Source organism: Equus przewalskii, chromosome 8 (assembly GCF_037783145.1).
Source record: "Equus przewalskii isolate Varuska chromosome 8, EquPr2, whole genome shotgun sequence".
Lineage (NCBI taxonomy): Eukaryota > Metazoa > Chordata > Mammalia > Perissodactyla > Equidae > Equus > Equus przewalskii.
The window spans coordinates 71,545,550-71,833,907 of record NC_091838.1 but is presented as its reverse complement, the minus strand read 5'-3'; the positions used below and the strand labels follow the sequence as shown (position 1 = coordinate 71,833,907).

The window sequence follows — 288,358 nt, the reverse complement described above, 5'->3', positions numbered from 1 at the left end:
CATGACCAATTTCAAGATACCAAGATGTTAACAACTGACAACAAAATTCCTTGACATTTAACAATCAGCTCTTACAAGCTGATACAAGCTAGCTTTAGCCCATCACTGGAACTAAGTTATTTTTCAATAAGATGATTGCAGGTAAGACTTTTCTCTCTTGAAAGCATCTAGAGTGCCCATGGAAGCTTTTGCTCCTGTCACTATGTATTTCCTGAAAATTCCTGTGGGGAATAAAGCCTGTTATGTACCTCAACAACCATTAAATAGGAGCTACTGTATATCAGACACCAGGGAAAACCCTAAAGTTAAATAAACGAATGGATTACATGGTCCTAACCCTCAAGCTTTTTACATTCTTGCAGGCAAAATAGACAAGTAAGATGATAATTACAGCACTTGTGAAGGTTGGACTTTGATCGGCATTTGCTTACCCGATTTCTGCTTGTTCCTTCTCTCTTAACCACACAAGTCTTCTTGGTTTCCCAGGTATTATTCAAATAGGCCCCTCTGGAAATCCAAAACTATGTGATGACCAGCATGGAGACTGTCTTGAGCTCTCGTGCCCACTTTTAATTTCCAGTCCATGCCACTGGATGGACTATATCAATCTGCATGTCCTCTGGGGCATCATGATTTAGTTCCTCCTAGGAGAAGTGTAGGATAGTCCTACCAGCACGTGAGTTCTCTTAGTACTGGCCCTGCCACTCCTGGATGAATTATCCTCTCGGGAAATTTAGGAGACATTATATAAGCAAGGTCAAGAATACTCACACATTGCCCTTCTTCTCCTCTCCTGCCATTTATTCAGTAAGAATTTACTGAGTACCTGTCATTTGCTAGACACCTTGCTAGGCTCTTGGGACACAAAGTTGAAAATTGCTATGCGTGCTCTTCAGGGAACACACATTCTGTCTGAAAGGTAAATAATAAGTAAGTAATTACAAAAGGTGTTGTAAGTTGCCTTAGCGGAGGTGTTGTCCAGATTGGGGCACAGAAAAGGAGTGCTTAGGGGGACACTGAAGGCTTCATAAAATAGGCAATGCTTGACCTGGATTTTGAATGAAGAGACGTAGTCTTTTAGCAGGATGACAGTGGAGGCAGCGTGGAGAGGTAGGACATCCTTGCAGCAGGAGGAATGGGTGCAAAGACGACAGAGGAATGTAAACTCCAAGAACTGAGGTCCTGTGTGAATAGACTGCTATAAAATCAGGAAAACTTAATGATTTATGTGTTAAAACTCTGTTTTATACATGGACTACTAAGACGTGGTGAATTTGGGGGATATTTGTATCTTCAGCATCTGGCATGCTGTCTGGTACAGAGTATTCAATAATTATCGAATAGAATAAATGACTATTAAAAACAGAGCTATAGTTCCCAAAAGAATAGGGAAATTTTAAAATGTAAATAAGATATGTAAAGTCACTCAGTCCCAGGCAGAAAATCTCTGGATACTTCTGAAAGGAAGAAGTATTCAATTATGTCATCAACTGTGTGCCTGGAGCTTAAAAATTATAGTTCAGATTCCCACATTCCTTATTTGGGCAGAAATTGTTCCATTTCTTGGGAAGATCTTGATGAATTTATGGAAAATTTTGTGATCTCTTTGGAGAGAAAAACAAATCTAAATAACAGAAAAAAATCTTGCTAATATGTGCTAATTTTGGAAAAGTGGCTGAAACTTGGATGCTAATACAAACCAGTTTTCCTGGGATAATCCTGGTTTCTGGCTGTTATTTGTCATGGTAGAAGAATTAGCAGGATCACCTCTCCCAATGAGAAATGTCCTGTGTGGAATAATGAATTCTTTGCCGAAATTCCAATTACTGGAACATTTAAAAGAAATGTGGTATGCACAGATCAATATTGAAGAATGCTCCTTAGAGTATTATTTGTAATACTTGAAAGTGAGAAGCAGCATAAATGTTCAACAATGAAGACCTGGCTAAATTATTAATGGGCATCCCCAGAGGTGAATATCATGTCATTGTTAAATATAATGATTTAGATCTATATTTACTTACATAGAAATATGCAAATGATATATTGTTAAACGTTGAGAAAAGCATGTTTCATGGTAGTATGTCTTACTATTTTATTCGTCTAAATGCAAGAGGGAGAAAAGGAGGGAGAGAGAGAAAGAGATTTGAAGGCAGTCACGGCTGTATTTAAATCTCTGCTCTTCTATTTCATAGCTGGAAAGCTCAAGTCATTTAGCCTTTCTGACCATCAGTTTCCTTGGCTGTAAAATGAGATAAAAATAAGTTACCTCTTGGTGCTGTTCTGATGAAATGGTGTGTTTAATACATTTTAGCACAGTGGTTTTCAACCAGGGGCAATTTTGGACCCCAGGGGACATTTGGCATCTGGAGACATTTTGTTGTTACAACTGGTGATAGAGACGGATGGTGCTACTGGCATCTAACGGGGAGAAGCTGAGGATGCTGTGAAACATTCTATGATGCACAGGAAAGCCTCATCACAAAGAATTATCTGGCCCCAAATATCAGTAGTGCTGTGGCTGAAAAACTGATTTATACATAATAAGCCCTCAATAAATGTATATGAATGCTAGTGTTTTTAATGAGGTGAGAGCGATGATCTTTCTACGATGAGATTCACAGTGTGCGTTTGTTTTCAGTGTACTTATCTTTATTTTGCAAAATTGTCTGTGTTGAATACAAACTACTTGAGTAAGAAAAAAATAAATAAAAGCAACATTTCAGCACCAATTTTCAACATCAATATTTTAAACAGTGATAACCATGAGTAATATAACTGGAAGTCCTTTGACGTCGGAGATCAAATCTCATCTATATAGGACAAGGCCTAGCACATAATAGGTGTTTGTTGGCACCTACTGAATTGAATTAAAATACACAAAGCAATAATGCTAAGAAAGGGAGAGGAAGCTAGCTTGTACGACTAGACAATTTTTTGTTAGTGCTCTAACAAAGTGGATAGACTAATTTGTAACCAGTACGTTACAAACACATAAGTTATATTGCAAACATTCTGTCTGGAAAGCAATTGTCAGCTAAACACTTGTCTTCTATGACGTGCTCTCACCAACTGACACACCCATGTGCCAAATAATCACGCATGTAATTTTTAAAGGTTGTAAAAGTTAAACTGTCTCCCTATAAGAAGCACCTTGAAAGTATAGTGTTTCCTTTGTGTTCATTCTACAGTTTATATTACTCTCTCTGGTTCAACAATATTGTTTCATTTCCTTGCTGAATTATCTGTCCTAGAATATCAAAAGAGACTCTGTTCTTATCCTGGAGAGTGAGAAACAGTGCTAACTCGTGAAAAGTTTTGTGATATTGGACAACACCTCTGAAGCTCCATATTCTTATCTGTAAAATGGGGATTATAACTTACGCCACAGGGATGCTCTGACAATCAAATGAGACAATGTTAGATAAACTGAAGTATACACTGCTGGGACTCAACATAGTGGTTATCCTTTGTCTTGCCAAAAGATGATCGCTTAGCAAAATACTGCAGTTTCACTGAGAATCAAGTTTTCTTTTAACCATGTCCTGGGAAGGAACCATGAGCACATGCCTGATGTGACTCACTGAGAGACATGGTGGTGTCTTGGGTCTACAGTCAACAAGAGCAAAGCCAAATTTTATCAATGTTATCAATCAGTGATTTTTATATTTTTTAATATCCATGATTCCCTTTAAAAGCACAAAGTATTATCAAAGCCACATTTAGTGTTAGTTCAAATTTGAAAATAAATTAAATGCAGCAACTAACTTGAGGTGAAACTCTTCCAAACTGCTCATTCTCTCCGCCACCGCTACTCTGAAGATTTTTTGTGTGTTTCTCCTCATGCATAAATGAGAACCATATTTTGAATAATGCCAGAATACTTAAGAGGTCCCAAGGAATCTCTTTTGTCTGGTTTCACAAGGTTGATCAAATGAACCCTTCATGGTTCCATCATTGAATAATCAATCAAGTCAAAAACAATTGATCTGCTCCAAGCATGTCAGCAACATATTGATCTACCCATTGAGCTCGGCTCAAATACAATGAAGGTGATGAAAGCCATCATTGCATTGAGAAATGAGCAAATGAAGGACCCTGTCTAGACCTTTTCCCTCTCACTTTCTTAATTATCACCATTATTTTGTAAATTGATTTTAAGGCTGTTAACACATGAATCGGTATTCACCATGGCATAATGGAAAGAATTGGGTCAAAATCTCCATTTGGCCATTTGTTATCTGTGTGAGCATAAATATGCCTCTTCACTTCTAGTGGTTTTATCCATAAAACAGGAATCATATTGAGCCTTTCCATGGAGAGGTTCAATGTGATCAAGTGGGAGCCAAAGTAAGGCAGTATTTTACAACAAAGGTTTTGGTGTCAGATGACATTGATATGGATCCCAGCTCTGCAGTGCTGTTGCTATGAGATCTTGGGCATCTGACTTAACTTGCTTATATCTTAGTTTCCTTATCGGTAATATTGTTATGAAAATAGTAACAACCTCATAGAGACTTTGTAAGTGAGAGTTAGGATAAAAACCTATAAAGATTCATTTTAGACCATCATTCTTTGAAAGCACTCAGTAAAAATTAGCTTTATTATTTCTGCCTTTTGAAGTTCCTTTCACTATCTATTTCTTTCCTATGTTTTGCAGTGTTATCTTTTCCATCTTATTTCACACATGTTGAGCAGCTACACTGGCTGAGCCATCAACTACTGGTTGTTCATCAAAATCCAAATTCCAAGGCTCCCCTAGTTCTAAAACTTCCCACTGAGCATATTTTCCAAATTAGAGACTGAATTTCTAAGTCTTCCCTTTAGCTGGATGCAGAGATGGAGGTGATACCCAGTTGGATGGAAGAAGTGATGTAGGTAACTCCCAGAAATTATCTGTAAGGCAAAGAAATGTGTTCTTCTCTGTCCCCTGTCTCCTTCATAATATTTTGTGAATATTTATGTGAGTATTTTGGCCAGAACTGAGCCATGGGCTTGAAGATGAAGTAGAAAAGCTTGATCTATAAGTTGAAAAATGGGAATAGAGGATAGCAGAGCAGAAAGATGGTAGGATTCTGGGACTCTGGTGATTATGGAATCATCGCAGCCGTCACGGACCTTCTATCAGGATTTAGACCTGAGAACGGGAAACACGGTAATGGTTTATTGAAGTCACTGTTAATTGGGGTGGAGGAAAAAATCATGTGATCTTATTAATAGATATTGCTTTGGCACCATGGAATCAAGCGATTTCCACAGTGCTGGCTGCAAAAACACAGGACTGAGAATCGAGGGACCTGGATTCTGCTCTGATCTTTCTTGAATGAGCTACATGGCTTTGAAAATTCACTTTTTCTGAGCTTTAGTTTATTTCTCTGTAGTATGTACATCATAACATCAAGACTTACATAACATGAAAGGTTGTTTATAGAGTAATAAATGTGTAAGTATCTTGAAAGCTTAAAACCTGGAATATTTGTAAGATATTGTTATAACTAGTTCCATTGATGGTTGGTGTTTACTCAGAGGTTCCATGGAAGAGAACCACCATGGGGTGTTTTAGAAACTAAAAGTCTGTTGATGTGCCAGTTGGCAGTCCATCCTACTAGGATTGAGAATATGCGTTTATGCACTTGGGTCTGCCCTTCACACCTGCCCCCAACCCAATCCCTGCCCTCTGTGCAGAGACACAAGCCTGCTATTCATCATAGTCTTTGCATGCCATCAAGAATGTGCTGCTCCAGTCCATTGGAACAGGCGGTTGGTTGGCAAAGCCATCAGACACCTGTTGAGGCTGAGTCATCCCTATTTACAGGATGTGCCTCACTGCCTGGGTGTAGAGTGTTCAGTTAAGGATGAGAGCCCTGGCTGGCCCAATCTGGTGCAGCTGATGCTCTCATTCATTGGCAGCTTTTAGGGGAAACCAGAGAGCCATGGTCTAATTTCACTTGCTCCTCATCTTCTCTTTTGACAGATGGATGTGCGCAGTGGAATGGTCATGCACATTCATTCAGGCTCAGGAGCCTTACAAGGAATTATGTTGGGCTTGAAGGAAATCAACTGTTTCATGGAAATTAAAATGAGTGGTGGTGGCATTGATACAGTGCCTCCTCAGATCCCTGACACTTTCTTCCAGCATACTCAGCTTTGCTAGCAGAGCTACTTAGGTAAAGGTTCAGGCTATTATGTCAATTCCAGAACCAGCAGGCTTTGTAGGTAAAAATTGGTTCCTTAGTCAATAAACTCTGGATCCTGGCTGGCACTTTTGTATTTGTTAAACTAATCCATAAGTTTTGGAATTTTTATAGGAACCAGCTGGTCCTCAGTATTGGAGTTTCTAGCATTGTCTAAATAGCCCCTCTCCAGAATTACTTTTTAGAAGGAGTTTAGGAGCCACAGCACACCTGCAAGGGGAGAGTGGGAGTCTTAAGAATTAGTTTTCCACGGGTTTTGTGTAATATTGAGAGATACGCATTTCTGAGAATGGTGAATAGCTGATGACTACCCAGGTCCTTACTTTACTCCTGGCATTGCCTTTCTTTCTCTGGATGTTGAATTTATTGAAACACAGAAACAAAAACAAAACAGGAATAAAAAAAATTAGCATTGTTTCTGACAAAGCAATATTAGAGTGTGCAGTACAGCTCGGCACTGTGGACAAAAGAAAACTTTCTTCTCCTCTCCTGCTGAATTAAACTCACCAACCTAGTCACAGGTATAGTAGTGGGACATGCAGCATTTTCCTCACAGAACTGCAGTCTACACTAGTCAGTTTACCTCAGGGAGGAGAGTGTCTTGCCTACAGGCAGACAGGGCTCATAAAAGAGATCCAAAAGAGGTCACAAAGTGACTCTTTCAAAATCTTTAGTTTCTCTTATGGAGGGGAATACATCAGAGGGAAAGAGAAAAGCAGAAGTTTTGGACTCAATATTTAGAAGAGGGCAGAAGTCCTCTTCTATGGGTCGGTGGTGCTTGGAAAGAAGAATATGGCTCCTTCCTACAGTGCCCAGGCTTAAAAAAATGGTCGGCGTGGTGTGGGAGAATGAGAAAAGCCCTGGATTTGGAACAAGATGGAGCTAAATTTGAATCGTACTTCTAACATTTAGTAGCTCGGGAGGAACCTCTTCATCTCTATGTGTTTTGGTTTCTTTTCAATAGAATAAGGGTGCTGAGACTCCAAGATTTCCTTCAGAATGGTAGAGTGGGAGATTGTGTGGTTTAGAGCCCTCACTCTGGAGCCAGAAGGACCTACGCTGGTTTGTTTAATCTTGGCTCCAGTGTTTTCTGAGCACCAAAGTTTACATTTGCAAAAGAGGGTTAATACCTTCTACCATTCAGGGTTAGTTTTGATAAAGAGAGTGTGTGTCAAGAATTTAATGCATAATAAATGCTAAATAAACAATTGTCATAAAAAATAATTGCTGTTTAATTGTATTAAATCATTGCCAAATTATGGAGCTTAGAGTGTGTGATATTGTGATTTATAATAAGAAATATATATATGATCTTTGTCTAGTTCTGGCACAGAGCTCCTAAAACCCTTGGAATTTCTCTTTTTTTTAACATTGGCACTTGAGCTAATGTCTGTTGCTAATCATCTTTATTTTTTTTTCTTTTTCTTCTCCTCAAAACCCCCCAGTACATATTGGTATATTCTAGTTGTAGGCCCTTCTGGTTGTGCTATGGGACACCACCTCAGCATGGCCTAATGAGCCATGCCATGTCTGCACACATGATCCAAACCAGGAAACCCTGGGCCTCCGATGGGTAGCACAGGAACTTAACCACTGGGCCATGGGGGCTGGCCCCTAGAATTTCTTAAGTGATGAGAGTGATAAAGGTGTCTTTTGTTATGTTAATGAGGTGACTTTGGGAAAGCCAGAGATCTTCTAAGGATGGAAGCTGGTCACCAGAGGAACTAACCTTGTGATTGAAGGGTTGAAACTGTCAGTCCCATCCCCGTGACCTCCCGAGATGGATGAGGGACTGGAGGTTGAATCAATGGCCAATGGCCAATGATTCAATCAATCATGCCTATGTAATAAAACCTCCACAAATACCCAAAATGTCAGGGTTCAGAGACCTTCTGGGTTGGTGAACAAGTGGAGATGCTGGGAGAGTGGTGTTCTTGAAGAGGGCATGGAAGCTCTGAGCCCTTCCCATACATCTTGCCCTATGCAGCTCTTTTATCTGGCTGTTCCTGAGTTATATCATTTTATAGCAAATGGTGATCCAATAAGCAAAATGTTTCTCTGAGTTCTATGAGCTGCTCTAGCAAATTAATTGAACCCAAAGAGGGGGTTGTGGGAACCTCTGATTTATAGGCAGTCTGGTCAAACCAGGTAACAACCTGGCCATGTGATTGGTGCTTGAACTGGAGGATGTCCTTTATCTGTGGAATCTGATGCTATCTTCAGGTAATAGTGTCAAAATAGAGTCAAATTCTTGACACTCTGCTGGTGTCTGAGGATTGTTTATTGGTGTGGGGAAACCCCACACCCCTCAAACCCGCTTCCCCAAACACATTGGAATTGGGTTCAGGAACCCAAAAGAAAGGGCTTATATACCATGGAAAATGCTAAAAATAAGATAGAATAAGTTTTGTTTATCTAATTATCTCTATGGTTTTAAGTGTAACGACGTCTATTTCCACCTATCATTTTCAACATTTAGCATTCAAACCAGCAGGAGATCTACCAAATCTGAACAAACTGAATTGTTTTAAGAAATAACTGAGCATGACATACAATTAAAGGCTTCTTGCAGTTCAAAAAGAATAATGATTCTCAATCAGTTAGGAGTGATCAAGACTTACTGAGGAATTTATCCCTGGCTCCTCTTGAATTCATTCCCCTCAAATGAGACTTGAGTTCACACCTATGAGTTAAAGATGGATGATTGAATAAAGTCTGTGATTTTTATGTTTTTAAGGAGAACACTCATGAGAAATATCATCATATAAAACAGTTCCAAGTGGAGATGCTCTGTGGAAAGCTGTGGGCTTCCAAATCCCTCATATTCTCAGCTCCAAGAAGCCCCTCGTCTCTATGAAAACTACCTGATAAAAATCTACCTGGTTGATGTCATTCAAAAGGGCCATTTATGCCCAGGTGAGTGAGTCAATCCAGGAAACTAATTCTAAATTTAGTAGAGACATGCATGACACGTATTAGACATCTAGACCACACTGTCTAAAGAGCAAGCGTAGACCTCTCTGTATAAAAATCACATGAAAACTAGAATGACATCTCAAGAAAGTCTATAGGATTTAATTTATTATATAAAATGAATTTTAAGTGAAATCAAAGTTAAAATAACACTGTTAAAATGTAAACTCTATATAGGCAAAATCGTGCCTAGAACATAGTAGAATTAATGATATAGAGGAGGCCCTAAAATATTTGTTGAGTGAATGGATAGATAAATCAAGGACACAATGAATCAATAATTGTATGTTAGAAGCAATGACATTATTTTCTTTCTTATCAACAAGCTCTATTTTGGTAAACTTATCCAGTTTTGTGGGTTTAAATTATTTATATGTCAATGATTCCAAAATTTTCATTTGTGCTTCTGACCACTCACTAGCACTTGAGACATTACTATCTATCTGTTCATTGGAAATCTCCAAAGGGATGTTTAATATGGATCTCAAAGTTAAGAAAGCCCAAACAGAGCTATCCATATGTTTATCTTTATTGTCTATTGCTTCATAAAATAAAATATAGACCTCTCGGTATAAATATGGTTTGAAACAACCCCAAGCATACGTAACAACCCCAAGAGCTGGTGACTTAAAAAATGCCAACTATTTTTTTCCACAAATTTGCAATGTGGGAAGAGATTGGCAAGAAAGGCTTGTCTCTGCTTCATCCATCATCAGGTGGGCAGCTGGACTAAAGGCTGAATGGTCCATTTCCAAGGTGGCTCACTCGCACTTGGCCGGGAGTTGGTGCTGGCTGCTAAGCTCAACTAGTTCTGAGGGCCAGGGACCTTGGTTCCTCTCCAAGTGGGTTTTTCCATGTGGTCTGGGCTTCTTCACAGCATGGTGGCTGAGTTCTGAGGAGGAGGATCATCCCAAGAGAGAACCAGGCAGAGGCTGTAACACCCCTTATGACCTAACCTCAAGAGTCATATAGCATTATTTCTATAACACCATCCCATACTTTAGTAGCTAAGGAAGTCACAGAGACCTGGCCAGGTTCAAAGTAGTGAAGCATAGATTCTGTCTGGAGTCGTGGAAAGGTTCTAGAAGAGCATGGAAATATTGTTGCAGGCAGTTTTGGGAAATGCGCTGCTGTGCCACAACTTTGAATACCAGAAGACAAGGGAGCTGCCATTCTTTTAGTGGGTGGTCCAAGCCAGAAATCAAAATACTATCTTGGATCTGTCTCTTTTTTTTCACATTCACATTCAATTAATCAGAAAATTCTGTCAACTCAAAATATATCACAAACCTGAGGTTGTCTTCATCTTTAGGACAACCAGCCTAGCCCAAACTGCCACCATCTCTTTCCTAGCAGTCTGCTGCTTGATCACGAACCTCCCTTCTTTGGTCCCTACATTCTATTCTCCATACAGCAGCTGGGATAATCATTTTAAGACGTAATTTAGATCAGATCCCTCCCTGCTTACAAAATCCCCAGTGACAAAGTGGATCACAACCTGGTGGTAAAGGGAGCAATTGACCAAGAAAATATAAAAATTCCAAATGCCAATAAATCTAGTATCCTAAGAACAAAATATGAAAAGCGAAACTGACGAAATTGATTTGACAACTCTAAGCTCACAAACAGAGATGTTCTCATAGCTCTCTCAGTCCTCGATGGATAGGGCAGAGGAAGAGTGGTAAGGGCATACGCCTTAATGGGTTACAGGTAGGCTGAGATGCTCATCCCCTTAGCCGGAGGGGCTGTCTCCTCTGAATTGTTATGTTCATGAATATTTTTATGCATATCGAAAAATATTGCAAAGCACTTCCTTTGACCACATCACAAACAGTAAGATGTGTAGCAGAATGTTTGTTGCAGCAGTGTTTTGGGATAGTGAAAATTTTGAAATAACCAATATAATCACTGGTAATAGAATGGAAAAAAAATTGTTGTGTGTCTACACAGTGGACTATATGTGTGTATCAACATGGACAAATCTTACAAATACAATATTGAGAAAAAGACAGTCACAGGAAACATGCAATATGCTGTTATGTATGCAAATATTAAAAATTTGCCACACATGGGCCAGCCTAGTGGCAAAGAGATTAAGTTGGTGTACTCTGCTTCAGTGGCCCCGGGTGCTGATTTGGATCCTGGGTACGGACCTATGCACTGCTTATCAAGCCATGCTGTGGCAGGCGTCTCACCTATAAAGTGGAGGAAGATGGGCACAGATGTTAGCTCAGGGCCACTCTTCCTCAGCAAGAGGAGGATTGGTGGCAGATGTTAGCTCAGGGCCAATCTTCCTCCAAAAAAGAAAATTGCCACACAATATTTTAATTATTCAAGGAGTCATAAATATGCTTTTAAACATACAAAGACAAGCATGGTTATGAAAGCCACCAAATTCAGCTTAGGGATTATGTCTCAGAAGAATGGAAGCGAACAAAGGAGGAAGAGAAGTATAGTAATGGAATCATGAGGGAAATAAAATGGTCTTAGGCTTTTTTTTTTTAATGTTTCATTTCTTGAAGGGCAATAGTTCTTATTATCTTACTCATTGTACATATCAAAAATAAAAACGAAAGCAAAGTTTTAGCTCAGAGCTTATAAAAGCACACACATATATGCACACAACACGCTCACACACACCTCAAGCGCTTCCCATCAAACTCCTTATTCTGGTTTACGAAGCACACGTTATATGACCTCTGCCCGCCCCTCAGATCCAGTATCATACAACTCTCCGCATGACAACCCGTTCAGATCCTCTAAGAGGCCAAGTTCATTCCTGCCTTCAAGCGTGCTTTTCTCTAATAACTGTCTGGCTGACTCCTTACCATTTAGAACCCCGCTTAAATGTCACCTACTCAAACAGCCTTTCTGGAACACTCAAGCTAAAGTAGTCGCTGCCATTCTTGTCTCTTCACCCTCGTTCTCCTTATAGCCTATATATTTATTAGAATTTTTTTTTTTTTACTTATTTGATTGCTTCTTGCTGGAACATTTCATGTCTAGAACTTGAGTTCTGTGAGAGCAGGGACCTCATCAGCTGGTTTCCAGGGGTCTCTCAGGGCCTGGAAGAGGTCTTGCCCATTGAAGGCAAACACTGTGTACTGAACAGCTAAACGAATGGATGAAAGTTAGCCAACTATTAGAAAAAAAAAACATATCCTGCTGGTGTTAAGTTGTTAGTCTTAGCTTCATATTAGGAAAACTGAAGTACTGTTTCATTTTATGTGAAAGAAGTTTAAATTCTATTGGCTATGTATTCACACTGAGTCTAACAAAAGTAACTTTACTTCTATGAACTTGTTTTTTATCCCCCCAAAGCCCCAGTATATAGTTGTATATCGTAGTTGTAAATCATTCTAGTTGTTCTATGTGGGATGCTGACACAGCTTGACTTGATGAGCAGTGTGTAGGTTGGTGCCCAGAATCCGAACTGGCGAACCCTGGGCCGCCAAAGCGGAGCATGAGAACTTAACCACTTGGCCACGGGGCCGGCCTCTAAGAACGTTTATATGAAAATTATAGAAGGCACTCAAATTTGGTCATCCCAGTCCCCAGATGATTTATGTGAACATTGTCATCTCACTGTGAAAAGGTGAGAGACACTCATTAGAAAACTGAGGCTCAGACCATCCTCCCACTTTATCTTTGGGGGCTATTAATGTATTTAACGGGGCCTGTTAATGCATTTCTCAGTGTTTAATAAAGGTAACTTCTACATGAAATAGAGAGATTTTACCTTCACAAAGGATTCTAAGCTGTAAAATTTTTGCTCCTTGATCTCTACAAAAGCACAGACAGACCTACAAGGTGAAAAGGAATGTATATTCCAACTGGTATCCCTCTGCCTTCAAGCCATGCCTGCAGCCAAGCCATCTAAGAATGACAGTTAATTGCATCTTTAAAGCTGTGTTAAAGAGCAGTTGAGGATCCTATATCCTAGGAGAATGAGAACTACTATCCTATAATAAATTTTTAGTTAAATAAGTTCTTCCTAAGAGCTAACCTTAGTCTCTCAAGTTAGCATTGCACACAATTGTGAACAAACTTCCTTGAGTTGGTCATGATTCTGTCTGTTAGTAGCTGCGTGACATACTTGTTTTTACTAATTCCTTAACCTTTCTGTGCAAAAGGGAGATGATAATGCTAGGATCAACAACACATGATTGTTGTGAAGATTGAAAGAACTATTATATGCAGAACACTTAGATCAGTGCCCAGAGCATAGTAAACACCATGCAAATGTCACCAATAAACATTCTTCTCCTGTTAACTTTGAGACAGTGGCTTTGACCTTTGTGGTAACAAGCAAGAGCTGGTCGCCTTCACTCAGTTTGTATAAGATTCTAAACATCTTGACTAAATCTCTTCTGGTATGTATTTAATCCTAGGTAGCGTATTGTGATTTATAAGAAATGTGTATTTCATCTTTGTTCATTTTTCCTGGCTCACAGCTCCTAAAACCCTTGTAATTTTCTGTGATAAAATCAATAAAGATGTCTTTTGTTATGTTAATAAAGTGACTTTTGAAAAGCCCTTAGGTAACCTAAGGATGGGGGCCTGTTTGCCAGGAAGACCAATCACTTGATTAGAAGGTTGGGATTTTCAGTCCATCACCCCCACCTCTGGGCAGGGGAGGGAGCCGGAGACTGAGTTCACTTGCCAGTGGCCATTGATTTAATCAGTCATGGTTATGTAACGAAGGCTCCGAAAAACCTTGAAAGGACAGAGTTCAGAAAGATTCCAGGTTGGTAACATGAAACTAGAGGCCAGCATGCTTTAACTATACTAACTTAGTTGTCTGTTTGCAATAGTAGTTAGGTAAGGCATTACTAAAACCCACCCTATAGATAACTTCTCTGATGCTTGGGTTACCATGGTAATGGGTGCTTGAGGTTTTTAGGAACTGAGTTCCTAAATCCAGTTCAGTTTCCAGTTCAGGCTGGTTAAGACTACCGAGTCATCAATCAATCGGGCCTGTGAGGATGACCAATAGGTGACCCTTTGATGTCAAGGAGCCAGAAACTCCACGTTCAGATCATGGTAACGCCACCACTTTGTGAACATGCGTCCTATGAAGAGGCATGAAGCTTGACAACGCTTGCGCAAATCATTAGTTCCCTCACTTCTCCTTACCTCCAATCATCTAGTCCCACTTCAGACCACTTCACCTCTTTATCCCATAAATATCCCTAATCTCCATTTTTTGGAGAGGCATATTTGAGATTGGTTCTCCTGTCTACTCACTTGGCTACCTTGTGAATTAAACTCTTTCTCTGCTGCAAACTCGTAATCTCAGTGATTGGAATAATGGTGTGATGGGCAAAATGAACCTGGTTCAGTAACAACATCTGGAAATGTGGGGAGAATGGCATGCTTGAAGAGATCATGGAAGCTCTGCACCCTTTCCCCATACCTGTTCCTGAGTTATATGCTTTTATAATAACTGGATAATCTACTGATTAAACAGGTTTCCTGAGTTCTGTGAGCTGCTCTAAGAAATTAATAGAACCAAAGGAGGAGGTTGTGGGAACCTCTGATTTATAGCCAGTTGGTCAGAAGCACAGGTAGCAGCTTAGGCTTTCAACTGGGGGGGCAGACTTTTAGGACAGAACCCTTAAACTGTGGAATCTGAGGCTATCTCCGGGTAGATGCTATTTCTAGTGTCAGAATTGAATTGAATTGTAGGACACCCAGCTGGATTCCTGAGAATTGCTTGTTGTTGGTGTGGGAACCCCCACCCACTCACACTGAAATAGGATCCAGAACAACAAAAGACGAGGCTTACGCTATTTCTTCATCACATCAACAATAATACTTGAGTACTAATTGTGGTTGCATACTTTGTGGTAAATAATTCCTTTTATAATTTGCCAGTGCATTTTCAATTACTTTGACCAGGGTGGCTAAGGGTACTACAAGTTTGGCCCTGGACTACCTCTCTACTCACCCCTCCTCACTTCTCCCCTTATACCTTGTACAGTTCAGTTGTCCTTGATAAATAGTGCTTCCAGATCATGAGAACTCCCCAATAAAGTTGTATTGAACTGAATTTAAATGCTGAAATAATTATGATGTAAGATAATTGGGTTTTATTATATAAGCCAAATCACATCTGTACCTTCAAATTAGTGGTTATTTCCTCTATTTTATATCATTTTGTCCCATTTCTGAATCTTTACTAAGCTTTCCTTCTAATTCCAAGGCATTTTTACCTCTAAAACAAGACATGACTGACAGTGAGAATAGATAGATAAATTTGTTATGGTTTTGTCCTATTACCACATATCTGCAAATTTTGCAGATTTAATTATTTACCCGTACAATAAACAGTGAATATTTGCTATGTGCCAGACTTCAGGTCCACCAATTTTGGGGAAAAAAAGACTTATCTCTCCTTAGGGGTTTCAAAATCTAGTAGGAGAGACAGCTATGTGAAGGAGTAAGAGAGAAGTTTAATGTAGGAAAAGAAGTGCTGTGACAGAGGTAAACATAGGAGTTTATATATAGAGTCCAGAGGTTCAGAGGAGGAACAACGAACCCAACATTGGGTTTAAGTAGGATTAGGGTGCCATAGAAGACAGAAGACTTCTAAGTAGAACTGACATGAGCTGAATGCTCAAACATGTGGTTGGAAGTAGTCCACACCAACAGAGGTAACATTTCAGAGGAGATGAGTTATCTGTGAGAAGGCAACTCATTTAGGATCTGCAATAGTTGAGAATTGCTCATTCTATTTTCCTTTTCCAGAAGGAAGAAAAAGATAACTCATGGTCCACCATGGAGAAGTAATATTCTGAAAATTCATTTGGTTCAAAGGCCTAGATTAACAAACCTACCGTGGTGAGTCTCAGAGAAGGAAACTGACTTGTTCATTGGAATGCCTCTGCTTGGTCCCTAACCCAGTCTCCTAAGCAGAAGCCATTTAATTTCCTCCAGCAGAAGCCATCCAGTGAGATGATCTGGCCTCACTTCCTTTCTAAGGATAACTTCAGGACCTAGCCTAGGAGGAGCCTAGAAGCTCTGCAGTAAGTCGACTTGGCTCATGGTCCTGTGTAATCAGATAAGCAGGATTCTTACCTTAAGCCAGTGGCCATGACTCATGCTCAATTTATAAATGTAACCTTCCTTCATTCAATTGTTTATTCCACAAATATTTATTGTCACCTACAACGTACCAGGTGCTCTACTAGCTGTAGTTATTGCTGCAGCAATAACTAAGTTTTGTTCCCTGCCATCTAGGACATCACAGTCTCTCCTTTATTCCTCTGAGCCCAATACCCAGTCTTAGTTTCCTAGGAAGTGTCTCTGCAATTGGGACTTTTCCAGACTCTGTTGAGAACTTCATGAGGTCTCCAATGCCATTCTAGGATTGCGGTTCCTATGGCTGGATCTCCACTACCTTCTCCTAGAGTTCTAACCTTGCATTTCATCCATTTATTGCCAATCCTCTCTCTAAGCAATCTGGATTTCTTCTCTTTATATTAATCTCAGGAAACCTGTCTAGTTTCCAAGTCAAGGTCCTCTTCAGATTGTCCTATCCTAACACAGACCAATACATGGTCTTTGGACTCAAGATCATTAAGTGAGTCAATGGAGACTTGAGATCGTTACTTCATTTAACATCTATTTGCTGAGCATCTGGTGTGTGGCAGATAAGTGTTTGTTACAGAGCCTTGCAAAGTTCTTTACTCTCCCTGAACTTCAGTTTCTCCAGCTGGAATATTAATACCTATTTCTTGGGTCATTATGAGAATTAAATGAGGTTCAATACTTCTCTTAGGTCATGATCCCTAGAAGCAGAGCCTGAAACAGGGATTCACATACGTGTGATTGACTGAAGGTGTGCTCTCAGGATGAGCTGTAAGGAAATGAGGAAAGTAAGACAGAGAAGGGAAAGGAGCTATACAGAAAGTAGTTTCAGATAAGGCCTGACTCTTTGGGGAGACCAAAAGCATAAATTAAACCATGGAATCTGTCCTGACTTGAGGCAAGTGGTGGTGAGGGAGGTCATGGTGTATCCAAACCTCAGGATCTCCAAGGAGAAGTGGCTTCAGTAGCCCAAGGGGAATCCTCTGGAGAAAATTGCAGGTGAAAGCCATGAGCTGAACCATCCACAGCACCTGGGAGATGGATGCACCAATCCTCAGGTAAAAGGAATCCCAGGGGACCTGGGTAGGGCACCAACATCATTTGTGATAATGATCTTACAGTGGAGACAGAGAAGGAAACAAAACAATGGGCTTGATAGACATAAGTATAAAAGTGGGGGCTTTCAATGCTATCTGCCAACAAAGGGTGAAGAGAGATTTCTTGGAGGATGACGTAGCTTTGAAGGATAAGCAGGAGGTAGTAAGCCAAACCACATGCCAAATGTGGTCCTTGAAGGATTTGACCAAATGACCATCCAAAATAGACTCCCTTATGTCATAGTCCTACCTGACAGGGAGACAGTTGGTGGTTTCTGTTGTGATAAAGAAAGAACTTCCCTTCTGAGTGCTATTAAGGTGCAGCACAACAAACCAAGATTTGATGGGTTGAATCTCAGGTGAAGTTCACTTGTTCCCAGGCAGTCGTCCAATCTCCTGGTTCATGTTAATATTCTTCCAGCAGGGCCCAAGGAGAGCACACTGCAAATGCATAGATTGATATCGGCATATGCTGGCAACAGCTCCAAGCTAAGCTTTCAGCAGTTTGTGAAGATGTACATGAGGTACAAAGCCAAAGATATAGATTGGCTTGACCCTGGAAGAGGGAACCAACATCCTGTTCTTGTAGGGTGTTGCCGTTTGATTTTGTTTAGAGGCTGCTCAGGCAAATGGAGCATCTGATGATTCAAAAGAGGGGAATGAGAGTGAGGACATCTTTTTCAAACCTCAGCTAGTCTATGGATAAAGTTGTGACACTTTAAAAATGAGAGCAAGAGGGAGAGAGATTAACTCCAATCTTCGATGCTTCCGACTGGGGAAAATGCATCGATTCATCCATGAGATTGCTAATAGCAGGTGTCCTGTGTGATTTATGCCAACAAACAAACTTGTTTGGGCCCTAATCCTTTTCCATCTGTTCCATACCAGTGAGAGGAAACAGGAGAGGTTGTGAATGCTAGAACTTCGAGATCCTTTTCACCCTGGAATGTGAAAGCCCCACTTCCCTCTCACTGCCTTGGTGATCTCTCAGACAATGGTGCTTTCTGGGGAGGCAGGTTACTACTCAGATATGGATTCTTTCTCATCTGCTGTGACTCATGCTGGTGAGGCTTCCTACACTTAAAAGGAGACAGGGAGGTGTTATGCCTTTTCCTCAGTAGGGACATAATGAAAAATACCTGTTCCTCCTTCCCGCTGCTTACATGAAATTGTGCCCGGGCTTTCTGCTGAAAGAAGCCTCCTGTATAAGCAAGGTCAGAAGTTTTGGGAAGAGCAGAGCCGGAAAGTTGGAGTAGAAAGAACAATAAGTTCCTCACATCCACTCAATAGGCATTTTCTGAGAGTGCACATTACTTGCTGGGCATGGTGCTTTTTGATGAGTCTGAACTTCCGAGCATATTCTGGAACTTGGGAAGGGGCCATCCATTAATATCCATGCAGTTAAAAAGTGTTTTGACTGCTGACACTGTGCCCGCTATTAGATGAGAAGGAGCTCTAGGAGATTCGGTCTTTTTTTTTTTCTGAGGAAGATTAGCCCTGAGCTAACATCATCTGCCACTTCTCCTCTTTTTGCTGAGGAAGATTGGCCCTGAGCTAACATCCATTTCCATCTTCCCCCAGTTTATACATGGGACACCTGCCACAGCATGACTTGACAAGCGGTGCGTAGGTCTGCACCCAGGATCCAAATCGGGGAACCCCAGGCCACCAAAGGGGAATGTGCAAACTTAACTGCTGTGCCACCGGGCTGGCCCCTTGGTCTTCTTAATAAGAAAGACCAGCAAAGGTTGTAGGAAGAATACTAACTCAAAATTCATGGGGGTAAGGTGTCGGCCCTTCCTCCGCCTGTGATCTGCCTGTGGACAGAAGCTGAGTCCTTAGGAGGGTTGCTTAGCTTCTCTGATCATCGGTTTCTTCACTTGTGGAATGGGGATAATGAAATCTGTGTTTCCAACCCTGCAAGGTTGCTGTGAATATCACATTAGATAATTTTGAAAGAATAACTACTTGAGTGTTAGTTTTCTTTTACTATTGTTATGCAAAAAAATACAAAATACAGGGAGAGGTATTCTAAGCACTACTCGGGTTCTTCAGTAGGTAGGTTACTATTCACTGCTGAGGTGATATTTGAGGTACTATTCACTGCTGAGGTGATACGGGAGGTGGTCCTTGAAGAAGAGGTAAGCTTTCAGCGGGTAAAGGTAAGAGATAAATGTAGTCCAAATGGGAGAAAGTATGCAGAGTAGTTTCCTGAGTCTGCCTTAAGAAAAAGTACCTCAAAATGAGTAGCTTAAACCAACAGTAATTTATTCCCTCACAGCTCAGGAGGCTACAAGTCCAAAATAAAAGTATCAGCCCAACCACGCTGTCTGCGAAGGTTCTAGAGGATACTTCCCTTTCTACCTTCTGGTGATTACTGGCAATCCGTGGTGATCCTCAGCTTGTAGATGCATCGCTCCAACCTCTCCTCCTATCATCATGTGGCGTTTTCCCTGTATGTCTGTGTCCAAATTTCCCTCATCTTATAAGGGCACCAGTCAATGGCTGAGGGACCATCTGAATCCAGTATGACCTCATCTCAACTTGATTACATCTGCACAGACCCTATTTCCAAATAAGGTCACATTTATGAGTATTGGGGGTTCGGATTTGAACGTATTTTTGGAGGGGAACACAATTCAGCTCACAACATCATGTGAGCAGAATTCAGAGGAGGAAGGCACAAGATTTATTTAGAGGAGCAATGAGTAAATTATCATGAAAGTAGTAGAAAATGTGGCAGATGAGCAGACAGTGACAATGCCAGTTGAATTGCAATCAACAAACAAGTACCAGGGTGTGAGCTGGGAGTATCAAGATGAATGAGATCACATCCTTGAGTTAGAGACATTTTATGTAGCATGTAACACCTTCCTCTACAGAGACAACTATACTGTAGGTGGTCAGTGCTCTCACGGATTGTGATACATTTGATGTATATGTTCTGGGATTGTACATCATGCTTCTGCTCTCTGTTTTATTCATCGTTGAATGTCTAGAACATTGCATAGTTGCAGATACACAGTAGGCACTAAATAAATATTGTTGAATAAATGAATGAACACCTGCTTTTGTAGATGAAGAAACCGATTGAGAGAGTAATTCATTGAAGGAAATACAGATGATGAGAGTAAGGCTGGCATAAACCCTGGCCTATTTTGTCCAGAGTCCATGTTCTGTCGACTACTTCTCTGCCTCTTTGAATACCGTCTTAACTCAGAATAGTTTATTGGACTGGCCATTGTTGCCTTTTTTCCACAGTACATTAAGTTCAGGTAAAATGTGGCATCTTGCCTTCCTGAGACCATCAAGCAAGGTTGTTCATCAGGCATGCCATTTGACAGAGCAGTGGCCTTGATCTGACCACTCCCTCAAATGACATGCTCACTTTCTCCCACAGATGTTAGGCAGAGCCTAGAGGACACAGTGACATTTGGCATCTGCAAAAGGCCATTGTAATTCCTCTGTCACAGGCATTACCATTCGTCCTTTCAATATCCATTTAAAATAGTGCCATATCCTGACCCTCTGCCACTGGAGATAAACAGTGTTCAGCAAGATAGGTTTGCCCCCAGGCATTCATTACTAGCTTGGGAGATAAAATGGAACTCAGGTTCATTAGGTAATAGAATCTCAAGATCACAAGGAAACCTAAAGTTCAATTTTATCCCCCATGAACAATGCTTGAAGCACCACTCCCTCATTTCCCCTGAACACACATACACACACCCACACCTGCATTCACACCCACTCACATATACACACCCAGACACATGGCTGTCTGGAAGACTTTTCCAAATACTTAGCCCACAAACAAAATCTTGGCCTTTGCCCTTTGAAAACAGGATAGATCTTTATTTGATCCAATAAGAGTAATTTTCATAAGAAGGAGAATTTAATATTCCAAAATACTGAGGGGAAAGTATCACCAGTGGATAAAAGAAAAGTGATGATTGTGTGATATTTATGTAGCACTTAGTTGATAACTAGAATCTTAACTATTATTTTTCACACTGACTATAACAGTGATCAGTGTTATAAATGGTGGAAGCCAATATCAAACTTCCCTGTTGCCAAGAACTGACTTCACCATCTCTTTCTTACTAGCAATGATTGGTAGAACAATTTTACCAAAGGTTTGGGCTGAGCAGTGGCTTTCTGGAATGGTGGTCTTCCAGTTCAGCAGAAAGTACGAAACTGGCCAAAGCAAGAAACTGATTGGAATTAACGAGGTCAAGGTTTAGAAAGTCCCATTTCACCTTTCCCACAAGAGCACCAGTATTTGCTATCCCTTTCTTGGCTCCATTTCAGAGGCAGCACCGTGCAGTAGGGATAAAGGAATGACAATGCTTGGGGAGACTCTGATAGGCAGCACAACCAGGCTAAGACCTCCTCTTCAGTTGACATGTGTAGCATTTGTGTTGTGACATTATGTTAATTCAGTTAAAAATAAAAACCTCTTGCTATTTAAGTGAGACATAGGGGACCATCACTCTGTTTTTAGCAAACTTACAACAAGAGAAATTCTGTAGGGGGAAGAAAGAGTTCAAATACAAAAAGCCAGGAGACAATCCCTTTGACATTAGGTGGAAATTTATGCTGACATGCTTGTCCTCATAAATAACAGAGCATGAAGAATGCTGAGTTTTAACTTGGTCCAGGAAGCTGTGAAGAGTCAATAAGTAGTTTTGAGTAGAGGAATGACGTGCTTAGAACTGTGTCTTAAAAATGTCATCTGGGGCCGGCCTTGTGGCTGAGTGGGTGAGTTCATGCACTATGCTTTGGCAGCCCAGAATTTCACCAGTTCGGATCCTGGGTACGGTCATGGCACCTCTCATCAGGCCATGCTGAGGTGGCATTCCACACAGCACAGCCAGAAGGACCTACGACTAGAATATACAGCTATGTATTGGGGGGTTTTGGGGAGAAGAAGAAGAAAAAGAAAAAAGATTGGCAACAGATATTAGCTTAGGTGCCAATCTTAAGGGAAAAAAAAATGTTATCTGGCATGTGTGGAAGGTATATTGGAAGTGGGCAATACTGGAGACAAGATAATTGAAGAATCCAGTAAGGCAGAAACAGCAGAAAGAAAGACATTGGACAGATTTTAAATATATTAAGGAAGTAGAATCTGTAGAATTTGCAGACTGTTTGAATAGGGGCGGTGGTGAGTGAGAAGGAGGAGTCTAGGTTGAGCCCAAGTTTCCAGCTTGGCAATTGGACGCAATCATGTCTTTCAGGAAGAGAAGTAAAGAAGAAGAGAGGCGTATTTGCATAACGGTTTGATTAGGAGAGTGTTTTGTTTGAAGTGTCCGTGGGACTTCTGGGAATAGATATTCAGGGTACAATGGATTTGAGGTACAAATATGTAGTTGCCAGGAAAGTCATGATGGTCAAAGCTTATATATGGATGAGATCTCAGGACCACTTATTAACTCGGAAAATATAGGTCGGAACACTTCTACGTGGTAAGTAGAGGAAGAAGATTATTGCTTGGAGAGACAATGATAGGCAGATTCAGTCAGAGTTAGCAGAAGTAGCCAGAAAAGTCATAGATCAACCAGCAGGGGCCAGCCTGGTGGCATAGTGGTTAAGTTCATGCACTCTGCTTCGGTGGCCTGGGGTTTGCAGGTTTGGATCCTGGGCATGGACCTACATGCTACTCATCAAGCCATGCTGTGGTGACATCCCACACAAAATAGAGAAAGATTGTCACATATGTTAGCTCAGGATCAGTCTTCCTCACCAAAAAAAAAAAAAATGCAACAAAAAACCCCCGGCAGTGTGTAGTAGATGTAGATAATAAAAAAGAAGAAATACAGTTCCTAATGCTAAAGAGGCATCAAATTAGACTAAAAAAGAAAAAAAGTCACAGTTGATAAACACTAAGACAAACCTACTCCTTCCTTGGTGTACCTGTCTTAGTCAATGGCAACTCCACTTAACTGAGCTCATACCCCAAGCCAGGAAGTCATCCGTAACTCCTCTATTTCACTCACATCTGTCATGCAATCAATTAGAAAATCTTATTTTCTCTAACTTCAGTCTATACTCATATTCCAAACACCTTTCACCACCCTCACGGCCACAAGCTGACCAGGCCCCCATCATGGCTCTCTTAGACCCCTGTAGTCATCTCCCAGTTGGTCTCCAGCCTTCCATTCTGGCTCCATTACAATCTGTTCTTTATATTGCAGCCAAACTGGGCCTTGAAAATGTAAATTTTAATATATTTTACCTCTTCTCAAAACTCACCATAGCCTTCCAGCACAATTAGACTCAGTTCCGTTATTCTTACCGAGGCTGACAAAACTCTGTAATATACCCCAGCCCTGGTGATCGCTCCGATCTCCTGTCCTGCTTTCCCTCTCTGCACCACTCCTCGTGGCCTCCCTCCTTGAACACCTTCCTGCAGCAGACTTTTGAGCTTGCATTTTCGCATGCTAAACTGCAGTTCCCCCACATGTCCAAAAGCTTCACTCCCACATTTTGTTCAGGTCTTAACTCAGTTGTCATGTCATTATATAGAGACCTTCTCTAAGTACCCAATTTTGTTTTTTAAAGAGAGTCTTCTGCGGAGCATTCTCTATCCTCTTACTTTGCTTTATTTTTCTCATACTATTCATCATTATCTGCATATATATATATATGCTTTCATATGTCTCACACAACTAGGATATCAGCTTATGAGGACAGGAATGTTATCTAATTTGTTCACTGATGAAACTTCATTGTCAAGGATGTACTTGCCATTTATTAGCACTGAGGAATTGCTTGGTGAATGAATACTGCATTTAGGAACCAATATGCAGTTCTTAGACATTTACCTTCAACCTTAGGTGAGCTTTTCTCTCTTGATGGTGAGAATGAGAATGTCCCCGTAGTTACGTGCTTAAACGTTTCCTTTTCAGGAACCTCAATGGAAAAAAGATGTCTGTTTTTCCCATTCATTCCAATTGATGTCTCATGTTTGAGAACCATTGGACTGCTGGGGTCATTTGCCTAGTCCTGAAACAATCTTTGTGGCCCAAAGATGGCATAAATTGATAGGTTAGACCAGAACTCTCTTCTACCATTGGAGCTGGGATTGGTCAATCGCCAAACTGCGTGGACTAAGAATGGGAATGCTGTGCCTCCCAAAAAGAAATCAAGATGCTGCTACCAAGGGGAGATACAGGTTTTGTGAGGTCTAACACTTAAACAATTTGTGGGGCCATCATTAGGAAAATGATTATAAAACTGAAAATACAATATTAATTATAGGGACCTGGAAGTGACCTGTGTATGTGATAGGCTCTGAAAATTAAAATAATAGTATCACACCAAGTCTATCTCTGGGGAAAAAAAAAAAAGGAAAAAAGAAGAAAACAGATATCCCCACAAGGGGACTGAGAGGGAAGAGAAAATATGGATTAGTGACAGAGGAGGACTTGATTAGACTCCCGAGGAAGAACGGCTGTCCATTAGACCTGACAAGCTCCCCTTTCTTCAGTCGAACACATTTTCTGCTCAATGGAGGAATTTGCAGAGCGATTTCCAGCCAGGAAGAGAGGAATGCGGAATTTGGTCTTAAGCTTTCTGTTCTTACAATTGTCTGCAGCCTGCACTGAAGAGACTTGTGGAAAGAACAGCTGTGGGTCCCTAGTACAGCTAATCCTTTTGGAAAAAGAAAAGTTACGTAACCTAAATGTGTTTAGCTTCATCCCCTCCCCTCCCATAATCTAAAACATCCCACAGAAAGCCAAGTCTGGGCGGGGTGTGAATATTAATGACTGAGTCCTGTGCTGTACATCCAGCAGTGAGGGGTCTCATTTCCTGTGCTGTGGAGGCTTAGCCAGTCCCCAGGGAATTATGGGGCTCAATGTGTCCACAGCAGCACAAAAGGACTCAGTGCTCCGTGGTTGCGTAGTTCTGTCCTGGTCGGTTCATAAAGTGTTGCTTCAGTGCACTTGTGTAAAAGTCAGCAATGTCATCGCACAGAGGTCAGGCGAGGCTGCGAGAGTATCCTTATAGGGAGCCGGGGGAGGGAGCAAGGAAAGGCACATGTGTGGGCCAAGTGTGAGGGCTGCCCTGTGGGCTTTTCCTCTGAAATGCTTGATGACAAGCATATTCTACATCCACAGTGTTTTTCTGAGCTCTTTCAGATCATGGATTTTGTGTCATAGACCCATGAAAGAACAGAACTCAGGGGTCATCTGGGTCAACTTCCTTGTGTAACCAAAGAACAAAGTGAGATGTCATAATGGTAATCCCATGAATGAAGTGTCTTCTATATGCTGGGCAACATGCTCAGGGCTTTTCATGAAATATTTCCAATCCTCAAAAAACCCTCCTCCCATGTAGACATTAGGACTCCACTTTCCAGCAAGCAAACAAACAAAACATATGCCCAGCAGGCACAAGGAGAGGAAATAGCAGACACAGGATTCAACCCCTCATCTATCTAACCCAAAGCTCATAGTTTCCATTGGTTACAGATCCTTCCTAATGATATTCTTTTTTTTTTAAAGATAGGCACCTGAGCTAACATTTGTTCCCAATCTTCTTTTTCTTCTTCTCCCCAAAGCGCCCCAGTACATAGTTGTATATTCTAGTTGTAGGTCCCTCTGGTTCTGCTCTGTGGGACGCTCCCTCAGCATGGTTTGATGAAGGTTACTGGGTTCACACCTGGGATCCGAACCTCCCAAGCTCAGGGCCGCCGAAGCAGAGCATGCAAACTTAACCACTCAGTCACAGGGCCAGCCCCCATCTGATAATATTCTTATTATTATGTTTATCGTTATCATTTGTAATTAATTAGCACTTACTAGTGCCAGGTACTGTGTTAAATGCAGTGTGCGTATGTGTACATTTACACATGAGAAAACTATTATTTTGAAAACTATTATTTGAAAAATTTATCCGAGGTCACTCATCAGTATTTGATATTTAAACCCATGGCTCTCTGATTCCAGTGATTAGAAATGAAATGCTTTGCTTCCACTCACTCATAGGGGATGTTGAGGTTCACAGTGCTCCTGAGGACTCCGTGATTTGGACAGCTGGGCCCTCCGTGGCCAGCAGCCTGGCAGCTAGCGCTACAGAATTTATGACAGGGTAGCTAAATGGGGAATGCCTCCCCAGAGGACAATTTTACACTTGCCTGCTGAGTCCAGAGTAGTTCACCCTGAACTGGATCAGTAAGCCCCTAAACCACGCGTGCCACGGCTACAGACCATGAGCTCTGCTTACTCCATGGTGTTCTTGTAACCACAGCCCTTGGGTGGATGTGTAGCAGATCCCACGAGCTGGCTTCTTTTCCACCGTCCTGACTGTCAGCTCTTCTGTGGTGGCCAAAGAACAGACTGCCTCAGCATTTAGATTCGAAAGTGCACATTAGTCTCCCACATGCGCTGGCTGAGGAACTCGCAGCTCTGTCAGTTTTGTACTTCATGTTCATCCAGCTCAAGGATGGCAGCTCAACGGTGGCAAAGGAGGGCTCTTTGGATGTCCTGGGTACACGGAGTCGATACATGAAACCCCAGAGAGAAACATGACGTGGTTTGAAGTAAAGAACCTTGGCCAATATGTTTTTAGTAACCTCCCTCCAAAGAGCTGGTTTGGGATAAAAATGGCATCCCACTTGAGAAAGCCTTGTGTTGGTCTGGTAAGGGCAGAAGTCCAGACATTCCAGAAGTTTGTGGAAGAAAAACTAGATTTTCAGTTACTTGAGGCTTGGGTTTAAATTTTCATTTCAAAAGAATCCAAGATGAAAGAACCCTACCAGCTAATTTTAGAGTGAATGGTTTCATCCCGCGATTGACTCAAACAGGGAAGGGGAAAGGGAATTGAGAAAAGCATGGAGATCCTGACTTTAAAACCAACTAGGCCGATGAAACTGGCCCATGCTACGCTTTCGTTCTTCAACATTCAAGGTAAAACACTCTACAATTGGTACTACGGAGTAATTTTGCAAACTCATATGAAAACAAAAATTCTCCTGAATGAGCCTGTGCTAATTAAGTAACTAACTGGGAGATGGCGTAGAAATCCCTGTCCAGCTCTAAACCTCTCTTTCCTCATCTCTAAAATTTGAAGATAGGATCAGAGAACATAAAGGGAGAAAGGACTTAGAAATCACCTAGTTCCCAATCCTTAAGAGGCAGAGCTATTGGAAGGTTATCGTATCTGTACCAAGTCAGATAGCTAGTGAGTGGCAGAGGCAGGACTAAAACTTTGGAGTTCTGAACCAGATTCATTACTTTCACTTTTTTCTTTAAACCAAACAGCTTCAATAAATCTTTTTCATAATTCCACAGCATTATTGGAAGAGTGTATTTAATGAAGTCACAACCATGAAAGATTTGAAAATGTGAATTTTGAAGCACTTTGCGGATGGAAGCAGTATTTGCCACAAGCCACAAGCTCATGAGGGTGACACCACCTCCTCAGCATTTAGGAGGGGGGACTCTGGTAAACCCAGCCCCTGCCTCTGGAGAAACCAGGACAGAAAGCCGCAGGCGATCTGCACAGAGAATGAGCCACCAGCAACTGTGCCTCTAACACCTGACTCTGCGGTATTGAGGATGGAAAGAAACACAATCCGCCCTAGGCTTCCCTGTCTTGACCACTTTGGATATGAGCCCCTTTTATCTCTCCAGGGCCCAGAGTCGAGGGCCTCTGGAGATGACGGAGGAAAAGATGTTTCCAAAGGATTAGAAGACATGAGAATTGAGAACCAAAGAGGAGAAGGTGTTTCTTTCTTTGTTTTTCCCACCTTCCATTATAAAATGGAAATCTGATCAACAAACTCTCCATATAAAGCCCCTCCCCCAATGCACTTCCATTATCCTAATTCCTCTAGGTTTTCCTTCTGCCTTTTCTCCCTCGTGATGTACCACTCCTCTCGCCCCCTCACTGAGCTTTATTTTGTTCCTTAAAACAGGCTTACTCTATCTTTCTGTAAGCGCTGGGGAGGTCTTGCTCCCTCTGCCTGGAATACCCACCTCCCATCTCTCCCTAGCACTAGCACCATCATCCAACTATCTACACATCGCTTCTTCAGGGAAGTCTTCACTGACAATGGGGTCAACATTTCTTCTGTGATCCCCAGGACACTCTTGTGCTAACCTCTGGCAGAACTTATGACCCTGTACTGCTATTATCCATTTAACTTACTTTCTCCTCAATATACTGTAAGTTCCCTGGGCTCAGGAGGTTTTGTATGTTTTGTTCAGCATTTTGTTGAACATTTAGCACAGTTCTTGGCATAGTATAGGTCCTTGTTAGATATTTAGTGAATAAATGATCAATACTTAACATTTATTGAATATCACTGTTTTAAGGGCTTTAAGGGTATTATCATTAATCCTTTCAACAACCTTTGAAGAAAATGCCATTATTGTCTCCATTTGATAGAAATGAAAACTTAGGCTAGAGCCCCTTACGAGACTGTCTTTTGCTACCATCCCCACCACCACCTACCCACCCCTCACTTTATGCTCCAGTCAAGCTGGACTTCTTTTAGGTACGGTAGCATGCTTGTTCTCTCAGTTCTAAGCTTTGGACTCTGGCTCTGCCCTTAGCTGGGACACCTTCCCTTAACTATGGATAGCTCACTCCTGTTCATTATTTAGGTCTCAGCTTAAAACACGTATTTAAAACTACATGATTACCTAGTAGTGGAGAAGGGAATGGAAAGCATGAAGCTTGCCTTGGGAGCCCATGTTGTTACTCTTTTGACTGATTTCTCTCATAAACTCTGTGACTTCACTGAGATTTGGTACAAAGGGAATTTTGCACCAGGAAAGGGTCCCTTTCAGCACCAACAGGCCATCTTTGTAAGACGTGATGTTTGGGTGGTGGGTGTGGTGGGGTAGAAAGAGATGCTTCTTGGGCATCTTCTTACCGACAGACATGTGCCTGATGCCTCAGCTCCCAGACCCTCAATTCAGTGAAATTCCCTCCATTCCAGTTCTGATGATTTCTGTGAAGAACAAAATGTTATCAAGGCCCAGTGCGTCTTTTGCCCAGGCCACCCCAAAGAATAACCCAATTGCTTTTGTGATATTTGTCATGTCGAGATTTGGTTTACCTAGGTGTAGGAGTGCTTCATAAGAGAGAAAATCAGATTTAGGCTTCTCCACATGTTGACATCATTCCTCAAGAAATTGTTGAAACTTTTTCTCATTCCTTCCTATCTGACCAGTCCTTCCCCATTCACCTGGATGGGACTTTGATGGCAAAGGGGGGCCTTTCCACAAGCCCGGAAATACTAGCTTTAAAGAGGATTGAAACAACCATCCTTGAAAAACATCATAAGTGCCAAAAATAGAAGTAGACTTCATGGAAGTCAGACAAATCCGCTTGGGTAGATGTGGTAACTTCTGTTTTTACTATCTCTCCAATATGCTTTTCCACCCCCAGTCTTCTGGTCCAACACACTTTAGGGGAGTGAGATAACTCCTTTTGCACTTTGTGGCCTGGTATCCACTAATTACTAGGTGCCATCAAATCTGTAAGCAAACAAGAGCTCATTCACTTAACATGTTTATGATCACTAACTTCCTGCAAAGGGTGTCAGCCAACTGGGGTGATGGCACTTTAAATCCTGGGGGACCTATGCCCAATCATGAATATAGCTACAGATCTGTGCCAAAGATGAATTCCTACAGACAAGCCATCAATTCCAATTTTGAGATTTATGTTGTTCCTTTTAATTGCATACCAACTCTGTGGTGTGTAGGTAGGCCAGCTTGGATTGGGTCTGATATCGGTGTACAAACACTTTTTTCATTGTTAATATTACTCCTTAGTGTTCAGATAGCTGATTTTCTGACAAATATTTTACCTGGTGATCTAACTACCAGCAGTCATTTATAGCTCAACATAAGAAAACATTTGATTAGTGACAAATGGAGATAAGAATAAGTCCCTTTTAAAAGGAGGGAGAGGGAACATCTGGATCTGGAGATCCTGGGTCCTGAAGTGGAATTCATAAAGAAATAACCTTAGGCACCCCTGGACCATCACAGAGAAGTGATGAGGGTGAAATATGTCCACGGGGGAAAAGGAAAATTTTGAGAGAGATGCGTAAAGGAAGAGCGAAGAGAAATGTCAAAATTTTGCATCACATCCAGAATCTGTTATACCTTCAAACCAAACATAAGAATTTTAACAAGAATAAATATACTCCCTAGAAATCTGTTGCAGACAAGAAAATCAACAGGTTCAGTACAGCTCCCAGAAATTAAAAACAAAATATTTAAATCCAAGAAAACAGATATTGCTCAGCATAAGGAATATGTTTCCAGATGTCAGATCTGCCCTAAGGTAGAATAGGCTGCCTGCGCAGGTAGCGAGTTTCCAGTCACTGGAATTGTTCATGCAGAAGCTGGATGACCATTTGGTGGAGGTTTTGTACTAGGAGTTCCAGTATTAGCTGCTCCTTCAGACTAAAATAATGAAAAAAAAAAAAAAAGGACTAACAGATCCTGTGTTGTAACACTGTGGATTGTATTTAGCTCAAAGGAACACAATGCCTGATTAACAGTGAATTAGAGAAACAGAGTTATTTGTTTAATATTTGAAGAAATCCTGGGTAAGGTGGTTCAGGTGGGTACATTGGCTTATCAATACTATCAAGTACTAAGAAAGTTTCTATTTTTTTACTCTGCTATCATTTACTAATGGTATTATTTACTAATCTTCGCACTCATAATAATGATAAAATTGATGATGATGATGATAGTAATATGAACATTTTGTAGTACTCTCCATGTGACAAGAATTGTTCTAATTGTTTTCATGTATTAATTCATGGTTACAAGATGGTTGTAGTACTATTGACCTCACATCTATGTTCCAGTAAACAAAAAAGGATGTGAGTGAGTGAGAGAGACACTAAACAGGCAAAAGACAGATCTTTTTTATAAGTATAATACAAATATTTTCAGAAGCCCACCCAAAAGTAGTCTGCTTTTGTTCCATTGGACAAAAGTGTGTCACATGACCATCCTTAGCTTGAATGTGGCCAAAGGAATAGGGATCATGAATGCAGGTTGGGTCAACAAATGAACAGGTTCTTCCACATGAATTAAGCTTTTTTACATTCGTAATCCCAAATGATCCTTTCAACAACCATATACAGTAGATGCCAAAGGAAACTTAAGAACAGAGAGTTTTGAGCAACTAGTCACTTAGGTATTAATTTCCAAAGCTGAGATGTGAACCCCCTTACACTGACCTCAGAAACCATGCTTCCATACTTGTCACTACCACACAAGACTACCTCTCCATTGGTTTTAATGTCCTTCTCTCCCTGAAATTTGATAACTGAGATGTGCTAGTCACCTTGAAATAGAAGACAGAGTAGAATTACATAGTAGCAAGCCCAGAGTCAGTTCTTTTCCTATAAAGGCTTTCCTTAAATTTGCTGGATCCAATAAAGGTCTAATAAGGTGAATGCTCAATACCACTTAACCACGCACAAATTCAGGCTGGTGTCAGAATTCCGAGTACTGTTCCTGCCACCACTGGGCAAGGCACAGATTCTCTGGATGGAAAGTCATTCTCTGGAAATAGGTTAGATCCTTTCAACAGTGCATCACACATATCAGGTCACAGGAGTATCACTCATGCAGCCCCGGATTAATGTCATCCATAGCAGTTCAGTGACCTGATGGGGATGCTCTTTCCTAACATGTTTCATCTGACATCCCACGAGTAGCATAAGCACTAGGAAACTCTGGATCGCTATTAAGATGGAGACATTTCCTTTTTGGCAGAGACAGAGGTATCAGCCAAGCTATTTCTTCAGGATTTGTAGGTTAAAAGGCTGAAGCAGACTTTGGTGACTCTCTGCCTATAATATCTGCTGCTATCCTAGAACCACTTCTGCCTGTGGGGGAGCAGCACAGCACAGACCTAAGTGTAGGCTGACTTGCATTTGGATTCCAGTCCTTCAAACTCCATACTCAGCTCTGCTACCTAACCTCTCTAAACTCATGTAGTTAGTCTGAGAATTAAATAAGGTAATATCCTGAAAGCACTTATCAAGGTGGTCAGCTGGCATGAAGGAAAGAATCAATCAATGTTGGCTGCAATTAATTATTATGTATGTTGGTGGTTCTATGATTATCTTTTAGGATAGGTCTTGAGTTTTTTACCATTTGAAGGAGGAAACCCTGGAAAGGTTCCCAGCTATTTCTAAGGTGACCTTGAGGTCCATGGATATAGATTATAGAGTTGGGGCATCTAAAACAAGTACTTAAGTAATTGAAAATTAAAGCTGGAAGTCTGTTTGTGGACAATTTCAGAGTAGACTACTAGACCTATGAACACTTTTCCAGAATCTAAAAGATATTTAAAAATTAATCATCTCAGTACTTAGAAAATTCAGTAGTGGGAGAAACACTCAGGACCAGTGCTAGGGTCTCAAAAATCAACCCATGGGTCTGATCTGTGTCTTCCTTGGAAAAAGCTACTGCCCCTATGAGATGAATAACAATATCAACCACTAACATTTTTTGAATACTTAGACACTTGCTCTGTGCTCCACTGACATGTATTAGCACATGCAATCCTTACAGTTCCTTGAAGTAGGTTCTATTATCCTCCCCATGATAAAGTTAAAGAGACTGAGACAGACAGAAGTTGAACAAGTGGTCCAAGAGTATAAAGCCCATAAGGTGCCAGGCTCTGGACTCAGCCAGAGATGCTAGAAATGTAGCCCTTTTCCTTGCTTTATTGTGTTTTGAAGGGAGGAGGAGAAGCAGACCTACATGAACTGGGCCTGCTCATCACTCTCTTCGTTACTCTCTTTTCTCCGGCCGTCTTGGCCTCACATCCCTTCCTAGGACATATCAAGCTTATTCCTATCCCCTGGTCTTTGCATTTCCCGTTTTCTCCAGCCTAGAATGAATCCAGGGGTCTCTCAGGGGAGAGAATGACTCCAAACTTGAAAAACATAACAAAAACAAAAATCCTGTGGGCAGTAGTGTAATGTGCTTATTTTTAAATTGTAATAAATTACCAGTTCTCCCCCCACCCCTCCCCACCCAAAGAAAAATAAAAAATCACCTATCTGCATCATTTAGGTTATCCATTCATCTCAGTTTGCCCAAGACAGTCTGAGTTCATGCCTGTTTCCCTTTGAAATTATTGAGAACACCCTCTTTTACTCTCAAATGGATCTCAGTTTAGAAAGTATTTGGTCACCCTGTTTATAATGGGAATTTCTATCCCAGTATCAGTTTCCAAAGTGGGGTGTCTCACTTAGTTATAATTCTTTCCAGACAGGAGGAAGAGAAAAAAATATATGTATATGTACCTATTTATATCCAAGCCTGCGCTTTTCAAAAGTCTAGTTGGGTCTATCCTTAAGTGACTAGAAAAACCTTCCCAGCTCGGACACCTCTCTACTCACCCCCATCAGTTACCCTCAACTCTTCTATCAATTACTGCCTCTACTATGAAGTTGATAATATAGACTCACCTTTAGAAATTTATTGTATACTATTCCCACTTTTGTGCATATAGTTATTGTTTCCATATAGAGAAACAAGATTAAAGGCTAGATTTTCTTACTTTTTTTTATTGCTCATGGTGTCTAGTACAGGGCTATGCACAACCTAGGGATACTATAAGCATTGATAAAAAAGACAAAATACAGGAAGAAGAGAGAGAGGGATGGATGAAATATGGAAACAGGGAAGAAAAGAAGGAAGAAAGGGAGAGAGAGAGGAAAGAGGAAGAAAGAAGGGAAAGAGAGGGAAGACACACGTTCAATGTATATTTCCTGCAACACTAAGACAAAAGGGAAGCCAGCTGGTCCCCTTTAACAATGACTTCTCTTCATTCAACTCAAACAGATGCATTCCTCCCTTGGCCATTCTTGTACTACTGTGAGCAACATGCATTTCTAGACTGAAGAGTTGTAAGCAGGCTGGACTGTAATTGGATTCCTCTCATATAGCTACTTAAGAGAAGCAGTGTGCCTTTCTGTTTGAGCAATCTTAGAAGCCCGCCCAAATAAATAAAAGATGAAAGGTAATTTGTTTAAAAATAAGGAGTGCTTTCACCAGGCATTTTCTTCAAGAGCACTAAGTTTCTTCACAAACAACTACAACAAAGAGGTTCTTTTCCAAACCAACAGCCTTATTGCTACCTGAGTCTGAGCCTTCTCTTGACTGATATAACAGAAATCTAAGGATTTTCCATCTCTGTCTAAGTTTGATTTGCGAATAGGATGAGTGCTTATCAGATAACAAGTATTGCTTCCATGATGGTCTCAAGTTAAGCATCTCTTATTAAACATAAAATAGCATCCATTCTTAAATGTTGATGCTTTATATTTATTACAGAGTTTAATATTAAATTGACAAAACATAAAATTATATCATTTAAATCTATTTCTACATATTATATAAAAAGTGAAGTAAGATTAAGGAAGTACAATTACTTAAATACGGTCATCTAATTTTCTCTTTGCCCTTCAACCTTTAATGAAATCATTTCTTTATTTTACTCTGATTTTATTTATCCATTCATGCATACATGAATTACATTTATTACTTAATGAGTAATTAATATTAGCAAGTGATAGTCTATAAGAGTTGCCAAAGTAAATAAGAAGACAAAATTCAACATTTCTTCATGAGTAAAACACCCAGCAAACAGGAATGGAACCGTTCTTCCTCAGCCTCATAAAAGGCATTTACAAAAACCTCACAACTAACAACATAAGCAGTGGTGAAAGAATGGATTCTTTCCCTCCAAGATCAAGAAGAAGACAAGGGTATCTTCTCTTACCACTTCTATTCAACATTGTGCTGTAGGTTCTAATCAGAGCAATTAGGTAAGAAAATGAAATAAAGGGCATCCAGACTATAGAGGAAGAAGTAAAACTATCTTTATTTCCAGATGACATAGTCTTGTATGTAGAAAATCCAAAGGGATCCTCTAAAAAATTATTAGAACTAATAAATGAGTTCAGCGAGGTTTCAAGATATAAGATCAATATACAAATGTCAGTTGTATCTCTGTACACTTGTAATAACTGATCCAAAAATAAAATTGGCCAAAAAACGTCCATTTACAATAGCACCAGAAAGACTGAAATACATAGAAATAAAATTAACAAAATAAGTGCAAAACTAATGATTTACAAAACATTGTTGAAAGGAATTATAGAAACCTAAATAATTGCAAAGGCATCCTATGTTCATGGATTTAAAAACTTAATATTGTAAATATGGTAATATTCTCCAAACTGATCAAAAATTTCAATGCAATCACTATTAGAATCCCAGCTGGCTTCTTTGTATAAATTTATGAGCAGATTTCAAAATTCATGTGGAAGCGCAAGGGGCCTAGCATAGCCCAAATAACCCAGAAAAAGAAGAACAAACTAGGAGAACTCACATTTTTTGATTTCAAAATTTACCAGAAAACAATAGTAATCAAGACAGTGTGGTCCTGGCACAAGTGAAAACATAGATCAATGGAATAGAACTGAGAGTCTAAAAATAAATCCATGTGTCTATGGTCAACTTATTTTCAAGAAGTTTTTCAAGACCATCCAATGGGGAAAGAATAGTCTTTTCAACAGATGGTGCTGGAACAACTCAAGCGGCACATGCAAAAGAATGGAGTTGGATATACTTCACACCGTATTTAAAAATTAACTCAAAATATATCAAAACCTAAACGTAAGAGTTTAATCTATAAAACTCTTAGAAGAAAACATAGGCTTAAATCTTCATGATCTTATTATAGGCAATAATTTCTTATACATGACATCAAAAGTGCAAGCAACAAAAGAAAGAAATGGATAAATTGAACATCTTCAATAACCCAAGAGGAAGTGAGTCCTGCCAACATCACATCAGTAAGTTTGGAAGCTGATCTTTCCTTTGTCAAACTTCGTGGTAATACAGCCACGGTTGATGCCTTGATTGCAGCCTTGTAAGAGGCCCTGAGACAGAGGACCCAGTTAAGCTGCACTAGGAATTCTGACCAAGATAACAAATATTTGTTGTTTCAAAATACTTTAAATAAAACGGCCAAAGGATCAGAATACATTCATCCAAGGAGGATATACAAATGGCCAATAAACACAGAAAAGATGATCAACAACTTTAGCCAAAATGGAAATGTAAATCAAAACCACAACGAGATACTACTTCACATCCACTAGGTTGGCTATTATAAAAGACAGAGATAATAACAAGTGTTGGAGAGGATGTAGAAAATTAGACCTCATATGCTGTTGGTAGAAATATAAAATAGTGCAACCACTTTAGAAGACAGTCTGGCAGATCCTCAAAAACTTCAATATAGAGTTACCATGTGCCCCAGAAATTCCACTCCCAGGTATATGCCTAAGAGAAATGAAAATATATATTCACAAGAAACTTAAACAGCAATCAGAATAGCCAAAAACTAGAAACAACTCAAAAGGCTATCAACTGACAAATGAATAAACAAAATGTGGTATATCCATACAATGAAATATTATTCAGCTACAACATGGATGAACCTTGGAACATTATGCTAAGTGAAAGAAACCCATCACCAAGGATCCCATATAGCATGACTCCATTTTTGTGAAATGACCAGAGGAGGCAAATCTAGAGAGACAGAAAGTAGGATAGTGATTGCCTAGGACTGGACAGAAAGAAGCTGGAGGAAAATGGGGCGTGACTGCTAAAAAATTTTCATTTTTGAGGGGATGATGAGAACCTTTTAAAATTACTTGTGGGGATATTTGCATAACCCTGTGAATATTTGAAAAAAATCATTAAATTGCATACTTGAAATGTGTGAGTTGTATAATGTGTGAAATATATCTCAATAAAACACATAGAAATAACTAAACAAATAAGACTTATAGTCTCTACATGCAGGGAATTTACATTACAAAGAAGAGACACACATCTAGTTGTTCTAAAATACAGGAAAGGGAAGTGGTAGAAATTTTACCTTAAAGAACAAACAAGAGGAGCCAGCCCAGTGGCTCAGTGGTTAAGTTCACCTGCTCGACTTCAGTGGCCCGGGGTTCACAATTTTGGATCCCAGGCCCAGACCTAGCATCACTCATCAAACCATGCTGGGATGGCATCCTACATAAAATAGAGGAAGACTGGCACAGATGTTAGCTCAGTGACAATCTTCCTCAAGCAAAAAGAAGAAGATTGGCAACAGATGTTAGCTCAGGGTCAATCTTCCTTACACACAGAAAAAAAAAAAGAACAAATAAGAGAAATAATGCAATGCTAAAAAATAGGGGACCAAGATGTTAACTTAAAGATTAACAAAGCACACAGATATGAACAATTGGTTCTTGGGACTGAAACTTGAAGGCTTAGGAGGAATCCTTACGGAAAAGTACTGAAAGAATGTTCCAGATAGATGTACAGCTATGAGGAAGGACACGGTTTCCGATTCAGATTTTGACTGAGATCTTTGCTTGCTTTGGTTCATTTCATTGGTCTTGAGAACTGCAGCACATTCTTCAATTATGCAACCATACACTTTATTCAAGTGACTTGGAAATCCTAAGAATATCATCTGTAATTGAAAACAGGGAAAATAAACCTATATACATACACACACACATACCCACCATTTCTCTACACTGATGAATAATTTTTCTATAAAACAGCCTTAGGGATAAATACGGTGTGAGAGACACTGGAAACGAAGACTTGAGAGCCAATGACTTAACCCTCAAAGAGCCTTTAGTCTAGTCAACAAGAGAGACAAGAAAGCCTGCAATTCAATGTTCTATGCTCAGTAACATATGGTTTCTATGTGGACCTAGAGGAGAGCACCAAATCCACACTGGGGTGGATCAGGAAATGCATCCCTAAGGCCCATGTTTGACATGATGATTGAGGGATGGATGGGTAGCTGTTAGCCAGGAGGATAGAGGACGAGCAAGGTCTGTTGTAGTAGATTTATGGAACTATCTCTAAGTCAGTTTGACTGCCGTGGGCAGTGTATCTGGGCATATGGAAAACACTAAAGGAGAGGTAAGCCAAGGACAGAATATGAAGCCAAAAGCAGTGTTGAAACACTTCGTTCCGTATTCACAGAAGGTGCAGGAAAAAGAATTCACAGACACAGGTTCTGGTAGCAGAATGTGCTCTAATCAAACACATAGCTTTAGGGCCTTTTGACCTCAATTTCTCTATATTTAAAATGAGTACTTAAACTTGTTATAAAATTTCTTCAGCTTTAAATTTTAAGATCCTGCACATTTGCAGACAGGTCCCTGGCACAGACTTCTAAAGTAGAAATTTGTTTCTATTAGAAGCACACCATTAAAAACAGCCACCACCACAACAAAAATACCCTTTTACTTATAAAACAAGAACACAGAAGATTTAAAAATAAATCTGAGTCATCATTTCAAGAAACTTAGTTCATTCTTTTTCTTCTTTTCCCCCGTTTACAAGATATTTTGCCAAGTCCTCTAACCTTTGATGCAGAACGTGCAGAGGCCTCTGCTTTCACTATAACTGCAGTGCTCTGCTTCAAGCACCAGGCGTGGACTCTCTGCCAGACCTTTACCACCCGCTGAAGCCAAGCTAAAACCACAAGCAGAATGGCTTGCATGGTAGACAGCATATTGCGCTGATGTTAGACATGGAAGTGCCAGGTCAGATCCCATGTTTGGACATCTGTGTCACTGTTGGAAAAATCATCCTTTCTTTCACAGTCTGACTATACAACTGTATAACAATAGCTATAATATCTATTACAGCTATTACAACTAATATATATGTACATATACACACATATATGCATGTATATATCTGTATATTTTATTAATTGTGTCTTTTTAGTCTGTATTTTTCATACTTTGACATCTTGGAGCCTTGCTTACCTGAAGGGCTGCCTCATTTGGGCTAGCTAATTTCTAGAGAGAGCAAACAACTGGCCTGTGGGTGCACTTTTGGTATGCAACCACCAAATCCAGCTCCCATACACCCAACCACTTCCTTTATTTTATACTCTCTTATACTCCAGGTCACTATCCACCTGCCCTAATCACCCCGGACCAGTCAACTAAAGACAGTCCCTATACCCCAAAGCCTGCTGCAATTATTCAAACTTGTCAATATTTAACCCACTTACCCTATCTCACCCACTCCTTCCTGCAGAAACCACAATAAAGGCTCTTCTCAGGGTTTTTCCCCTCTTTCTCTGCTCCCTGAGCATCCTCAGGACTTCTTCAGGTGCTCCCTACTCTCTTGGTATGGCATGACCTCTCCTCTTGAGATGTGTGATATAACAAACGTTTTTTTTTTTTTTTTGAGGAAGATCAGCCCTGAGCTAACATCCGCTGCTAATCCTCCTTCTTTTTACTGAGGAAGATTGGCCCTGAGTCAGCATCTGTGCCCATCTTCCTCTACTTTATATGTGGGACATCTGCCACAGTATGGCTTGATAAGCAACATGTAGGTCTGTGCCCGGCTCTGAACGGGTGAACCCTGGGCCACTGAAGCAGAGTGCATGACCTTAACTACTATGTGAACAGCCTGCCCCAATAACAAGCTTTTCAATGGCAGTCGCCTCTTGATCTCTTGGCTTTGCCATATCTAAATGATAATAAAACTTACACGATGAAACATATATACACACACAAACACACATATGTACATGTATACATACATATATAAAAGGCTAAGAGAATAGTTAACTTTAAAATCACAGTATCCAGCACCAGATAAACCTGGCTTCAAATCCCACCTGCACTAGCTTTGGTTGCATGCCTTTAGGCAAACCTAGGCTTCTCTTCTTTCATTTTCGTAAATACAGGATAATGGCAATTGTAGGTATTTTTAACAATTAGATAGTGTGTGTATGTGCGTGTTGGCAAGGAAAAAAGAGGAAGAGAAACAGATAGTACACACCCAAGGTCAGTGTTTAAAGGAGAGAATCGCATGATTAATACTATCCTCGGCAATCCTTCAGAAGCAGTCTTATAAATGTATATGTGCCATTTTTCAGTCATCCCAGCCCAGGAAGTTTTCCACCAACACTAAAACTTGTTTCTATGTTGAGTGCCAGATGAAATTTCATGTTGTTGTAATATTTAAAAAACACAGAAACATAATGAGTATTCCAAAAACCACTGAAGCGTACAATTTTAAATAGTGACTTTTATGTTCTATGAAGTATATCTCAATAAAAAATGCTATATGCAGTGATTAAAGTTAACAGAATGAGAAGACAAGCCACAGAGTGGGAGAAAATCCTTGCAAAACATATATGCAATAAATAAAGGGTATCCAAAATGTACAAAAAATTCTTAAAAGTCAACAATAAGAAAACAGATGATCCAATTAAACAAAAAGAAAAAGACCTACACGGATACCTCATCAAAGAAAATATACAGCCTGAAAATAAACATCTGAAAAGATACTCAATATCATGTCATTAGACAATTGCAAATTAAAATAATATGCCACTACACAAAAATTCAAAACAATGACAACACTAAATGTTGGTGAAAATGTGGGACAACAGGAACTGTAATTCATTGCTGGTGGGAATGAAAAGTGGCACAGCCACTTTAGAAAACAGTTTGCCAATTTCTTACAAAGCTAAACATACTCTTACCATACATTTCAAAAATCATGCTCCTTAGTACACACCCATGTGAGTTGAAAACTTATGTCCACACAAAAGCCTGCACAAGAATGTTTATAGAGCTTTAACTAAGATGTCCTTCTATAGGTGCATGGATAAACGAACTGTGGTACATCCATACGATTGAATACTATTCAGTGATAAAAAGGAATGAGCTGTCAAGGCACGAGAGGACATGGGAGAACTTTGAAAGCATACTTCTAAACGAAGAAGCCAACTGAAAAGGCTACATACTGTAGGATTCCAACTAAATGTCCTTCTGGAAAAGGTGAAACTAAAGAGACAAAAAGATCAGTGGCTGCCAGGAGTTCGGGGGAGGGAGGGAGGGTCACACAGCTGGAGCACAGGGATGTTGAGGGTAGTGGAACTGTTCTGCCACTGCTATTTAACATCAAACAGATAAATGACAAAAAAGATTATACCTAGGCATATCATTTTCAAACTAGAGAAAATCAAAGATAAAGAAAAAATCCTGAAAGAAGCCAGTGAGAAAAAATAGCTCACCTGTAGAGGAATTCCACCTAACTTCTCAGAAACCGTGCAAACAAGAAGAGAATGGAATGAAATATTTAAAGTGTTGAAAGAAAAGAAGCTCACTAACGTAGAAATCTTTACCTTGCAAAATTATCTTTCAAAAGTGAAGGAGAAATAAAGACTTTCTCAGACAAACAGGTACTGAGGCAATTTGTTGCCAGTGGACTTGCCTCGCAAGAAGCGTTAAAAGAAGTTCTTTAGAGGGAAGAAAAGAATATAGGAAAGAGACTTGGATCTACGTAACGTACAGAAGAGCATCGAAGACGGGATAGTGAAGGGATAATAAAAACTTTTATTTCCCTTATTCTTAATTGTATTCAGTTATGTGTGCTGATATACATAGATGCATACTACATACACTTATATATGCATGAAACGAGTGACAGTAAAAAGTAATGGAATCAACAGACGAACCAATAGGCTGAACACAAGTTCAACAAAGATGTCTGTACAACACCACTCTACAAACATCAGTGTTAGTTCTTTATACAAGAAATAACTAAAAATATTCAAAATATAAAATATTCCATAATGCCATATAGTATTAAACTTTCTAGGAATTAACCAGAATAACAAGATCCCTATGGACAAACTATTAAAACTCCAATAAATGACATAGAAGATATTTGAGTAAGTGAAGAAACTTCTATGCTTTTAGATAGGATAACACCAATTTAAACATATCAATCCTCCTGAAATTAATCTAAAATATAAGGGAAGCCAAATAAAAATTCCAGTGCGGTGATTTTTATACAGTTGGTAAACCTAAAATTTATATGGACTAAAATAGCTAAGGTAACCTTAAAAATAGTAAAAAAAGGAAACTTATCCTTACCAGATATTAAGACAGACAGCAAGACCATAGTAATAAAAGCAGTGTTTTATTGGTGTAAGTACAAGAAAATTGACTAATAGAAGATAGTAAATAGCTTTGAAACAGACTCATCAATATATGAGATGTAAATATATGATAAAGTTGGCACAGCTAATTAATGGGAAAAGGACAACTCTTTTAGTAGACAATGTGAGCAAATCCTGGTTCATTTCAGCATGAAAAATGAATCGACATCCCTATCTAACACCACAAAAAATTGTGACCGAGAATGATTAGAGAAATAAATGTGAAAAATAAAACTGTAAGTTTAATAGGATTCTTTTTCACTATATTTAAAATAGATAACGAATTGCTATCTAAAACATAAATCAATCTCCTGACAATCAAAAAGAAACTGGACCCCCCACAAAAAAACTAGGCAAAAGATACAAACAGGCAAGTTACAGAAAACAATAAAAGCAAACACCAGCATGACAAGATGATCAAAATCACTCTTAAACAGAGACATTCACGTTAAAACACAAAGAGATAGCCCTGTGCACTAATTGTAATTTTCTAGACCATCTTATTTGTCCTTTTATCTTTTGTATCTTTTATCTTTTGTATCTCCTTTTATCTCCTTGTATTTTTTAGAGGTACAGAGTTCTCTTTATTAAAGTCCATCATTAATAAACTGCATTTTAAGCAGAGCTCAAAGTAAGTTTTTTTAGAAACTTATCATAAAATCATTCTGTTTTCTAAGTAAGTTCACCTCATTAAATGAAATTATTAAAGTCTCCATAGAAGGTCCTTGGTATAAACATTGTAACAAGTACTATTACTCTGCTCATCACAAGGATGCAAAAAAAACCTGTGCTATTTGGCTGCACTCTATGCAACAAGTTAAGGCTCCGTTTGGTGTATTACATCATGTCTTCTTTATTTCCAGCAATGCATTAACTTCCGTGGGCTGGGACCCTTGAAATTTCACATTATAAGGAAGCATTGAAAAAGTTTAGTTGAAGTCATTCTACTCAATTATTTAAGCAATCATTTATTCACTCATTACTTCATTAACAAATATTGATTGAGGTCCATTATTCTTAAGCATTGGTTTAAATTCTAAGAGTTCAGTAATAAAGACAGAAATAGTGCCTGTCCTCTAGAAGCTTATAATCCAACATGATTCAAGACTTGGCTCCATGCATACAAGTTGTCTTCACTGGAAAGTCACTTAATTTGTTTGAAACTGGAGCATCTCCTCTGTGTAACTGAAATAAAAATTCCCACCTCACACTGTGCTTGTGAAAATTAAACCATGCTGTGCGGGTACAGTGCTTATTCTAAAACCAGAGTCTGTCTGAATATCAACTATCTTTGCTTAATCTTTACATTATCTGCAGGCAAAATGAACAGAAAGAAGTTGTCTTCTCTTTTGGCTTAGTGGAGTCTTAAAATGCTCCCATTTCTTTTGTGGCACTAACAAGTTCGTGCCTGCTTTGAGAGAGTCTACTTTTACTACCCAGAACTTTATCTGCAAAGCATATTCTATACAATTCTTCTTTATAAGTCGCCTCCAAATAGTACAGGATTGTTCAATAGAAGAATTGCGTTTTATTTCACCCATCTCATTATCATCCATTGGATATTCTGTCACACACGCACACACACACACACACACACATTAATCTTGGCATTGCAAAATGCATAAATCTAAAAATGATTCTTAGTAATGTGTAGACGAGGTGTGTAGCCTCTGCTGAGAAGAAGAACTCTAAGCATTTATTTGGCTGTCAACAGAGGGAAGAATGAATGTGAACGTTGGCCAGCCTACTGGTTTCCTCCACAGGCCAATAGTCTTCTAGTGAATATCACAAAAGGAATGTGTAGGTGATTAAACACCAGACTTCACACACATATGATCCCCAGCTCTTCCAGTGTGATTATTTTCCCAGAAGCGCCATAATCCAGTTTTGAATCACCTCTTCCATTTTACAGGAGATATTTCCTCCAGTTGGATACAGTAACTCCTGTCCCCTCAGCCAAATGGTGGGCATCCAGATGACTCTAGATGGAGAAGAAAGCCAAGATGTTATTGAACACACCAGTTTTAATGGGGGAAACACCTTGGAAAGTGTGACTGCAAATTACTTTGAGAGAGACTAGGTAGAACTTGGCCAATTAACAAAGGCAAAGGAAAGTTGCAAAGACTGAGGGAGATAAATCCAAAATGGCTGCTAAGACGAGGTGTCCTGATGAAGCTAAAAATAATTTAATTAGCAAAGCATTTATAAGGAGTGAAAAAGTGAATCACAGATGATGTGACAATTGTGCTATAACCAACCAAACCACTCCTATAGTGGTTGAATATACATATTTAAATAATCAACTGACTCTTCTGTGCATTTGGTCTGCTGACTTCAGTTTTGTATGTAGTTTTGCAGGCCTGGCTCATTTACAGATGCACAGAAACATCTGCCAACTATGCCACTACAAAGAGAACTATAATTCTGGGGCAATAAAAAGTTGAAATTCCTTTTGAACACTGAATAATTTTTTAAAAAGAACTCTAAAAGAGGATGATGCAAGAGTACTAATAAATTATGTTTCTTTTGTTAAATCACGTCAAAGATATTTCATTTATTTCATTGTTTTTAGCATGCAATAAGGTAAGGAATAAAGATCATTTCAAATATGGCTTGAACTGTTTTTGTTTTGTATATCATATAGATGTTTATATTGCAAAATTACATTTTTTGTTGTTTATTGTTAAACTAGATTTTAAGTGTAGAGAGTTGAGCTAATTATCCTATGGACAATGGCATGATCTATTCTTGCAGGTGACACTGGAGTTTAATTCACCTGTTTCCCCAATTCTCTGGTCCCCAGGCCCATTCCCTAGTCCATAAATACCCAATATAAGGCATTCAATATATGCCCTTAAATATTAGCATGTTCTCACAAAATATCTAGTGTTTTGTATATGTGTGTTTGAATTTACATAAATGATATTATGTTGTAACTCATCTTTTTCAAACTCAACACTCTTGTGGGGATTCTACCCATGCGCTGTGGGCATCTGGTGTGTTTATTACTGATGTCCATAGTGTCTTAGTGGGCATCTAAACTTATTTATTTCCTTAGGGATTAACTTTGATTGCTTTCAGTTCTCTGCCACCAAAAATAATGCTGAGAAACAAGATTGTACATGGTCCCTTATGAACATTTGCAAGAATTGTTCTGGGATATATATACACAGAATTGAGCTGGCTGGGTCATAGAGAAAAGAAATATTTATTCTGACTAAATATTGCCTAAATTCTTCTTAGAATGGCTATTCCAGTTTACTCTTCATTAACAGTGCATAGAAATTCCTGTCCTCTCAAAGGCTTGACAGCAATTGACAGTCCCCAAATTTGCATTTTTTTGCTGTTTGATTGGATATAAATTAGTATCCCATTGTTTTTTTAATTTTATTTTTATTTTTTGGCAGGGAGAGGTTCATCCTGAGCTAACATCTGTTGCCAATCTTCCTCCTTTTTCTCTCCCCAAAGCCCCAAGTGCCTGGTCATATATCCTAGTTGTAAGTCCTTCTAGTTCTTCTATGTGAGCCGCTGCCACAGCATGGCAACTGACAGACAGGTGGTGGGGTTCCACAACTGGGAAATGAACCCTGGCTGTGGAAGCGGTGAGAGTGCTGAACTTTAACCACTAGACCATCAGGGCTGGTTCAAGATCCCATTGTTTTAATGTTCAGTCCTCCTATGTCCAATGAGCTCAAGCACATTTTTGTATACACTTCAGACATTTGGTCTTCAGTTGTTCTAAATTTCCTGGTCACTTTGCCCATTTTTCTATTAGTTTCCTGTTTCAGCCTGTTAATTTGGAGTTAAAGTATATTTTGGAAATCCATCCCTTCTTAATTTCAAACATTAAAATTATCTTCTCCCAACATCTCATCCATTTGGTGACATTACCCAAGATATCTGTCTCTAATATAAATTCAGAAATGTGTGTAATCATTCCACTTTATGGTTTGTGCATGGGAGTCTTGTTTAATTAGATTTTCACCATTTTTAAGTCATTAGGATATTCTCATACAAAATCTTCTATTAGATATATAGTTTTACCTTTATGCAATAATAGCCAATACTTAGAAACATTTATGATTTCCCAGGTGCTTTTTGAAGTATTTGACATGTCCTAGCATATTTAGATCTCCAAACTACCTCTAAATAAATGAGATAAATGTTGTTATTATCCCTATTTTATGGGAGGAAAGTGAAGTATCAAGAAATTAAATAATGGTCTCCAAATTATGCAGTCTGGAAGTGAAAGATTCTAGATTTGAATCCATGCTATCTGTGCTCCACAATCCATGCTCTTCTATTTAGTTTTTTTATACCTGTGGGGTACACTATTTCAAGTTAGCAATACTGCGTTCCATCTTTTCTTACTCTCTCCCTCCCTCCCTTCCTTCCTTCCTTCCATCTTTCTACAAATATTTAAACTCCTACTATGTACTGGATATAAGTTATTTGTGTGAGCACACAGTTGTTATTTAAGACATAAGCCAGGATGAGATCACCAAGAAAGTGAGTCTAGATGGGGCAGGGAACACTAAGGACTAAGCCCTGGGTCACCTAACATTAAGATGGGGCCAAAAAAAAAAAAGAAGCCAGAAGAGGATGCTGAGAAGAAGCAACCCACAATGCAGCAAGACAGCAAAAGTTTAAATTTCCCAGAAGCCCAGTGAAGAAGGTGTTTCCAAAGGAAGAAGTGATCAACTATGTCAAATGCTGCAGAGGATTCTAGAAGAATTCTCAGAACTAACCTCTGGGAGCAACACTAATGCCCTGCACAAGAGTGGCCAGGATGGAGTGGTGGGGACAAAAGTGGTGGATTTAAGAGAACAAGGCAGAGAGAGGAGTTGAAGTCAGGGGTTGGAGACAGTGCTCTTCTAAGGAGTTCTACTGGAAAATAAAGTAAAAATGGAATGGTAGGAGAAAAGGGAAGTGACGTCAAGAAAGAGTTGTCAAATTCCTCCCAGTTAATTGCTATACCTCTAACTGTACCACAGTTTATTCAACCATTCCCCTGCTCATGGCCATTTGCTTGGTTTATAGGTTTTTGCCACTGCCAACAATGATATAATTAAGGTATTTATACATATATGATTATAGAATGTAGATGATGCTTTCCCTACCACCCCTCCATCCCAATATTTATTTATTTATAGATACACATATTCATAGATAGTAGTAGTTTTTTTTATTTCTATGGGTGAATTCACAGAGATGGGATTTCTGAATAGAATTGCATATTTACTTGTATATTTTACATTTAATTGATATTCAAGTACTGCTTTATGTTTATTACTAATACATCACTATTTGCATTGAAATTTACATTAACGTACATTTCCATCAGCAATATTTGGGTATATATCTTTCTAAAATCCTCACTGGCAAATAAACCACATCCTTGGATTGTGACCTGTGGTGCAACGTGTCAGAGTTATAAGTCAGAGTTATGATCAAGAACACTTACAACAAGTATTTTATTTGATCCTCAAAATGGGTCTATGATACTTCCAATTCTATGATACCCAGTTTATAGATGAGAGATGAAGATGCTCACACAAGCTTACACAGCCAGGAAGTGGTAGAACCCACCTTCAAACTCAGATTGTCTGATTCTTAATTCCTTACCCTCCTATTTTCTACTATCTTCTTTGGTCACTGGTTGTACTCATAGATGCTTTTCAGCTCCTCTGACTCAGAAAAGAGAAAATCCTTTCAGGCTGCACTGATATCTGTGTTACCCTCCACGTGAAGACCTGGCTGCACATCCTGCTACCTCCTCTCCTTCCCCTGGCTCCAGGCCCCGTTGGCCCTGAGTGTCCTCCTACCCTGAGGCCCCACAGAATCTCAGTACATATTACACATTCCTCCAGCAAAATGAGTCTACTGGCCGGTGCCCAGGAACACAGAGTCACACACGAGGCTCCCCCAGCCGGCTGGACTTTCTCCAATTGTGGTCATAGGTAGCCAGAGAGACAGGCATAAACGCAGGTCCTGGAGACTGGACCAAAGGCATGGCAGGTCGGGTGGGTGGAACCACAGGCATCCTGTACAGATGCCAACCAGTGACCTCTACTCCAGCTGTGCCAAAATAAATGGAGCATCATAAAAAGCAAAGGGATCCTTTTACCTCCCTTCCTCTGTCTTCTTCTCCTTCAGAAATGCATGGCTGATATTCCAGGCATCTAAAATTCTTAATCACCCAATAACACCAATAGTTACAGTTACCATTTCTTAGGGAAGCCAGAAGATAATAAATTATAAGCCTCCCAGCTTCATTGCCTTTCAGCTTTGGGAAACCCTTGAAAGGTGTCTGGTGATTTCTGATTCAGAAATGTTAAGTTATATACCCAGAGTCACACATCTACTAAGTGCCAGAATCAGTCCTGAGACTCAGACTTCCCTGATGTCAATGCTCACGGTTTTTCTGCTTAAACACATCACTGTTCATACTCATGTTAATCACAATAAAGAATATTCATGAGTACTTAATATGCATTAGACACAGTGTCAAGTGATTTCCACAAATTTTCTCACTTAGCCTGACAACAATCTTAATTTGATCAATTCTTTCTTCCTCTATGATTTTTTTAGTAATTATTATTTTCTTAAACAGTTGACAGAACTTGGTCTTAGATACCAAAGCAATTTGCCCAGGTCCTAGAATGGGTAAGATCCACAGATGGAATTTGAAATCAGATATATTCAACCCTGGAGCCCCAACTCTTGACTCTCTTGTCTCCCTAATATGTATATAGACTCTGCCATCTCTGTGGTTCATCCTCTTCTTCGGGATAAACAGGGATATTTCCTAATAGTAGTGCGTTTTTCAAGCCTCAGACAATATTTAAATTCCAACAGGAGCTTGAATTATCAAATGAATAAGTATGGTTTTTGCTTTGAGAGAACTGTTATCAAGATTTATCTTTGAAGCACTATAAGGCAGTAAACTCTTTGTTTGGTTTCTATTTGTATAACCTTAAGAGGCCCAGATTCATGTTGGAACATAGAAGCTAATAAATAAATATTCTTATGGAAGGAAAGAAGGAAGAATTGCTTAATTACATTGCCCAACTCTTAAGGACAACTTCTGGTCATACTAAAAGGGAGGAGGTGATGAAGGAGAAGTCGATAATGACCACAGCCCTCAGTTTAGTAGAAGCTAGTCAAAAGGAGAGGTTAAAATGATGACTACCATGCTCTAAACCTCCACCAGAACTGGGACTTCCTAGAGAAGGAGGAAGAGTCTATAAAACACTTATTGTGCTCCTCAGACAGAGTCCTTGGAGCCAGGCCAAACCAATGAACCATGGGTGGGGGACACATGCTATTTATAGTCCAGTCCATGTGGAAGCTTTATTTCCTAGAAATACACACTGAATCACTGGAAATCCTAAGACAGCAGGTAACACTGTGAAACTAATTAATACAACATAGTTACACAGATGCTCACACGTGTACACACATGTGCGTGCACACACACACATACAGGAGTCACACTTCCTGTCAGAAAGAGGAACTCTTCACAGTTGCCATCTTATATTAATCAGGTCTTTTATTTTCTGTATTTGATGCTTTCACATCTGGAGGCTTACTAATCCCAGGGGACTGCTCCTTCCTGGGTTGTTCAGTTCCTGGAGATAGTAAACAACTTGCCCAAGAGCATGCCTTTCAAATGCAAACTAATCCATCCAGAGCCATACTCTAGCCACCTTCCCCATTGGGTTCTCATACCTACACCACCATCCACCTGCCCTAATCACTCCAGGGCCAGGTACCAGCCCTTACATCCCAGAGCTCTCTGGAATTATTCAAACTAGCCAATCCTAAATCTGCTTACTGTGCCTTGCCTGTTCCTTCCCGAGGAAACCGCAAAATAAAAACTTTTGTCCATGATTCTCCCCTCTCCCTCTGCCCGCTAAATGACCCTGGTGCTTCCCTCTGTGGCCTCCTATGGTCTGCTCCTTTCTCTTGGGATGAGAGTATAACAAACTCTCTTTTCTTAGTTAATTTTTCTTTTTTTTGGTGAGAAAGATTGGACCTGAGCTAACATCTTTTGCCAATCTTCCTCTTTCTGCTAGAGGAAGATTGTCCCTGAGCTAACATCTGTGCCAATCTTCCTCTATTTTCTATGTGGGATGCCACCACAGAGTGGCTTGATAAGAAGTGTGTAGTTCCACACCTGGGATCTGAATCTGTGAACCCTAGACCACCGAAGCAGAGCGTGCAAACTTAACCACTATGCCAGTGGGCCAGCCCCCAACAAACTCTCTTTTCAATGGCAGTCATCTCCTGATCTGTTGGCCTCACCATATCTAAATAATAACTTTTTAAAATCTCTATTGAAATATCTCTGCCCACATTTTTTTTCTTTTTTTTTGGAATATAGACCTTATTTTCCAAACAATAATGCAAAGACTGGCATCGTTAAGAAGTAAAAGCTTTCTAAGACGTGCAAAAATACTAGCAAAGGCAAGGGAGAGCACTTACTCTAAACTTGGGACAATAAGGTACTGTAAAGAGATTCATGTCAGTGGTCACTCCCCCAGAAGGAAGGGAAAAATGTAGGGCTGGTAAAATCTGCCTTGCCGTGGTCCACCTGGACCTGAAGGCCCTGTAAACTCAAGGTCCTTGGCACTTTCTGCAGCATTTATGACTACATCATTGGTTTGGGTTTACAAGATCACAGGCGGTAACCCTAAATTCCTTGCTCTATTGCTTTGAGAACTAACTGGCTAAGCTTTCTTCAGGAAGGGTAGCAATATAGTAAGCCTTCTAGGTAATTATGCCTTATCTATTAAAGAGAAGGCTTTGCCGACATAGGAAACAATTTAATTTAGCTAGCCATGAATTGCTACGTATTGATAGAAAAGTTGAAAGAAACAGCTATACCTAGATAGAAATTAAAAGGTTTTTGACTACTAGGCAATTACTATCAGTAGTCGCTTCATGGAACTGGAATGTTTCCAAGAGTCAATAGAGAACAGCCCTGACCCTTTTGTTGGAATTAGAGGGTCACCAGGACTTCGCTTTCTGAACAGATGGAGCATCAGGGGCGTTAACACTTGAGTGAGTGTTGTGATTAGACCAGAAGCTTTCACATCACCCAGGCATGGGGCTGACTAGTGGTACTGCTGCTTCCTAGCTATGTGGTCTTGGGCAAGACACTTACCCTTTCTTAGCCTCAAGTTCCCTATCTATCAAGTGGGGATAAAAATAGCACCCACTTGAAAGCATTGTTATAAGAATTAAATAAGTTAGTACGTGTGGTTAGCACATTGCCTGGCTCAGGCACTGGCCCCATAAATGTTGCCTTTCAGTAGCTATCACCAACAAGCCGCTTAAAACGCCAAAGAAATGAGGAAAGGATGCACCATATGTTTTCTCCATCACTTTCAATGTGCTTTCTTCTTATTCAGTGTTTTATTTTAGTAGGACATTCTTACATTTCTTATATTTCTGTTCTTATATTTCTAAATATTCTTATATTTCTGATCTCTACTCAAGAGAAGTTTGACTCAAGGGGAAAGCTATATTATGACCTCATGTATGCCAGGAGGAGAATTCATAACTTCCCTGCATGCATTTAAAGTCCTTTGAAGCTCTTTTACAAAATACAGGTAAATTTGTCTGCCTGCTTAATCTCATCTTAATGCTTTAGTGTCAAACCTTAAATTTTAATGTAATTTAATTTGCACCAATTATTAATGTAATCCCAACATCACTCAGGTCGTTGAAAGCCAATTTATTAAACAGTTCTGTCTCACCCCCCACCTTTGGAATACTACAAACCATTAAACAGAATAGTTTTTAAACAGACATGCACTGTGGTTTTCTTACATCTTTCTCCAAAGCCTTAGAAAATTACTATTAGTGTCATTCAAGTTGAGAAACTTAGTCATATTTTCTAAACCTTATGGATATGTCCCAGAATGGGAAAGGACAGAGAATAAGTCTTCAACAGCTGGGAGAGGTTTTGTGGATTTCATAGTGGTTGGGAACTACTAACAAGGAAATATTACACATGGCCTTTGGCAGGAACGTGTTATAAAATCCAGAGCCTTTTGTTATGGGCTGAGTAGGGTATTATTCATAATTGTTATTTGATTTGGTCTTCTTCCCATCTTCTCTTTAACAGAAGGCTTTTCTGCCTTGAAAAATTACACCATTTAAAGGTGCCCTATGTCTCTGATTATATGCTATATAACCTGGCAAATATTACTCCAAAAAAAAAAAAAGCCCACGAGGCCAGTAAAATTTTCAGTAGCGGATGGCATTTTCATCAACTAACAGAGCCAGTTTTTCACAGAGGTAGAAGACGGATCGGCTTTCCCTTGAGTGATGCCAGGAAATGTCCGTCATTCCCAGAATATCTTGTTCATTCAACTGATGTTCATTAATCCCCTGAGCATCCTGATAACTCCGGGGAAGCATCTGAAATCATCAGCGTCTGGCTCCTGCTGGTGTTGCCAGCCCCATCTCACACTGCTCCTCTGCCCTCAAACCCTAAACTCCAGCCATTTACAGCTTTAATGTTTGTGGCTTTACAGGTGACAAGTGACGCCAGGCAGCTGATGACATGTAATAATAGGTAAATTTATGGATGCACTTATTTTAATCACACATGCTTCAGGCTGGTGACCCCATGGGAGCCATTTAGCTGCTGAGTGAGACTAGCTGGCTGCCCAGCATCTGCCTTTCAATCGCACTTTGCCATGTTGCTGTTTATGCCTGCGTGTGCTCTATATGGGGGTGTATCAGCTACTTATTGCCACAAAAATGCTGTTCTACAAACAACCACAAACCTCAGTGGCCTACAACAATAAACGTTTATTTTGCTCCTGAATCCGTGGGGTTCAGCGGCTTGAGAGCGAGCATTGGTTGATTTCACCTGGGCTTGCCTCTAAGTCTGCGTTCAGCTCTGGGGTTTCTGGTAGTGCTGTTGCTCTTGTCTAGGCTCATTTATGTATCTGGGCTCCACCAGCTTTTGGATTGTCTAGTGTGGCCTCAATCAGGACAACGAAGGCACCTTGGTTCTGCTCCACTGGTCCTCCATCCTCCTGCAGGCTAATCCAGGTTCGCTCTTATACCAATGGCAGAGCTACAGGATTAACCAAGATCATCCCCACAAGCGCTTTCAAACCTGCACTTGCATCATGTATGCAAACACCTCATTGGACAAAACAAGTCACATGGCCATGCCCAGAGTCAGAATAAGAGGTACTGCAAAGGTATATGGCAAAGGGTAAGGATAGAGGAGAAGTGAAGAATTTGGGTCACTTTTGCAATCAATCTACCCTATGGAAGCAATGGATTCCAGAGCGGTGTTTGATGGCTTCCCTTCTATTCCACTTGAATTCTTGGAAAAGGTTATGCAATCTTTCATTTCCATGCCATTGCACTGGTGGCCCTTTCCCTCACTCTTCACATTACCACTGTGCCCTGTCCATCACTGTGCCAGTCCCTAGAGTCACATAGACAGGACCTCTGATTTTAGGAAGACTAGCGTTTATGTGGGCAACTGACATGTAAGGATTGAGTTGAATGATACAAATAAAGACAGTAACATATTGCTTGGTCCATGGTAATAAGGTATAGAAGATTGTGCTGAGATGCATCCTATCCCTCTAACATACATTTGAGTTTACCTGCAGCTGCAGTGGGCAATTCCTGCTATCTGGCGGCTTTCCACCTCAAGTACCTGCAGCTCTCTGCTTCTCTGTCTGAGGTCTTTCTCCCCCATCCATGGGAGTTTGAACCCAGAAGCACCAGGAATTTAATATCCCAGGAGAAAATCCTCAGCCAAAGAGACAGGCATCAGTAGACAAATACCCCAGCTTCCATTCCTGGTACTGATAATTCTGAGTTCTGTTCTACAGAGTTCCTCAGTGAGAGCCCAGCAACAGCCCCAGCAGTAGGTCATTCACGCATGCACTCTTTTTGTGTTTCCGTTTTCCCATCTCACTTTCTCCAGCCACTTATTGGGCTTCTTGGGATCATCTCCTATATAAATGACCCACCCCCCAAATCCTTATCTCAGGGTCTACCTTTTAGGAGAATCCTAACTAAGAGAGAAGGTGATAACTTTAGTTAGCTATAATTACTATGAAGCCCAATGTGCAAAAGTAGAGACATTCTCAAGAAGCATAGAAGGGGGAGAGGGCGGAATTCTTCCCATTTCCTGACTTGGACTCTAGAGACCTGTGCTATTCACCTGCGAGAATCACACACTCAAATACGTAAAGCGACTGCCTGAGTGGTTCCTGTAGCTACACAGTTTGACGGGATTGGGCGGAGGAGGGAGGTGGAGGAAAGAGGCACAAACAACTCCTTTGTCTGTGTTACAGCCTTTGTGGTATGATATGAGGTACCCAAATATCAACGTCCGTTATTCCTTCAACAGGAATTCATTTCTTTAGATGAGCATCACCCCATTTCTGTGAGTGCTGATTGCAAAGTTCAGCCGTAGACTAAACAAGTTGCTATGTAGGATAGTGGAACATGTGTCTTTGAAGATAGAAGGACTTAGAATCAAGTCTTAGCTCTGCTCTTCATTAGCTCTATGGCTTTTGGCAAACCAGTGTGTCAATTTGTTTATCTGCAAAATGGGAATAGTGACCTCTACTCTACAGGTTTATTATGACTATTAAATAAAATAGCAACCATAAATCTCCAGGCACTATACCTGACATATAAGAGATATTTATTAAATTTTATTTATTATTAATTTGGAGGCAAATGAGTTTGAATTTTAGTTCTACCACTAGATGGCTGGGTGACTATAGCGCAATAAGTAGCTCTAGCTCAAGCTTTGAAGTAAGATGGATTTGCATTTAAATCCTTTTACTATCATGGGCAAACTATGTGACCTCAGGCAAGTTCCTAAACCTTTCTGTGCCTCAGTTACTGGTATCCCATCTTTAAATGGGAATGATGACACACTATAATTCATCTATCCTAAAATATATTTTTTGAAATTAATATCTCTGATATCATAATGCATCTTAGAATTAATGGCATATCTGAGTTTAATTGACAGCATTTTACCTTCTTAGTGATGCGTAAAGCATGGTACATTTTGCAATCAATGTTGTCTTAGATACATTGAAACATCGTTTTACTTAATACAGAAGGTGGTGCTGATTAAATGAGATAGCAGTTTAAAATATTAGCTTCTAATAAACACTCAATAAACTATTAGCTTAGCTTCTTCATATCCTGTTTCAGTCTTAAGCTTCTTATCTATAAAATGCAAATAATAGCACCAGTGTCATAAGGCTCAATGGGAAGCCAATCACAGCAGTGGTTAAAGCATCTAACATAGGACTTGCCAAGGAAAGGAAATGTTCAGTCATTGTTAGCTCCTGTGCTCATCTCAGGTTTAGGTTACAAACAGTAGAAAAAGACTACGGCCAGATTAAGCAGGAGACAAATTTGCTGGAAGGGTAGAGGGTATCTCACAGAGCTGACGGGAAACATAGTGACCCAGGCTTGGAAAGTAACAGGACTTGAGCAGCTCCAGACCCAGCAGCAGGACACACAGCACCCTCATATTAATGGAACATTTAGGTGAGGCCCCTACCTCTAGCCTCAATACCATCCTCAACACCATGGCTCCAGCCAATGGCACTGCTGACACTACTGCTCTTATGATCTGATGTTGACTGGCCAATGCCCTTGGCAGTAAGACTCTCATTGGCTGACTTAGGTTACAGCTTGCCTTCTGATTGTGCTAGAAGACCAACTGTGGGAGCCAACAGACGAAAGCGGACATGAGAACCAGTTTTGCACCAGATCATATACGTAATGATACAGGGGTCAATCTCCACGAGGGATGCTTTTCAGAAAGGAGTTAGATAATGAGCAGCTAAAACACTAAAAGAAACAACAGCCATATCACAAATTTCCACTAGATCCTTTCTAAATTATGCCTTGAAATTAGGTCATTCATTCAGTTTTCTCCCAGTGAAAATACTGGAAACTTAAAAAAAAAAAAAGGCAAAGATATAGAAAGCATAGAGAAGCTCCAATATTTATTCTACAAGCACAAAAGTTCCTCTCTGCCAAGTATAAAGAAACCTGTACTTCAGGAGTTAAGGTGCTGGGGAGTCACAGAATTGGGATGAGGTGGGCTATATGCAGATATCCATCATGACTTCTCAAACTTCCCTGAATCTGCTGATAGGAGAAAGGCCTCATTTGAACCTATAAAATTATGGTTTGAGGAGTTTTCTTTCAAGAGAACATAGGGAGGTGGCAGGCAGAGATGAGAGCTTTGAGAAACTAATTCAACAGCTTTCAGCCCAAGAGACTTTTGCCTCAGCCCTTGGTCAAGCTACGTGTCTTTGAAGTTCACCCTGATGTGAATGCTGAGCGCACACACACACACACACCCACTTTTAAATTAGTGGGTTTGTTGGCTACCTTCCTCTATTGTAATCACTTTGAAACTTCACATCTTCCCCCCAGAATCTCTACAAGTGGAGGTAGAGATCAGTGAGTTCCAAAAAGGACTAGGTTACAGGTCCACTGAGGCTTCTCCATGCACACAGAGGAGAAATATCATCCTTTAGTGACAAGAACACACACTTGGGAACAAAACACATCTGACTTCAAATCCCACCTCAGCTATAGGACCTTGGCTTGACTTCTCTTCCTTTAATTCCTACTATAGTTACAGAGATGATACTAGCTACTTTGCAAGAGTTCGTTAGGATAGGAGAGAAAGCGCTAAGTGCCTAGTGCATTCATATGCTGCGTAGTTTCTTCCGGGGATGGTAAATTGTGTAATTATTATTTTTGTTTTATTCATCTTGTTTCTGTTTTGCAGTGGATGCTGGGGTGCTTGAAATAAGTTATGGAAACTTCCTAACAACTGTGAAAGTCCTGCTCAATCTGTGTTTCCCATGGTTTTCTTTTTACATTTATTTATCTTCTTTACTTTTGACCAACTTATGGTACCTTGCTGTATTTTAAGGATGCCATCTTAGAACCTTCCCTCTACAAGTCAAGGTGTAAATAAATCAGTCAATGCATTATCATCATTATGAGAGATCCAGAAATTTCCACATAATTAATTAAAAGAGCAGCTTAGAAAGGGTAAGTTGGATTGAACACTATTGGTAGAAGATATCTTTCCATTGAGCATTGAATTAATTCATTGTTTTGAAGTTTTTGGAAACTGTACTGATGTAGTAATGTCAATTATCACAACAATTGTACTCAGATAATGAAACCAATAATCCTGGCCTGGGATGCATACATTTTACTTACAGGAGAGTAAGTTTTAGGATACCTGGGGAGACATTCTTTCTCCATTAAAAGGGAGTCACACCTCATTCCTTACTCCCCCGAGTTTTTCCCATTCTTACGTCTAATCTCCCTTCTGCAGAGGGGTTTGCAGGCTGGGAAATGACCAGATTCTTTCTAGCCTCCATGTCAAACCACACCCATATTAATAAAAGCCTTTCTGTGCAGGGGGATCTGACCCCAGAATTATCTAGACTCTTAGATTTCCACCTGGCTTCTTCCCCTCTTTCCCCAGCCTTGTGGGCTTCCTTATTTCTCTTGAATACATGGGATCTTGAAGTCACAGCCTTTATTAAGACAGTCTAGTTCAATAATTGAGACCCTGGGTTCCAGAACCAAAATGCCTGGCTATGTGACTTATTGGATTGGATTATGACATGACACTGGGCAACTTATTTAGCTTGTCTGAGTCAGTTTAAGTTTATAAATGGGGTCTGTAATAGTCCTCACATTAAATGTTGTGAGGTTATTACATGGGTTAAACTGTGTGTAGCATTTAAGCAAGCATTCAGTTAATGTTACTTATTTTCTATTCATATCAATACTACAGTATCACAGTATTTTACTATATTTCCCCTTTCTGTGCTCCAGCAGCTTAGGATCTTCTTAGCAGAATCCCTTCCATGTTGACTCTGTAGGCTGCAGCTATGAATACAATGGGGATTCAATATTTCTACATGATGAGGTGAGTCACATCTTCGGAAACAAACGGCAGGAGAAAAAGAGTCGGTGACAGTCCCCACATCTTAAGCACAAAATGATGGAAAGACTGTGGAGTTTCTAGTTAGATGGACTATGACCTGCTCCTGGTAGCTATGGAGTCTAGGAAAGACACATTACTGTACTTCAGCTTTTAACCTTGTAAGGGTTTTTTGATGTGTAAATTAAAAATCACGTAAATAATGCTCTTAGAGCGAAAGTTGAGACCTTTTATGGCTCTTCATGTTTCCCTTTTGCCTCAGCTACTCGGAAGCTCAGTACAAGAGGAAAACTCAAATACAGTCTCTGTATAGTCTCATTTTCTGAGACAATTAGATTTTCCTTGACCTATGTTACTTCTGTTCTTTCAGTATTTATGTGTATTGATCCCACTGAGTGTATGAATTTATGAATCATATAAAAACTTCTATAAATGAGATGTAAATAACCAAAATTTGAAAGATTTCACTTCTCTTATTCCTGGTGTCATTATTTGGCCAGTCGCCTAACAGGGTGCTATTCTTCCCTCAGACAATCACAGATATGAATCCAAACTGAGAAAAATAAATTACAATTTGTAAGTATTAAAAATGTTTAAGACTTGGTAACATTCATATATTCTCTGGGGGAGAACAATGGCCCTTGATCTTTTTACATCTAGGAAAACAACTAATTTTCTAAATATTTCTCTCATTCATTTAAAAAAAAAGGAAGAGCAGTCATAAAGAAAGGGATGCAGCGTTTCCCAGTTGCCAGGTACTATGTAGGCTTTTCATGACTGTCTCAGTTACATTCCAAAACAACACCCAAAAGGAGACATTTTTACAGAGTGAGCAAATTGAGGCTCAGAGAGGTTAAATGATTTGTCCATGGTCACACAGCTGGTAAGTGGAAAGCTGAGATTTAAGCTCAGTTCAGTCTCACCTTAAAGTTCAAGCTCTTCCCATACGACAGTTTCGTACAGACTAATTAGTGCTCCATGAAATGCAGAGAGATGCTCCAGATTTCCCAAAATCCCACAGCAGAGCAGAAAATAAATGAAAACTGCACAGACTCTGAGGCCTCTACCGCAAGCAGGAAATCACACTTTCCGAAGAGCTGGGCCTGCCAAAGAGCCTTTTGTGAAAGCCTGCCTGCCAGGGACCATTTGGGTGGTGCATCCTCCAGGCCCTACCCATCTCCCGTAAGAGTCTGATTGACTAAGGGTCTAGCACTCAGCCCCTTTAAGTGTCATGGTTGGAATCCAGAGCTTGGGGAGGGGCCTCTCAAACAAGAGACTGCCAGAAAGTTTGAGCTCCTGAATCTACAGTTTTGTCTTCACAGTTTTGTATTTAGGTATTTCAGTGGAAAATAACCCCAAGACCGCACATTGGCAGGTTATGTGCAAGAATGCCCTGCCCAGTGCCAGGGGTGTGTGCTTACGTGTATGCCTAACATTCACAGTTCCAGTGAAACTCAAGGAAATTCAACGTCTGTAAGGGTCCCTTGTAGCCCCAAAGCTGTTGCAGAGGAGAGAGAGAGTGTGTGTCTCTCTATGGCCCATGGCTCTTCATATATGTTGCTTTGAAGGCTTGGAAACTGGAAAATGAATCACCTTTATGACTTGGATCATCGTGCCAGAGCTGGAGCCCTCCTGAAAGAGGCCTTTCTCACCGGGAGACGGCACCCACGCTGCCATCCAGATCCATAGTCCCTGTGCAGAAGGGAAACGTGAGGACACAGCTCCCTGGCTTCAGATCACCACCCTCTGAGTTAGCTCTGTCTGATTAAGTTTATCTTTAACAGCTTCTGTCTGGGTAGCAGACCTGGAGAGGGTGTTTTGACCCAGGAGCTTCAGCAGCTCAGCCAGTTTTTGAACCCCTGGTGATGTCACAACCCCCGTCAACGTTTCTCTTGCAGTGGGAAAGAATTCACTTTTAATCAAGCATCCATCACACACCAGGCACTTGATTTAATTCCTACAATCCTTTGAGATAAAAGTATATGCTTCCTTAGGCATAAGAAATTAAAGTGGCCTAGGAGTCACTTTGCCAGTTAAAATTGAAGTTAAGAATGGTCCCAAGGCATTCTGATTCGCAGTTCAGTATTCCTGCTGCTCCATCACAGGGACTTGACTCATTCACTTTCACACACTCCATCAGTCTTTTATGAACTCTTTTAAAAAACAGCTTTTGAGTGGCCGTTGTGTGCTGCATACGGTGCTGGGCACTGAGATACAGCAGTGAGCGAGATAAAGTTCTCACCGAGTTTACAAAATACTTGGGAGAGAAATATAGTGAATCAAGTATTAGAATGTGCAGAGTGCTGAGAACAGCACAGTATGAAGTGTATAAGCAAGGGCACAAACTAGTCTTGAGGGAATGCATGGAGTCACAGAACACCTCTCTGAATATCTCTGAATAAATGAGGCCTGAAGGATGAGTATGAATCAACCAAGTGAAGATAAGCAGTGTGGGGAAACGGAAACACTCCCCAGGCAGAGAAAAAAGCACATGCTAAGGCGCCTAGGCATAAAAGAGTTTACGCTGTTCAAGGAACTAGAGGAAGTTGAATTTGGTCGGAGTGTCTCTGGGTTGCTCTAAATCACATCAACTTTTGAAAGAAGTCTTGGCCAATAGACTCCTTATCTAATAAGAAAAAGGAAGACAGGGATTCAGATCAGAAATCACTTTCATGAATAAGAATGTTCTTTGGCCTAGAGTGTTCTATATGTGAATAAAATCTAAGAGCAGGGAAAGGAATGACTTCAGGCTCAAGAAGAATATGACAGTGCTCATCAAGTCACTGGAAAGGGGATGAAAAAAAAGGTAAGCTCCCCATCCCCCACTTTCATCCCATCTATAACCATTATTTTAACCACTACATTGACCAAACTATTGTTCTCCCCTTAACTCCAGAATTAACGGCATTTAAAGTTTATTATTTTATGCGATATCTATCAGGCATCCTAATGGATATACCTCCCTCCTTAAACCCTGAAAGGAAGCTAACCGTTCTCTGGATCATTCTCTAGCCCTCTAGTATGGACTGAGCTTCATCCTGTCACTCATGAGTCCCAGGAAAACGCTAATGCATTTGCCTTCACTTCCATTAATCCAAAACTCTGTTCTTGAGGGAAACTGGTAGGAAATTAACATTTATTGCCATAACAGCTGCCATTTTGTTTAATCCCATAAGGCAGATGTAATTATCTCATTTTCAGATGAGAATAATAAGGGTTTAAAAATTACATTATTTGCTTATAATCACACAGTAAAAGCAAGAGCCAGGACTTGAACCCAAGTTTTATTCTGAAGTTTGTGTTTGATTTCAGGACAAAAAACTTTTGAAGGCACTTGCTCTATGTGACTCTACCGAGCCTTGAAATCTGGCTGCACGTGGGGCTCATTTCCCTTCCCTAGAAATTTGTCTTTAGGTGAGTTGCCAGCACCAGATTTGAAACTCACCTATGTAAAATGAGTCCAGCAATATTAAACAAATGATCCAGATAGAATGTCTTAAATCTCAAAATAAGAAACACACATATGATGAAAATCTGGTGGGGAAATTTGGCTTTCAGGGCAAGAGAAATCTTAGGGAGAAAGATTTTATTTTCCATAGTACAATACTCCAATGGATAACTTCATTCATAATTTACTTTAAGGAAGAGAAGCAAAATGAGCATCATATGACTAAATTCCATGGGGAGACCAATTTCCCTTGTTCTCATAAACCATCATGGTGAAATGGAAAGACCGCAGGTCTCAGACTTGGTCAAACTTGACTTTTAATTCTGCCTGTGCTGTTTCCCAGATGAGTCACATGGACACATTATTGAACTTTCTCTGAGCTTCTGTTTGTTCTTTTATACATTGGGGATAAAAATATCAAGATGAGCTAATATGAAATAAAAAAAGAGCACATAGTGAGCTAGAGGCATTTAACAAATGCTAGTCTTATCTTTCCACTTACAATAAACTCATCATGGACTCAACAGTCTATATTGATTTACAATTTTACTGTGATAATTCCCATAATCACAATAATATCTATCACTTACATATCATGTTACTATTTGTAAAGTGTTTTCAAGTTTACAATCTTATTCAATCATTAAAACAACTGTTTGATGCAGGTACCATTGCAGTAGCCCGATTTTACAACTGAGGGAACTAAGCCTCCAGAGGCAGTATGAGCTAAGGAGGGTCAAGAACCAGAGAGTTCTGGGACCCCAATGCCTGGATCTGAACTCTGGCTCTAACTCCAGGACCTTAGGTGAATTACATCATCATTCTGACTTAGTTTACTCATCCTTAAAACTGAAGAATAATGGGATCTGTTTCACAAGGTTGTGAAGATAATATAAGTTGATAGTTATGTACTTAGAACAATAAGCACTCAATTAATGCTATACATTATTTTTCTCTGCAAAAGTATAGTTACCCCTTGGGTGTTTTGGAGGATGAAATAAGGCAATAAATAAATTAATATACGTAAAGTATTTAGACTCATTCTTGGCACACTGTAATGGCTCAACAAGTGTTACCTGTTATTATTGTCCAGTATCACTCGGATGGTAACTAGGAAACCTGGATTTTGAATGAGAATCTTTGGAACCTAAAGCCACAATGGGTGGGGAGGGAGAGGATTGAGGACACTAGCTAATAATGGAAGTCCCGTTATGTGACGAGCACAGTACCAAAGTCTTCTCAGGGTTGCCTCTATTTTTCTCCTAACAATCTCATGAGAAAGAGAAACAGCCAAAAACAGAGATAGTGGAGGTTCAGACACATTTTCCCTATAGTTTCTAATCCTTAAACAGGAAAATGATAGGTTGTTTCATTAACAACCTATAATAAAGATGTATAGGGGGAGCTAATGGATGATTGCCCCACCCACCTCTCTTACTCAGTGCTCCTCATAACAGCTACTTAGCCTGGTTCCCACCGTCCACCAGGTCTCCATCCCCACTCACTGCAACCACAACAGAAAATCACAAGCTGCTTATCAATGTAAATGCCAGGTTGACTCCCTGACTCCAGCTCATTTCAGAAACAAACCTCCTGCCCCTTCTAATGAGACTCCACTCAGGGTGGATGGACTCCAATCAGAGGCTGGAAACTGGGCCAACAGGGAGCCTTGGAGTAAAAGGTGTTCTTGTCAGAGGGAATCCATTGAAGCCAGGGTTTTGTTGCTTTTGACAAGGAGCCTAATTAGCCTTTAACTCTTTAACCACAAAGTCCTCTTGAAGTCCAGAGAGGAAATTAACCACCAGCGCTCAGAGCCACATGGAAGAAATTAAGGCAATGTCCTCCTTCACTAATCCTCTTTCAAGGCACAACAGTAAATATGCATCATATTTAACAATCATGTTCCCCTGAAGCTAAGCATGAGTTTCAGTGAAAAGAAATACTCTCTAATGTGTCTCAGAATGCTACCCTGAAATTGCAAACAGAAAGCCCTGTGCCCTCCATCCCAGCGGAATGAACTGCGTAATGACAAGGACAGGATCAATAAATAGGGCTTGAGGGTTGATTTGTTATCTGGGATTTATAATTCATCTTTGCTTGCAAAACGGAAGCTTGATTAGGTGTGAAGATCACTTCCCAAGTCTGGCCCTTTTCCAGTCTTGGTGCTGGTTGAGGCAGAGGCGGAGGTTTTCTAAGGCACAGAGGAAATGGCATTGATTAGTGTCCTTGCTGTATCAGGGATCTACTGCACATTCGATATTTGTATTATGGCAACATTCATTTAGTTCATTATATATTCATTATACATGCAGTTTATGCACATATATTCATCATCTACAGTTTATTCTTTCATACATACTTTATTCATACATGTAAATATATATTCATATATTTAAATATATATGTTTATGGGAGCACATATATATTTAATGTGTGTTTGTGTACATATGTATATATCTCCTTAGATGTGGGAAAGAGTTGCAGAGGCCAGGTGTTTATTTACAGCCTCATGAAGTAACCAATTAAGTCATCGTTTGCTAGAGCAAGAAAGCAGACTCAGAGATAGGTCAGCTTTTCCCAACTCAGTCCTCAGGATCCTGGGTTTCTGCAGAGGGGCCACAGAAAAACATGTCTCTAGACATATTTGCATCTAAATCTGTCTCCCAGCCATGTCACTCACTAATTGTGTGAGCTTGAGCAAGGCATCTGTATCTGTACAAGGAGATAAGAATAATAGTAACCACATTATAGGGATGTCATGAGTCTTACGTGAGTTGATGCATATAAAACATTTAACACAGAGCTGGGGAGGTAGTAAGTGCTTAATGAGTGTCAGCTATTGCTCTGTATCTGTGGCTCTATTTCTCTCTCTGGCCATGATTAAATATCAATATTCTCTGAAGATTATGCTTGAACAAGGGGTCTACCATTTTTCAAAAAGATTTTTTTAAACTTACTAATCTAGTTTGATATGCTCAATATATATGTAACGAAGATTGAGTCCAGAGAAGGAGAAGTGACTATGTCGAGGTCACAGAGAAGTTGTGGTCTATGGGGAAGAGGAAGGTCTCCAAAAAGATCTGGGTTGGTTGGTTTAAGAAAAGCTCAGTGGAATTGGTTAAGAGGTTATTGAATGAAGGGGAATTGAATTTAGTCCCCGTACTGACACCAGTCTCCCTACCCTCCACCCAACTTACACACGGAAGCACACACACACAGACCCCATACATAGAAACTCAGCATCACATATACACACACACACTCACATACCTACAAAGGCACACTCACAGACACAAATGTGTACATATACACTTACTGATCCGCATGCAAACACACACACACACATACAAACATACATAATCTCCTGGGTTCAGAGCCTTAGTAAACTGTTTGTTTTTCACTTCTGCCTGGCACTCTATAAAGTTTCAAGCATATCAGCCATGAAGACTTATCTTGTTTTGGGTGGTGGGATAATCCTACCAAACGAGTCAGTGTGCCTAGGATACCCATCCCCCACTCTTTACCTGAGCCCTCTATTGAGCTTTCACTTTATTAAGCTGTTTACTAGAATTATCTTCTTGAATCCTGGTCAGGTAGATAGCAGCCTCATACACTTTTTCTATAGACAGGGAAACTCATGAAAGTTAAACAAACTGCTCAAATCTTAGGACTACTGGTTGACCATACAAAGATTTAAAACCAGTTTTGTGTCACTCCAAACCCATGCTCTATCCCAGGATTTCTTTCTTTTAGTGAGGTCACATTGGTTTATAACAAGATTTCGTAAGCTGAGTTCTCCAACCATTAATTGATCAAGGATACTCAATTAAATGGGTTTCAACCAGCAGCTAAAATAACTGAAACAATAGAAGAAAAAATACGAGTGTACCACGCTCAGTAAGAGTTAAGTATTGCTTTGTAAGACTTGTGTAAATGTACCCGTGTTTGTGTATTTGAGATAGTTATGTAAAATAGATTTTGAACTGTAGGTCTCAATCAGAAAAAGTTTGAAAGGTAGCATCTTATTATTCTATCCTGCCAGATTAATCCAGTCATTCAGCACTGAGCTTCCTGGGAACCTTCCAGGCAGAATAAATTGCTTCCGCGTGTGTGTTCCTGCAGCACAGTGTACGTTCCTATCTTACAACCCTAATCAAATTGCACTCCCCAAAGGCTGTCCATGGATGTGTGGATGCCTTGCTTCTGCGAGTTTCATCTCCACCTCCCATGCCTCGTGCAGCACCTTGGAGAGATGGATACCCAATAAGTGTTTATTGCTTCGAATTTGGTAGAATTGAAAACTGAGCTATTTAAGAGCTGAATGGTCTGGTTTTCTCATCTCCTAGACTTTTCTCTTTTATAGTCTAGCTTGAGATCATTTTACTCTCCCTTAGCACCTATAGCAAGGACAGTATGAAGAAGAAAAGAAAAAAGAAAAAAAAAAGAGAGTAACATTCAAATCAATAATCCAAATAAGACGCTAAAAAGAAGAGAAACTCAGAACTATTTATTAAAAATACGTTTTGATATAAAGAATATAAGAATTTATTTTATCTTAATGATCTCAGGTCCACTAACTATCAAAAGCTAATACTTAATAGCTGAATGCCCTCAGTCATATCCAGAGGAAGGACACTTGAGCTACCGGGAGAAAAAAATGAGAACTTTCCACGCCCCCTCCCTGAACTGTCCTTTGGCAGCACAGAAAGCCAGGTCAAACACTGCCTCCTGAGGCTGGAGCGGGTTTGACTGTAATTTTTTGATTGTTTATTGTTGTTTTATGGCTCTCCATTTTCACACGCCTCGGGCGGAAGAGAAGCGGAAATGCTGAGTCCCGAGTGTTGGTTCTCATGAGGAGGAAGCCGCAGCAAGCCTTGATAGGGCCAGAAACCCCTTGGGCCAGATTTTCCCTTGCTCTGTGTAGGAGGAACTTGCTTGAGTGACCGAGTACGTCTTCTCAGATGAACAAGGAGTTCTTAATTTGGAATCAGTGTTGACCAACGGGGGCTTTGGAAAACAAAGAGTTTCTGGTTCGGTTGCTGACGCAGAGCTGAATCTACAGAGCATGAATTAGCTGTACAGGCTCCTCCAAGAAAATCACTTATGCGGTCTTCTGTTGTGCATTTGTCTATTGATACTATTATTACTCTACTGTCTCATTACCTACTGTTATTATTTAAGGGCTCTGAATCCTACTCTTCAACGGAAGGTCTGTTAGCCTTGTCAGAACTTGGATGTAACATGGAGGCGGGCAGAGCACACACAGGGGTGGGGATGGGGCTGACGTAGATCCTGTGACTATGGAATATGGTCAGGAATAGAGACATGGACATTTTGTGTTATAGGATGCTACAAGTTTAGAGAAATCAATCAAATAAAATTTTAGGTAAAATTATACAGAAAGCATTTCCATTCAAGTCTCAAATCCTTCATTACTTTAGTCTATAGATTTTACTTCTTTTATAAGAAAAATATATTCATCTAAATGAAATCTGTGATGATTTGGGGACTATTAAGGCATCAAAACACACCCTTCCTTCCATCTCCCATTGAGATGAGTCAATACCTTCTAATCCAGGTTGACATTTCCCCTCGATTCTATCTTGACTATTAATTTCTCTAAATACTTCCATATACTTTTCTCACTGTCTTCAGACAAAGGATAGTGAGGAAGAAAAGGAAAAGAGTCCTCATGAGCAAAGGTAGAGGAATGGTTGACAATTAAATTGTGTGCTAATAAACTTTATGCAATATTTGAAGCTACTAAAAAGAAGACATTAGGGGCCAGCCTGGTGGCATAGGGGTTAAATTCGTGCGTTCTGCTTTGGTGACCCGGGGTTCGCTGGCTCAGATCCTGGGCAGGGACCTACGCACCATTTATCAAGTTATGTTGTAGCAGGTGTCCCACATATAAAGTAGAGGAAGATGGGCATGGATGTTAGCTCAGGGCCAGTCTTCCTCAGCAAAAAGAGGAGGATTGGCAGCAGATGTTAGTTCAGGGCTGGTCTTCCTCAAAAAAAGAAGACCTTAGATCTATATCTATGAACCAGGAAAGTGGGTCATGATGAATTCAGGGAGAAAGGTAAGTTTCAGAGAAGTTGTTTAGGATGGTCTCATTGTTATAAAAACAAATAGCCACCCACCTACTTTACATATATGTATATGTTAGTCTATGTGTGTGTTTTAAAAAATTAAGTATATGGGAAATCATATAACCTCTTTGGAGGTTAAATTGGTTAAATTTGATGACCCTTGAAGAAGGGATTTGGGTAGATGGAGAGCATAAAGGGGTATAGAGTGTTATCATGGAAGATATATGTCTGTGTGTGTGTGTGTGTGCATGTGTGTATTTAAGTTTAAAAGGGGTATGAAATTGTTTATACACTAATTTCCATTAAATATAAATATGTTTAGGAAGGAGAGTAGCAGTAATATATAAACAATAATCATAGCTGTGCTAGAGTGGTGGAATCTGGATGTTATTCTTTCCTTTCATTTTGCTTCTGGTTTCAAATGTGGTTTCATTACTTTTATGATACACAGATAAATGACAGATAGAAGATACATAGATGAAAAAGAGATGCAAACGTGGTTGCTGTGTGACCACAGACATATTCCTAACATGTCTAGGACTCAACTTACCTATTTGTAATACCGATTTCCCCCGCTATCCAAAAATACAGCATTCCTGTGAAATCTTTTGTAAGCTGAAATGGCGTAAAGCAAAGAAGCAATTATCATTTATTTATGTGGGAAAAACTTTTGAGCATTCCCAGACCCAAAAAATAACCTACCAAATCATACCAAATAACACATAAAACATAAAATAACACTAACATACACTAAAAACAGGAATGACACAACAAATTCACAGCCTATATAAAGCAGAAATAATGTATGGACAATGATGTTTCACTTACCAGAATCAGGAAGACAGCAGGCGCATGGGAAGGCTGAGAGGTGGTGGTGGTGATGATGGGGTGCCAGGCTGGGTCATCAGAGGTTTGGTGTGATGGGAGGCACAGGAGACTGAGGTGTGGGAGAGAGAGGAAGTGGGTCATCTATGAACATGTCACTCTCGTCTGAATCTGTTAGGGCAGGCAGGTCACTAACGTCTACACCTTCTTCTATGTCTGCAGCCTGGATGTTGAGGGTTGAGTTTCCTCACCTGCTGTGGCTGCTCTGGCTAATGCGAAGGATTGAGATACGACAGTATGCTTGACTGCTTAGCCTCTATAACAGCTTGCTGTGAAACGAACGTGGAACGCTAGTTTCCCTTTTCACCTTTTTTTTGTAACAGTGAAAATCCTCTTTGGATTTCTTTCTGTTAGAGAAAATAGGTACTAAACAAGTGTTTCATAAAAGCAAAGTAGTGTAAAGCCAACTTTCAGATAGCAGGGGAAACCTCTATGAAGTAGTAAGCTAAAAGATCTCCATATTTCCATTTTCCTGGATGATCTCTAATTCTCTGGATGATTGCGGCATATCATGGGTCTTAGCTAGCTGATTCTAGACTAATTCTGTATTATACTAAAAGATGCCCCCTATATTTCAAGGGAGGAAAAAAGCCAGTCATGCTTACTCATTGCTTATAAGAGTGTAGCCTGGAATAATTGAGGTGTTTCAGACAAACACTCAAGTGATGGTTAGCATATACACCAATGGTCCTTAAAGAAATCTTATGATTCTGATTGGGTTGTACATGCTATAGATACAGAGGTACCCTCATTATCATTATGTTACCTTTGTCACAGACTGTGGCAACAGCTCTAATAAACACATTAGCATCAAGATGTTGATAACTGTTGGGAGTTGATAGAGCAATTAAGCCTTTGGCGTAATCTTTAGAAAATATGGATCTCGTTATGTGCGTCTCCTGCTTGAACCCTCCTAGTCACATACAGGACGCTTTTACCATGGAATACAATGTCCTGTTTACTCTTATGACCTCAGGCCCTGGTATTCAATGATGTGAAAGTTTTCGCGAATTTCTCGTAGCTTCTCAAACTGATCATGACTTTGTCAAGCTTTTGTGCTTCTGCACATGTTGTTCACTCAGCCCAGACCGCCTTTCACGTTCTTTTTACAGCTGGCCAATGTCCACCCTTTAACAAATAGGAAGACTATAAAGCAGACAGTCGAACTTCTACTTTCTCTTGCATGCTTGATGAAATGGAACCCAGACTTTAAAACCTTCCCCGAACCCATCCTTCCTCCCGTTCTCACCAAGTCCCTGCTCTTACAGCTGCAGAATCGGCCCGCTTGCTTTGGACCTCTATTCTCGCATTTTGTCACTGAACTGTTGTTGCCCATTTTCTCCCCTCTACTGAGAGCTGCTTGAAGAAAGAAGCTATCTTTCTTCATTTTTCCATTTCTAGACACAGTGGTTAACACATATCAGGCACTCAAGAAAATGCTTTCAAAAGATATACATATATACATGACGTGATTAAAATTATATATATTTATCAAATAAACATATATATATAAGATCATAGAAAAAAAGCAAACAAAATAAAACAACCAAAAACATCTGCAAACAGAGACAGCTCTGAAACTCACTGAACACACTAAGGATTTATTAGATTAATTCAATGCATGGTTCAAAGCCCATACTAACTGACTTTCTGCCCAAGAGGAACAGAGAAGGAGCTGGGCTAAGTGCAGTTTTTGGAACAATGTTCTGTTTATTTGGCGTTTGCAAGAATCCTCAGATCTGGCTGGATAATCATGGCATCTTAGAGTGAGTAACGATGTTCCTGCCCTGACACGCCCCAATCCACAGTGTGAGACAATTCTTAGCCATCATGGTTTCCTCACAGTTTAATGGGCTTTGAGGAGAAGCCTTTCATGTTATTGTTAAGGCCCATCTTTACCTTCTTTTTCCATCAAGATTTAAACAAGACAACAGCCTCTGCTTGTGTATCAGTGCCCATGACCTCTGTGTCCTGTGGTGGAAGCCCCCCAGTTTGCATTGTTAGGGTCCTTCTCCTCTGCAGACCAGGTCAGTCCCTCACCAGGCACAGAAGAGAGAGCCCTGCTGGATGCCACATTCAGCCTCCAAATCATTAGCAAGACAAAAAAAAGTCTCACACAACTTCTGCCTTTAGAGCTAACTCCTCAAAGTAATGCTTCTAAGGCATTGGCAATTCAGATTGGGAGTAGAATTATTTCACTTACATGGAAGAGAAAGTAAGATTAGTCTCGAGAAGGCAGACCTGAAATTAAACCCTATAGAGTGAGAATGCTCTGTTCTCAACTGGCAGGGCAACGAAGATGCTGAAATAAGATTGCCAAACTTTTGCATGCTTTGAGGGAAAAAGATATTAGTATTTTATTGTGATCATTGATTTCTTTTAGTTTTTTCAAAAATATATGCGATGCTGAAAGCATGAATGTGCGTATTTTCTCAACTCTTCTTTGTTCTTGAATATTTTTATCTTGATTTATACATTTATTTGTTTAAATCTCAGCTATGTCAAAAGAGATTTGACGAGGCTTTATATAATGTCTACAATAACATGGTATTAAAAATAAATGAATAAATAGAGAAGGGTAAAGGAGAAATGGGAAATGAAAGTAGAAAAAAATGAAATAAATCCTAGAACCAGACAAGTAATTCATATACAAAATGTATGCCATATGATTTCAAATATTTCAGAAAAGTAGGTCTTTTTGAGTCTGTTTCCTAGCCTTCAACATAAAGAGGCAAATATGATGTGTGAAAATTGTAGCTCTTATTAGATAAAAATAGATCAATTGCCTACAAGAACTGCCTCTTTTCCAGATAAGGAGATTTGAGAGAAATGTCTCTTACAGGTCATCTTAGATGTGGCTGTGCGCCTGAGCCAGGTCTACCATCACACCCCCATATGAAAAGAAGAAAGATGTTTACACTGTTTCTTTCCCCATCAAGACATGGAAGAAGGCAAGATACAAGAAGAGATTCCTTGTTAAGTAGTTTATTATGACAGTGCTATAGCTTTAAAAAATTTATATACTGCTGGAGCCACTGTTCTTTTGGCTAAAAAGAAAGAAAGAAAGAAAGAAAATCATGGGGAAAATAAACATTCTTTCATTTATTCACTCATTCATTAGAAAAATAGTTATGTGCTTCTTCTCTCTGGTTCAAAATATTACACAAATAATCTTTTTCCTACTATCTCACTCTTTCTCAAATACAATTATCATAAAAATGTGAGGATTACGAGCAAATTTGGAATCCTTCATTTCACAATATCTAGGATGTATAGGGTGGCATGGATGATCTTCAAAATATCTTCCCATTCAAACGTCTGTGATGGAGAATGTTGAAAGAAATACTTGGCAAAAAACTGAGTAGGCAGTACCAAGAAATGTGTCTTGAGGGTGGAATTGAATGGGATTTCCTCGGACAGAATCAGAGTATAGACAGAGAAAAATGACCTACTTTATCCTCTTGCCTGATCTGTTCCACTGTTTTTAATCAGTTGTCTTTGCCATTTTCAGATTATCTTGCCTCAGAAACTAAAACTATGTCTAACATGGCAGCCAGTGAAAACATCTAGGCCTTGGGAGTCAGAGAGAACTGGATGGAATTTTAGCCTTTTCATATAATAACTACGTGACCTTAGCAATTTATTTAATCTCTGTGCAACAATAGCATGTACCTCAAATGCTGTGAACGTCAAATAACAACGAGAGTACCTAGTGTTCAATACAAGGGACATTCTCAATAAGTGTTTGTTTCCCTCCTCTTATAAAGTTTTATTCTTGTAAATAATAAAATTGATATACATTTAAGAGCTTCACTGTCTGAATTCATTCTCTAAAGCTTCTTGTAAGAAGTTAGAGTAAAAGGTAAATTTGAGAATATCTGTTAACAAAGGACAACCCTGTGCTTTTTCACAGCAAAGGCACTTCATTTGTGCTTCTGGAACTGTAGTCCACGTTAGCTCCTTGAGCAGTTTCCTGAGGAAGGAATACGCCACAGAGACATTTTGACCTGCATGATATCACTTTCAACAGAACAAGGATGTTTATGTGCTGTATAGTATTTTGGCATTTGAGGCTGGGAGCAAAGTTTAAAAGTCCTGAATATACATGAAGAGTCTAACTTCATTTAGCAGCATCTCCTTTGAAAAGGTGAACTTGATATGCTTTTAAATGTCGTGCCGTTGGGTCTAGTTAAGATGGCATCCCCGAATGGAACACATTTAAAATCTGCTCTGTGAAGTGCAAAAGTTGGGCTCGAATCCTCCTCTTCCTTCTTGTCCTTTTTCACAGATGAAAATATTTGCAGATGAAAAACACTTTAAGGAGATTTTGGCTTAAAAGATGATTTTTAGAAAGAAAAATTAGTAAACAAGAAAAAATTTTAAGAATAAAAATCAACCTCCTTAGAAATCGAAGACTTCTAAATGAACTTCTTTTACTGAAAGAAATGAAATCAGTGAAATTATTAAAATTGTAAATAAAAAGTATAAAAATTGTAAATTCATCACACTAGGAAACTTGTTCATTGCTTATGTCATTGAAAGCAGTATAAATCCTTGGTAAACAGTAAGGAAATGGTTATTAAGAGCTAAACAGCCAGTCATATCATTTGATCCCATAATTATGAACCTAAGAATTGCTTTTAGGTAGTTAGTTTTTCGGAGAGTGCCAACTGTGTACCCACAACTCTGTCAGGTGGTTGACCTACAAAGATTAATAAGGCAAAAACTCTGCTTGAAAAAGTTTACAGTTTAGTGAGGGAATTTATTTTAAAGAAACAATTTTGCAGAACTAAATGGCATATGTAAGAAATTTTCACTACAGTGTTACTTCTAAGAGTAAAAAATGTTATGCTACTAAATATCCAACAAGATGAGGCTAATTAAATCCATCACTTGAATAAAGAGTAGAGTATCCAGGTATTAAGTATGATAAATGTAAACAGTGTGCAATGTAGAAATCACCATGAACAAAATATTATGAAATGTTTTATAATTAGCATGTTTCCACTCATGTAAAACATATACTTGAATGGAACAAAACAGGGGGATATGAGAAAATGAAAATTATGAATTTGTTATAGTAGTGAATTTTTAAAAATTCAGCATTACTTTATAAGCTACAATATTGGAAGGGAATAATACTTTTTAACTGAAAAAAAGAAAAATAGAACCAAACTAGTGAACAAGAAAACCCATTTCTTACCTAGTATTTCCTGATGAATAACAATTATATAGAGGTAGACAAAATTGGCATGTTATGTAGGGATATAGAATTTTCTTTTTGCATATATTTTTCTCCTATCTGAAAAATACTGTAAATTCTTTTAGGATATTAGTTTTCTAAAGATGACCTTTAAAAGCCTTTTTGAAATATAAGCCAAAGACAGTTCTGGAGCACGAAGAGGGGCTACCTAGGACAGGAATCAAAAACCCTGGGCAAGTCGCTTCATTTCTCTAGGCTTTCCTATCTGGAAAATGGGAGTGATATGTCTGCCTGACTTTAAATGAGTTTTTTTGAACAGTAACCAGCTAGAAAAATGAAGATTAACATTTTGAAATCATTGGGACACTGGAACAGGAAATCCAAAATTGTGCCAACATATTATCATCAGTGACAATATTCTGCCTCACTGTCCCTTAGCAAAGGACCCACAGATATGTGGAAGGAGGAGACTGAATGAAGGTGATTTCAATGAAGACACTGAAAAACATTGATGTGTATACTTGGTAAGGTATGCAACACCATGATACAGACTTCTGGCGATATGAAATCTATAAATTCTCATAGGGTAAATGTCAAAGAAAGTAAAAAAATTGTAAAGACTAAATTTATATGGCACTGTATTAATATACTTTTATTGAAAATTGTGAACTCATTTTTCTTTCCCATCACACAGTGAGTGCCTTTAGGGAGAGGATCATGCCTTTATGTATCATTTAATCTATATTGTTTAATGCAGTCTCTGCCACGTGGAAGCCTTCCATTAAATAAGGAGGGAGGGAGAGAGAGAGAAAGTAGGGATGGAGGGAGGGAGGGTGGAAGGAAAGAAAAAAGGAAGCAAGGGAGAGAAGGAAGGGAGAAAAGTGAGTGAAAAAAAAAGGAAAGGAAGGAGGAGCAAGAATGGAAGGATTAAGAAAACCAACCTGAAAGAAGGGCAAAAGTGATATTTTTCTGGATTTGGTGTACACAGGAAAGAGTGCATTGGGGCATGGTGTAGCAGGAGAAGAAAACTGAAATAGCATTTGTGGCCACAGATATAGCAGATGCAGCTGGCTGGGTGGTCAATATTACACTGTAGGGAAAGCTTCAAAGATAATTGACCGAAATCCCTATGGTTCCTGAATTACAGACCAGGGATATTCATGAAATTGTTTTAAAAAGTGTAAGGAGATATATAAGTAAGAGAGTTTTTCACTGAAATAAATTTTCAGAGTATGAAATTGATCCCATTTTTATAGCCAGGAAACCAGTCTGAACCCCTCTTATTTGCACCCAGCGGAATGACTACATCCTTCCTTTCAAATCCTTTCAATTTACTTTCTAATATAAATTATTCACTCAACTCAAACCCTTTGGTACATTGCTCAAAACTTACCTCTTCTGTCGTCTAGGAATGCCCTCCTCCCACTCTTAAACAAAGCAAAAAGTCATCAAGACCCCTCCAACAGCTTGGAGTCACATCCTGAATTTCTCACCATCTTGAAAAGACCCTCTTTTGTTATCTGTAAGTCTGTAGAGGAATGCTCTGTCTGGCATGCCTGATCTCTGACTCCCTTAGATATCCAGTGAACTTCTCATTCATCAACACCATATTTGACCTGCATTTCTTCTTAAAAGACTTCCTTAATTCTCAAGCAAAATATCCCCCTCCTCTTCTGAGGATCCATAGAGCTTTTCTTACTAGATGTGTTTTTGAATAAATAAGTAGAACGATGAATGAGTGAAAAAAATAAAAAAAGAAAGGAAGCCCATCTTTTGTGAAATTAGAACCTTAGCCATCTTTTTATAGCGAAAAACAACTTTATTGGAAGTTTTAATAGGAATACAAAAATAGCAAACCCAAGTTTTTATTTCATTTATTTCTGGTTTGGAAGATACATGAACTAAAATGAGAAACAAACTTTGAATGTAACTAACTGCTCAGCAATGCATGAACCTGAAACACTTCCATCTTGTAAACTCTGATCCCATATGCATCCTTAATAGGTTCTAGCTTGCCATACCTCTAGTTCTTCTCTTGCACTTGCATCATGAAAGCGCAATACTTTTAAAACTTCAATAACTCATAATTTTATTGAAGAAATCATGGCCATCTTCCTTGCTCCATGATTGTACAACTTTATCACTTTTAGATTTATAAACACCCATTAGATTTGCAGTTAGGATGTGGGGGTCTGGATTTGAGTCATGGATTCATAATGCTACTTGGGATTCCTTGGGCTGGTTATTTTACCTCTCCACAATTTTAGTTTCCTCCCCTTTAAAATGTGGCAAATAAGGGGCTGGCCCCGTGGCTGAGTGGTTAAGTTCACGTGCTCCGCTGCAGGCGGCCCAGTGTTTCATTGGTTCGAATCCTGGGCTCGGACATGGCACTGCTCATCAAACCATGCTGAGGCAGTGTCCCACATGCCACAACTAGAAGGACCCACAATGAAGAATATACAACTATGTACCGGGGGGCTTTGGGGAGAAAAAGGAAAAAAATAAGATCTTTAAAAAAAAATGTGGCAAATAATAGTTCCTGCTTAATAGAGTCTCTTTCTCCCTTCCCCCCTTTTATCTTTTTCATCCTAGAGATCTATGTGCCAGGCACCGTGTCCAGTGCTTTCCACGTAGCAGCTCATTTCTTCTGGCTAAAACCCTATTAGTTTAGAGTCAGAAAATGCATGGGAAGTGCTTGTCACAGTGCCTAACACGTAAAGAGCACTCCTTACATGCTAGCAATTGTTAATTTTCTTTTTAATTGATTCTTTTTAATCTAGACTAGAAATCAGTGACAGTGAGACCTTAAAGTTTTTTTTAGTTCACATCTTCATTTCAAGGATGAAAAGGTGGAAGAAGGACAAATGAAGTCCTAATGACACACCATAAGCTGGGATTTTTATCTCCTGACATTGGTCAAGCTTTCTTTCCAATACGCACTTTTTTGGTCTAAAGGCATAAAGACGTGGAATTACCTGGGAAAGAGTCTTGCTGGTAAATGTGTATGTGGCCAGTATCAAAAGCACACAGAATAGGTAACATTTTTTTATGGCTTTTGGAGCACAAATATGAGTAATTCAGGACTTTTGGTCATTGCTATCTCTTCTTTGGCCTACTAGGCACGTACATTCTAAAACATATTTATAAAATTATTCAAAACTCTTAATATCATGCATTGAAATTCCAAAACTCAAATTAAGTCTTTGGGAGTAGGAAAGTGTCTCATTACAGAAAGATTGCAATAGATCTTTAGGAAATTTCTGTCTTGATGTTTGCAAATATTCTCATGTTATTTAATTTTTTCTTCTTTTTTCCAATTCCACACAATTGTTGGGAGGATATGGAAATTAAGATCTTCTAATCTTGTGGTTTTGCATTTATTGATTGCCTCCCATCCCTACTCCTCTGTTATTTTTTCATTAGAATGAGTTCTATATTTCAAATGGGTGTAGTGACAATTTCTTGCTAAAACCAACAGCCTGTTTCAGCAGAGATAAGTTTATCATAGACTGCTAGAACAATGTGAATACCTCAAGCCAGTGGGTAAATCTTGCCACTTGACATGTTCTGGGACAATGACTTTTAGCAAACAGAAATGTCACATTTGCTTCTATAACTTTGCACAGTTCCCATAACCCATGAATCATGTTTTTGCTGCATTACTTTTAGGGGAAATAAGTTAGGAAAGAGCATATGTTTTGAAAGTTGTTAAAAAGGAAACTGTTGACATAAATATGTATAGGAGAAGATCAACATATGGAAATTTTCATGGAGAGTTTTCCTCCAGAGTAAATGAAAAGGAATGTCAAGCCACAAAGAATCCTTACCCTGAGCTTCTGAGAGTCATGGCAGAAATCTTTAAAAGGCACTTAATGGAATCATATCTGGAAACGGTTGGATCATAGAAAGGTGTAGCATCCAACTCTCTTTTCAAAATGCTTTGGAAACTTCAGCTTTCTTTCTGAGAAAATGAATACGACTTTGGCATCCTTGAAGGTAAGGCTGTTCTGTGTCATTTCTCATTTAATGGCTCGTTAAGGACGAGCATTGTCCTCCTTCACCTCCGCATCTATCCAGATCCCCTTCATCCTTCAGGGCCTAGGCACTTGGATTTCTTCCTTGAATCTTTCTCCGCTGATGTCTGCTCCATTTGCCCTCACTCTTTCCTAAAACCTAAACTTCTAGATGTTTGTAACACAGAATTTTATATTTACTTCAAATAATATCTTGCATTATGCTTAAATTGTATTCCACCAGACTCCCAGATCCCTAAAAGCAGAGATGAAATCCTAACACCTTTGTATTCAGTTCACTCTTGGGCCCTCTGTGGAAGCTTAACAAATATTGGCAACCATTGGCTTAACAATTGGGATGATTTAACTGTAAACTCAATCAGGGCAGAGACTTCTTATTCAAAATGGAAAGAACCACGAGTTATCAAATCCCTGCTGTCAAACATTATACTGGTTTTTTATTTATGCTGTGTACATCTAACAATGCTGGTGTTTGTATCCTCACTTGATAGCTAAAGAAATTGAGGCTCAGAAATGGTAAGTTGCTTGTCTAAGAATAAGCTGCTATTAAAGCCAAGGTTTATAGACTAGGATATAGACACTAGGATTATCGACATATATATGGAAAAAATCAACCACTAAAAATATTTTCTTTGTATCAGAGATCGTGCCCCCTTGGCCAATGGAGAAGACCACTAGAGAAATCTTTCCTGGTCCTTCTTACAGGTGGAGGACCAATCTTACCTTTTTCTGGGTGATAAGAATCTCCCTGCTTGCCTCCCCGTGCTCTCAGCAAGTGCGTATTACCCAAGGAGGAGAGGGATGGGGTTGCAGCAGGTCCTATTCTGTTTAGCCTAGATTCCTTATCTACACTGATAGTGCCTTCCAGCTCCCAGGGGACATGAATCTATGAAGATGAAAAGTGGTTCCTTTTTAATGGTAGATTAGAAGTTGGTTCAAAGAAGAGATGTCAAAAATTTTAAAGCATATATTTTGTTTCTTGAACAAATTGTTAGTCTTCTTCCTTAGCCTTTCTCTTCATTGTCCCAAACAAAGTGTATTCAACTTAACTATTCTGATTTCTCCAGGGCCTTTCCTGTGCCAGGCATGGTCTTAAGCCTTAGTGGAAACAGATAAGATCACAGATACTCGTGAACTCAAGAAATACATTAAAGGTGACTAGTGTTGGAAGTTCAAGGGAGAAAAAACAGTAAGTAACGTACAAGTGTAGATTCTATTTGCCCTGGTACTAGTGCGTAGAAAGTGCTGTAGGTTCTCAGAGAAGGACATCCAATTGATGGCTTAAAAGAGGAAGTGGAATTTGAGCTAGATTTGGGAAGATGAGAGGAACATTGACAGCTGAGAACAGAGTTGAAAGATGTTCCAGACAGAGAGAAAACGTGCACAAAGGTGGAGCAGAAAAGCAGTAGGCATTTTCAGGGAAATTCAAGTAGTCAGGTGTGGCTAGAGGACAGAGCTTAGTAATTGGTTGGGGTGTATTTCAGGTTAGGGAAGGGGAAACAGAGATCACGCGAAAAAGTTTGGACTCTAGCTCACAGATCACTAATGGCTTTTTTTTTTAAGTAGAAATTTCATTAGATGAGAGCTGAGCTTTAGGAATTGCAGAAATACTGGACAATTAGAGTGAAATTTATCAACAGCATTACTGATATTTAAGGCCAGATAATTCTTTTTTGTGGGGCTCTGTCCTGTGCACTGCAGAATGTTTTGCAGCATCTCTAGCTTCTACCTACTAGATCCTAGCAGCACTCCCTTCCCCGTTTGTGACCACCAAAATGTCTCTAGACATAAACAAATGTTCTCTAGGGGGCAAAATTACCCTCAGTTGGAAGCCATTGATTTAGAGTCTATTTTTACTATCCATCCGCACGTCTCACCCTAAGCCTAGCATTGCTATGTCATCTACTTGTCCAGCAAAATAAGGGAGTTTGATGGGTAATCTTTGCTGCCTCATACCAGGTGGATGGGTACCTGCCACCTCCACCAACGTATTATTCTTCTGGCACTGAGACAAAGTGAACTATTAAAATATTAAAGATTCAGTCAGGGCCTGCTTAGCTCAAGTTCTGATCATGCTAGGCAGTGTGGTATAATGAAGAGAGAGAAAGGGCTTTGGAGCCAGTCAACGCTGTATTGATTACAGTCCCATCACTTACTGGCTGTGTTGTGATCCTGAGAAAGACTTCTACGGTTGATGATAAGCAATGAGTAATATTACCACCTCATAGGGGCTTTGAGAAGCTGAACAAAGACCAAGTGTACAAAGTGTCATTTCAGGCCCTGGTACACAGAAGTGGCACCCAGAACACGTGTTTCTTTCCTTCCAAAGTAACTAGATGTTGATTGGATCCTGGAAGTTTAGGCCTCCAGCGTGACTGTAGTCTTTGCCTGTGATGAAGGAACTTCTGCAGACTTTCCATACCCCACACCAGGAGGGAGCAAACTATAGCTCACAGGTAAAATTTGGTGAGCTGCCTGTTTTCTAACGGGCCACGTTAAGAATGGTTATTACATTTTTGAATAGTTGAAAAGCAGTAAAAGAAGAATGGTATTTCATGACGTGAAAACTATGTAGAATTCACAATACATTATCCACAAATGAAATGTTGTTGAAACATAACCATCTTCATTTATTTACTTATTGTCTAAGGGTGCTTTTGTGCTATAACAGCAGACTTGAGTTGTTAGAACAGAGACCATATGGTCCATAGAGTGGGAAATATTTACTATCTGGTTTTTTACTGGCTGCTGCCCAATACCAATCCTTGCTCCCCTCCTCCCCTTCTTTTAAGAGCCCAGTGTCTTCATACTGCCTTTTGGTTGGCCACACAATTCTTGTTTTCCCAATCTGCATTATGAACCCTGGCACCAGAGTTAATTTTCCTCAGTCCCAAATCTTATTGCCCACCCCCATCATTTTTCCAAAGCTTTATTGAGGTAAAATTGACAAACGAAAGTTGTATATATTTAAAGTTATAATGTGATGTGTTGATACAACTATACACTGTGAAATGATTACCATAATCAAGCTAAATAACATAGCCTTCACCTCACATAGTTACCATTATTTTGCTTGTGTGCTGAGAACACTTAAGATCTGCTCTCTTAACAAATTTGAAGTGTATAGTACAGTATTTTTAACTATAGTCACTATCCTGTACTTTAGATCTATAGAACTTATTCATCCTGTATAACTGAAAATTTCACCCTTTGACCAACACTTCCCCATTTCCTCTACTCCTCAACCCCTGGCAGCTACCATTCTACTCTCTGATTCTATAAGTTTGGCTATTTTAAATCCCACATATAAGTGAGATGCAAAATTTGTTTTTTGATGTGTGCCTTATTTCATTTAGCATAATGTACCCAGGCTTCATCCATGTTGTCACGAGTGACAGGATTTCCTTCTTTTTAAAGGCTGAATAATACTCCATTGTGTGTGTGTGTGTGTATGTGTGTGTGTGTGTATACCACATTTTCTTTAATCATTCATCCATGGATAGAGACTTAGGTTGTTTCCATATCTTGGCAATTGTAGATAATGCTGCAAGGAGAGTGGGAGAGTGGATATCTCTTCAAGATATTGATTTAATTTCCTTTGGATTTATACCCAGAAGTGGGATTGCTGGATCATATAGTAATTCTATTTTTAATTTTTATAAGGCCCTCCATTGGTTTCCATAATGGCTATTGGCTATACCAATTTACATTCCCACCAACAGTCTTCAAGGATCCCTTTTTCTACACATCCTTGCCAACACTTGTTATCTTTTGTCTTTTTTATGATATGCATTCTAACAGGTCCAAGGTGATACCTCAATATGGTTCTGATTTTCATTTTCCTGGTGATTAGTGACATTGAGCACCTTTTCATATATCAGTTCCTCATTTGTATGTCTTCTTTGGAAAACTGCCTATTTGGTTCCTCCATCCATTTTTTAATCGGGTTATTTGTTTTTGCTGTTGAGTTGTTTGAGTTTCTTAAATATTTTGGATATTAACCCCTTATCATATGTATAGTTTTCACATATTTTCTTCCATTCCATAGGTTGTCTCTTCCCTCTGTGGGTTATGTCTTTTGCTGCACAGAAGCTTTTGAGTTTGATGCAATCCCATTTGTTTATTTTTGCTTTTGTTGCCTGTGCTTTTGGGGTCAAATCCAAAAAAAAATCATTGACAAGATCAATATCAGGAAGCTTTTTCCCTGTGTTGTCCCCTAGTATTTTTACAGTTTTAGGTATTAGGCTTAAGACTTTTACTTGTTTTGAGATGATTTTTGTATATGTTGTGTGACAAGAGTCCAAATTCATTTCTTCTGCATGTGGATATCCAATTTTCCCAACACTACTTATTGAAGAGACTGTCCTTTACCCATCGTGTGCTCTTGGCATTTTTGTCAAAGATCGGTTAACCAGAAATGTGTGGATTTATTTCTGGGCCCTCTATTCTGTTCCATTGGCCTACACATCTGGGTTTTTTTTGTTTTTGTTTGTTTAACTGCGGTAACCTTGGTTTATAACATTATATATATTTCAGGTGTACATCATTATATTTCAGTTTCTGTGTAGATTACATCATGGTTACCACCCAAAGACTAATTACAATCCATCACCTCACACATGTCCCTAGTCACCCCTTTTGCCCTCCTCCCTACCCCCCTTTCCTTCTGGTAACTGCCAATCCAATCTCTGTCTCTACATGATTGTTTGTTGTTGTTTTTATTTTCTACTTATGAGTGAGATCATAGAGTATTTGACTTTCTCCCTCTGACTTATTTTGCTTAGCATATACGTCTGTTTTTAATGCCAGTACCATACTGTTTGGATTACTATAGCTTTGTAGTATATTTTTAAATCAGGCACTGTGATACCTCCAGCTTTGTTCTTCTTGCTCAAGATTGTTTTAGCTATTTGGGGTCTTTTGTGATTTCACATGTATTTTATGATTGTTCTTTCTATTTCTGTGAAAAATGCCCTTGGAATTTTGATAGAAATTGCATTGAATCTGTAGACCATTTCGGGTAGTATGGACATTTTACCAATGTTAATTCCTCCAATCCATGAACACAGGATATCTTTCCATTTATTTGTGTCTTCTTCAATTTCCTTCATCAATGTTTTATAGTTTTCAGTGTACAGATTTTTCATCTCCTTTGTTAAATTTATTCCTAAGTATTTTATTTTTTAGATGCTATTTACATGAGTTTTCTTAATTTCTTTCTTTGATAGTTTGCTCTTATTGTACAAAAATGCAATTGATTTTTGTTTGTTGATTTTGTATCCTGTGCTTTTACTGGATTCATTGATCAGTTCTAACAGTTTTTTGGTAGAGTCTTTAGAGTTTTCCATATATAGATCATACCATTTGCAAACATTACAGTTTTACCTCTTTCTTTCTGATTTGGATGCCTTTTATTCTTTTTTCTTGTCTAATTACTCTGGCTAGGACTTCCAGTCCTATGTTGAATAGAAGTGGTGAGATTGGGCATCCTTGTCTCGTTCCTGCTATTGGAGGAAAAGCTCTTGACCTTTCAGCACTGAGTATGATGTTAGCTATGGGCTTTTCATATATAACCTTTATAATGTTGAAATGCATTCCTTCTTTGCCTAATTCACTGAGAATCTTGATCACAAAAGGATGTTGTAGTTTGTCAAATGCTTTTCCCCAATCTGTCATTGTCCTTATCTGGGCTAGTTAAATGAAATAACCCATATTATGTGAATGGATGATTGGCTCAGCTTGTAACTTGTAGAACTCTCCCCATTTGTAAAAGAACACACATTCACCTTAAAGATTTTGAAGAGCACTACAATAAAAAGTGAGTCACTAACATGAGTTGAAATCTTACACTGTTCTAAGTGCTTTACACCAATCAACCCACTGATTCCTTTCAGCAGCCCTATGAGGTCGATACAATTATTATTCTTACTTTTACAGAGGAGGAAACTGAGGCACAGAGAGTTTAAATAGCTTGCTCATGTTTAAAAAGCTGGTAATGGGTATAGCGCAATTTCAAACTCAGGCAGTCTGGCTCCAGAAGCCATGCGTGATTTTAATCACTATGTACCTTCGCAGCCTCTCATGATAAGGTAGTTAAGAAGAAGGGCTGTGGAATCAGATAACATTTTCCTTCCATGGGTGTGGCTTTGGGCGAATTACTAAATCTCCATTATCTTCCCTTTCTTCATCTGTTAGATCATGATAACAGCAGTACCTGATTTATAAGGTTCTTATGTGTAGTAAAGGGAGTAACTCCTGTAAAAGGCTAAATGTGATTCCAGTGCATGGAAAGAGCATCTCTAATCATTGTTTGCTTTTACTCTTACAGTTTTAGCTTTACCAAAGATGTCATTTTAGGTAGAATGGAAGGGCAACATGGGATCATGCTTGAAAAACAGTCTTCCTTGATGTCCTTTAAATTACTCTGCATAGAAAACATATTCTGCTAATTCATGAAACCAACTCTGACAACATTATGTGTGCTTACTGCGCCCACAGGCCACCTCCTGATACAGAAGGTAGAAAGGGACCCTCCAGTTCTGCTTTTTGGTATATCTGTACTCCTGAGTATGCTTATTTTCTATTGCAGCTTTGGATTTATATAGACATTGTAGCCGCAGGCATGCAGGAGTATATTTTTAGATCCCTCTCTGAAAATGGAGCATCCAGATTTTTAAAAATAAACTTGCTCTGGGCTAAAGCTGGAATCAATGAGTGTGCATGTGTTGTGGGTGGCAGGGAGCAACCAACTCTGCCTTCTCATTGTCTTCACTGACATCTAAATCTTGCTCTCTCAGCCCTAATTTCACTGAATTCTTTCATTTTCTATCCTAGAATAAGTGGTGCAGATCTCAGCAACTGACAAGTGTGGGGTTTGCTATTAAATAGAAGTTTCTGATTCCTCCTGGAAATTTGGCTCCTGACAAATGTTCCTGAAAACCTTTAGGCTGTGCCTATATGTTTCAATGGTCCCCTTAGGAAACCTCAAATGAAATCAGGCTTCTCACAGCAGATCGTCTTCAGGCTGTGAGCTCATGAAGTACTCGTCACTCCTCACAGGGGTTGGGACAGGAAACCCTGTGAGGCCTTATTAGGGACTTGTCGAAAAATGGGGAGGACAAAGCTTTGATCCTCATTCCTGTCCCCCTTCACCCGCCAGTGCATCCAAACAGCATGGAAAGATGTTTTCAAGGCTGATTACTGTTGCCAGGACAACTTTATATTGATCCTTGATCATGGTAATGTGAGCAGATCCCACTGGGAATTGGAGAGTGTGGTTGGGTGACTGCTCTCTGGATGGGAAAGAAGGGTGTTTTGTTTTTATCAGCAGCACTATCTGTTCCTAGCCCCAAAAAGTCAAAATTTGAAGCTCGATTTTAAGCTCTGGAGAAATGCTCAATTTGATAATGATTGTAGAAGGACTGAGAAAAAGAGGCCCCAGGGATTACTGGGGAAAGACCTCACTGGAAGAAGCTTAGCTTCCCAGGATGGGGATAAGGGGAGGAGTTGGGAAGAAAAGAGAGAGATGGGAGGCAATTGTTATTTGGCTGCTAAAGGGCCAAAAAAGCCACAGGGCCAATCCTTCAATTTGCCACCTGGGAAGTTTTAGAAAGGTGGGGCAGAGTAGGGTGAGAAGATCACTTGCAGTTCCCAACAATATTAAAGAAAAATGACTCTTTTCACCTAGGACCTTGGGGAGAGCCTTAAGGCAGACAAGAACAAGGAAAGATATTAGTAAACCGACCCAGGAATTAATGGCATTGCCAGTGACACAAATGTGTTATCTTCCAGTTTAAACTCAGACATGATCAAATCTTGTTGGAAATTCAGTTTGTGCTTTCAGAACGACAACAGTCTTTCTATCTTCTCCACTTTATAAGCTATTTTGCTTCTAAAGGCCTCAAAGTGCCTGCTTCTATTACTCTAGCCTGTCTTCAAGAAGGAAAAAAAATATCAAGAGAACAGATTGACTGTGAAGCCTTCCAGAGAGAAGGGATCTGGCAAGTAATCCTATTTCAAAAACATGTTATCAAAAACAATTATGTCTTTTTTGCCTCATTCCTTGTTTTCTTATGAGCAGGAGTGGAAGGAGCTCCAGGTTTGCCATCAGATTTATCAGGGATGGAAACCCAGGCTCTGGTATTAAGGCAGTGATGGAGCAATTTACTTAACCTCGCTGAGCCTCGGTTTTATCACCTCTAGAATGGGAAGCATGCCACTATTTGAGAAGACTTATTGTGAGAAAGAAACACAACGTAAGTGCCTAGCAGGTTATACACACTTAGAAAACAGTACCTATTATTTCTGTTGTGTCTGGTGACTCCCAAACATTAAACTAAACTATTCTGTTAACAGGACTTCACAAAAGGTTTTTAAACTATTTGGGAAAATTGATTCCATGCAGGCCTGGGAATAGTTTTTAAATTCAGAAGAGAAAATGTTATTTTACCAGTATCGCTTAAACACTATCGCTGTTTCCTTTAAGAGATGAAGTTGGACCGGGCTCGCATCGCATGCATATTTCATCTGCAGTGGCCACATATGTGTGTTTTGCTCAGCAAGCAGCACATATGGAACAACTCTTTATGGAAAATAAGAGTGATGTCATCTGCCCAGCAATACCAGGATGTGAACTCACACTCCCACAGTGCTGTTGGATCTCACAGCCACCAGTGTGCTCTGAGGAAGGGAGACTATTTTGAATGTTTCCGGGGTAGTATGCTTTGATTCTTTTCTGAGAATTCACTGGGAGGGTGTAATCTGATTTCCACAAAGAGAAATGGGTGTGTGGGGCCAGAAATAGTTTATTCTTTGGGATTCCTAAGGAACTCGTTGAAAGTGTTTCTCATATTTCAGAACAGAAGAGTGGAAAATAGAGCAAATGGATTCCATTCCCTTTTATGTTGGGGAAAACAGCCCCTCTGTCCTTTCAAGAGCTCCAGTCCCAGGGAATCTGCTTAGACTTGCTATTCTGTCTGCATTCTTCTGTGGCATTGCTGAATAGATTAGCTCTAAACAGGAGTTCAGAGCTTCTCTAGTGATCTAAGTCATTTTAAACAAGGATTTCAGGGTGGAATGGATGAAAGGAAGTCAGATATTTGGGCATGTTCTCTCCTTGAGGAAGTCTGTTTGTTTGTTTTTCTTTTCTTAAAACAAATAGTGAAAAACATTAAAGTTTATTCGTGAAACTGTATTGAGATGGCTTAAATTCCATTCTTTGTAGCTAGGTTCAATGCCCTTCATTAGCATTGATCTCCCTTTAGAAAGGACCTGCCTGGTGGCTTGGAATTCAGGCTCCAGTCTATTAAAAACTAATCCCCATAAGCTTGTAGGAATTGCCATCCTGGGCCACACTGAGAGGCCTGCCTGGTGTAGCTGGAGGGGTCAACTGGTGGTCCCAGGATTGATTTCATCCAAAAGGTGGGTTTGGTTTGGCAGAGTTTTTAAAAAGCATTTGAATTGGAATGCCTTTAGCCACGGGCATACACTCTCCTTTTCTGCTCAGACACTAGCTCTCCTCTATGAAATTGCCACTGGTTTTGGCATAATGTGAAACTACCTGTCTAATTTCCAGAGGCATTTGAGTTTGAGACCCTGGAAATAGAAGGGACATCCAACAAGATGTAAGTAGGATGTGAATTGTCGTTCAAAGTCCACCAAATCCTGATTGCAATCAAGGTGAACTTGGACAACAAGCCATATACCTCAAACTCCAAGTTTCCGTTTCTCTACTATGGGTTGCCTGCTACTCTGCTCCGTGTCTTCACTGTGGGGTCCAGGCTCAACAGCCTGTTACCTGGACATAACCAGGTTCATTGCAGAGCAGAAAAAGAACAGGGCAGAACCACCAGCTTCTCTTAAAATTTCTGTTCAAAAGTAGCACATACCACTTCCAGTTCCATTTCATTGGCCAAAGCAAGTCACATGTGTAAGCCTGACTTCTTAGGAGGGAGCAAATATCATCCTCCCACAAGGAAGGGCAGTGAATATTTTGAACAAGAGTAATAAAAATATTTGTGAGCTTAACAAAATCTAGGAGTGAAAATGGAGGATTCCAGGCTTTCTTCAATTAGAAAGTGAAAGAGATATAATAAAATGGTAAAGAATTAAAAATTCTGTCATTTTTGCATACCCCATATCCATTCCACCTTTTATCTGATAACAGAATCTCATCTCCCCTTTGAAAACTATTCCTTTTCCTCTTTTGAAGTTCTGGTGGAATTGCCACTTTGGATATCCTTGCTCTGCCAGCCAAAGCCTGGGTGTATGAATAATGGTAGCCAATCAAACTTGACACTTTTGGATAGTCGTGGTAGACACAGAGATGTACCACCCAGATCCCCCTTCAAGGAAGGACTTGCTTCCCAGCTACGAGGGGTGACGTCAGCAGGTGACCTCCAATTGTCAGAAACTTCAGAGTCTACCTTGACTGTAGAGAGCCCCCAGGCCCAAGGTTACACCCTTACCTGGGCAGCCCAGAAATGGAGCAAGGGGGAGTTACAAAGGTCTGGCCCTTTCTGATCAACTCAGAACACTGTGGTGGGCAGTACTAACACTAAAACTCCCCCTGGGTTGGCTGGGGCTTTGTTGGATCTGCTTTGCAGATAAATTATTTCTCTGTCCCCATCCTACTTGCTCTCCCTTCCCTTAACAGGTATTGATCCCTAATACATACCTTGTGACCCAACTCTGTCTCAGTATCTACTCCTGAAGAACTCAGCCTATGACAGTTACTGTACAGGGAAATAGAGGCAGCAGGAGAATAACACATCAGTGATTCTACGCCTCCACCAGAAACCAAACATATTCTAACACCAACAGACTGTTGGCCAGAGCTAGTCCAGTGGCCCCACCTAATAGCAAGAGGGGTAAGAAATACGAGATTGAAGATGCAATGTTTGGAGAGCATCTCCGTCAGCCAACACGTCCTTTCAGAGGTATAAATTCTGTCCTGTTAGCTATCACATATCTTCCTGATATATTCCTTTTTAACTAAGTTAGCCAGACTTAGATTCTTCTACTTGCAAGCAACTATCCTTTATGTTATAGGAAGACTTAGCATAAACTCCTCTGTTAAGAAGGCTGGATGAGAAAGGAAGGTAAGAGATTAAACAGTAATAGGCTTAGAGATGATGTTGTTATTACCTTTATAGGGTGGGACAAATATTAGTTTTATTGGCTGAGATGAAAAATCCACTATAGTGGCTGTTATGGGTTGAACTGTGTACCCCAATTATTCTTATATTGAAGTCCTAACTCCCAGTATCTCAGCATGTGACCTCATTTGGAAATAAAATTGTTATAGATGTAATTAGTTAAGATGAAGTCCTTAGCTAATTAAATAGGTGGGTCTCTAATCCAATATGTCTTGTGTCCTTATTAAAAGGGGAAATTGGACACAGACAAGCCCCCAAGGAGACTATCAGGAAGGCAGAGTTTGGGGTAACACAGCAGAAGCCAATGAATGCCAGTGATTGCCAGCAAACCACCAGAAGCTGGGAAAGAGACACGGGACAGGCTCTCCCTCACAGCCCTCAGAAGAAACCAACCCAGCCAAAACCTTAATCTTGGATTCCTAGCTTCCAGAATTGTGAGACAATGCATTTCTGTTGTTTTAGCCACTCAGTTTGTGGTACTTTGTTACAGCTGCCTTTGGAAACTAAATCAATGAAACTGGTTGAATATACAGGGGAGTGAGAGAGATGTTTGATGGAGCAAAGTCTTGGAGAAAGTGGAGATGATTAGCAATTAAATAATAAACAACAAAGAAAATATCTCGTCCTCTGATGCTCTGGTGAAAGGAGAAAGAACATTAAGATTAGTGTGAATAGCCGGGCTTTGGGGGAACTTTTTAAGAACATGAGTAAGCCATTTTAGGTCAGTGATTTAAACTGTGATAAATGTCTTAAAAAGTTTGGGGAATCCAGGAAGCATCCCTGTTTCTATCAATAACCTGTCATAGTGATTTTATAAGTTGACTGATACAAACACCTTTAAAAATACTGCTCTCCGTCATGAACTCCTTTTCAACTGGCATAGTTTACTGTTAGTGCTTTGAAGCAAGGGCTCTGGACCCGGAATATCTGAGTTGAATCTGCCTTCACGATTTCCTATTGTGACACCGGTTGAGTTACCTAAACATCTATAACTAAAATTTCTCATCTATAAAATGGAGATGGTAACACTATTTAACCTCAGCATTATTATGATGACCATAAAAGGAAATATTGAAGCAGATTAAAAGAGGAATAAAACTGCTTTTATCGTCATCTGTAAAGTGAGAATAGTAATAGTATGTAACATTTAAGGTGGTTGTGAAGATTAAATTACATGAGCCGAAACATATAAATCACATTCAAGAGCGGGAACTGGTACTTAGTAAGTGCTCAACAAACGTAAGTTATTGCTATTATTATTATACTGTCTAATATACCAATTTCCAACTAATATAAACTCCTCTATGAAAAGAAACACTTTTATTTCATACCAATATCTTCCTGTCAAGGAAGCTGGAAAAGAGTACAAGGAAGACACATTTCAAGAAAGATATTTTTCTATTCTCAGAATTTTGATTTTAGGATCTTCAGTCTTGATTTCTTTCAGGCTTTCTTTTTTTAATATTTAAAATAATGAAGAATCAATTTACATTAAAAATGCTCACCACATCTAGAGGATAATTTTAGTTTCTCTGCCCTGAATTTTTCTAGCTTCTATTTTGTTCTTTAACTATTTATTTGGTTGCCTACTATATATTTTATGTAAGTATTCTGCTTCTACAAGTCATTTATGGAACTTGCTAACATTCTGCACAATTTCCTAAATAATTGGCCTTTGCATTTTTCCGTTTTATACTTTTATGTCATCTTAACTCTTTAAGATGTCATTTTACATTTATTGAAAAGAGATTTTCCTCCTTCAGAATAGCCTTAAAAACATCTCCTTGGGTCATAGGTTTCCTCTTGAGGGCTGCTGACATACCTAGGTGAGTGAGTCACTGTCACATGACAATGGCATTAATAAATTTTATTCTTTTGCACTGGGTCATCCTGTCAGCAAGTCATAACCTCTGGATAAATGACATTCATGAGACTGTCAACCACCTGCTCAACCTAGAATTTGCTATTCTTGTATTCAATGCAGATCCACAGCACTGATGCAGTGCATGGTACATAATAGGGGTTTAATAAAAATTTATTAGAAGAATCATGAGACACGGATCCCATTACTATGACTCAGCTGGCAGTTTTGCAAAACAAACCGTATTTACAAAATGGCCCGAAATTGCTTTCCCTTACTCATTTCAAAGCCTTTTATGAAGTTTCACAAATGAGGAAATTGATAGGACTTAAAATGCCTGCAAAATTGATTTATAATTGTATTCTTTAAAAATGTCTTTAAAAACTAGTAAAGTTGAGTTTTCTGCTTACATAACCAATATATTGACTTTCACTTCCAGTTAAGTTTTCAGATCTCATGGTAGACCACTTCTCCCTTCATAACACCTAGGGAAAATAAATTATAAAAATCATACCTTTTTTAATAATTGGAGAGCTGTGGACATACAAAAAGTCTAGAAGAACAAATGCAAGCAGGGAAAAACTCTTCTCACTAGGTGGAATTTAATAACTTTTTTCCTCGCTAGGAACATCTGAGCATAGTCTGAAGACCAGATCTTCCATAGGTAGTGGCATAGTGGTAAGGGAAAGAGTAGTTGATAACTATTCAGGCTCATGTGAAACATTAGAATCTGGAGGAGCCGTCATTGCTGAGCTTGTTTGCCCACACAGGAATTTTGCAGAGTGCCAAGGAAGCAAAGGAATCTAGAGTACTCTAAATCAAAATTCTGCTAGAAGTTTGGGCCTTTAATAAAGCAAAGGAAAAGACTTGCCTTTGAGAGATTTGTAACCAGAGGTGAACTGAGTCGGGCTAGAGCTACAAATCAATTTTGACCTAGCCTGTTTACTGATTAAATCAAGTGGCTTAGTGATTCTCTCGTCAGCCATGCTGTGTCAGTCACCCACATACAAAATAGAGGAAGACTGGCACAGAGCTAATCTTAGCTCAGAGCTAATCTTCCTGTGGTGAAAAAAAGAGGAAGATTGGCAACAGACATTAGGTCAGGGTGAATCTTCCTCAGCAAAAAACAAAACAAAACAAACAGAAAAGTAGCTCAGTGTGTCTGCCTGCCAGAGGAAAGGGCGTACTTCCTGGGAGAAAGTAATATCAATGTTAGTTCTTATGGTCATTTTACACACAGGGTTGTACATCAATAAAAATGTTACAAAATATGCAAGGAAGAAAATAGGATCCATAATCAAGAGGAAAAATAGTGATAAAAGCAGTCCAATATATGACTCTTTAGAAATGCTTTAAAATAAATACACATATATTAAAAAAAAGTGAGGAAAATATGAAAAAATGGAGGATAATATGAATCAATAGATAACTCCAACAAAGAGACAGGATGTCCAAAATAAGCCAAGTGGACATTATGAAACAGAAAAATACAATATCATAAAGTATTGTATTATAAAAACTATAAATAAAATGTGAGTAAAGAAAAAAGAATACTAACGTTTGATGATTGATCAAAAGAAGTCAGAGAAGGAGGAACAAGGAAACAACATCTTGAACAACTAGAAAGAAAACATAAAAATGGCAGACTTAAGTTGATCTATACCAGAAATTACATTAAATGTAAATTGTTTAATCACTCAATGGAAAGACAAAGTTGTTAGGTTAGAAAAAATAAATAAGACAAACCAAGGTCTAAGTACGTGCTGTTTAAGAGAGATGCATTTGACCTCCAAAACCATAGATTAAAGGCAAAATAATAATAAGAAGAAATGTCATAACATGCAAGCACTAACCAAAGGAAAGCTGATATGACTATATAAATATTAGAAAAAAATAGGCATTGATGGAAGTATTAAGAGAAAAAAATAGGCAAAAGGCATAAAGGGACACATTTGTACAGTGACAGATGACAACTAGAATTTTGGTTGTTGAAATATAATGACGCACACTTGAAATTTATAGTGTTATAAATCAATGCTACCCCTATAAGAAAATAAATTAAAAATAAATAAATAAATAGATGGATAGATACATATATAAAAGAAAAATAGGAATCTTTCATAAAGATAAGAGAGAATAGTCAATATGAAGTCAAAACAAATGCAAACGTACCTATAAACATAATTTTAAGACACATATCAAAAACTAACAGAATTATTAGGAAAAGCAGACAACATAACAATTATTGTTATAAATTCTAATATATATTTTTAAAAAGCAGATCAAAAACCAATTGGGATATAGAATATTTATTTGAAAACCCTATTAACTAATTTGAAGATAGTGACATTTATAACAAACTACACCAAAAAACTGCAGAATGCACAGTGTTTTCAGGTGTATTTGGAATATTTACCTAGATATTACATTAAGCTAAAAAGCAAGGCTACATAAATTTCAAAGGATTGAATGCATACAGAGTATGTTGTCTGGCCACAATGGGATTAATCAAGAAATAAGTAACAATATAACTAGAAAATCCCCAGATCTCTGAAGAGCACTATACCTTAAGAAATTGAGTGTGCGATTAAAAATTTCCCTCCAAACAAGCAAACCAACACAACAAAGTAGAAGAGGGCAAATTCTGGCCCAAATTACTTCCTTGGTATATTCTTACAAGCGTTTGCACAAGAAACAATACCAGTCTTACACGAATTCTTTCAGAGTGGAGAACAGAAACACTTCCCAACTTGTTTTATGAAGGCAGCATAACCCTGCCACCAAAACCAGATAAGGCTGTCCCCAAAACATAAAATTACAAACCTATGTTTCTCATAAATATATAAGAAAATCCTAAATAAAATATTAGCAGATCAAATTTAAAGATATAGTAAGAAGATATTATATCCTGGCCAAGTGGGATTTATTCTGGGGTCACAATGTGGATTTATCTTTCAAAAAATTAATAAAAATAGTTAATCACATAATCAGAATAGAGGAGAAAAACCATGTGACATGAATACATGCAAAAAAGTATTTGATAAAATTTGGCACTCTTTCAAGATAAAATTCTTAGGAAACTAGGAATATAAGAGAGCTTCTTTTCAAAGTCAGGGATTAATACAGTGGTTGTGTTGGCCCAAACCAGGCTCTTGAGTTTGAATTTGTGGCTCATCCACATACTGATTGTGCCTTGTGCAAATTACCTTACCTTTCTTTCAATTCCCTTTGAAAAATTACAATAATAACATTATGTTTCTCATCAGAATTAAATTACTCATGCAAAATATTTACACGAGTCCTTGGTCCATAAAACATACATCATAGACAATAGCTATTACAATTAGTGATGGTATTTCTGCCCTGTCAGCACTTAACACATTACCTGGAACGCAGTACATGCTAAACGAGTGTTTTCTAAGTGAATGAATGAAGGAGCCTATACAGTCAGAGTGCCCAGCACAGTGAGAGGTGCAGAGAGGAATATAAGACTCAGTTCCATCTAAACCCATCTTTAGCACTCTTTAGGACTGCTTTAGACAGTATGATTTGAGGGCATCTGAAGAAAAGCAACATTTCTGCCCAAAGTGGACTTCAATCTGGAGAGCTGCGAGAAGACAGAGAAATGCTTGCTTTCTTCTAGCACAGAAGAAAGAAGATCACAAGGAGGGAGGATAGGCATGACTGGGGTGTGTGTGTGTGTGTGTGTGTGCAAGCAAAGGAGAGAAAGAGAAGGAGAGATTAGATTAGAAGCCAGGAAATTGGGGTTAATTCTCTCTGTGTGGCATTGGGCAAAGTAATTTAATACTATCATTTACTACATCATATTGAAATTATTTATGCTCTATTTGTTCCCAATAGATGGTGTGCTCCTTAAGGAAGAATCCACGTCTCATCCATATTTTGTGTCCTGTGTTTCACATGGCAATACCACAGAGCTGCCTTTGGTAAGAGTTTTTCAAAGGCAGCTAAACTTCGAGCTTCCATTCTTCATTTCTGAGGAATGCCTGTCCAGCTCATCTTTAGGAATCATATTAAATGAGAGAATATACACTGAAGATCTTCAGACATTCTAAGGGCTAAAGAAATGTGTGCTGTTACTGGTAGTTTTATAAAAAATAGCAAGCAACCATAAATAAAACATATATAAAACCATATATAAAACACTTTATAGTTTACAAAGCATTTTCGCATCTGATGCCTAATCTAATCGCAGCTGACACCTTGACTTACAGGAAAGTGTTATTATGGCAGGTTCTCAGAAGTTCCAGTTTAAATCAACATTTTGGAAATACAACTATGCTTTATATTCATTTAGGGACATTTGTTCTCAAAAGAACTTCACAGTAATTCTTACCTAATACAATAATCTGTTTTTCTTTCATAACGTTTGGATGTGTACATACTGCAGTTTGACTTACTCGGGTCCGAATGTGAACAGAATGTTTTTCTTGCCTCAGCGTCAGAGACTCTTCAGATGTAGTACACTTCCTGGTTTAATAAATGTGAAAATAGGTATATTTGTCTGTTTTTAAAAAGTATACAACAAAAGTTGAGAGTGAGTGCAAACTTGAGAGTTAGACATACTGGTGTCTCATTTCTTATTTCTCTTATCACCTTGTGCGCATCATAATTCTTCTCTGTAAAATATAGAGAAAAATTGCATCTAGTTCCTAGAGTTATTTTGAGAATGAAATGAAACAACGCTTGTAAAGCGTTATAGCATTGGACCTGACAAACAACGTGTCCAACAACTGGCAGTTTTTTATATTGTTTATTATAATTAATTACATCTTACAAATTAATAAGTTACTAATAAAATATGTTTGAATTAATAGTAGTAAATGTAGGGGGCCGTTTTGTTTTTTGAGTGTTTGGTTATGGAAACAACTGAGAAAGCTCTGGTATGATTTCCCGGCCGGTGAATACTTCACAAGTGACTCCAGCTTAGGGTCCAGTAAATTACAGTATCTTGCTCCAGTCTGTGGTTCCAGCTTGCATTTATTTTCTACGTCTGCTGTAACAAATCACCACAAAAATTTAGTGGCTTAAAACAACACAGTGTATTGTCTTATACGTTGTTCCAGAGGTCAGAAGTCTGAAATGGGTGTCACTAGCCTAAAGTCATGGTCATGTAGGCCTGCATTCCTTTCTGGAGGCTCAAGGAGAGAATCCATTAGCTTGCCTTTCGGTTCCTAGATGCTGCCTACGTTCCTTGGTTTATGGCCCCCTTCCATTTTCAAAGCCACTGATGGTGCATCTCTCTGTGCCTTTCTTCCATAGTCACATCTCCTTCTGATTCTCTTGTCTCCCTCTTCCAATTTTATATGCCCTTGTGATTACTTTGGTCATGTCCAGATAATCCAAGATAATCTCCCTATTTTAAGGACATTTTATTAACAACCTAATTCCACCTGCCTTTAATTTCTCTTTACTATGGATGTATTCAATATAGGTTCCAAGGATTAGGACATGGACCTCTTTGGGGGCCCATTGTTCTGCCTGCTCCACAGCTCCAAATGATGCTAGGTTAGAATACGATGATCTACTTCAAATCGGAATTTGGGAAAGAGGCAGGTTTTGATTCTGATTTCGAATTTTGAACTGACACCTCCTTTGGCCCCACTCCTGTTTTCACTTGGTTCTGTTTTCCTGCCAGCATGGAGCTTCAGATATACCTGATTCACAAAACAATCCTTGTTTCTGGGACAGTCAGGTGAGATCAGGAAATCCAGCCCGGTTTGAGACAACAGCAGGGATCAATGATAGCTTAAAGTCCTTGTCTTTTAACATTTTTTCCTGGTTTCCCTTATTTTCCTTCTTCTCTGAAAACCACCTAAGAAGGTGCAGTGTTCACAGCATCCTTCAGAGACACACATCCAATTTCCGGGAAAGTCAGGAAAGCTCAGTGATGAAATAGAAATGTCTGAGGATTTAGTAGCTGTGAAGCTCACCCTGAAGGTGGAAAAAGCTGTGGCTCTGGGCCTGTGCAGGACACTGCGAGCCCTGGGTCGTCCCACCTGGACTTGATAAAATGAACAAGTGCCACCCCTGTACCAGGCGCTTTATAGGTAACATCTCTAAGTATCATCACTATCATTTTAAAGCAAATAAAACTAAATTTTAAAGGGACTAAATAACTTGTTGAAGAATGCTTACCTTATACATAGCAGACTCAGGAGTCAGATCAGCATCTCTGATTCTAAAGGCGAAGATTTTCCGGCTCCTCCCGGGCTCTCTCTGCACACTGTTATGCTCAGCACGCGGGCCTGTCTTTCCAAGTAGAACGTGAGCCCCAGGGAATCGGAACCACATCTTTTTCATCTGTTTCCGGCGCCCAGCCTTGTGCCTGATGTGTAGTCAGGGCTCAGCAACATTTGCTTATTTTATGAAAATGTGATTTAGTTAGGATGCTGTATGGGTATCTTAATGGCATCAGCCTACAGAAAATCCCATACCCGAATGAGGCCATAGAGAGGCAACATTGACTTTGGAACTCATGGAAAATTGGCCAGGGAAAATTTTTTTCTCCAGGAGCCATTTACATGCTATTTGATTTGGCTTTCTGAGACATATTAATCTGTCCTCCAAACTCCATTCAGGGCGCCACTCTGCTCATTTGTAATCAGCTGGTATTTATCTACGGAGACACTTGGGAGGGCGAAATGGAAAATGCAGCCTTTCAATGGAGTGCTTTAATTTAACCCCTCCCACTCAAGTTCATTTAAAACCATCTCAAGTTGCAGAGATGAACCACCCTGCTTAAAAGCAATATGCCTAGAGCTAACTCAATGCACATCTATGGAGCTACTTGCTACTACAATGTGCCCAACACAGCACTCATCCCTCTGTGTGTTTGAATATTAAAGACCTAGCAAATGACCAATTCACATAATGCTTCATTGCCTAATTTCATATATAGGACATGTATAGTGCTCCATGCATACAAGCTAAAGCCTCTTCTAAGAATTTTTTCAGTTTGCTAAGGACTTTTTCCTTTTTGGGTGACTTTTGAATATCATGGAATATTTTTAATCATTTAAGGCCAAAGTATCCTTTGAAAACATCCTTAAGGTGTCCTCAAAATAGGAAGCCCAGGAAAAGATGTGGATCATATAAACATTTTAAAAAGTCAGTATCTATCATCATACATCAGAATGTGACAAATATGCTAAATATTCATTATCCAAAACACTTTTTTTTCTTTGTTTTTTAAAGAGCAGTTTTAGGTTTACAGTAAAATTGAAAGGGTGGTATAGAGATTTGCCACGTAGCCCTGCCCCAAGACGTGCATAGCCTCCCCCATTATCAACATCTCCCACCAAAGTGGTACATTTCTTACAACTGATGAACCTACAAGGACACATCATTATCACCCAAAGTCCACAGTTTAAATTTGGGTTCACTCTTCGTAGTGTACATTCTATGGGTTTGGACAAATGCATAGTGACATGTATCTATCATTATATTATCATGCAGAGTATTTTCACTGCCCTAAAATTCCTCTGTGCTCCACCCATTCATCTCACCCTCCTCCCTCCCCTGCCCCCTTCAACCTCTGGCAACCACTGATCTTTTTACTGTCTCCATAGTTTTGCCTTTTCCAGAATGTCATATGGTTGGACTCATGCAGTATGTAGGCTTTCCAGATTGGCCTCTTTCACTTAATACTATGCACTTAAGTTTCCTCCATGTTCTTATGGCTTGGTAGATTATTTCGTTTTAGTGCTGAATAATGTTCCATTGTCTGGATGTACTATAGTCTATGTATCCATTCACTTACTGAAGTACATCTTGTTTGTTTCCAAGTTTCAGCAATTAGGAATAAAGCCGCTGTAAACATCTGTGTGCAAGTTTTCATGTGGACATAAGTTTTCAACTCATTTAGTTAAATATCAAGAAGCCAGATTGTTGGATTGTATGGTAATCGTATGCTTAGTTTTCTAAGAAGCTGGCAAACTGTCTTCTAATGTGGGAGTACCATTTTGCATCCCTACTGACAGTGAATGAGAGTTTCTGTTCCTCTACATCCTCACCAACATTTCATGTCAATGTTCCAGATTTTGGCCATTCTAATAGTTGTGTAGTGATATCTCATTGCTTTAATTTGCATTTCCCTGATGACATATAATGTGGAGCATCTTTTCATATTTGTATTTGCATTCTGTATATTTTCTTTGATGAGGTGTCTGTTAAGGTCTTTGATCCATTTATTAATCAGATTTATTTTTTAATCATTGAGGTTTGAGTTCTCATGGATAATAGTCCTTCTCAGATTGTTTTTTTCAAATATTTTCTCCTGGTCTGTGGCTTTTCTTCTCATTCTCTTGATGTGACATTTGCAGAGCAGACTTTTTAACTTTAATAAAGTGCAGCTTATCAATTATTTCTTTCAGAGATCATGAGTTTGATGCTTTACCTAGAAAGTTGTCACCAAACTCCAGGTCATCTAGATTTTCTCCTATGTTATCTTCTAGGAGTTTTCAAGTTTTATATTTTACATTTAGGTCTATTATCCATTTTGAGTTAATTTTTGTGAGGGGTGGAAGGTCTATGTCTAGATTCATTTTTTTTCATGTGGATGTTCAGTTGTTCCAACACCATTTATTGAAGAGACCATCTTTGCTCCACTGTATTGCCTTTGCTCCTTTGTCAAAGATCAGTTGACTATATTTATGTGGGTCTATTTCTGGGCTTTCTATTCTGTTCCGTTGACCTAGTTTTCTATTTTTTTGACAATACCACATGGTCTTGATTATTATAGCTTTACAGTAATTCTTGAAGTCAAGTAGTGTCAGTTCTCCAACTTTGTTCTTCTCCTTCAATACTGTGTTGGCTATTTTGGGATTTTTGCCTCTCCATGTAAATTTTACAATCAGTTTGTTGATATCCACAGAATTACTAGCTAGGATTTTGATTGGAATTGCATTAAATCTATATATCCAGTTGGGAAGAACTAACACCTTGACAATATTCAGTCTTCCCATCCGTAAACATGGACTATCTCTCTATTCATTTAGAGCTTCTTTAATTTCGTTCATCAGAGTTTTGTACTTTCCCCATATACATCTTGTACATATTTTATCAGATTTATACTTACGTATTTCATTTTGGGAGTGCAAATGTAAATGGTAAGATGTTTTTAATTTCAAGTTCCAATTATTGATTGCTGATATATAGGAAAATTATTAACTTTTGTATTTTTCCCTTGTATCGTGCAATGTTGCCATAATCACTTATTAATTCTAGGAAATTTTTTGTTGATTCTTCCAAATTTTCTACATAGACGGTCATGTCATCAGTGAACAAAGACAGCTTTATTGCTTTCTTCCCAATCTGTATTCTTTTTATTTTCTCTTCTTATTTTATTGCATTAACTAGAACTTCTAGTATGAGGTTGAAAAGCAGTGGTGAAAGGGAGCATCCTTGTCTTGTTCTTGATCTTAAAGGGAAAGCTTCTTGTTCCTGTAAGTATGATAGTTGCAGGGCTTTTGTAGATATTTATTATCAAGTTGAGGAAGTTTCCCTTTATTTTTAGCATACTGAGAGTTTTAATCATGAATGGGTACTGGATTTTGTCATATACATTTTCTGCATCTATTGATATGGTCATGCAGTTTTTGCTTTTTTAAACCATTACATAATGAATTACACTTATTGATCTTTGAATGTTGAACCAATATTGAGTATCTGAGATAAGTCACACTGGGTCATGGTGTGTAATTCATTTATACATTGTTGGATTTAATTTTCCAATATTTTGTTGAAGACTTTTGCATACATGTTCATGAGATATATTGATCTATAGTTTTGGTCTTTAGTTTTCTTTTCTTGTAATGTCTTTGTCTGGTTTTGGTATTAGCACAATGCGTGCTTTGTAGCATGAATTAGGACATATTCCCTTTGTTTCTATACTCTGAAAGAGATTATAGAAACTTGATATAGTTTCTTCCTTAAATCTTTGTTAGTATTCACCAGTGAACCTATCTGCATCTGGTACTCTCTGTTTTGGAAAGTCACTAGTTATTGTTTCAATTTCTCTAATAGATAAAGGCCCATTAGATTGTCTATTTCTTCTTTTTGAGAATGTGGCTTTCAAAGAATTGGTCTGTTTTATCTAGGTTATTAAATCGTGGGTATAGAGTTGTTCATAGTGTTCCTTGATTATCCTTTTAGCGTCCATGTGATCTGTAGTAATGTTCCCTTTTTCACTTCTGAAATTACTAATTTGTGTCTTCTCTCTCTTTTTCTTTTTGTAGTGAGCCTTGTTAGAGACTGATTACTTTTATTGATATTTTCAAAGAACCAGCTTTCAGTTTTGTTGATTTTCTCTATTGATTTTCTGTTTTCTATTTCATTGATTTTGCTCTAATTCTTCATCTTATTTTTCTTCTGCTTACTTTGGATTTAATTTTCTCTTTTTTTTTTTCCAGTCTGCTAAGGTAGAAACTTAGATAATTGAGTTAGATCTTTTGTCTTTTCTAATATGTGCACTTAATGCTATAAATTTCCCTCTGAGTACTGTTTTTGCTGCATCTCACAAATTTTGGTAAGTTGTGTTTTCATTTTCATTTTGTTCAAAATAATTTTTAAATCTCTTGAGATTCTTTCTTTGATCTATGTGTATTTAGAGTAAATTGTTTAATCTTCATGTGTTTTGAGATTTTACAGTTATCTTTCTGTTATTGCTTTATGTTTTAATTCCATTATGGTCTGAGAACAGATATTGTATGATTTCTATTCTTTTAAATTTGTTAAGATTTGCTTTATGGCTCAGAATGTGGTCTATCTTGGTAAGTGGTCCATGTGAACTTAAGAACAATGTGTTCTTGGATGAAATAGCCTAGAGATGTTAATTATATGCAGTTTATTGATGGTGTTGTTGAGATCAACTATATCTTTACTGAATTTTTCCCTGCTGGATGTGTCCATTTCTGAAAGAAGCGTGTTGAAGTCTCCAATTATGATAATGGATTCATCTATTGTTCCTTTCAGTTCTATCAGTTTTTGCCTCACACAGTTTGACTCCCTATTTTTCATCACATACGTGTTAAGGATTGTTATGTCCTCTTAGAGAATTGACGTCTTTATCATCATGTAATGTCTATCTTATCCCTGATAACTTTCCTTACTTTAAAGTCTGCTGTGTCCGAAATTAATATAGCTATCTTGCTTTCTTTAGATTAGTATTAGCATAGTATATTTTTCTCCATTCATTTACTTTTAATCTATATTTATATTTAAAGTAGGTGTCTTGTAGACAACATATAGTTGAGTCTTGTTTTTTGATCCACTCTGACAATCTCTGTCTTTTAATTGGTGGATTTACACCCCTGATGTTCAATGTGATTATTGATGTAGTTGGATCAACATCTACTTTATTTGTTGCTGTTTTCTATTTGTTGCCTTGTTCTTATTTTGAAACACTTTTTAAAGCCTCATCCAAATGTCTAAAATTATGCTGATAATATCAAATGTTTCCAAGGATATGGAGCAACTGGGACACTATACACTGAGTGAGATTATAAATTTGTACAACAACTTTGAAAATGTATTGACAGTATCTATAAAAGGTAAACATGCATAGACTACACCCTAAAACTCAGCAATTTATAGATATATATCTATCTTTCAATGTGAAAGCAATTAATTTCATCAAAAGTAGAATGGATGAATTAATGCGGTATAGGAATGTATATAATGGAACACTATATAACAATGAATAATAAGCTACTACAACATAGCTGTAAGCAGAATGTCACAGATGTAAATTTATGTTGAAAAAGCTTAACACAAAGTGAACTTTAAAACTAATCTATAATGATCAAGATCTACAGTGATTGAGGTCATAGGCCCTGAGAGAGGCTATGAAACAAATTTCTGGCATACTGTAAATGTTCTATATCTAATCTGGTTGGTGGTTAATTGAGGATGTACATATGTAAAAATTCATTGCACTTTGTAATATGTAAATTATACCTCAATAAAAAGTGAATTAAAATATGCATGTATAAATCATATATTTGGGGTAAAAACATGGGAAACTGACTTCTAGGCATATTGGCTTCAGAAAGAATGGCATGGAAGTCTTGAATGCAGTTTTCTCTGTAGATCCTCTATCAAAACACTGCTATTTGAAGGGATCTCTTCCTTCTTCAAAATCCCATGGCACTATGTCAGTGCTTTTCATATGTGACCTATTTATTCTGTCTTCTCCTTTATGAGCTTGTTATGCCACATCCCCAAAATATTCCACAACTTAGAGGCTCTTAGAATAGGGAAATGCAGAGTCTACATTGGACTAATTTCTGCCCCTTCCATAGAATCCTGCCCAGTGTCCCACCCCCACTGTATGGACATCTTACCTTGGGTGTGTTAAATTCAGTATCTAGTCCATGTCACCTAACCTTGTGAGAGAGCTAGTATATTAGTCTGCTCAGATTGACATAACAAAATATTACAGACTGGGTGACTTAAACAACAGAAATTTATTTTCTCACAGTTCTGGAGGTTAGAACTCCAAGATCAAGATACTGACAAGGTTGGTTTCTGCTGAGAATTCACTTCCTGGCTTGTAGACCCACCTTCTCATTGTGTCCTCGCATGGTCTTTCTTCTGTGTGAGCACAGAAACAGATCTCCAGTGTCTCTTCCTCTTCTTATAAGGACAATGTCTTATCAGATTAGGGTCCCACCCTTATAACCTCATTTAACTGTAATTATCTCCTTAAGGACACTCCCTCTAGATACAGTCACATCGGGGCTCGGTGTTTCAACATATGAATTTGGGGGGGAGGGCACAATTCAGTCAATAACAGCTAGGTTGACTGTGCTTATTTTTAATTCACCTTGGCTCCTGGAATTCTCCATTCTCATCATCTTCATCATTGGTCCTGCATGGACTTTCAGCCTCATTGTTGCTTCTGACTCCATGATCTGATCTCACATTCTGTCTCCCCTTGATTTGCTCCTCAACCTGGTCTTCCTAGTCACCAACTGAGGAAGCCCTTGGAAGGAATCCTAATTATGTAAAACCCTATAGAGGACACCAGCTCCACGACCCTCTGATGTCTATCTTATGGTACCCACAACATTTCTTCTATGACACTGCCTAGGTATTCCTGAAAAACCTCACACTCTATGAAATTATTCACTAAAAGTCACAAAACTTAAAACAAAAATAAGGTTAGAAGACTACTCATAAGTCCTTGGAACTCCCTAACCAGAACACTAATAAAAACAGTAACTATCCTAATTGGAAAAAGAACGCATAGCTAAATTTCTCCGTGTCCCATAAATTTTGAGAAGTTGTGCTTTCATTTTTATTTAGTTTCAAATATTTTTTAAGTATTTGAATCCTATATCATAGACAATCTTTGTAGCCTTAAACATGGGGCTTAAAACTCCCCTTAGAGCTATAGGTCCTTGGAAATCATTTGCTTTTAACAGAAAACACAATATTCACTATTAAAAGTCTGATCCAAGATGCAGCTGTCTTCGTTCATACATTGTTTCAATTTAGGAGGAAATGTCTTTGCAATTCTTCATCTGCAGGCATGTCCTCCCCTGTTGGGTTAACACTGTGGAAAGCTTGCACTTCTGGAAGCCATTAAATTAGCCACCCCTTGCACTAAAAAAAAGTCTCTTCTACAGATTTTCAATGTTTGCTTCAGATCTTTCCCTTTAATTGTGAGATAAGTTGCCCTTGATTGCTTCAAAATATCCACAAATTGAAAAAATTGTGTACCCACCAGCACAACTTTTATACTTTACTGACATCATCCCCCTATTTCCAATGGCCTGTCAGATAACTGCTGCCAAAGAAATACTCGTCATAGCTAAACAGAGCATAGTAAACCTTTAAGCCCTGCTCTCTCAAGATTCTCTTTGCCACCTTCTCCTAAGTCTCAGTCACCAGAACATGCAAGCAAAAAATTAACCTTTCTATTCTTGACAGGCAATTAAGAAATGCATCAATTCTTAGATACAGAATCTGAGACGGGAAATTTTTTTTTTTTATTAATGTTATGATAGATTACAACCTTGTGAGATTTCAGTTGTACATTTTTGTTAGTCATGTTGTGGGTACACCACCTCCCCCTTTGTGCCCTCCCCCCACCCCCTTTTCCCTGGTAACCACCGATCAGATCTCCTTGTCAATATACTAACTTCCACCTATGAGTGGAGTCATGAGACGGGAAAGTTTAAGGCAAAAGTCAGGAGACAGTGCCCACCCCAGCGAGGATTTATGAGCTCTTTTATTCATGTATTCTTGCATTTGATGAACATGGTTTGAGTACAAACTGTCGATTAGGTGGTAAGCAAAAGAAAGAGATTCACAGTGTGCACTCAGTGCTATCACTTACATCATTTCACTCACGTTCTGCAGCAATGCAGTGAGGTAGGTATTCTCCCTTATTGTGTTTTGCAGCTTCTTCATGAATGAGAACACAAATATGATGCACCCAGCATAGAGAACTCATTTCTGCTTTTACTCAAAATCATTGCAACACAACTCTTAGGCTCAGGGCATTGTCCCAGGCTCTCTCCTGGCCTTCTTGTTCTAGCCAAGATCATCTTCTCTCTGACCTGTCTATGACCTTTGAATTTTAATTAGCTTTTCTAATCTATCTGAGTTTTGATTGAGCTTTCCCCTAAGATGCTACCTCCATGATGGTCCTCTCAGTTTAGTAATATATCAAACATGAAAATGACACTTATTCCCTGGCAGTGCTTGGGATCAGAGGGTTGCACCTACCTAGACTTAGTGGCTTGAGCTCTCAGTTTTCTAGAAGGTGATATTGGGCATTGACAATCACATTGTAAGAAATCTGTAAGTGTTCTCTTTCTTACTTGCTCAAAATGATGCAACAATATGGCACAGTGACTTTAGAGACCTGCTCTGTGTGGATCTAGATTATATGCTTATTTAGCACGATTGTGCTTCCCTTCTTGTATAATAAGGAATAAAAAGATATGTAGGATATATAGCTCATACCCTTAAAGCATCACAACTGATGAGTAGGGGAGGAGGGGAGAGAGCCATATCCACACCAAAAATTAATGCATGATACAATGCAATATACACTGAATGCTCAATCCTGGTGCAAGATTTTACTTACTGGAACTAAAAGAGCCAAGTGAAATGGAAAGTTGAGCAGACCACAAAGGGCTTCATGGAGGGGCTCAGAGGTTTGAGCGAGGCCTTGAAGAAATGGTATCTTAGGTTACAAATGGGAAACTGGATAGTTTAGTCAATTCTGTTCTCTTCTTTCCACCTCCACCACCACAATTATACATCATTTTTAAGTTCCCTTGTCCACACCTCTAGTTTGTCCTGTATGAGACACAGTCTCACAACCTACAGCCAGCTATATTGTCTCTTGCAACCATTTTCTTTCTAAAAACTATGGAAACAGTCATTCTTTCTGGACCATAGAGTGGAATTATAACCAAGTGAAATTTGCTATTCTTGGCTTTTTTTCCCCCTCCTGAATACATCATATATGACCCTACTCTTAAAGATTTCACTGTGTTCACTGGTCCATAGCCTTCAATAGCCCCAAATGTCTCTCTGAGAGACAGCCCAGTGCTCTTGGAGTCAGTGTTACCACAACTTAATCCCTGTGGGCGCTTTCCGACATTGCTTTTGGGTTGTACAAGTAATGAATCATCTTTGAAACTTCTGGGATCTGCCTTCTTCTCCTCCAAGGCTCCTTGCAGACTTTCCTTTCCATTTGCCAAAGCCTCTGATAACTTAGCAAATTCAGCAATGCACCCATTCCTTCCAAGGGAAAATTTTTTCTATCTATTTCCCGATGAAGCTGTGCTTGTCTTCCTTCTCCCTTCTCATGGCATTTATTTCTGAAATTCTGGGAAATACCTACATATATGCTTATTTGAAGCCATGGAGTTCCTAGGGTAAGTTACCACACATTTTCATCCTCCAGTTCCTTTGCACAGTTATAGAGTTTTGGACTAGATGGTGGTACAGCACAGTGTGAAAGACCCAAACTGGAGTCTCTCAGCCTTGATTTAAACCCCTAAGTTTTCTGACCTTTCTAAATTGCCATCTCTTTATCTCTAAAATAGAAAAAATAATACCTGAAATGATTAAGTAAGAAATTTCATGTAAAACGCTTAGAAGACCTCCTTGCTGTGAACATTGTACATACTCTCTAAGTGTTAACTACTCTTATTTTGACTCAAGGGTTCATCAAGTATTTATTAAAGATTCCCCCTCACCTCTGTGCCAGGCACTAAATAAAAAGTGATGAGCAAGACTGTCCTAGTCCCTGCTCACTAGATAATTATAGTTCCTTTAGTTGGTTAACGACATGAATAAGCCAAAATCTTCCTCCAACTCTTGTCAGTTCTTCCTCCCTTAAATCTCTCACGACCATCTTTCCCTCTCAGTCTCACTGCTGCTGCCCACTTGGGGAGGGTATGGAGAAGGGGAGGGTGTTGGTACATTTATTACACACTTACTATTGACCAGGGTTCATGGGAAATCTTTTTCAGAAAAATAAATGCAGCATGATGTGACTGAGGGTGGGAATGCCACCAGAGGTGTGCCTGCCCACTCAGTGTCAGCTTGTGAACAAACCTCTTCAGAGAGCGAGCAGAAAGCCAGTGTTTCCACAGTGAACATATCTTGTTGCAGCACAACATTGCTCAACTACATAAACTGTGGCACATGTAAGTGACAGTAGTGTTCCAGTTTTCTAAGAAGAGGAAAATAAAAGGTGGATATTTTTACATTGCTACAGAACCCCAGTCTTGATTCATCAGGAGACCTGTAGAAATAAGAATAACAAGAGAAAGACTACTAATATGAAGGCAATAATAATGAAGTAGCCTTATATTTGTGCAACATAATTGATGTTACCCACTATCCGATGCAATGGACAGATCATGTATTGATGAAAAAACAGTCTTGAGAAGCTAAAGAAATTTCCGGAGAAACACTTGTAGAGTGTAATGGAGTGAGAACTTTCCTCGCTAGATTGCACCACCATTGAGGGCAGGGCTGTGATCTTTCAGAGCAATCCTCTGAAGGGGTTAGCATTAGAATCCAAGCTGAGCATATCCTAGTTGAACGTTTCCAATCCTGGCTCTGCCACTCACTTGCTGAGTGACTCTGGAGAAATCAAATAACTTCCCAGAGTCAAGTTCCTCATCCACTGAATGGGAATTAGAATGACTAGTTATCAGCATTCTTGTGAAGATTAAATGGGATCAGAGACATAAAGGGCTTAGCTCGGTGACTGTAGAAAGTGATCATTAAATGGCTATCATAAATAGTTTCTTTTCCTCATCTTCCTCCTCCTCTTCCACTTTGTCCTTCTCCCCCTTCTCCTTCTCTTCCTTCGCATATTCTCATTGTTATTGTTGCCATATTACTATTACCGCTATATAGCAGTGTAGTGGAATATGTACAGAGTTTGGAATTCTAATTCCAGCTCTTCGACTTCCCAGCCTTCTTGATTTTGCTGAACCAGGAATCAGAGGATATATATTTCTGGGCTGATTCTAATCACTATACCATCTTGGAAATGGCAGGGATGCTATACTAGACTGAGACAAATAGCCCATTTTCTCATTCATTAATTACTTTTGAATGCAACCAGCCTGCCTCTAATTCATATATCTCTAAATCTGTATTAGATGAACAGGACTCCCATTTAGTCATGATTAACATGAAGGGCTCGCTGCCTGGTTGGTTGATTTAGTGCGGAATCTTGCCTATAAGTCACATCCTCGCTCCTATTCAAATAAGCACTATCAGTCATTTGTTTATCCAGGCCACTGTTTCATTTCCAGTGTTAAAAGCCAAAGTAAACAGATTCCCCAACATCAAACAGTCTTGTGGACTCAAATGGTATTCCTCCCTTGTAGGCATGTGGCCGTAACACCCCTGGACCATGGAACTGTATCATTGGGTGACTATGGAAGCCAGGAAATGTCTGTGATGCCTGGGCTGTTTCTCACGCAGCTCATTATCATCTTCTGTCAGCTGCCGCATCATGGCGTAAAGGATTAAAATTTGCGATGTGGTTGGGTCTATATTAGAGTCTTACGTGTGTGATGGATAGAGAGTTACATCTTCTTATGTTTTAGTTTCCTCATCTTTAAAATGGGTTGTCAACACCTGAATTATTAATTGTGAAAGTTAGAAGTGGTTTATACAAAATATCTGACATGATATTTGGCACATGGCACGTGCTCAATAAATAATACCTTCTAGTATGGTTAGTTAAAGAATTTGTTTATGGTGGTCCAAAGGTGGCACTCTTTTTCCAACCAGATGTGTGTAGTTTCAGCACCAAAATGTCAGGTCTGGGCTTCCACCCTCTGCCAACCTCTAGGCCTCAGCATTGACTTCACTTCTCAGATCCTGATGTAGCGTCTCTGCTCTCTTCCGCCCTGTGTAGCCCACTCCACTGGTGATAGCATCAGCTCGTCTGCAGAGGTTCCCACGCAAGCAGAGGCAGATTGATGTTGTCTGACCTTGGCCTCTATGCCTCTCATTGCCCACTCAGCCATCTTGCAAAGTGGGAGGGGATAAATTCCTACTCTCTGATATGCTTATGGTATGTGTGTTACCCAAGTATTACTGCATTTATTGGCATGCCTTGCATACTAGTCGGGGTTCTCCAGAGAAATAGAACCAATAGCAGATATGTATATTTATGAGGAATTCATTCATGTGATTATGGAGGCTGAGAATTCCAGCGATGTGTCATTTACAAGGTGGAGACCAGACAATCCAATGGTGTAATTCAGTCGAAGTCCAAAGCAGTGAGAACCAGAGAAGCCGATGATGTAAACCCCAGTCTCAGGGCAGGAGAAGATAAGATGAGATGTTCCAGCTCAACAGTGAGGTAAGAAAAAAAAGGAGAGAAAATTCCTTCTTCTTCAATCTTTTGTTTTCTTCATGTCTTCAGTAGATTGGATGATACCCACTCAGAGTGGGAAGGGCAATTTACTTTCCTGAGTCCACTGATTCATGTGCTAATCTCATGTGGAAACAGGGTCACAAACACACCCAGGAAGAATATTTAATCTGGGCACTCCATAAGCCAGTCAAATGGACACATGAAATTAGCTATCACACCCGACACTTTAACTACTTACAAACACCATTACACTAGCTGGGTCAATCTGTACTGTGTTCAAGGGCTAACTGTTACACTACTTCCTATGCCAACTTTCTTTTTTGCTCCTCTACAATCTTCAAGCCCTGTCAATTAATCAGTGAAGACCTATCAGGCTCCCTTTCTTTTATGATCTTCCTTCCTGGTCCTTTTAGCCATGATTTTGAAGTTGGCAGACATATTTAGAAAGGTTTAAACCTCCAAAGTTGAAGGTACCTCAAGTCATTATCCCGTATCCCCAACCTCTCAAGGCTCTTCAGCTCACATGCAAATCAATGGATGCTAGTTGATGCACTGAGAAGGCAGAATGTGGGCTCAGTCACCTAGATGCACTTACTGGTCATTCAGAATTTGGGTTCTGACCCAGTCAGGACCTCTGCTATATGAATTTCTAAGGTCATAGAGTTCTTGAATTCAGAAGAGGGCTTACAGGGCTAATGTCTTCTGGTTCCCTAACCAATGACACTTCACAGTCTTCATCAGAGGCTGAACGGCAACAGCTATAAGTACTGTGTTATAAAGCCCTTACTATGTGCTAGATGCTGTGGTCACTACTTCAGAAGCTTTATCTCATGAAGTAAGCTCTTTGAAGTATACACAATCAAAATCCCTTTAAATGATAACATGTCCAAAGAGATTAAGAAGTTTACCTAAAATCACCCACCTAATATGAGGAAAAATTATGGTTTGGTCTTTTGCCAAGCTCAAAGAAATTTCTATTCTCTACTGACTCTGAATATAAAGAATTTAGTGTAGTGTTTGACACACAGTAAGCTTTTGATGAATGATTACTATCTTGTATAAGGCTAGTTATATCTGAAAACCCTTTGAGGAAAAGTGGCTTGTCTCTTTCTGCTTTTTACTCTTATCATTTCTCATACATGTCACAGGGTCAGCTGCAAATATCTACCCAGTTGATGTGATTTTGATGCTCCCCAACTCTGAAAAGGACACGAGTTGGTATCTGGTGTTGCCTCTATGTATTAAGCAGTCAATTCTGGAGTAGAGAACAACCATGATGTGCTTTTAATATGTTAATAAGAAAGGAAAATCAGGTTTGCCAGATCCAACCCCCATAAAGCTGTATAGAATTCAGAGTTCAGGAACAATGAAAAAATAAAATAAAATTACATAAAAATAAATAAAGCAAAACAAAACAAGAATTATTGGTTGAATATTTCTGGAGCCTGAGACAGTTAATTTAACAAACTTTACCAACTGTGATGTAAGTCTTTCTCGCATGATGGGATAAATATGTTAGCACACTGTATTTCACATCAGTTTGCTGAGCTTGCACACAAGGTCATAAATGAAAATAAGATCAAAAGCGACAACTAGGCAATTTAAGTAAAGGTCCATGGGTTTGTTTGCCCTGTCAGAGAACCTTCTTTCATAGGAGACATTGAGTCTTTTTCTAGCTCTAAATACTGCAAGTTTTATTTTTTGTCTTTGCTATATATGCCAAATATAATTAACATGAGAAAGTGAACCAGCTCAGAAAGAGAGAGGGTCAACTTGGAAGATATTACACTGGTTGGAACCTACATCTTCCATGAATTATTTACACTGTTTGATCCCAGTTTTTACAGAGAAGAATCTGAACATCTTTTTTTTTTCCTTTTATTAGAGTAATCCAGTAACTTAATTCTCAACAAAGCAAGGATTTCTGGGTGTTTTCAAGTGACACTTCTCTTTTGTGCTGCAAAGAAACATCTATGTTGGATGATTAAATGAAGCAAATATGTACTCAGATTTAGACCAGATTGATGAGAACCATTCCTAGTGTAATGTTGAGTCATCACCATTGGGGGACAGCAAAATGAGCATGAGCTTTGGAATCATTATAGATCTGGGGTTTATTTTTGGCCCTGCCCCTAATGCACTGTGTGACCTTAAGAATCTTACATGACTTACCAGACTCTTAGTTTCTGTTTTGGTAAAATAGGATAAATAGTAGCCACCTTGCAGCTGTTGTGGGAACTAGATGAGATAGTGTCCACATTGCAGGCCCTCAGGAAATGGTTCTTGTTATTATGACTAGTTTTGCTATGACTATTTTGACACCAGGCACTCTGGTCTACAAAGGGTGATGCTCTCTTCTGTACTGCATGTTGAGAAAAACTAATGGAACAGACTAAGTGCCAGACCAGTAGGAACATATACATTAAATATCATCATCATCTTGGCACACAGATCCCTGCTGGATCTGGTTCCCTTTCCACTCTCTTCTCTCTCCACATCACACGCTTCCTTGGGAGTGGTCCATACCAACAAGCTCATAGATCTCAGAATTCTCCAAGCTTTCCCTGTCTGCCACACCTTTCACCATGCCTAGAACATGCTTCCCTCATTAATTTCCTAAACAAATCTCCTTTGTGTTTCAAGACCCCTCTTAAGTATCATCTATTCTTGAAAATATGTGACATTTCACTTCTGCTTCTGGACTGAATGGAGAGCCCCTCATGCACATTTCTCTTCTGCCCTCCCGTCACTGCAAGACCTAACTCTACAGAGTCTTCATCAACTGCTGTCGTCACTATTGATTTACTCATCTAAAGCAAAAGCAAACTGTGAGCTCCCAAGGACGGAAAGCATGTCTTTTTATTTTGGCATTCTTTGCACCCAATAATGGACCTGACGCCATTAGGAACAGAATAAATGTTGAATGGCTGACTGAATAAATGAATCTTCCTGAAATAACTCTTACTAATATCCCTCACATACAAATGTGACCTCATACATCTATTCTAGAATAGATACATAAAATAAAAATTATTTAAAAATGCACATCTATCTAAAAATTTTATGAATGGATCTATATATTTATCTACAGTAGTTTTACTCATTTATTCATAGTATTCACAAAATGAATTAATTTCTTTTTAAAATTTAAAAAGTGAAAGGAATGAATTTGCTGTGAGAATTAATTTTCTATTGCTTGAAAGAAAAGTGTCCAAGCATACATATTCATTTATTCAGCACTCATTCACTCAGTCCACAGATTTATTGGTAACTAGTATTTTACCTGGAACTGGATTAGGTTATGAGGAATAGTGGTAGGCAAAACAGACTCGGTCCTTTCCCTCCTCTATCCCATAATCTCAGTGAAACAGATAAGAAACATTGATTACCAAATATAATTATAGTGTAAAAATAAAACTAAGGCAAATACTTTGAAGGAAAATGAGAGAGTCTGAAATGAAGTCCTCCCTCAGTCAAAGAGGGACATGAGACTTTCCTGGAGTAGTAAAAGTTCAGAGAAGTGTTGAATTTGAGAGCGATTAAGGCAGGTGAAGGGAGGAAGGGTGGCAATGAGAATTGGGAACACTATTGCTATACAGCAGGAAGCAGCCTGAGAGAGATCCAGGTGGCTTTCCAAACTCTACCTACCTCCACAGAAATCCAAACCCAAAGGAAACGATACCAATTTGTTTTTGTCAGAACGGCTTCCTGAGTTCCATCAATTTCCCTGCCTGCTTTTCATTAGATGAACTACCTATATTCCATCAGATATAATCAGATTTATTTGGAGTTCTAAGCAGTTAAAGAAAGTCTGCATTTAGTATAGTCTGATCAAATGAGAAAGTGCCTTTATACATTAAACAACACAAGAAGAGTTCTGTAATATAACCAAAAAATCTGGTGTGCTGATTCTGTTTGGTTAATCTGTGAAGCCAATCACATAGGTATGTTGGGTTGTATTCAGAGAAAACCGTAACAAGGGAGCTGGCTGTACATTAAGGATAGAAGATGTTGCTGAAAGAGTCAAGTAATGGAAAGAGTGTTAGATTTCAAGTTACATCAAAATTCTAGCCTCTGTTTCAACAGTTATCAGGAAATAAATTCTCCTCCTTGATCCTCTATGTCCTCAAAAAAGATGGGGTTTGATGACATGCTTTCTCTGGTTCTCTTCTCATTCTAAAGATGCATGGGCTATCTCTCAACACTGGCAGGAAGTGAGGCTGTCTTCACAGTGAGAGCTGGATTCGGTCATTTTAGGTGCTGGTAGACCTACTGCAGCCTCAGAAAATGCAGCATATTAGATTTCCTCAGAGTTGAATTTATACTTATGGTAGGTTCTTCTGTGCTTGTCTTCCTAATGGACCATGCCAGGTAATCAGTTGAAAACCGTGCTTGAAAGAGATGAAGTACTATGACATTGAGAGGGTGTTATTGTTTAAAACATTCTAGGGGACTTAACTATGGCTAATTAACAGGACTTCTGTAAGTGTGTATAAACAGCACAGAATAAATCAGGATTCTTTCTTTCTTAATGGCGGACATTCATTTTCTTTAACTGAATGTCAAGTTTACCTTAGTTATAAGGTAGCACAATACTCTTTTGGTGCACATGGAGCTTGGACTCCTTTAAGACCCTCAACTGGGAGATCTCATTGCAAGACTTGACCGATGTCCCTACTTAATGCTTCCCTGTTGTATTTGGCCCATTTGTTTGAGGGTGTTGAAGTCTTAGGGTTTCTGATTATTTCATCAACTATCTAATGACCTCTTCTAGCATCCTGCCATATGCACATTAAGCATGTCCAATTTTGTTTGTGGTTCCAAACAACCAACTAATATCCTCAACCTATGGCATGCATGTGAATTAATCTCTGATACGCGGTTCGACAGGGCTATAAATTTACCCAGGTTAGCCAAGGTCAGTTTCTGCTGGCTGCCACTCAAGGAACCCAGTCTTATAATTCTACTGCATTGATTCCTTCTAGCTCTTCCCAGTTTGACATCTCACTTCTCTGCCTCTGGAATTCACCAGCATATTGCTTGTTCCTTAATACATAATTGAATTGAGTTGGTTTTTGACCAGGGTGGACTGCCTTCCAGTTAGTACACAATAACTATGAAAAATGGGTAACTCTGTGGGATCATCAAAACATTTTGGGGCCTGGAGAATATCTCCTTCAGTGTTTATGAACAAAAGGGTGGTTGCAAGGAGAAAATTCTGCAACAGAAAAACTGTTGGCTTTGACTCTCCTCTGCCAGCTCTTCTCTATGTGCCCATTAGCAAGTTAGTCATGCTTGCCATGCCTAAGTTTCTTCAGTCAAAAAAAAATCATTGATATGAACCATTGATTAAGGATTAAATTTTTCTCTTTTCAACCACTTATTTTTCTATCCTCTTCTCTCATCTCTTTTTCTTTATTCCTTTCCCTTCTTGGGCTTCTCTTTTTATGCTTTGTCCCATCCTTTTGTTTTTATTCTCTCTTCCTTATTTTTGCTCAGAACAATGTCTTCCATCCATCTAATGATCACGAGGTGTTGTCTGTTCCTGCCGGGCATCATTTCCCCTTTTTTTGTGTTAAATCTACTGTATATAGCTTGTAGGATTACCCTATGCCATAGTACCATGAAGAGACTTTCAATTAAATTGCCCTGATTTCTTCCAGAAAAATAGTGGGTCAGGGGCCCACGCCAGGCCAGTTGAATGTTTGCTCCTTAAATGGAGAGGCCCAAACACTGAATCTCGCTTGTAGATTCATCCCGTTGATGGCATCCTGAAGAGACTGCCCATAAAAGCCTTCCAACTAGATCCCTACACCTATCCTGGTGCTTTTCCCTCTTGATTCTGCTTTATTTACTTCAGCAAGATGCCCTATCTTCTCAACAAATCTCTCTTTTTGCTTAAGTTAGCCAGAGTACATTTATGTAGCTCATTTCCAAAAATCCCTAAATGATTCATCCCTTTCTTTTTCTCCAGAAGCTTCTCCCCTACCTCAACTGCAGCTGCTCAGCCTGAGTGTATAATAGAAGATACATATACAGAGGTATGATTCACAGAAAATAAGTGGATGTCAAATGGTATTTGAAAACCCTCCATGCTGTGAGATCCAACACAGCATTATCTCGGGTGCCTCTCTTCCCATGACACAAAAGTGAGCTCTAGTTCTAGAGTAATGGAGAGAGCATATTTAGGCATCATCCAAGGACCTAGGAGTAATCTGGCCAAGGTCAAGTGTTCTTTTTAGAGGTCAGGCCCTAGAGATGTGGCCTAGAAGTCCCCTGGCTCATGGGATGTGGAAGTCCCTTACTTGACTTCCCTGCGATCCAGATTCATTCTCTCACAGAGGCAGATTGGATCATGTTTTAGGGTCTCTTGAGCTGCCTTCTCCCAGAGGTGTTAGTTACCACTTTCACCTTCTACTGACGCTCCATTCTTTGTTCCCTATTCTTCCACTTTCTGTATACACACACACACACACACACACACTCACATCCCTAACATTGATTTTTCTTCTAAGCCAAGAAAAATTTCAAGGATTGTAGGATCATAGACATCCTCACCAAAATCTGAATTCATGCAGATCTAGCTTGGGACACCCACATCTCCTTTTGGGGATAAGCATGGACTCCATTGAGCTTTAGCTTCTCTGGGTAAGCATGGTTATCTCAGTATAAAGCAACGTGGGTTTTAGTTACTTTTATTTTTAATTTCAGTGAGATATATTATAAACATATAGACTTACTGTGGTCTGTAGGGGAGAATTTAAATAGGCTGTAAACCTAATGAACAGATTGGTTTGTGAAACTTTCCTCTACACACTCCTCCACACACACTCTCTTTTTGTCTCTGTTGTTTCCTTTTCCCCAATTTAAGGAGAATAACATTTTCTGGAGCAATAGAATGAAACAGTACATTTTTGTTGGTGACAAGCATGTAAAGAACTTATGCTAGCCTATTACACATAAGCAATAATGTGACTGCTTTGCGGGCTCATTGCCTGAAATGGTCTAGGAAAATTGAAGAATAAATATATTGTGATGATGGCATTACCATCACATCAGGATCTTATTTATCTGGGTGGATTGTTAATAGCTTCATGCTTAGGACTCAAGTTCAAAAGAATTTGCCTAGAAAAGACCCAGGACTTTAAATATTCTCTCTGAAATGTGGGCTGCTGAAGCAGATTGCAGCAGTCATTTGTCTGCTTATTAGTTTAGAGCATTTGTTGCACTGTAATTGCAGGGAGAAAAAGCTTGCAATCCACACAGCTCATTCCACCAGTCATTGGCTGGTATATTTTTCTCCAGGGAACAAATCACTGTTTTTTTTTCCCTCCTGGAGAAGCTTACAGTGCGATGGGCTATAACCCCTAATAGATACAATACATCTTCTCTGAAGAACTTACAAAAGAAATCAATGATTTGTTTTATACCCATTGTCTCCCCAAATTCCCTCATATATTTGCCTCGCCTGGCTTGGGTAACTTAAGAGCAACCACACTCCATAATAAAATGTTGGCTCATAAACATGGACTTGGGCTAGAAACATTGGCGGGGGTTCATTTATTTATAGCATTAATTGTGATCCTGACTCAAATTAGGCTGGAAGAACAGCCAAAAAAGGAAAGAAAAAGAAACAATAAAATTGATAAAGCACACATCCACACACAGTGCTGCTCTGTAAAATGTGTGCTGGAATCATAGGATCTGATCCCAAGGAGTGCAGTGTAGACAAATGAGAGTTAAGCTCAGCAATAATGAAGAACTTTATAGCAGTCCAAACTAGTGATGCGAAGGGATGGCTTCACAGTATTATGAGTAAGTTCTTTCTCAAAAGAGGAAGCATGGCAGAAGACAAGTATTCCTGAACTTGAAGACAGAAGGAACAAATGTAAAGGTGAGACCAGCACTTAGTAACTGGGTAGGCTTGAACAAATTACTTAGCATATTGCAAGATGTTTTTATTTTCTTTCTCCAAAAGCCCCCCAGTACCTAGTTGTGTATTCTAGTTGTAGGTCCTTCTAGTTCTGCTATGTGGGACGCCACCTCAGCATGTCCTGATGAGCGATGCCATGTCCATGCCCAGGATCTGAACCAGGGAAACCCTGGGCCTCTGAGGTAGAGCACATGAACTTAACCACTCAGCCATGGGACCAGCCCCTACAAATATTTTTTTAAATTATTCATATGATAAACAAGATTTGAAAAATAGTCAAAGAAAATAGAGAAGTTTATCTTGGAGCAAAGAATTAAGGAAAGCCATAATGATGCCCGTTGTATAAAATATGGAGAAAAAATTTGTGTTAACTTCTGAATGGAGAGCCAAAACTACTGGGTGGAGGTTACAAAAAGACTGATTAGGCTCCATGTGAGAAAGAACTTTCTAATGTACCACAGTGAAAAAGCTGCCTTTGAAGGTGGTAAACAATTATTTAAATAAGGAACATACAGCTGTCTTCCAGGGACACATTACAAAGGATTCTTAAGTAAGGAGCTGAATCAGGGAAACTCAGTCTCTTCCTGTGTTAACATTCAATGACTCTATGGTCATTTATATTATGACATTACATTTTTACACTTAAAACTGATGTGTGAAAATAGTTTAAGCTCAATTTTTCAGAAACATGACAATTACATACATTGAGGCACAGATTAACTCACTGACATTAATGTAATTAGCACACATTTTTATTTGTAATTTACATTTAAGTGTATGCTTATGAATGCATATAGATAGATAGATATACAGATAGATGGATAGATAGATAGACAGACAGGCACATACATACACACACTATGAACACAAATGATATACACAAGTTTATTAGTCATTCATCCAACCAGTAATCTATCCATTTATTCCTCTTTTCATTCTTTCAGGTTTGTCTAGTCTAGAAGACCTAACAATATACATACACACTTACATTATCTACTGAAATAAAGGAACAGAGCAAAGCAGGCAAATGAATCAGAGCAGTAATGTATTCCACTTAGATATATGTTAGAAAGCCTATCAAAAGATCACTCTAAAATGAACTACTTTTGAACTCCCCGATTTTTTCATAATCCTGTGATCCTCTACCCTGATGTATATATACTTCACTGTGTTTTGCAAACAAAATAAGAAAATCACAATGTAATTTGACTGTAGGACAAAGTGTACGGCCACTGACTTTCTTGTAATACACTTTTTCTTAGCCAGGAAACTCTGGAATTAATACTATCTTAATAGCTCACTTCATATCAAAAGGAAGTGTTTAAAAATCGAAGTTTAAATTGCTGAAAGTCTAACTTGCAAGTAAGTCATTCAAGAAACAGTTGTTTTATCTGCATGTGCTATCTCTATCCTGTACAGGTTAGTACTGGTTCCCTTTGTGGTGGCATAAATCTTGTTTAGAATCTTCCTTGAGTTCTGGAAGGTTCTTGGAAACTCCAGATTATATACTCCCTGTAATTACATTTCATCGTATTTGCTTTTGGGTTTATCTGTTGATAGAGTCTCTTGATCTGCTTAACTGCCTCCTCTGTAATTAAACAATTGAGGAAAGCATATGGACAACACCATGCTAACGAAACAGTTTCAAAATTTAGAATGATTTAAAAGGAAATTTTAGTCTTCTACTAAGTTTGGCCTCAAACTGCACTGGTCATAACAGTAATGTTTTCAAATTTCTCATTCCTGGGAAGGCTTCACATTTCACAGCACTTACTTTGTAGCATACGAGTCTTAATTAACATTTGTTAATAACTAGAAGATCAGTCTCAATCTTTACATTTCATTCCTAACACTCACCCATAACTAGATAGGTTAATATTTCAAACGGGAGTGCCAAATGGTTATGTGACTTTCCTAAAGTCATCAACCAAGTCAGTATCTAAAAATGTTTTAAGTTTCACATGCATAATATAGTTTGAAGTTCTGCTTGGTCTATGCAAATTTGGCTGTATAAGTCAGTTTTGCTTAACAATCTCCAAATCTCAGTGGCTTATAAGAACAAGCTTTTTTTCTTTTTATTATATTTTCAGTAACTGTTCCAACTCTGCTTGCTTATGCTCCATGTGTCTTTTCACTTTAGGGCTGTGATTGGGGGAACAGCCCACATCGGGTATATGCCATACCAGCAACATTAGGCATAAAGTCAAGGAAAACTGCACAGTCACATTTAAAACTTGGACATGGTGTGTACAGCATCCATCAACACGAGAGAAACAGCCAAGCTCAATATTAGTGGAATGAGAAGTACCTTCCTTCCACAAAGGAAGAAGAGTAAACTTTGTTAATATTAAAATAATCTTTCACATAGGCCAAATGATAATTCCGGTTACGTGTATGTCTAAATGCCCCATATCATCTTACAGATCTTCTGAGACCTACAATCTGGCTCCACTACTTGTATTTGGCCAAAAATCTTTCTGCCAGGCATGTACCTTATCAAGTAGGACTGGTCACTCTCATAAGGCTGTATAGAATGATAGAGAGAAGATGGGATCTCAAACTTCAACCAGAGACATGATTTGGAGTCCTAGCTCTACAAGAATCTTGTTGTTAGATTGTGTTTAAGTCAATTCACTTCTTCAGGCCTTGGATTCCTAGTGTATAAAATTGTGCTAAGAATAATAAATGTCTACTGCAAGAGTTATAGCTCGGTTCCCTGAGGTGCAGCCTAGGAGAATAAGCACATGGGTATCCATCAAAGTTCTCTCCATGTACAGGTACTGATGAGAGAGTTTTGACAAGAGGTAGGAATAACAAAATAAGTGAGTCATGACGAGACCTTGGTGGTGTGAATGAGGTAGAGAAGGGAATGTGGATGAGGGAGGAGAACACTATGCAGAACAGGAGAATGGAGGCTACAAATATGTCAACATGCTGATAATGAATCAGCCACTTCTCTGACTCTATGTGCGGTAAAAATGGGAAACGAATGCCCTCATGTTTCTGCTACTAAAAGCTCTTCAGAGCTTCCTTACGTTTTCCCTCTTCTTCCCCTGAGACATACAAATGACATGGAAGACGGAAGATAATTCTGTGTATGATCTTGGGGCCATCACATAATACCTGCAAGCTTCAGTTTTCTTATCTGCTAAATGGGGATGATCAACTCCAGTTAATGGATTTTTCTGAGATACTGCTCATGAAAGTGGTTTGAAAACCACGGGGCATTGCATATATGGAATTATTCAGTCATCTGTAAAATAGGAGACCTGGGGGGGTCATTGAGAGTCTTTCCATCTCAGAAGTTTTTTAGTTCTGGTATAATTATTTGCATAGACTTGAAAAGGGTGTTAAAGACCTAATAGTTTATGCCCTTTACTTCACAGATAAGCAAACTATTCTCACTTCCATTAAAGCAAAATATTCTCACTTCCATTATCTCAGTTCTTATAATGTAGACAAGAACACTTAGAATTCTTGTATCAGACTTTGTGTTTTTTAGTTTTTGTCTTAGTAAATATAAGAAATATTTTTGAGATTGCTTGCTTTATTCTGAATCCCCACTACAACTTACTCTAGTTCCCTTTAGTCTTCAATTCTATTCAAATCACTGAACATGCATGAACTCCTACTGTGCGCTGTGCAAAGAGCAATGCTTCTCAAACCAATTTCACATTGGAATTGCCCAGGGAACTTAAGAAATACTGACTCCTGGGCCCTACACACAGAGATTCTGATTTACTCCCATCTCAGCTGGATCTCGGGCATAGCTTTTGTTTGTTTGTCTGGTTTTGTGTGTGTGTGTGCAAGGAAGATTGCCCTGAGCTAACATCCTTTGCCAATCCTCCTCTGGTTTTACTTGAGGAAGATTAGCCCTGAGCTGACATCTGTGCTAACCTTCCTCTACTGTGGGATGCCTCCATAGCATGGCTGATGAGTGGGTAGGTCCACAGCCAGGATCCAAACCTGTGAACCCTGGTCCACCAAAGCAGAGCACGTGGAACGTTAACCACTAGGCTATGGGGCCCATCTCACGTTTGTCTGTTTGTTGTTTTAAGCTCTTCGGGTGATTTTGCGGTGAAGTCTGGCTTGGGAATAACTTCTCTAGGGATATCAAGTTGAATAAGGCAAGATTTCTGTTTTCAAGAAACTCAAAGTTTTTTTGGTCAGATGAGTGTGGAAAAAATGACTTATGTATGTTGTATAACAGAATTACGTTCAAGATGGGCTCGGTTTGAGAGCTCAAAGAAGGCCTCATAAAGGAAGTAAGGCCTGGACTTCATCTTCAACAAGAATAGGAATTTTCTAACTGCGCGACTAAAGGAAGGGCCTTTTGATAAAGGGAAAGAGTGGTCAAAGTCACGACAGTTGAAGCCATCACAGGTATTACAGAATATTAGTAGTAGGATAAGTTCAAATGTGGTGTCTGAGGTGGGGACTGTGACAGGAGATGAAGGGAACAATCAGATCAAGAAGGGGCTTTACCCACTGGAAATACACCAAAAGCATTTCTCAGCAACTCAATCACTTCTTCTCAGAACCCTCCCCCAGTTAAACCTACCCAGATCTTCTTGAGACTGTATTCTACTTTCTGTTGATCTGCTTTGGATCACTCTAATCCAAGGTTATATAAACATGCTCATCACGCATAAATCCTGAAGGAACCCTGAAACAACACCTCATTTGAAAATTGTGCTATTTCAGAAATAGTCTATTGTGTTCATGCAAATATATTGGTCTTGAGTCTCCATAGACTTTACCCTTCTTTCTGAGATTCTAAGATGCCATTGATTATGAGCAGCCATATTGACTTAATAAAAGCTATTTGTGAATAAAAATAAGGAAAAGACCACTGTTCTCACTTTAAACATATTCCTTACTTGCAGGAGGCAGCCTAACTGTCAGATACATCAAAATTGGGGGGAAAAAATGTGCATGTTGGAATCAGATGGAGAGTGTAGATAGGAAGTTCCTCAAAAGCTGATTTTGAGCCAGCCCCAGTTACCTACCAGTTAAATTCAGCACCCACTGCTTCCGTGGCCTGGGGTTTGTTTCCTGGTAATGGAACCACACTACCCATCTGTCAGTTTCCATGCTGTGGGAGTGGCTAACATAGAAGTAGACAGACTTACAACTAGGATATACAACCATGCACTGGAGCTTTGGGGAGGGAAAAAAAAGAGGAATATTTGCAACAGGTGTTAGCTCAGGGCAAATCTCTCCCTGTAAAAAAGAAAAAGCTCATATTGTGCTCTAATAATAAGGGCAAAAAGAACTCTGATCATTTTTACTGTAGCAACTCAGGGTTTTCGCTTGTATTTCTCTCTTCTTTTTTCTGAGTTTGTGTTTGTGTTCCCTCCAAAAATGACCCGAAAGTCACAAATTGTGTCCAGAGGAAAAGGATAAAAGTGATGCCTTCTCTTGGATAAAATTTTTTTATCTAGATCTATGATCAATAAATCAATTGAAAACCTAAGGCAACGCAGCAAGCAAAATACTAAAAGATGAGGCAAAGTCATTCATTCATTGACTCATTCAGTCACACCACTTATTTTGAGCTCTTCTTATGCACCTGGCACCATGCTAGAGCCTGGGAACACAAAGATAAATAGAATATCTTCCCTATCTTGAAGTGCCCATAGCAGCACTGTTTGACAGAAGTATTCCGCAAGTCAAACGTCATAAATTTTCCATTTAAATTTACATTTAAAAAAGTAAAAGAAACTGGTGAAATTAGTTTTTATTATATATTACATATAGCTCAGTATGTTCAAAAGTATGGTCATTTCTGCATGTCATCAATATAGAAAATTATTAATGAGATATTTTGCATTCTTTTTTCTCTTAGTCTGTGAAATTCATATATATTTTACATTTGGAGGACATCTCAGTTCAGATGCTGAATTTCCAATAAAGTAAAATGTTTTCTAGCCAGAAGAATAGAGTTGTATTTAATGGAAAAAAATTTTGTGCTGCTTTAATTTTTAAATGTTTTTTAATGAAGACATTTTAATAAAATTAAAATTGAATTCCTCATCATACTAACCACATGGCAAGTGCTCAAGAGCCACATGTGGCTAGTGCCTGCCTTTGTTCGGCACGGGCTAGAGACTACCCGGAAGAGGAAAAGAGATAAACAAATGCTTATAACAATGTGATAAGGTAGTTAGAAGGCATAGAGGGGCACAGAAGAAGATGCACTTAAGGTTTCTTAGTGAGCTTGAACAAATTCAGAGCTGCAGAAAACCAACCATGCATCAAAAATGGAGAAAGAGATTCATGGAGAAGGTGCAGATACAAGGAAGAAAAACGATAGATGGACAGTCTCCACTCTCAAAATTTACCACCAAAATAGGAAGACTAGCAAAAAATAAGCTACATACTGAACAGTGATATAAAACTTAAATATGAGCTTGAGAGAGCATCAAAGGTATTACAGAACACCTGCACTCATACCCCAGTTCTGCAACTTACTATCTGCGTAATGTGGAGAAAACATCTGGGTGTTTCCTCATCCATAAAAATGAGAAAAATAGTACCTACCATAAGGGTTATTGTGAGCAATAAATACGATAGCATACATTAAAGTGCCCAAGGCATGTTAGTGAAATCAGAATTCAAATGGGAAAGGTCGTGAATGACTAGCTGCCACACCAAATGTACAGGCAATCATCTCACTGAGACTTAGAGGAGAGTAAGAGCTCAGGCTGCAGCGGTGAAGGGGAGCACCCTAGCAGAGGGAGGAGGGCTGGGAGTCATGTTACAGATGGGATCCAGAAACCCTGGCGGAAGAGGAATACATTCCAGGTATTGCTCTCACAGTAAGTGGTTAGTAACTGATGGGGAAAGGTGGAGGGGGAACGAATTTAATGCAAATCCCTGCCAAAGAAGATGTGGGGGAGAAGATGAGTGAGGGAAAGAAAGTAAAGGATAAGTAAGAGCCAAATATAAAAGTTTAACTTTGGGCAAGACAAAATAATATGAGGAAAGAAAGAAAAGAATGAGTGATTGTCCCAGCACGATTTTTGCCTAGTAAATTCCCGTGTTCTGCCTTTCTGCTTTCTACCGGTGCTGCCTCCTCCTCATGCACAAGTTCCAATCATGTTGCTGCTCTCCTTGGGTGACATGTACATTCATTTCTGCCTCAGAGATCTGTACTTGCCCTTCCTGTTGACTAGGGTGCATTTACCCTTCTCTTTGTGCGTCCGGTTCCTTGTCATTTTGGAGGTCTCAGCTCAAATATCTCCACATCTGATCCACTCATCTAGAGCCCTCCCAATACACACCCAGTCGCTCCCTGTTACCTCAACCTCTACTACGTTGAGAGCCTGATCTCCATAGGAATATATTCTTTTATTGACTCTCATCTGTCACCACCTCTTTCCAGAATGTAAGCTCCACGAAGGCAGGGACTTTATGTCTTTGCTTATCTCAGTATCCCTAGCACCTTATAGGTTCTCCATGAATATTTATTGAATGAATGAATAAATGAATAATACATCATCCATAACATTCAACTTTTCACCAATGCTGACCTACTCATAACTCAGACAGCTAGATGCCAATAAAATGAACATTGAGAACTCCATGTCTCTTGTAGTAATTACTAGGACCCTCTATTCACTCTTGTCTCAATTCTTTCTCTCCTCTCATGGTCAGCCTTTTATTCCATTCTCTTCCTCTAGAACTTCGGGACAAATGCTTAAACTAGTCTCTAGGTGTCATAGTCACCCTCTGGCTCCAGGCAACTTTGGATACAGTGTCTCAAATATTCTAGTTCTGGAATCTGGAGAACTAACTTGTGACTCAGTGAGAGAAGAGAGAGAGAGAGAGATAACGGGAAAAAGAGGCAAAATGAGAATGGGAGGAGGAAAATAGCAATACAGAATGTGCAAGAAAATGTAATGAATAACTGTAACATCTGCAAGGAAATAAAATGTCATGAAAACACAGGTTCAGGTGTTTAGTGGAATAAATCTTAAATAAAGCAAAGAAAACAGATGTTACTTGAAAATCTAGGAAGATGGGCTTTTTAGGTCAAGAAAACATGTTGAAAGAAATTTGTAAACACCTCTTAAAAAGTGAACTAGATGTTTCAAAAGAATTTGGAACTTTTTTAGCTCTGCTCTCATTCTGACAAAGTTTCTCCTTTTTGATCAATCTTGGTTTTTCCTAGGTTTTCATTTCAATACACATAAACAGGCCATGTATCTAGGTCAGCAAAATGGGTCACCATCCCCAGTGATTTCCTAAGTCCTCACACTTGGCAAAATCTCTGAAAGGTATTGGCTGCATCAAGAACAGGGCTGCACCTCAACTTCAAGAGAGAGGGGAGGGATCCAAGAAATGATCCAGTCCAGAGGATCCACTTTATAGACGAGACGGCTGAGGTGTGGAGAAATGGACACATGGTCAGTTCCATAGCTCTTAATTGCCTTTATCTCTTAGATGATGATTCTTTCAAATTAACTTGAACCCTTGCCACAAAAGTTTTCCCGTGATTTACTACGACCATACCTGAAATTATATCAGTCATTCTTTAGGGTTTGACTTTTTCTTTAGGGTTTAGACTTTGATGTTACATGCCCACCTGTGAGAATGAAGAAATGTTTCCAGGAAGAGGAATGCATCCATGTTTACTATTCTGGTGCAGAGATTGGGGACTCTGGGCAAACAAGGCAATAGACTGCTAAACGTTGATGAGGAAATATCTAGTTTAAATGGCACTCCCTAGGGATAATTACGGCTCACATTTACTGACTACTTAGGATGTGTCAAGAACAGTTCCAACTGTTCATTTAATCCTTCCAAAAATCCAATCTGGTAGGAATTATTATTATCATTATTACTGCCTGTATTTACAGATGAGGATACTGAAGTCCAGACAGGTTAAATAACTTGTTCAAGGCACACATCTAGAAAGAAACAGAGCCAGGATTCAAACCAAAGCAATCCTCAAAGGGAGAGACTCCATCCATTATACTTGCCTTCTTCTCCAGGAAGACACACACATTGAGCCATTACAACCAGGAAGAAAACTGGAGATGTAGGAACATGGAATTGTAGTATCTGATTTAAAGAAGCGCAAAATCAAATGCTCGTTGAATTACACAGTCTCTTGATTAGAGGATAGACTTTCAGATCTGAAAGTCCCCATTCATTGCCCGTATTTGCTCCACCATATTTGTATTAAATGATCATCCAACCTCACTCCCTCTTGAAAGCACACAAAGGTAAGGAACTATTTCCAAAAGGTACCCATTTCATCTCTGTGCACTTTGACCAAATATAACAGGCTCTCTTATAACGAACTAAAACTTAGCTCCCCAAATCATCTATCCATAGGGTCCAGTTTTGCTTCTTAGGGACATAGAGACTAAAGCTAATGTGTCTTGCACTTTACAACACTTCATTTGAAAATTATGACCATCCTACCCTATCTCTATTTTCTCTTATCTAAGATTAACATTCTTATTTCCTCAAATGTTCCTTTTATAAAATGAGTCTCTCCACAGTGCTAAGAGCTTTGGTAAGAGAAAGCATTCTGAGAAAAAAAAAATATGCTGGAAGTTAAAAATATACAAAACATAAGCATATGTTCTTTAAAATATGATTGCCCACCTTGACTGACAGATGAAAGCTGTGGCTTATTTATGTTTGCATCAGGCGGTGTATCAATTAGGGTAAAATTCTTTCTTAGTCACATAAAAGTCCAAGGTGGATGTTCCTGGTTAGCAGGTGTTTTTCCTCCATGCAGTGATATGGGGACCCAAACTCCTTCAATCTCGTTATCTATTATTTCACATTACTGTTTTTTATTGGCATTCAGATTGTGGAAGGAGAAAGAAGTCTTGAAGAAAGTGTGCCTCTTCTTTAAAGCCTTGATGCTAGGTACCTATCATTTCTATTTACAATTTACCAGTGAGAAGGCACATATGGCTAGACCCAATTGCAAAAAAGGGCTCATGAAAGTGTAGAAACAGATTTTGGCGAACAGCTAGCAATCTGCCACAAGCAGTATGTGCAATGTTAAGAAATCAGACGTATGTTGGAATCCTAATCTCCCCTTTTTCTAGGCATATGCACATGGACAAGTGCTTAATAGTTTGAATCCTCGGTCTCCTCTGTTATTAACGGCATGCATCTTACAGGGTTGCTGTAAGGATTAAATAAGACAACACATTCAATGTTCTTAGCCTTGTCTAGCAAGTAGAAAGTGCTAAATAATTGTTCATCATTATTATCATTTTCTCATACTGTTACTGTTGGATCCTAGCTTGGATCCCAGCAGATAATGGATCTCAGTAAATGTCTCTTGATCTGAAGAGAACTGAACTGAACTTCACAATCATTCCCAAGGTCAGCCATACCCTTATAAGGAAGTACAAGGAGTGTATGTCTGATCCTTGTTCACTCTCATGCTAACATGCTTACAGTCTGCTTGCTTTATTTGTGTTCCCACGCCTCTGTGCTGCCTTCATCTGTGAGTCTAATTTATACCTTCTCCAGGGACACGCTTTCACTAATTGAGGACTGAAAACAAAAATCAAGAGCTGAATTGAAGAAGTCAGCTAGTCTAATAGGTATCACTGGTCTCCCTTCTCCAGCCCCTGTGATTGGTGGTAGCGGCAACATCGCCACAAGCACAAGACTGGCCCTTTGCCCACTGAACAAGGGGCTCATAGGGAAACATAAAGGCCTTTCCATTTATGCACAAAAGCCCTATGCAGAATCCACCAGATATCTGACCCAGAGGTCCCATAAGCTATCCTGCTTCAAAAGGCTGTGTTGAGTCCAATCAGCCCACTTGAAATGCTATGTGGACTATTTGCTTTCTCAAACAAGCCCATTAAATAAAAATCGTGATTTCCAGGATAAGGAAGAGCCAACATGCACAGTGCTCCCTAGGGCTGCAATGACAAAGGCTGGATTATTCATTGCAATCTGTTCCTCCAACTAATATCTTCTCTGTGGATTCCATTGCAATTGTTATTCTTGCTAATTGTTCAAACAGTGAATTGGTGGCCCAGTTGTCAGGTAAAATGAGGGTAGGTTAGATAAAGCATGTATTCTTTATATTCAGAGTCTCTGGAGCATTTGGATGTGCTGGAGCTGGGTGGCAGAGTGGTCATATCAAAAGGCCAGGCTGTGTCCAAATGCCAGACTGGATAGCGAAGTTGAGGCTTCTCCAGTTTCAGTTCCTTAAATAACCCTCTTTTCAACTGCTGCTTAGATTTTTCCCTGTGACCCCATCTCTTGTTTCTTTCAGGGCTGAAAAAGAAAAATTCCCCTGGAAAACTCATTAGAACTAATTATTTAGTGCTGGGGGACATAGCTAAGGCATGAATAGTTATCTCAACCGCTGAACTGTCGTTTTCCCGAAAGATTACCAGGACAGGGATATCAGGATTGCCCTTGATGTTCTTTTAGTACATAGCAGCCCTTAACACTGAGCAGCTCCTCTTCACTATGATCTCTTTTCTGTTCCCAACGGCTTTCTTTCATTCTCTCCTTCGTGAGAATGGCAGAGATATGGACGGCAGCAGCCTGTAACTATCTTCCTTGCATTACTTCTCATCCAGTCTGTTTATATAAGAATTTTCTTATCTTTCCTCTTGCAAGAAATGGAGAGATAAGAGCTGAATAAAGCCAAGGACAAAAATTTGGAGCTACTCTCAAAACTAAGATGCCAACTGGAGATGTAGTGACTGCAGTTGCTCATTAAAAGCTCTATCTTAGCTTCAACTTTGCTGTAGTTTAAAACCTATATCTTATCAGACAGAGATAGGTACTGAGCTTGGTATTGGAATCTCATGTGCTTTCCGGGGCCAGATCAGCCATTTAGATGAGTTTGTGATGTTTGCTGTAGGTCACTTGTAAGGTAGCTACATTCAGAGGCCATAGTGTGTTCAAAAGAGCAATGTTCTCAAGTTCAAGTCTTGACTATCAACTTGTGAACCATTGATCTTGGAGAAAATCACCACCCTTGTGAGGTTCCATGTTCCTCTATAAAATGTGGCTCAACAATTACTTCACAGGCTACTTGTGCAGATGGAATGAGTTAGTAAATGGAGAGGTCCTTGTGAACTATAAAAGAGGGCTATAAATAGGGTTGTATATTCAATCAAACAGTAGAAAAAGCAGCCTCAGATCAGTGACACCAAGTGTGAAGTGAGGACAGAGAAAGGCAGAGGGAGTGAACAGTCTCTCCACAGGGAAGCCACCCTCCCCTCCTCAGGCTGCAGGCTACAGATCTTTGACTTTGGCTCCCCACCCCAAACCATCTCTGCTGGCTCTTATCGAGTCCTGGGTTGAGTGATTTCACCAACAAGACTAAAGAGAAATGAAACAGAGGATGAAGAAGGGGGGTAAATTTTTTCACCATCTTTTAAAAATATTTATTTTACACGTAGTGCCCTGAGTCAAAAACTTCTCTAATTGGGTCTCTACCATAGCACATCAAATGGAGGGAATCATTACTACATCAGTAAAAAGCATAGTACTCCTCTAAATACACACGCAGGAGGACCGTGATAGATGTTGCGGTCAATGAAGAAGAGACATGCAGGTATATGTAAAAGTGAGGTGGGGGAGGAAAAATACAAATTTCCTGTCTTATTGATGTGAGCAATACAAGCTGTGATTGATAGCTGCTTTTGACTACTCAAGTGCCACCATTTTGTTTGTCTATACTTTTATTTTTAATTACCAATTTATTGACTTTATCTTGTAGTCTTCTGAGTTATAGCTAAGACACTTGACCTACTTAACATTCAGTGTTCTGAATTTCATAAAATGGGCAACATCTCTGCTTCACAGGGTTAATCAAAGGAGCAAGTATAAATCAACTGGCTCAGTCCAGAGAAGATCCTGATAAATGATGGCTCCCTACCCCATTCTCCCCAGACAGTCTTGGAGGTAAAGAATTTTGTGAGCCAGAACCTACAAAATCATAAAACTGTGACATCGAAGCCTTCCATAACCATTTTAAGCTATGGTGTAGGGAAGTTAAAATAAATCTAATATCATGAGAACTTCACCTGAAGCAGAAAATTCGCTATTTTAAAAGTAACTTGGGGCTGGCGCAGTGACATAGTGGTTAAGTTCACATGCTCTGCTTCAGTGGCCCGGGATTTGCAGGTTTGGATCCTGGGCACACACGTATCACTGCTGCTCAAGCCATGCTGTGGTGGCATCCCACATAAAATAGAGGAAGACTGCCACAGATGTTAGCTCAGTGACGATCTTCCTCACACACACGTACACTATATATATACATATATAACAAATTTATTATAAGTTATCTCAATGGGGTTCTACAACAGGACATTTGGGAAGGGGAGAGTACTAATAACTTTATTTTTACATTCATTTTGCTTTATTTTTAAGTTTCTAACTTTTAATTCTAAAATACTTTTAGACTTAGAAAAATGTTGCAACGTTTCCATACTGCAAAGTTTCAAAAATCTGGCTCATCTCTCAATGATTCTTTGCTCTGCATGACACTTTTGAAGAATAGTGGCTGGTTATTTTGTCGAAGATCTCTCAATTTAGGTTTGTATGATTTTTCCCCATGATTAAATTCAGTTATTCATTTTTGGTAGAAAATCACCACCACCAAAACAAGTTCGTGCCCTTTCAGTGCATCTTATTGGGAAATGTGTAATGTTGCTGTCTTATTATTAGCGATGATTTAAAAAGGACACCTGCAGAAGGTCGTATCTGCCAGATTTCTCCCCTATAAAGTTGCAATTTCTCCCTTTGTATTCAATAACTACTTTGTGGGGAGATATTTTGAGACTATGCAAATAACCTCTTTCTCATCATGCTTTCCCCCATTCATTTTATTATCCATTCATGGCTCTTCCCTGCAACAATTATTCCTATGGTGTTCCCCAAATGGTGATTTTCTATTTCTATTATTCCTTCTACATTTACTAATTAAAATTCTACTGTAAGGAACAGTTTTCCCCTCTCCCCCATTTATTTCTTCGTTCATTTAAAAAATTTATATCAGTTGAACTCATGGATATTTATTTTAGTCTATGAGAGTTACAATCCATTACTATCGTTATTTATTTTCTTGCACATATTGATCCTGACTGGGCCATTATGAACTCCTTCAAACTGGCTCCTGGATCCTTTGGAATGATACCATGAATTTTTAAGCATGTTCTTACTCTTGGACCATAAGACAGTGGTGTGTTGGCAAGCTGCTTCTAGCTGGTTCTCAAAATAAAGAAAAAGAAAAATGAAAGCTCTGATTTTGTTTGTTTGTTTGTTTCCTGATTTCCGTGGTGTGAGTATTCTTACCATGTCTAATTTTAAGTTACCAACACTTTGCTACTGAGCTCCATCTTGTACTTTCCCTGCCTCAGCGCTGGAATCAACCATTTCTCCAAGGAGCCCTTATTATTTTTATTGGATACTGGTATTTGGAAACCAATACCTGGGTGCTAGGTGTCCTAATTACTACAGAGGTGTCATTTGCATCGAGGCTCACTCAGAGATGAGAGAAAGAACTTACGTATACATCTCCGTCTGTACACACATTTGTATCTATTTATACATCTATCTGTATGTATATTAGAAACTATGAGATCATACTGATACTTTTGATTCCAATTCAACCCCACAGGGTTTATTCTTGCCCTCTCCCTTTCTATATTTGTAAATGCTTTCTCTGACAGGGAGAAACTTGGCTCTCATTATTTACAATATATTTACCTGTTTGCTTTATCTTAGAAGACAAATAAAGTTTCAGTATTATTAACCTATATTCTTGTGAAAATAAATTTGCTGCTAATGATATATACTAATTAACACTAATATATAATAGTAATATTAATAATAGTAGTAGTATTGTACACTAATAATACTTGTGCAAAATTCTTCCTGTTTTTAGGCTTAAAGAATACAGCCAAATTACTGGAGTTCTTTTAAGCTGACTTAGGTTAGTTTTTCTCTTCCTTAGTTGCATCAGCGTGGTTATACTGTTTCTTTGTAATACACTTAGGTTTATTTGTTAGTATTTACATTCCATTGAGTTTTCCTCACATCCTGATTTTAGTTACTTATACATATTTTTGCATATGTGAAACATTGTCATTGTTCTAAAAGTCGAAAGGATACAAAAAGGTATATTCAGAGAATATTCCTCCCATCCTTTCTCCCTTGTTCCCATACATTCTCTCTTTCTGCCTTGTTTCCACCCACCCGACGTGGGTAACCAATCTTAACAGGTTCTAGTTTATCCTTCCTGTACTTCTTTTGCACGAATGAGCAGATGCATGTTTATTTTCTTATATCTTCTTCCTTACAGAAGGGGAGCATGGTATAGATAATCTTTTGCACTTTGCTTTTCTCACATAGTATGTACCTTAGAAGTCACTCCACATCAGTGTAGAGACATCTTCTTGCTTCTTGTTGCAGCTTTATAGGACTCACTCATGTGGATGTACCCAAGTTTGGTCCATCGCTCCCCTAGGTATTGGGCATTCAGATTGTTTCTAATATTTTGCCGTTATAAACAGACCTCCAGTGGAGGATCTTTGCACATGCATTTTCCTATAGGAAGTTCATTTTTATGGTAAATTCCTAAGTGCAGTTTTGATGAATCTAAAGGTAAGTATATATGTAGTTTTGTGAGCTATTGCCAAATTTTTTTCCAAAATGTTTGTATCAGTTACCATTCCCACCCGCAATGTATGAGAATGTGTTTCCCAACAGCCTTGCCAATCAAACATGTCGTTACCTTTTTAATTTTTGCCAATCTGATAGGTAAAAATGGTATTTTAGTGTTTATTATGAATGAGATTTAACATCTTTTCATCTATTTAAGGGCTATTTTTAGATATTTTCTGTGATCTTTCTACTCATCTTTTTTCTCCATTTTTCTACCATGTTTTTTGAACTTTGACCTTCAATGTTTCAGTCTTTTATAAAGTAGGCGTATTAGTTTCTTGTTTGTGGTATATGAGCAGAAAGACTTTCTATGCTCCAACGTTAAGGAGTTTATGAATGACTTACACTTTGTCTCTTAGTGTTTTTAAAATCCCACATGATTTTCAATAAACCATGATCAAATCTGATCTGGAGAGGTACAGCAGGTAGTTGTGTCATGCCTAAAGATAAACTCTGCAGACTTGCCTTTGAATGGGAGCACCGAGGAGTACTATCTCCGAGACAGTCATCTCCATACTGCAGTCGTTTATGGACAGGCTGTCAACCCAATTACTTTGCTTACACCCTTGCCTCACTTCAATGTCTTTTCACTGGAGCAGCCAGAGCAACTCTTAGATAAGATCGTGTCACCCCTTACTCAAATTGCCGCAGCCACACTGGTGTTGCTTTCCTTGACCTCACCAAGCTGCCTCTGCCTCAGGGCCCTTGCATTGCATTCCCTCTGCTTGGTGAGTTCTTTCCCCAGATATCTTGTAGCTCACTCTCTCCCTTGCCTCTACTATCTCTCATAGAAAGCGTGGTCAATGAGGTCTTCTTTGCCCACTCTATTTAAAACAGGAACCCATTCCTATCTCCATAATGCCCGGTCTGTTCCTCTGCTTTATTTCACTTTTCATTATCTGACACAGGTTTTATTTTACTTGCATGCCTATTGTCCATCTCCTTCTAGTGAAATTAAGGCTTCCTCAGGACAGGAGCACTTGCTTTCTTCACTGTGTTGGCCCCTGAGTCTCCCTATGGCAACATGCTGTGCAAAGCAGGCATTCCAGAAAGACTGGTTGAAAAATGAATCAATTACTATATTCATTTGGTCTGGCTACATTCTCAATAATGTAAGAAGTTTCTAGAGAATGATCAGAGAAAATGTGTTTTTGAAGAGTTGATAACAATGCGTATTGTGATTCAGAATCGAAGAAAATGTGGCTGAAAGAAGTTTTAGGGATGACGTAGGTTGTTGTTGCCTGATTCAAATGGAGGAGCTGGAGCCCAAGGAAGTGAACAGACTTGCTCATCATCCCAGAGCCGCCCAGCTCCCTGGCACTGAGCCAGTGCTTCTCAATCACAAAGCTGGGAATCCCATTTTTGTCTCTGTCTGCACAGGGACCTGGGGCCAAGAGGGTCAGGACAGTGTGAAGAATTTTCAATTCATTTGATCCAAGTAGAAAACCACCATGGTCAAGGAATGTGCCTGAAGCATATTTTCAAACTCATTTGTACCACGCTGGTTTTGATCAAACCAGGACGACAAATTGTCTCTTTTTACTCCACTTAGAAGGCTTATTCATCGTTTCCTAACAGTGATGTTCAGATGCTATTGTTTTTTAAATACCTGAAAAACATCTTAGAGATGATTCTCCATGAGATAGAGAAAAAGGAAATTCCCCGCATTTTTGCCACCATTGCCACCACTGCCAGTGCAGAAGAGGGGCTAGATCCCAGATTCTGATTTTTGACCAACGTTCAACATTATCTGTCTAGACAAATGAAGCCATTGCTTTAATTGACAAAAATATTTGCTGCATCAGTCATTTATCTGAAGAATTAATTTTAGACAATTTGCTCTGTACAGTTCATCAGGGTTATGGAATTTATACATTTAATCCACAAAATTTTTTTTTTGCTTTTACTTCTTGACTTTGGACAAGTAATTCAATTGGTCCGAGGCTGAGCTGTCACATTGTAAAATGAGGATAGTAATACATCCCAGGAGTTGTTAGGAGAGTTAAGTGTTGTAAAATGTTAGAGTAGTGCTTGCCATGTAATATGGATTCCTGCAAGGAAGCCATTACAATAAATCTTATTTTTCTTGTTGTTATTATTTTTGCTATTATTAGTAGTAGTATTAAAGCAGAGACTGTTTATAATACTTTTATTACTTTTAAGGTCTTCATGGCCTAAGACACAGGGCCAGCAGGGGCTGTCCCTCTACCCAAGGCAAGTCATCCCAACCATTTCTCAACCCATTTGAAGAAAGAATCAATGAGAACTTTACCTCAAATTAACTTTCATTCCTTCCAAGGACAGTTTCCAATCCCCTGGGCAGAAGTAATATCTCCTTTCTGAAGTGTGAGGCAGCACTTCTCAGAGAAAGCACAAAATCTTCCTGTGGAGGACGCTTTTTGTTCTTTGCTCTAGTTTGTGCTCCATGAAAGAACTCTGTCTTTACATTAGTAACACAGAACTTTTATTTCTTCCCCTCAGAAAGAAGCTTCCCTTAGAATAAGTGTCCTTATTTCCCACAATTAGGGCCTTTTATTCAACTTGGTTCAAGTTAAAATTTATTTTAAATCACTCCTTTTTTCTGGGCTTTCTAGGGACACTGACAATCAAGAAGGGAAAGCTCTCCGCCCTCATGAAGCTTGTAGACTAGCAACTTTTAGGGGTGCTCTCTTTCCTTATCATGTATTTCACTCAAATGTAAGCAAAGACAATGGGAGTAGTTCCTATACTGACATTTTAAGTAAAAAACGTCATTATTTGCTTGAAAGATATATTAGGAAAGAACGTTCCAAATATGTTCCATAGATGATTTTTGGAGTACAGCAAATGATACATTTTAAAATCAGTCAGAGTAAGAAATTCAACGGGTTCATATAATGCATGTGAGGATATTTGCTTACTCTTCAGCTGTCTTTATCAGTCAGACAAATCAGACGGCCAAGTACATAGAGGATCATGAATGGTTTGCAGTGATTCAATAATAAAACTTGTCCAACAGAGGCACTCATATGCCAAATTTTATTAATAAGTAAATCTAATACCTGGTAAAGCTCAAAGTATGCTGCTAAGGACAGGTAGTGATATTGCCAGGACTGGAGAATAGGTGACAAATTCAAGCACAAAATCATAATCTCTCAAAGTTGGATACCAGCTTAGAGGTCTAATCTACCTATCCTAATGCAACAGGAATCATATCAACAGTATCAACCTCACTAACAAAGAGTACACTGAAGTCTGCTTGGCACAGCTATTGAGAGAATAAAAATGTCGGGGGTGGGGGCAGAGGTGGCATATATGCTGCTGCCCATGGTCCTGAAATTGCTGCTGTTGTGATATGGATCATTCTAATAATCCTGGGATAATGACGGTTCATGTTCAGTCTTGTCTTAAAAATCTTGAACCAAGTTGGGGAAAGGTAGTGATAAGAGAGAAAAGAGAGAGAAGAAAAGAAAAAGGAGAGAGAATATAGAACGAAGGCAAAAGGGACATAGCCCCTAAAGAGTGCCAGGAAAAAATAAAATGAGAGTCCTTAATTTCTCAATCATGTTCAAATAATCGCAATTACAAAAAAGAAAATTCCTTGTACTTTGATATGTTGGGTGATGTTACATATTGGGTTTCTTGGGAAGCAGACTCTAGATAGAGTTGGAGTAAGCACGTGGGGTATTTTAAGCTGTGCTCTTGGAATCAATACCTGTTGATGGGAAGAGCAAGAAGTAGGATTGTGAAGAGGAAGGAGTCAAGCTGCTGTGCAGTTTTGAAATACTTAGCTGACCCCATGGGATAGGCTGGAGCTAGACTGATCCACAAGAGTTATTTAAAGTTGGGTCAAGCCTTTATATTTCCACATCGATCAGTCATTAAATCTCGAATGTTCTTGGAAGGGACATGACCTTGGGTGAGGTGGCTCTCTAGAACTGAGGCAATCTCTGAAAGAACTTATAGCTGGGGTTGCAAGTTCTTCATTGAAGGGAGATCTGGGGCCCCATGACAGTGTCTACTGCAAGGGTCATGTGTCACATAATTCCCCACCCTAGATTTATGCATAAATACAATACCTCCTGAATCAATTCACAGCAGTATTGTATATCTCTTTCTATAGTATATACACTCTACATCATAGTGAGTCAACAGCTTTCTCCTTGTAATTCCCCAACATCCATCCTCACATGACTAATTCCTTATTCACATTTCATCCCATCAGTGATTTGAAGGCAGCTGCTGTGCTTTACCACCGCCTCCAAATCTCTAAACCTTTTCTTTACTTGTTACACTATCCTTGGCTCCTTCAAAATTTCTTGAGATGACAACAATTTCTAAGTCATTCTTTATCTTACACACTCTCCCCTGGTTTTAGTCTTATTTACAGAGTCCTTCATAAAAGTAGTACCTGCAGCTATACTACCTGTGAAAATACAGTTACAAAGCATTTGGAACACATTTTGGGAACTAAACAATTTTTTTGCCATTCATTTGAACAGTGTATATGAAGAAGAGTACAAAAGAGTAATTAAGGAAAGGAAAGAAGGGGGAATAAATATATGAATATGTCAAAGGAAAACAATACTGAAAATAAGTAATTTTAAAATTCAACAATATCTGGTTTGGCAGAATAAAAGACAAGACAAGGAGGATGTCTTTAGAGGCTATCCATTCTTCTATCCAATAGAATCGTTTAAAAGTAAATAATTTGATTTTTACTCCTCAATTTGCTCCACAAGAACTGGGACTCCAATATTCTTACTTTATTCCCTATCTTGGTCCTGAACAGCTTACTCTGCCAGTATTACATTCCACCTCACATCCTCACATCAAGCTGCTCCCCTCTAGTCTTCAAATTCGTTGTCCACTTATGCTCTCACCTCATCGTTTGGAGAAGTGAATTGGCACCATTTTGACAGAAACAAGCGATGCTTTCCTCAACTGTAATTTAAATCTCTCCTCTTACTGTATTTAAAAGATAGCAAGTCCCATGAGGGCAGGGACTACACTGTTATACTCACCACTTTATTGCTGGTGCCTAGGATGGTGTCTGGCATCAAGAAGATGCTCAGTGAGTCTTGGCTGATTGAGTAATGCTTTATGCATCTGCTGAAAAACGTCTGCACCTTCTGGCCTGTACTTGGGACCCTCTGTCTCAGCCCATTCCATGAACATGTTGCTTTCCAAGTCCATATCACCCTGGATATGAAAACCAGGCCAAAACAGTGAGCCATTCTTCCTCTCTTTACAGAGAAAGCACTATCTGCCAGAACTTTCAGTCCTGGACAGCAAGCAGTTAACTCTGGGGAAGGGAGAAAGGAGAAGACAATAGAGGAATGGTCTTCATTTCAAGGGGCATCTGCTTCCCAAAATGAAACATTTGGAAGTTTTTTGAGTGCTTGTGAGGGGGGCTTTAAAATGCAACATGTGAAGGGAGGTTATTTAAATTCTGATCTAACTGTGTGGCCTATCTTCATGCCTGCATTAAAATTGTTCGGGCTTTGACCATCCACCCCCGTCATTTTGTTTGGATTAGCCGAGGGCTCCACTTGTGTGGTACGTTTTGATTTTGTCTGACACAGTGTTCCCATCCCATCCTCCCTCAAGTAGGTCTGGGGAAAAAATGTACTTAGCTAAGAAGTCACAATCTCTGCTTTTTTATGCTTCCAAGGAAACTTAACAGGAAATGGCTTTGCTTTGCCATATTTAGGATAGCTTGGAGTACAGATTCACAGAGAATTTTCTTCAAGTTACATTTTACACAGAAAACTCAATTGCAGATGCAAAGAAAGGAGTGATTTCACAATGCAGTCCCAGGTCGCTTAGAGAATACAATTAAAGCTTTCTATTTGATAGATAAAGGAATTGATTCCTGGTGAGGAAACAGGTTGTACTCAAAGCCACACAATGAACTACTGATGGTTTAAAAATCAGGAGTGGAATTCAGATCTCTTGCCACTATTAGGTATGAGATAGGAGGTAAGCTAAAATGTACTCTATGGAACCCTATAGTTGCATGCTTTCATTTTTAACTCTATTGTCCCAATTTCCAATGCAGTGACCAAACATAGTATTTCTCAGGTTTTGTCCCTGGATCCTGGTGTGTGTATCGGGGGTGGTTTCAGGGAACAATGTCAAGCAAGTGAGCTAGAGGAATCATCACTGAGGGAGTTTGGTGGGTTCTATAAAGGTATGAGGGTATGAGTAGTAAAGGTAAGATTAACCATTCTAGGTTGGTAAGACCTCCTAAGATGTTGTTCTCTGCAGCCTAGATAGTGTCTTCTTTTCTCCCTCTTTAAGAGAAGAGGGAAGAGACATGGGGAAACAGAGAAATATGAAACACTACCTTCCTTGTGCCTTCCTTTGTTTTCACTCTAAGGAAACAACAAACCCAATCAGTGCAGCAGAGTGAGAAGTGGCAGAAGCTTCTATATGAGCCACACTTTACCCAGGACAGGGCATGTGCCTCAGTCATGCTGTAGGGAAACAGCTTTAAAGTAGGTCAGAAGACAGGCAAGGATGTGCATTAGCTTCCTGCAACTTTGTGAGGCAATAGGACAGAAGGAAGAAAGGCAGGGAAGAAGGAAAGGTGAGAATATTAGTTTGAAATAGTGTTCTGTAATATTCCAGAGTCTGCCTTGATTTCCTACCAATGGTCCATTGATAGACCACACATGTAGTCTTTTATCCATCTCAGTGCCAGAGGCAATTCTATGATGAAGGGAACATCAGACCTGCCACAAGGGGAGGAGTGGAAAGACTGGGATTAAATGGAGCTTTCGAGCAGAAAGAAGATCCGAGAGCCAGGGATGACCCAGCACAGGTCAATAGAACTCCTGTAATAGACAATGTGAGCTTTCTAGTCTCTCCTCATTCTCCAAATTATGCTGGATTACTCTGACTGAACAGCAATATCTGTATTAACCACCACTTCAGTTTATTTGAGTGACCTTTGACACACTAGGAAATGTGAATGTATCAGGGCATTTTATATGCATTATATTTGATCCCAACAACAGTCTCGAAATGCAAATATCACCAATGGATATTCTACAGGAAAGGACAATGGAGACTCAAAGAGGTAAAGTATTTAGCCCAAGGTCATGCGACTGAGTAGCTGTATAGTATGGTGGTAAAGAACATGCACTCTGGAAACAAAACATCTGGGTTCAAGTCTTAGCTTTGGTGCTTGCTAGCTGGGGAGTTGGAACAGACAAACTCTAAGATGATCCCATTTGATCCTCACCTCCTGGTATTCATACAATGACTCAGGACGAGAAGATGTGTCCTCTTGTTCCAGTTCCTCCTTAAGGAAGTCAATTCGCCATTTTCTGCATCTCAGTTTATCACCTGTGGCATGAGAATTATAATATGTGTCTCACAGAGAGAGCATAAAGTGAGGAAGTAGAGTGATTGGCAGGATGCAGCTGCCTGATGAATGCTCTTTTTCTGCTTCCATTCCTCAGCTCTGACGTTCCATGGCTCTGGCTGTAAATGCTTCAAGCAGAAGCCATGAAAAGCCCTAGAATGTCACTCCCTCTTGGTCGTGATCTCCTTCCCCAGTATTCCCCGATTTCTTTCCCACTGAACGTACTATTTCTATTTGGGAAAAAATTAGCCAACTTCAGAGAGACCAGTCCTGCAGGTTTCCTGGATATAGATGGTGCTTCTGGGGCAAAAAGCCAGTCTTTCTTAGATTCTCCTCTGCCCTCCCTCATGTCCTTCTTCCATCCCTCCATCACGGGAACTCTGCTCTTCGCTCCTAGCTTTACTCCAGGTACCTGCTTGTTAAGACTTCGAGGCTACAGACATATAGCCACCAATTGTCTCAGATCTTCCAGTTCGATCAATCCTGTTAGCATGCAATTTTTCTTCACTTGCTCCCCTTGGGCTCTCTAAGTCTTAGTTGCTTCATCCGTAAAATGAGGTTAGAATCTCTATTTTGGAGCATAATGAAAACATACATAAAATGCCTAGTGCACAGGCACTCAATGTAGGGATTATTACTAACTTAAATAAGGGTCATGCAAAGCTAGATTGTTGTTTATCTTCGTAAAGCTTTCACTATGCATATATCGATAAATTAAAAAAAAATCCTTTATTTACTCCTCCAAACCCAAATATTCTTCAGGATGTTAGTACTACTGTGAGTGTAACCATGGTCACTGTAACATGGACTGAAAGAAAAGCTGTGCATTTTGGACTGGTCTAGGGTTCAAGGTCAGCTCGGCCATGTAGGAGCTCAGTTCAGCTGTGTGACCTTGGCAAGCTCCCTGCACATTTAGCTTGCTCATCTGCACACTTATGATAGCAGAAACTACCTTGCAGGCATTTTGTATACACAAGCCATCTGTCACATGCTAGGTACTCAATATGTTAGCTCCCTTTCCTTCACAAATGGTCTTTCCAAGATAATCCATTTTTCCTCACTGAAAATAGTCTTTGCCTTGTTTCATCTGGGGAGCGACTGTGCAATATTAGCGTTCCTCCCTGAAAGCTGCTTCAGCTTAGGCACTAATGCATGGCCTAAAATATGGATAACCCATCCCCCTCACCACCCTGCCTCCTCCATAACCCCAGACTTGTTGCTCATCTAGAAAAATCTCTCTTCAAAATTCAAAAGGCCAAGGGGTCTTCCGAGGGAAGTTAAATCCCTTTATACTTTGCCAGAGAACTTTCCCACAAAGAGGAAATTCTACAAATACCCAGATGACATCACCGAGAAAAGGCCCTTGTTCCCCCAGGGCCCAACCTCCCTGGAAGATGACAAGGGTTAGGGATAGAGAAAGCCCGGCCACTTGTCGGATTTGGCAAGCGGCAGCCAACAGCTGGTCCGGCCGGTTAATTAGCCCTGCACTCTGCTCCGGTCCAGCCTTTACTGGCAAAGGCAGAGGCAAGCGGCTCTGGCCTACTTTTCTCTTTCTATTAACAAAGCCTGGTGCCATCGGATTACCTTGGCCAGGAGCCAGGCCTGCACGCCGCTTGCCTGCCTGTGCGTTGCCATGGCGATGGCGATGCGCCTTTTGCCAAGGCAGCAGCTGGTGGATGGGTAGCGATTACCTGCCAAACAGATTTGCTAGCTGCAAAGTACAGACCTTTCTCCCATACGTAAAAGAAGGAGGAGGTTCGAGTCTCAGACAAGGAAGGAGGGATCTCCACACCTTTTGACCCATTCTCCCTATTTGAATATTTGGACAAAAGGTGATCATCCTCCTTCATTTGTCCAGATGCCCACCCCCGAAGCACATAGGCCCATCTCGCCTCACCTTTTTCTTGCATCACCTTTTTTCTAAAGAAAGACAACAAATAATTTAGTTTTTATCTTTCCTGCAAGAAACACGCTTTCCGCCCCCAGCATCCTGCGGCAGGAGCAGCGCCTTCTGCACTACAGGGCAGGGCTTTGGGGAGGAAAGGCCTTGAGGCGGTGCAAAGAATTTCCAAAAAGAAAAAAAGGGGAGGGTCCACTTTGATAGAATTGTGAAAACTTCGTGGAAAACATATGGGGATGACGGTTTTCGCCTAGGAGGAGATTCCAAGGGAATTCTGGGTCCCTGAATTTTAGGATGGCTTATTTCTTCTTAAATTTTATTCAGAAAGCACTTATTAAACACCAACTGTATGCAAACTTAGTTTTTACTGAAGTTCAAGCATCGCTCTCCTTCTATCCTCCATTTATAGCCAATACTGAGGACATCCAGAGTGGGTAAGATTTCAAAAGGTAGATAAGGATAAGTGAGCAGGCCCCCCCAGGCAGGGAAGGTGGGTTCACCCAGGGACAGAGGCAGAACTGAAGTGGGGAATGGTGCAGGCTTTCCTTAGCTTGAGTTTGGGAGCTATGCATGGGAGAAGGGAGAGTAGATGGAGCAAGTCAGCGGAAGTAGGCTGGGATTTTCTATGTTTCAGAGGAATATGCAGTGAGGAATTTGCATGCTGTTCTCTAGAAGTAGAGAGCTAGCAAAGGTACTTAAACAGGCAGTGAAATGACCAGTTGTGATTTAAGAGTGAAACTCACTGTCTTGCAGAATGGATTGGAGGGAGGCAAAAGACCAATGGGGTAAGACATGAGAAGAGTCTGAAAAAGGACACCGTGGGGGTGCTAATGAAGAAGTGGATTCAAGATCTGTTTCAGCCTTAATTTAATATTATTACCATAACAACAGCTAATACAAATGTGAGGCCTTTTACGCACCAGGCTGCATGATAATTGCTCCATGTATGTCCTCTGGAGCACACATCTACCTAGGTCACTATCATTGTCATTATCCCCATGCCAGCTCCATCATCAAGTCCCAATTTACAGATGAAAACATAGACTCTGGAATGTTCCTGTAATTGCACAGCTGGCAGAACTTGCAAAGTATTCTTTCGTTGTTTTCACTCAAAGCAATCTGACTCCAGATCTTTGAGTCTTAACCATTTTACCACACTGCATGCCAAATTCCATTCAAAGTGAGGCAAGATGCATTTCTGGGGCTTCCAAAGCTTATAACCTAAGTTGGCAACCTTTTTCTGTAAAGAGCAAGATAGCAGCTATTTTAAACTTTGCCGGCCATGCAGTCTATATCACAGATACTTTGCCACAGTTGTATGAAAGCAGCCATAGACGATCCATAAACAAATGAGTGTGACCGTGTTTCAGTAAAACTTTATTTATTAAAAAAAGGCAGCAGGCCAGATTTGGCTTGTGGGTTGTAGTCTGCCAAGCCCTGATCCAAGGGAAGAAGTATAGGAAGGAAGTCTTCTTTGGGTATAAAAATGGAACAGCTAAGGTGGTGAATTACTGAATTAGATTGGGAGGAATCCTATATTCTAAGAGACGGAAATTCAGATTTAGAAAGAACCTTGGAATTCACCATGTCCAAGGGCTCTACATCTGGATAGATGGCCTGAAGACCAGGAGTATTCAGGAAGGATGAGGGTGATGGGTCTATTGGGCTTATGTCAACATCTCTTAAAGAAAATAGGTGAACTGTGAAAAAGTCTGCTTTCCTAGCAAAATCAACAGAGTAAAGCTTAACGAATGTTCTTAAAGAGTTCTGTAAAAGTTGGAGGGAAAGTGTATTGTGGGGCCTCCATGGTTATATGAATGGCCTTCAGAGAAACTGTAAGTCTCCTGGGGTTATTTGCAGATTGACTTGTAGATAAGTATGTATGTGATCACTCCCCCCACCAGGAGAGAAACAGCATAACTCAGTGAGTGAAGACATTGGTGATGGACTCAGACTTGGGTACAAATATGGTTCTTCCAGTTATTAACTCTGTCACAGAGCATGCTGCTTAACCTGTCTTAGCTGGCATATCTATAAAATTAAACAAAAATAATGGAATAAAAACATGTAGGGGGCTGTGCTCTGAGAATTGAATGAGCTGATACATAATAAATCATTGTGCATAGAGCCCCCAAATAGGATAAGAATGAAGGCGAAGTCTCACCCTGTCAGAGAGAGTGTAGTTGAGGTGTTAAGATCATGGCCACCGGCGATAAGCATCTGCATCTCATTTTCTTTATTAGCAAAAAAAAATGAGTAAAAAGCAGAATCCACCTCATTGGGCTATTGTGAGGATAAACTGAGATGATACTTATGAAGAGTTTAAAGAATTTCTGAAATATAGTAGGTATTCTTTAAGTTTAAAATTTATACAGATGGGCAAACTGAGGCCCAAAAGATTAAGTGATTTGCCCAAAGTCCCACTTCTTCTTGGAAATGTTCTGATCTTGGAAAAGAGAAAATGGTAGAAAGTTCAATCCTAAAACACTGCTTTTGTCTCCACAATAAAGAAGAAAATGTCTTCTAAATGATAAACATTTTTGTGGTGCTTCTCAGATGCCAGTAATATTCTAAGTGCTTTCGTTTATGTTCCATTCATCTTCTCAACAACTCTCTAAGGTAAGTTCTATTATTATCACCATTTCTCATCTGTGGAAATCAAGGTACAAAGAGGTTAAAGAACTTTCTCAGGGTGACACGGTACTAAATGGCAGAGTCGGGATTTGAACACAGGCATTTTGCTGTACTGCCTCTCAAAGAACCTTACTAAGTTCAGACAGAAGATTAGTCGAGAATAATGAGGAAAGGCTAATGTGAATGCAAGGGTATGCCACAGCTTCACACATCTGAGAATTGCAGACAGGATCCCAAATCCTGAATCAGAAGGCCTTGGAGTAAGAGACACATCTGATTCGATAAGGTTGTCTAATCCTTCAGCATCTGTCTAACATCCACCTCCTCAATGAAGGCTGATCTGCATCCCTCTTCATCCCTAGTGAATGGCTCTCTCCCCATTGTGTGCTCCCATTGCTCCCTTGTCCAGACTTCTGTTATAGCATCCACAGCACGTTATGAAGTGTGTCAGATTACCTTCACTCTATCTTATTTCTAAGTCCTTGAGGTTGGGGGCTCTGTCTTATCTGTCTTTGGATTTTCTGGACCCAGCACAGTACCTGGCACAATATAAGCACCTGATTTGTTTTTACTGACTGAATAAACAAATCCACCAGAAATGAGTGAGGGCTCTTTAGGGAGAGGAAGGGGATGGGTTCACGGGCCAAGATAAGACTCAAGGAAAGTCCAAGATTATGTTGTAATGAACTCCTCAGCAGCCTAATGAAGCTACTGCGTGACTCCCGCCCCAGCTCGATGTCGGAATGAAAGCCAACATGAACCCGAGTTCTGCTAAGAATAACACCTACGAGATAGCAATGTTTGAAATAAGCCTGTCTCTGGAAAGGTTCCTGAGCCTTGTAATTTTACTTTTATAGTCATGGCCCCAGCATGTTTGACTTTTCAAATCCCCTCACTGAGATCCAAGGGTCTGTTTATAAAAGTCATATCTTAAACTCGTTCCTCCGTGAGGCACAAGTGGGATTTGTACTCCTCTGTATAAATTGGTCCCCTTGCAGGCCTTCTCTATTCAGTGGAATGGGAAGAGAAAGCAAACAGTACAGTACAAAGTTGGTCATAAATGTCTCGTGGGAACCAAAGCCCTCTTACAATAAAAATAACAATAACAACAGTAATAATAACAGCCCAAAGCAGCTGTCATCCAAGAGGTAATTTCAAGTAGAGACTTAGTAAGAGAAACCAGATTGGTACCAGAGGAGTAATAGGACATTTTAAGTAGGATGTTCTAGGCAGTAGACAGGAGCCAGGGACATTGGAAACAGGGTTGGGAAGCAAAGAAACAGGTTGTAACACAAAGTGAAAGGACTCAGGACTTATTTCAGCATCCAGGAAGGGCTACCAGGAGGTCAAGTTTATTGGATTCCAATGTGATCTGGTTAAGATATTTAGGACCAGACCAGAGCCCTGTCACCACAAAAACATTATAGTGGCTTTATAATGTGTTCACTTGGCGGGCTAAACTAAGTTTCCCAGAAGTCATTTACTGGTTAGTGTGGGCCCAATAGAGATTCTTATGCAAGGTTTGAAGGGTGTCAGTGCCATATTGTAGATTACACAGGCTGCCCCTTATCTGCTGGCTCACCATGTCAGCGTGAGACAATGGTTGGGCTGACAACCACTCCAGCTTCCCCCGGTTTCTTGCAAGCTTAGTGTTCTCCTGGGCCAAGTGTATGTGTTTAGCTCTGAGACGCAAGGTGCCAGCATTTTCTGCAGGACACCCACACCATCAAGGTCAGAGGCAGCTAGAACTGACGTGGATTTCATCCCATCTTTCTCGGGTTCCAACTTGTGCTTGTGGCTGCCAGCTTGGTCTTCTTCTCCTCCACTTCACATTCATTTTCCCTCCCTAGTGTCTGCCCTTTGGGCTTCAAGGTCTAGCATTAGATGCAAGGACAATAGCCTTACAGAGACTATTTCACCAGCTGCACAATTGGACAAGGTCAAATCCCTGTAACGAATCTCTTATTATGTACATATTTACACTACCTAGTGGTTCTGCTTTTCTGATTGAACACAGACTGATAACACATCTTCAATAGAATGGAAAGAGCACCAGCTGTGAACTAGAGAGATAGACCTGAGTTCAAATCCCCCAGTTGCCACTTCTTGTTTTTGTTTTTTGGGGGGTTGTTTTTGGAGTAAGATTAGCCCTGAGCTAACGTGTGCTGCCTATCCTCCTCTTTTTGCTGAGGAAGACTGGCCCTGAGCTAACATCCGTGCCCATCTTCCTCTACTTTATATGTAGGATACCTGCCACAGCATGGCTTGACAAGTCGTGCATAGGTCCACACCTGGGATCTGAACTGGTGAACCCCGGGCCACTGAAATGGAAAGCACGAACTTAACCACTATGCCACCACGCCAGCTCCCCCACCCCACCTTGTTTTTAATCTTCCATGTAGGTTCTTATCTTGAGGAATCTCAAATTTCTCATCTGTAACATGAGGACAATGCCTACCTCATAGGGTTGTTGTAAGAATTAAACAAAACAAATATGCATAGCACCTAGCTCAAAAAAGCTGGTCAATTATTATGGGGGACAAAGTGCTTTGTACCTTATTGAGTTAGAGTCGCTTCTTTTCTCTCCCATCCACCCACAGCAGCTTTATTAGAGCAAGTGGTACCTGATATGTGCTCCGTGGTTCATTGGTCATGAGCGGTCATGGCTGCCCACTTCCAGAAAGTCATGGAGTTGGGGCTGGTTTGACTCAGGCCACGCTCGCTCCCTCCAAGTGAGTCACTGCAAGCGATTTCCTCTGCACTGCAGGGGGGTAAATGCCTCACCCAGAATGAGCTGAGCACATGTGGTGCTGTTCCTAATCCCCAAACATTTCCATATGGCCCACTGGCTGCTGGTTCCCCAGCTCTGACTGTCTCGTCTCTTCTTGCCTCTCTTGGTTATGGCAGTGATGGGGGCCAGAGTTTCTTGAAAAGAGAATGAAGCCTTTGCCAGTCAGCTTCATGAGTCTCTGACCAGCCCTTACTGAGCCCATGAGGGGCCTCTCAGCATTCAAGGCAGCCAAAGGTTCAGCGTCTGACACCAGGAGCTGTCTTGGGACATAGACAGCTTCCTTTAGCTTCGTGATGGGTGTTATCAGAGCTAAATTCCTGATGACAAGTCCATTGATCAAAAGTCTCTCTTGTATTTATTTAATAAGACAGAAGGTATAGAGAATGAGTCTGGAGAATTGCCAGTATCCTTCACGCTTAGTGGGTTAACTCACAGCAGAGGCCATAGAAAATAATAGAAAAAGCACTGGATTGATAGTGGGAAGGTAAGGATTCTAGTCATTAACAGCTAGGCTGTTAACCCTAGTCATTAACCGTGCCAGGGTGGGGGGTGAGGGGGAGCTGTGGGAAGCCACTCTATTCCTCTGGGCCTCAGTTTTGTCCTCCCTAACACCACCTCAAAGATCCATTCTAAACTCTGCGTATACATATTTCAGTATAGATTAGTAAAAAATGACAAGACAACCCAAGCAATAAATACTTCTGAATATTAATTATATGCCAGTTACTTTGCAAGATTCCACAGAATAAACGAAAAGGAAGACCTAATTCCCATCTTCAGAAGATCAAACCCGTAAAAGGTTATTATATAGGATCAAGGCAATAACAGAAAAGGTGTCAAAGGCAAAACACAATTAATTACCATGTGATTTGTACAGAAAATATGTGCCAAAGGAGTTCAACGAAATTGAATAGAAAAAAAATCAAGGGGAGTGAAGCAGATTGGTCTATGTGTTAAAGAGGTATGTTTGTCTTTGCTGAAGTATAAGATTTGGATAGGTAAAGAAAAGAAGAATACTAGGAAGGGAACTAGATTGTCTGCCTCAAACTAGACAATTTGGCATCGACAAGGCTCTAGACATCACAAAACCTTGGTTTTGTCATCTGCCGTATGGGGTTATCAAGTCAACCTATCTTATAGGAGATCAGCCCAGGTATCAAATCGGGTGATATTCCCTATTGCTTTGAACAACATTGTACAAATCAAAGTCTCTGTCTATCAGCCAACTGACTTTGTTAAACACCTGCGATGGATACATAGATACTTTGGCAAGCAGAAGGAGGTGAACCAAAGTAAGAAGAAACTATAAGATTTTCCCTAGAAAAGATCAACGGTCATTTTGAGAAGGCGTGATTTGTAGTCAAGGAACTATTTCAGGAGTAGTCTTTGAAATAGTCTTGTGTAGACACATTGTACAAATAATAAACTAAAGCCAAATGAAGGTAGGTAATCTGGCTTGAATTACCAAACCAATATAGAATCAAAGTGTTTCAGCTCGAAGACCCACACCTCTGGAAGGGCGCAACACTGCAATTTATGCGAGGAGAGGAAAACCTGTGAAAAATTTCACCACAATCTCTTTTCTCACAAAGCCAAGGACTTACTATCTTATTTTGCAAGTTTGCAAAATGACGAAAAGAATTCTCAGGCTGTTGGGAACAGATTGTCCCTTTGGCCCAAGTTGGAAGAGGGTGAGACATTGACTGCTGAGTAAGAAACATGTCTGAAGCACACAGACATGATATTTTCATTTCGACTTCAGTGGTTTGAATAGAATGACTGAGGCTTTTTATAGAATTATTGTCTTGGCTTTGGAAATTTGCAAATCTGTTTTCAATCAAGTGGGATCACTGTCTCTTGCAGTGCAATATTTCAAAAGGAAAAATTGGTATAGTAGACCTACGAGTAGGTATCTCAGCACCCTTTTCTTCATGGAGTCTTAGTAAGCTGCTTTATTGGACGAGGAGTCTGATTTGTTCCAAAGGTACCGAATGTCTATGTTGTAGCCTGTCAAGGATGCTGACTTGTGACTTCTCAGAATACAGAAAGAAGTTACAGATCCTATTCAGTTGTATTTTAAAAAGAGCTTACAAATTCGTTATTCTGAAGATTCTGTTTTTGTTTTGTTTTGTTTTTTTGTTTTTTCTGTTTCTTACTTCGCCTGATGCTACATGGCAACATTCCCAGGTGTAGCTTCCATGCTGGATCTCCGCTGAGGTCCCAGGTAGCTCTTGTGCATCTTAGTTTCTCCCCTAGTGCCTGGTGCTTGTTTTGCAAACAGTATGTTTTAAGAAGTTTGTTCTCAAAGTGATTTTTGACTCCCCCAAACAACCTTGTGTGTTAGGTGAGGCAAGAAATATTGTCACTTAATTAGCTAATGCCAAGAGAGGTAACAAGTCTTGTCTGAGTGACAGCATCTCCCCCATTGCTGCCTCCTTCTTTCCAGGTGGACAAGTCACAGATGTCTTTATTCCACCTAATGTCCCTTTCTTCATCTGGGTATCCCCAGATCATCCTGATATTCAGTTCTGGGAACTTCTATTCTAAGATCACGTTATAATATGAGGACTTGACATATTTTCCTCTATCTTCTCCTAAAATCATCCTGATGCTACACAATGACACAAAAACCCATAAGCTCCTGATGCTGAAAACCAGGACTCTAAAACTCTTTTAGAATTTGAGAGGAAATTTTGCTTGCTAGTATAGTACTTCAGCAATTCAGCAAAGAATCCCAACTTGTGGCTGTCGCATTAATTGCCATGTGAAATGGAATAGATCCACTAATTAGAGGAAGGTAAGGAATTGTTTTGCTGCATCCCTTTCATGCATGTAACTATTTCTTTGTCAAAGACCCAGGGTGTTGGTTGACCAGAAAATCATCCCACTATTTCCCTGATGAACAGGATCATCTGATTGAAAATGACAGATATTGTGTCCTATTTAAGAATTACTTCCCAACAATAAAATACATATATACACACATACATTTTATACACGGATTTTGGTCAAATTGTTTTGAAGTTTTTCTCCATCTCTTGCATCTCCAATTTTCAAATCACCTGGAATATATTTTTAATATGGTTTGGAATATTTTTTTAAAAATAAAGAATACTCATTCTCCCCATTCTACTTTGAAAAGTCCTCTTTCTCTATTAATTTGTAAGATTGCCTTAACAATTTCCTTATATGCCAGGGTCTGTCTCTGGGCAGTGTATTTAATGCTACTGATCAATCTTACACTATTTTAATTAATGTGGCTTAAAAATAAGTCTTTAGGGGCCAGCACAATGGCATAGTGGTTAAGTTTGTATGCTCTGCTTTGGCTGCCTGGGGTTCACCAGTTAGGATCCTGGACGCGGACCTATGCACTGCTTATCAAGCCATGCTGTGGTAGGCATCCCACATATAAAGTGGAGGAAGATGGGCACAGATGTCAGCTCACAGCCAATCTTTCTCAGCAAAACAAGGAGGATTGGTGGCAATGTTAACTTAGGGCTAATCTTCCTCAAAAATAATAATAATAATAATATCTTTGTATCTACTAGGGAAAGTGGAACATCCTTGTACTTTGGCAGAATTTTCTTTGCTATTCTTGGGTAACTATTCCTCCATACGAATTTCAAACCACGTTTTGTCAATGTTCGTGAAAATATGCTACTGGAAAATTGATTGGAGTGCCATGGAATATAGAGATTAATTTGGGAAGAACCTCATTACCTGGTCCTCAATCCCATAAGAGTATACTTTCCCTAATCTGACTCAATCTCACACCATCTCTGATTCCCCAAACCTTTCCACAATGCACTCAAGAACTCACAGTCTGTCATTAGCAAATCCCCTGTAATCTAAACCTGAGGATATTGCTTCCCCTGAAGCTCTATCAATTGGAGAGGATCTTACTTTCCACATACTTTGTGGGTCTATGGGTGAGGTAGATGTCCCGCTTGCTCTTTATTGGCACTCCCCAACTATTCATCCTCCTTACTCTCTAATATAGCCACTATCCATTCAAAAGTAAACTATCAGACTACATCGTCTGTTACTTTATATCTCAAATACAGGAGTCCTGGGCTCTTTCCTGTCTTTTATGGAATATTTTAGCTCCTCTCTCATGAATTTTCTCTCCATGACTACTGTTATCCTCATTGGTGATTTTCATATTCATGTAGATGGGTCTGTCCAATAACCTGTCTTCTTTTCATGATCTCATTCTCCTTGCCACCTCAACTTACCCGACCCTATGGTTGGAGCTTAGACCTGACCATCACTAGTAATTGCCCCTTCCCCAAAAAGAATCAGCTTCAAGCCTCTCCTCTGAAAAACACCTCCTGTCTTGTCAGCTCTCTCTCTCTAGTGCCTTTTTCTAAAAATACTTTCACCTCACTGTTACTTGTGCTTCTCTCACTGCACCGTGCTCTCATTACCCTCTAGACTTTTACTTGTTACTCCTTTGGGGATCTTCTGCCTCCTTTTCTTTAGCCAACTTCCATTTGTCCCTCTAGACTCTGCTCAGACTCCTCCAAACTTCCCAGAGCTTCTTCTCATGGCTTGTAAGAGACCTTCCTCCTCTGGCTCCCTTGGCATTCCACCCATACCTCCACTATCACCTTGCCAAATGATTTCAATAATCTGTTCCCTTTCTATTTCTCCCATCAGACTGAGTGGTCTTTGAGGTCAGAGATTATATTATGTTTATCTATGACTTCTCAGCTCTTAGATCCATGACTTGCCCAGTACGTAGTGGGCTCTCAGTGAATGCTGAATTAGTGAAGGAACATCCTGAGAACATTTGAAGAAAGAACCAATAACTTTGGGGCAGAGCTCAATATGACTTGTCAAGGCCAGTGTGGAGTAAGTTGTGATCATCAGCACATGTGTGTTGGGGAATCACGTCTTAGAATGTGGTGGGATCACTCTGAGTATAGAGTATATGAGATGTCCTATTAGGAAAGAGCCCAGTGTAAAAAATTGTTGGAAATATGTCTGATGTTATACGATCTGATGTCCTCAATTTAACTTCCCTTGGATCTTATTCCACTTAAGATCTTCATCCATGAAAAAGATGTCTGTAAATTGTATCTCAAGAGACCATAAGTAGCTGTCTTGGAATTCAGTAAAAAAAAAAAAAAGAAAAGCAGTTTTAGTAAAGGACCAGAAGCATTCCCCTTAACCTTCATTGGCCAAATATTTGACAAACCGCCTGGTTAGGAGAAAACAGAAATTAACACCAGCATTACATTATTTCATATTGGTATATAGTCATATAAATAGAATTGTCTTAGCTGACTGTTAAACAAACTCTATTTTTCTTCCATAGTGTGACCCCATCATTCTAAGCTAATATTGTGGCTCTCTTTATTAATTTTATGAGGTTAAAAATAGTTGAAAAATTGTAATAGGTAGCTCTCTGAACAAAGGTAGATGCTAACTGATAATGGAACAAAAATTCTACAGCCAAATGTGGACAGACAAGGAGAATAGCTTATTCTTAGCGCCGGTGTGTCACAGACTCCAACTGCACAGCCAAGCCCAGATCTATGATTCCCACTAAACTCAAATCATGCTGGCTATGATGCTGTCACTATAAAATTAACTCATGCCTACATTAGAACAAAAATGACAATAGGATAGGTTGACCAACAATAATATCAACAACAATAATAATAACAGCAGTAATCTATGGAGCATCTTCCTTTCTGAACTCACTTTTCTATGATTTAGAAAGCTTCCTGCTTTCTTGAAGAATGAGCTGGAAAAATTCCAAATTGTAGAACCAGTGCAGGTTTTTATATCTCTGAAAGAAATGTTTAGTAAAAAGTAGAAGACAGGGGTGGCCCGGTGGTATAGTGGTTAGTTAGGTTCACATGTTCTGCTTCGGAGGCCTAGGGTTCGCAAATTCGGGTCCTGGGCACAGACATGCATACCACTCATCAAGCCATGCTGTTGCTATGGCGGCATCCCACATACAAAATAGAGGAAGATTGGCACAGATCTCAGCTCAGGGACAATTCTCCTCACTAAAAAAAAAAAAAGGAGAAGAAAATTATACATGAGGAGAATAGAATTTACAGGTGTTTACAGTTGGGTTCAAAGAGTAGAGGTGATGGCATTGGACCCAGGAAGAATAGTATTTTGGTAAGGCAGTGGTTCTCAACTCGAGGCAGTTTTGCTCCCATGGACATTTGGTAATGCCTAGAACATTTTTGGTTGTCACAACTTGGGGAAGGGGGTGTTACTGGCATCTGGTGGATAGAGGTCACAGATGCTGATAAATATTCTACGATGCACTGGGCAGCCCCCACAACAAATAATTTTCCAAATCAAAATTTTAGTAGCGTTGAGGCTGAGAAACTCTTCTGATAAGGCAAACTCAGTTGAAATTCTGGCTCCAACACTTAAGAGCTATGTGATGATTTGGACAATCTTCCTTGCATATCTATGCATCAGTTTCCTCAAGTGTAAAATGAAGATAATAATATTATCTACCTCATGGAATTTTCATAATAAAATAATTTGTGGCAAGTTTTTCCCATGTTATCTCATACATAACAAATATGTAAAGGCAGCCCCTCAAATGCCAGCAAGTTACATGACCTGAAAAATGAGATTAAAGTTTTCTGGACATCATCTCTAATATGGGGTTAGAAATGCTCACCTTATCGGTTTAGCATGATAATATCATGAGACAGTGGCAGTTGCAGGATCTAACGTAACACCTCACAATTTAAAGGCTTAGAAGTGTTTCTTTATTTCTGATATTTCTCTTTTCAAATCCAAATTTAATGTCAAATGTTAGATAAGGAAAGGCAAGTTTCTAAGAATGATTGAAGCATATACCACGTTTTTCTATTTTTAAAAGAAGTACCACTGAGTAAAGGCATGTCCGTAAGATCTGGTTAGTTCGACTGTTTACCTTTTGCAATTCCAAAACAACCTCCTCCTCCCTTCTTCTTTCCTGTCTCAGTGAATGGCGTCTTGTTCATCTCATCTCTCCCATCCATCTCAGTGCCTAAGCCCAATGCCCTGTTTCCATCCTTGACTCCTCCCTCTTCTTCATCCACCATCAATGGGTTCCATTCATTCCAGCTCCTCAACGCGTCTTGACTCCAACTATTCATGTTCATCTATAATGCCACTCCCTTAATGTGGGCCGCCATCATTTATCTCCAAGTTTATTGCTAAAGTAACCAACTAGTCTCCTCACTTGTTTGCTTTTTAACCTTTCTTTTAATAGGGATTTGTGATTATTTATTAGCTATGTTGGCATATAATGCAAAATGCTTTTCATCACCTCTTATGGATAAGAAAAAGTATACCTTGCAGCCCTGGTGGCGAATGCTAGCCAAGGACCTATTCAAACTTGGATTCATGGAAACACAGCTAAACATTCACATCCACAAAGATGAATTTTATTTTAAGTGTGCAGGCCCTTGGAATTACTCCTTTCACTGTTTATGTCTAAGTTGCCTTCCGATCCAACGCAACTCTGGAGAACTCATCTTGCCAGGGAGATGATGGGTGGGTATGAATGTATTCCCATCGTGTGTTTAAGTCGTCCATGTAGTCAAGGATATCCATATTTTTTTTATCTCACTTCCATGAGGACAAGCATTCAAATCCAACCTTCCTGGCTACACCATCCATGATGAAATCAGGAGTTGATGTTCTTGGCCAGAGCAGAGAAAAGGAGAATGGAAGTGTCATTAGTCATCACCTTGCATTTTCTTTTGGCATCGACCAGATTTGATTTCCTTTTTGAACTCAGTGAAAGCTTTTCCACTAAGTATATGAACCCAAATCACAAGATCAAATAATTTTAGACCCAAAAGACCATAAAACCTAAGTGTCTTTCAGGAGAACGGCTGAATGGTGATGTAGTCAGCTTTCAGCCAGACATACCAAAATTTCTTTAACATTTTGAGCAAATGTGCCAACCTATCTATATCATCTGCATTTTGGCTTGAAATTAAGCAGTTACAAGAAAAAGCTGGTCTATTTTTTTTTTTTCAGAAAATTCCACACTTTGGCATCATCATATTACTTGGTTCATAGACAATCTGCTTTCAATTTGTTGAAGTTTTAGGATCTTAATAGGCATAGACCTAATGTCTATAGCAAGGTTTATTCATATTCAGCAGATTTCTTTATATCTAGGCTTGCTTTTGCTGCTGTAAAAATTGAAGCATCAAAAAGGGTGCCTCTAAAATCATATAACAAACAGTATATATTCCAGAGGGCACACTGGAAAAAGCTCCTGCTTTCAGTGTAGAGTTCCAGTGATCAAGGCAGAGCTGTACCAATAGTCTTGATAAATTTGAATGGAAGACGTGTCTCCTAATTTTGTTTTCCTAACAGACCTCCATTTGGAATGTGGTCTAATACATAACATCCTCTTCTTAAAGATCGTTCTTGTCTGTGACTAAAACACTATGAGAATGTATACCCAGAATCTCTTTCTAGAGACTCTCCTAAAAATCAAGGGAAATTAGCTATAAATGTCAGGGAATTGCATATCTTTCTGCTAGTGAGGTATCCATAGTCATTTATCCTACATATTCTGATGGTGTCCTATTTTTTCTTCCAATATTTCTTATTTTAATTTTTCTTGTTCATATCTTCCACCATCTACCTGTTGCTTGAGATTTCCTCTCTGATCCCTGAAGACTTGCACCCTAGAGAAGTAAGCATGCTTTTTTTCCTAAAAGGTTGTATGGCTAATCACTGTGGAAAAACCAACCAGAGATAGAGAAAATTGCAATCACTGATTATTCACCAAGCTTTGATGGTGAGAGTGATGCAACATTATTAACCATGTACACCAGGATAAGAAAACAATGCAAGATTTAAAATAATATCTCAGTTTCACTACCTTAGAGATGTCCTTTCTCTGAAGCTCGATTGTCCCCTCTGAAAACAAAAGATAATACTACCCAACTTTTAAGATTGTTATAAAGACTGGAGGTAATTCTGTACACTTGACAGATGTTGAGCACATTTTAGGTGTCTGGCACTGTGCTAGGCTTGAGTATACAATAGAGGACGGGTCTACTGCGTAGGTCAGGAGGTCTCTGATAGGTCTCTGGCCTCATGAAGTTCACATTTGATTGAGGGTGGGCACAGAAATAAATAAGCATACAGCAAATAAAATAATAACAATACTTGTGAATGGCCTGAATTAAAAATATCATATTGTATGAACTAAAAGTTGAGACATAGGGCCCTTCGAAAAAATTTTTAATAATTTTTAAAATTATTTGTTGAAAAATGTTTCAAAGGTATAAGACCTTGAACTCACTTATTTATATGCCTAGTGAATTAATTAAAATTGGTAATGTATCCATTATGGTTTCTCCTGAATGATATGTCAATCACCCTGGGCATAAAATAAAGTGATCCTTGGATGTGGGAGAGAGAACGTTCTTTTCTGCTCTTGGCCTCTAATGAGAAAGGTCAAGAGGAATGGCTAGATTTAGTCACAGCTGGTAGCTGGCTTGTCGAAGTGTCTAGCCTGAGGGCAAAGACTCCATGGAATTAGGTTTGAGTAAACAAAACACCATGATGACATAATGTACCTATACTGTCTTTTCTTCCTATAGAAAGGCAACTGAGGCCACAGAAAAGGATTTGAGGCCAAAATCAGTGGCAGGAAAAGCAGAAGTTGATATATCTTACAAGTTACCAGTATGAAGACTCATTGCTGTTCACAGAAATAGAATTTCATAGAAGAATTATTTTGTATCATATTTTCCTGTTAGATATTTTGAATATCAACCTTCTCAAATACTTGCTGAGTTCATCAACCCACAATGATCGAGTCAGTATAATTCTCCCAAGACTTTATGAGCCTGCAGAGATGGTTAAGAAGAGGTTTTTCCCTGCCCTCAAGAAGACCAGACCATAGGCGGAAGGCAGACACTGGATGAGTCACTGCAATGTGATACAGCCAGTTCTCCGGTGGGAACTGAATACTGAGTCCTGAAGCTTCAGTACTTCAAATCTCCAGAGTGTGGCGTGTTGACGTTTGTTTTCTTTTCTGGGATAGAAAAAAAAAGAGTAAGTCATCATATTCAGCTTGCACACATCTGAACTTTTGATGTCGTTGTGATGTTTTGACTAACCCAGAGCTCATTGTAATTTCTCTAAGCCTTGTAGTGGTTGAGTTCGCTCTCAGTCTGCCGAAGTCTCTAGCTGAGTCTACTCGGCTATTTTTTCAATCTGATATCGTGCCAGAGGGAATTCTCAGTAAAGACTGTTTTTGCTTTCAACCTTTCTACCAAACCTGAGAAGCAATCATCAGCTCGAGTCACTTTGAGGGCATAATGAGTGTTCTTGCCAAGTTCGCTGTGGTTGTCTAAGTACCATGTACCATTTTTCTGACGGGGACTTTCACAGTAAAGGGCCCAGAGCTTAAATACTGTATTAGGTCGGAGTCTCCTAAAAGTATGTCTCCCACCCTCACCTCTTTCCAGAGTTCCAGTCTCTCGTATCTAATAGCTCATTCCATATCTCTACCTGCTTATGTAAGAAACACGTCAAAGATTACATGTTCAAAACAAACCTCTTGATTTTCTATCCTGCAAAGCCATTGTTCCCTTAGATTTTCACAACTCAGAGAATAGTGCCACCATCTACTCTGTAATTAAAATCAAAAGCTTGAAACAATACCCAGCTCCTCTCTTTCTTTCTTCTCCACATGTAGTCCATCAGCCAGTCCTCTCAATTCACCCCGCAACTTGTCTCCAAGTCGTCCATTTTCCTCCATGTCTAACACAGGCACTGTAAGCCCAAGACATTACTGCCCACCTAGGCTGCTGTTGTAGCTTCCCATGAGGACGCTCTTTTTCATCCCTTGCCCCACTTTGGTTCTTCATACAGCTGCTAGAGTCTCCCTTTTAAAACGTAACTAAGGTTGATGCTGCTCCTTACATTGTAACATAATTGTACTAAAGTTCCCCTAAATGAGGACATGTCTAAGTAATTATCTACTGGCTGACTAAAAGCCCATGGCATAGTGAAGAGGATACACTTTGGAATCCAAGATCATTCATAATATGATCCTAAGCTTTTCTACACAACAGCTATGTGAATTTGTGCAAGTTACCTAGTATCTTTAAGTCTAATTTCCCAATCTGAAAAATAAAAGTAAAACTATTATCTCCTTTCGTTCATTCATTCATGCTGAGAATGTTTGTTGAACCACTAAGATATGTTGGGTACTGTCATGAGCATTGATATAAAAAGTAAATAAAACAGATATAAGGCTGTCCCTATGTTGTATAAAGTTTATAGCAGAACATTTTAAGTGTCAAACTCATGACATATATTCAGTAAACAATGGATATTACTATGGTCTGAATGTGTGTGCCCGCCCAAATTCATATGTCAAAATCCTAATGCCTAGCATGATGGTCTTAGGAGGTAGGGCCTGTGGCAAGTGCTTAGGCCATCAGGGTGGAGCCCTCATGATAGGATTAGTGTTCTCATAAGACAGACTAGAGAGCTCCTTCTGCAATGTGAGGATACAATTTAGAAGTCTGCAACCCAGAAGAGGGCCCTCACCCGACCATCCTGGCGCCTGATCTCAGACTTTCAGCCTCCACAACTGTGAGAAATAAATTTCTGTTGTTTATAAGCTGTCCAGTCTGTGGCAGCAGGAACAGACTAAAACAGGTGCTTTGTTCTTTTTCCTTCCGACACTAGTGATCACCTATCACCTATCCCAGCCTCCCTCAGGCATCTCCTGATTTTTAATCCAGGGCTATTTTGACTTTACCATGGTGACTTATGCTGTCATCTACTGTAGCAATATCTAGTTTTCACACTCAAAACAAAAAGGTGAAATTATTTGTCCTCAAAGGATCACATGGGTAGTCCTCTTAGTGCAATTTAGGGAAAGGATGCAATTATTATCCTCCATGTGAGTGGGCCCTCTGCCATATATAGCACCCACTAGATGTGTTAAGGTACATGAGGAGGTGAGCATGTTCCTTGAAGGTTATAAATAAGTGTGTGATGTTTGTAGTAAAATACAGGAATTGGGTTTTAATTATACCAACATACCATAAAAGCCAGATGACACCTATAACCACAAAACAAGAATTCAGTTCAACAATTGGAGTAGATCAAGACCCTAAAACCACAGTTGCAAATAGTACCAGCTGGAAGCCAGCTCAAGTCAATTCACTCTTGGCTCACGAGGACCAAGAGACACCACCCTTTGATGAGCAAAATACCTTTGCAACCACTTGGGAGGCCAAAGCCTAGTGAAATCCCTTGAAGCATAGAACAATTTCTCTTTATATTTGGCTCCCAGGAACTCATGCCCTCCTTCCTCAAAGGGAGCCACAATTCAGTTCACGGATGAGAAAAGTCAGAAGAACAGGTTTCCCATCATAAACTGAGCCAATCAGAAACTGACTCTTTTCAGAGGCTATTAATTTACTTCTGAAATAGTTTGATTTTCATTTGCACTGAACAAGCACATACAGCCGTACAGACTGGTAGGCAAAACCCAGACTCACTGGTTTAATTTGGAAGCTCTTTTTGGGGCCTCTTTGGGCATGAAAGGTGATGAAAATGTAGCTGGTCTGGGAAAAATTCTGAATCCATGCCTGTGCACCGAGGGGTAAGTCATTTCCTTTCTTTGAGCTTTTATTTCCTCACCTATTAAAGAGGAGTTAAATAGCCCCCCTCAGGTCTTCTAAAAAGCATGGAGCTCTGAATTGGCCCAGGCCCAGGCCTCTCTCCTATCTGTGGTTCAGATCACTGACATCAGCTTTTTGGGCCATTTTACCATACTCTGAGCTTCCTTTCAGGAAGTTGCTTTGCATTAAGTACACTCTTGCTGTTATTTTGACTCACTTTATTAGCCATATTTCACCTTATTAACTATCTGTACTTTCTCCTCTTGAAGCCTTGAGGCCACTCTCCTTTGTATAGTAGCTTAATTTGCTGCCACAGCGACTGCGTTAGTGCTTCCACGGGGTTCCTCTCCCCAGCCTTTGCTTCAGACCAAGAGAAGTGCCTCCTTGGAAAAAAAGGCAAATTGCACTTTTTTTTTTTTTTTTGGAGGAAGATTAGCCCTCAGCTAACTACTGCCAGTCCTCCTCTTTTTGCTGAGGAAGCCTGGCTCTGAGCTAACATCCGTGCCCATCTTCCTCCAGTTTATACGTGGGACGCCTACCACAGCATGGCTGCCAAGCAGTGCCATGTCCGCACCCGGGATCCGAACCAGCGAACCCCGGGCCGCCGAGAAGCGGAACGTGCGAACTTAACCGCTGCGCCACCGGGCCGACCCCCAGATTGCACTTTTTTAAGAAGTTCTTTATAAATTTCCTTTTCTCAATTCAAGTATGAACTCAAGATAAGTGGGAATTAAAGAACTTTAGGGATTAATGGACCCATCCAGGCATTTGTTCTATAAAAAATTATTAAGCATCTTCTATATACCAAGAACTTTGCTAATGGTATTACATATATTTTACGTAATCAATCAAATTAAAAATATTAGTGGAACACCTGCTAAGAATCTAGGAGCTTACATCTTGCATTTCTGGTAAATTTTTCTGAATTCTTTCTTTCTTAATATCTTTCCTATTTAAAAAAAATTTAAATCAATTTTATCAAGATATAATTTACATTTTGAGTGTACAGTTCAATGAGCTTTAACCAATAGATACACCAATGTAACAACTCTACTCAAAATATAGGACATTTACATCACCCCTAGAAATTCCCTCACGCCTCCTGTGATCAACTTCCTTGTGTTCCTGGTTACCTGGCAAGCACTGATCTGTCGTTATAGATTAGTTTTGCCTGTTCTAGAATTTCATATAATGGAATAATTCAGCACGTTCTCTTGTATGTCTGGTTTCTTTCTCTCAGTGCACTGTTTTCGAGATTTCTCCATATTATTTGCATGTATTATTCATTGTCTCTTCTTATTGCTAAACAGTATTCATTGTAAGGATATAGCACAGTTAGTGTATCTATTCACATATTGATGAATATTGGGATTGTTTCTAGTTAGGGCTATAATGAATAAAGCTACCATAAAGATTCATGGACAAGCCTTCGTGTGAATACATGTTTTAATTTCTCTTGAGTAAATATCTAGAAATGAAATAGCTAGGTCATATTTAAGTGCATGTTTTACTTTATGAGAAGCTGCCAAACTGTTTTTAGAATAGTGGCACCATTTTATACTCTCAGAGTTCTAGCTGCTCCACATCTTCACCAGTACTTAGTCTTGTCAGCCTTTCAGTTCTAGCCTTTCCAGTAGATGTCCAGTAGTATCTTGTCATGTCATAATTTTAACTTGCATTTCCCTGATGACTAGTATGTTGAGCATTTTTGGATATACTTATTGGTCATTCCTAGATCTTCATATATTAATTACTTATTGAAATACTTTGAGTTGTTAGACATTTTATTATTGAGTTGTAAGAGTTATTTATATATTCTTGATACAAGTCTTTCATCAGATATAAGCATTGGGAAAATTTTCTCCCAGACAGTGGTTTATTTCTCAGTTCCTTAATGATTTCTTTCACAGAGCAGACATTTGTAATTTTAATGCAGTCCAATTTATTACTTATTTTTCCTTTGTGGTTAGGAATTTTGGGGTCAGGCCCAAGAAACCTTGGCCTATTCCAAGATTGTGAATATTTTCTCCTGTGTTTTCTTCTATAAGTTTTAAATTTTTAGTTTTTACATGTAAGTCAATGACCCATTTCAACTTTATTCTCTTAATATGGTGAATTACAATTATTGATTTTCAAATGTCGTATTAACTTTGCATTTCTGTTTGTTCACATATAATAGTGAAGTGTCAAACACTAAAAGTTGCTTGAAATTCACTGTGCCTGGGTAAGACTTGTCAACTGATGGGCTTCTTTATGGGGAGGTCTGGAGCGTTCCTTGTGTGTTGAGGGATTTCCACGTCAGTATTTGTGTGTCTTTTCTCTCCGGCTGGTCAGATACCACATAAAGGAATCCACCAGCTCTTCCTTGAAGGTTAAGGTCTGTTTCCCACTGATCGGTTGCTTCATGAAGGAAGAGAATATCATTGTAGGGTAAATAGACTTCTGTGTAAATCCCTGTGTACTGTTTGGCTCTCTCATGCCAGCTTTGGCTGCTGTCCTTCTGGTTCAACCTCTCCAGAGACAAAACCTCCATTCTTCTGCAAGGTATAAGAGGGGTTGCGGCCTGTTGTGTGAGAAAGAAGGTGTCTAAAGGCCTGGCTTCTCCTTATGCAGTCTTTAAGCAATCATTCTGCCTTTTGAACATCCGAAACTGTCTGGAATCTCATGGTACAAAATCTCATGGAATCTAAGGGATTTCAGGATCCCTGTATTTCTAGGTTGGGTTTCAGAACTGCAAAATATTGTTGCCGTTTCTTGTTGCTAATGTTGTTGTTTCTTCTTCTTTTGTCTTTGTGAATTTAGACCTTTTTAAAAGTCCTTTCACTGACTTTTAAAATGGAGTTTGGAGAAGCAGTAGAGATTAATAGGATGTTCAATCATTTAGAAAATCCTGGCATCAGTTTTTTTTTTTTTTTTGAGGAAGCCTGGCCCTGAGCTAACATCCGTGCCCATTTTCCTCTACTTTGTATGTGGGACTCCTACCACAGCATGGCTTTTACCAAGCAGTGCAATGTCCGCACCCAGTATCCGAACCAGTGAACCCTGGGCCGCAGAAGCAGACCATGCAAACTTAACTGTTGTGCCACTGGGCTGGCCCCTCGGCATCAGTTTTTTAAAATATTTTTTAATATTTGATGAGGAAACTGAGATACAGTAAGGCTAAAGAAATAAGCAGACATTGCCACAGTGCCTCGTAGGCATGTAAATGTGTTTTTTCCTTCTCCTGAAGGCAGTGGCGAGCACTGAGAGATGTTAGATAGAATAGCAATGTAATCAGAATTACATTTTTAAATGAATCTTATGTCTAGAGTAGAAGAGCTAGGAATAAAGGTAGGGAGACTGATTAGGAAGTTCTAGCAGTGATTGAAGAAAGAGTTCTGGCAACTTGATCTAGGGCAGAGGCAGTGGGTCTCAGCCTACATTCCTGACCTCTAATTTTTTCTTCTTTTTTTTGTGAGGAAGTTTATCGCTGAGCTAACATCTGTGCCAATCTTCCTCCATTTAGTATATGGGATGCCTCCACAGCATGGATTGATGAGTCATGCTAGGTCCGTGCGCCCAGGATCTGAACCCATGAACGCTGGGCCACGAAAGCGGAGCACAAACCCAACCACTAAGCCATTGGGCTGGCCCCCTGACCTCTACTTTCAATGGTTTCTTTCCATCTGTCATCATTCATTCCTTCAATGAGGATTAATCCTGCCAAATGTACCTTCTGAATATCTCTCCACTATACCTTCTCTTCCTCTCCAGCCTGAACAACTTTAAGCTCCTCAGGGGTCTCCATCCTGCTGCCAGAATGGCTTCTCTAAAGCACAGGTCTGATTGTGTGTCACTTCAGATGAAAACGTTTCAATGGCTCCCCAACGTCCAAAGGTCGAAGTTTGAGATCCTTAGTCTGACATTCATTTTTATTAGGTTTTGCAAAATTATCCATCTACAATGTCAGTAAAATTTTTTTAAAAAGAAAAAATAAAAGCCCTGATCCTTCACCATACACAGTTTGAAAAACACTGCTCTAGGTAATCTCCGTGTTGGTAAAATTTTTGAGGCACCAGGTTCCTACCCATGTTCATGTGGCCTCATAAGCATCATAAATGCCCACGAGATAGCAGGTTAAAAGTACAAGAGGAAAAAAAAAGAAAGGAACACTAATATCTGTCAAATATTTGCTCTCTCTCTGTGCCTCTTCTGGGAGCTCTACATATGTAGTATGTATTTTAACTACTGGAGTTGGAGTTTCTCTTAGGAATGAAGCTCTTTGTTTAGGAAAATACCTTGATAGACCACTTTGGATGGGCAAGGTAAGGCCTCAAAATAGACCGGTCTCAACAAGATAAATGAATGGGACATTGGTACTGAGAGCACAAAGGGAAATAGAGATCCTAACAACCTCACAGGAACTTGGAACCCACAGAGAAAAGTGGCCAACAAGAAATTCAAGATGGCAGAGCAACATGAGGATGCTTTAAAAAAAATTAATTAAAATGTCTGGTTGCTAAAGTTACATTGTTTAACCTGCTGTGATATAAACCTCCATTTTCCAAAAATCTTTAGTAAAGATACACACTAATACCTAGCATGAGTGACTTTGAGAGTCTATGAAAGAATGAGTGTGTGTTTCATATTTAGTTAATTTGAAACAGAAGAAAATAGGAAAGAGATGAGATGAGAATGAGTAGAGTTTGATGGAAGCCAGAATTCATAGCCAGTAATAAGTAAGAGAAGGTAAATATGCCACTACCAAGAAGGCTGCAGAAAGCTCTGGTAGGGCACAGGATTTCCCCTTGGACATGGGAACCAAGTTTTTGAAATCTCTCATTAAACAGTTGCTGCATAACAAACTACAACAAACTTAGGCTTAAAACAAAATATTTACTACTGCATCATTTTTAATGGGTCAAGAATATAGACATAACTTAGCTTGGTCCTCTGCTTCAAAGCCTCTCATATTTAGAGACAGACAAGGAGGGTTGAGAGAGTGACTCATTTTCAGGAATTGTCTCATGCAATTGTGAGAACTGGTAAGTCCAAAACCTGGCAAGCTGGAAATTGATGCAAGAATTGCAGTCTTGAATCCAAATTCCACAAGTCAACAGGCTGCAAACTCAAGCAAGATTTCTATGTTGCAATCTTGAGAAGCATTCTATCTTCTTCAGGGAATCTCAGTCTTTGCTCAGTTAAGGCTCTTCAACTGATGGAATGAGGCCCACCCACACTACTGAGGGTAATGTGCTTTATTCAAAGTATTTCTTTAAATGTTAATCTTTACTCAAAGTCTAATGATTTGAATGTTAATCACATCTAAAAAATACCTTCACAGCAACGTCTAGACTGGAGTTTGATTAAACTACTAGACACTGTAGCCTAGCCAAGTGGACACACATTAGCTATCACAGGCTACAGTCAAAGGGTTGGCTAGGGCTAGATCTCATCTGGAGGCTTGACCAGGGAAGCCTGGATCTTCTTCCAAGCTCATCAGTTAATAGTAGAATTCAGTTCCTTGCATGCTGTTAAATTAGTGGCTTAAGTTCCTTGTCGGCTATTGGCAGGAGGCTGCCCTTTATTGTTTGCCCCATGGGTGTCTCTATATAGTAGCTTGTTTCATCAAGGTCATCAAGGGCAAGAATCTGTTAGCAAAACAGGAGTCATAATCTTACATGACCTAATCAAGGAAATTATATTCCATCACCTTTCCATATTCTGTTGATTGGAAACAAGTTGCTAAGCCAGCCCGCAACCAAGGGATAGAATTACACAATGGTAAGAACACCAGTGGCTGGGTACCATCTCAGAGTCTGCCTGTAAAAGACTGCTTCTCTCTCTTAATATTTGGGTTTCAGGTAAACCATTTCATTAGAATTTTCTCAATCAGTTTATGAGGTAAGCATTTTTATTCCTGTTTCATATATTAAGGAATGAGATCAATATCACACACAAGAGGCAAAGCTGGTAATCAAGCCTGTATCTATTTTCTATCCAATGCTATATCTTTCTTCTTATACTATAAGGACAGACAGTGAGGAAAAAAAAAATATTGGAATTAAGCAACTCTGAGAACAAGCTTCTTTCTCTGTTTCCAACCTTTGATCTCCTATCCCGCAACCTATTATGGTTTCCTTTTTTATTTCTCTAGAAATTTCTATTAGAAAGACTGACACTCATTGCCCTTTCTCAAGTCTAGGTATTCCACAGACCCTTAACTTCTCCAGATACAGCTCCAAGATCAGCAGTTACAGCTGCTTTGTAGAGCACATGGGGACTTTTCTCAGAATTTCTTCTCATTCCTTATATTTCTGCTTTTGATTTCCCAGGCTCATTATCTTAATTGCATTGATTAGCCTAATTTTATGCTCCCCCGGTCATCTGACTATAAAACTGCAGCTATTATTTTTGCCTGTGGATTTACCCTTACCTCATTCTTCATGACCAGGCTGGCCCCTTGAAAGGAGAAATTATCCCGTGACCTGGCCATTCGTTATCAGGAAAGTCAAACTACGGATCCTATTCCAGGTGCCCTGGGTTTTAAACTCTGGCTTCAAGATTGGAATTTTATAAATGATTCTCATACCTAAGTACCTGCCTGGCATCCCAGTTTTTGTAGGACTAGGGTCCCTAGCTTGATCCATTCGATAGTTCCTAGGGGCCAGAGTTATGACAATTCATTGTAGCTAGATCCTCTTCTTTACCTTTTGCCACACTGCCAGATAGCTGACCCTCTTCTTGCTTTAGCCTGTAGTTATCATCTAAATATTATTCATCCTATGTAAGTAGAGAAGATGTGGAGCCTTATGACATTTCTTCTGCGTTTGCAACGGGTGGGAAATTACAATGAAACTTCGAGTTTATATCCTCAGGTTACTAGTTATAAACTTCAAATACAAAAGAAGTAAGTTCCAGACCTTCTAGCTAAGGGTGAGGAAGGAATAGGAATTTGGAGGCAAAAACCTTTCTAAGGTTTCTCAATCCTATGGCACCTACATAAAGTAAGCTATATCTATTCTTGAGGCAGTGCTTTGAGCTAGACATCTGTGCAAAAGATCACCCCTATCTCTTCTCAAATTTCCTCTGTGGACCCCCATTGCATACAGTAGGGAATCTAAATTGCCTAGGCTTGTATTCAAGGGTGGCCATGATCTGATTGCAAGCAAGTTTTCAATCTTATTTCCATGTCTTGTGCACGATAATCCCTTCCCTTTCCTTGTATATAATAGTCTTCCCCTAATTCTTTACTTATTAAACATGATCCAAGATCTTTTCAGGTCCATCAACACCACATTCCTAGATAGCCCTTCCTGTTCCTTACAAGAATCTCAATGAAATGCTCTTTTATCTGTGATCCTCAGGACATTGTTTATATCTACCCAAGCACATATTTCATTCTATCATGTGATTTGGCTCATTGTTTGCATGCCTTTCTTTCCTTATTAGGCCACAACACTTTTTAAAAAGTTAAAATCTGCTTTGTATTCTTCATTTTATTCCCCTTCTCTGATTCTATCATAATGCAGTGAGGGAGGCATGCTGATAAAATGAGGCTGAGGATAAGACATAGATTTTGGAATAAGACACAACTAAATTTGGAAATAGGTTCTGGCATTTACTAACTGTGTGATTGGAAAAGTTATTTAGCCCCCAAGCCTTGGTTTCCTTCTCTAGCAAATGAAAATAGCATTGCCTGCCTTAGAGGTTTGCTGTAAGAACTGACTAGTATTAAATATATAGAAAGATTGGCACAACGTAGGGTATACAATTACTGTTTCTTCTCCAGACCTCTCATGTCCACAACGCAGAGCCCACTCCCCATTCCAACCTCCTCTCCCACCACTCTTTCTAATTCCATCCCCTGCTTTAATAAGTGTTTGTTAAATTGGATTGAATCCTCTGTCACTGGCCCCCTTGAATCAGAAAGCAAATGACTTAAAGCTTTTAAAGGATCTATTGACTCCTCTCTGCAGCCTTTCATTTGTTTGATGCCTTGTATCCTTGCTTTCTCCTACTCCCCCCCACCCTGGTTTACTATGAATCCTTCTTTTGTGTTCTCTTTCTGTTTTAAAATTTCATTTTCACCTTCAAGCTCTCTGTTTACATTGTGTCTCTCTCCGCGGAAAGAGCATGGCCTTGCGAAGCTGGCATTTGTTTAATCTTCTGGCTTCTCAAGATCTGTATTTATGAGTCTTCTAATGTTCCCAGTGCTGGGGACTTCAACACACATGCCAGAACTTTCTGAGTTAAGTGCTCCAACCTGAAAGGAGAGCTGTTCCAAGGTTATGTAATCCCCCACCATGTTGCTTCCTCATCCACAGCCAGGAAAAATAAAAGTTTCCATGGAGATGAAACAGAAATGAGTCTGTCTGATCAATTCTGATTTGTATAAATAGGAATCCATTTTAAGTCTATGTCTGTGGCTTGAGCAGCTTGTCACAGTTAAGGAGAGAATGGGAAGTTATCAAATAAGTTTCTAGCATTGAATATTTACTCAGTTCAATATAAGAGAGAGGCTAGGTCCTTGCCCTAAGGGGGCTTAAAATTTAGTAGGGGAATGAAAAGTAATCCATAATAAAGAGAGGGTAATCAAAGGCTATGAATAGGAAGAGTGAATTTAATTAATATTTATGGAAGTACTGTATGAATAAATAAATAGAGGGTTGCTATGGAACAAATGTTTTTGTCCCTCCCAAAATTCGTATGTTGAAACCCTAATCTCCAATGTGACGGTATTTGGAAATGGCGTCTTTGGGAAGAAAGTAGTTCATGAGAGTGAAACCTTCATGATGGAATTAGTGTCCTTGTGAGAGGAGGCATGACAGGATAGAGTTTTCTCTCTCTCCCTCTCTCTCTCTCTCTCTCTGCTGTGAGAGGACACAGCAAGAAGACAGCAATCAGGAAGAAGGTCCTTGCCAGAACATGACCATGCTGACATCCTGGTCTTGGACTTTGCAGCCTCCAGAATTGCAAGAAATAAATTTCTGTTGTTTAATACACTCAGTCTACAGTATTTGTTACAGTAACTTGAACCGACTAAGACAATGATTGAACAAATGAATAAAAATGATTAAATGAATCAATAAATGAAAGCTTGAGCTTTAAGTCTTGTGCTTTAACAATTTGACAAAGTAACTAATTCAAAGTAATTTAAAGCACCGTTAAATTATTTGCATTGGACTCCACATGGATCTCATTAAGTTGGCAGTCTAAACTATTTCAACAAACACACCTTAAGTAACTACAATGAACCAGACCTTACAGTGAGTACAAAAGGAAAACAAGATGAATAAGGTATTGTGCTTTCTCTAGGATACAAAATTCTCCTGTCATCTTTTGTGGATTTTTTACCAAGATATCCTAAGAGCAGTATAAGCCCACAACCTCCAAGCGAGTAGCATATCATCAGTTTTAAGTACAATAATAGATTGAATGGAAAGTGTGTTGAGACTCAGGACTACTGGTAGATCTATAGGCATTACTCAGTGTATCTATTTCATCAACTGGAAAGCTTTATCCTTTCTGGAAGTAGTTTGACACTTTCCATTCTTTGTTCTAGATATGTGAAATATTTGTTATGTTCCCAACTAGACTGTAATTTTCCTGAGAGTAGAATCTATTTTTTATTTATCTATGCTTTTTCCGCAGAGCCTAGCATAGTATCTGGCACATGGCAGATACTCAATTATATTGGACGGATGAATGAATGAATAAACAAGTGAAATATAAAGTAGAGAGGCATATTTGCTCCATAAGGATTTGGGGACTGTTACTATGTGTCAGGCATAAATCTAGGCAATGGAGACATAAAGGTAAATAAAACTAGTTCCTGGTGCTTCAGGAGCTCTTACCCTGGTTGGAAACTCAGAATGTAAACCAATAATGATAATTCAGTGTACTAAGTGTCACGGTAATGATAAACATTGGAAGATTTCTGAGCAGTTGGCAGGGACCTAGACTTCTGAAAAGACTTAGGCAGAGAAGCGAACTTTGAACTAAAGATTGAATAAGAGTTTGCCAAGTGAAAAATTTAGGAAGATAGTTCAACAGAATGATAAGAATGCAATATAGTAGTGAAACAGAGTTCATTATAGACAGAAACAGCACATGGAAAGACGCAGAAACATGGGAATGTCCGATATTTCAAACTAATTTGAGGTGGCCAAAGTGGGGGTTTGTTATGGAGAGTCGCAGCATAGGGGAGTCTCAAGATAGATTGGGGTCAGATTATGAAGGTCCTGTCATGCAGAGTAGTTTGAACTTCATCAATCCAGCAATAATAAGCCATTGATTTTCTTTAAGGAGAGTAGTGAGATGATAAGTTTTTTTCTTAGAAAGACAACTCTGGCTAGGGTGGGAAAGTAATCCTGAAGATCATGGAAGTAAGGAAACATTTGTTAAATGATGACTCTGTGCCAGGAAATTCATTAGGGGCTTTCACAGTTATTAGTGAAGTTTGCTTCATTTCATCCTTACAATAACCACAAGAGATGAGCATTAGTGTGCTCATTTAACAGACGAAAAATCTGATGCTTGAAATTGGGAATGGAAGGGTGACTAGAAATTGAGAAACTACTTAAAATTCTAGAGGAGACTAAAAGTGGCTCAATAGTAGAACAATGGCATTGGAGAAGGCAGAGTAAGGAGGGAAGGAGGGTGGGGAGACGCGATATTGGAGAAGTACTCAGAAAGCGTTCTTAATAGAATGGTCATTGGTGGATGGAGGCATGAGGTAGAGGGATAGTCAATGGTGAAGTCAGTCTCTAGAGAGTTGAAAAGCCTAAGACTTATATAACTACCTTCTTCTAATGATTTAAAAATCTCTCACATTTCTTCTCATACCATTAACTTGAAATCCATGTACATTTTCCTCAAGGTGTAAAACAAAGTTTTAGAGACATGTGACTTTAGTGTGTCCTCCTGGGAGTCAGCTACCATGCCAGAGAAGATGCTAGGTACTCAGTTCTCAAGACAATTTTGTATCTTTAACTGTGTTGTATTGAGAGAATTTCTGTTACTGAAGTATTCAGTGGATTTTGGAAACAAACAAATGTATAAATGCAAACAACTATGTCAAATGGGAGACACCACCCAGACTCTTGGCAAGCCAAAATTCACTTGGAAGCAATTAGTGGCTCAAGAGACTGATATCATAGAGGATCAAAGTGTTCTCTGGGAAGTGATTCGGGGAGTAAAGAGGCCACCAGTTACTTCACAGTAAACCATGCAAGGATTGTGAAACTCGGTGCATTTTGCAATGCTATACACAGCAGAGAAATGATTCCAGTTCCAGAGACACACTGCTGACGTCCAAAAAGCTTCTTTCTTATGCTTCCAAGGACTTCTAGTATCACATATTCTCCTTTCTCTCCCAGGCTTCCTTTTCGGTGGTCTATTCCGAAGGTGTCTCCTTGACAACTCTCATGCTTAGCAAATGTAGTCAGGCATAGACCCAACCTTCTGTTTTACAAAAGAATCGAGAGTACAGGAGGTTGATTGGGGTAGAGGAGACACAGAAAAAATTTAATATACCTTCTCAGCCCTTCTGTAGGAGTTCTGACCACTTCCTCTAACCGAAGTGATGAAAGAGGAAGTAAGTGGCACAGGAAATTAGAAGGGGAGGAGAGAGGTAAGGAGACTTCAAAGAGAACTTTCCTATCTCGCAAATCTAAGGACTCTCCATTAATGTATCTCATAGCAGCCTACTTTTTTGTTTTATAGTTCTTATCAAAGTTTGTAGCTATATTTCTATAACTATGGTCACCACTAATAATCCCTGAAATGCTCAGTACTGCTAAAATAACAGTGTCCAGGAGACTACAGTGCTGGATGTGTATGTGCATGCGTGTGTGTGTTAGAACAGTAATGCTTGCCAAAATGAGAAGATACTCCAAAATTCTCACATGGAGGCCTAGAACTTCCTCTAGAGATTTAAAGGTTTTAATTATGTTTGAAGAAAGAACTGGACCAATCAGCCAATGGAATGATAGCTATTGTATGTGGGCTCTTACTTTCAGGATCACCTTCTCTAAGGATGAAAATTTAGACTGCTAACAAAGAGTGAAGGGGTACATATAGATGGTGATTGACAAAAAATAATGTACAACTGAAATTTCACAACGTTATAAACTATTATGAGCTCAATAAAAAAAATTGACTGCTTGGATTCAGAATATGCCATCAAAATCCTTTACAATGGGTCCCAGTCTTCTTTTCTTCTGCCATCATCTCCCACTTCTCTTTCCTTTACCCTCAGACACATACACACACACACACACCACCCTACATTTTAGCCATTCTTTTATTCCCACTGTATTAGTTTCCTATTGCTGCTGTAACAAATCACCACAAACTCAGTGACCTAAAACCACCCCCACAGATTGATTATCTTATAGTGATACAAGTCAGAAGTCCAACACAAGTATTATGGTACTAAAATCAAGGTGTTGTCCAGGCTGTGTCCCTTTTTTGAGGCTCTAGGGGAGAATATATAGCCATGACTTTTCCAGATTCTAGAGACTGCCTGCCATTCATTGGCTCATGACTCCATTTCTCCTTCTTCAAAGCCAACAGGATGACATTTTCAAATCTCTCTCTGACTCTGACCCCAGCCTGCTTCCCTCCTTCATTTATAAGGATCCTTTTAATTACACTGAGCCCACACAGATGATATGGGATAATTTCCCCCTCTGAAGACCTTTGTCATAATCACATATGCAAAGTCCCCCTTGCCATATAAGGCAACATATTCATAGGCTTTGGGAAGTAGGCCATGGTGATCTTTGAGGGGGTCTTTATTCTGCCTACCACACCTACAGAACACTAAGTACATTCCCACTTCCATATCTTCTCTTAGGCTGATTTCTCTGCCAGAATTAACTCTCCTCCTTTGTCCATCTAGAGATCAACTATCTTAACTTTAACCTCTTCTCTGAATCTTTCCCTAATTACCCATCTTTCCCTTGGGAGAATTACTGTTCTATGCTTGTCCTTATGGCAATATGTTAAATATTGAGCCTGTTAGAGCATTCATCACAGGCATTGTTTTTCTTTGCCACTTGTCTGCCTCTTGCAGTAGGCTGAGAATTTCTCAAGGTCAGTATGTATACCTTATTCATTTCTTTTTTAATTACTAGAACCTAGAGAAGTGTCATTAGTAAACATTGTTTATTTTGTATTTAATTAAATTCACTGATTTATGTAGAATATTTTTGGTCATTAACAACAAGACTTTGTTTTGCCCCTTCTAACTGCAATTCAATAACTGCTTTCAACCATATCCTGAAAAAGGTATGCCTTAGTTGATACCATAATGACTGAATTTAGATATTGGAAGGAATTTTTATGAAAGAAGATTTATCTGTGTGATGCCAGAATATAGAGCTAAGACCAACAAACCAATGTCACTGAAGGCCAAGTTTTGATTCACCTTGAACAAGTTTTCTGATGAAAAGAGCTGTAAGTCAAGAATCAGTTCTCTGAGCCATCTTCCAAACTAAGCAATGTGCTTTTCACATAAGATTATACCAATTTAAACCATAACATATGTTTGTAAAGTAATTTACAGCTTGCGAAGCACTTTCCTATGCATTATCTCATCTGAAAACCAACATTAATTGTGCTAAGTAGGTAGAGTTTATTATCCCAGTTTACAAAAGAAGAAACTAAGCTCTGAGAAATTGTGACTATTAGTGATTGACAGAGATGGAACTGGAATTTGGGTGCTCTGGTTTAAATCTTACTTCTCAATATATTTCACTATAATGAGGTTTATATTCTTTCGTCACTAGATCTGAGGCAGAAAGTGACTGAAGAACCTTTTCTCCTTAAACTCCTGTGCATAATCCTATAGAGGAATTATTGGAGGACCATGCATAACTCCTTCCACAGTCAATATATCTAATATCCCTCGATACTATAGTTAACTTTCTACTTAATTCATGGTCCCTTATAAACATGTTCTAGATTATATTTTGGAAACAGAATGCATGGCTGAGAGTCCATTAAAAAAAGAATTGGCTCTCTGAAAAAAAGGGTCATGTCACATAATTAACAGAGAACAAAAATGCATCTACTTTCAAGTCTAGAGAAAGGACTCCTCTGTTGAATATGGATAGATCAGAGTGCAATACAACTTTTTTAATACAAAAGCAAATTCAGAAAAATTAAAATATTTATAAGCCACATTTTTAGAAAATTCAATGTTAAAATCATATATCTAGAGTGAAGTCATGGGAATTAATTGAGTAGAATGCTCAAAGAATCAGTCCCTCTATCGAAACAATTATAAACTAGGAAAAATGGCAACAAACAAATTTTTTGAAACTCTGGATTCTAACCGAAGACTTCCAACGACTGGGAGCGTGTTTAATGAAGAAAAAGTCCACTAAATTTTGTTGGTAGAGCATTGTGGCATTTTTGCCTGTGACCTATCATTCCCCTGGCCTCAGCTTGGCAGTAGTGGTCAGGTGATGGTGGCCCACATTCCTGGTGTGGCTTGCTGAAGCTTATAGTAAGGAAACCTGTTCTTACAATGCTGTGACTTTACATTTTTATCTGTCTTGCAGTTACCTTAGGGCCTAGGAACTAGTGCAGAGGCTGACCTTTGTTTTGCCCTCTTCCCTCAGCTGGAACAGCTTTCCAGGTGGCAGCTGAGGAGTGTGTCAAAATATTTAAAGACATACACTTCCTGTGCCTGCCTGGAGCAAGAGAGGCAGATTGGACAATCATCAGACAGACCCAAAAGTCTGGGAAAAGAAAGGCTGAGGGGGAAATCACTGGTGGAATAAGGGCTTAGAAGGATCGCTGCATAAGCCAGAGAAGATGGAGAACAATGTGCTTGGACAGACACATGCCTGGAAAAGACCTCAGAATATTCTGTTTGTACCTCTGGTAAATCTGTGGGTTCAGCACAAGCAAGAGGTGAAGGCTTATGCAGCATTGTAGGCAGCTTACCTTATCATCAAAGGAGTTCCCCCAACTCAAGGCCAAGCTAGATAAACTGGACAGTAGTATGTTTTTAAATGTTTAGTTCCAGGGGTCAAGCAAATCCATGTCAAGTCATTGGGTGGCCACTAAAATAACTGAACAGGGTCTTCAGTGACCACACGCAATAAGAAATACAGTCTTTGCAAAAACAGTTTGGAAAAAGTCACTAAATAAATGGACAACTATAGTCCTCAACAATCAACAAGAGCAAACCCTGGGGAAGGAGAATCATCTGATTCCAAGATTCACTACATTATAATATCCGAAATACCCAACTTTGAACAAAATATTGTAAGGCATGCAAGGAATCAGGAAAGCATTGCTCATTTACAAGTGAAAAAATAAATTAACAGAGACTGTCCCTGAGGAAGCCTAGACAGTGGACTTATAGACAAAGATGTTAAATCAGTTGTCATAAATATGCTCAACAAGCTAAAGGAAACCAATATGTAGCTTTGCAATAGTTTTTTGTGTGTTGTGAGGAAGATTGGCCCTGAGTTAACATCTGTAGCCAATCTTCCTCTTTTTCTTTTTTCTCCCCAAATACCCAGTACATAGTTGTGTATCCTAGTTGTAAGTCCTTCTAGTTCTTCTCTGTGGGATGCTGCTATAGCATGGCTTGACAAGCAGTGTGTAGGTCCATGCCCAGGATCTGAACCAGCAAATCCCGGACCACCAAACTACTACGCCACCGGGCCAGTCCCTGTGGTAGTTTTGAAATCAGGAAATATGAATGCTACACCTTTATTCTCCCTGTTCAACATTGTATTGGTTATTTTGGGCCCGTCATGATTGAATAGGAATTTGAGGTTTTTCCATTTCTGCAAAAAAGATCATTAGAAATTTGGAACAGATTGTTTTGAATTTGTAGATAGTTTTTAATGATATTGCCATCTTAAAAATCATAGGTCTTCCAATTCATGAACATGGGATGTCTTCCCACTTATTTAGAGCTTTCTTAATTTCCTTCAGTAGTGCTTTATAGTTTTCAGGTACAAGTCTTTCACCTCTTTGGTTAAATTTATTCTTAGGGATTTTATTTTTTTGGGTGCTATTGAAACACAACTGATTTTTGTGTGCTGATCTTGTACCCTGAAAGTCTGCTGAATGGATTAGTTTTCAATTTTTTTGGTGTGGAATCTTTGGGATTATACATATATCTATCTATCTCATGCAATCTACAAATAAATATACATATTTATATATAAATAAATCTATAATAAGTAAAACTCTCTCTGCAGATGATACATATATCACATATCATATATATATATATATATATATAGGTTAATATGGTTAATATAATATGATATAGGTTATAAGGTTAATATCATGCCACATCTGATACAGGTTAATCTATAGAAATAGAAAGTGGATTGGTGGTTACCAGGAAGTGGGAGGAGAGGGGAACAGCGATTAACTGCTTCATGGGTAGTGGGTTTATTTTGGAGCGATAAAAATGTTTTGGAACTAGAGAGATGTAGTGGTTGCACAACATTGCGAATGTACTAATGTCACTGAATTATTTCACCTTAAAGTGGTTAATTTTATGTTATACAAATTAAAGTGCAATAAAAATAATTTTAAAATCTGTACTTGGACGTTGTTTTAAGGGCTCGTATTATAATTAAATGTAGCTAACAATTAAAAACATAAATATATTGAGTGCCAGGGAATATGTATACTTATGTCGCTAAGTTTAACCTTTTTATTGCACAGAAAAAATTGAAGATACAGTGAATTCCTACTATTTTACTGACACAGCAGAAGGGACCCTCTTCTGTGAATGGCCATTGACCTGACAATATTGACACGGTTGTCATGGTAACAGCAGTTTGACGTGGTTCTAAGCCCTGTCCACAGTTGATTGTTTAGGAGTGGGCACTTGTTCCAAGCTGAGCCTTTTAATCCTTATTCCATCCAATTTTGAAATTAAAATTTATGTATCTTGGATTGTAAGATATAAAATATAAGATTGGAAACCACTTGGTCAGCTATGTTTCCTACCATGTGGACCAGAGAAGCAGAGAAAGGAAATTTTCAGAGAAAGAAAGAAATGAGGCAGAAGAGCAAACAAAAGAGGAGAGAAAAGGAGTTTTTACAACGTCCACATTCTTGGTTTCAAATGCATCTCTGAGCTTGAATTCCATGATCCCTCTGATCCTTTTAATACATTGTCTCTTTAACTTAAATTGGTAGGTTCCCTATCCCTTGAAATTAAAGGAATCATAAATATTACATAGTGAGGAAATAAACACTGCTTTACAGACACAAAAATCTTAATACTTTTGCCTATTTTAAAGGCAACAATATAGTTTCTAAAGTATATTCCAATGTGATATCTAATTTCATCCTAATAGTGCCTTGAAAGTAAATGTTATTATCACTCCCACTTTAAGGATTGGAAGACTGAGACCTGGAGAAGTAAAACGGCTTGCCCAAGTTAGCAGCAGAACAGGAGCAAAATCTAATTTATTTCATTAAAAGCAATTTTTACTGAGCAGTCCTTCTGTAAGGGCCTTGTATTGGGAACCAAAGATAGAAAGCAACATGGGATGCTCTCCATCCAGCTTTCTCTCACCTTGGACTCCCTCTCCCCTGGGGCACAACCTTCTCTCTGCTTTGTGGGGCCAATGTAGAGTGAGCTATGCCTCCTAGGCCAGTCCCAGTATCTCTAGTTTCTTAGAAAGTCTTGCCCCAGGGAACTCTGGTTGCCACAAGCTACTCTTGGCTCAGCTGGCTTGGGTACCCCCTGAAATCCAAAGGATCAGACCCTTTCCATCCTTCTCCAATTTTGTCCCTATGGTTATTTCCTCTTGACAGCAGCATAGATGTCTAGATTAGCAATTTTAAGATGGCAACTTTCTACAGCTGAGGTAGCTGTGCAAAAATTTTTCTGTTCCCTTGTCAAAACTCCTTTGTGTATGTAAAAAGTTACTTTTGCAATTTGTTTATAAGCCTTATTGCACAACTACCTGGACTCAAATTTCTCAAACCTGGAGGAGGCTTCGAGCAGCTTCCAGGCATGAGCTATAGATTAGAAGATGAGATTCCAGATTCTAGCAAAAATATTCATAGTGGCAGAAGAATAATGCATGGACAGAACTCTGTGCTGCTTTCTTTCTTTAGTAGTCACACAATAATCCAGGTTGGTATGGGCTCTTCAGTATCAGGGACCCAGATCTATCTACCTTGTAGCTTCAACATCCTCAACACATGGTTTCCACCACCTGGTTCAAGATGGCTGCCCAAAGACAACCATCATGTTTTCATTCCAGTCAGCAGGAAGGAGGAAGAGAGGATCTCCCTTAAAGAACATTTCCTAAAAGTTGTGCACTCGCTTTCATTTACCAAAAAATGCAACGGAGCTTTGCAGTTTTGTATGCAAAATACAAAATGATTGTATTTTGATATATGCATGATTACATACAGATGTAACCAAAGCTAGCTGCATAGAGACTGAGAAAGGCAATTTTTACTCTGAGTAGATATATACCTACCTAATATTTGGAGGATATTAGAGGACAAGAAGCAAATTCTACCACAAGTGTGCAAGCTGCTGATGAAGTATTTAATGGCTGTGCATGTGTGGCCCCTATGAAAACGCTAGGATAGAAAGTTCCGTTTCTTTAGATCAAACATATCATTTTTCTTCTACAGAGGCATCCTGGCATGCCAGCACCCTGGGGAAGACAGGGGTAGATGTCTGCAGAGAAACATATACTCAAGATGCAGCAATTAAGAATGAAAACAATGTTGTTATAATAATTATGATAATAATGCCTAATATTTGCATAATGCTTCAGATTTCCGCTATTTAACGTATCTTAATTGAACTGCAAACTATACTACAAAGAAGGTTTTAGTAATAACCCAATTTTATAGAGGAGAAAATTGAGAATCAGGGAGGTTAATTGCTTGTGTAGTTTATTACACAGCAAGTAAATCCTAGTCTAGGGCCTAAGCGCTGTCTCCAGCCCCGAGTCTAACATTCTTTGAGGAATGCAATGGCAGCATAGATGTGTAATCCTAGCTTCGATGCATTCCTTCACTCATTCATCAAGATGCATTTACCGATCCCCTCAAAGCATATAAAGGGAAGAAACAGAGCCCTCGCATTTACAGCAGCTAGGAGCAGAAAGTGGCAAAGTCATATATAATATTTATATATTTAAACTTTATATATAATATACAAATTTATTTTATATATATAAATGTATTTATATATGATGATATATATTATTTATTTATATATTTATATAATATGTAACTATGTATAATACTTGTAAGTATATGTAAGTATCTAATGCTTATATATAGTTATATATAATAATAATTTACATATAATATATAATTATATATAATCTGTATATATAAGCACAATATATTTTGTGCTCTTAAAAAGAGTATACACAAAATTCAGTGATGGGGAGAAGTGCCATTCCAATTTTTCTTTTCAAGCCCAAGATTCTACACCAGAAGAATTTACAGGCTCCTCTGTACCATAAAGCCTTCGCCTCTCCCCATGTGGCTTCTTTTCTTTCTTAAAGCTCCATCTTGTCATCTTTTCTATCCATTGCTGGGTGTAAGCATTCCTCAGATGAACAGCCTTGCAACACCCCAGGGAAGCAACTATCATTATTGCTATTTTGTAGGAAGAAAGAACAAGGCCAAGATGGGTTGATACCATTCTCAGGACAGAAGCAAACTCTACACCAAACCAAAATTGCCGCTTTTTTTAGCAAGTTCCTCTCCTGAGCTACGGGAGCCTAATAACGAAAACTTATTTATATATTCATTCTAATAGCTCCCAGTGCTTATCACATCTCTGACACTATTCTTGGAGTTTTCTATGTATTAATTTACTCATTCTTCACAACCTTATTAGGAAGTTATTACTTGTTTCACGATCTTGGGAAATCACCTAAACTTAGTCTCATTTCTTCACCTCTCTGGGCTGGATCACCAAAGCCACTCCACAGGGCTAACTTAGGCTTTTGTGACGTAACATGTGTGAACACAGTCTGTAATCTGAAAGTGTAATGTGCTACAATTATTTCCAGCCCGTTACTCTGTGATAAGCCGACACACAAGACAATATGACAAAGAGGTCGTCTGCACAGTGTAAGTACAAACACTGTACCAAAGGGAGTTGCTGATGGCTGAGAAACTGAGGCAAGAAATGGATTTATAGAGAACAGTGACTTTACTCGTGAATTAAATCATGAGGAGGAGGAAAAACATAAAAATCATGAAGCAAGAATGAAAACAGTATTTCCTGGAGTACTAAGAAGGGTTACTTGCATGAGATGAAAAAGTATACATTAAAATACCATGTAAAGGGGTCTGGCCCCTTGGCCGAGTGGTTAAGTTCGCCACTCCGCTTCGGTGGCCCAAGGTTTCACTGTTTCGGATCCTGGGCACAGACATGGCACTGCTCATCAGGCTATACCGAGGTGGCATCCCACTTGTCACAACCAGAGACACTCACAACTACAATCTACCACTTGTACTGGGGGCCTTTGGGGAGAAGAAGAAGAAAATAAAAAAGAAGATTTGCATCAGTTATTAGCTCAGGTGGCAATCATGAAAAAAATCATGTAAATATAATAAAATATACTGAATATTTGCTTACTAGAAATGTTTTCTCATCAGTGAAGTAGAGATGAACCTGAACAACAAAATCACATGAATGTGATAGTTAAATGAAACTATATAAGGTATATTATCATGCTGTGTACATCACTGAAGTGGTGTCCAAATGTTCATCATTGACTCCATCATCTCCATCATCATCATCACCATCACCTCTTGAGCATAAGCATCATTAAACCATGTATCTTGCAGGATGGGCCAGTGAATATTTGGTGAATGAAGGAATGATGAGACAAATGGATGAAGAAATGAATAAAACAAGACAGACTAGAAACAAGGCAGGAATCTTAGATTATGCAGGGCCTTGAAATCTCAACTTTCATAAATAATTCAAGACAAAAGATGGGATAACAATGCTTAGTTTTGAAGTCCTGCTTTGTGTGTAGTTTTCTGACAATGAAATGTAAATTTGGCTTGAATGGAGCCCAAGGAAAGGCCATGAGTGGGACTGGGAAAAATCTTCTTCTGAAAGGAAACTTTAAATACCTTGGCACTGAAGAAAAGCCAATTTTTGAGTGAGTGGGAGCCAGCAAATGACCTTCTAGCAGAAGAGAGAAGGGAATTCAACACCCTCCTTAATTAAGTCTACCGTGGCTGGACCCCACATCCAAAGAGTTACCCTGATTCAGACTCCTGGCATTTATATCCAAATCTGACATGCATTTCCGGAAGTGAATTTTTACTACTAAAGTTGAGGATGTTATTTCACGGAGGAAAGAATATCAGCCAATTTTAGGAGAGTTTAAACCTCATGACATTTTCTGTCCCTTTTGGGAAACTTGTGTATGTGAAAAATTTCTTAAAAATCAAGAATCCCTTTTATCCCGAAATAACATCATTTCTTTGCCTTCTTTTCACAGCTTCTGATGTTACAGCCATTTATGCTTGAGGATAAAGACATCAGCCTGAAGCGGGGGAGAAAGCAGACGTGGAAAAAATGCGTAACATTTAAAAGAGTGCCCTGTTTTACATCTCTGGCTCTGTTGTACAGGGTCGTCTCATGATGAGTGAAAGGAAGGAAAACCCACACAGCCAATCTATTGGGTGGGTGGAGAAGAAAAGAAGAAAGAATTTTTTAAAAACATCTCTGTGTTCAAAATGGAATCACTTGCTCAAGACAAAAAAGCCCAAAATTACAAGTATTAAGAGCTTGGAGTTATTTATGAATTAGTTTGCATAAATGCAATTGCTTTTTGTACACACTAATGAGTATTTAGATTTATGTGTGCTTTTATTGGTTTGGTAAAAGGGTTTCTTTTCACAAGAATGTGCTATCATATATAATAAAGATGCTAAGGATCCCAAACAGTGAGACCACCAGGCTGGTGACAGAGCTGCAAAAACGAACTCTCCAGTCTTTCTTCGTTTGACCTTAAACTTACTTTTATCATTTTGCCTGAAGAACTGAATTCTCAGAACTTCTTCAAGCCCTTTGCTCTGGGTCATGAGTGGGTATGAAAATGTCTCGCCATGCTAACTATGCAATGGGAAGACGTCTATGCTTCTGGTCACCCATGTTTGTACGAACACTGAATGTAGTCATAAGAATAACTGGAAATTGACAGAAACATTTCCATTCTGGTGATGAGCATTGATTTTAATCCTGGAAGATATCAAAAAATGTCATCTTGTAGATCAGCTGCCTGTGAAAGTCTAGGGAAAATCAGATGAGGTCCTCTCCTAGGCGTCTCCATTTTTGAGAAGCAGATCAGGTAATTACAATGCAGGTGGTGAGTCAGAAGACTATCTGTTGAGAAACACTTTCTTAATACAAAAGAGAACAAATATTTTGTTAATGAGCATCTACTACTTGCCAAACACTCATGAGTGTTTTACATACATTATCATCATTTCTCTAATAACCTTATGAATAAGTATTATTATTCCAATTTACAGATAATAAATGGAGGCCAAAAATGTAACCTAACGAGTGGTCTAAAACCTAATAAGTGGAGGATTAAAGAGTCAAATCCTTGTTCTTCTATTTATTTCCCTACACCAAAACTTCCTCCTTTGGCTCACATGTCTATCAATTCTTAGCTTTAGGAAATTACTCTTCCTTGGGTACAAAAGTGCAGTGTTTCATTCTTTGGCTCATAAGTTCGTTTTTAGATTGAACAATGTCTGGGCATCAGCATGCAAACAGTCCTCACTCCATAAAAGTATGGAGAAAACTGTCTCACGGGTCCAACTTGGCTCAGAAGTGTCTCTCACTGTCAGCAATGGGCCTCTCTAATTGAGTTTTTAAAGAATTATTTATTGTTGAATTTTTTTGGTCTGACAATTGGATATTTCTCACAAAAGAAAATTTTGGGGGGAGTTGTAATCAGGTTTGTGGATAATGATTTATTTTTTTAATAATCCAATTCTGTCATTTCTTATGGCACCACTGTCTTTGGAAAGTGGATGTGTTTTTCTCTTCCTTTATATTGGTTTCCCATTGTTTCTTATGCCCTGATGCTAAAATTAGATTCAGGGCATCGTAATTATGCCGTAATTACCATGATCATATTTTCCTGCCATTGAAAATTAGTACCAATTTTTATTTTCCCCAAAATTTCAACAGATGCTCTCTTTCTATAGCACTGTAAATTAGTGTCAGAGCATGTATAAATGCACAAGCTATTTTCCTGAACTTGTGAGGGGTGTGCCGAGCCCCCTGTTTCACTGAAGTTCATTGTTTTCAAGAATTATCATTTTTCCTATTGATAATTTTATTATAGAGAGCTTAATTGTTCTTTAATTACCCTCAAAACTGTCCTTATTTCACTGTCCACAAAGGAACTTATCATCTCTGCCAAAAAGCTTCATTTTACAAACAAGACATAGAGAACCAGAGAAGGGAAGTAACTTGGTCAAGGTCACTCAGCAAGTCAGAAGCAGAGTCAGGGTTAGATATTTTCAATCCCCAAATGCATTCTCTTCTATCACACTGACTTAATCAGACATAATCCTCACTGGTCATCTTGCCCTTGTTGCTTATGAGCAAAGAAGATTAGAAAAGATAGAGAAAAAAAGACTAAAGCTCACCATGTCTGGAAAAGAAGAGTAAAGGGTTTAGTGTTTCATGAAGTTTTGAAAGATAGGACATTGCTGTTTATCTGGGATTAAGAGCGCTGATACTCTCTTCTCTAGGTGATGGCTAAGAGCTGAAAGGAACAAAGCTTTGACTTTCATTCACTCATTCAACTAGTAAGGACTGGCAACCTTCTATGTATAGTCCCCAGGAATACAAGATGGAAGATACTCCCCCCTTGCCCTCGCTGCATTCCCATCCAAGAAAAAGAGATCCTATTCCAGGGGCAGGTAAAGACATACAAACCAACAATTATACTATAAAGTAGTACATTTTTTTTTTAAAGATTTTATTTTTTTCCTTTTTCTCCCCAAAGCCCCCCAGTACATAGTTGTATATCCTTCATTGTGGGTCCTTCTAGTTGTGGCATGCGGGATGCTGCCTCAGCATGGTTTGATGAGCAGTAGCATGTCCGCGCCCAGGATTCGAACCAACGAAACACTGGGCCGCCTGCAACGGAACGTGCGAACTTAACCACTCGGCCCCAAAGTGGTACATTTTTTAATCAAAGTTGATTGTGAAATTTATGTTTAACAATATCTCTAATTTTTTCTTTTATTCCAAGATAGCTATTTCCCTCTCCTACTCTCAGAGAAATATCACTTTATTCAATATATTTTAACTTATATCTTAATTGAGTATTTTCCGTGCCCTAAGGTCAATAAAGAACTGAATCAGGCAAGATTCTTATCTTCAAAACCTGGAATACCAGTAGAGTAAGTGAAATATATATTTAACCATAATTCACATTACTGGGTGTATATTCAATTTTAGAACTATTTATTAAGTGGTTAGGATAAAAGTGGTGTTCATATAATAATTTGAGTTATTAATCATTGATTTTTTTTTGGTCTGAAAATCAGATATTTCTCACGAAAGAGAATTTTTTGGTGGCAAGTGGAAAATGGGCCAGTCATTCTAGATATCAGAGACTTTGTAGTTAGAGGTCCGGAGCTTACAGTTTTACAGAGTAGTAACTGGGTATGAGAAAGGTGGTGGAGAAAATTTCAATTTTTAAAAATAAGTTGGAGCTATATTTAGAGAACCATGACAAGCCAGACATTTTGAAAGCAATCTGACCACTGACAAGTTGAAACAAAGGCACTTATTGAAATAGCATTTTAAGGTCAAAGCATTTTCAGGTGGCCAAAATATCCTAACCATCAGTTGAAGAGTCAATCTAAGTATTGAATTTGTTTTATTTCCCTGAAAAGCTCAGCCACTAACTAAAGATAGCATAGTAATTTCCCACTATGGTCATGAATGTGTGTGTGTGTGCTCACGCATACATGTGTGTGTGGTGGGGAGGAGCTGTGTTTATCAGCACATTACTAATGCGTTTGTTATCTCATTGCTAATCTTTCCACGAGGGATCCTAGATGCCAGTGTTCCTTAACCGTTGTTATTTGGCTCATGAATAATTCAGTGTGATAGCACTTTTATTTCGGCGTTGATTTGGTATTAGAAGTGACCATTTCAGCCACTTCCCCAACTCTGCCTCTCTATTAAGTCTTTACTGTCCATGCTTTTCCAGGTCACATATGAAAGAGGCACCTATTGGTTAGAAGTAAGAACACAATCCTTAGAACTTCATGACAGCTGACAGGAGGAAATGTAGAGCCATTAGCTGTCACCTCACATAGAGAAATGAAGAGTTCAAGGAGACTTAAGTGGTATGTCCCGAATTAGATGAAATTCATTTGAGTAACTAACCCAGGATCCTTAAACACTCATTCCCAAATTTGTGCCAAACTCTCCTTATCAAGATAGAGTTGTTACCTCAAATCCCGTTTCCAATATAAAAATGAACAGCACTTCTGGTTTATCTATACTACACAGCTTTAAAAAATTCTGAGACAGGAGGGCAATAATGTTTGTTTAAAATAAAGTCCAAATATTAAACTCTTAAATTTAGAGGAATCTTAGAGATTATCCAACTGTGTTCACAAACTTGATTAAATTCAATTAAGTTCATGAACAAATATTTGTCCTACACTATGTGTCAGGAAATTGTGAGGTCAATTTGGAAAACATAGGTTTGGAATCTAGTTCTGTCATTTACAGGCTGTGTGATCTTAGCTTAGTCACCCTCTCTGAAGCTCTTTCACCATCTGTAAAACATGTGGATGATACTCTTCCAACCTCAAGATGGCATTTTGTGTATAAAACTAGACAAGTCATGTGGGAAAAGAACTTTGTGTAATGGAAGGTGCCTTACACATGCTAGCTCACATTGTCAGTAAAACTTTATAGACGTCCTTACCCCAAAGGTGGAACTTGCTGGAAACACATCGAATGGTTGAAATCCATCTTTTCTTTATTTAACTTCACCCACAGGCAAACAAACAGACTAGCAGCTATACAACCATGTATCCGTACAAGCAAAATAATTTGGGCATGTAGCAATCAGAGCATATTAATGTAGGAAGCTTAATACTGAAAACTAGGACAGGGAGGGGCCAATGTCTCCTTTTTTATGATAAAGTGAGACATTCACTCATGCAAAATAGGGTCACATTATAATAATAGAAATATTTTGGTAATTCTTAGATAGATGGAAAGGGGTTTGGGAAAAGGTGATTGACCGTAATGGGAGCAATATTTTAAATTTTATTTTGGATGTGTCACTAGTACTCATCCTAATTCCTTCCCTGGAGGGGCCAGCAAGCTCTGCCACTGGAGAGAATGGTCCCCTCCCCTCAAGAGAAACTGATCATGGAAACAACTTGATCTGTAAGGGCAGAAGAAAGCATGTAGAGACTGATACTTGGTTATTCGGAGGGAAAGGACATTGATTGGAGAAAGGAAATTAAATGGAAAATGTAGTAAGAAGTACAGGAGAATGGCAGTGTTAGAGAAAGCGTGAATTTTTACCTGGGCAGTTCAAAAACTGTAGAGGCCACATAGGACCAACAGAAGCCTTACGTACCTTTGTGCTGAAAGAAAGTCAAGAAGGCAGACCAGGGGAATTGAGTTCTCTTCCCATATTTCTCCTAATCTCCACCCTCACATACAAACTTCTCACACACATGTATACACAAACACATACACACAGAATCATGCATATTTTCTATAACTTTAAAGTAACCGTGTAAGTTCTTTAGAAAAAGATTATTAAAACCATCTTCACGTTCATGGATATATTTTCTTTTGGGAAAGAAAAGAAGAAAGGTGATCTCCACAGAAAAAGTTATGGTCTCTTCCTCCAAGACTATTTTTGTTTCCATAATTGTGGATTCACAATGAACAAAGATTACCGGCCTCTAGATAATAGCTCCACTGGGATAAAATAGGATCCTCTGACTTTTTCTCCTCAGAGGGAAGCAGGAGAGAGACCTTGGGGGACAAAAACTATGGACTTAACCGTAAGTTAAGGATACATAGTCAAAATAAATCTGAATGAATCCTTTCATGGCAGACTCACAGTGGGAGAGCAATATTTATCAAACAGCTCTTACATTTCAGTACTATCTCTACTTCCAGATGAAGAAATTGAGTGTCAGAGAAGTTATCTAATTCTTGTGGGTCAAATGATGCTGAATGGAAAAATCTGAGATTCTAACTTATGTCCACATAACCCTAAAACTCTTCTCGGAAACTACACCATGTTGGAATATTGGTAACGATTCTCATTTACTACATGCTTAATATATTCCAAACTCTACATTACACAGTTAATTCTCACAAAAGACACATTTAGTGGGCATTATTATGCCCGTTTCACAGATAAGGAAAGAAGAGAGATAAAGGTGGTGATGAAATCACAGCTAAACAGTAGACTTTGGAATAAAGCTCAAGTGTGTCTAAATCAAAGCTTGTGTCCATTCCACTACATCATAACGTCCCATTATCCCTTTGAGAGTCACCTATGAAGAGCAAGCTTATCTTCATATCAACATGGTCCCTTGGGGTCACTGCCAGCCCAGAGTGACAAAATTCGTCTATATTTCTTCTGATTACTCTGTGGTACCATACTTCCTTGAGCTTGTTGTTCTCTTAGTTCTTATATATTGTATTTCTACTTCTGTGTGTGCCCAACCAGAATATGTGCTACACCTTATTTTATTGGGGCCAACCCTTAGTCACTGTCCATTTCCAGGGACTAGCAGGTTGCCTGGCACAGAGTAGGAACACAGGAAATTTTGTCAAATGCCTATTCTGATGAAAAGGTCTTCCACAGGCAAGTCCTGAAGTGAAGGGCTGAGCTCATGTCGTGTCCTCAGCTAGTCCTGAGGTTTTGGAACTGCTCAAGGTAACGACAGATGGAGTAGTTAGTATCCAACCCTAACTCCAACTCCCAGATGTTTGATGACTGTGTGTGTCACCGCAGCATTTTCCCATCTCCTTCAGAAGAGGCATTCTAAATGGATTTCCAGAGAAATCACAGAAATAGTCACTCCAGTCTCTTTACAAGAGAGTTGCTCATCTGTAACAATGGACAACCTGGCCCCAAAAAGATGATCAGAGCAGTCTGACCCGGAGATCAAGCTATCGATGGTGCTTCCTTTAATAGCCAGCTTCTAGCCTTCCTTTTCCAAAGCTGGCCAAGGATTAGAGTTACCAAAGAATGGAAGGGTTTCCTCTTTTTTTATTTTCATGTAGTCACAGAGGAGATGGGGGAAAAGCATGGTAAATGACTTCACATTCCTTGAAAAATTGCTTGGCGTCAGACACTGTACCTGACATATTTGTAGGCAGACACATTAAATTCCCCAAACATCATAAGTGGTAGATTATAGAGGTTGTACCTGGCGCCTATACCTAGTGGCTGCTTAAAACGTGTTTGTCGGATAAATGAGTGAGGGGTATTCTAGTTTGACTTAGATTTCCATAAAAAAACAGAACTTGAAGTAAAAGCTTACTGGGGGCTCCAGTCTCAAGGAGGGAGGAGGGAAGCCAAAAAGGGTTAAGGAAAGAAGGAGAACAAATTCAAGGGGTGTGCAACCAAGCTGTTCAATGCTTTGTAACAAATGCAGCTGATTCCTCGGTCTTACAAGATGTTTTCAAAGAGACGATACTACATACTGTGTTTCAGAGCAGTCTGTCCACACAGTGGGGAAGGAAGAAGGATAATACGTCTCCTGGTTCATTCCTGTCCTTCATTTCCCATTGTTGAAAATCAGCCTCCTGGGGCATTAACTGCATGTCTCAGTTGCTCTGTGGGAACTGGGGCCCCAGGGGATACTTTTAGCCAGTGTACAGACAAGGCAATCTCTCTTGATAAGTCAGAGCTGTGCATAGTGCTGCTCAATTTGCAATAGCAGCAACAGCAACTTGGATCCATGAGTGTGGAAAGGGATATACACCCTTGTTAGGTACTCTCCAGCCCGAAAGCAAGACAAGTGTCTTCAGCCAGAGTTAGGGTAGTGGGCAGGCATCATTTAGCGTGGTGTATAAACTGAGTCCTACATACAGTCCTAAATGGCCTTTTTCCTGCTCAGGTACTGGACCATCTCTCAGACTTAGACACACGGCTTCTTAATATTTCTTTTTTTCTTTTTCATGGACTTCAGACACTTGGCCTGACTTTCTCTCCTTTTGGTAACTGCTTCCACGTACTCTACCCCTTAGGAATCTTCTCCTCATGTTTGTGTCTTGCAGAGTAATAGTGTTCTGCCTCTCCAGATTCCGACCCCCAACCCCCCCCCCCCCCCCCACTTCCCACTGCTCACCCTGGCTCCTTGTTGCTGTTCTCAAAGACAAGCCTTTAGGTGAGGGATGGCCAGCAAGTGTCTTGCCCTACATTCGTTCTACTCCAGGCAAAGAAAACATAAAAAGTGGTTTCACTTCACTTCAAGCAAAGGCTGAGTGGTGAGCCTAGACTTTCACCCTCATGATGCTGTAACAAAATGCCCCCGACACTTCTACCGGTGTAGTGTCAGACAACGCTAAGTAGGGAGGCTGGACTCTAGTCTATGTTGACCTCTTTTGCCTGCACTGTCAATGGAGACCACATAGAAAGCCTGGACTTCTACCACTTCTCCTTCCCAGAGAGATAGTGTCAGGAGGGCTAGGGAAGAGTCAGAGCTCCCACCATTGCCTGGCAGTAATGAGGCCATCCTCACCACAGTGTCAACGGAGACCCGTGCAGAGCCAAGACTCTTACTGCAGCCCAGCAGTAATGAGAAGTCCCCCCTTTGAGTGTCAACAGAGGCCAAGTTGGGAACCAGGACTTCTGCTTCCACCTGACCATAAGGAAGCAGCATCCCTCCTTCCCCTGTCAGAAGATCCAAATAAATAGGGGGATAGGCTGTGTTTCTGAACTGGAAGTCCCAACATAGACAAGATGCCAATCCTTCCTAGATTGATATGCGTGTTTCATGGAAATCCCATCAAAATCTCAGCAAGAGTGTTTATAGGTGTAGACAAGATTATCCTACAATTTATATGGAAAGGCAAAGGAACCAGGGTAGCTAAAAAAATCTTGAAAAAAAAAGAAAGTAGAAGAAATCAGTCAACCTGATCTTAAGACTTCTTATGTAGCTACGATAACCAAGAATCTGTGTTATTGGCAGAAGAGACACATAGACCAATGGAATAGAACAGAGAACTCAGACCAATACAAATACAGCCAACAGAGTTTAGACAAAAATAGGAAAGCAATTCAATGGAGGAAAGATAGCCATCTCAACAAACTGTGCAGGGGCAATTGGACACGCATATGCAGAAAAGGAGCCTCTACTGAAGTCACACATTGTACAGAAAATTTAACTCAAAATGGACCACAGACTCAGATGTAAAGCTTATAACTATCATACTTTTAGAAGAAAACATAGAAGAAAATCAATAGGATACAGTGCTAAGCAAGGAGTTCTTAGATTTGACCCCTAAAGCAATATCTATTAAAAAAATGGATAAATTGCATTTCACCAATATTTAAACCTTCTCTTTTGCAAAAGACCCTGTCAAGAGGCTGGAAAGAAAAGCTATAGAGTGAGGGAAAGTGTTTGTAAACCATTTGACAAAGGACTAGTATCTACACTATATATAATATAACATAACATGTATCTGAAATATATATATATTATTGATTAATATAATAAATATAATATATTAAATATTTATATAAAAGATGTATACCTGAAAATTCAACAATAAAATTCCAAACAATCCAATTAGAAAATGAACAAAATACACGAGGAGACATTTCACTGACGTGGATTCCCAGATGGCAAAGGAGCGTGTGAAAAGATGTTCAATGTAATATGTCATTAGAGAAATGCAAATTAAAATCGCAATGCAATATCTCTATTCACTTATAAAAATGGCTCAAAAATGAGTAGTGACAACACCAAATGCTGGCAAAGATGGAGGGAAACTGGATTACCCATATATTACTAGTGGGAAAGTAAACAGTACAGCCAATTGAAAAACAGTTTGGCATTTTCTTAAGAAAACTGAACATTCAAATCCTATATGACCCAGAAATTGTTGTCCTGGGCATTTATCTCAGAGAAGTGAATACTTATGTTGACACAGCAACCTATACACGATTATTTATATCAGTTTTACCCATAGTAATAAAAACCCAGAAACAGCACAGATATCATTCAGTGGGTGAATGCTAAACAGTCTGTGTTAAATCCATACTATAAAATATTGCTTAGTAATAAAAAGGAACTAACTATTGATACATTCAAAATCCTGGGTGAATCTCCAGATAATTATGCTGAATAAAACAGCCCATCTCAGAAGGTTACATACTGTATGATTCCATTTACATAAATTCCTGAAATGACAAAATTGTAGAAATGGAGAACAGTTTAATGATTGTCAGAGGTTATAATGAGAGTTGTGAGTGGGAAGAGGGTTTGGCTATACAAGGACAACATGAGGAATCCTTGTGGTGATGGAAATGTTTCGGATCTTGACTCTACCGCTATCAATATTCTGATTGCAACATTGTACTACAGTTATGCAAGATGCACCCTTGGGGAAACTGGGCAAAAGATACTCGTGCTCTCTTTGATTTATTTCTCATAACTGCATGTGAATCTATTATTATCTCAAAATAAAAAGTTTAATTAAAGGGGCCAGCCGGGTGGCGCAGCGGTTAAGTTTGCACGTTCCGCTTCTTGGCGGCCCGGGGTTCACCAGTTTGGATCCGGGTGTGGACATGGCACCGCTTGGCAAGCCATGCTGTGGTAGGCATCCCATGTATAAAGTAGAGGAAGATGAGCATGGATGTTAGCTCAGGTCCAGGCTTCCTCAGCAAAAAGAGGAGGACTGGCAGTAGTTAGCTCAGGGCTACTCTTCCTCAAAAAAAAAAAGAAAGTTTAGTTAAAGGAAAACCAGGCATATCAGAGACTTCGCATTGAATTATTTCTACTTCTGAGAGCTTGGAAAAATCACTCATATTCCTGGGAGAGAGAGACTAACTGTAGCTGCTAAAGAAATCTCAACTCTACTAAGTATTAAGAACCCTTTTATCTAAGAATGAGTGGAATTAGAAATTGGATAAGAATATATTTAGGGCTTCAAATGTTTTGAAATTTAATTCACAGGGATAAGTGAATTTTAATTTTAATTCTGCTAGACTTTTTGTACATAGAGATGTTGCTTTGAAATTTAATTTTTCCAGATGAGATAATGGTCAGGAGTTGAGAGTAAGGGATAGCTTATACATAAATTTGAGGAATTGATGTTAATTTTTTATTATTAGAATGCGTTTAAGAATTTTATAATAATCTGAGCATTTATATGCTGTTATGATCAATGTAGATGGACTTAGTATGGGTTGCGAAATGTGACATAAAATAATTTTCCATATTGGGGCAAAAAATGGGCTTGGGTTGATTAATATACAACAGCAGTGGTCCCTGGAGAATTCCCCAGTTGGTATTGGTGAAATGGCCTTATGAGAACAGGAGCAAGATTGTCTGGACGCACTGCTGGTCACAACTCCTTTGTGAGGTAGCCACACTTTTTTTCAATAAAGGAATCATGGTTAATCCCAATGCATTAAGAAAACAAAAATTTGAGGAAAGGTAGAGGGGATGTGTTTTCTCCACTCCTAAGATTTTCACGAGGAGTCATTTTCTTTACATGGACACGTGAAATTTCTCTAGCCATCCTTTTATTCCTCTTCTTGGAATGTGGAGTGACTTATTTGATTGGAAAATTTAGAAAGAATAACCTGGCATTCTGGGCTCAGGAATGAGAGTTGTCCACAGAAAGCCCATTCCAGTACTCCCCCATTCCTGACCATCCCAATTCAGGGAAGACTGCTCTGTCTATGCTGCAGGGACCAGGTAAGTGTCCCTTATCTGTGTCCTCATGCGGCTTTTTCTTTCTGTCTGGTGTTTCTTCCTCTTCTTGTGAGGACACCATTCCTATTGGCTTAGGGCCCCACACTTATGATCTCATTTAACTTTAATTATCTTTTTTAAAGGCCCTATCTCTAAATATAGTCACTTTGGGGGTTAGAGTTTCAAAATACAAGTTTTGGGGGAACACAATTCAATCTATAACAAATACCTACAAAAAAACAGACTTCAAAGTAGCTTAAAAAAAAAACAGCTGTGAGTTATTAATAGAAGATACACTTAAACAGTAAGAGAGAAATTCAAAAAATAAAAAGCACGGAAAAAGCTATCCCAATCAACATTGAAAAGATTAACTTTATAGTGGCATAGTAATATATAGTAATTGAGTATAGTAATATAGTAAAAACAAATTAGATATTAAGACAGAAAAAATAGTAGGCATAAGATATGACTTAGTGACAAAAGGAGATAAACTGCCAAGAAGATATAATAATCATTAATTCACACATAACAACACAGTCTCAAAATACATGTGGCAAAATTTCTCAGAAGTGCAATTAGTAATCAACCAATATGACCATTAATTGATCATAGCAGATTGTGACTCACTATCTCAGAAATGAATATCTAAAGGAGTCCAAAATTTGGCAAGAAGTATAGAAAAGTTTGCACAATTAAAACATATCATCTAGTATAGAGAACACTTAATCTAAAACGCATATAGAATTATAAAGGTTTAAGCGTCACCAAAACAGTTTTGAAGAAAAACAAGAAGATTGCAAAAGTTGGGGCTGGGTTATCTTGCTGGACACCAAGACTTGGTATATGAGACAGCCTGCCTAACAAATTAGTGGAAAAGATTGGAATTTTCAACAAGTGGCATTGGGACATGTTGCCATTTATGTGAAAAAAAAAAAAAGTAGCATTGCTCACCTATGTTATATATTACCCAAAAACAAATTCCATCTTTGTTAAAGACCTACAAGTGAATATTTTAAATCTGTAGAAGAAAATACACAGAATATATTTATTACATTGGGTAAGATTGGCATAATATTTTAGGAAAAAAACACAAACCATAAGTAATCATTCAATTAAGTTTGTTTACATAAAAATAAAAATATACCACAAAACACAGGATAAATACCAACTAAAATCAAGTGATTAATAGATAGAAGATTATTGTAAATATTTAAAAGAAAAAGGTACAATATCTAGATTGCATAAGGCATTTACAGGTAAATAAAATATTGATAAACTACAAATAGAAAAAAATGGTAAGGTATATACAAAGGAAATTCACAGATGAGGAGATCTGAATGGCCAATAAACGTGAAAATAAGCTTAATATTGCTAGTAATTGGATAAATGAACACTAAAAAAAATGAGATACCATCAGTTATGAATGAATAAAATACTGAGAACAAGAGAGAGAGGCAAAGGTCTTATACTGATGATAAGAGTGCAAACTGATATAAGCTCTTTGACAAAAAGATTTTGATGCACAAATCCGATATACCTAGTCACCCCATGTTTACACATCTATCCTAAGGAATTCTCACAAATGGACCAGGAGATTATTGGGCGACAATAACGTATCTATAAAATTTTGGTTCTACATGAAAACACTAATTCAAAAAGATATATGCACCCTTATGTTCATTGCAGTATTATTCACAATAGCCAGGACCTGGAAGCAACCCAAATGCCCATCAATGGATGATTGGATAAAGAAGACGTGGCATATATACATAATGAAATACTACTCAGCCATAAAAAAGAGGAAATTGTGCCATTTGTGACAACATGGATTGATCTCGAGGGTATTATGGTAAGCAAAACAAGTCAGACAAAGACGAATACCATATGATTTCACTCATAAGTAGATGAGAAACAAATAAACAAACAAACTCATAGATAAGGAGAACAGATTGGTGAGTACCAGAGGGGAAGGAGGGCAGGAGTAAGGCAAAAGGGGTAAAGGGGCACATATGTATGGTGATGGACGGAAGCTAGACTTTCGCTGGTGAATATGATGTGCTCTATACAGAAGCTGCAATGTAATGAGGTACACCTGAAATTTACACAATGTTATAAACCAATGTGGCCTCGACAAAATAATTAAAATTCTGGTTCTAAAAACAATGAATATCAGAAGTAAATATTATAATATGCTAAATAGATTTGATTATAAGTGTGTATACCTGGGTGATTATCATAAAACTCCCTGATCTTCCTTATATAGTAAGTGTCCATTGTTTCCTAGCTAAAACACAGTATCAATGGGAAGTGAATGTCCAGAGGCTCAAGATGGTGACCACAACTTCAAAAGCAGTCCTCTTGAACAGGCTTTCCAAATCTCCAGAAAGAGTACTAGGTCTCTCATCTCTCATTTTCTCAGAAGATCTATCTTGGTTTACAGAACAACCTTTTGTTCTAGAAAACACATTATGAGTCACTCAGGATTACGGGCCTACCCTAAAATTTTCACCGTGTGTCATTACATGTCATATAGTTCAACTGCAGGAAATTTTTTTCTCATAATGAGAAAGGTAGTTTGATCTGGTTTCAAGTTTTCATTTTGTTTTATTCTTGAAAAAACATTAATGAGTTTATACACGTAAAAACATCTTTAAAGTACAGTGACTATGTCTCCAATAAACTATCTTCCCATCTACTTGATTAATATGTTTTTTAACATTTTTTTTTAGTTCTGCAATATCCATTTCTAAGAAAGGTTGGAGATGCCCAAATAAAATAAAAGCAGAGGATTATAAATGTTTAGAGTTTCAAGGGAATTTTGCATTTACATTTTCATATTTTAAGTGAAAATATGTAGATGTCCCTGGATAGTGGCCATATCCACATTTGAACTCAGATCTCCTGGGCCCATCAAACAATATTAATGTCAACATATTAGCCTAGACTAAGAATTATCAATAACGTTTATTGAGTGCTTATTGTATGTCAGTCACTGTTCTATGCTCTTTCCCTGTATTATCTTATTTAATTCTCACACAGATCTATGAGCTATGTACTATTACTTTTCTCACTTACAGATGAGGAAACTGGGTACCAGAGACATGAAGTACATTTCCCACCAACACACATGTAGAAACCGGTAGAACCAGGAGGTTAGCCCAAGCAATTTTATTCCAAAATTCACCCACACTCTTAACCACTCTTCTCAATTAATTGAAGACAACATAAACCTCAATAAGTCTTTGTTTTATCATCAACTTTCAATTTAGAGGATGAAACTTTCTAGTCTTATTAAACAATCAAGGGAGTAGCTATTCTTTTCGTTTTATAAATATAAAATGTGAGGACCAGAATGGAAGAATAATTGGAATTGTGATGCTGGGGCCAGGGGAATTATAACACTAGAAACAGTGCTCTCTGGTTTTTATAATCTTGGAGTATCTGTAACTAGGGAGGTGCAGTTAGTGTCTTTGCCAAGGGAGAGGGGTCAGGAGAGAGGTGAAAAGTGTCCCTACCTTCCAAGAGAGATCAAGTCACCTCAAGGGTAATAAATCATGGCCTTGGCTATAGCTTGATTGTTCTAAGAAGGTAAGGGAAGTTTTTCTTCTTCATTAATATCACAGAATGCCATCCTGAGATATGAATTACAAGCATCAAGGTTAACATCTAGAGAAGCTTTTACTGTGTTGCAGAACCTGAGCTAAGGACTTCACCTACATGGTTTATGTTTACTATTTAGCAAGCATACATAGCCCCCGTGTTATGTTGGGTACTGTTCCAAGAGCTTTATACGTTGATTCTCACAAAACCTATATGAAGTTGGTACTGTTATTGCTCTCATTTTATACATGAAGAAGTGGTGGAGCCAAGATTTTAACCCCTAGAACTCTGAGTCCAGAGTTAGTCTTAACCACCGTTAAATTGTGTCCCATCTTTATTGTGAGCGTAGCACCACGGAGGATGTACTCTTCTTTTCCCCTGAGGAAACTGAAGCACAGAAAGGCTAAGTAAATGGCTCAAGTATTGTTCTGCACAGCTAGGATGGAAACAAAGACTGTTTAAGCCCTACATTTGACCACTGTGATTTTACTTAGCATATTGTGTTCAGTTGTGCCTCTTTCTCTCTGTCTTTCCTCTCTCTCTGTCTTTCTCATTTTTATAAGGTAGAAGACACTGAATAGACAATAGTGTTTGCATTACTTTCTAAAACCTTACATCCCATCTCCAGCCTTGCCATTTTACAATCCTGCTGGAATATTAACCTCCCGGTTTAACTAGTCAGATTTGTGCTTTCCATTGTCTAATTTTTTACCATCAGTTACCAAAAATATCTTTGAGTTGACACCACTCTCCAAAAGTAGCTTAGAATGCCCTGTGCATCTGGAATGGAGACTGGATTGGCCTGTCTCTAAAGAGAAAAAGAAAGGACCATGAGGGACCTGGGCTGAACAGAGAGGTCATGTTGTGTCATGCCAACTGTTTCTGCTGACTCTCTCAAAGTGTCATCCATTGGCAGTTGGCACAGAGCTCAATTCTGATGTTGGAGATTCCCATAAAAGGTGATGAGATTTTGAGATTTCGACAGCTCTAATTTCTGGTCCTGGCACTGCATCATACCCATGAGCTTAGTGACTTTCACAAGCCATTAACCCTCCATTTACTTGTGTTTAAAATGGGGCAGGGTAGGGGGGTGATGCATATTTCATTGCTATCTTGTAAGGATTTGACATGACTTGTTTAAGCGTCTGGTAAATAATAAGAACGTGTCTCAGTTAAGTGCCTAGTATCAAATAGATATTCAAGAAATGGTAGCTCTTTTCATGTGCAGAACCAACATTGCTGATTTCCAAGGCATAGAGCTTAGCAGATTCGTAATGTGGCATTTAAACCATTCTAAATATACTTGAGCCATTGACATGCTAAGCATTACTTCTCCACCAACTCAAGAAAATGTTAATAATAAAATATTTCCATTTGACAAGTATTCTTTGAGTATCAGCTTTTAGAAAGATACTGCCAAGGATTCATAAAGTACAAATCAATTCTCAAGGCATATCTATAATGTACACAACCCAGGTGTCTCCACTTATGTATTCCAATTGGCTGCAGACCCTAAATATGATTTCTCCCCTGGAAGGGAATCACACATGGGAAGAAATCACAGGGTCAAAGATGATATAATTTTGTTTCTCCAGAGATTGTTTCTACTACTTGTTGCCAGGTCTCCCTTCTCTATTCCTGAGTTCACAGACTTCCTGCTGAGGATTCTAGGCATGACACTGGGGAATGATCAGTGTTTAGAGACCTGACATTTTTTAGTTATACCCGAATCCAATGGACTTTGCTCTATGTGTGTGTTCTAACTGCTCTACTCACATTTAATGAAAGATCTTCCCTCTTTCTCCTACCCGTGGTTGGGAATGCGGTTCTGCTCTACTAAGATGAATGTGTGTCTCTCCTACAAAAGCTTGTGGGTGCCTCTCTGTGTGAGGACCAGGGTAGACTCCAGAAACAGTAATCCATTTCCTTTCAAGTTTGGGTAATATCTGGGCTCAGGGAAAGCTAGCAGGGCTTTCCTTCCCTCTCTCTTTGGGTTACCAGTGAATTCTGAAAATTGGAACCTAACCAAGCCAATATGAGTCTGAGGGAACAGCAAACCCTGGGAAAGGAAGGATGCCCTCTGTCAGTGCAACTGGTGCGGAGGAATGTGTGAAGCCTCTGTGGCTTCATGATCTGGTTATTACGGAGTGGTTTTAACATCAAAAGGTAGCTTTTAACCCATACTTGGCAAAATGCCTTTACCACAAGTGTTGGTGATAATAGAAGAACTCATAACCCATTGCAAATTCTTCCCTATGTGATGACTTCCAGGAAAGCAAAAGATACTTTATTACCAAGGATACTTTACTTATTTAACAAATATTTGACAAGCTCTTACCTTATGCTAAGTACTAGGCTTACAAATATGAATTTGTAAGGCAGTGTAGTTTCTTCTTCAAGTTATTTGTAAGCTATTGGGGACATGGATTTGTAAACTAGTAATTAAAAAGTAGAGTTAAAAAGGACAATTCTTTCAGTTAGCAGAATTTCAACTTTTTGTAAGGTAAAATGATGACTAGGGGTAATAATTCTTACCTCAAGTGGTTTTAAACAAAAAAATATAAGTAAAATAAGTGGCACAGGTAAGAGCAGGCAACCAATAAGTGAAAACCATCAAGATGATTGTTAACTTTGTCATTCTTGTAGATTCTATAAAAAATATATACATATATCTTTTCTATAGATGTATAGAAAAAATAATAGAGGGGCAGGAAAGGGAGTATTTAACTCTAGTTGGAATGATTTTCAAATAAAAAGGTGATAGTATTTGGCAGAAGGAGAAGTTGGCAAAGGATAATTTCAGGCACATGGCAAATACTCAACAAATGTTATCTATTATTAGAGGAGGTGGGGTTATCATAAGTATTGGAGGGTGAAATGAGGCCAAGGAGGGAAACAGAGGAAATTCTAGGCAAGGGAAGGAATTTGTACAAAGGACAGAGGCACTGCACTCTGTTGTGCCATCATGGAATAAGAAATGTTTCAGTATTTCTGGGAAATAAAATGTGAGTTAGATAAGCCTGGAGAGGCAGGCAGGGCCACATCATAAAAGGTCTTAAAAGTCAGGCTAAGGAGCTTATATCATATCCTGCTGACTATGGGAAGTCATCAATGGATTTCAAATATTTTAGGAACATGATAAAGTTTGCATTTTAAAATTGCCACTTGGGTAGCAATAGAGGAGAAGTGTCAGAGAGAGGTAAAAGGCAGAGAAAGTGCAGGAATACCTGGTAAAGTTAAAACAACCAAGAACCTAACAATTCTACTTTGAGGTTTACACCCTAGAGAAAACCATGCACAGTACAGCATTCATTCACTTGTTGCAACATTGTTGATAGCAGCAAACAAGTTGGGGACAATCCAAATATCTATCACTAGGAGTAAATATATGACTGATATAGTCTAGTAAAACAATTGGTAGAATATCCTGCACTAAAATGAATCAGTTAAGTCTAAGTACAATCTGATGCCATTTATAAACATTTAAGACATAATCCTGTTTATGGACACACATACACAAAGCAAAAAACAAGGCCTCGAAGGAAAGGCACTAAATTCCTTATAGTTGTTGCCTCATGAGCTGTGGCGGGAAAGGGGTATGAGATTGAAGAGGAAAATAAAGACGACCTCAAGTTTATCTTGGATGTTTTGTTTTATAATAAGTAAAATTTTAAAGAGAAAACATGACAATATACTAGCATTTGTTATTTTCAGTATGTGGGGGCATGGATTTTATTTTTTAATAGTTTCTGTGCTTGTAGAAAAAATTTTTCAATAAAATATGTGTTTGCTTTTGTTCAATACGCTTGTATATGTGTGTGCGTATGTGTGTGTATGTGCAAGGTCCAAGATCTCTAACTGTTAAGGAGAATATCTGAGCATATTGAGCTCACTCCCTATCAACTCCCAAAGGCAGAAAATGGCTGAAAGTAAATGTAATAACGTCAACTTTGACTCAAGCTGCTGCATCTTTCAAATAACACTGAGGTTCCTCATGGTTTTCCAATAAGGAAATCAATGAAGACCAAGTACTACTATTCATTCCAGAGAAGGAGGCTTTTCAAGAGTGGTTAATGTCTGGGAGGCAGGCATGGGGTGGGTTTGATGGCTCAAAGATCTGTAGCAAGAGTGAGTCAGTCCTGTGGTTTCAGGGAGATGGAACAGCACATTTGCAACTCCATGCAAACAATTTTGCCTCACCTCCTACCTTCTCTCACAAATGGCCTTGAAACTCTGTTTTTGAGGGAGGGATGGAAAATGGTATCTTCATAGTTGTATGTTTTGTTGTTATTAAAAATACAGTCAGAGACCCTACGGAGAGAGACGTTATGGTAAGTAAGCTTAGTTTCAAAAACATGAAGAAAATACCCTCTTAGGTAATTTGAAATTTCAATTCAATTCAAGTAAGCAAGTGTGTTTTGAACATTATTCTAGGTATTGCAAAGGGTACAAAATATAAGGAAACACAATCTTGGCATTCAAGAGAACTTACAGTCTGACTATTATGCAGGAAGTGTACACTAAGACCTATATCATTAGTGCAAACTATGGCATGAGATCCCCAAGTGAGAAAATCATACAAGCATTACAAAACAAGTTAAAAGAATATGCATAGGATTTGCATTTTTGCTGGGTCTTAAAAAGGCATCAGAGTTTCAGAAATAGGAGGTCAGATCCCAAACAGAGGCTCATCCATACACACACACACACACACACACACAAGTATTATGAGAAAAATGGACAAATTCCAATGGGAAATTAAAATATTAAGAAATCACATTTAGTCATAGGAAGCAAAAAAATTCTGGCATCCTTCATAAATGCCTGCTGTCTTTTTCCAATCTATCTCTCTGACTATGAGTTTCTTCCACTTATAATGAGAATTTTGGATTATATCATTTTGTGTGTCCCACCGAACTCTAACTCTATGCCTACAGCATAGGCACCTAATTGGCGTCACAATTTCCAACACTGGTGAGTCAAAACTATTCCTCACAATCTTTCAGATGTAATCTACAGTTCCATTAAAAATAGTTGCTAAACTGAATACATTTGCATCTTATTTATTCCTTAGTAATGACACCACTCCCAACCCTATAAAATTTGTAAAGAAAGACTTTACAGTTAACCTTACAGTTGAATTCTGGGTACACAAAAGGAAAAACAAGTCACAGTCAAAATGAAAAAAGTTCTGTACTTTTTGAAAATACTAACAGAACAAGTGAGAAATCAATTTCAAGAATCTCAGTGCTCTGCTGTTTAATGTGGATGTGTGGGTTATAGATCTCTGCATGGGACGAGTCCTCTGACCTGCTCTGTTACATTTTTGGGCTCTTTTATAATTTTACCCAAATGTTTTACTTTTCCTTCCATTCTTGTGTGTTTATATTTATTGTACTTTTCACATTTTAAATAACTTGCAAACACACCCTCACCTTTGATCATTAAACAAAATTGTGAAAGATTTTTATAAATAAGAAAACCGAGCTCTTAGAATTCAAGTGACTAGCCCCAATTTACATAGCAGGTCAAACAGATCTAGGGTGAAATCCAGACACCTCACCTTGAAAGCAGGTTTTTTTCCTACTACATAACACTAGGGGGATTTTGGATATTTGTGTAGGCCTGCCCCTATTTTAGAGACAACGTCAATTGTCAGTTTCCTTGCTTTGACATTCAAATAGCGAAAAAGAAGCAGATACATTTGGTGCCAGCTAGGCCACTTTGCTGCTCATCTCCCCATCTGTTGGACAGCTGGACAAGGGAACAGCTGCCAATCAAGGCTGTTTTTCCTGGCACTATCAGATCCATTGGCACCCAATGCCATATACCAGCTGGTGCCTGATCTTGCTGAACAGGCCTTGTGTGGGTAGCATAAGGCCCCGGTTGTTATGTAATGCAGTCATGGGCCTCAGTCTCCTTCATAATGCAAGAGTTAAGGTCAGAGTCAGAGGGCAAATCAGACTCACCATTGAAAAAGTCTATTTCCGGTTTTGTGGAACCAGAACCTGGGTTAGTGTCAGGCAGACCAGTGTATGAATCGCACGTTTGCCACCTCTTTACCGTATACGTTCAGACAGCTCACTTTGCCTCACCTAGCTTCAGGTTCCTTACCCTACAATGGAAAGAATGCCTACCTTTCAGATGTGCCCTGAAAATGAAATGAGTATGTACAAAAGGGTCTTGCCTGTACTGGATCCTTAATTAGTATGAACTGATGCAAAAGCCACCTCAGTTTGGAGCCTGGTATAATCTCCAGAAGAGAAGTTCCTGGGGTCACTTGTCATCATCTTCAGTTATCTGAAGACTGGAAGGAGGATGGGGGATTAGAGTCTATTGTGTATTACTCGAGAGAGAAGAACTAAGACCAAATTTCCAGAAGTTGCAGGAAAATAATTTTTGGTTCAAAATGAGTAGCAACTTTCTAGAACCCAGAGCACTTAAAGGATGGGAAAATAGGGAGACTCCCGGGAAGAGGCTGAGTCACCAACTTTTAGGATGTTAGAGGAAGGAGACCCTTTCTCCGGTATGCTTTTACTCTGCCTTTTCTTTCCTTCCTTCATCTTTCTGGCTATTCCCTGTTCCAACTGTATTTTGTAGGGTTAAAAGTAAGTAATACATGTTCTTATCCTAAAGGAACAATACACACATTACAAGTCTGTGCATTACAAAAGATTCAAAAAGTGTGTTGTGGAAGCTAGTGAGCATGAGAGGAAATGAAAATCTGCAACCAGTCATTCAGAAATAAGTAAATATTAAGCCACGACAGAAGTGTAATGGGAGCATGGTTCACTCAGCTTAACCTCCTCGAAGCGGGAGAAATAACTCCGTCACATGTATCTTACGTGCGATGCTTTTGACCTGTAATACATTTGGCCTGTATTAGTTTGCTAGGGCTGCTGCAACAAAGTGTCACAAACTGAGTGGCTTAAACAACAGAAATCGATCACCTAAATAAATCCTGGAGGTAATAGTCCAAGATTGTGGGTAGGGTTGGTTCCCTCTGAGGACTGTGAGGGGAGAATCTGTTTCGTGCTTCTCCACTAGCTTCCGGTGGTTTACTGGCAATCCTGGGCATTCCTTGTCCTGTAGAAGCATCATCCTGATCTCTGCCTTCATCTTCACATGGCGTCCTTCCAGTGGATCCATCTCTGTGTCTCAATGTCCCCTTTTTATAAGGATTTTAGTTATATTGGGTTAGGGCCCACCCATTATAATGACCTCATCTTAACTGATTACATATGCAGGGAGCCTATTTCCAAATAAGGTCACATTCTGAGGTACTGGGGTTAGGACTTCAACATATGAATCTTAAAGGGACACAATTTAACCCAAACGGGGTCTTATATGTGGTAAATATTCAATGATATTTTCTGCAGGAATGCAGTGAAAAACAGAGTGCCCACTCAGAGTTAGATATAAATTGAGGGAATACGTTCTACCTTTCCCAGGCGTGGATCCCTTCTGTAATTCCTGCTTTCCTGGGAGTCTTCCAGGGGTGCCTATGAGAGGGAGAAGTTGTTTCATCTATTATTTCTAATCTCCAAGGTTCTATAACTCTGAGCAAGTGAGGAAAGCAAGCTGAGCAAAGAGGATTCTAGAATGACAAATGGCTTCTTAAAGAATTTGAATCCCTTTGGTTGCTAGGACATTATTAATTCATGACTAGTGTTGAACTATCAACAGCAAAATAATTAGAAAGAAAAGAGTTAATATTTACCGAGAACTTATTACATGTCAGATACTGTCCTAAGAGGTTTATGTGATTAGATGGAAAATAACTCACAATAATATTATACCCACAACAATGGGTGTAATAATTTACCCATTTCAGAGAGGAGAAACTGACTCCTGGTGAGCTCAAGAAACTTGTCCATAATACTACTACTTGCAAGAGGCCTCAAGATTCAAAAGAGTTCCACCTGACTCAAAAGCCTTATCTCATAAGTCTTATCCTAACTGCCTTTTTCTCAGCTCTCACTTTTCTTCACAATGAAGTTCAAATTGAATAATTGGCTTACTGGCTCAGAGTGAGGGTGGAAGGTGGGGAGCCTGATGTTTGTTTATTTATTTACATATAAAACCAATAAATTTTAAAGAGGCAGGGAGAGAAAGGAAGACTTGGTAGAAGGAAGGAGGAATTCTTACCAGCTTATGTATTAGGTAGGTAGGTGGGTAGCTATTTATAAGCTGCCTTCAAATAATTTGTTGCCATTGCCACTATTAAGTAATACTTGACACGAGAACAATTCAGAAAACTATATTTCCTAGAAAGAAACCTGGCCCTCCCTTCCGCGGGGGTGTGAAGGAGAGCGCCAGATGTGCTGAGAGTAGCCTGATCTACCATTCTTCTCTGGGTCCTCACCACAGTCCCTGAAAAGGAAAATTATTTTAGGTGAATTATCTTCACCCAATGAAGGTGGTGTTGAAGTTATCTTTGCCTCTCTAGATTAATGCTATGACAGTGAACAAAAGTGCTGAGTCCCTTGGGTACTCACTTCACAGACCCAGTATTCTGTTCTATTTCTGGACCTGAGAAAACAGTTCTGCAAGCCTGAGTCGGTCAACTAGGGTGGGAAGGTTTAGAAAGCCAGTGTGTTCTCTCTAGAGCATGTTACTAGTAAGTGTACTCTCTTCAAGTAGGAACAGGTTGCAATTCATCCATGATTACTCTCCCCAGTTTTTCCCCTAGTCTTCATGCTGAGGTTGCCCACTTTGTAGCCAGTGTTCTCCTTTTAGAAAATGACATGGAGAGGATTCCAATGTGCCAGAACCAGGTAAACTCCATGTCTGTTTGCATACTTCCATTCATTTGACTGACATGCTCTGAATACCTGCTTCTAGACAAAACATATTAATAGATGTGAAATCTATTCACATTCACATTCCTGTTAGCAACTTAGAGCATTTAAGCAGAAGCTGTAAGGCTAACTCATTCATTCATTCAACAAATAACTCATTTGTAATACAGATAGGCCCCCTGCTTTCACAGTTCTTATAGCCTATCTGAAAAACAGAATAAAACATATTATCATGCAAATTACCGTATGTTTATACTTATAATATAATAAATACATAATTATAAAAATATATTTTTAAATGAGAGCATATAAAGGAGAGATCTGATCTGGTTTCAGCATTAGGAGAAGCCTCACTGAGGAAATAATATTTAGGCCAGGACATGACAGATGAGTAAGAGTTGGCTGGAAAGGAGGAGTGGAAGATGCAATAGTAAGACAGGAATGAATTTCAAGTACTGTAGGTAAATGATGATCCAAATGATTGAGAGGACATGAAGGAGGAGAACAGTGGCATCAGATGAGGCTGTGGAACTAGGGAGGGACCAGAACATGCAACTACTACCAAACCATATTAGAGCTGGTCTATATCCTAAGAAGAGTAGGAAGTCTTTGAAAAGGTTTAATCAAGGGAGTCATAGGGTCAGAAGATCATATAAAAGATCACTCTTGTCAGGAGACTACGAAGAAGACAGACAGGAGAAGAAGGGTGAAGTTCTGTTAAAAGATTCTGCAAAGATTCCATGGGGAAAATGTGTTGCTTGGATTAGAAAACTATTTAGAAAGGGTCTTGCCTAGAGTTGAATATTGCTAATATTCATCTGAGGATGATGGAGATGTCCAAGATAACTGAGACAGCAGCCATAAACAAATGGAAGGCTGGAGGTGTCACTTATTGAGATAGGAAACACCAGAAATGGAGCATATTTTCTGGAAAAAGATTGTGAGGAGAATTTTAGATATATGGGATTTCATTAACCTGTGAAACATCCAGGCAGACATGTCAAATCAGTGATTGGATTTTCAGGCAGAGGTCGGAGCCTGGAAAAAAATATTTAAGTTGGAAATATCAATCTGAAAGTCATAGTCTTTGAGTTGTTAATGAAGCCAAGGCCACAGAAAATATGATGTAAGGAGAAAGCCTGGACTGAGACAACAAGATAATGAAAAGGAGCAGAATGCATCACCCCAAAATATACCTCTTTGGCATAAGGATTACTTTGGGCTGATTATTTTTAAGAAAGAGCAGGCATAGAAACAGTTCTGAAAACTGAGTAAAAGTTACCCTTTTGTAAGACACATTTACATATATAAAGGAAATCTCCATTTGTAGAACATCTCTCTCTCTCTGTACCAGGAAGAGAAGGATGACTCTAAATGTCTAGAAACTCCTATCAATGGAGAATGCAATGACTTAAATCTGAATACGAATCATATCCTTGTTTACTGTGCTTTTCTGGTAACCTGTCAGAACTGGCCTCCCTGCCTTCCCAAATATCTTCTGTCTTTATCTAGAGATGTTATTTAAAGTGGTGGCTTGGACCATTTTGGAGAGGTACTCAATTTTCCTGGGTACTTCCCATGTATACAGGAGGTATACATGTTATTAAACTTGTTTGTTTTTCTTCTATTAATCTGTCATTTTTTTTACAGGAGAGTCTGTAAACCTAGCCCAAAACCTAGACGGATAGAAGGGAAATTATTTTTCCTCTCCTACAATAGCCATGAGGAGTCCTGAGCTTTTTGACATCTGTTTAGTTGAGGAAGAATAATTAGGAAAGGCTCTGAGAAGAAGAGATCAAAGGTGTAGATGGAAAGAGGAAATTATTGCACCAGGCAAGTCAGAGGAAGACTGTCTCAAAAACATAGTGACCAACATTGATTAAAGTGGGGGAAAGGTGGTGAGTGCAAAGATTGCACAGAACCAGAGGTTTCGATATCACTGAGAACTTTTGGGCAGTCGTTGCCAAGATTGATGGAAGCAGAAGCCAGAATGAGGTGCGAGGTGAGAAATGGAGAGACACACACAGAAAGCTCTTTAAGTGTGGTTCAAAAGAAGAAAACTGGGAAAGCAATTGGAGGGAAATGATCCAGATGGTATAGAGGGCATCTTTTTGAACCATAAGTTGAACCAAATAACCTCCAAGAACACTTTCAACTCCTAAACTCCACCATACTATCATGTTAGCTGTGCCCCCAGTAGTGAAGGCAAGTCTTAATAGTTGGGTTTCTTAGTGTATGCTTTCTCAACTCAGGACATAGCCTATCACATTGTAGATGCTACTAAATGTTTGTTGGAAGATTAAACTTATTATTACTGGAGTACTTGCTAGTTTTCGTGAAATAACCACAGGAAATGAAAGAGCAGTTTGACTAGAGGGCAAATCAGAATAAAGCCCAAGACCGTTCAAAATCAAGACTTATCAAGTAATATCCTTGTGTGCAGAATGACTAAGTGAGGAAAAGGGCTCCAGAGCTCATGGTAAGAGAATGCACGCTTATTGGCCAATGAAGCTACGACTGCAGATGTACACACATTAGAAATGATTAATTTAGAAAGTGTAATGGCCCAGGAGCCAGAAGTCTCTGCAGGCTTGTTTTTTTTTTTTAACAGTCAGTATTGGAATGATCTTTTCTCACTAAAATACTGTGAAATTAGTGTAGCTCTCAAGATCTGTAAGAAAATGATTGAAAGCTGGACAGAGGAAAGACAAAAGTGGCTTCCTTCTTGAGTTTCTCAAAAATATATTGGCTTGATTGCTTATCAATATCTGTCTGATTACTGATTTTAAAGCTTGATGTTAGACAAGCTTGAGAATTGTCTTTAGCTGATGCTAAATATTTGGGGATATCTAATGTCCACAAAATGTCACTCAGCCTAGTGATTTGACACCAACCTTGAGAATAGAAGAACTAGACTCTAAATAAGAATTACCCTTAATAACTAACATGCAGTTCCATCCCACTGTGCCCCTTAAATTTGCTGTTTGCCCTGCCTACTATCCAGTTTCCATAATAATTAACATTTGTTTAGTGCTTACTACATGCCAAACACTAAGCATGTATTATCTCATTGAACCCTCAAAATACTCTCCATTTTACAGAAGAAAAAGCCAAGGACGGGACAAATAACTTGATTAAGATCACATAGTTATGAAGTGGTTCAGCTGGGATTTATATTCAACTGGGATGCTGAGCAAGAATAACAAAATATACCAGAACATTCATTCTACGGTGAATGCATCTAGCCAGCTGGAAAAGAGACATCATTTCCAGCAAAGCCAGCAAGACTAGAGAGTGCGACGAGGACCCATACATGGATCCAAAACCTCCTCCCTCCCTCAGAAGGGTAGAGAAAGCTTTCTGAGACATCTAGGTGCCATCTTTTGAAATAGGGATGGGCAGAAATGTAAACTATTGATAGTTTACTCTCAGAAGATTCTTTTAAACTCTTAGGAATCCCGTTGGTATTGTAAAAAACTGAGGTGTCATTAGCTGGCAAGTTTTTTTCCTTCCTACCCAGAAGGTTTGAAGTTCAGAACCAATCTTAGAGGAGTTATACAAAAATAAGAAACCTTCCTCCCATTTCTTTGCACACCTGGCGCATAGTGTGAAATCAGTGATGCTGTTACCTTAGTGGCAACAGGCTTTGGTTGTTTGTCCCCAAACAAACTTGACTGGTATAGCTACTGATATCATCTATCCAGCACAATTTCTTTGACAAAATTCTAGATGTTTCTACAGTTATCCATCTCTGCCGTTCTTCTCCCACATTGATGCCACATGCAAGGGGAATCTCCTCCAACAGCTTAAGGTTACAGGTCATCTGGTGTCAACAGTTTTGTGTGGCCCCCTGTCCCTGAACCTCCCACGGGAGGAATTCCAGGTGCACATATTGAGGCCTTGTTGGATGGTGCAGAAGAAGGGCTCCATGTCTTAAGTGTGGTCTGAGATTACTTGACGTTTCTCCATGGTCCTTGAAGGGCCATACTAGGGAGAACCCTTGGAGTTTTCAGATGGAGGAATTCAAGAATAGAGATTTACAGTATTTACTTGAATAATTTATGAGCAAAACTGTAAAAGGATCATTTACTTCGCCAACTTTATCATAGCCTTATGGAATATCAGTGTTTGGAGGAAACTTAGCGATTACGTGGTTTATCTCTATCAGACTGACATTTATAGATGGGCACCCAAGGTGACAAGTGGAGTTAATGCAGGAAAATGACTTCTGGTCCAGGGAGCTTACTGCTCAATGACTTTAATCCTCAACTATCCAATGGAGAGATTTTACTTCTGTAATTCCTAGACAACCCTTTGCTCTTAGTGTACCAATTTGGCAATCTGCACAGTGAGCTTAGAACCTCTCATTCTTTTATTCATTTACAGAAAATTTTTAGGGCATTTCCTATTGCTAAGCACTGTAATAAGCACTTGGAAAAGAAGATTAAGCTGTATACCCTTCCCTCACATAGCGTGAGTATAATAGGGGAGACAGATGTGAAAGTGCAGAGTAGGTCTCACAACCAAAACACACTGAATCTCTTTTGTAATTACTGTGTCTAGGTGACTCCTATTGACAGTGCATGGTGTTGAGACGACAGTCTCCATCTCTATCTGCAGGATTTGACTGGCACATAAACAGTGAAAATATTTCTGCAATAAGACTATTTGACCATTTAAGAGAACACATTATTTTTCAACAAATCCAATGCATTAATGCATATGCAAACCATGCATGCGGTAACTGCTATCCCTAGAGTCACAGGTTATTTGGAGAAGAAAAAGACAGCTCATTAAACAGTCCTGCAGTGGTCAGGCTGTTCTGCAGAACTCTTAGCCCTGAAGAAGTTCTTCTCGAGCTTCTGCCAGGGAGCCAGGGGCCAACTGAAGTTCCAGTGGTTCCTCACCTCCCCTACGTCAGTTCTACTCCCATTTGTTACATTTTGTAGTTTTGCACCAGGGATTTTATTTCATCAAAGTGTTTGCTACTTTAAAAAGCATAAAAACTATTGATTTCAGCTAACTCCTTGATTTTCAAAGTGGAGAAAGTGAAGAAAGTGAGCAACTTTGCTAAGGCCCCAGGGTTGGTTTGTAGTCAAACAAGAGTGAGGCAGGCATCTCACTTCCTGCCTGGTATTTCTACCCCACCCCTTGCTGCTTCCTTACTTACTCATGAGAATCCACTCCCCCTGGGATGGGAAGTGCAAACCACTGGCTCTTGTCCCCACACACATGGAAGTAGCAGATCTATATTTCTTTGCGAAATAACTTGGCTCCTGAGTCATTTCACAGTGCTAGACTGGCTTTCCACTGACAGCTTACTGAAATAAGAAAGTTGTCCTATCCTTAAAAGAATTCTGTGACATTTGACACAGCCTTTATCCTAATGAAGAGGACCACACAAGTATACTTCCATGATTCAAATAATCTGTTAAAGGTGGCACCAAAAGGAAACTGTTTTTACTTTGCTGAGTGCAACAAAGCCAGCATCATAAGAATAAAATGAAAATAGGAGTCATATATGAAGTCGTACTCATAAGGAAAATAGGCCCTAACTCATGTTTATTTACTTCAGAAATTATCAAAGAAAATGAACATGCAACAGCAGGTACCACAAAAAATGAGCATCTGATTATCTATTAAAAAACAAAATGATTTTGATAGCTCAATCTTTCATTTTATGCTGAGTAATTTTATCCAACCTTTATCATCATTGAACGTAATTATTCAGGCAGATCTAAAATGGCCGTATTTTACATTTCAATTCATTAGTCAGTACAAATCTACCCATATGTAGTTCTGACTTTGGCATACATGCATACACACACACAAACAAGTACATTTTATGATTATGAATACATACAAACAGGCACAAATTCTCATTAGAGTTGAATAGACTTGCAGATTTAAGAACCGTAAGTCAAAAAATTGTAACAAGATGAAAGTTTCACAGATTGTCTAAGATCTTTGAATTAACAGTTGACCTTGAAAGCTAAACTCAAAGGTGGTAACTGCTCAATTTTGCATAATCCACAACAGTGGTCTACAAATTTTTTTCTGTAAAGGGCCAGATAGTAAATATATTAGATTCTGTGGACCACATGGTCTCTATTGTAGCCACTCAACTCTCCCACTGTAGGGATAGCAGCCACAGATGATGGGTAAACAAATGGGCATGGCTGTGTTCCAATAAAGCTTTATGAAGGCTAGAATTTTAATTTCATATAATTTTCACATGTCATGAAATAGTGTTCTTTTTTTGAATAGTTTTAAAAAATATAAAAGCCATTCTTAGTTCATGGGTCATATAAAATAGATAAGACTGGATTTGACTTATGGACCACAGTGTGCTGACCCCTGCCATACAGCATCCAGTATATTCTTGCCTTATCAATAACAATGAGGTGAATATTCTCTGAGGACAGTGCAGTTTGCTCTTCTGTCCAGCAATGGAATAGGCTGTCTTGGAAAGAATTAAATACTCTATAATTGAGCTGTTCAAGCAGAGCTCAGTTATTTGTCTGTAGACTTTCAGAAAATTTTTCAAACTCAATTGGGAAATGACAGCATTTACAGTAAGCATCCCCAAGCTTGATGACTTCAGATTTTACTTTAGGCATTCAGTGTAATGACTAAAGTCAACAAATTTGCATTTCTTTCATATACTTGCTCACATGGTCCTTGCCTTCACAAAACCCTGGTATAAGTTTAAAAATTCAGAATACTTTAAATATGTTTCTATTATAAAACTGTATGCTGAATTTTCTCATAGGTTAGATTAATACCTTTCAGTCAAAAATCACTCAACAAATATCTCTTGAGCACCTATTGGGTGTTGGTCACAGTTCTAAGTGTGGGAAGGTACAGCAGTGAACAAGACAACGTCCCTGCTCCCAAGAAGCTTGCATTCTAATGTCTATATAAACACTGTTCAAAACAAGCATACAGGGGCTGGCCCCGTGGCCGAGTGGTTAAGTTTGCACACTCCGCTGCAGGCAGCCCAGTGTTTCGTTGGTTCGAATCCTGGGCATGGACATGGCACTGCTCATCAAACCACGCTGAGGCAGTGTCCCACATGCTACAACTAGAAGGAACCACAATGAAGAATATACAACTATGTACTGGGGGGCTTTGGGGAGAAAAAGGAAAAAAATAAAATCTTTTTTAAAAAAGCAAACAAGCATACAGATGAATAGCTCATTGCACATAATAGTAAGTGGCATGAAGAAAGTAAAACAGCATAAACTGACACAGTGGCAGGATGATGGTGGCTTGATGACATTTGAGTTGGAATCTAAATTGCATTAAGGAACCAGTCAGGAAAAAATCTTGAGAAAAGCCATTCTAGATGGAAGGAACAGCCATGAGATGGGAAAGAAATGGAAATGTTAAGGAGTAGGGATGAAACTTCTTCATGGCTGGGGAAAATAACAGAGGGAAAGGCACAAGTTCTAGCAAGTGATGCAGACAGAGGTCAGGTAATCCAGGGTCTTGCAGACATTGGTCAAGGGCTTTGACCTTATTCTACATGTACTGAGAAATCATGGGAAGATTTGGAACACAAGAGTGATAAAGTCAGATTTACATTTTTAAAAATATAGTTTGGGCCCCTACATAGAAAACTAGGTTGTAGAGGATAAGAGAAAAGGCAGGGAACTCTTTTAGAAGGCTGCTGCAAAAACCAAAGTAAGAACGAGAATGACTTTGACTATAAGGGTAGCCTTGGAAGTCAAGAGCACTGGATGGATTTAGATACATTTGGAAGGTGGAGTTGCTAATGCATCAGTTTTGAAGTATGAGGGAGATAAAGGAACCTGAGAGGAATACTAGCATTTTAGCTTGAGGAACTGAGTAGATTATGTCATTCACCCAGGAGGAGATCTTCAGTAATGATCAGATTTATGACTTTTTTCTATGATCTTAACTACTCTAAGCCTCAGATTCTTCAGCTGTGAAAGAAGAACTTAATATCTATCCCATATTATTGCACAAAATAAATGAAATAATGTATATAACACATCTGACAAAGTGTCTGGTACATCGTTAGGGCTTAATACAAGTTGCTGTATTTATCATTTCTCTTTAAGATAATCGGATTTAATAGTCAGTACAATTTACCAAATACTTGGTTCCATTTATTTGTGTCTTCAGTTTCTTTCATCAGTGTCTTGTAATTCTTAGTTTACAGATCTTTCACCTTCTTGGTTAAATTTATTTCTTAGTATTTTGTTATTTTGATACTATTCTAAATTGGATTATTTTCTTTATTTCTTTTTCAGATAGTTCATTGTTAGTGTATAGCAATGCAACTGAATTTTATTTATATTCTGCAACTTTACTAAATTTGTTTATTAATTCTAATAGTATTTTTAGTGGAGTTTTTAGGGTTTTCTATATAAGATCATATCACCTACAAGCAGAGACAATTTTACTTCTTCCTTTCTGATTTGGATATCTTTTATTTCTTTTTCTTGCCCAATTGCTCTACCTAAGACTTCATTCTATCCTGGAGACTGTTGTGCGTATTCTTGAGAAGAATATATATTCTGCTATGGTTGTGTGGAATGTTCTGTACACTTTTGTTAGGTCCAATTGATCGAAGGTATAGTTCAACTCCAGTGGTTTCTTATTGATTTTCTGTCAGGATGATATATCCATTGTTGAAATTGGGTTATTGAAGTCCCTTACTGTTATTGTATTCTTGTCTATTTCTCTCTTCAGATGTGTTAGTATTTGCTTAATATATTTAGATGCTTTGATATTGGGCTCATGTATATTTACAATTGATATATCCTCTTGATGAATTGACCCCTTTATCATTATATAATGTTCTTCTTTCTCTTGTTACAGTTTTTAACTTGTCTATTTTGCCTGATGTAAGTATAGCAATCCCTGCTCTCTTTTAGTTTTCATTTGCATAGAATCCTTTTCCATCTCTTCACTTTAAGCCTTCATGCTTCCTTACAGCTGAAATGAATCTCTTGTAGGCAACATATAATTGGGTCTTGTTTTCTAATCCATCTAGCCCTTCTAAGGCTTTTGATCAGAGAATCTAGTCCATTTACATTTAATGGAATTATCGACAGGTAAGGACTTACTGGTGCCATCTTATTAATTGTTTTCTGGCTGTTTTGTATTTTTCTGTGCTATAGGTAATTTTAATACTTTTGTCCTTTAATCTTTATATTAGAGTTAAGTGGTTAACACAATACTGTATTACAGTATTAGAGTATTCTGAATTTGACTATATACGTATGTTTACCATGCGGGCCTCCTTAGTAATTGCTCATGGTTTTCTGCCTAGCACCATCAAAACCACTTCTTTTTTCTCTCTCTGAAGGAAAGAAGACTAGGTTCCACATTTGGATTGACTCAAATTAGGAAAAGAAGAGGCATAACTTACAAGACACTAGTGAGATCAAGAATCCAGAAAAGAAACTTGGAACAAGGGAAGAATAGGGGAAATTTGTGACCTTCCCCAATAGGAACCCAAGCAGAGTGAACAGGAGGATGTACTATTGCTGGATCTGTCAGTGTATATAGATGGCAGCTTAAGACTGTTTATTTCAGTATTAAAGGAAGATGGTGACCCACTACCATCAACGGCAGGATTTGGAAGACACTCAGATGTCTGGTAATTGGGTCATAAAGAGAATACTGAAATCATCTAAAGTCTCTAGCATGAAAGAAAAAAAGCTCTTTGCACAAAGCTTTTACCAGCATTTTCTCCTTTCACTCCACCACACACCCTAGATTCCACCAACATCAAGCAATTTGCCTTTTGTAAACAAACTGATGTTCAGACCACCATCTTTTTCACAGTCTGAAAGATCCTTTTCCATCTGCTACAATTCTACTCAGAAGTCAGTTTCATCTCCTTTTGAACACATTTTTTTACTCTCCTGGTTCCTTCCTGCTTAACAGCATCTTATGTCTGTTTCTACTATAATCCTTGCCATTGCTTGTCACGTAAGTTTTCCTGCATCTGCACTGTAAACTCTTTGAGTGAAGGGAAAAGATATTACTCAAGTCTTGGTTCCAGGACTTAGGACAGTATTGAAACATAGACGTTCAATAAATCTTGATTAGGTACATGATTGAATGCTTGAATGGTATCTTGTGAGGCAACTTTGTTCAAAACTTTAGGGGGAGAGCTCAGATAAGATGCTAGAATTTTCTCTAGATTCTTATCTCACCTTAGTCACCATCTGTGATAGAGAAGTTATAATTATATACTTTCTGTGAGGATTGTCAAGACAACAAAATCACAATCTCAGCAAACAGAATTCATGGAAACCAGGCTCAACTCCTTTGAGCTCTTGAGAAATGTAGGAATTTGATTTTGCAATTTAGTTCTCTTTCTCTCTTTAAGCATTGGTTTCTAATTTGATTGTTTCCTTTTTTAAAATTTTTAAAAATAACTTCAAACCTGCAGAAAGTTTGTAAGAATTATTTCTGAAAACACTATACACCCTTCATACAGGTTTAACAGTTGTTCAATTTACCACTTTTGTCTTTTCATTCTTTCTCTCTCTCTCACATATATACCTATGTACATTTTTTTCCTTACATAAGTGATAATAAACTGCAGACATTTTGCCTATGTATTGGTATACTCATCAGTGTGTAGTTCCTAAAAGCATGGGAATTCATCTCCATAACCACAATACAATTATGAAAATCAGGAAATTTAACATTGGCACAATATTATTAATTAACCTGTGGATTATAGTCAATTCTCACCAGTTGTCCCAATAATATCTTCTATAGCAATTTTTCCTGGTTCAATATCTAATTCAGAATCACATGTTGCAGCTAGATGCCATATCTCTCGGTGTCCTTATTTGAGGATGGTTCCTCAGCCTTACTGTCTTGCATAACACTGACACTTGAGAAGAATACCAGCCACTAATTCTGTAGACAGCTCCTCAGTTTGGGTTTGTCTAATGGTTTGATTCACTTTGTACATTCACAGCAGGAACACCACAAGTGTTGTCAGTATATCTCATTAAGAGTCATGTGGTGTCAGTTTATTCCATTTTGGGTGATGTTTTCTCCATACACAACTTAATAATTGTAAGTGGGAAGATAGTAACTGTACAGTGGAGAAATCTGGCAAACATACCTTAATCATATGATCGAAGTTAACATCACCAATAGCTGGTTAAAAAAAAAAAAGCTCCTTCCATAAAAGGTTTAGCTATTTTAAGAACTTATATGCCACCCATGTAAATTACACATTCTAAAAAAATAAAACACATGAAAAATGTGACCTTAATGTTTGCAGCAATATTTACTCAACACCCAGTGCATAAGATCTAGAATAATTTTGATGATGTTCAACTAACCCCAAGTCCTTAATAACAAGTTACTTACTGCTAACACTTCCATATATCTTTCTTAATCTTGCCATGACCTCATATATAGAGGAGGAAATAAAAGTAACATGGCCAAGGGTCACAAAGCTCAAGCAGAATGCTGGAATGTGAGCACTCTTTCATCTCTCTGCAAGCCCAGTGTTGTTCATTCTGCAAACATTTATTCAAAACCAGTGAAAACGTAGGTAGCCAACATTAGAAAAGCACTCAACAGAAGCTATGGAGAAGGCCAGGTATTAATTTCATTTTTATAGTATTAGATAGCACTCTGTAACTCTCTCATTAAAATAGTGATGCAGAGAGAGGATGTGGAAGAAGACTGTGGGTGTGGGAAGGGAGTGAGAACTAAGCAGGGCAAGTGATAGAAGGGACGAGAATTATATTTTTCATCACATGAGACCAATCGTGCCTGTGGCCTTCTGAAAGGCAGCCCATTCTGATCTGAATGCAGGTATTTCTGGTGACTGGGGCCCACTTGTGAGCTCAAACACCTTTTTTCAGAGAAAGCAGGAAGCTGTGTTTCGCTGTAGATAGGAACTTAAAAGCAATAACTATATATAGCACTCTAGCTCAGAAAAACCCAAAAGCCTCCAAAGAGCCCCAAACTCTCTGTCTCAATCATCTTCAAGTTCTAGATAAATCTCATTTTCTGGTGGGAATATCATGAAGCGAATATTTGGAGGAGATGTCATGAAATGGAGATCATGATGATATTGCCCCTGCAATTTCCAGGGAGAAAATGTGGAACAGGACCAGACTGAGAGAAGGAGGCTGCAAAGCTACCTACCTTTTCCCTTGAGCTGGCCAAAAGGGAGCCTTGTTTTTCCCCTTTGAGTCTACAGTGCAGATTCACCTTCACCTGTGAAGCCAGCAAGAAGGAAAAGATGCTTTGCAATTTTCAGCATATGCAGCTACTGAAAGTGACTAATTATCTAACTGATTTTTGAAAAGCGCCATCTGAATTCTAGAGAGGGTGGATGGGTCTAGAAGATACCTCCAAAAGGGAAGTGGAACCCTAAACACTGGAGAGATAATGGGACCCTTAAAAAGAATCCTTCCAAAGCGTACCTTCTCTTCTTCCTCTTTGCCCTTCGAGGAAGATGTGTGGGCCAGTGCATGTGGATAAGCTATCCAGATCACTTTCTTTGTATAAGCAGCTACCTCGTGCTTTGTCTGGCAGCAGTTAGATAAATTCCCCTTGCCTGGGTCACTTAGTCACAACTTTACTTTCAAGGAATTGTTTACTTCTCCTTGCTGACCCCGGAAATTTGGCTTGTTTTTCTCTCTTCTTCACAACTGCCACGCCCAATTTCTCCATCCAGGCACCCTTTGTTTAAGTACAGCCCATCCTCTCCAGCTACCCCTTTCCTGCTTCCCTTGAAGACCAGCACACAAGACAGAGAGTGTAAGACCGTGAAGCAACACAGACTCTGAAGTTAGACACACCTAGGTTTAAACAGGGTCTCTCCTATTATCAAATTGTGTGATCTTAGCCAAGCTTGTGTGTCAATTTCCTCATCTGCAAACTGGCACAATAATAGAACTTATGTCTTGCATAATGCATGCCAAGTTTTGGACACGTAGTAAGGACTTAATAAATCTTAGTTATTAGTACTGGTGGCATCATCATCATTGTAGTCACTGTTGTTTCTGTCATCATCATCATCATCACTGTTTCTTTAATCATTATGAAGAAGTAGATAAGAAAATCACAGGTTTGGAAATTTCTAGAAAAATTCAGAATCTTTGTAAATTCTGACTGTGGCTCTTCTTTGGAAATATGTCTTGATCTCTTTACTTAAAAGGCATTTTCCTTTGCTAGAATGGCTTTTTCTCAAGAGAGGATGTAAATTTACATGGAGGAAGCGGTAAGAAGAAGGAAAAGATTTATGCCTACCTCCACCCCAACACCTGGCACAGCTGGGCCCAGGTGAGAACCTAAAGGAAGCGGAGCAGGGGAGTGGCCACCCAGAGTCTTCCGGCAGTATCTCAGTTCCCCTTTGTCCTTGCCAAACATAGAGCACTCAGTAGTGGGGCTTCCCTCTGCCTTGGCATCCACCACACTATGTTCAAAGTACGCTCCAGGGCTATGGTCATTTCGTAGCTGCCTTACTGACTAGACTATAGGTGCCTCTGGAACAGGGAATATGTTTTATTCAGCTCTGTGTCCCTCAGCCCAAGTACAGTGCAGGAGGAAGGAGCTCGGTCAGGATTCCCTCTTTCTCATCACCTTTCTCAGTCTCACTTTCTGTTCCTCTTCTGTCAATGTAGAACCACATTAGAGGAGAATTATAGATGTAAATAACCCTCTCTCCCCAAATACGCAGGCACTCCAAGGGACAAATGAGGAAATAGGCTCCTAGACGGAATACTCTGTGCCCGGGATCTCACAGCAAGTGAGCAAATGACAGCAGCAAGACGAGGAAGATGAGGACGGGGATGTCAGGGCTTCTGGTCCACATTCCTACACAGCCTCTGTGTTCAAGGTGCATAGGCTTCACTGGGTGACTATGATTTGGGGGAACCCCAGACAGGTGACTCACCACAGAGAACTACCTTGTTTCCACAGGAAGGATCACCTGTGTTCCTTCTCTCATGCCCTTCTTGATTGAAAACTTCCCCTGGTATCCAGTGAGCACATCCTTTTTGTGATTTGCACCCGACTAGGGTCTTCCCCCTCCTCCTCCTCCACCTCCACTTTCTCGCAAAAGTGGCTTATTCTGGGTATCAGCCAGATTCTTTTGTACTAATGTGAGGGTGGGTGCTAAAATGGTCATGTCTGTATGCATTTTTAGAAGGGCATTTAGAGGTCAGCTCTCTAACCAAAGGGATATTTGCAAGTCCTGGATTCAGGAGGGTAGACATGAAAAGGTGGGATTTCCAGATTATGTGGGGGGGGGGGGGTAGGGTTGTGCTACTGGGCATGACACAAACTTACCCAGGCTGTGTCCTTGAATGTGTTGATAGATCAGATAATTGGTAAGTGAAACATATATTGCCTGACCCAGAGACTCCAAAATACTCCAAAAGAGTGCCAAAAGTCTTGATCACATTACCTGCCCTTCCACAGAAATAGAAATAATAGTAATGGAAGTAATCATTATCAGAGCTATCTTTTGTCTATTGACTGTTCACTATGTAGGTGATATGCAAACCTCAGCATCTCTCCAAGGTAGGAGTTATTACGAAGAAAACCAAACTCAGAGGAATTGAATAACATTATATGGCTTTGAAGTGGCTTTGAATCCAAGGCTGCCTTACTCCAAAGCTCATTTTTTGTATTTCCCTAAATGGGGGCCATAATCACATGGATCTGTTTGGCAGAGATACAGAAGGGTATGTGTTTAGTGATGGGAACACAGGGATGGAGAAGAATGCCTGGAAAGAGATCACTGATGGGAAGTCTTTTCCGTTTGTTTGTTTCCTTTGGGAAACAAGGTGTTTGACAGAGAATGCAAATAAGCAGGGCCAATGGCTTCTAATCCATGCAACTTGCTCCCTTTGTTTTACATCCGTCCTGGTTCACAAATTTATGCCACCTATCAGCAACTGGAGGCATTAGAGGATTTAAACCGTAGACTAGAACTCAGATAGAGTACTGGCTGATTGCATTCTGGAACATGATGAGGAACTCATCATTTATTACCATATTGGACCCATAAGAAAACCAAGAAAGAAACTTCTATGTTGTTCTGTTCCCACACCCAAGAGCTCCCAGTTGACAAAGCCTTTCCCAGCCCAGTCATCCTCTCATTCTGATCTCTTAGGGTCCTCACAACCTTCCTCTGAAGATGGTGAGGGAGGGCTTACCACTCCCCGCTTTTCTTCTGTGAATATTCTTCTTTTCAATATTTTGGGAACTATCTTGATAAACTCTGACCACATCATTGAGTGTATTGAGCAAAACTCTTCTCCTGGGCAAGCTTGGTGCTCTTAAAGCCATAGACCTGTCAAAAACCATGTCCAAGAACATTTCTTTTTATGTTGGGTTGCTCACGCACTCATTCCTTTGCTAGGTTAATTGCTTTTTCTGCAAAGCCCAGTTGCTCCAATCTCCCTGGCAAAGTCAGGATTAATCCAGAACTTGCCAAGTGAGGTTTCCTTCTATCTTGACCATGCTATTTAACATAGCACTTATTTAACTTCTCTCCATAAGCTAGTTGAAGATGGGGATTCTGTCTTACTTCTCTATCTCAGCGCCTTGCTTAGCACATAGAAGGCAATTAATAAGTGATTGTGAAATGAATGATACAATCCTCTATCAAGCCAACAAAATCATTGACTACCTTACAAGTCACCAACAAAGCAGATCAAAGTCAGGTAAGAATTAAATGATATAACTCACCTCTTGCTTCTGGCATATAATGTCCTTTCCCAGAAAAAGGAACAAGATGGACAAAGACACAATGCAATGAAACAGCTCTGTGTCTGAGTCCAGTGTTCCAATAGCAAAAGGTGAAAAGTCAGAGGAACAGGAGAGGCTGAGGGTATGAGGATAACAGGAGCACATTATGCTGCTGTGTATTTACCCTCACTCAGAGTGTGGACTGCATTCTGTAGAAGAGGGAGTGCCAACGAAGGTCTGAAATAAGGGAATGATCATGATTCTTTTACTTGTTCTTCACTGCAATGATCATGTGAGTCTCAGGGTTTATCAGTCTGTCAGTTCCCAAATTTCAAGACAGGATAGGGTCTAGAAAGTTCAAGAGATGGCAATGAACTACACCACTCCAGCATATAACCAAGACATCTTTATTTTTCCACAAATTAAATTGCTGACCTGATAATAATTCTTGTGACCATCGCTACCATTTACTGAGCGTTTACTCAGCACTAGTTAACATTCTAAGTACATTATGTCCATATACCAGCTCACTCAATACTTCCCTTGACCCTCTAAATCTACTCACAGATAGAGTTCAATCACGCGTCACAAATCATACTTTTGGTATGTTCGGCAGCATGCTTCCACCCTCTGCTGTATGTCATCTTAAACACACTGTTCTTTTTGCTCAACTCAAGGATGTCTCCTGACAATCTGCCTTGTTCTTTTGAAGGCTGACTGCAGAGTAGTGGACATTCCTGGAAAATGCAGGCTTTGCTAATTGCTGTGGGATAGGTGTCCAAGTGATGACTGGTCTATGCCTAATACACTCCAAGAAAAAAGCAACTGAGACTGAGCCAATTGCTAACCAAAAAGATACATTCAGAAATCTGTTTACCCGGAAATTGGAGCTGCTGTGGGCTACTCATTTCTAACACTTCCCCACAGCCAATGAGCACTGTTCCAGTGGCCTGTAGACAAACATCCTCTCTCCAGCTCCTGTGTCAAGCACAGAGCTATCTTGGAATAAAAATGACCATGCACAGACACATAGAACTCATTCTCACTTCTACAAGAGGGCACGGAAACCCTTTGCCGCATTTTGGGAATTTCCGTATGATGTTCCTAATCTAGGCAGCCATTCCATATGGAATTTTCAAAAGCAATTTCTCTTGAAAACCAACTAGGGGACAAGTTTTTTCATTCTGTCCATTTATTTGTTGAAGTGGACCCCTTCTCATACAATATGTTTGAAATCGTCTTCCCACTTGAAGGATACTGCTGGATATTTGAGCCATACAAACTATGTTAGAATCCCAGGCCTATCACATACTAGTCTCATACAAGTAACTTAAACTCTAAAATGGGAAGTGCTCAGTGATTACATTACTTGCATTTAAAACAAAAGATAAACTATTCAACAGATACTAGTATCCTCCTCCCTCTTTGCAGAGATGCCTGTCATTTTTTTGCTCAGATTACAGTGACAATTTCTTATCAGATTATCTTTACTTCTCTCTAAAAATCAATTTTAAAATTCTGTCATCAAAGATTACTTAGGACATTTGATCAGTCCTGCAGGCCAATAAGAATGGCATTGACAATCTGGGTCAAATTACGAGAAAAGTGATCAAAATTAGGAACAAACTCAGAACTGTACCACAGCAGGAATGCTTTAAAGAACTGGGTTGTTACCCTGAGGCAAGGATATTTGTGTCAACATTTTCAAATATCTAAACGATTGTTATGTGAAAAAGAAATTGTGCTTTTTAATGAACCCATAAATGGTAGAATTCAGACCCACTAGCAGAAAATATAGGGCAACATATTTTGGAACAACTAGAGAAAGGGCTTCACAGTAGCCTACAGAAAAATTATGGTCAACGTGGTAGGTAAGTAATGTCTGGTAGATGTGTTCACCTGTAGACCACATGGTGGAGATGTTGTAGAAGGTATTCAGGTATCGCCATAGGGGGCTGGGCTCCATGACCTTTACAATCCCTTTGAACTCTGAGATTTTGTAAGCCTACACATTCATACTTATTTGTCTCTAGTCTATGCTGCCTGCAAACTGGTGCAAGCCAGGTGGAGCTTTCAGAAAACTTCCTAAGAAATGATCCTTGATTTCAAACAAGAGAATAACCAAATGTTCCAGCTGAAATAAAACTTAGAGCGCACGTCATCTAACTCTCATTGTGAAAATGGGCAGGCTGAGGTGAAGAGAGTTAAAATGACCTTCTCAAGATCACCAAGCAAATTGTCACGGAATCAGAGCTCAAAATTTCAAATGAGAGATAAGACACAAATGTGCATCTCTAAGGAACACTTCAAGGAAATCTCTTCTTAAAAAAGAAAGCTGCAATGAATAATCTCTTCTCCCACACTTTAATTACTTAGTAAATACGAAGCATACTTGCCTTTTTTTATTACCCAAATGATCTATGTTTAGCAAGGGCTAAAGAAGCGAGAAACACAGAGTCCTATTCCCAAATTTCAGAGATAAATGGGTCTGAAACAGTAAATTAACAAGATCTCAAGAAGGCTTCAGGAAGATCATTCTTAGCTTGAACTGCTTCCCTGAGAGGCATTAGATAGCCCGCTTGGGGCTTCTAAGGGAACCTAGGGAGCCTATTTCAGCTAAAAGTTGTCCTCCTTGGGCAAAAAACAAAGGAAATTTGAAAAATGTTTCCCACTGCGGAGGAAGGAAATGCACTGTAGCAGGTGTTTCTCATAATAGAGGCAGAGTCAAGGAAAGTACCTACCATCAGCATTTTCATGGATTTGTGAAATAGCAAGAAAAGAATTAAAGCAACTAGGACAATAACTAATGGAGACAATTTTAAAGACTGGAATCAACTGACCAAATTGCACATATAAAGGCATAAAAATCTCTATGAATGGTCACCACTGATAGAAGGAAATGATCAGTCCCCCTCAGATCTCCTGAATCTAGTGAGATCTTCACATCTCTAGAAGCTCCAGACCAGTCAATAGTTTGGTCTTTTCTGTACCTCTAATGCCTCGCGCAGTAACTCACTCAGAAGAGGTTCTCAGTTAATTAACAATTTGCAGGAATAGAACCTTCAACACGAACCCCAGGTATCATGATGAAAATCAGGGCAAGTCTTAGGTCAAACCCAGACATCTCTCATTGTATTTTCCACATTCAAATGAAATTATACATTTTCACATCCGTCTTTAAGATAATACCATGAACTCCTCAAAGTCAATATCTTTTGTAATCCATCTCTTTCCCTCTGAGCAAAGCTCAGAACCTACTACGGAGTAGATGTGTGATAAATTTTAGTTAAACCGAAGTAGAACTGTGCTTCCCTGATATTCCTTAGTGATAAAAATTGTAAATTAATCCTAGGCCTTCTCCTACAATTATACCTGGGCACTAGAGGGTTTGTGTGTAAATGTGGTGTGTATAGGCATAGGCATAACTTTGGGAATTTGGCTTTAGAATCAGTAGGACAAATACATGACTTACTTTCTCCAAGACTCAATTTTTCCAACAACAAAATGGAGGTAATTAAACCTACTTTTAGATTTCTAGTACAGTGGTGAGGATACAAAGAGATTACAGACGTCCCTAGGTATCCATGCGGGGATTGGTTCCAGGACCCCTGTAGTATCAAAATCCACAGATGTGCAAGTCCCTTATATAAAGTGGTGTAGTATTTGCATATAACCCACGCACATCTTCCCGTGTTCTTTAAATCATCTCTAGATTATTTATAACATATAATACTACGTAAATGCTATATAAACAGTTGTTATGGTGTATTGTTTAGGATATAATGACAAGGAAAAAACATCTGCACGTGTTCAGCACAGATGCAACTGTAGTAGCTCTTTCCCCCTGCGGTTGGTTGAATCCATAGATGGGGAACCTGCAGACATGGAGGGCCGATTATACACATAACATGTGCCTAGAACAATGTTTACCACATGAAAGTGTTTAATAAATGATGTGGGTTGTCATTATCAACAAATTATTTATCTTTTTTCTTTATTAAGACCTGAGTTAAGAAATCACTTTTACTAACTTTAAGATGTGAGATCTGAGCCAGCTGGATCCTCTGGGAATTCAGTCAAGATTCTGGTGCTTAAAGAGGACATACTTCTTAACCCCCCCTCACCATAGACCAGCACCTTAATAGTATATCTTCCTGTTTAGATCTGCTCCCCGTAAAATATCATGGAATATAAATATATTGTTTAAATGAAGATAATACCTGTTAATCTTCAAGATGAGTGGATAATCTTCATGATGTCTGCAATATTTTTTGTCACTCCCTGTTTTTTCATTTCATCTTAATTTAGCTCACAGTTTTCTACTGCTGTGACTTCAGAACGGGTTTTTCCCCAGGCTTCTCTGTTCTGCTGAATTGCATCTTCGGTTCTGTTCAAAAAGAAAGAATGAGAAATGAGAATGCAGCGATCGAGATCCTTCCCATCTCTGTTGCCTGTATTATAGGGTTCTTTTTTCCCTAACCTGAGCGCGATAACTGTTATATTTAGCTAGTAAGATACTTTGTAGAAGAAGAAAGAAGTCGTCGGAAGAAAAAATGTAAAGATCCCCTAAGATAAGAGAATTGTAGAACTTAAGTAGTCAGTTGTTCTCTTTGAGTTTCCAGGTCTTTGTCTGCTGAGGAGAAGATTGGCTATGAGGCCTTCCCAGAGGGTCCTGAGGACATCATGTATCTTTCATCTCTGTGCATTTTCTTTACCCTGACCTACCACTTTCATGTAACTGGGGCTTTTGAAAATTTAAAGTATTAATGAAAAAGAAAAAAAACTCAATAATAAAAAAAAAGATCAACAGTAAAGCACAATTTGGACTTGGAATACATCTTATACCTATTCTTTTGCTGAGGATAGCTTTGTTGCACTGAACTTAAAGGTACATTGGAAATTGGTTTACGTTTTCTACATACTCAATGGCCAGTGATGAGAAAGTATCCAAATAATAGTGGAACAAAATTCCTGACCTTTTCTAAGAAATCCCATCCTTTTCCTCGGGGTGAGTAGTGTTGAAAATCTTAAATTCAAATTTAGATAAAAGTATATGTAATATAACTTAATACTATTAAAAATAGCACATTTTCTTTCAAACAGAAAATTAAAAAACAAAAAACGTTAACAAAGAATATAGTCTACACATAGTTTCCTCTAAAATCAATTCAGTATGAGTGATATAATTCCTTCATTTTACAGTTTGCAGAAAACTACAAACTGATGCTCTGAGAAGGGACAACAGGGCGAGTAGAGATTTCGAGAAACAACAATAATAAGATGCGCATGTTATACATCGTAGGTATTTTGAAATAAAGCTAGAATAAGATTCTGGGATCAGAGATTTTGAACTTGGATTATGCAATCAAATCAAGGTTGTCGTAAGCTTTGAAATGGGTAAACCAACTCTACAGTAATTGATCCAGGTCCATGTTTTGTGCTATTGACTCCTATGGTCAGCATAGCGTTTGGAGAAACAGTTGGTACCCTTATACCCTTAATAGGAAGGCGGAAGAGAAAACAAAAATTTTTGCAGACACTTGCAGTTGGGAATGTGGTATAATATGATTGGGGGAAGTGAAAGATTTTTTTGACAAGAATTATTTTTTGGCCAAGAATTATGAATTCTAAAACCTCATGTGAGAGTGGTATTCAATGAGTTGCCTCAAGTCTTGGAGTTGTTTGAGGAAATTTCTCAGTGTATTTCTCCCTGAATCAAGTTCAGGATAAATGAATAAAACAAAAGCCTCTCTGAAATATTTGGCTCCCACATCTAGGCATTGTTTCTCCATGCTGTAAATTTGCAGTCAATTATATGTAAGAAATCTTCACTTTAATTTTTCGTTGCTGTACAGAAAGCTTGGGTAGCGCTTTGAAGATAAATGTGCCCTATAAATGTAAAAGTCAACACTAGCATTGCCATTATCATTAACATTTTCTGTTTGCCTTCTAAATGGAATTCCTCACATTTGTGGATAGCTTTCCTTCAAAAATCTTAAGGGTCTGTTTCTTGGCAAATGACATGCATTGGGTTAGGAATGTATACAAAGGAAAAAAAGTAAGGAAAATTCTTGAAAGAATTGAGAAACAGCTCTTTCTGTAATTTATTTCAGAACTCATTGCTTTTACTAAAATTATTTTTAAAAATTTTAATTAAACTTTGAGAGAAGAAAGTTTTACCAGTCAATTTGCATTAATATAGTGTTTCTTACTGCGTATGACATTTTCTCCAAATTTTCATGCCTTCATCAAATAGTTATTGATAATTCAGCAGAAGGGGGAAAAACTAATATTTATTGAATATGTATCATTTGCAAGGCACTACGATAAATATTTTGCGTTCATTATTTGATTAAACAACCTACAATGAGCAAACGTATGGTCCCCTAAACTTGTAAGTGACTCACAGTCACACAGCTAGGGATGAGGTTTCAGCAACTTCTTCAAATGTTTCAGGATTTCCCCCAGACCTAACCTCTCACTCTACCAAGTAATGACCCTGAACGCTAAGCATGCAAGGGATAGTGTTTCTGAGATTTCAGTAGTTCTAGGCAAAATAACTGAGTGAAGGTCCTTAGATGGGGAGAAGCTTGCAACATAGCAGGAACTAAAAGAAGGGACAAAACCAGAAGGGACAAAGCCAGAAGGGAGAGATGAAGCTGAGAATTCAGCTGAGTTCAGACCACACAGGGTCTTATGTACCATGGTAAGGGTTTTAATCTTTATACTAAGATGAATGGGCAGCTATGAATGGTTTCCATGAAGATTATCATGTGAGCATATCAATGATTTAAGAAGATGGCTCTGACCACCAAGTAAGAATGGGTGAAAAGAGAGAAAACCATTCATGTAGATGGCTATGACAGAAATCTAAGTAAAAATGATGGTGATTTGGACTTCACTATTGGCCATGGAGAAAGTGAGAAGCAGATGATTTAAGACATAAGAAAAGTCACCATGGCTTGGTGATTGATTGGATGGGGTAAAAGGAAGAGGATGATATCAGCCACAACATCAGGATTCTAACATAAAAATCTAGGTAGATGGTAGAATTTATTATGTGCTTTTGATTTAAATTCTATTTTTTAGTTTCTAGATCAATTACAGGAAGATATCACACTAAAGGATTTTCTAATCCAGAAATTTTCAACTAGTCAATCTAGACTGAAGAATTTCTCAAAATATCAATGACCTTTACCACAGCTCTGTAGATAGCATGCATGATTATTCCTTTTAGCCCAATATCTACACTGGTAATCTTAGAACTAAAAAAAAAAAAATTAAAAATGGTTCTCTTTTAACAATTTAGAAAGACTTCTAGCTACATATGGCTGAATAAATGCATGTCATTATTTTCTCTTTATTGAAACAAAGCTGTGAATGCTAAAGACAAAGAAAATGGAAGAGAAGAGAACTGCAGAAAAAGAACAAATAAATTTGAGAAAGATCAAAAGTGAATGGAGGAAATAACAAAGAAGAGAAATTGAATACCAAGTGCCTAAATAGAAGAAAGCCATTAAAGAGTGAGATAATTTATGTTACAGAATCCAGAAACTCTCAAAACTTAGCAGTAGCATGTGCCATCAAATGTCAGAGTCAAAAAGAGGCCCCAAATAACGGGATTCATTGAGAGACTGTACATGTGGCTATTAGACACGAATCTAACTGTGTCCTTACTTCCAGCATTAGGCAATATTTCTAGCTGACTCCAGTAGGAGATTCATTCTGAGAATAAATCGAGCCAGAGAGACCTCTGACTCAAGGATACTAGACTCAGTAGAGAAATCAGGAAGAGTAAGTATAACAAAGAGACTGAATGAATAGACTTTCAGCTCCCTTCCTTTCCTAGATTACAAAAGCATGGGTAGTCAACAATTCACCATGGCCATTTTCCCTATTCTCTACCCTCTCAGTCATGTCTTTCTTAAGCAGAAGATCGGTAGGGTGTTCTCTGGTGAAACTAAAACCTCTGAAACTAAACTTGAAACTCTTGTTATTTGGGTATACCTTGAATGAAATAACCTGGTCCCCACCATGCCATCTCATTCAAAAGTTCACCAGTTGACAAGTCTAACCCATGCACACAGAACTTCTCATAAGCTTTATAGTACCTCATTATTAATTATCAATAGACTGCCAAGGATTACCAATAAATTAAGGAAGCCTTCCAATTTAGAACACAAAGACCAAAAGAAATAATAATAGTAATAAAAAGAAGCTTGGAGAAAAAGACACATACAAATAACAGGAAAAAAGAGTATTTTTAAAACACTGTATTTAATATTCTCAGATAGATGAAAGAATACAATTTATCCATAGAACAAGAACACGATGCTATATAAAAGGAACAATCAGATAATAAAAACATTTTTAAATTAAAATTTTTCACACTAAAACGAATCAATATTATATTTAGAAGTTAAAGTTGATGTCATTTCCCAAAAAATAAACAAAAAGATACAGAAATGAAAAATAGGAAAGATAAAGCTGGTTAATAAATCCCAGATATTCAACAGCAAATAATTGGAGTTTTGGAAGAAGAAAAAAAATAAAATAGAAAAGAGAAAATGATAAAAAAAGAAAATGAATTAAGAAAATATCTCTGAATGAAAGCACGAGCGTCTCTGGAGTGCCAAAAGTAACAAAACAGAAAAGATGTACACAAAAACACATCATCATGGAAGTTCAAAACAATAGCAAAGAGAGAAAAATCCTAAAATTTTCAGGAGAATACAAAATGTTCCGCATTTCGAAAGAAATAGGATGGCATTAAACTTCTTAAAAATAATACTAGAAGCTAAACCATAATAGAGGAATTTCTTCAAAATTCTGTTTAAAAATCACTTTCAACCTAAAATTATTTACTCAGTAAAATGATAAACCAAAATATGAGCATTGAATAAAAACACAAAATTAAACACTATGTACATCAAATGCAAGTTCACAAAAATTATCCAAAAGTAGGAGCTGTAACTCAGGGTAGAGATAAGGGGAAGTCCAAGGATGGTCTAAAGTGAGATGGTCGAAAGGTTGTCTGGAGGACTATCTATCTAAAGAAAATGGAAATGATGGCATATTTGATATGCTTGATCATGAGGAAAATAGTATACAGATGGGCTTTACACTAATTTGAAAGGCTTGAGAAGAAATTTTGACGGAAGAAACATAAAAACCAAGCAATCAAAAAACAATTACAGCAGAAAAATTTACCCCAAAATAGACATTAATCACAATTTTGCCTTAGTAATGAATAATACTTACATATTCAGAAAAATTAAACACCAAATAATAATTTAATTATAACTCATTACATGATGATATTGTAATGATAATAGTAGATAAGGGAATTGGATAAAAACAATAAATCTTCAATACCAATATACAAAATCAATGGAAAATATATTAAATTGATACATAGTTTTGTAAGCAGAATATTCAGTATGAGTTAAACTACCAGAAAAAAACCCCACAAATATAAGTGAAAATAGTTGTTCTGGGGACAGTGACTCATCAGAAAAGGAATAAGATGAGAATAGTACAATTTATAAATTATAGCCTTATGCCATGGTTTTGGTTTATTAAAATGCAAGATGTTTTAATAAATACAAGTATAAGAAGTAATTTATGAAAAATATTGAGGAATATAGTTGGAGACTCCCTTTCTAACTGAAATAAACTTAGCTTTCACCAACTATGACTAGATTTTCAATAATGAAACTTTTCCTCTATGTATTTGCAATTTTAAAATGACTTTTATATTTTCTCTTGCACTTAACTCATCTAGTCCAAAATCAACCGATATCACAGATAAACAAGCACAGGAGCTCATTTTCTGAAATAATCCCTACTTGGGCTGTTTTGCATGTGAAATGATAATGGTAGAAGTAACTTTGTCTCAAATCAACAATTATCAATTATTATGTAGACTTTCTTCAAGCAGTCTTTCTGTCATAACAAATGAAAAGCAAAGTAACCATGATCACAAAATGCTGTATTTGACACTGGATCTGATGATAGCCATAGCATCATAAATGAGAGGCTAAGAGTATGTGCTCAGGAAATATTCCTTTATTAATCAAACAAATATTTGTTTAAGGACTTGTTTGTGATAAAATGGCAGCTTGAGTTGGATGAAGATAATAATGATGATAATAATGATGGTCAATGAATTCTTTCAATTATTTCAGAAACTTCTATTCAAAACACAACAATCCTATCTAATAATAATAAAATAATAGAAATAACAGCAACAAATAATGATAGATATATACTAACTCTCCAGAAATAAGGCTGATAAAACTGGTTAAAGTGGGCTTTGGAGGCTAAAGACCATTAAGATTTATTAATTCCAGATTTAACTAATATTTATTGAGCACTTATTATGTACCAGGAATTGTATTTGGTACTTTGCAAGCATTATCTCATTAAATCTCTAATTTACTGAGAAGAAATCCAGCAAGGGAAGTTAGATCACTTGCCCATAATTACATAACTAAAAGAATATAGAATTAAGATTCAAACCCAGCTCCACCTAAATCCAAAAGTCATTCTCTTTTTATGATGTTGGAAAAGTTATTTTGCTGAAGGTTTCTGTAGAATTACTTTGGCGGAGAAACATAGGATGTTGTGACTATATCTAAAGGAAGAGAATGCAGACCAAAAGAGGCCTATAAAAACAAAATTACTTTAGTGGTGACTCCCCAAGCAACAACTCAGGTTTGCACATATTGAAACAAAGAAGAAGAAGGAATTAGAAGGTCACCATGGTCTCTGCTTTGATATTTGGTTAGCTTGTGATAAAATAAGCATTAAAATAAATTTAGAAATGGATACAAAGAGCAAATGCAAAATGAGAAATAAAGAATAGCTAGAACAGGGGAAAATAGAGAGGAGAAGAAGAAAGAGAAGGAGAGAAAGAACAAGGCGGGAAGAGAGTGGAGAGAAGAGACAAGGGAAGGGAAAGGAATAGAAGGAAAGAGAAGGGAAGTAAGCAAGCAAGAAAAAAGAAAAATTGACGACACTCTTTGGAATAAAAATAAACGATATGAAATCACTTCTAGGAAGATGGAGTAGATGTATTTTTCCCTATTCCTCCTGCTTAGTACAACAAAAAACTCAGTATATTATATACAAAACAAACATAAGAACACTCGAAAAGATGGAGAGAAGGCAGATCAGCTAGGGACCTTGAAACGCAAAGAGTGATATGTTGGTAAGTTCTCTTGTCTTTTTTTTTGCCTCATATAACCCAGATTTAGGGCTCAAAAAGGCAGTAACCCAGAAATGTCACTGGGAACAGACATAAATAAATAAATGGCCTGTCCCTTCAAGACAAAAGACTAGGAAAGGAGCCACCTAATAAGACAGAAAATTTTTACAAAATAACCGCACTACTCCAGCCAAACACCACAAAATAAACTGTGGCTCCATCCCTGCCTATGCCAACAGAGGCTGAATGGAGAGCCAAATTTCCACCCTTGTGTGGCTGCAACAAGGTATCCCAATCTCCCCAGTGCGATGATTTTAGAGAAGGCCGAGTGAGGAGTTTGTACTTCCACTCCCATTTGGCAATAATGAAATACCCTTACACGTCTCATTTGGTTGGTGTCGAGGAATCACAATGGAAAGTAAGGACATTTAGTGCTATCCCACAGTAACAAAGCCATAGTCCTTATGGTGTTGGTGGAGACCACTCCTATCCAACCCAGTCAGGGAGATATCACTGGAGGCCTCGTGGGGAGCAGAATTCCCACCTTCCCCAGGATTACCCAGAATCACCCCTTTGGGTGTCAAGAAAGGCTGAGAGGGAAGCTGCACTTCCACTCCCATCTGGCAGTAACAAGGCAGCCTCCCTCCTTCCCCTGGTGAAGTATTGTCAAAAGAAGTCAGCTAAAATATATGGTTTATATAAGATCCAGAGTCTCATAACATAATACTCCAAATGTCTCAGATTCAGCAAAAAGAAACCACTTGTCACAACAAAAACCAAACACAATTAAAAAAGAGCAAAAATAAATGCAACAGAGACTTTAGAATTATCTAAAAAAGATTTTAAAGCATCCATCATAAAAGTGTTTTAACAAGCACTTACAAACATGCTTATAACATGGAAAAATAGAAAGCCTTGGCAATGAAATAGAAAGTCTCCAAATAGAAATTGAAGACATAAAGAAGAAACAAAAAAGTTTGAACTTAAAACTGTAATAACAAATGTATGTTGAGGAAATATTTAAGACAATTATATCGTACACAGGAAAGATAAGAGTTGTAAAGGAGGTAAGATATCTATATTTCACTTGAACTGGAAAAATGATGACACCAGAAACTGTGTTAAGTAATGTACATGTAAGTGTTATGTTATGTAGTAACTAAAGCAACCATTAAACATTGCTATCCAGGGGCCGGGCCAGTGGCGTAGTGGTTAAGTTTGCATGCTCTGCTTCAGCAGCCTGGGGTTCACCAGTTTGGATCCCAGGTACGTACCTATGCACCACTTGTCAAGCCATGCTGTGGCAGTGTCCCACATATAAAATAGAGGAAGGTGGACACAGATGTTAGCTCAGGGCTAATCTTCCTCAATAAAGAAAGAAAAAAAGAAAGAAAGTCTTAAAAATTGCTATCCAAAGAAATACATCCAAACCAATATAGAGAAATCAGAGTGAACTTCTAAAATAAATTCAAGTAACCCACAGAAAGGCAGGAGAAAGAAAACAGATAAGTAAAAAAGAACAAAAAGAAAAAAAAATAAAATAAAATGGGAGATGCAAGCCTTAACATGTCAATAATTACATTAAATATAAATGGTCTAAATATACCAATTGAAAGACAAACATAACAAGATGGTTAAAAACGTGACCCAACTATATGCTGACTATATTAAACTCATTCCAAACATAACACTGTCAGAAGATTGAAGGTAAATGAAGGGAAATAGATATACCATGCAAATATTAATTGAAAGAAAACAGGAGTGGGGCAGGCCCAGTGGCACAGTGGTTAAGTTCATATGCTCTGCTTCAGCAGCCCAGGGTTCACAGGTTTGGGTCCTGGGCACAGACACACACACTGCCCATCAAGGCATGCTGTGGTGGCATCCCACATATAAAACAGAGAAAGATTAGCAGCAGATGGTAGCTCAAGGCCAAACTTCCTCACCAAAAAAAAAAGAAAAAAGAAAACAGGAGTGACTAAATTAACATTACTAAAGTATAATTCAGAGCAAAGAAAATTATCAGAGATAGAGAGGGACATTATATTATCATAAAAGGGTCACTCTACCAAGAAGATATAGCTTTCCTAAATGTGAATGCACCAAAAAAACAGAGTTTGAAATATATGAAGCAAAACTGGATAGAACTCAAAAGAAAAACAGACAAATCCATAGAAATATTTGCAAACTTCAACACCCCTCTCTCAACAATTAATAAAACAAATAGACCAATTATCAACAAGGATATAGAAGAACTCAAACACCATCAACCAGCAGGACCCGTTTGACATAGAGGAGTCCATCCAACAATAGAAGAATATACATTTTTTTCAAGCACCCATTGAGCACTACCTTGGTAGACCTTATCCTGGGACATTAAAAAAAAAATCAGGGGCTGGCCCCGTGGCCAAGTGGTTAAGTTCGCGCACTCTGCTGCAGGCGGCCCAGTGTTTCGTTGGTTCGAATCCTGGGAAAGCACATGGCACTGCTCATCAAACCACACTGAGGCAGTGTCCCACATGCCACAACTAGAAAGACCCACAATGAAGAACATACAACTATGTACCGGGGCACTTTGGAGAGAAAAAATAAATAAATAAATAAATTAAATAAAATCTTAAAAAAAACAACAACAAATTTAACAAACTGAAAATAATTGTTCTCAGACCTCAATGAAATGAAACTAGGAATCCACAACAGAGTGATAACAGAAAAATCTCCATATACTTATAAACCACACTGAAAACTCAACTAGTCCATGAATCAAGCGGGAAGTCTCAGAGGAAATTAAAAAAATACTTTGACATTAACGGAAATAAAAAAACTACTGTGTTGGGAGTTCCCAACACTACCCTCATGTTTGACAATTCACTAGAAGGACTCATGGAAGGAAAAAGGCACATGTACAAAGTCTAGGGGACACCAGACCCAAGTTTTAGAGTATCTCCTGCTAGTGGCATCACATAGAGATGTACTTAATTCTCCTAGCAATGATGTGTGATAACATGTGAGAAGTGTTCCTAATGAGGAAAGCCCACCTGCGTTTTCATGTCCTAAAATTATACAAATGTATTCGTCATTGTCCAGGTTAAGGATGGGATGAAAGTTGGAAGGAAGTGAGCGTGGCTATAAAAAGGAAACATGAAGGATCTTTGCGGTGATGAAATGCTTTGTATTTGACTGCATCAATGTCAATACGTCAATGTTCTATTTTTGATATTGTACCATAGTTTTGCAAGTGATTACCGTTGGAGTAACCGGGTAAAGGTTACATGAGATCTCTGATTTATTTCTTACAACTGCATACAAATCTACAATTATCTCAAAATTAAAGTTTAATTTAAAAAATTTAATAATATTATCACAAAATGAGTACCCATGGGCAAAAGTATGCTTCCTTTATAAATACCTGTGTTTCCCAAATTCTTCTATGTAATGAGTACTTCCAAATATTATATATTTTGACCCTACACTTGATGGAATTATAAACTAAACCTGAATTTTTAAGAGAGAAAGTTTCAGGAAACTGTAAATATTTTCACCCTAGTCACAACCTCACTGGGGTAAGCCCAGCCCAGCCTGACTATTTGAATAGAACATTTCAAAGACCTGGACCCTATACTCAGTTATATATATATATTTTAAAAGTTCTGCACCAGTTTGATGACCCTTGTCATCTTTTCTTGTCTGATAATAGCTGATGCTATCGTTACTCTGTTTTCAAAGTAAGTTCTTACCTAAAGGCTCTTCTTAAGGACACCACCTCACCAGGATATATCCCCTGTCACTTTACCTTACAGCCCGTTGGACAGAGCTAATCTCCTGGCCTCAACTTAAGTGCTGAAAATTTCTCTCAAGTGCCCAGGAATTAAAAGAAAATTGGATACACTTAGCTCTAGTTATCTCTACCTCATCAAATTTTATAAATTAGAGCTCTTTTTTGAATGGCAAGAGAGACAGAGCCAGATCTGTTTCTGATTCTTCAGAACGCTTCACTTAAATTCTTCCTCAATCATCTTTAGACAGAGATTGTTCCTCTCCTCTGGTTGTCAGCACAATTAGAAATCACTGCTTCTTTGGGAATGATGATATTCACTTATATAGAGGCACAGGGCAGTGGAAAGAACACCAGAGTTGGGTCAGATGAACTTAATGCAATTTCTAGCTCCTTCAATTATATATGTCTATGAGGCTGAGAAATTCACTTGCATTGTCTTAGCTTCATTTCAACATCTGCTTCCTGGGGTAGTTTGGAGAATACAGAAAACAATACTTTCATAAAATGTTTTATAAACAGTAACTCCCCAGAGTTCAAGAATAGTATCTGTTTTATTTATTATTCTATCCCCAACAGAGTTCCTGATATACAAACAGGTGATCAGAATTTTTGCTTGTTTGATTAAGTGAATGACCTATTATAATTTTAATCTAAAGGCACAAAGAGAAAAGTTCTAGACCCAAGAAGGTAGACTTATAAACAAACAGGGTATAGTTTATTGCTGAAAAAAACATGGGCTATGACTCCTTGGGCTAAGAGAAATGTTCTCCAGGCAGCATCTCCATAAAGAGAACACAGACTCCATCTGATTCTTATGGTTTATTTCACTTTCCCAGGAAATCCTCAGGCCAGCTAGTCCCTCAATTTTCCCAGGCTTCACTCATCTTGCACTTCTGACCATACCTCCATTTGGAAATTGAGCTACAGGGAAAGCTCACCTGGTAATTATAGACTCAGTTAAAGAAATCATATCAATCAGATAATGAACAGAGAATTTGGTTAACTTCCAATTAGTTTCATCAGATAACTTATTTTTTTCTTCCCTTAATGCTGAAAACCAAACTAAAACATGTGAAGGTTCTCCCCTGGCTTAGCTGAGTACAGGAAAAATAAAGAAATTGGGACATAGCTATGTCTGTGTCTCAGACTCATTATTTGAATTGCTTGGTGATGCTTCTGTTGCCCTCAAACCATAGATAAAGTGGATTCAGCTGAATTTATATTGACTCTCACAGTTATTCCTTAAAAGTTGAATGCATGTGTGTGTATAGATATAGATATTTTATATCTGTCTATATATTTACCTATTTTTTTTAACCTGGCCTCTATGTTTTGCAAGTGAAACAAAGAAAATAAGTTTATACAGTGGAGGGATCCAGTTAGTCAGGTTTCAAATCCAGGTTAACTATAGAATTAACAGCATGCAGTCAATATTTATTAAGTACTTTCTGTGCACGAAGCATTATACTCTACACAATGGAAATGCAGCTGTGAATAAGATAATTTCCTGGTCTTCCAGGATCTCAGCCAGTTTAGGATGATCCCCACTGAATGCGATTTGCAACAATATATCACAAACATTATTAAAGGGAAATGGAGGATGCTGTGGAAGTGTGTCATATGATAAACTAACCTTGTTGTGGGGTTCAGAGGGTGGGACAAATTGTAATGGCAGAGAAAATGGACCAAATATTGATGGTAAGAGTGAAAGAACATAAGCGCCCTGAAGATATAGCGTGGAGAGTGAAGGGGCCATTGGAGAGAAAGGATGCCAGAGAGGGAGAGGCAGGCAAGAGCTGGGTGGGACTCATAAGTAATGTCAACCAGTCAGGAGAAGTTTTAGACCCTATGGGGTTTCCATCAATGGATTTTGAGTAATATTACTATTACTAAAGAGAATAGATTGTAGGAAGATAAGATAGGACACTTGATGACCTATTAAGAAATTGTCTGTCTTGTCCAGGTAAGAAATACTATGACAATCATAGAAATGGTCATAGCCTTATGGACCAAAAGAAGTGAGTGGATTCGTGAGGTTTTTTTAAGGAGTAGAAATGACACAGTTAGGTAATTAATTATGTATTTGGAGATTAGCAAAGGAGAAGTGTGTTAGTGTCCTAGGGCAGCCACGACAAAATAGCACAGATTGAGTGACTTTAACAACAGAAATTTATTTTCTCATAGTTCTGGAGGCTACAAGTCCAAGATCAAGGTGTCAGCACGTTTGCTTTCTCCTGAGTCCTCTCTCCTTAGTTTGCTGATGGCCACCTTCTCACTGAGTCCTCACATGGTCTTTTCTCTGTGCATGTGCATCCCTGATGTCTCTCTGTGTGTCCAAAATTCCTCTTCTTATAAGGCTTCGGTCATATTGGATTAGGGCCCACCCTAATGGCCTCATTTTAACCTGGTCACATCTTCAAAGGCTTTATCTCCAAATACTGTCACATTCTGAGGTACTGGGGGTTAGAGCTTCAAAATACAAATTTTGGAGAACACAATTCAGCCCATGACATTCCAGCTTTTAGCCCTCCAAAATTCATATCTGTTTTGCAAGCATAATACATTTACCTCTATCCCAACAGCATAGAACTTTTATTCCAGTATCAACTCTAAGTCCAAAATCTCATCTAAATATCATTTAGTAATCAAGTGTGAGTGACAGTCAAGGTATGATTCATGCTGAGGCAAAATTCCTCTCCAGCTGTGAAATTGTAAACCTGAAAAGTTATCTGCTTCCAAAATGCAGTGGTGGGACAGGCATAGAATAGATATTCTCATTTCAAGAGAGAACTCAGAAAGAAGAAAGAAATCATGCGTCCCACTCAAATCTGAAACCTAGCAGGGCAAATTACATTATATTAGAAGCCTTGAGAATACAACTTTTTTTGGCTTTATGCTCTGTCCTCCAGACCCAATGGGATGGCAGCTCTGCCTTCTGGGACCAATGGTGGGCATGGCTCTGTTCCTGACACCATGGTAGTGGCCAGGCCTACTGACACCAAGGAGGAGCCTCACCCCTTTAACTTGTGCCCACTGGTGGCAGCGGTAGCCCTGCCAATCTCTGAACCACATTTGAGGTCATTCCTCTCTTTCCTCTTCCTCATTCCTCTTTCCTTTCCTTTCACAGCCATAGCTCTGTCGTCTCTTCCTGTAGAATCGCACAAGTCCAACAGCCTTCCTTCTCTTTGTCTGGTCTCTGTCCCATTTAGTCCAAGCTGGTGGTGTTTCTGCTGGTATAACCCCAGCTCTATTCCAGGCTTCTGCGTTGGCTGATTGGATCCCATAATCTCTTTATCCAATGATTATCTACCATACCCTTGCTGCTCTCTCAGAACATGCTTTCTCATGTTTGGCAGTAGGGATAGATTTTTACCAAATCTTCAACTTGTGATTCCTTTTTGCTTAACAATTTCTTCTTTAATTTGTCTCTGTCCTCTCACCTTTTACTAAAGCAGTACGGAGAAACCAGGCCATACCTTTAACACTTTGCTTGGAAATATCCTCAGCTAAATATCTAAGTTCTTCACTCACAATTGCTACCCCACAAAAAACTAGAACACAATTCAGCCAAGTTCTTGGCCACTCTGTTACAAGGATCATCTTTCCTCCAATGTCCAATAACATGTTCCTTATGTCCATCTGAAACCTCACCAGAAGCACCTTGAATGTCCATATTTCTACCAACAGTCTCTTGAAGGAAATCTAGGATTTTCTAACCTGCACCTCAAAACTCTTCTAGCCTCTATCCATTACTGGTTCCAAAGTTACTTTTTAGTGTATTTTACTGTGTTTTCAGGTATTTGTGACAGCAACATCTCACTTCCCAGTACCAAAATCTGTATTCATTTTTTAGGGTTGCCATAACAAAATGAGACAGATTGGGTGATATAAACAACACAAATTTACTTTCTCACAGTTCTGGAAGCTGGAAGTCAGAGATCGAGGTGCAGTACTCAGTCATTCACTAGCATAATGTATTTTGAGATCTCACTACTGTGGAACCGCTCTTACTTACAATTCCCACTACTCCCAGCACCATCTTTACTATAGCAATCTCAAGATTGCATAAGATGTAAACACAATCCAAAAGAATTTGGAAATATAGCCCATTATTCCATCTGAGAAAAATTTACAGAAGACTTCAAAGATAACGTGCACTATGAATATCGTTTAAAGTCCGTTTGGATCTCAGGAAGAAAAATATTATCGCTTCTAATTCTGTGCATGTGGAGACCTCTTCAAGTTCTTTCTGGTGAGAACCAGAATCAGTAAGTGACAAGGGTTCTATTATGGCAGGTTGCCAAAGAAGGCTGAGGGGTCATCTTCAAAGGTTTTTGGTTCACAGGCCCTCAAAGTAGAGCTGGTGTTGTGCAACACGGTCTAGCTTTCGACTGTAAATATTTCCTCAAAAGGATCAGGAGGTTAAACACAGAAGGTGGATTATTAATGATTTTCGGAGGATATTGCCACCCCTGTGTGGGTCATTCAGTGAATGATCCCCACGCCAGCAGAATGCTTTTTATTAAGAAGAAACACTCAGCCTGCACACTGGTCAGGAAGTTTTGGTCTCACTGCATTGCTGCCTCCCTCTTTCATCAGTGGCTGTTTCCTCTTGGCTCCATTCCAGTGCCAGAAGAACCGTTGATCACCAGTGAGAGGGGGTCTTTGATAGGTGGCCAAGGCCAAGCAGAGGTTTGCCATGGATGATTTGGTTTTGAAGTACAGTTTATGAATGAAGTGAAAAAAAAAAAAAATGCTTCCATCTGACCTGTCCTTTGGTCTGTGAGTGGGAAGTTAAGCAAGAAGGACAGGAGCAATTATAAATAATGAAAAATACATATTTACAAAGAATGTGATGTTTCTAACAGAATTGCTTATTGTACATATTGGCTTCTCCCTCTCTCTCTCCAGCCATATGCATGCTGTGCTCAATCTGGAAACTTCATATTCAACAGTATAAAACTTTGTGCAGTTTCCTGGGTAGGCTGTCTATTTAATACCTCTACGTCTTTACACAAACTCTTTTTTCCAAATGAATTACCTTTCCTGCTCTCCACTCAGGTCTGGTCTCAACTAGGAAGCTTTATCTTATTTCCACTTGCAAAACAAGACTAATAGCTTCTTCTCTGTGCATTCTATAATCCTTCTCTACTGGAATAATTCTTGCTTCTTGAGCTAGGTCTATATATCCATATAGGTATATGAAGGTCCCAGGAATCCATGTGGGAAACCCAGAACACTTTTTATTCACCAATTATATTTGAAGACTTTAAAATGTAAAAAAACCTATAAATTAGAACAAGCAGATAAACTATTGTGTAGAATTCTTTAAAGTTTTCTTAAGATAACAGACAAGAATCCTTAGAAAATATTTACTCTTATGACTGCCTGTTGTGCGTCGTGGCTTCAGATTCTTCTATGTAGGCAATCTCTCTCTCTGCAATTTAGGTGGAAAAGTTTGGGAAGCAGTGGTGGAAACTTCTGTGATTGCACACCTCATCCTATATTTTATTCATTTGTTTCCACACCTGTGTTACCTAAATTGCTAGAGAACACATTTAAGAAAGGCACCGGTGTTATTCATCAGTGTATCCTTAGCATTTTGCATACTGAAGAGAACCTTGTGTCTCTCAAATTAAACCAAAATGAAGCAGATAAGAGTTCATCATGCATTGTAAAAGATAACAACACTAGATAACTTCGTTAATAAACCTGTTCTGTGAAGTGCTAAATGTGGATGCAGCATAAGAATAAGGACAGACAAAGTTGGTTTATACAACAGTCCATCACACAGAAATCTCCATTAATCAATACTCCATTGACGCTGATCTTCATAATGTAGACCTCAGAATAATTTGTGTAGCATTAAATAGAGGTCATATTTGATTAGATCTTATTCATAAACTTTCAGGACTAGTCGTGCACTTAGAAATTGTCTGGTCCAGGGATGGTAAATGTGCATATATGTGTGTGGTCACTCTCATTTTCTAAGACACTGGCAAACATTGTTAATGGATCACGAGACTCCTTTTCACTGAGACTAGCTACAGATGCAAAACACATCTCAACCCATTATTCCAGGCAGGCACAATCACTCAATATGATCTTGCAAAGAAGATAAACTCTATCTTTGACTAAATCCAATGCTAAACCCAAAGAATGGGTGGGACAGGGATATGGGAAAGGGGTGGGGTAAATCCTAGTGGTAGGCACCATACTGTTTTCCTTTTTTCCAAAGGCTAAAACAAGTTTCCTTCCCTGGCTTCCTTACTAGGAACAATTATATTCCAAGAGGTGCCCCCTTCCTTCTTATAGAATGTCTCAGGACAGTTCTGCTCCATCAATGAGCCAGGCGTAATCAGATGTGAAATATTAAACATAGGCATAGAATAGTTTGGAGCTGGGATCTTTTTTACCATAGAGATATGTACAAGGTCTGGTTGGGGTAAACAAAAGAGAGAAGCAATCAATTCTATGGGGGGAGGCGGGAAAGTGGAAATAGAAAAGATGGCAATGAAGAAGTGATACTTCTGTTAGATCTTGAAGGATGAGTAAAATCTCATGAAGACAGTAAGAAATGAAAGCCATTCCAGCCAGAGGAAGCCAAGGAGGCATAGAAATAAGAACGACCATCATGGTAGGAAGCAATCAGTACTGTCTTGGCAAAACATACTAGGGGAGATGGGGCAAGAAAGGGGCTTTTAATACTCATGATTGAAAGAAAGGAAAGAAGGAAGAACAGGAAGAGGAGAGAGAGAGAGAGAGAAAAGGAAGACAATTGTCGGAGGCATTGCCACAAAGTAGATCTGTGAGTATGCCATTCATATCTTTCTCTAGACCCAGATTCTGAGAGAAAATTGTTTGCCCAAGTTTGGCCAGTTGGAGAGTGGTGGAGCTGGGGTTCCACATAGGTCTTTTGATTTCAAAGTCCATGCTTATTCTCTGTTGCCACTCAGCACAACTGGGATATGTGGGGATCTTTCCAAAAGAACTAGTTCGGTGAGGACTTGGCTCTCATTGATTTTGGTAAGATCTGATATGTTCACTTACAAATTAGCCCTGTTCTTTTGTGCTTAAATTTCGGCAGATTAAATGAAATAGTTACCCCCTCACTTTGGATTTCTTTCTTCTGCTCCTAAAGCATTAGAAAGGGCCAATTGCAAGAAGAGACAACTCAACTGATTTTTATTGAAGCCCATCACTGACTACACTTTATACCTTCCAGTGGCCTCCATAGTCAGGTGACTTGAGTTCAAGATCCCAACTCAACCACTTGAAGCTGAACTTAGGCAATTTAAATTGTAGAGATAGACTCTACAACAAAAAAAAAGTTCTTCCCAAAATTGCCCTTGCCTCTCCACTTTAAAAATTGTCAATAGTTTCCTGTTGTTTTGGGAGGGGAAAATGAAAAATCTTAACTTGTCCTATAGGCCAAGACCTGACATAATCTATTTCTTCCTGGCCTCTCTAGCCTGATTTTTGCTTCTGGTCTGTTCTCCTGCCACACAAGCTGCCTCCTGTATATTAATTACTCCTTTGCATGCACCATCTCCTCTCTTCAGAATGTTCTTCTTCCTTCCTTCTTCCCTTATTAACTCCAAATCATTTTCAGATATCAGGTTTAGTGTTCTCCAAGGAACCTTTCCTTGTGCCCCTCAGTTTAGACTATATTTTTGTATGTTTTGTTTTATTTTTACTTTCAATGTCTATTGTGTCACTGAAAAACATTATAATAGACATTATACTATATCAATATGTGTTTCTGCTTTAGAAGAAGCCATCAAGGGAAAATGTGGCTTCTCTTGTATCATTAACATAATTTGCCCCAAGAATAAGACAAAATTCAAGAATAAAAAGTCAATGAGTTGGCATGGATTTTCCTTTTAAATATCATCTCTTTACATTTCCTGATTTATCAAAGAAAAAAGGTCTAGGGAAACTGAAGATGTGATTGAAAACTCTTGTACTTTTTTGCGCTTTTGATTGTCTGAAGTATTTACAGTCTGTATGACTCATTTGGAATGGGCAAATTGGTCTTATACTTTTTCCTGCATGTATTTCTTTTCTTTTTTTGACAGTTTTACTGAGATATAATTTACATACTATAAAATTCACTCATTTAAAGTGTACAATTTAGTGATTTTTAGTATATATACAGAGTTTTGTAACCATCGCCATAATCTAATTTTTTCATATTTTCATCAAGTCCAAAAGGAGACTTTGTGGGCTATGCTTCTTTTAAAGATATTTTCTTGCACAATCATGTATCTTTCCTACAGAGCACTGATCTCATTTGCAAACAGATATTTATTAATGTTATTATTCATTTAATATCTGTTTCTTACACTGGAACATAAACAATAGAACAGAGACTGTTTCTGGGTCAACTTTGTGCCACTAATGCTTAGCAGAGTATTCAGTGTAGAGTAGAAGCTTGATAACTGTTGAAAGATTAGACTCATGAATGTCAGTGTCGTCATCCATAAAGGAGGGATAAAAATGCATATCACACAAAGATGCTTTGAGGATCAAATACTATAATGTAAGTGAGAGCACCTTGTAAACTGAAATGTCATGTAAATCTTAGCTATTATTTAGTGTCTATTTTCGGTTCAGGGAAAAGTCTAGAGTAGAGATACATGAATTTGGGACTATGAAAGCAAGCAACTAGACATTCCCCAATCTCTCTTCCTTTTCATAAGAATAGAGGATAATTACATTTCTTAGAATCCTTTTTGGCTCTGTGACTACTTCTGGCCAAAGTGATGTGAGCAGAAGCGAGTTCTGGGCCTAGTCCTTAAAATCTTCTCAAGGTTCTCAACTTATGCTCTCTCCCTGACCACGTGGCAAAACAAAACGACATAGAGATGAATCATGTGAAAGAAGAACCCTGCGTCCTTCTCTTTGAGAAAAACCTAGGAAAACCATCCAATCTGCAACAAGCTCCAACACGAGGGAGAATTCAACTTTTGTGTGTGCTAAGTCACTGAGGTTTCAGGATTGTTGGTTATGTAACTTCATACAGAAATCAGTACTTTGAAATGGGGCACTGACAGAACAAGAAGCTAAAATAAATTGGCATTGGTTACACACTAAAAGATAGGCATCAGGGAAGCTAATAGAGAAGGCTAGAAGCATAGCACTGCGGATGATGCACTTGCAAAATATTTGGTTTAATTCCTGCCTGTGGTTATTTGGGATACAGACCACATGCCTGGTCAACCAGCATCTCTAACAGAAAAATTGGAAAGCAGAACCTTAGTAGTGTGTGTTGGCTACCCATGGCTGCCTTTGGCAAGATATTACAAGAAATGAGCTCATGGGAGAATTAGATACAAAGCAGCCAGAAAGGAAGGAGAATAGAGAATGTCCAGATATTCAAAGTCTTTTCAGATTTTGGAAAGTTAACAGATTCTAGACCCCCAAAAGTAAAGTAGGGAATATTTCAATACTTTGAAATGCAAAGTCTCAGAAAAACTCCTCAGTTAGATGAAGTGACACGAGGCAATGATCAATATTGATTCAATCAACCCAATTCAATCCTGATAGCCTCGAGTTGCTTTATTTAAGAGAAAGAAGTGAAGGGGTGAAAAAGAAAAGAAATCAAGCAGGCCTGAGAACTACGTCTAGGAAAAGATTTGGGTTGTGGTTACGGGACATGGAACTGACTGGGAAGTATAGAGATTAGAAGGTGTTAAGCTGTTGAAAGAATGGCGTTGCCAAAGAAATCACGAACTCATTCAAAAAGTCTTGGCTTTAAGACTTGAGGCAACACTTGGGACCCTAATCAATCATAAGCAGGAAGCAAGTAAGTCTCAAAGCCCCTGAGAATGGTATGCTCTCCAACATCCACTTTAAATGTCTCCAAAGAGAAGACCCCCAAGGGTGGAGCTACAGACCATGGACCACAAACAAGGGAACCCCTTCACCAGAGAGCAAAATCACAGCCTAACGAGGCACGTTTTCACCTACCCAGGCTAGGGGAACTTTACCTATCCTGAAAATCTCCCATAAGAACCTCAATCTGCCCTCTCATCTCGTCCATGACGCCAGAAGTGAAAGACCCTCAAATTGATGGGGCCAGGTGAGAGAAGGAGCTTCAATCCCTAAATTACTCTTGGAGGAGAGGCGCCCAACCCATGTTGGATTGTGATGGGAGGAAGAAATAAACTTTTGTTTTGTTAAATCATTGAGATTGGGGATTGTGTTTTAGCTGTAAGTGGGAACACTGAAGCTGAATTATGCAGAAAACATGGCTTTCTATGTGGTCCTGAAGTTAGGAGAGTAGACAAGAATATCCAAAAGAGATACAAAAGACAAAATTTTTTCAACTTGAAGGAACCTATTCAACTGAAAGTGAGATCAATAGTGTCTGAAAATGATTCTTGTATACAAGTGTGTGATAAAGTAAGAAACATGAATTTTAGCATCTGCATAAACATTACTGCCGCCGTAAGAGTTAAGATTTTTAACCTGTAGGTCACTTTCCCAACAGGATTTCTTGGAAAACCAGTGTCCTGTAGGCTTCTTGGGGGGCTTCGGTAAGCTAACGTGCATTGTTAACCCCAGCCCACTGCCACCACCCAACCGCCTGCCACTACCTACACTTTCACAGGCTTCTAGGCTCCCAGGAAATCATATAAAGGCTTTTCTAGGGTTTTCTTTTGAAGAAGAAGGAAAATACGTTTTTCCAAGTATATACTCATTTCCAAAATCTCATATATACCAGCATTTCTTGAAAAACAGCAAGGAAAATATCTTTATAAGCCATAAAGTTGTTTTGATTGCCTCCATCACCAGAGAAGGAAGATAAAGCCAAATGGGTGTGGGAGTGTTCAGAAGATGAAAAGGCTGGCATTCATTCTGCCTTCTCTTTCCCTCATTACTGAACCTCATTAGTGGTGGAGAGATGCGAGGCTCGCTCTAAGGGGAAAGCACTGCCTCTTCCCTGAACGACAGCAGTTCCAGTTACAGAAGAGGATCGAAAACAACAGTTTCCCAGCCTTCATGTCAGTGGCAGTATCCCCAAGACATAAGTGTAGTAAGTAGGAGTCATACGTCACCGTACATATTCCTGAATTTTACAATTTTTAAGACCAAAACAGGTGTTTAAAGTGATCACTTTTGCTCAAAGGCCTGGAAACAGGAGACAGGCTCTGTTTCTCTGCTTTGAAGAATCAGTTGCTCAGAAGGGAAAAAAAACCAAGCAGATTAAAATTGTATGCCGTAATTTTACAATTGATCATAGCGCCACAGAGGGCATGGTACAAAGTTATTTTCCAACCAATGGAAAAAAAGATGTTTCTTGAAAGAGGGTATTTTTAGCATAATAAGTGATTGTGTAGTTATACAGAGAGTTTGTTTCACTTTCTTCCAACTGTGAATTTGATTGTGTTCATATGCTTGGGAAATTTGCATATAATGTGTGCTATTTGTATCTTAGCCAAATCATTTGAATCCAAGTTCAAACTGCTCACTGAGAAGGGACTGAAGCCCACTGAGATGAATATTCTTATCATTCATTTCTTTTTTTTTTTTTTGAGGAAGATTAGCCCTGAGCTAACATCCGCCTCCAATCCTCCTCTTTTTGCTGAGGAAGATTGGCTGTGAGCTAACATCTGTGCCAATCTTCCTCTATTTTGTATGTGGGATGCAGCCACAGCACAGCCTGATAAGCAGTGCTTAGGTCCACGCCCAGCATCTGAACCAGCGCACCCCAGGCTGCTGAAGCAAAACACGTGAACTTAACCTCTACGCCACTGGGCCAGCACACTTATCTTTCATTTCTTAAGGAACAAATCGAGGGGAACGTCTTCTCTTCTTCCCAAACTTGCCCGTCTGGCAAATATGTTAATAATTATCAAGTTCTCACTGGTAGGAAAGCCTGTAATTGGATGAAGTCTCAAAAATTGTATTTGTCAGCCTGGGAGCAGTGAACACTGAAATAGCACTTTCTTTTTTTCCCTTTTTTAACTTTCTACTATGTTCCAGGTTTAACTCAGTTAGAAAAAAAAACTCATTTGTGAAAATTTTTTAAATGTCAGCACTAGAAGGGGTTTTCATATTGTTTTATGGAAATATAATTCACATACCATCACATTCACACTTTTAATGTACACAACCCAGTTGTTTTTAGTATATTCACACAGTTGTGCAACCATCTCCACTAACTAAAGAACATTTTCATCACCCTAAAAAGTTAGTCTGTACCCATTATCAGTCACTTATTCCACCCTCTCTCCAGCCCCTGGAAAGAATAAAACTATTTTCTATGTGTATGGATTCGCCTTTCTGGATATTTCATATACATGGTGTCATATATTATGTATCCTTTTGAGTATGGCTTCTTTGTGTAGCCTCACTTTATGGTTAAGGTAGCTGGGCCTGTGCAGGGGAAAAAAACTGCCCAAGAAACATGGATTTTTCTGGACACACTCAGAACTACAACCTGCCCTTATGAAAGTTGTGTTCAGCACAGTACTGGCTGAGCACTTGCTGGGAGCTCCAATGTCAAGGGGGCTTTCAACTTCAATGGAAATGTCATCGAATAGAGAGAATTGCATTCGTTATAACTATTCTCTGAGAATGCTCTACAAGATTGGAAAGAAGGCTTTGGTAAGCTTCACGGGGTATAGGAAGAGTTATGAACTCACTGCGTAGCATGTTCAAGTCACTAAAGTTGGTGTCTAAACCCTCTATAAGAAATATGGATCTGGTGAAGCATAGGGCGTTTGTGTTCCTGAGGGGGTGTATACGGTTAGGGCTGAGTCTCTCAATAGAAACTTTGAACAAGTATGTAACCAATGTATTTTTGAAGAAGTGCCAAAGTATTAGCCTGATTAAATTCTCTGAATTTTCACCTGCCTCTCAAAGGCAGCCGCGGCTCTTACACCAAGTTCTCCTCAGTTGATATTTGTACAATGATGCTTTGAGTTTTGGTGAAAACCCATTTCCCCTGGAATATTCCCCCATGAACTCAAAGCATGTAGTGATTTAACCCTCTTGGCCCATGAAATAATCCTATCTCCATCATTACACAACTGCAAACTTTACTTCCTCCAATTCTCTTTCTCCAGCTCAGTGAACCCACAATATCCCTTCTATTGTAGTCCGCATTGGGTCTCAAGTCAACCCACTCAAATAGTCTGTCTTCATAAACTCCCAGGGCACCAAGCTCATCGTCTGCCCCCCAGTTCAGTATCCACCCAGGGCTCAATTTATACCCTTAGAACTCTTTGGGGGTACTCTGGCATGGATTCTGCTTTCTACCCGTGATGACTTTCATCTACATAATCCCTTCAGGAACTCCAGGACTCCAGCCTACTTCCTCTCATCCAAATTCTAGAGACCTTGAGATCTCAGTCCTTCTGTTCTCCTAAATAAGCCAAGGAACTTCCTAACAGCATATCATTAGTCAGGGATTATTTTCCCAATTTCCAAATTCTAAGTTAATTACCACAAGAACATGAAAATGGTAGAAGTAGTATAGTACAGTGCTTTGGAGGTCAATATTCAGGACTCGTAGCCCAGGCTTGAATATTTAGTAGCTGTATGACCTTATAAAAGAGCCTTAACTTCTCGGTCCTCAGTGTATTCTTCCTTAAAATGGGGATAATAGTAATATGCCTTATAAAGTTGTTCTGAAGACTAAATGTCTATATACGTGAAGTAGTTAGATATGTACTTGTAACACAAACATTGTATAAAAATAACTATTGTTGTATTTCCTCCATATACAAGCAACCCATATGCAATGTTTATACAGAAATGCAGGAGTTTTTTATATGTTTGTTTTTTAGAACATCTTAAAATACCAACTAGGAGAAAAAGTATTAAATTGGGAAATATGAAGTCTAGAATCTAGTTCTGGCTCTACTGGTACATTATTATTGAACACAATGAATTTTCTTACGGAGGTTAAACATTTTTCTATATCCACAGCTACAATGTACACATTTTTTAATGCTATCCTTACAGAGAGTGAAAATATAAAAGTCTAAGTGATCACAGATGCCAAATTAGTGGTTTCCTAATGAATGAGATGTCCATAAATGATTCTTCTCCCTAAGGTTGATTAATTCTCTAGCTCAGCAACACACATTTATCTTCTTGAGTTGTCTTTGCTCTTAAAAAATAAATCCATCTAGCACGTCACTAAATGGTGATGAGAAATGATGACTTACAAAAATCAGGGTATTAGAAAAGCTGGCCAGAAGGGGACTGTGTTAACCCACCCTCCAACTGTGCTGCTCAAGTCTTTCTAAATGTCTCTGGCTGGACTCTTCTCCATTAAGCACTGCTCCTTTTAAAGAGGTCACTTCATTCCAACCTGCCTTCCAAGTAATATGACCCAATAGTTTAGGAAAGGCATGAACAAGCTTGCCGCCTACCTAGAAAATGCAATGCATAACCCAGCCTGCCTTCCTTTATTTTCCCAGAGACCCTGTGGTTGTCTCAATTTTAATTATTAACTCAATCTGTCTCCCCTCTCCTGTGCCCAGAGTGAGTGTTTGGAGAGAAGGGACTGGGTTTTGTGCTCTTAAAATGGTCCGTACTTAGCATTTAACCCATGCATAAAAAATTCTTTGCCTTTTATGAGTACATATGGTGAGTTAAGTCAATGCCTCTTCATCCAAAAGATGCTTTGGTCCTTTTTTACATATTTCCCCCCTCTGCCTGGGATGACTCCTCCTTCCTGTGCATGTAATGAGTCATCTTTTACAATCCAACTCAGACGTGGCTTCCTCTGAACTGTTATCCTCGAGCCCCTCAGACTTTCCATTCTCTGTGCCACAACAGTATATTTTCTTACAGAAGTCAAAGCTTTCTTCCATGGCCTTGTCTATATTCTTTGAAATAATCGTACTGAATTTTTTACTTTTCAATAATTTATTTATTTACTAGTCTTGCTTGCTTATAGGAAGTGAGCTACTCAACCAAGATGAAAGTACCTCCTTCATCAGCCTTCCCACAGCCGAGCCCAGAGCCTGGCACAAAACAGGCACTGGATAATTTTTGTCAATTGCAACTGCATGGAACTGATTTGAATTGCATTGAGTTCAGATTCATAAAGAAAATTCATCTGACTTTGAAGAGTTTGTAGTATAATTGATACGGTCAAATGAAATGAGGGAATTAGAAAAGGTATACAGTTAACTTTTACTTTGGGAAATTTTATAAATGACTTTACCATTTTAAGAGAATTTTTAAAAATCTTGTTGGGAGTTTTCTTCTCTTGGTGTTTTCTTCCTCTCTGCACAATTAGAGCCTTCAATTGTCCCCAGAAAGATTAGGATAAAAGAAGGGAGAAGGAAAAGTGGTTAATATTCAACTTTTGGCTTCCAGAAAAGGATGCAAAGCCCAAAGGAAGGCGAAAGTCTTGTGAGCCAGTTTTGTTGTGTGAAACAAAGAGATTTCCAAATTGAAGCATCTCTCTTTATATAGCAAAAGTAAATCTTGGAGGTTTGAACATGAAGTCTTACTATAAGCTATGGGTAGACATAACTCAGCATATGATCAAGGACACTTCTTGATGGAAGAAACTTCCTCACAGAAGAGAAAAATACCCTTAATAGGAAATCTGAGCTTTGAATATACAGAGTATTTGTCCAAATTAGATTAAGGTAACAGAACAGGAAAAAGACTGTTTTAAATGAGAAAGGAATGGTCAATTTAAGTGCCAATCCCCATTTCTCTCTGTCATCAACAGAAAAGGGGCCCAGAACAAGATTGAAACTATTTTAGAGAATAAAGTTGCCTTTTTATTTACCTTTCACATTTTGTGTAACGTGTGAATGTCGACTCCACTGCACATTGTTTGGGCTAACACAACAATTTTCGAGAAGGAAAGATTACCTAGACCAGATTGGAGGTCTCCACAGTCCTGCTGTCTGACCTTTGTGTGCAAACCATAGTTAAACCATCAAAAAGACTTCACGAAGGGCCCAGGAGTACATCTGCAACCTAGAAGATAAAAGGTCAAGAATATGGGCTGTTGAGATATGGATGAAATCTAACTGATGAAACACAGTAGTAATGCAGTAAGAACTATAGGGAACTGCCATTAAAGCTGAGGTGAGGAATTGATTACCCAAGATGCTATATAGACGATTAAAACCACTATGACCATCAAGCTGCTGTTGGAAGGCAGTCCTCCCCGACAGAGGTGTTCAATAAATGTTGGGTTCCTGACTACTTATGGCCTCTCTTTGTATCATTGCTTCCCAAATATCTTAAGGAAATCAAGGCAATTAACTAAAGATTTTATCAAGAGTCTGGAAAATAGGAGTGTTCCAGTTAATTAAGTGTTACAGTTAATATATATCAACTATAAAGCTTATCCAAGCATTAGAAATGCTATATTAGTCAAGGTTCTCTAGAGAAAGAGAGCCAATAAAGAGATTTATTATAAGGAATTGTGTCACACAATGATGGAAGCTAAGAAGTCCCAGGATCTGCTGTCTGCAAGTTGGAGACACAGGAAAGCCAGTGGGCTAGTTCCAGTCCGAGTCTGAAGGTCTGAGATCCAGAACTGACGGCTTAAGCTCCAGTTGGAGGGCAAGAGAAGACCGATGTTTTATCTCAGCAGGCAGGCAGAAAGAGAATTCTCCCTTTCTACACCCTTTTGTTCTGTCCAGGCCCTCAACAAATTAATGACCACCCATATTGGGGAGGGCAGCCTGATTTACTCAGTTTACCAATCCAAATGCTGATCTCTTCCTGAAACACCATCACAGACACACTCAGAAATAATGTTTAGACAGATATAGGCACCCTGTGGTGCAGTCAAGTTGACATATAAAATTAACTATCACATGCTATATGCTACTTCTTTGAAAACGATTAACCCTATGGACCTAAGTATGGGAAAGGGTGGCCATGCTGTCTGCCTCCAAGTTGCTCTCAGGTCTCATCCTTTACTGTCGCTGCAAGCAGCCCAGCCTCCAGAAGCGAATGTTTTTCTCCAACATCACCCGATAGATTAATTTAGTGACAGCTCTCAGCTCCTTGTCGCTGATGACAGTCTCAGAGTAGGCAGGATTTCCTTGGTGTCTGATTGGCATATGTCTTGAGTCTTCTGTAGATGAAACATCAGCTCTCGATGCCAGCTCAGCATTCATTTCTAATCTGTTTGCTGCCTTACCGTGTGAGAGCAGAAGTTTCATCAACCCAGCATGATTCCCAAGAATGGTGCTTTTTCTCTCAGATGAAGATGCCACTTTGAACCAGAAAAGCAGGCAAGCCTTAGAGCCATGGACCCAAACCTCGGTTTTGTCTCTGTCATTTACTTTGACCATCATCCTTCCCATCATTTTTTTCATCTGAAACAAGAGAAGATAGCCAAATAATCTCTAAACTTCCTGCATGCTCTTAAAAACAATTAAGTAGGTGCCAAAATTGTTCTGGTGGTTGTTTTATGAAAAAAAAATTAGTACGCCTGCAGTGGTACTAGATGAAGAATAGGACAAAAAGCAAATAAGGTGTAGCGCTCGCCACTGAGCATCTCAGAGTCTAGTAGGGAAGATGGGTATTTAAACAATTAACCACAATATCCTGTGATGAGTGCTAATTAAGGGATATATTTGATCTAATCCATTCACACCATCTTATTATCAAACCCAGGTGACTGCAAAATAAGTACCTGAGGTTAGGGGCTCTTTTAGGACACAGATAACTGGTGACCTCTCAGATGAGACCCATGGCCGCTGCTCTAACGTGTTATCACAAGGTTCTAAGTCCATGCACTGCATGATAGTCTCTCAAGAAATGCCTGAGAACAGAAGAAAGGAAGAAAAGCTTGACTTACAAGGAAGGAAAGAGGGCCTGGGTGCCAAAGGCCATGAATTATTTTGTATTCCTAACACAAAGCCTGGCACATTACAGGTACTTATGTATGTGTTCATTTGTTCATTCACTTGTTCAACCTGTATGTGTGCCAAACTGGACACAATGGTGATAAAGCACGTAAGGTCCCTGTTCTCGATGAGCTTATAATGAAGGATTGTAGGTGATAAATTAGTAAAAAAAACAGATAATCAAATATTTTGATAAATGATAATGTGATAAAGAGTACAGGGAGGTGGAGTGCATGATGGGGTGGTCTAGGGCAGTCTCTCTGTGACGTCTCAAGAGGGAACAGTGTAAAGGCCCTGGTGAGAAATTTCTTGGTGCGCTAGAAGGAGTGAGCAGACCAGACTGCCAGAATCACATCTGCTGAACGGGGAGAGTGATACAACGTATGTTTGTAGAGGTGGATAGATGAAGCATATGGTATCAGGTCAGAGCCAGATGATTTTCTAATAGCATGAGTCCAAGGGATGAAGAAAAGGGAGGTATCAAGGATTATGCCCAAATTTAGATAAAATGAACTTGAAGGAAGCAAGGGAAGAAAGAAGGGGAAAAAATTGATTCATTTATTGAGTGTTAACCTATATTTCTGCATGAGACACAGGAAAGGTGCGTGTTTTTCCAGGGTCTGCAGCCTAAAATGTTGTGCTGAATTTGATGACAGGTCCAAGGAGAGCAAAAGAGAAGAATATTCAATTAGAATACAGTCTCTAAAAGAGGCGACACAGCATTCTGATAGCGATAGAGGTCTGGATAATTTGGGCAGTTAATCATTCTCTTTCTGTGATTCCACAGGGATGGAAGGGAAGATTTATCTTGAAAGATGAGTAAGATTCACCAGACGACAAAGTGGAGAAGCACATTTCAGGCAGAGAGAACAGCATGTTCCAATAAATGGAGACGTGAACAGCCTGGTACGTACATCCCAGAGTCTCCAAGCAGTTCAGCAAAAGTAGAGGCTGGAATAAAATATGAGTGTTGAGAGACGAGATGGGAAAGTTGGACATAGCAGATCAAGGAGTGTTCTATGTGCTGAAAAAGAGTTTACCAATAGCCAAAGCTTCTGAAGCTCTGGCTTGGCTGATCTTCTATCTGTTCCCCAAACAAGCCAAGCTCCTTCTTGCCTTGGGACCTTTGCATTCACACATCTACTACTCGTCTCCCCAGACATTCACGTGGCCGTCTCCTTTCCGTCAAACGTCAAGTAAATCTTAGCTCATATATAACTTTCTCAGAAAGGGCATCTATTGCAGCTCAATGTGAAAGTGACTCACCTGTTTCTTTCCAGTCCCTCTGTTTTGTTGTCTCCTTTGGGTATTCTACTACATGGAATTATCTTGCTTATGTACGTGTTTGTTTATTTATCTCTGCCTTCCTCCACTGGGATAAAAACTCAAGGGGAGATGGATGTTTTTCTGTTTTACTTACTGCTGTATTTCCAGCACCTCTAACAGAATAGAAAGTGGAATTAAATATTTGTGGAATGAATGAATGAAAAGGCATCGATTAGGAAGACTCATGGACCAACTTGCCCTTTAGAATACCATTTTGGGTGGAATGCGGTCAGATTGCATCCTTCTGAAGTGTGAAGTTCTAAATTAAGTATGTGAGATAAAAAAACGTACAATGAAAATTCCCTTGAAATGGATTAGAAAGGTACAAGGCCACTTAGAAGACTGACATTCATCCTTTCAGGATAGTAGATCCAGTATCCCTAGTTTTGTTTTGTTTTTCTTAATTCCAGAAAAGGAATTTTTTTGAGCACTTGCCACCCTATTCGGCAATCTAGAAGATTATTCTAGCATATGATTACATTCAGTGGAGTGGTGAGAGAAATAACCTGAACTAGTTAATTTTTTTCCCTTATGAAGAATGAATTTTGCTGAATTTATGTGAGCTTAATGTCCATATGATAAGATGCCACTTCATGGAAGGTGGAAGTGGAAAATCTAAGTATGGAGGCTGCAATACTATTTCAAAATGGCGTTTAGTTCCCCCTTGAAATGTAAAGAAAACCTTCTGTCTCTTTCAATCCTATGATAATCAGTTTTGTGTATTTGAAATGTTTCTGCAGCAAACTGAAAATTATCTTCATTGGGTTTGAATCTGCTTTCTTAAACCCAGTCACAGCTTGAATATTACTGTAGAAGATGCCTTGAAATTAAAAAAAAAACAACATGACCTCCAATGGATCTACTCTTTCTAATGATCTGGCTGATTAGAGCTCCTACTTCGTAAGTCTTCTCGTCCTGCTCCTGCTCACCCCAATAAAATGCACAATTCTTGGAGGCAATGTTAACAAGGGTTAATGAAGATTCAATAATTATCTTATAAAGGTTGAGAAAAGACTAAGTAAACCATTGAAATACCAGTTTCAAATACTGGCCTCCTCTTCTCTTTCATCAACACATAGTCAAATTTGGTCTTTCCTTTTAATCAACTAGGGAAGGGAGACGTCTTTGATCTCCATTCGAACTAATTTGCCAAACACTGTTGTGTAGCTTGGGGTGTGAGACACACTTCTGTGCTAAATGACGGTTAGTATCTAAAAGACTTTTGAAGATGGTTGAAAACGGTCTATCAGGAACTGCGTGTTTTGTGTTTCCACCGGCATTCTGCCACCACTCTCTCTCTCACCACACAACCCCCAAAACTCCATCTCATTTGTCTGAAATTATACTGGGGAATAAATTGCAGATTATGATAGTTATAATTTGGTTTAACAGTGCAGGTTAATAAATTGAACAGAACCTGAATAAACCTTTGGAGATCCAAGTATCAGGCCCATACAGCCATGTACTAACACTCAATCTTTTCATCTTAGCTAGAAAGGATTTATTGCTGCAAATTCTCAGTGATAAATAGGCAGATGTGTTAGATGTCTCAGCGCTTGCTGTCCTGTACAAAGGGCTGATGAACACATTTGGTATGTGGAAATGTATTAATCCAAATACCATCATTTAAATAATGCTTTAAAAATCACAAAGCAGGGGCCAGTCTGGTGGCATAGTAGTTAAGTTCACACACTCTGCTTTGGCTGCCTGGGGTTCACAGGTTGGGATCTCAGCTGCAGACCTAAACACTGCTCATCAATCCATGCTGTGGCGGTGTCCTACATGCAAAATAGAGGAAGATGGGCACAGATGTTAGCTTAGGACAATCTTCCTCAAGCTACAAAAGGAAAATTGGCAACAAATCTTAGCTCAGAGCCAATCTTCTTCAGCAAAAGAAAAAAAAAATCACAAAGCAATTTTGCTCTGCAGGTACATAACACTGGGGGATGCTGAGCCACTCTGTGCCAGGTTGGGTGTGCATGAAGACGAATAGAACAAATAAAGCTAAGGTTCAGCTTTCCAGCCTGGAATCAGGCGGATCTGTAGGGAATTCCAGACTTTCTGTCTTTGAACTTTTTAACTATGGGTAAGTTAACTTTCTACAACCTCATCTTTGTGTATGAAAATTTAGTCTAATAATTGCCCATACTCCATAGGGTTTTGTGAGGATTTAAGGAGATAGTATAAATAGAGTGCTTAACATAGTAAAAGCTAAGTTTTTATATTTTAGCTATTTAGCTATATTAAGGAGACATCATAAACAAGAAGGTATGATGAAGATGAAGATGAGGAGGAGGAGGAGGATTCTTATTTTACATATCCAGAAACAGAGCGTCAGGGATGCTAAGTGACTTGGCTGAAGTCGCAAAAGCCCTGAAGCCTTGAGTCCAGGTTCCAAGCTCCAAACTTTATCTTGTTTCCAGGCTCCTGGGTCTGGATGAGGGATTGGGGAAAGCTCTGCCTCTGAGGGGGAACCTATCAGTGCCCATAAGAATTTCCACTGCAGAACCTTTGAAAAATGAGTCTGAGGAGAAAGTTTCCAACTCTTTCATTTCCATTTTCGTCCTGGTGGGAAAAAAAAGTGTGTCTTACAAGCTTGACTGCAAGGATTTGACGGGAGGAGCCCCTCGTACTATTTGAGTTACTAATGGGATAGCAAACAGTGCCTGTAATTTACTTTGTACTTTGATAATGTCTTGGCTTGAAGGGTCACACAGGCCTTTCCAAACATTAACTTATTTCCCCTTCCTAATGCTTCTAAGGGGTCAGAGAAGGTTAGCACTTCCTTTGTTTTATAGATGAGAAAACTGAGATCTAAGACGGTCATGCGCCCTACCAAGGTCATCCCACAAACCAATGTGTTACCCAATCTGCTGCTCCCGGTTACAGACACTCCTGGAACCCAAATGGGGAAGTTTTTCTTTTTTTAAAAAAAAATTCTTTTTTTTTTTAAAGATTGACACCTGGGATAACAACTGTTGCCAATCTTTTTTTTTTTTTCTGCTTTATCTTCCCAAACTCCACCTGTACACAGTTGTATATCTTAGTTGCAGGTCCTTCTAGTTGTAGGATGTGGGACGCCACCTCAACGTGGCCTGACGAGCGGTGCCATGTCCGCGCCCAGGATCCAAGCCCTGGGCCCCCCCAGCGGAGTGCACGAACTTAACCACTCGGCCACGGAGCCGGCCCCTCCAGGATGTTTTTCATCCTGACCTGGAACTCCCAGTAAGTTTCATTTGTGTTCTTTTTCTATACATCTCAGGCAATGTCTTGAACAAAAAAGGGTATATTGCGTCTTGGCTTCTTCAGGACTTTGGGGCAAAAAGAGGTGAATGAAGAAAAGCACGTCCAAGTGCAAAATGTATTAGTAGCAAGCAAATATTGCTTATCACTTGAAGAGGGAGTGGGGGAGGTTGATTTATTTGTTTTAAAGGTTAACTGGAACAATGGAGGAAAAATGTACAACAGGTGAACCAGATTTCAGCTCCTCATCTGAATACGGGGAACAGTTAGATTCATTCAGTTGGGAACCAACATTTACTGAGCTCTAGGTACTAGTACAGAAGCTTTCTCTTATGTGATCTCATTTAATCATCACAACAACCCTGGTTTCTGTGCAACAGTGTGCTCATTTTTGCGATACAGGAGGCGGAAAGGCTGAATAGATCACTTCGTCTTTCACATGCTTATTCAAAAGTCACCTTCTCAGGGAGTCCTTCTCTTCCAGGCCGACTTATCTAAAACTGTGGCCTCCTTTACTCTCCTGTCCCTTTCTCTGCTTGCCAATTAATTAATAATCAGTTCATTATCTTTTTCATTCTTTATCTCCTTCTATTAGAATGGCATCTCAGTGATGGCAGGAAGCTTAGTCTCATTTGCTCACTGCTGCATCCCTAGTATTTAGAAGGGGATGCCCAGTACATAATAAGGCTCAACAAATAACTATTGAATTAAAGAGTGATTGCATTCGTGTTCTCATGACAGCTCATACCTCTCTTGGTAGCACAGTTATATTTGCAATTTTACATTTGTTTTCAATCCCAACTCTTTTTCTCCATCTGGACTTTCATTCACTTAGTTTATACATTATGGGTTCCAATTTGGGTTAGTTCCTGTTAATTGTTCTCTCCACCTCCACGTTTGTTTTCCCTAACACAAGATTGAAAATAGGGCTCAAAGATAACTATTGAATTAATGAATGAATGCATTCATGCTCATATGTATCTGTATATCCTTACATATGTAAGCATTTGTATTTCTATACATATATATACACACTTACATATGTACAGAATGCTTACATTTCAGTTGGGAGGATGCAGACAATAAACAAGTGTATATGTAAATGTGTACTTACAAATATGCACTCATTAATATTACAAGTATATACTCAGTGTGAATGTACTTATTTGTTTGTTGTACGCATCTTCCCAACTAGAATCTAAGTGCCGTGAGAACGGGGGTTCTGCTGTCTTAGTTCACTGCTGTATCTCCCACACCGGAAACAATGTCTAGAACATAATAGGCTCTGAATATTTATTTGCTGAATAAGTGAAGAGGAAAAGGCTGGAAGGAAGCAAGGTCAAACATTTATACCCATCACACCATACATTTTTACATCCACATTATATAGGAAACACCATTATCTTTCTCTGAGGTTTTTAAAATTTATTCAATACATATGCATTGCATGCCCAAGTCCCTCATCCTGGAGGAAGGAAAGGAGAAGCAGACGTACAAATGAATAAGATTATGTCAGATAGCCTTAAGTCTATAGAATGTTATTTTTCCTTTCTCCACCTCTTACTCCCCATTTTGGTGTGACAAAAATGGACTGGAACTAAGTACCAGCTGAAATGGCAATAGCCTCTACCCTAGGACAGTTTCCTCTACTCTCAGGCAGCCTATGGGCCTCTCAAACTCGTCTTATCTGATCAGCCTCCGTGGCATCTGAGTCCGAGATCGCTGTCAGAGGACTTTGTTCTTATTGCATCATAGTTACTTTCATAAATGCCTATCCAGTTTATTAGCCCATGAGCTTTCCCTAACTCTTAGCACATACTTGGCATGACATAGATATTTACCACATTCTTTGAAAGAAATGAAGCCTTGATGATTTTGTTTTCGATTTTTTTTTTTTTTTTTTTTTTTTTTTGCCATTGTAGATAGGAGCCAGTAGAAGGCTCTTTTCCAGGATGATGCATTGTCCAAAACAATGCGTAATTGCAGAGAGGAATGGAACAAAAATCCATAAAAAACAAACATAAGAACTCCTAACACACAGCAGTCTGAAGCCAGCCAGTGTAAGGCAAATAAACTACATATGTTGACCCGTGTTGACCCTGAAGTTGGTATAATTGATGGTGGTAATGAGCATGTTCACACAACAAGGCAAGATTCAATTTACTTGATGGAGTCTATGTCATAGGCTAGGAAGTATGCAAGATCTATTCGGGAAAAAGCACACCCAATAAGAAAATACATCTATAGCACGTAAGAGGCTGAATACAAAGTTATTGCTAAGATTTGGCCCCATGGAATCACTTTCCAGCAAACTGGGGTTTTTACTGTAAATTTGAAAACTTGCCAATTACTCAAATTTCTAACTGCCTACTAGAATTCTTTAAAAACTGAGAATCTTTTTGTCTCAATTTTAGTACTATTTATGAGAATTTATTGAGTGTTTGGAATTTTTTTTTAATATCCTTAACTGAAAGGGTATAGTAGATATCACAGGAAAATAAAAGTTCTTAACAGATAGCAACTACTTAGAAAATAGTCTTGCAATACCAGGTATTTGCATGACAATCATCTCAGTCTGTCTGTCTTTCTCCTCCCTCGCTTCCTCTGTATTTCTCTTTTACTCTCCATTACCTGGTCTTCTGCTGCCTGTGTTTAAATTTGTGTGTCAGGATTTAAGCAAGTCTATACTCCACTAAATCTTACCTTGCAGTTGAAACGTTAACAGAATTCTATACTGTGAGCCTGTTGACATACTGTTACACTCATACGCTGCTACAGGAACCACACTGGTATCGTTGCTTCGCTCTTAGACAGGAAGTGATAGAATCATGTTCAGAGTTCTCTCCCATCCCACTCAACCTAGTTTTATGTTGATGATTCTGAAGGTCTGATACTGCTCACTGATAACACTCTGTATACTCTGAAATCCGGTTTATTATGATAACTAGGAAATCATGCTTTTAAAAGGTCTCAGAAATATGCTCAAGTTTTCACTGCAGCTATTGCCAGGAGAATTGTCAGACATGGTTGGGCCTTTGAAAAGTGAATCTGATTAAATTGCAAAGATGGGGGTGGAATGAATTCCAGAGGTAATTTGCATACAGCCTGTATTTTCACTCATTTGTTCTGCTGCATGATAACACCTCCAAAAATATTTGAAAATATGAGGTGAGTTTGAGGTTGGGTGAGAGTATGTACATGTGAGATGAAATTAGAGGAGATAAGGGAAAAGAAGTTAGAATAGTATCAGTGATAATAATAATAATGTTTATTCATTGGATTCTAAGAATGGGACAGACATAACGCCAAGAGTTTTAAATGCATTATCTCACTTAATCCTGTCAACAGTCCCATGAGGCGAGGCTATTATCATTCCTACTCTAAGGATGATAAAACTGAGGCTTAGTTAAGTTTTGTAACTTCCTTAAATTTACACAACTATTAAATGACAGAGCCTGAAATAAACTCATACTTCTCTAACTCCTGATTCTGTGTTCTTAACTATGATGAACCAGCTCAGTGTCTTTTACCAAGCCACCAGTGGAGACCAGAAAATCAGCTGCTCAAGATAGCCCCAATGACCTCTTCAAACACTGACTTAAATGAATCATCCTCCGGGCTACTGCTGTGAGAATGAGACATAAATGAGAGGAATTGAGTCCCCATGTGGTCTTTTTCAGTTACCTTAGGGACATACCAAACATTGGTGTTGTTTTGATAGAATGAGTAGAGTTCATGACAGTCAAATGTGTCATTAGGCATAAGAAAACTGGGAGCTGGATGAGTTGAAAATGAAAACAAAATGGCAACAATTCAAAAAAGATTATTGAGTAGCTGTTCTGTTGATCACTCTACTTGTGATAGATACATACATACACACACGTACATACATACACACACTCGGGATGAAGTCATTAATTCCCTTTCAGAAGAAAACACTGAATCTCAAAGGTTAGGAAAGTTGCTCAAGGATACAGACTTAGTGAGTGGCAAATCTCATGATTTGGGACATGTCATAGAACCTTTCTGAGCTATAGCTAGGCCTTCTGGAAAATGAGGATAACACCTGCCACCAGGAATGGGTGAAATATTGTACGTAAGACTACCTCCGGACCCGGCACGAAGCAGAGGCTCAATACAAGTATGCTGAAGTAAACCTGGCCCTACCACCCACCTCAGGCCATCTTCAAGTAGATGGACACTGAAGGGGTTAAAGAGCGATGCTCTGCCATCCCCCGTGTACCTCTGGAGCTGCCATAAAGGTGACAGTGTGCACTATTGGAATGGGTTATCTTTGACACAGGCAGAAGTAAGAATAGAGCATGCCACCTTAATTATGCTTTAATTGAACTACAATATGCCTCACCACTTGGCATGGGCCCTTTGAAGTCCACCCATCACACCCTGCATCACGGGAATGTGCGCCGTTACTACCAGCATAATTGTTGGAGCAACTGACACATACGCAGCAGCAGGTAGTGAAGATAATTAGCAGAAGATTTTGATCTTGCTGACTTAGGGTGAAAAGCAGGGTATCAAGGGATGTGAATACAGAGACAAAGTCATATTAAAGTCTACCATGAAAGCTCCCTTTAATATAAGGGACAAAAAAGCAGTAAAAACAAAGCTATTTTCAATTTGAAGAGAAAAAAATGCTATCCTTTAATCCCTCACATAATATGACATGGAACCAAACCACTCAGACAAATCATCCCGGATGGTAATTTTCTTTCTCGTTTGAAATTTTGTGTGTGACAACGCAATTGCCTTTGCTTTAAAAAATTCACTTACTTTGTTCATTCAGCAAATGTTTACTAAATATCTGACACTCTGTTAGGTTCATGGACCTTTGCACTCAACCAGTCACAGTGTATTGGGGAAGATGGAAACATTTTTCAGATAATTACAGTACAGTGTGTTAGGCATCAAGAAGGTGAGCAAAGGTGCTTTTGAAGCAAGGAAGAGGAACACTATGATTGACTTGTGGGAGAAGGGTGGATGCATGATGAAGTCAGAGGGGGCTACCTGGAGGAGGAGGCATTTTATCAGTCCATCAAAGAGGATTCAGCTGTATTCATAGGGAATGACTGTTTCCTACAGGGCAAAGCATTTATGAAAAGGCACAGAAGCATAAGGAAGCTCAGGGAACTGTAAGAGTTCCCATTCACTTGGTGTAGATGGAAGGGTTGTGAGATATGAGGATAAATGGGGCTAGAACGGCGATGTGTGCTCTGCTAACGGGTTTGTTCTTTAGCCTAATGGAAATGAACTATCTTTGAGTGGATCATTAGAATCAAATTTATTTTCTTTAAAGATCACCTGATTGGATGATGAATTGAATTGAAGAAGGATGAGTTTGAAAGCAAGGTGGTCAGCTAGGAGTCTGTTGTAATCACCAGGAGAAAATTCCTAAGGGTCTGGACTAAGATAGTGGCAGGAACAGTGGAAATAAAAGAGGGAGCTAGAGAAAAATCTATCTCCTTAGAGGCTGAATTTGGAGTAGAAATAACTAAGATCTAAGACTATATTTTAAGAACGAATAGAAGCTCATATTTAATGGGAATAGTAAATAACACCATCTTGGCTTAACATGTGGGATATTTGTGTTCTAGAAAAAAAATTCTTTATGTAGATTAGATTTTCATAAAGTGAATTACATCTGAATATGTTGGAAAAGCTTGTTATTTAAAATACTCCGATTCTGAGTGATTAAAGTATAAATGATAACCCTCTAACTTATTTTCTTCCTTAATTTGAATTTTCATATTTTGGGTTAGCTCAAAGCATGTTTCCTATGCCTTGGCTGCCAGTTCAATTTTATTTAGTCAATTGATATACTTTAGTATGCCATAATGTGTAGATATTCATCATCTGCTACAGTAGTGTTTATCTTCATCACGTCCATTTCATTAATTTTTGTTGTGTACCTATAACCTCAAGTTAACGTGAATACACTATAAAAAGGTCATTTTGTGAATGGCATGAAGTGTTTTTGTTGGACTGATGGATGGATGGATGGATGCATAAACATGAAAATAAATAGTGGTAAGCAGATAAATAAGGAGATGTAGAATTCATAGACTCTTACACCTTCAATAAACTCTAAATATTAACGTCATGTGAGGAAACTGAGCCTCAGAAAGACTAAATAACAGAGCCAGAGAAACTGGCCAGAAGTGAATCAGAACTCAGGTCACCTAATAAATAATTTAATGGCACTTATCCACATCATACTGATAATAGATTTTAGATAAATGGGTGAATACTAAAATAATTTTATCCTTCTGTAGCAAACCAAGATAATGGCAAAAGAAAAGCTAAATGAAGAAAATGGCAGTTCCATCAATATTCTACAAAAAAGCCAATTTCAAGATTTAAAAAGAAAATGGCTTTGCATCAAAAAACAGACGAAGAGATCGTCAAGTATTACACATACGTTGTCCCATTTAATCTTCACAGTCAGCCTAACATGTAGGTTTTATTTTGTTTACAAATGAGAAAGTTGAGACTCAAAGAAGCTAAATGACATGTCCAGCATCATCCACTTCTAAAAGTTGAGGGAGGGAGTAAAACCTAAGTCTTTATAACTCCCGTGGCCAATTCTAACCACCTTCCATTGAATCTGAGATGCTGCAAGCCAGCTCTTGCTTCTCTGATGTGAAGACCCTCCCTGATGCCTTCTCTTTGCCTTTTTGGAATTGTTTTTGAACCGCTTTCCAGGTGGTAATTGGGTGAGTTACTGAAACAGTTTCTTGTTTCATACTTTGTAGATAATGAATAATTTTCTCCTAATAATTCCAAGTGCAGTGTTTGAAAGAGCTCAAAGCCATGTGTGGATGTTTTCTGAAATCTCTTAATTGTTAATCATGTTCCCGTGAATGACTACAAAAAGAAAACATGCTGGGTCAGATCAGTGGTCTTTTCTGCCCAGTGTATGATACTAATAATGCTGACACGAAATGATCATTTGTCATTTGTGCTCCATAATGTCAACTTCAAAGGGTTCAGCAACTGCCCAAGCAGGTCAAGCCTGTCCTAATTACAAATTGTAACGAAACCATTCATCAGTTTAGCACAATCCTTTTAGAATGTATTGGTATAGATTTATTCAGGTTTTATTCACTTATGCACCTGTTAACTCAAAAACATTTATTGAGCGCCTTTTGTGTGCCAAGCAATTTCCAAGACATAGTAGATCCAGAGATGAATAGGACCGATAGCCCCTCAAAAGCTCAGGTAAACAGATGACTGCTATGTAATTATAGATGGGTTATGATAGAGAATAGCAGATAGGACTACAGAATTACAGTATGGGGGTTGTATTTCCCTGTCACAGGTGGGTTTCTTCAGGTAACATGGTCTGTTTATCCCAGGCGCCAGAAAAAACAGGCAGAAAGCAAATATGCACTGAATCCACCTGTTGGAGCCAAGCCCAGCAGATCCACAGCCTAAAGCAAAGCCACTCTGCCAAGCCCAACCTAGATCAGACAAATGGTAGGAAGATCCCATGACCGACTATGAAACAAATGCTTGGTGTTCATAAGCCTTTTGTTTGGATTGGTTTTCTTTTATGTAGCATTATTGCAACATTAGCCAAGTAATACCAGATATACAGCTCTAGCACATGAAAGATGCTCAGTAAATGGTAGATCCAACTATTCTTACCCTCCTTCCAGCATTAAGAATCCATTGAAAGTGGAATGTACCTTTAAGTAAATCTGTGTCTACATTATATTTAAACAAAATATTCTATTGTCCCATCATCAGAGAGTATCTACCTCTCCATTACAGGAAGAGAAACTGAGACATAGAGATTCACCATTGTACCTAAAATCCATTTATGTATATAAGACATACAGGATCAAGTGTCATCTATAAAAACTGCTGTCTAACATGCAGCTCAATAAACATTTTAGCTTTCCTTCAAAGGAGAATCAGTAGTGGGAAAATGGAAAGGGCTGGCTGGGTTCCTGCATAGACCCAAGTGGCTTTTCCTTAGAGATAGGCCTTAATGTCAGGCTTGAGAATCTAGGTGAAAAGGGGCACCAAATGATTCTCAGGAGAACCTTCACAGCTCCTAGTGGGCGGGTAACCAACCTAGTTTCTCTGTTGATGGAAGTTGTTCTGAGCCTCCAGAAAAGGGAGAAAGAAAATTCTCACAGCCTTCTCTAGGAGACAAAAAGGGCCTGGTATGACTGTTGAACTTGTCTTTACTTTTAAAAATGGGAGAAACTCAAACTTATTGCAAGCAAACTCTCCCTAAGTTGAACTTTGAGGTCTCATTTACAGAGTCCACATTGAGATGGCCTGGTATTTGAGCATCTTGGTCTTTACCCATGTTGTCACGTTATGGGCTAAAAAAGGACACAAGGGGACATTTGCACTTTTCTTTCATGCTACAAGTATGCGCCTACCACTTATTTCATGGCAGCAAAAGACTTAAAAGGTAGTCCAGGGTTTGAGGAAGAGAAATTAACATCCACTGATGGCCACCTGTGGCATTTCTTTTCTATACTTTACTTTTAATCTTCACAACAACCCACTAGGGTAAATACAGTCTTTTATATTTCAAAAGATGAGAAAACTCTGTCTCAGAATGGTACATTATGTCAAGTTTCCTGAAAACAGACTCTGCAGCAGAGATTTGCCTGTGGGAGGTCTATTGGGAAGTACAGGTGGAAACAATACCTGGAAGGATGAGATGGAGCAGGATTGGACAAAGGAGCTGATGCAGTTGCAACACAGGCCTCAACTGATTTTACAAGAAGCTCTGAAATTGCCCAAGATTGAAACATGGGGCTGAGATATATCCAAATAACTACAGAAATAGAATTCTTTTATAAATTTCTTATTATAAATAATCAGGTAGGAAGAATGAATCCACTGATTTACTTCATTTGCTCATTCTCGTATTCATTAATTGATTCATTCATTCACAAACACTTAGAAGGCACCTACTATGTGCCAGAAACTACTCTAAGTGCTGAATAATCTCTAAATGTTGGTTGTATACTTTTTGCCCTTTGAGGACCTTGAAGTCCAGCCTTGTGAAAAGCTAACTAAATGAGGCCTTTAAACAAAATAATACCAAAAACTTATATCAAATTAAAACAAAAAAAGATGTAATCTGCAAACAACTTTTCTCTCAAGGCTACAGAGAATCCCAGAGGGACAGGAAGACACTGGTAGGGAGGATCCAAGGATTCCCTTCCCCCTTGAAAACCACTCTTTGCGGTTAGGACCTAATTAAAGAGTATACTTTTATGTCTCATCTCCTCTGTTTGATGGATTTGGCTCTGCACAGAGGCCAGAGTCTGGCTTGGATTGCTTCTGAATTTACCCTTGCGTCAACTGCAATCTCTAGACTCTTCTCTCTGCCACAAGAAAAAAAAAAAGTGTTCTTGCTATGAATAATAACCCCTTAAATGAACTGACTCTAAAGAAAGTAGATTGGAAAATAAAGAGTGAACTAAATAAAAATGTCATAATGGGTAAGAAGTCCTGCCAGCATTTTTCCACAGGGACCCTTATCTCACTATCCATCAATATTTTGGGCTTAAAGTAGACAATGTAATTAGCATGACACCATTTGCTGAGACCTCCATGGACAAGAAAAAGCACAGTTCTGGTTTTAGAGCCTCCTCTGTGTCAGCAGAGCAATATGAAGAGCTAGAAATACTTCATAAAGACAAGGTGAGGTTTCCTTTCAAAGTCAACCAACAGATTTGAAACAGATATAACGTACAAACAGCATGTTGACCTCTGAATTTATTGTTATATTCCAGGAAGAAATTTGCACTACTCTACTACCACATATACTGTATTGCCATGTAAAACAAGAGTAAGAAGAATAAGAACACCTCAGCGTTAAGAGAAAAAGGGAGTTGACATTTAAAGAGCATCACACTGAGGTTGAATTATGCTAATCTAATTTCTTAGAAGCACCCAAATCAACAAGCTTCATTACTAAAACTGAGTAAAAGAAAAGCCCTCAGGAAACTACGAGTAGCTCATTCATGAACTCATTCATTCATTTGTCCATTCAACAACATGTATCAAGCACCCACTATGTGCCAGTCACTATTCTAAGGACTGAAGATAAATAAAAGAAAAAAACCTTGTTTTCTTGGAACTCACATTCAAGTTGGAAAAAAAGATAAATATCAAGCATAAAAATAAATAATGCAAAAATAATATTGAAGACTGATAAGGCCTATGAAAAAGTTAAAGCATGGCCATGGTATAGACAATAATGATGGGGTCAAGGATTCTGGGTAGAGTGGTAGATATCAGCTTCTCAGAAGAGGTGTTGTTTGAGGAACAATCTGAAGAAAGAAAAGGAGCCTTCTTGGGGAATCTATGGAGAGAAGGGTGCTTCAAGAAGAGGGAACGGTCAGGGCAAAGGCCCTGAGGTGGAAACAATTTCAGCCTAAATGAGGATATTCTGGCAAGCCAGTTCATGGTCTATTCATGAAGCTGTGTGCTCTGGAGCATGGTCTCCCACAGGCAAGGCTGCTTTTTCTGAAGTTGTGCAAAGACACTAGATGCAGCCCTAGGAGGTTCAAGAGTTTAGTGAACAAGAGAGAGAATGATAAAAGATGTAGTTGGCAAAGCCAAACCATGATGTCATTGGAAAAGCACTGAACCTAGAGACAGATGTCCTGGTTTCTGATTTGGATGCTGCTGCTCATGACGGAGTGATTCGGGGCCAGTCCCTGCTCCACTCAGAGCCTCAAGATCTTCTCTACAAAACAATGAAGCTGAACTTGATGCTCCATAAGGCCCCTTCCTCCCACACTCTTCATGAAACTGTGAACTTACTGTTTAACGTGCAATTTAAATTGGATGCCTTAGAACTTCAAACCTTGGAGATGCCTGCGGCTAATCTCATCTTGTGATGTGGGCTTTGTTTGTTTAGGCTAAAATAATTAAATCAATTATCATTTACACAATAGCCGGCAAGCAATTTTTTAGTGAGATGAGTAAGGGAATTTGCAGACCAAACATGATGAAGAAAGAAGATAGAGAGTGGGTGTGGGTCTTTTGCCATGGGTGAAGAACACCAGGCCTCATTCGCACCAGGTGGTGGTTGACTACATGAGTTTTCTAGATTTTAAATATTGAGCTTATTGTTCTTAGGAATCAATCACAGATTGTCAAGAATTTTTAAGTAAGGCGAATAATTGGAGAAGATGCAATGCAACCATCCACTGAACGATTAACATGTCTATATTTTCAGAGTACTAGGGAAATATATTTGCATTTAATTTAACTATCCAGGTTAGATGGAAGGTAACCTCTCCATTCTACAAATTAGCAAGCAGAAACCCAAGGTAGCTAAGGAAATTGCTTAAAATTATTGATTTTCAGGAAAGTCAGGGCTAGAATCCAGGTTTCTTGATTCCAAATTCTTTACTTTGAGAGGTACATAATTGAATGATATTACAAATATATTTAATTTAATATTCAGGACTGATTTCACAGAGCCCTGATTTCTCTTGTGCCATCCAGGCCTCTGTTAAGACAAATGGTCCTTTTGCGTTAATTAGCAAAAATAAATAAGTAAAGCAGCCTCATGCCAGGGTACATGGCTTTGTCAGTAGATCTCAGGCTGGATTAAAGCCCCTCTTCGCTTCATCCTGACAGCCCTAGTTGCGCAGTGTACAAAATGCACAGCTGTATGTGGCAGCCCTGATACTGACCCACCCACTACCTTTTGGCTATTTGAAGACATGGTGGCTTTCACCTTTTACTGACAAAATAGCAAGAAGAGAAAATATAATAAATATTATTTATATTTGCTTTGTGTTTTCCAATGTACTGAACTATTTCATTATATTTTAGTTGATATAAGGAGCAGTCTTGAGAGACAGTGAAGACAAAAAAAAAAGGATTGGTGCTCCTATTTGATTGTTTAGCAAGTGAACATTCATGAGGATGAAGTGATGTCTCCATGTTTACCCTGTCAGGAATTGGGGAAAATTAATTTTGATCCCAGAAATTCTGATGCCAAATACAACTGTTTCCCCATCTTATTTCAGTAGAGAAACTTAAGCCTGATATTTTTGTTTTCTAAATGTTTAAAGTTCCTGGAGAAGAGTTAAAAGTATGAGGTTTGGGGAAAAGAGCTAAAATATGACCTGCAAACGAGTTTTGCTGTGACCTATGGATGTCATTTTTCTGAGGAGTCTTTGCGTTCTCTTAGGTGGAACCAGTTAGCTGTTCTCACGCACTGAGTAATGCTACATGCGGGAAAGTAGATTAAAACCAGCTGCACACTCATTCTTGTCTGTCTGGGGCTTAGACCTGCCCAAGCGCAGAGAAAATGACCATGTTACTTGTGAAACACGTACATGTAATTGAAAAACAAAAACAATTACGTTAATTAAAAGAATTGCTCAGATTTTGGAACACAATGAAAGAGATTTAAAAGTTATAGTAATTTCACCAAAATAAACTGTTATATTTAAGAAACCAAACTCCCCCACACTCTATATTATGTTTACAATGCCACATAAACAGTGGCTAATAACCATTTTCACTTTTGAGCACTTTGTGTTGTCATTCTGGGAAGGACCAGAGACATGCAGTTGAGCTCCTGAGCAGAGGGCAAGATCCTCAGGACAATGCATCTTAGCACTAAAAGTGTGGGCAAATATTCTGGTTAAACAGAGAATTGCCATGTGAAGATTCAACTTGTGACAGAAGTAGCTTATGTCAGCATAAAATCTTGTCTAATTTTTGTTCAGTTATATTTAGAAGTGTTTACATTCAAGAATATCTAAACAAGCTTGTGGCCAACGTGAAAGTCTTGTTAAATTATGTTGGCCTAACTGGGACGGCTCCAATTCTTCCATTTACCATTGCTCAGGACACCTGTCCAGGCTCAGAGTCTTAAGCCTTGCCTGGTCCTTGTTGCAGATCCCTCAATGTGCATTTACTTCCTCCTTCAGGACTGTTCCCTGGGAACAGAACTTTTGGAACTCCCCTCCCCATGCTTCCTGGCCCTACCTTCACTCCAATGTTTGGATTCTGGCTTCTCCTCAGTTTTGCACCTCGTGACCAGAGGCCAACCTTGTCCTGGCATGCTTAACTCTGCCTCCTGATTACCCTTCCCAGGCAAGGGCTGTGGGATCCCACTGGCCATGAAGGGAAATTTGAATGAAGACACTATGGCCATTTTGAGAAAGTCGTTGAGAATCTTTGAAAAAAGAAAATGAGTTAGAAAAGCTATTGGCTTCTTCTGGGGTCAAACCCAGATATTAAAAGATAAAACATTTAAAATTTTAAAACTGTAAGAAACACCTAGTGGAACTTCTATTAGCTAGCATCATTTTGGAAGATGTTTTCTCTCTGTTCTATGAAAGCATTGAAAATTACTCTTTGTATGACTAAAACATGAGTTTTGCTATCAGTGTGAAGACACAAATGTGTAACTGTATTATCTCTTCGGCCTTTGGTGGAGGAAAAGCGACGACATCTCTTCAGGAAGAAACAGTTGGCCTTCCTTGCTCTTATATAAGCTTTAGGGAGAACTGAAACTTCATGATGTCTCCAAATGAACTGAGTTGACATGTTTTAATAAGATTGTAGTAACACCTTAGCTGTTAGTGATGATATTTAAGAATGATGAAAAATGCATCAAAGTATATGAGAGGTGGTTTTCTTTAAAATTGAATTTGAAGCCTATTTGCTTCATGTTGGTTATGTTGATAAAGTTCTCTGCTGTAAAGGAAAGTTCTAAAGAGGGCACACTCTTCTTCTCTACAGTAAGTATCACGATTGTGGTTAAGGTCTGGTGTGTCAGAATGTGTACTCAAGCCACGCACTGCAGTCTGTTGGCCTCTTACTTTTATGGCAAGCAATTCTGTTGAGCAATATTTAAAATTTTTTGATAATTGATCTGCCAATATAAATACATAAGTTACAGGCCACTAGCTTTTACTGGTTGGTTCATCATCTTAATGAGAGTCCATCAACCAAAATGAGCCATTCGACTGCAAAACAGCTACATTCCCAGGATCGAACCTCATCATTTGGGAAGGAGCCAGCCATAGCATGTGCACAAAGAATGAGGTTCCTTATTGGTTCCATTGTTGGTGTGACTCTATTTCTGAAGAGAATAAAGAAGACCAGAACAATTTTATAAAGCAAATGTGTGGAGTATGCCTGTATATTTAACCTCAGCATAATGGCTGAGGGAACAAGTCTGGAATCAGACTACCCAGGTTCAAATCCTTGTCTTGCCACTTCTGATCTGTGTGATGCCAGGCAATGTGTGTTGCAAGCTTCTATTTTCCCATCCGTAAAATGAGAGCTAGAACTTGTCATAGGCTTTTTACAGAGATTAAAGAAGATTTTATATGTAAAATTCCTGGCGTAGTTTCTGTCATTCAATAGTGTTAGCTATCGTAATTTTCTTTAACTTAGAAGAATGAAGACCACGTGCTGAAGTAACTCAAGAAAATTGACAAGAATGCTATCCTACTGAATAACACCCAAACCTCTGATTTATAAAACACATATCGGAGATAACTAAGAAGAGAAGGAAAAGATTTTACAATCAGAAGACCTGAATTTGAATTTCTCCCTGTGTAATCTTGAGCAGGTTGTTTATCTTCTCTTTGTCTCTATAAAATGGTAATGACGATGCCTACCACATACTGTTGTAACAGAGACTAATGAGAGCATGTATGTAAATTAACTAACACAGTGCCTGTAAGGGAAAAAGAAGGTGCTAAATAAATATTAGTCCCCTCACCCTGTTTTCCCTTCTTCAGACTGATGTTTATAATTTGTCTAAATTGGAGACTTGAGCAACGGCATTTCTCAGTGAAGTTTTTAGGTCAAGACTGTTTGACCCTCAAACCAGTTCATGAGCCCCTATTTTAAGTGCCTAGATTTGTGTATAGATTGGACAGATTGTCATCACAAAGTAACTTCAAACTGCACCAGCAGAGGAAACCCTCTTTCAGACTTGATTGAGCTTTATGTTCAGGTGCATTTCATGTATTTAACATGGCTTTTGATGATTGGAATGACATCGAATCTCACAGTTCACATTCATGGCCTTGAAATAAAGTGTCTGAGATAGTTTGTGATTCTGAGTCATCTCCTCCAGACTCCAGACCTGTCTGGAGAAAATATCGCCCCCTTTTTATTGGAAATGCCTGAAGGCGTAAGCTGTTACTGACTAAGTTTCTCACCCTTTGAATCCAGCCTCTCCTCCTTTTGATTTAGACTGTTTTCAGGAAGCTAACTGACAATTTTTAGTCAAATTAAGTGGACCAACCAGAGATTTTATTTTACCCACTGTTTGCTAGATTTTAATAAAGTATGTTGGTGACTAATGTGTTCCAGTTTCAGGCTGGGACAAGATAAACCTTCCCAGAAAGCTAGTTTACTTTTTTTCAAAGATAGAATTGTTCTGTGCAGTTGAAAGATCAGTTAGGGGTTTCCACTTTGGTCGGAAGTCTGGTAATGTTTGCTAATTTTCAAATACAGGGTTGACTTGGACTTACCTGGTGTAAGGAGATTCTGTTTAGAAGTCACTGGAAAAATCAATTCCTTGCTGGTTAAAAAATAATTCATTCACTTATTTTAAAAGTGAAAGAGAGCCGGAAGTCAAACTTCCTTTTAAACTTGAACATATCAGGCCACAAGAACTTCATTAGCAAAATGTCATTGTACAAGTTATTAAATGTGCAGCTGGGAAAGCACAGCCACACACCATGGAGCCATTAAGAGCCCACAGAGTAGAGATCCTGCTGAGTTTATTTCATGCACTTCTGCTTATCCAAAAGTGTCACTAGGACCCTTCACCTAACATCATGAATTGGAAACACCTTATGTAGTGAGATACAGAGCCCATCTAAGAACATAGGTTCCAAGAGTCACAAAGGGACTTATTATGCTCCATTTTGTGATTCTTTGCTAGAACTTTATAGGAATCAAAATTCTGGGAAACAGTGAACTCTTGTCCTTCTGAGGACAAATGATCATGAGGCTCTTCATTTCTTAAACACGTGTCTGAAGGAGAAGAATCTTTATGAGCTCTTTCACTCCCAATCAGCTAGGAAGGGACCAAGAGAAAGGAAATTGCAGAAAAAGTAGTTTCCAAATATGAAATCATGATAAAATCCATTGAATCAAAGAAAATTTCCTGAATCTTAGATGTCCTGCACTTTCACATGCCACCTTTTGGGCTGGTTAATGTGGATTTGCATATCTCATGGGAACTGGAAGTCATGCGGGGAGGGACAATCCTTCCATCCGTTAACCGTTGTTAACAGCAAACGAACAATGTGAAACGAAGAAGGTGAAGTATGACTAATTCCCTCACTCTAGGTTACTGTACTCGCTTTCTGAAGATGTCACTGCAGCTGCACTTGATTCTCCTGTGTGAACGTGGCTAGAATTCTCGATATGCAACTGCAGTTCCTTCCACACCAAAGGCATGTTAAGTCTGTCTTCTGTGTAATATCTGCATGAGCAATGGGCAATTCTTGGTTCATGATGACTGTTGGTTTTCAACCCCACTGGCTGTCAACACTCTGCAGCTGTCAGTTCACATTCTCAGCCTCTTCCCTTCCATCAATCACCTTGACACTCAGAGTACGCAATTTAAGAGCACATACCCCTTTATACTAGGGAATGTGGCCACCATCTCTGTGAGCTGACTGCCAACTCCAGGGTTTTTGTCTTTGATCATATTTTCAAGTTTTGGTAAATATAGACACACATATACACACAGCCATATATAAATACACTCCAAGATATATATCTTAATGTACATTAATATAACACATGTTAATCTATGTTAATACCTAATTATGTGACTTAATTTATCCATTATCCTGAGTGAATTGGAATCTTGATATAGTACAGTAGAATTGTCCTGGCCATACCATACCACTAGACATTTAACTTTCGGCAAGAAATTTAACTTCTCCAGGAGGCCAATTCTTCATTTGTAAAATGGGGCTGAAAATACACTTCACTGTGTGATTGTGAGTTTTAATTTTGCATTTAGAAACAACAAAAGACCCTGAATAGACAAAGGAATCCTGAGGGAAAAGAACAAAGCTGGAGGTATCCTACTCCCTGATTTCAAAATATCCCGCAAAGCTATAGTAACCAAAACAGCATGGTACTGGCACAAAAACAGACACACAGATCAATGGAACAGAATCAAGAGCCCAGAAATAAACCCACACATTTACGGACAGGTAATATTTGACAAGGAAGCCAAGAGCATACAATGGAGAAAGGAAAGTCTTTTCAATAATGGTGTTGGGAAAACTGGACAGCCAAACGCAAAAGAATGAAAGTAGATCATTATCTTACACCATGCACAAAACTCAACTCATAATGGCTTGAAGACTTGAATGTAAGACCCGAAACCATGAAACTTCTAGAAGAAACCATAGGCAGTATGCTCTTTAACATTGATCTTAGCAGCAGGTTTTCAAATACCATGTCTGACGGGGCAAGAGAAACAAAAGAAAAAATGAACAAATGGGACTACATCAAACTAAAAAACACAGCAAAGGAAACCATCAACAAAATGAAAAGACAACCTAACAACTGGGAGAAGATATTTGCAAACCATATATCAGATAAGGGGTTAATATCCAAAATATACAAAGAACTCATACATCTCAACAACAAAAAAGCCAGCAACCCAATTAAAAAATGCACAAAATATCTGAACAGAGATTTCTCAAAAGAAGATATGCAGATGGCCAACAGGCACATGAAAAAATGTTCAACATCATCAGCTATCAGGGAAATGCAAATCAAAACTACAACGAGGTATCACTGTTCTCCAGTCAGAATGGCTATAACTAACAAGACAGGAAACAACAAGTGTTGGAGAGGATGTGGAGAGAAGCGAACCCTCGTACCCTGCTGGTGGGAGTGCAAACTGGTGCAGCCACTATGGAAAGCAGTATGGAGTATCCTCAGAAAATTAAGAATAGATCTACCATATGATCCAGCTATTCCACTGCTGAGTATTTATCCAAAGAACTTGAAAACACAAATGCGTAAAGATACATGCACACCTATGTTCATTGCAGCATTATTCACAATAGCCAAGACTTGGAAGCAACCTAGGTGCCCATCAAGGGATGAATGGATAAAGAAGATGTGGCATACATACATAATGGAATACTACTCAGCCATAAGAATTGATGAAACCCAGCCATTTGTGACAACATGGATGGACCTTGAGGGTATTATGCTGAGTGAAATAAGTCAGAGGGAGAAAGTCAAATACCTATAATCTCACTCATAAGTAGAAGATAAAAACAATGACAAACAAACACATAGCAACAGAGACTGGATTGGTGGTTACTATAGGGGAAGTGGGGAGAGGAGAGGGGAAAAGGGGTGATTAGGCTCACATGTGAGGTGATGGACTATAATTAGTTTTCGGATGGTGAACATGACATAATCTACAAAGAATTCAAAATATATTACGATGTACATCTGAAAGCTATATAACGTTGTAATCCAATGTTACTCAATAAAAAAAATTTTGCATTTAAAAAAATTCTGCAAATATTGATAAGTAATACAGTTTCGCTATCTTATTCATTGCTTTAGCAAAAACATATTATGAATCTGCTCTGTGAGAATACTAGGCAAGGTCTAGGGGCCCAAAAGTAAAAATAGGTCTTGTCTACTGACAAGGACCTCATATCTATGATAGAAGCACTTAAGGCAACAATGCTTACTTGAACTTTTAGTAGCTTATATTCACATCCTCCTTCTTGAAACCCATTTCTTTTGTATTCCAAGAAACTTCAGGTCAGGTATTCCTTCTCTCTTTCCCTTTCTTCCTTCTCAATTGTTTTGGCCAACTTAGTCCTTTTAAGCAATGTTTAAGTGTTGGAGTTCCCAAGGCATTGATCTCAAGCCAATTCTTGATCTATACTCTCTCTTACACAAACTTATCTATTGTCTTTAAATTTTTTCTCTATGTCAAGGCCTCAAAAATTTGTATCTCTAGCCAGAAGTGTGATTTCTTACATTCAAGACTATTAGTACAACTAACAGGCTTTCAAACTGAACACGTCCATATTGGAAATCTTGACCTGCATTTGTAAATCTGTTACTACTCTTGTTTTTCTTATCTTACTAAATGTTACCTCCATTCACCCAGCTGAACAGGACAAGACTCTAGGCATCATTAGTTATACCTTCCCTAACACACCCTTTCAAATTCTATCATGAATCTCCCCTTCTCTACTGCCACCATCCCAGTGAAAGCGACTGGCATCACTCACTTGCCCCTTGAAAATGACCTTTTAACCGATCTCCCAGAGTCATCTTTCTCAAGCAAAAATGTACTTTCTTGCTTTTAACCCTTCAATAGCCTTCTATTGCATTTGACAAAACCGAAAAAAAGAAAAAATCCTTAACATGGTGTACCAGGCTGGGATGATCTGGCTTTTCTCTCACTTACCAGTCACTCCTTGCTGCCATCCAATTACTTTAACCTTCTTTTGGGTCCTCAGACACACAGACACTCTTCTGCTTCAGGATCTAGCATTTGTCCCAATCTGTCTTGAAGCTGTGCCCCATCTATCTATCTTCACTTAGTAAGACCTACTCGCACTTCCCCATTTAGCTTAATACCACTTCTTCAGAAGAGACTGCCCTGACTCATCCATCTAACATAATTATTCTTTCTCCTGGGTGCCTGTAGTTTTCCATCATGGCATTTATAATGATTTTTATATTTCTATTTATTTGCTAACGTTTATCTCCCCCCCCCCCCTTGAAAATAAACCCTATGAGGAGGAGACTGGATTTTTTACATTTCTGAATATCCAGCCCCTAGAACAGTGCCTGGCAAATAGCAGATATTTAGAACATATTAATTAAAGAATGATATGTATTTTTTACCATCACCCTGATAAGTGAAGCCTGACACTTTACACCACAGTTTCTTCTAAAAATATTTTGGATGATAATTTTTATTAACCGTTCACCTGGATTCTTACACTGAAGTAATAAAACATACATCATTTTTTTCTTGATGACCTAGGTAACCAAAGAACAAAGGATAAAAAACTTAACTTAGAGAAAACTTACATTTAAAGTCAAAAGCCAACTGCACTAGTATAACTTACAGAAACTTTATAACAGTTAATGAGAAGATAACTCAGGGGTTTTAGTTTGACTATAAATTCAAAATGAGTCAACAGTAGAATATGGCTGACAGAACATTAATATTGACACAAGCTATATTAGTATAACTATAGGTGCTAAAACAAGACAGGTGAAAGTTCAACTCTGCTCTGGACCTGAAATACCTATTTATTTCAGGACACCAGCATTGAAGAGACCACATACACAAGCTACAGGGTGTCAGAGGAAAGAGCTAAATGCAGAGAGGCCATCTTATTGTCCTGGTGGGGTTTCCCAACCCTCTGATGTTGGTGTTCTTTAAGACTCTAAGTCTAGCCGACGTCCATTGTCATTGGATACTTACAGTCTCTTAGGCAAATTTCTACACGCTCGTTGTTCCAATGACTTACTATCAGCCGCTGATTTCTTGGTTTAAAATTGCTCTCCCAGATCTTTCCCTTAGCTTCAGCTGTCCCAGTGTCTGCTGGATATCTCTCTCTGGTTATCTTGTAGGTATCTCAAACTTAGGGCAGCACCCCTCCCTGATGCAGTGTTCCATTCATAGACACACCTTCCACTGCCCCCAAACAAAGAAAAGAAGTATATTGGCTTCATCTTCCTCAGTTCTCAAGCCTGCTGAAGTGATGTTATACCTTACCGGCACACATCAATATGCAAATGGTCCACCGTGGTCTAGGGATATTCCAGAAACCATTTTTGCTTTGTGTGAAGGATTGGATAACTTAGTCAGGTCCGTCTGCTAAAACAAATTGCCATAGAGTGGGCTGTCCAAACAACAGACATTTATTTCTCAAGGTTCTGGAGGCTGAGAAATCCAAGATCAGGGTGTTGCTATGGTCTGGTTCTTGGTGAGTACCCTCTTCTTGGTTTGCAGATAGCCACTAAAATGGTGTTCTGGACTCAATTACAACATGCAGGAAGGTGAGGGGTTCCCCACCAACAGGCAATTCTTTGAACACCAATTGGGTGTCTTAGAATTCAGCTCAATTCTGACACCATCTACCCAGAGGTAGCATCACATCCCCACAGATTAAGAGGTCAGTCCTAAAAGTCCCCCAACTTCAGATACCAGTCACAAGTCCGGTTATTTCCTGTGCTTCTGACTGACTGGCTGTAGACTGACACTTCCAATGATCCCCTCTTTGGGTTTCAGATGCCAGTCACAAGCCCAGGTTTGTTTCTGTACTTCTGACCAACTGGCTATAAATTGTGGTTCTCATGACCTCATCCTCAGGTTTGATTAATTTGCTAGAGTGGCTCATGGAACACAGAGAAACATTTTACTTACTAGATCATGGGTTTATTATAATAGGATATAACTCATCAACAGCCAGACGGAAGAGCTGGATATGGCAAGGTATGGGGAAAGGACACAGAGCTTCCACGCCCTGTCTAGACATGCTACCATCCCAGCACCTCCACCTGTTCACCAACCCGGAAAGTCTTTGAACTCTTTCCTTTTGGGTTTTTCATGGAGGCTTCATTACATGGCATGGCACTATTGATTAAATCATTGGCCTTGGTTATTTATTCAATCTCCAGGTCCTATCCCCTCCCCAGACGTCAAGTGAGAGTGGGGGAAGACTGAAAGTTCCAACCCTATAATCGGATGATTGGTTCTCCTGGCAACCAGTTTCCATCCTTGAGTGGTGTCGAAAAGTCACCTTATTAACATAACAAGAGAAAATTTTGTCACTCTCAACATTTTAGGAATTCCAAGGGTTGGGGGAACTCTGAGTCAGGAACCATGGATGAAGACCAAATATACATGAGAAGCATACTTTGGTCATCTGAATGAGCAAATATATATTTTTCTCATAAATCATATCACAGCTGCCTTCTTGCTGTGTTCTCACATGACTGAGAGAGCAAGCTCTGGTCTCCTTTTCTTATAAGGACACTAATCCCATCACAGAGGTCCCACTCTCTTGATATAATCTAAATTTAAACATTCAGTCCATATCGTTATGATACTATTGCTGGAACAGTGATGTTTTGGAGTTCGTGAGTCTGTTCTTCTCTATACTATATGGCCACAGTTCACTATTACTTTAAATTTTTATGTCTGATTTTATTATTTTTACACTTTTTTCACTTCCTTTGAGCGTATTTGTCTCTAATATCACTTTCTTTCCCTCACCTACCATTTGCTGAGACAGGAAAGCAGACAGTTAAGTTTCCTGAATTTTCTAGAAAATAACAAATAAGCAGAATGTAAATGAGGATCTCTGAGTTCTCCCATGAACGGATGGTACAGCTTTAAACAATTAATTTAGTCATACTCATTTTGCCTGCCTAATTACGGTTTCCAGCACATTGAGCTATTTCACATCGTGCCTTTGCTCATGCTGTCCCTTCTGCCTGTAATGCCCTCCCTAGCCTCACTAATTCTCTTTGCCTGGAGAGTTCCCACTCATCCTTTAAATCTCATCCAAGGCCATTTTCTCCAAGGATGACTTTTCTAACTGTCCAGGCTGGGCAAAGCTTTCCTAATTTATAGCTGCCCAGCCTCCTGAGTCCGCCACTGTCATGACCTGTCTTAAGCTGTATTATAATGGTTTACACAACCTGGATGACTCCAAAATACCAAGCCTTTCCCTTACCGTAGAATCAAATGTCATGAATAACTGTTCCAAGTTCTGGGGAAATTCCAGGGCTTTCCTAACATTTCCAAGGATTCTGGGAAGGTGGGGGGAGGGTATTACAATCCTTTGTCCCAGCTCACTCAGAACTTCCACTCCTTTGGATTCTCAATTCCCAATTCCCAAACATCATATGACCTTAGACATGTGCTGTCCTCACTAACTGCATTCCTTCACAAAGATGCTTAATATATTTAAGTCTTAGTCTTTTCTTCTGTAAAAGAAGAAATAATGGGACATTCCTCTTGGTTATTGTGAGGTTTAAATGAGTTATTACCCTTAAAGCTCTTAGCACAGTGCCTGGTACCCAGGAAAAGCTTAATAAATGTAGGTTGTTTTTTGTATTGTTATTAACAACATAATGAACACATAGAAGTTTTTCATATATGGTTTCTTCAACTCAACTCAGGTCACATTTTTAGTCTAGAATTGTAATTTTTCCTGTGAGTAGAGAATGTGTTTTCTCCTAAGGTGAAGCAAACTCCAGAGGCTGATTCTTTTCCTCTGGGTCCCTCTCTGCAACCACCCTCCCCATCTGTTTTCCCTTTTGCTTTCTTCCCCTTACTCCTTCCCTACCCTTCCCCCCTTCTCCTCCTCCTGCTTCTTGTAGTATTTTGTGGCTTGTCTTTCCTGCTAGAACTTGAACTGCTTGAGGGCAGGAGTCATGACTTGTTCACCTAGTATGGCCAGAGGATTTTTCACAGTACATCTTCATTAAATCGCTAATTACTGAAACACAGAAGCTGTTTTTTTTCTGACTTCCACTTTCCTAGATGTGTCCTGGATAGTGCATTGACTTGGTAAGTATCCTCTAGATAGGTATTCCTTTATACTTATTTATTTGTGTGTATGTGTGCTTGTGTTATAAATAACAACAACAGTTAGCATTATTAGGGAAACTATATGCACATTATTTCATTTCAGTATTACAGAAACTCTATGAGATATGTATTATCATTATCTGCATTTTAAAGACACAGAAACTGAGGTCGATTTGTGAGTAATTTGATTAGTTTAAAAATAATCATTAAGTGGCTCAGAGGAATTAAACCAAGATAATTCAACTCTGAAACCTGTGATTTAACTATTACACTGTACAAACAAATATACGTACTAGTTTCATCACAGAGAATAGCTACAAAAGGAAACAGGCACAGTCCATTAATGCGTCTGAGAAAAATATTGGAAAGATCTTTTAGCTCATATCCGATATAGAAAAAGTTATGAAAACAAAAAAGAAACTATAATTACAACTTATCATCTTCTCTAGGAGACTAATGTCGACGAAAATAATCCATAACCAATCAATAGATGAAAATTTGGGTGAGTTTATTCTGAGCTTAAATCTTAGGATTATAACCCGCAAGAGTCTTTCCACAAAGGAACAAAGCACTCCAAAGAAGTGGGGGTACATATGGTGGTTATATACCCTCAAAGAGGGTGTTTCACATATGATTGAAATGTCCCTCCCACCATAGTCACAAGATTGCCCTGTCGGCACAGCGCTTGATGGACACAGCAGGTAGTGGGTCTGCTATCTTCGTGGGCATAGCAGGAGGCAAGTCTATTGTCTCGAGCTGGGCGGTCACAGGTGAGCGCAGCAATCAGTTTCTAGCCTAAGGAAAGATACTTAATCCTTAAGGAGAGGCCAACATTGGAAGGGGGGAAGGAAGTTGCACCTTTATCTCAAGGGCCTTTTGCTCTTGCCATAGGGAATCTCTAAAGCAGATATACAATGCATGCTCCACGGCCAAGGTCAGGCCCTTTTGGAAAGACAACGTCAGGCCGAATTAGGTTACACCAAAATGGCTTCCTCATATATTCCAATATATCCTATTACTTGCCATTTTTATTTGACACTTCTTACTTCATCAGTTCATTTTCTGGAGCTCAGCCATATTCTAACCTCTTGCTCATTGGGTGCGATTAGCCAATGAGTCAGTTTCTAAAATCTGAATGGCAGTAAGCAAATGGTAAGGTGGGTTGGCAGTTTCTGGTAATGAACTTTGAACATTAACTAAAGTAAGAGGTCAAAGACAAGAGAAGATGAATAGAAGCAGAAAAGTGCAAAAAGTAGGCCAAGTTCTTGATTTTGATAATGTACACTAGACTGTAGACTTTAGCGTGCCAGCTGAAGGAAAAAAAAAGGTCTTGAAATCTCTTTGGTGAAGAGTCAGCAAAATGAAAGAAGAAGAGTGACAGAGATTTAGTGAATTAGACAAATAAAGAGAAGAATCGATGCAATTTCTGTCCCTGGACCTATCTTTGGAGAGTATGCATCTTTCACAAAGGGATGAATGGATCTTGAAGATCAGCTACTCCAGCAGCCCTTCCTTTTTGTTCTCCAAGAATCAAGATGGTACCCAGTGAAGGGCTTTACACTGGAACCTGAACTCTACCATGGACTGCCACTGTAGCTTGTGTAAATAATTTCTCCAAGCCTCCTCCTCTTACAAGGATTACATAGGACATATAGGAGATAGACATAAAACACCTCGGACAATGTTACTTTCCTCCTTGACCACTACAGGTGAAGAAACTAAGACCCCTGTGGAAGTGCCCTCTTGCTTCTTCCCCACAATCTAAAATCTATTTTCTTGTAGTCACAGGTCAAGTCTAAAGGAAGCCTTTCCACAAAGGGCCATTGCTTTGTTCTTCCTAGCCTTACCTTGTCTCTCCAGCTAACATCTGTCTACTTGATTTAGTTCTCAACCTGTTCCTTCCAAGGCCTCCACTCTACTGAAATGGCTCTCTTCAACTTCAAAAAAGAAGGCCACCATTCTCAAGCTGAAAGCACTTTAAGGGTTTCCCATCAAATTTATAATAAAGTCATGGCTTACATTTTAAGCATTACCTTCCCCTTACTTTCAACCCTTTAGTCACAGTGGCCTTTCCCATCCTATAGTATACAGATTCCTTCCAACCTCAGGGCCTTTGCACATGCTCTTTCTGTTGCCTGGGCTACACTCTTTCTGTCCTCACCTGGTTGATTCCTACTATCTTTCAGTTCTCAAATCTGTTTATTCTATATTCTCTTGAGCACCACACATCTCTGCTTTGCAGCATTACTCATGATCACAGCTCTATACTCACATACAGTGATTTGATTAATGGTTCTCTCATTAGACATTGTAATCCACAAGAGTGGAAATTCTTTGTGTCTCCTCATTGTGGAAGACCTATTCACTGATATTAGGACTCTCCACCTTCTAGGCACAAGGTAGGTTGCACTTCCTGCCCCTTAAAAGCTAGGCAAGGCTTTGTGACCTGTTTTGGTCAATGACAGGTAAATGGAGATGACATGTACCACTTCATGTCATATGGACAATGCACAACTCACTGTTTTCTTTCCTTTTGCCAATGATTGGCAATGCTCCAGATGGTGACTCCATTAGCCTGGGTCCTGGTGGGACCATAATATATATCAGAGTCCCAGTTAAGCCACAATGAACCTATGCAGTGAATGAGAAAAAATTTTCATTGTTTTAATCTACTGTGTTTTTAGGTTACCAGTGCTATCACCTAACCTGCCCTTACTGACATGGCAGGTTAGCTTAGCACCTGGCACATGCCCAGCATATAATTGTTGAATAAACAAAACAAATGAATAAAATCCCAACTGGGGTCAGTATGCATGCATGAAGGCAACAGAAAGACATTCCATCTGAAAATATTACTGGAAGATATCTTTCAGAACACTTCAAAATGGCTGATTCCATTCAATTTGATGCAAACTTATGGAGCATCTAAAGTACAGAGATGAATGAGTTCAGCCCTTGCAGCATCAATGGAGCCCATGAGCTAGCAGACACACTCTAGCATCTGCTGTAAGCATTGCAGCATATATCAGGTGGAGACGTAGCCACAAGTGGAGTATTCATACCTATCAGGGTGGTGCGGATGCAGATTCTGGGAAAGAGGTCAAGGAAACAAGACATCAGTGAGCTGGGTTTTGCAGAATTATGAGAGTTTGCCAGGTAAATGCCTGGAGGTCAGAGAGGGGCAAGGGGTTGAAAGGGCAGCATTTGACAATAAATTTTGATTTAGTTTCCTGGGAAACAAGCAAAAGTAAAAACTAATGAGTTTGAAACTTGTGACAAAAGAGCTTTGGCAATGAGTGTTCATACCTGACTTGCCCAATATGGTGGCCACAAGCCACTTGTGGGCATTGAACACTTGCAATGTGATTAGTGCAACTGATGAACTAAAATTTTATTTAATTTTAATTTAAATTTTAATAATAAGACAATGTATGGGGCTGGCCTGGTGGCATAGGGGTCAAGTTCACATGCTCCACTTCAGCGGCCTGGGGTTTGAGGGTTTGGATCCTGGGCGTGGACCTACACTACTCATCAAACCACGCTATGGCAGCATCCCACATACACAATAGTGGAAGATTGACACAGATGTTAGCTTGGGGACAATCTTCCTCAAGCAAAGAGAGGGAGATTGGCAACAGATGTTAGCTCAGGGCTAATCTTCCTCACCAAAAAAAAAATAAAATAAAAATAAAAACTAAGACAGTGTAAAATCTTTTTGCCAGTAAATAGAACTTTATTCTTTTGGTGGAACTATACTTCACTTTAAAATTTAGTATCTGAATTGAACTATGCTATAAGAGTTAAATGTGTGCCACATTTCAAAGATTTAATATAAAATATGTAAAATATTTCATTAATAATTGTTTATATTTATTATACATTGAAATGATAATGTTTACATATATGTGTTAAATAAAGTCTATTATTAAAATTAATTTCACCTGTTTTGTTTTTACTTTTTTAAGAATACCTATTAAAAAATTCCATAAGTGGTTCACGTTATATTTCTATTGACAATGCTAGTCTAAACCATGAGAATCACCTGGAGGGCTTGTTAGGGAAATGGAAACAGGACCTTGTACAGATATCTGCACTCCCAGGTTCATTGCAGCATTATTCACAATAGCCAGCTATGAAAACAACCTAAGTGTCCATCAATGGATGAATGGGTAAAGAAAACGTGATATGTATATACACAACACAATATTATTCAACCGTGAGGAAAAAGGAAATTCTGTCATTTGCAACATCATGGATGGACCCCAAGGGCATTACGCTAAGTGAGATAAGTCAGACTGCGTGGTATCACTTATATGTGGAATTTAAAAACAAGGAGAACTCAGAGAAACAGAGAATAGAAGAGGGGTCAAGGGAAATAGGGAGAGATTGGAAACCGGTGCCGACCTTCAGCTATAAAATGAATAAGGTCTTCTAACTTGCTTCCAATACTCCTTTTCCTTTCATTTTTTACCTTCACCTTCCTATACAAGGTATATATTTCTCCTTAATATGGCTCATTAAAGGAAATGTACCATACAAATGTTTTTGGTCTAAAAGAGAGGTAATAAATTTGCAAGACTGCATTTTATGAGTTGTCAGAAGCCTGCCAGGGGAATCTCTGAAATGAAATTTAAAATCTTAGACTATGGATTTGCCTGTATTTAATAACCATGGTGAGATCCAGAGAGATTTCTTCCAAAAGATTCAGAGACCCCAAGTGACAGTAGTGAATGTCCTCTGGGGAAAGGGAAAATGTTGAAAATTTATGGGGTTTCTTGCCTAACTGCTTTAAACACTTGACTGGTAAAAGTCAAAGACTTTCCTAGTAATCCTATATCCTCCTATTTAACTGTTAAACTTTACCCTGGAACTATTGTTTTTCTTTGCTAAAAAACCAGAGGAAGGCAGATTTACAAAGAAAGAAATTGGAAGAATTTCGCTATTCCCTAATCTGTCCCAATGAGTCGGCCAGGGATTTTCATTGTTCCCTACTCCCTCTTTTGTTTGTTTTTATCAAACCTCTGTTCTCATTGAGAATCCAAATGTATCTGCTTGTCTTTTTTTTGGAAACATTCAAGGGATTCTTTTGAAATTGAATTCTATTTGGGTGGGTCTATATCTTCTCACTTCTGGGTGAATTGTAACGTCGCCAAGGACAGGAACACATCTATACTCTGCATTTTGATAGCTACAGCACATGGCTTCATTGATAGCAAGCTTCCAATAGATATTAATTGAATGGGTGGATATATAAGAGGATGAGTGGGATGGATGGATGATAACACATATACATTT

At 39.0% G+C, this 288,358-nt stretch overlaps 1 long non-coding RNA gene across 2 annotated transcripts; it reads right to left on the bottom strand.

Moving 5' to 3' along the window:
* Positions 1-156,895: 156,895 nt before the first annotated feature.
* On the bottom strand, positions 156,896-275,328 carry LOC139085137 (uncharacterized). Of its 2 annotated transcripts, XR_011543212.1 has the most exons (6): positions 274,962-275,328; positions 252,872-252,979; positions 226,250-226,416; positions 204,948-205,007; positions 203,693-203,812; positions 156,896-158,342 (listed from the first exon to the last, which is right to left on the bottom strand). It is a non-coding gene; the product is annotated as an uncharacterized lncRNA (long non-coding RNA). The 2 variants fall into 2 exon arrangements; XR_011543211.1 differs by lacking the exons at positions 203,693-203,812; positions 204,948-205,007.
* Positions 275,329-288,358: the final 13,030 nt, after the last annotated feature.